At 33.8% G+C, this 274,470-nt stretch overlaps 2 protein-coding genes and 1 pseudogene across 19 annotated transcripts; 1 reads left to right on the forward strand and 2 right to left on the reverse strand.

The window, feature by feature from the left end:
* Nucleotides 1-9,173: 9,173 nt before the first annotated feature.
* LOC127538754 (ankyrin repeat domain-containing protein 7-like) lies at nucleotides 9,174-48,875 on the reverse strand. The gene is made up of 10 exons (XM_051962496.1): nucleotides 48,643-48,875; nucleotides 41,018-41,132; nucleotides 40,653-40,826; nucleotides 39,025-39,131; nucleotides 33,220-33,357; nucleotides 32,090-32,202; nucleotides 27,042-27,075; nucleotides 23,710-23,779; nucleotides 14,196-14,292; nucleotides 9,174-11,391 (listed from the first exon to the last, which is right to left on the reverse strand). The coding sequence occupies exons 1-10, from the start codon at nucleotides 48,873-48,875 to the stop codon at nucleotides 11,201-11,203; spliced, it is 1,272 nt and encodes a 423-aa protein (XP_051818456.1). The 3' UTR covers nucleotides 9,174-11,200.
* A 25,355-nt stretch (nucleotides 48,876-74,230) lies between these two features.
* Nucleotides 74,231-189,204, reverse strand: LOC127564017 (ankyrin repeat domain-containing protein 26-like). 18 transcript variants are annotated; one of them, XM_052000232.1, is made up of 23 exons: nucleotides 188,369-189,204; nucleotides 174,355-174,469; nucleotides 174,032-174,205; nucleotides 172,317-172,423; nucleotides 162,674-162,811; nucleotides 161,578-161,705; nucleotides 156,430-156,466; nucleotides 153,064-153,133; nucleotides 149,477-149,700; nucleotides 144,542-144,572; nucleotides 143,922-144,015; nucleotides 140,377-140,557; nucleotides 98,760-99,372; nucleotides 96,127-96,270; nucleotides 93,977-94,120; nucleotides 91,801-91,944; nucleotides 89,629-89,772; nucleotides 87,451-87,594; nucleotides 85,261-85,404; nucleotides 82,478-82,548; nucleotides 80,794-80,890; nucleotides 75,357-75,652; nucleotides 74,231-74,443 (listed from the first exon to the last, which is right to left on the reverse strand). In XM_052000232.1, the coding sequence occupies exons 1-22, from the start codon at nucleotides 188,596-188,598 to the stop codon at nucleotides 75,368-75,370; spliced, it is 3,459 nt and encodes a 1,152-aa protein (XP_051856192.1). In that variant the 5' UTR covers nucleotides 188,599-189,204; the 3' UTR covers nucleotides 74,231-74,443; nucleotides 75,357-75,367. The 18 variants fall into 18 exon arrangements, with proteins under 18 accessions (XP_051856192.1, XP_051856193.1, XP_051856194.1 ...); XM_052000233.1 differs by lacking the exons at nucleotides 74,231-74,443; nucleotides 98,760-99,372 and adding an exon at nucleotides 137,362-137,971 and having other exon boundaries at nucleotides 74,959-75,652; nucleotides 188,369-189,203; XM_052000234.1 differs by lacking the exons at nucleotides 74,231-74,443; nucleotides 93,977-94,120 and having other exon boundaries at nucleotides 74,959-75,652.
* A 738-nt stretch (nucleotides 189,205-189,942) lies between these two features.
* Nucleotides 189,943-194,500, forward strand: LOC127538755 (MTRF1L release factor glutamine methyltransferase-like; annotated as a pseudogene).
* The last annotated feature ends 79,970 nt before the right edge of the window (nucleotides 194,501-274,470 follow it).

The following is a 274,470-nucleotide window of genomic DNA, read 5'->3' on the forward strand; positions in this document are numbered from 1 at the left end:
CCAAAATAGTTTGCCTGAAAAAGAGAGAGAAGACAAGCAATATGAAGTAAAGCTGCAAAGGTGAGTTAAGAGTCCTCCTGTCCAGGACCTTAGGAACCAGCATTTTTGCATCTGCTAAATGATTATTGGCAAGCGATTTCCCTTCCCCCTTCCCCAGTTATTGGAGAAAACTTTCAGTTTTATTTCAACCTATGTTCACCTCATTTTAACGTGCTTAAACTAGATCACCGGATTCTAAGGCTCAGCAAAATGGGCCAACAAAGTACTCCCAGTATATCCAGAGCTCCTCATATTCCATGTGAAAGGAAGGGAGTCTTTAGTTGCTTTCTCTCCCTGGTTCCAAGGCAGCGTTTTCTACCATCTATGTTTCTCACTTCCTGCTGTCTACTCTTTTTTCACCTTTTGTCATTTTTGTCACCATTTACTGTCACCATCCTATAGTATAAAGGTCTGAACAGAAACAGAAGAATCTAGCCTTTAATCAGCAGATCCTTAAGGTTTTTAGAAATGAAGTTTTTAAACACATTTTCTTCACTTTACATTTTACCTAATGAGACACAGGGCATAAATAACCCAAAGGTTTCAGAGTCTGAGGCTAAGAGAAATCATTGATGTTTGAATAGTAGGTCTGGAATGAGTAAGGTCCCAGCCTGAGTTCCATCTCTCAACCACATGTCTATGTGACTATGAAACTTTAAAGCACTTGACCTTTTGGTGCTCTAGACAATTCTCTGAGACTGTTTCAATGAAATTAGAGGTCTGGTCTCTATTACCAAAAAGAACTGTGTGACATAGTCTGCCTAACCAAGTAAATTGAAAAGTAGCTCATTCGGTTTGCTAAAATCAAACACAATGCAAAAGCTGGATGGGTATTAACGGAGACAATTCCTAGACACAATCAGTCACCCCCCCCCCATTTTATATATATATATATATATATATGTATGTTTTTCCTGCTCAGGCAAGCCATCAAGAATACTGCTTATAAGCCCTGTGAGTAGCATTAGGACTTCATGCTCTTTCTTCTCTTGATGATACTCTATTCCAGCCCCCATATTGCAGCCCCTTTTTCTCCACCTCCCAGATACCATTTTTCTTTTTCCTTTTTCAATAGAAACTCCACTATCTACATAATATAATATTACCTTCATGTTGTTCCAGTGAAATACTGTCTTTTATATTTTGATTTGTAGATACGAGTACATGTCTTGTAGATATTTCCAGGTGATTTTCATGGGAATGCTGATCAAATGAAAAGATCAACACAACAGTTAGCAAGTTCACTGATGAAAGCGCTCCTGAATGTTTTATGCTGATAAATTGTGAAGAATTTGCAGAAAAATGAGGGTTCTACAGATAATAATATGTTTTTATAACATTTTCTTCAAAAGAACAACCTCATGTTTACACTTTTCAAATCTACTCTTCTATCATTTTTCCTTACAGGAGATAAGTGGTAAAAATAGTGCTACAGGCTGGGGTACACTTTTTCATATAAAAATAGCTAGCTCATAAGTAATGATAAAATTCTAACTCAGAATATTGTCATTGTCATGATTATATTACACTATATATATATATGCAGTCATATATATGTAATACATCTTTCACATGCTAGCAATATGAGTGAAGAAAATATTATTTGTACATATTCCCCTTCAGAAATAGAGGCCTATTTGATAGTGGCTTGGGCTAGGAATCTGGAAGATTCATCTTCCTGAATTAAATTCTGGCCTTAGACACTACTAGGTGAATGAACCTGGGCAATTTATTAAATTTTGTTTGTAGAGGGCTGCAGATAGTGGGGAACTCTGGGTAAGGTATAAGATCCTTCAGTTCAGAGGGAACCTGCTGACAATGTCTGGTTGGGCTCCCCATCTCCCCTAAGGACTCTCATCCTTCCTGAGAAATCAAGGAGGGTGTGACCATCTGTGTTCTACTTGAAGCAAGGCACTTACAGGAAAGAGAGACATTTACTTATCAATAGCAAGGTGCTCATATTTTGTACTTGCGCAGTGTGCTGTGGTGATGTAATGGTTCTATAGTTGGCACATGCTCAGTGTGCTGTAGTGACATAATCATACTAAGGTATTTAGGGGCTGAGAGGACTTGAAATAAGGACTCCATCTTTGACCATTCTCATGGGTTTCCTGCCTCTTCACTCCCCCACTAAGACCAAGGACTCAGGCTGGTCCCAAGATCCTCCAGAGAGCTAGTCCGGATGGTATATTCTGACGCCCCAGCGTGGGGGGCTCTAGAAAGCACACTACACTTTTTGCCTCAATTCCTTAATAAGAAGGAAATGCCAAACCACGTCTGTCCCTATGCCAAGAAAAAATATGCTCTTGAAGAGTCAGCCATGACTAAAATGACAGAACAACCACAAAGCATCTTTGCCTGTTATGGGCCAGAACTCTAAACTTGAAACAAGGATTCTTACAAGGTACTAAGTGGAATCGATGAGACAATGGCTATCTAGTTTACCATGATGTTTAATAGTTCTCTAAGTTCAGTATGATTGATTTAATCTAATAACAAATAATGGTTTCCTAGTGATATAATGATTGGTTTATACACAGTGGAGAGCATATAAGCCAAGCTCTCGGAGCCAAGGGGATTAGATTCATTTCCACCTTCAGTCAGGCTCCTGGTGGCAGGCTCTCCTCCTGCATTTCTCCACTGAGACCAAGGCCAGTCTGAAAGGCTCTCCAGAAAGCTGCCCAACTCCAGGAAGGAGATAATAAAGAATATGGATTTTAACACCTGGCTGTTCTTGTGATTACAGAACTGAAATGAAGGCTGTTCCCAGAGACCTCAAGAAAACCAAACCAGAGAACATTACACTTGCCCATTGCAATGTGATCTAGGTTTAAGCTATCATCTATCCATCCACTTGTCTATATTTATATATGTCTGAAATTTGCACATGTACCTAAAAACACACACACACCAAGATAAATATGTGCACAGAATACAATTTATACATATATGTATAATATGTTAAGTATATATACATTCATATGTAAAATTTCATATAAATAAAAACACAAACAAAAGGAAAATGTTTTTTTTTAAAAAAGCAAAAAAAAAAAGTTTTAAAAGAGAGGAGACTGGGTCTTACATAAACTCTCACCAGTGGCATTTCTCCAAATATCATAGAAAGAGACAATTTTAACTTAACCAATAGTAGATCCAGATCTATTTTAGTATATAAATAATTGTACTGAATACTCAACAAGTAACAATGATCACCTTGTCTCCACCTCTACAATGTTTAGATTAGAATTTTTTTCTTTTGGTTCAATTTCTTCTCCTCATGCTTGATGTCTTTAATGCACTTGATGGCCTCCAAACCCCTTTTGGATCATAATATTTTTATCTGTCAAGTGGTACCAGGTAAAAACTATCTCCTTTCTCGATTTTACAAACATTAAAAAGCATAAGCATAAACATACTCATTGTCATTTTCTTGTCTTTATGTTTTATGCCTCTGATTTTAGTTATTTCTAACATAAACTTGAGAGCTAATATCTTCAACTGGGTTTTTCACACTGACAAAAGAGATTGTGCTGTGACCCAGATTTCTGACCTTCTTTTGCCAGAAAACATGGAAACCACCAGACCTCAAATTCCTAAAATTTAAGCAATGCCTCAAATAACTTCACTGAAATGTTTCCTGACAACTAAGATGCAAAAAATTACCTTAGTTTGTAATCATGTAAGCCCCCTAAAACCTTTGCAATTTCTTCCTATCTATTCATAATACCTATGTTTTTCCAGGTCTTTAGCCTTAAAAAGTTCAGTTATCTCCTTTGCTTTTTGCAACACAGTCATCTCTAAATACTGATGAAGCTTTCTCTAAGTTATTGTTTAACATTTCCTACTTCTAAAATCACTCCAGTTTATTTTATCACTTTACACTCTATTGGAACTACTATTTATCTCTAATGTGCATCTGTTCCAGGTAATCTTCTAGACTGATTTCAAAATGCTTTCTTAAAATATGTTTCAAAATATTATTACACTACATAGGAAATGGCAGTGACTCCTCACACTATCTCTTTTATAGAAAATTATTTATATTCCCATTACAGGTCCTTTGTTACAGCTAAATGTCAAGTTTACATTACTCAAAAGTATCCTTACTTTCTTCTGCCTAACCTCTCTCCTGGAAGGTTTTCCTCTTTCTTTCTGCCAATCAAAATTTCACTTTATCATTAAGCCCTAATTATTACCTCTTTCATGAAGTCTTTCCTGATTAAACACAACAAATTTTGCCATTTCCCTTTGTATTGGCCTCAGCAATAATATATACAATTTGAAAAGAAAAAAAATAGCTGTATCCATTATGTATACATTGGGGCAAAACTGTTTTTCACAGAAGGTCTTGTGACAAAGACCTACAAGTATTTGTTATTGTGCTATAAGTTTAATAAGATGTGGCTCCCAACAGGGAAAAGTAGGACAGCATCCTTACTGAGACAAGCTTCTACCCTGTGTGGGTAAAATCACATTTGTATTATTATGCTTAGATAGGACAATAGAAATGTGCAGTTCAGAGGAACTAAGAGAGAGCTTAGAAGTCATCCACGATTCACATTACAGGATTCCTAAGCAAGTAGGAGTGTCTTGTATATAAGAAAAACCATTCAAAGGATTCCAGGATAATAGTCATCAACTAATTAGGAGCTTACAATGTAGGAGAAGAGCTTAATTTGTTCCACTTGGTCTTGTGAGTCAGCACCATTACCTCTGGTTGTACATTGTAGAAATGTCAATTACAGCTCAACATAAGAAAACATCCCCAACAATTGGAGTCATTCAAATATAAAGTTGGCCACTTTACTGGCTAGTAACTTTTCAGTTACAAAAAAAGTTTTCAACTAGTTTGGGGGGAATACTGCAGAGAAGATTCATTATTGGGATAAAGATAAATTAGATGAACATTGATCATCAATGCTAAGATTTTATTAGTATGTCATGTTTTAGTGCCATATATTCATATTTATATACATTCAGATTTTTTTCTAAAATGACATACATTTCTAGATATTGACATTTCCTGTTTTTAGCTTGCCATTGGCAAATAAATTTTAACCTGTCTGCAAGAAAGAAATCAGGACTAAGACTCTTTCACCTGAATCCAGATTCATGGTCATTCTGTTATCCTAATTATTTTGCCTACTAAGGGAAAGTAAAAATATAATCAAGGAGTTTAAAGTCTTTATCATTAGCTTCCAATCATGTTAAAAATGTGTAAGAAGGCCAGCATCAACACTATCAAGGAAGTCCTCCTTACCTGAATATTACCTGAAGTTTTACTGTTAGTATTGCTACCTCCAAAGAAAATTTCAACTCCATATATAAGACAAAAATGCATTTCAAAGTACACTACATTACAAAAAAAAAAAAAAAAAAACTTACACTAAAATTAGCATAAAAGGTACATTTACTGAAAGGAATTAGCAGAAATTTCAGTATCATTCTTCCATACCTGTTCCTGGTCTCTTTTATCAAAAGTCTCTTTGTTTCTGTCTGATGATCCTTTAAATTCCGATTTTTGTTTCAAATCTAAATTGATTTTTAAATGAAAATTTATTTTTTTTAGAATTACATTTCTTATATGAATAAGATCCCTCCCATTTTTGAGTGCAGATACATAATGTAAAAAAATTTCTACTGCTACATTTTATGTTTTTTTCTGAGATATTTATTTCACAGGAGCAAAGCAGAAGAAGCTATAAAGTCTCATTTGCATATTCAATCTAGCTAGGACTGTTGCATTTGAAAAATAAAGAGATACTGAGAGATACAAATCTATGCTTGATTTATTAGTTAGGCTAGCAAGTAAGCAATAAAATGGGTCAATGGATTTTCTCAATAACCAAAGACTGGCCAAAATATATTTTTGGGAAAATAAAAGAGAAGAAAGGAGTTGGGGAATGGGAAAAACATGGGATCACTTAATAAGTGGATAGCAGCATAAGGATGGTAATTTAAAATAAGGTGTTAGCAACAATCCCTTCCTTCTGTTTTGTGACTAAGAAATATTCATGGACTCATACAGTCCATCAAAATCAGAGATATTGAACTAGACTTCTTTGGATTATAAGACAAATATCCTTGAATAACAGCTTTGTGATATGAAGATGCTGGACCATATGCATCCTTCAAGGGTAATAGATTTTCTCAAACAAGAATAGAAACATAATTAACAAAAGAATTGGAACTCTAAAGTTACTTCATGACAGGACAGAGTAATTTTTGAACTAAGTTCAGATTAAAAATCATGACTTAGGCAGAGAGAGGATAAAATTAATTTTAAAAGATAGTATCCAACTGATATTATTTAAAAGCACAGAGAGAACAGAATATAAATTGTTAATTGTGAAACCACTGACCAGAATAGCCTCAGTTACTACTTCATTAAGAAAACCTCTTCAGATAGTTTTTGATAAAACTCATTCCATTCTCATGACTTCCTTGGGAAATAGTCAGAATAGGTCATATTTCAGTATCTTCACATTTTGAAAGGGTTACTAAACTGATTGACCAAAGGATTATTGTAATAATAAATTTCAGCAAAGTCCTTGAAAAATGTCCTCATGTCGTCTTTGTGAACAAAATGACAAATACAAGTAGAAATTTAAAATAGAAGTATGGAAACAAACATAAATGTTTGTTGGATTTTTTAATTATTTAAAAGATTAACAGAAATTTTACAGAATTGTACATTACCTGTCAAACAAATCTATTGAAACAAAACCAACTTAAATATTTAAACTTGAATATGATGCAATTATTTAATTTATGGGTTCTCTAATGATAGGATTAAAAAACAATATTCCTTGGCATCCTAATTGCAATCCATTCAAATATATGTCATGGAAACCATTAATGGGAAGCATCACCTAAACAGATAATATAATATATGGGAAAAGTTAAAATGATGCTGTTTAGCTTTAGTAAATTAGTTATAATTCAAAATGACAGAAAAATCATTCATATATGGATGTTATATGGGAATATTCAAACCTAAAAGTTTTAGTTGAAACACTAAAAAAAAAAGTAGGAAATTACAGCTAATTACACTGAAGAAAATTAGAGCACAATTAGGACACAAGCTTAAAGTAGTCCCTTTTACTATCTGTGGAAAATGTTACACTGATTAGAAAAGAAAATCAAAACACCTGTTCCTAGATTCTAGTCTGCTAAGAGCATAAACCATAGGAAGTGAATTTTGTTATCATATGAGTTTTCCATTTATTTAATTTACCTCTACTAATAAGGTTTGGAATGTAGTAAATCGATCAAATAATCTATTTTTAGAAAATTCAGAATTTTAACCTTACCTTTCTCAGGTTTTTTGGCTTTCTCTTTTTCTAGAGGTGGTTCACACTGTTTCTGGGGGATTGGTTTTGCTAAGACAACTCCAACCTTATAGCCAGTGTCAGATCCACTTCCAGCTGCAGCTTCAGCTACTTTATATTTTTTCTAATGGAATCTTTCTAATTTCTGTGAAGCCTAATTGACTTTTACTCTGTGGCAGAGATTGCAAGGATAATTGCTTTGAAACTTCATATCCCTGGAACTTCTGTGCTTCCCAATTTTCTGAGAATTACTTGTAGCATTCCATTTTGAAGTAAATATTTGAATTAAATAAATCAGTTTTATCCACCTGATGTTATTTTTTCATAGATTGTCCTCCAAATTACTACCTATATTTATTATTTGCCTTATTTGTGGTTATCTTTCAGATAACATTACAAAAAACTCACTAACAACTTTGCCTTCACTGTTCACCCTATCCTCACTTTCCTGAATCATCCCTTCTAATTCTCTTATGAAATTCCATCTCCATGTGTGGTTCCAAAGAATGTATTAGTAAGATAGGTAAAGTTTTCTTAAAGTGTGTGTATGTGTGTTTGACTTTTCACATTATTTAGGATTAGAAAATAGTGCAACCTATGAATTTCTCACCTGTTATTTATTTACAGAGAATTCTGTGAGGAAAACATGGGCTAATACCTTCTGTACAGTCTTAAGAGTTGCCTGGGTAGGATATTTCAACGTTTAGTGACTTGCCCAGAATATATGACTACTTATAAATCAGAAATGAGATGTGCCAGCCATTCTGGAGAGCAATTTGGAACTATGCTCAAAAAATTATCAAACTGTGCATACCCTTTGATCCAGCAGTGTTTCTACTGGGCTTATACCCCAAAGAGATACTAAAGAAGGGAAAGAGACTTGTATGTGCCAAAATGTTTGTGGCGGCCTTGTTGTAGTGGCTAGAAGCTGGAAATGAATGGATGCCCATCAATTGGAGAATGGTTGAGTAAATTGTGATATATGAACGTTATGGAATATTATTGTTCTGTAAGGAATGACCAGCGGGATGAATACAGAGAGGACTGGCGAGACTTACATGAACTGATGCTGAATGATATGAGCAGAACCAGGAGATTATATACCTCAACAACGATACTGTATGAGGATGTATTCTGATGGAAGTGGATCTCTTTGATAAAGAGAGCTAATTCAGTTTCAATTGATCAAGGATGGACAGAAGCAGCTACACCCACTGGGAAATGAATATAAACTGCTTGCATTTTTGTTTTTCTTCCCGGATTATTTCTACCTTCTGAATCCAATTCTCCCTGTGCAACAAGAAAACTGTTCGGTTCTGCACACATATATTGTATCTAGGATATACTGTAACCTATTCAACATGTAAAGGACTGCTTGCCATCTGGGGGAGGCAGAGGGAGGGAGGGAAAAATCGGAACAGAAGTGAATGCAAGGGATAATGCTGTAAAAAAAATTACCCTGGCATGGGTTCTATCAATAAAAAGTTATTTAAAAAAAAAAAAGAAATGAGATGTGTAATTCTGTCTTTTTAGTTCTCTATCCACTATGCTGAAACATTGTCTACAGAAAATGACTACAAAGGATGCTATCCTTTTCATGAATTTTTTTTAAGACTGCCATCTCTTCTAAGCATAGGGACATCTTTTTTTCAAACTAAATCAATTAGAGTATAAGTTTTTTTATATAATAAATGTTTCTTGAAGATTGTTTGTTTTTTTAAAATTTCAGTTTGCCATGCAAATTTAGGGGGGAAATGGCTTCCTTAGTATATTTCTTTTTAAAATATACAAACTATATATATATACACTAGTTTTAAAAAGTGCAAGGAAAGGGTAATGATGTATGAATGAGATAAAAATACCAGAATATGAAATAAATATTTAATTTTAAGTTTTCTTCCACATTTTGTTTAATTGCGGCATCTCCAAGTTATTGTCCCAGTATCTCCCCCCCATTTTATCTGTCTAATTCCTAAAGTTATTTACAGTCATTCCTCAAGTTATTTTTTCTGGCTTTGGGCCAGAAATTTCAATCTCGAAGTCAATTGCCCAGGATCACATAACTACTTTGAATCATAGATGAAATTAGAAACCATGTGATTTAAGCCATTAGGCCAGCTCTTTATTCACTATTTTGAAATATTTTCCCACAATATACTTACAATTTGCATCCTTTCAGTGAATATTTTTTAAACTAACTATCCTTTCTTCTAAACATGGTTGCATCATTTTTTTCAAATATGAACTATTTTCATTTCAGTATAAGTTTCTTTTATCTTTCAGAATACTCTTACTTCTTGAAGATTAGGCCTTAACTTGAAATATACATTTCTAACAGCTTATGAGTTTAAATGTTCTCTTTTAAAATATGACAAGATTACAATAATATAAAAAGTGCAAATATAGAATAATGAGAGATGAAATGGATAATCTTACCAGAATATACAATAATTAATTAATTTTGGGGGTCTCTACATTTTCATCCATTTTTAATTTAATTATGGCATCTCCACATTATTGTCCAACATCTCCACTCTTTTTTAATTAACAAATTTGTTTATAGTCACTTTTGAAACTTTTTTTCTGGCTTTGTGCCTAACTCTCTATCAAAATGTCTTACTCCAAGGTTAGTAATAGTATTTTAATTGATAAATCAGATAAGATTTTTTCTCAGTCTTTATCTTTCTTGACCTTATAACCTCAAATACTGTCTCACTGTGAAAATCTCTTATTGTTTCTTGCTAATCTCATTCTATTATCAGAATTTCATTGGGAAATGGCCAAAATAGACAATACCACACTATTTTCACAATTTGATAAGGTTACTAGACTGAATGACCAAGGGATTATTGTATACTTAAATTTCAGCAAAGTACTTGACAAATTACCTGTCATCATTTTTAACAAAATGACCAATACAAGCTCAGACTCAAATTAGGAGGATATGGATAAAGGTTTTTTTCAGAATTTGTATTTTTTGAATTGTTTATTTTAAATATCACTTTAGATAGTTGCCAAAAAAAAAAAAAAGCTAGCACAATATGATTTATAATTTCATTAGAAGCGATGCAATGTCCAGAGGAAGGAAGATGTTAGTCTGATTGACTTCTGCTCTTCATTAGACCCATGAATTTTAAAAGGTATGGCTCCTGGACTTCTCAGCCTATTTGTCTTGCTGGAGCTTCAAATTTAAAATAGTCAAGCCTGAGTACCTCATTTCTTGTTTTACCCTCTTCTACCTTCTTAGTTATCAGTGCTGTCAGGTTTCTAGTCTAATGGGCACTCCACAATAAATGTCATCACCTCCCTTTTCTTCATTCCCAAATCTACCTTTCTGCTTTCATTATCTCATCAATGCTTACCTGGATTTTTGCAGTTAATTTCTATCTGGTTTTCTTATCTCAGATTCCTACCTTATCTGGTTTACTCTATACAATGCTCTTAAGTAATCTTCTTATGGCACTTAAGTAGGTCATTCTCTTGTCTGGCATCCTACTTCTTTATTATAGGAAGAATCACATCTATGAAATCTTTCTTCCACAACCATTTATTAACCTTTTATACTCTTCTTTCAGTTTTCTCAGATCTTGTAACATACTTACCTGTTTTTATATTGTACCTCTTTAGGGAAAGTAAATCCCTTGTGACTAATAACTTAATAATAATAACTTAGTCTTTGCATCCTAGAGTCAAACAGGAGATACTTAATATAATATTGGTTCATGTATGACAACTTGAATTGGGGAATACATGCAGCATTGAATTCATGTGATTCCATGCAATAAAGAAAAGAGCCAAGAAGTATAAAAATGAAACTTGAAATAAAGTGTTCAAAATGCAAAATTAAAAAAAAGAGAGAGAGAGAGAACCTGAAGACTATAGGATGCATTTTCTATCATGTGTGATTTTGTAAAAAAAAAATTACACTTATTCTCATAGTTGTAAATAAAGGGGAAAAAAAAAAAAAGAAAAATACCATCAATGTCATCTGTGTCAGTTAAATCAAATTCTTCTATGAAATCTGTAATACAAATAGGGAAGAGAAAAAAAGAAATATGATTACTAAAATACCATATATATATATATATGAAATATTAGTTTGCTAGCCTGCTGATATGTATTAAGTTTATTTTTTAAAATAAAACTTAAAAAACAAATAATTTTACTAACAACTAGGCTACAGAAGATATTATGTTCCTTCTTGATAGAGAATTGTCCAATTTCGGGATATATTTCTAACTGGAAGCCTTTTTCTCTTCACTCATGCTGGTAGTCTTTTCTCATTGGCACACAAAACACTCCAATGGCTATGGATAGTTGGAACATGTGTGTTTGTTTAATTTCCAGTAGAGAGAGATAGTCTGTGCGACTGGATATGAGCAGTATTTGTCCTATTGTGTATATCTTGTGGGGGAAATCTTTGAATGTATAGCAATAAGATAATGATTTTTTGCACCCTAGAAATGAATGAAGTAGACTGTACATAACTCAGAGCAATGATCAACAGAAACTGTTAATGCAATTCAATTATGTCATACCTTGCTATTTTCAAACTGGTTATATGTCATATCTTGCTATTTCCAAACTGATTATCTGTAATCATTATATCCTAAATATTGGGCAAGTAAGTATTTAGCCTGGTCATCTATCTGTTCCTGGATATTGTGTGTATGATATTCAAGTGTTTTTTTTAAGTTTCTAAATAATGAGAGGACAATTAACACAGTGAGACCTAACTGCTATTTATGAGGACTATAACTGACAGCCTTTTGCCTGTGAGACAAGTATCTCTTCACATAGGAAGCTGTTGGCCAATCTATTTTGGCCTTTCCACATCTTGTAGCAGTCATTGTGGATCACTCTTTCTACCTCAGATTGTTCTAACCTTTATTTGTTAGATTTGTGGGGTTTTTTGGTTGTTCTAGATTTTGGTCATATTATAGATTATTAAACTACTTCTGGGACATTGATCAGCTCATCTGAAGCTTTGGTAGCAGGCAGTACACCACACATATCCCCTGCATGGAGTCTCCACCAGTGCTCAGCCTCAAGCAGTTTTGAATGAGGCTTTGTTCCTTACCTCTGATGAACTGACATGAGGAATTTGAGAATCTTGATTGGATTATCTATTACTGTGTGTTTAAGATTTGGGATGGAAATTGTTAAAACTGCGTAACTATTGCTGTTATATTTGAGGAATTTTTAGAAAACTTACTACTTACTATACTAGTCTGTTATGTATAGGAATTTTGATTCACTGTTGGGATTTATATGTGGAATAGTTATTTGATAATTCCTTTCCATGAGGGAAAAAAAGGGAGAAAGAAGAAATTGGGGAACCTGGTGTATTCTAGAAATCCTTTAAACAGTCCTTTTGTTTTTACTCCTTGCTTAAATATACTATGAGTTGCTGGTTATTCTTTAACTTTGAAACCCCTTATTCTGTTGGAATTGCCCTGGCAGACTCAGTTTTGGGGATTATTTTTTAGAAACAACCAGAAAATAGACACCTGTCTTGGAACTGGCAGTCGCTCTGATCTGTTTCTCCACTCTTGTAACCCCAGTTCCTTAGTTAGTATTTCAGCATTCTCAAAGGACCTTGCAGTTTGGTATTAGGAGTTTGGGGTTGCCTGCCTTGGTCTAACTGTACATAATCCACTTAGAAATCTGGATCCTAGTAGCAGCTCCTGTTCCATTGAGAGGGGACAGGTAGAGATACTCCAGGCCCCACTTTTCCCCCCTTTGGAGTCCCTGACAGACTTGGGATGTGCCTCTTAGAATGAGCAGCAGGACTGTCTTGAGCACTGCTACTCCCTATATAAGCAGAGGCTGAGTTAAATGCACAAAAAAACCACAGACCTAACTCACAGTGAACTGTCCATCTCAAACTGGATTCTCTGGCTGAGATGCCCCAACTGCAGAGGACCTGACATGCTAGTAACAGGGAGCCTTTGTATTGCTAATTAACTCTGGGGTTATCGGGGAGATACTTGTCCTTGCCGTAAGTCCTTGCATTTTTCTAGTTTTATTTTGGTTTATTTGCTTCACATAGGGTTGGTCAAAATTATGGTGCTAAGACCCATCTAGAAAAAGGTAATTCAATGATTTGAATATTCAGAAGATAAAGTGTGTGGAATATTCTCTTTTATTATCCTGACTCTGTTTCCCTAATTGTCATGCCTTGGTTTCTCTGAATTGTTCTGCCTCAGTTTCTAATTGTTCTATTCAATCATCCTCCTAATCATGATGATGCAGATAAGGAGACCGACCTTCTATCTTAGGCATCATCAGAAGGGAGGCATGCCTCCCTTCATTCTGTAATTTACCAGATCTCCCCCATGCTTCCCCCAACCCTGTCAGAACTGGATTGCTAGTTCCCGCTCTCAGTCTGACTCTGCTCCAACCTCTGTCTACCTCCTGTAGCGGAGCCGTGTGTGTGTGTGTGTGTGTGTGTGTGTGTGTGTGTGTGTATTATACATGTCATTGAGAACTCATTTTTTTCGCCAGATTCTTGGAGACAATAGTCTCATTCAGCCCTGGGACCAAACTATGGATCCATTTAGTCCCAGTAAATCTCTCCTTTTCAATTCAATTCAATGCAATCAATTAAATACTCTCTAATTTCTACCTTGCCTCAGTTTCTCCAGCATTGCAATATAGCTTATAGATCCAGTGAGTAGCATTAGATTTTTTTCTTCTATGTATTTGATAATAAGACTCTATTGCAGTCCCCATGTTCTAGTTCCTATTTCTCCAACTCCCAGATATCATTTTTCTTTTTCTTTCTTTAATAGAAAACCCACTATCTACATAATATAATCTTACCTTCACTTTTTCTTAAGGAAATTTTCTCTTTTATGTTTTGATTTCTGAATACAAATAGACGTCTGGCAGATGTTTCCAGGAGACTTTCATGGGAACACTGATCAAATGAAAACATCACCAAAATAGTTAGCAAGTCCACTGATGAAAGCACTCCTGAATGTTTTCTGCTGATAAATTGTGAAGAAATTCCACTTAGAGAGAAATGAGGGTTCTACAGAAAATAAAATGTTTTTTATAACATTTTCTTTAAAAGAACAACTTCATGTTTACACTTTTCAAATTTACTCCTCTATCTTTTTCTTTAGAGGAGTTAAGTGGTAAAAATAGTGCTGCAGCCTGGGGTACATATTTTGGGTTAGAGAAATGGCTAGCTTATAAGTAATGATAAAATTCTAATTGAGGATATTATCATTGTCATGATTGTATTACATACTATACACACACACACATACATATAAAATATCATTTTTATATGCTAACAATATGGGGAAAGAAAATATTAATTGTACATAATCTCCCTTAGTGGCCTATTTGATAATGGCCTGGGCTTGGAATCAATTAGACTCATTTTCACCTCAGACACTAGCTGTATGGCCCTGGGCAATTCCTTAAATCCTGTTTGCCTCAATTCCTTACTAAGAAGAAAATGCCAAATCACTTCTTTCCCTTTGACAAGGGAAAAAAATATTCTCTTGAATCATCAGGCAAGACTAAAATGACTGAAGAACTACAAAGCCTCCTTGTCCATTGCAATTTGATCTAGGTTTAACCTATTTATCCATTTATCCATTCAACTATCTATATTTATATATGATCTTAAATTTGCATGTGTCCACAAAACACACACAGATATATATATATATATATATATATATATATACAAAAAATACAATATATACACATATGTATAATATTTATGTAACAGCACATATCATCAATGCATAAAAATACATACAAATAAAAAAAAAACAAAAGAAAAACTGTTGTAAAAAACAGTAAAATAAAAAAAAAAACTTGTGAAAAGACAGGAGACTAGGTCTTATGCAAACTAATCAGAGGCATTTCTCCATCATAGAAAGAGAAACTTTTAACTTAACCACATCATCCACATCAATGGTACTATATAAATAATTGTATTGAATGCTCAACTAGAAACAATGGTCACCTTGTCTTTACTTTCTCCATGTTTAGATCAGGATTTTTTCCCCTCTGTTTAATTTCTTGTCCTCATACTTGATGTCTTTAATGCACTTGATGGCCTCCAAAACCCTTTTTAATTTGTCAAGTGGTACCAGGTAAAAACTGTCTTCTTTTTTTTATATACAATAATAAGCATAAGCATACTCATTGCCCTTTTCTTGGCTTCATATTTCATGCATCTACTTTTGCTTATTTCCAACATAAACCTGAAAGCTAACCTCTTCAACTGTGTTTTTCACACTGACAAAAGAGATTTTTCTGTAACCCACATTTCTGATCTCTTTTGCCAGAAGACACGAAAACCATCAGACTTTACTCTCAAGTTCCTAAAATTTAAGCAATCTCTGAAATAACATCATTGAAATGTTTGACAACACATTAAAACATCACCACAGTCTGTAATCATATAAGCCCCCTAAAACCTTTGCAATTTCTTCTTTTCTATTCATGATATGTTTTTTCCAGGTCTTTAGCCTTAAACACTCAGTTATCACCTTTACTCTCTGCAACCCAATAATGAAATGGGTGGGAGCCAGCTTAACTGCTGACAAAAAACAGCAGTGCAGACAATGCAGAGCCCTGGGGTGTTGCAGACTCTATGTTGTAGAGAATCTATGGGGAAAAATCCCCATAGGAATCTATAGAAGTGTTGGCCATTCTGCCCTGGTTGCAAGCCAATAGATCAGCAGATAAGTTATAAGACATCCAACATAAACACAAAAAAATGAATAGTTAACTCTGAAACGCCAGAATCTCAGGGGACAAGGCCATGCCCACCCAGCACTGACCCAGCATAGTTGTGATGGCTTGAAAAACCTCTCCTGCCCTAAAGGTAGACATTAACTTAAAAAAAGGAGAAAAAAGTAAAAAGGACTCTAACAATTGACAGCTTTTATGGCAATAGGGAGAACAGATTTTAAATCCTGAGGAGACAAAGGGCAGATTGTCTCCAGAAGAAGCCCCTAAAGATGATATAATCTGGTCCCCATCACATAAGGCTCTCCTAGAAGAAATTAACAAGGATCTTAAAAGAGAAATAGAAGAAAAATGGGGAAAGGAAATGAAAGCTTCGCAAAGAGGGTTTAGAAAGGGCAATACAAAATAGTGAAATGGAAAAAGCATATAATTCATTGAAAGATAAATTTAATAAAATGGAAAAAGAAAGCAACTCCCAGAAAAATAGAATTTGTGAAACAGAAAAAGAAAATAATTTCTTAAAAAACTGAATTTGTGAAATGGAAAAAGAAATTAACTCCTTAAAAAAAGAATTTGTGAAATGGAAAAAAAAATTCCATAGAGCAAAACAATTCATTTAAAAATTAAATTGGACAAATACAACAGAAGTAAAAAAAAGTAAATAAAGAAAATAACACACTAAAATTCAGAACTGAACAAATGGAAATTAATGACTCAATAAGAAAAAAGGGATCAGTCAAGCAAAACCAAAAGAAAAAAGAAAAAAAAATAGAAAAAAGTAAAATACTTAATTGGCAAAACAACCAACCTGGAAAACAGATCTAGAAGAGACAATCTAAGGATTATTGGAATCCCTGAAATACATGATGAAAAAAAGAACCTAGACACTATCTTTCAGGAAATCATCAAAGAGAACTGCCCAGATATCATAGAAACAGAAGGTAAAGTGAAAGAATTCACCAAACACTTCCTGAAAGAGACCCCCAAATGAAAACTGCAAAGAATATTGTGGCTAAATTTGAGGACTATTGGATAAAGGGAAAAAAAATACTACAAACAATCAGAAAGAAACAATTCAAATACTGTGGAGCCACAATAAGGATTATTCAGGATCTAGGAGCTTCTACTTTAAAGGATGGAAGCACCTAGAAACTGATATTCCAAAAGGTGAAGGAAGTTGGAATGCAGCCAAGAATAAATTACACTGCTAAACTGAGCATTTTCTTTCAGAGAAGAAGATAGACATTAAATGAAACTGGCAAATTCCATCATGTATTTTTGATGACAAGACCAGAGCTAAACAAAAAAATTTGACCTCCAAATGTAGAACTCAAGAGAAGCATAAAAAGGTAAAAAAAAAATCTTAATAACCATATTTCTATTATGGGAACACATTGAGAATTCATATATAATCTGATCTTATTGTTGCAATATAAAAAGAAACTAGAGATGGAAAGGGGTTTTAACAGGAAAAAAAAAGAGAAAGTGGAGGCAAGATGAGGGAAATTACACCTCAGGAAGATACAAAGAAAGCATATTATAATTGAGGGAGAGAAGGGAAGGTGATGAATATTGTGTGAATCTTACTCTAATCAATTTTGGCCCCCCAAAAGAATATTATATATATTTGGTTTCACTGAGAAACGTCTCTTAACTTATAGAAAAGTGGGAGAGGAAAGGGGAAAAGGGAAGAGGTAAGCTAAATAGAAGAGAAAAGAGAAATAGTAGGGGAAGGGTATAAGAAAGGCGGAGGGTCTCTAAAGGAGGAAGACTTCTTGAGGCAAATAGTGTTCATAAGTAAAATACTGGGGAGGAGGAAAAGGGGAAACAGGAAAGAGAAAAGTATAATTTGGGGTTAATAAGATGGTAGAAAATATAGAATTAGCAGTTTTAAATGTAAATGGGAATGGGATAAACTCTCCGAAGCAAATAGCAGACTAGATTAAAAGCCAGAAACCTGTAATATGTTTTTCACAAGAAACACATTTAAAGCAGAGTTTTTTCTGTTTGTATATTTATTTTATATTTATTGTATATGTAAGTTTATTCTGTATGTATAAAGGTAAAAGGCTGGAATAGAATGTATTGTGCTTCAGGTGAAGTAAAAAAAAAAAAACAAAAAAACAGGGGTATCCATCCTTATCTCAGATCAAGGAAAAGCAAAAATTGATCTGATTAAAAGAGATAAAATAGGAAATTATATCTTGCTAAACGGTACCATACATCATGAAGCAATATGAACATTAAACACATATGCACCAACTTGTGTATCTAAATTCCTAAAGAAGTTAAGAGTTGCAAAAAAAAAAAAAAAGACAGCAAAACTATAATAGTGGGAGATCTCAACCTTGCTCTCTCAGAACTAGATACATCAAACCACAAAATAAATAATAAAGAAGTTAAAGAAGTAAATAGAATACTAGAAAAACTAGATATGATAAATCTTTGGAAAAAATTGAATGGAGACAGAAAGGAGTAGACTTTCTTCTTGGCACTTCATGGAACCTATACAAAAAATGACTATATATTAGGCCATAAAAGACCTCAAAATCAAATGCAGAAAGGCAAAAATAATAAATGCATTTTTAGATTACAGTGCAATTAAAAATTATATTTAATAAATGGCCAGTGAAAAATAGACCAAAAAGAAATTGGAAATCCTAAAGAATGATGGGTGAAACAGAAAATCATAGATATAATCAATAATTTCATCCAAAAGAATGACAATAATGAGATATCATACCAAACTGTATAGGATGTAGCCAAAGCGGTAATAAGGGGAAATTATATATCTCTAGAAGCTTACTTGCATAAAATGGGGAAAGACCAATAAATCGGGGTTACAACTAAATAAGCTTTAAAAAGAACAAATTAAAAACCCCTAATAAAATACCAAAGTTGAAAATCTAAAAATAAAAGGAGAGATCAATAAAATTGAAACAACAACAACAACAAAAAAAAACTATCAAACTAATAAACAAAGCTAAGGGTTGATTTTATGGAAAAAAAACAACAACAACAACAACAACAAAATGGATAAACCTTTAGTTAATCTGATTAGAAAAAGGAGAGAGGAAAATCAAACTAGTAGTCTTAAAAATGAAAAGGGAGAACTTTCTACCAGTGAAGAGGAAATTAGAGAAATAATAAGAAGTTACTTTGCCCAACTTCATGCCAATAAATTTGATAACCTAAGTGAAATGGAGAAATACCTACAAAAATATAGATTACTCAAATTAATAGAAGAGGAAATAAATTACTTAAATAATCCCATTTTAGAAAAAGCAATAGAACAAGCTATTAATCAACTCCCTAAGAAAAAATCCCCAGGGTCAGATGGATTTACATGTGAATTCTACAAACACTTAAAGAAAAATTAACTCCAATACTATATAAACTATTTGAAAAAACAGAGAATGAAGGACTTCTACCAAATTCCTTTTATGACACAGACATGTTATTGATACCTAAACCAGGTAGGACAAAAGCAGATTAAGAAAATTATAGACCAATCTCTCTAATGAATACTGTTGCAAAAATCTTAAACAAAATATCAGTCAAGAAATTACATATAAACATCCCCAGAATAATACACCAAGACCAAGTAGGATTTATACCAGGAATGCAGGGCTGGTTCAATATTAGAAAAAATATTAGCATAATCAATTATATCAATAACCAAATTAACAAAAAAACCATAAGATTATTTCAATAGATGCAGAAAAAGCATTTGATAAAATCCAACACACATTCTTATTAAAAACACTAGAGATTATAGGAATAAATGGACTTTTCCTTAAAATAGTCAGTAGCACCTATTTAAAACCATCAGCAAGCATCCTTTATAATGGGGATAAACTAGAACCATTTCCAATAAGATCAGGAATGAAACAAGATTGCCCACTAACACCATTGCTATTCAGTATTATATTAGAAATGCTATCTGTGGCAATAAGCGAAGAAAAAGAGATTAAAGGAATTAGCGTAGGTAATAAGGAAACCAAACTATCACTCTTTGTAGATGATATGATGGTATACTTAGAGAACCCCAGAGAATCAACTAAAATGCTATTATAAATAATCCACAAGTTTAGCAAAGTTGCAGGATACAAAATAAATCCACTTAAATCATCATCATTCTTATACATTACAAAATCCAACAGCAAGAGATAATTTAAATTCCATTTAAAATAACTGTTGTTAATACAAAATATTTGGGAATTTATCTACCAAGAGAAAGTCAGGAACTATATGAGCAAAACAACAAAACACTTTCCATACAAATAAAGTCAGATCTAAGAAACCGGAAAAATATCACGTGCTCATGAATTGGTTGAACAAATATAATAAAGATGACAATACTCCCTAAACTAATCTATTTGTTTTGTTCTATACCAATCATATTCCCAAGAAACTTTTATTGAACTAGAAAAAAATAACAAAATTCATCTGGAAGAACAATATGTCAAGAATTTGAAAAGAATTAATGAAGAGAAAAACAAATGAAGGTGGCCTATTGTAGCAGATCTAAATAAAACTATTATAAAGCAGTAGTCATCAAAACCATCTGGTACTGGCTAAGAAATAGACTAGTTTGTCAGTAGAATAGGTTAGGTTCAAAAGACAAGTCAATAAATATAGCAATCTAGTGTTTGACAAACCCAAAGACCCAAACTTTTAGGATAAAAATTCACTATTTGATAAAAACTGCTGGGAAAACTGGAAATTAGTATTGCAGAAACTAGGCATGTACCCACACCTAACATAGTATACCAAGAAAAAGTCAAAATGGGTTCATGATCTAAATATAAAGAATCATACTATAAACACATTATCAGAATATAGGATAGTTTACTTCTCAGATTTGTGGAGGAGGAAGGTATTTGTGACCAAAGAAGAACTAGAGATCATTATTGATCATAAGATAGATAATTTTGATTATATTAAGTTTTTTGTACAAACAAAACTACTGCAAACAAGATTAGAAGGGAAGCATTTTTATATACAAAGGATCTGATAAAGGCCTCATTTCTAAAATATATAGAGAAATGACTCAAATTTATAATAGTTCAAGCCATTCTCCAATTGATAAATGGTCAAAGGATATGAACAGATAATTTTCAGATGAAGAAATTGAAACTGCTTGTAGCCACATGAAAAGGTACTCCAAATCGCTATTAATCAGAAAAATACAAATCGAGACAACTCTGAGATGTCACTACACATCTGTCAGATTGGCTTAGATAATAGGAAAAGATAATGAATGTTGGAGGAGATGTGGGAAAACTAGGACACATACATTTTTGGTATAACTATAAACAGATCCAACCATTCTGGAAAGCAATTTGGAACTATGCTCCAAAAGTTATCAAACTGCATATCCTTTGATCCAACAGTATTTCTACTGGGATTATATACCAAAGAGATATTAAAGAAGGGAAAGGGACCCACATGTGCAAAAATGTTTGAGACAGCCATCTTTGTAGTTGCAAGGAACTGGAAACTGAGTGGATGCCCATCAATTGGAGAACAGGTGAATAAATTATGGTATATGAATGCTATGGAAAACTATTGTTTTCTAAGAAACGACCAACAGGATGATTTCAGAGAGGCTTGGAGAGACCCATATAAACTGATACAAAGTGAAATGAGCAGAACCAGGAGATCATTATACATGGCAACAACAAGACTATATGATAATCATTTCTGACAGACATGGTTCTCTTTAACATTGAGATGATTCAAACCAGTTCCACTTGTGCAGTGATGAAGAGAACCATCTACACCCAGAAAGAGAACTATGGGAACAGAGGGTGGAACACAACATAGCATTCTCACTCTCTCTGTTGTTATTTGTTTGTATTTTGTTTTTTTCCTCAGTTTTTCTTTTTCTTTCTTTTTGATCTGATTTTTCCTGCACAACCAAATAGCTGTATAAATATGTATACACATATTGGATCTAACATGTATTTCAACATATTTAACATATATTAGACTACCTGCCAGATAGGAGAGGGGGTGGAATTAGGGGAAAGTTTGCAACAAAATTTTATGCAAGAGTAAATGTTGGAAAAATTACCCATGCATGTGCTTTGTAAAAATAAACTTTAATTAAAAATATTTGGTATTCCTAATGTTCTTTGTAAGTTCTTAATAAATGCTAGTTAACTCATAATCTAATCTTTTCTGTGCTTTGAGTACCTATGGAAAGATCCTTTATTAATTACTCATTTCAGCCTCCATAGAAGATTCACCCAATATAATAAAAGTCTTGTATATAGTCTTTTTTTATATGTTTTGAACTTACTTTATCAAAGTTACGATGCATATTTTAAAAATTATAAATGATGGGCAGGTCAGCTAGGTGGCACAGTGGATTGAGCATCAGCCTTGAAATCAGGAGGACCTGGGGTCAAATCTGGCCTCAGAAACTTAAATCTTCCTCCCTCCCTCCCTCTCTCTCTCTTTCTCTATTTTATATATATATGTATACATATATATATACATATATATATATATATATATATGTATTTGAATGATGAAACTACATTTTCATCTGAACTCTAAAAAATTCTTGTTAATCTGTTTGAATAACCTTTTTGATTGTCACTATTCATAATAAACATTAAAAATGTTGGATTGAATATTTTTAAGTGCATAAAGAAAGAAAATATAAGTTTAAATAGGAAAATGACTTAAAATTAGAAAATCATTCATCCATTCTAAATGGCACCACCACACATTTATAATACTTAACCTCAACTGGACCCTCACTGCTTCTAGACAATCCTACTCTGCCTCTCTTATTACTCCTCTCTCCACAGCAGCTATTCCATACCTTTTCATGCTCTCTCAAATCTTCCATTGTTTCCTTCTCCCTCTAACTTCCAACTGAGAAACTTGCTTCATATTTTACTAAAATAAATTTAGGCCTTTTGGAATAAGCTCCCTCATATCTCTTCCTTCACATCTCCTATCATTTAGATGCCTTCTGTCAATATCCACTTCACTCCAACCTTCCATGATAAACTGGGTTTATTCCTTACAAAGTAAGCTGAGCTTTCTATTTGTTCAAGTGATCCTGTACCATCCCATCTCCAATAGATTTGTTCCCTCTCATATCAACTCTATCATTTCTTTTTAATTTTTACAGTCCACTAGATCATTCCATATCTCTTCCAAATATATCTATATTGTCTACATGCTGAAAATCCTTCCTAGATCTATAATGTCATTTATTTTATGGGATATGAAGCCTGGTCCTCCACTCCAAATCTAACAGCATTTTCAGTGCATAAATACAAAAGTACAAGAAAATATGGAGAGTGCTATAGAAATATTACAGAAAATAAATTGCATAAAAGTTGATTTCACTTAGTTTTTCAGAAAAATAACAACAAAACACATAGCAAATGCCAAAGAATGGGGAAACTTGAAAGAAAGCTTGACACCCAACAAAAGCATATGTGCTTTAAAATCGTTTGGGTCCATTTAACTCCATTTGAATCTTTGGTGTTAAATACTAAAAAGATTGTAGACTATGTTTACAACATTTAAGAAAGCAAAACTCCCCTGAACTGAAATATAAGAGTATAAAAATACAATAAAGAAACTTTACCTCTGTATCAAAATCCAATTCATCATCTGTCATTGGCAAGGTCTCATCAGGTCCTGTTTTGTAAGAGAGTCTTTCAACAAGAAACCAAAAATCAGTACTTTAATTTCCAGAAGTCAATCAACAAGAAGGCTTTTTAGTTGTTACAAGGTGCTTTACTACCAAATGATACAAAGGATGACTTAAGAGAGCAGGATATATCAACTATTCTTATTCCAAGATTTTGGCAAAGAAGAAAATATTACTGTAGAAGCTATCAGTGGGTCTATCCTCCAGAATTATCACATTTTTTAATTTTTATACTCCTCTAAAGTTGACAAATGAATACAATGTTACATTATAAATCACAGAATTATCAGAACATTGAAGTCTATTTGTAGCATGTCACTCTTCTCTGTGCCTTCCCTAATAGATTCTGACAAATACTTTCACTGTAAGTTTCTTATTTTTTTCTTAAAGTTACCCTCCCCCCACAGGTTTCAGCTCTGGATATGAGTTATATTTGTTTTTCTTCAATCATTTCAGTAGTGTTTGACTCTTTGTGATCTCATTTGGCGTATTCTTGGCAAAGGTACCAACGTGGTTTGCCATTTCTTTTCCCAGTTCATTTCACAAATGAGGAAACCAAGGCAAATTGTTGTTATCTGTTTTCAAGTTTTAACTTCCACATTTACCAGTTCACTTGGGGTAGAGGGGCAAGGTAGTTGAGTCCAGACTTCAAAGAAAGTTATGATTGACTGGTGCAGGGAACTTCCAGAGAGGAAATAATGCAAATGGGCAACTGTTGCATGTCAGAGAGTTGCTGAGAACACTTGCTGAGTGTGACAAAGGGGGAACTTGAACCCAGTTTATCTTTATTCTCACTCCTAGTCCCTGTCTACTAACCTCAAGGCCGTTCTCTTCTCATTTCCTTAGGATGTGTTAGCATCAAGACAGCTTTTCTTTCTTTTTTTTTTTTTAGCTCAAAATCATTGATAGACATGCCCAATTTCCTTTTCTTTCTCTTTAAACTTGCCAACTGATTTGACTTTTTTGATTTTGTTTTTTTAGCATTCTTCCTTCTCCTCTTTCAGTTGGATTCCATCTCTTTCTCCCCCTCTTCTTCCTCATTTTCCTTGTAGCCTTCACCTTATTTTTTTTGTTATGTCCTCCATCTCTTCAAATCCTCCTTGGATTCACTTTCTTTTCTTCCTTTAGATGGAGTCTTTCTCCTTCAACTCAAGGCATTTCAATGCCTCCTGAATTTATTGTTAACTTACACAATGTACATGAGTTTGTTCTTACCTAGGCCTTTTCCTATCCATTCACTAACTCCTTCTTAATGGTCTCTTTACTTCCTAGATCAAATCCTTACTTCCCTCCCTTCTTCCCTCTGACTTTAAAAAGTCATGTCACTTGAAGCATCTTAATTAATCATATATGATTTAACCCATAAACAGTTTCACATTAATAAATGCCATCTTTTGTGGCAGTGATAAATATCTCAAGTGAAATTTGTCACATTAGGAACTGCTTTTCCACCTGGTACCTGTACTTTATATATGTGATATTTCTTCATTCTTTGGATAAAAGTAGGAAGAAAGGTTCCAAATGTACAGCTTCTTGGTATCACAGGATTTTTCCCAGCAACCTCCTGACACAATCACTTCCCACTTTGCTTCTTGTAGGTTCTTTTTTATTATTATTTTTTTCAATTTTTTTTTATCATTTCTAGGAATATTACATTCTACTTCATCATCTAGAAAGTGGAAAGGCTTTTTCCCCAGACTTTTTTCCTTCTTCTGTATTAGACTAACTTTTATCATCATTAGCAACAAAGAGTAGAGAACATGTAGGTCACTGCAAAATAGCATTCTGTACTGTGAGAAAATGAGTTCACTAGAAGTCTTTAGTCATTGTTGTTAATGGCCTTAACAGCTAATGCTTTGCCATGTCTGTTGCCTTTCTAGGAACTCTAGAGAAATTTGTTTTTTAAAAAGTTTTACCACTTCTTCTCAAAAATCAATACCATTTTGCATACATGTCTCTTAATTGGGAATAAAAATATTCTTGCCAAAAGTTTCAAAGTGAAAAGTAGCTTTCTACTACAGTTGCCCCCACAAGAATTCCAAGCAGATTGCATTTTTATTTTCCTTCTCAGGTTATTTTTACTTTCTTTCTAAATCTGATTTTTCTTGGGCAGTAAGATAACTATAAATATGTATACATATATTGTATTTAACATATTTAACATGTATTGGACTGCCATCTAGGGGAGGGGGTGGGAGGCAGGAGGGGAAAAGTTGGAACAAAAGGTTTTGAAAGGGTCAATGATGAAAAATTACCCCATGCATATGTTTTGTAAATAAAAAGCAATTTTAAAATTATGGTAGTTAGCAATGTAAATTTCTTGAGAACATGGGATGTTCTAGCTTTTGTGTCTGTAGCCCCAGTTTAGTGAGTTACGTATAGAAATTTTCCAACAAATGTTGTTAAATGAACAACCAAAAAAAAAAAAAAAACAAACCCTGAAATGTAGTTTATAAGATCTTTGAAATAATTACTTTTCATATCTGCAATATCTAATTAAGTATCTGCCACATAATAAATGATAAATAAATGTGTTGAGTTGAATTGAAAAAAAAAAAAGAGTTCCAAGCATAAACTACTCATCTGACACTTCCCCTCTTTTCTCTAGTACCTTTCTCCTTGCTGAGAAATTTCCAGTACCATCTCTTATTTTAACTTATTTTAACTAATCCGACTTTATCTTGATCACTCCTTTATCTATGCATTTAGGTAAATTTCCACAAATATAAGATGATTCATATTTGCCAGAACTTAAAAGGCTTGTTAGCAATTCATCTCAAGTGGCTACTATGTGGTATAGCCATAACTAGTTCAGTCTTCATTCATCCAATAACTATTTATTTATAGTTATACTAGGGCAACCTGGATAGGAAGTAGGAAGGGGTAAAAATACAATGGGCTCAAGTTCTTCACAATACAGATTTTGTGAGTCCAAACAAGTCACTTTAATCCATAGAGGTGTGTGTGTGTGAGAGTGTGTGTGTGTGTGTGTGTGTGTGTGTGTGTGTGTGTGTGTGTATGTGAGAGAAAGAGAGAGAGAGAGAGAATGAATGAGTGTTTTTGGATGTATATATAGATATATTTATATTTTGGTAAATTATTTGCATATTGCATATTATTATCTATACACGCAAATATATTTACACACAATAAGATAAAGATACGACTTTTGGAGGCATGAGAGTCTGCTTTGGATTGAAAATCTCATTGAAGACTGGACCAAGAGGATTAATTTTTTAAAAATGCAATCCTGCTACAAAGCCTACCTGCTTATAGAATCTTCTGAAGAACTTTCTTCTGCTATTGTAGAAAAAAGTAAAATACAATTAAAATTTAATATATAAATCACATTAATAGGAAAAGCATAATTTTAAAGTACTTCTATAATGTGTTTTTTGAGCAATGGAAATGTGATTTAAATGGAATTGTGCTGTCGATAAATGTCTCTAAGCAGTAAAAAGAAGTAGTCTTCTTAAAAGTATTAGATATCTATCAGTGATTTGGTTACATTAACTGCTTCACACTGACAGAGCACAGTATCTCTAGCAGGTACCACAGATAGACGGAACAAGTGCCATAACATGATTGATCTGAGCTTTTTTATGGAAGTAGATTGCAAAAAGACAACATTGAGAAAGATGATCTTTTTTACCACAGTCCACACAAATGGAATGTTTGGAGATGTAGTATTGCCAAATTCAGTATATCATGGCATGGCTTACTTGTTCCCTTCTGTAAACCAGGGAAATTCAGAGACTTTCTGTTTAGTATGACATAACATACATCTATCTCTTCTCCATGACAAGAGATTTAAAACAATGGAAGTTGTCTAGAACTCTAGAGTCCCTATAAGAAAGGGGTATGAGTACAAAATCAATGTATTTTCTATTTTCAAGCCTTCCTGGAAAGGGAAGCAAAAAATAAAAATAAAACTTTTATTTCTCCTGACTTTTGATTGCAAAATATAATTTAAAACTATTCAGATGGGCAGTGAAATAAACATTTTTTTCTGTCAACCACTACACAAATCTAAGGCAATTAGAATTAAGAAGTGACCATTTGCTCATTTCACTTGGTATATTATTTTATTATTTGATTCATAACCATCATCCAAAATTTACTTTTGCCAAACACAATGCTGCCTGATTGTTTTTGAACTAGTTATATTCAACTAATGCTAACTGATTGTTTTTGAATTAGTTATATTCAACTAGATATGAAATTTCATTTGTATAGAAATTACGTCCATTGATAGGCAATTTCTCTGCAAACTATATGCTAAATGAATTAACAAATTGAGGCATTGAGAGGTTAAACAACTTGGGTAGAGTCAACTAGTTAGTATGTATCACATGTTTTAAACCTTTGACTTCTTACTGTAAAGGACAGCTCTTTATTCAGTTTTGCCACTGGGTTAGGACATGCAAGAGTATTCCCTGTGTGTACTCAGATTAAGAATTTAGAGTTCCCTCTACTCCCTGATGTATTTTGAAATTAAGACTTCTGCATAAAGCTTAATACATATTGGGTTATCAAGTAATGATTATGTGAGTAAATAATATTGACTCTTACATTTTTCTCCCCTTTTAAACATAAATAAGCTAAAAATGTCATGCCATATTGTGCAGCATAAAATAATATTCCTAGATACTATTGTAAAAGGTGGAGGATCTGAACAAGTCAGCTAAATTCATACAGAACAAAGTAGCTAATGCTTCTCCCTGTTTAGATATGATCAGGAGATATAATACTATAATAGTTTTTAAAAAGATAAAAAAAGGCAGAGCCAATATGTCAGACAAGTGTTTGTCTGAGGTCTTCCTGGCTTCCCTGCAGTCAATACCAGATCAAGCCTCTGAACTCTAAAGAGATGGAATCCACAAATATTTGGAGTGTAACAGATATCCAGTAGATATATTTAGGAAAAACTGTCAAAATGGTAGGGTGGAATGGAGGCGACCCAGTACAGGCACAGTATAGGGACCTAGGTAGGAGTGGCTTCTGCCCACTCGGTAAATCTGTTGGGAGTTTCGTAGCCAAAATACTGCACTATTGGCTACTCTAACCTGATTCCAGAAACCAATGGGGATCAGCAAACTAGCTGTGACACCTTCAATGCAACTACAGAAGGCAAATAGTGAGACCCTGAAACTCAACATAACATGGGGTTTGGCCACACTTACACAGGACTGGCCCCAGGGAAGTCTGAAGCTGCTGATGCCTGTAGAAGAAATTTGGGACAATCTCCATTTTGCTGTAAGAGCAGACTTCAAACTTTAAAAATGAAATTTTTGGTTTTTTTTTTAGAGAAAGGAAAGAGCATATATCCCAAGTCCTGAACACACTAGAGGCAAAATGCCTCAAAACATTCTCTTGGAAGAATTCAAAAAGGATCTCAAAAGGGAGTTAGAAGGAAAATGGCGATAGGAAATGAGAGCTTTGGAAAAAGAAATACAGAAATTGTCTGAAGAAAACCACTCCTTAAAAATAGTTTTACTGAAATGAAAAATGAAAACAACTCTTTGAAAAAGAGAATTTGTGAAATGGGGAAAAAAATAAAGAAAACAACTCATTTAAAAGTTAAATTGAACAAATGCAAAGGAAGGTAAAAAAGCTCACTAAAAAATAATTCACTAAAAATTAGAGTTGAATAAATGGAAATTAATGACTCAAAGAGACATCAAGAATCAGTCAAACCTAAGAATAAACTGAAAAAATATAGAAGAAAATGTAACATACCTCATTGGAAAAACAGCTGATCTGGAAAACAAATCCAGGAGAAAAAATTTAAAAATTATTAGACTATCTAAAAATCATGATGTCAAAAAGAGCTTAGACAACATTTTTCAAGAAATCATCAAGGGGAAGCCAAGAACATAGAAAGCTACTGTGATGACAGGGAAGATCAAAACACCAACTCAGACAAGGACCATATATCCCCAGAGGAAATCTCAAAGAGTGATATGAATTGGTCTCAAACCCAAAGAGACATTTTGGAAGTGCTCATAAAAGACTTTAAAAGGCAAATAAGAGAGGTAGAAGAAAAAATGAGAAAAAAAAAGAGAGGTATGCCAGAGAGAATCAACAACAGCTTGAAAAAGGAAGGAAAAAATTGACTGAAGAAAACAACTCCTTAAAAAAATACAATTGGCCAAATGCAAAAAAAAAAAAAAAATCTACTGAAGAAAACATCTTCAAAAGTAAAATTACTCAAATAGAAAAAAACCTAATAGAAGAAAATCACATATTAAAAACTAGAATAGGGCAAATGTAAGATAATGACTTTATGAGACAATAAGAATCAGTGCACAAACTACAAAGAATGAAAAAATGGAAGAAAATGTGCAATATCTCATTGAAAAAAATGGCCAATCTAGAAATAGATCCAGAAGAGACAATTTAAAATTATTGGCCAAGCTGAAGGCCATGAACAAAAAAGAGCATGGATAGCAACCTTCAGAAAATGGTTTAATTTACTAATTAAAAGAATCCATCCATCACCTTCAGAAAGAGATACTACAAAGAAAATCTCAAGGAACATTGTTGTGCAATTCCAAATTATAATCAAATAAATATCTTATGGTGGAAGATGAATATTTGAGAGAAAACAAACATTTTATAATAGCAAATTATTATAATTAACTTATTTATACCCCTAATTCTTTTAACTATTTAAAATTCTAACATTAATACTAATTAATTAAAAGGAAAATTTTGCCTTGTATAAGAAGTATTATTAGTTATTATATATTCACAAAATCGGTATCTATGTTCTGATACTTTCCTTGAACATATCTATGGACAGGTTCTCCTCAGTTCTGGGATTTAAATTCAATACCCTTTAATTGCACTTATATGTAATTCTGTTACAAACCATAACTTTTTCTTTATTGATTTCTTCAAAGACACTCCATTGTCAATGAGGTTTTTAATATAATCATTTTTATTAAAATTGGATTAGGAATTTAAAAAACTGTTTAAATTTTTTATATATAATTAACATGATAAAATGTAATACTAGATTTTTGATAACTAGAACTTCACTTTCTCCCTTAAATACTTGTCATAATAATTTTACATATGTAACTAGAGATCTACTATTTTACAAACTAATAAAATAAGAAAAAGTGAGGATCAATTTTCACCTCACTAGCAGTAGGATTTAAAATATTTTATTGGAAAAAGGATATTTTTAGGCAATAGTAAGATGTACTTACTACATCTGTAAATTTACAAAAATATGTAAAATGTAAAAATAAAAAAAATACTGCTTTTTTGACTTTGTGATTTCTCACTTCTTCCATAAGGAAAGATTTATATAACTCATCTCCTTCTGATAGTGTAATGTCCAGTAGTTAAAGTGCTTCATCATTCTATGCTTTCCTGTAAAGTAGTCACCTAAGCTTCCTGCTTATTCAAGTAGGAATCACCAGAATATCCATATTATCTTTCTTGTGTGATAATGGATAAATTGATTTGAAAGATAAATCATCTTAAAAATGTAAGATAAATTTAATATTGCAAGCCTAAGTCAGTAAATTTTCAAATGAAGCAGCTAGCAGGCTAAAGTGTTAGAAGCTCCACCAGAAAATGCTCTCTCTTCTAAAGTTTAACTACCTGAATCAGAAGGTTGCAAAGTTTTCTGAGGATCAAGTTGAAGGAAGACATGTATGAAAATATCTGTAGAAAATGTAGGATCATATGCATTATCTTTCAAACCTGCTCCTCTCTTCCCTGGTCCCCCTAATTCTGATTAATTTTTTTCATTTTCATTAATTTGTATTAAGGGAAAGCTTTATGAATGTTGTAAAATTTTGAAATTTTCCAAAGCTTCGATAAGTGATTTACAGATTTCCAAAAAAGAATGAAGACTCTGCTCTTTGGCTGTATGATTGTTCTATCAATAAATGAATCTATCTATATTCATTCATAAGTAATATGCATTATTTATTTATCCCACATTTAAGAATAAAAACATCATATTGTCAAATATAATATTTAATATTTCTAAGTTTTAAAGAATTTTCACATAATTTGGTTAAATATACTTAGAATAATTTAGAAATCAGAAAATTGATAGTGTAGCCTAGCTGATTTTTTTTTCATAGAAAGCAGACAATAATAACACAACCACTGTTTTTGCAGTTTTGAGTAGTAGACCTAAAAGGATAATTAAATAATTAACCAAAGATAAACCAATTGCTATTGCTTTAATAGACGAAATGAAAACAGAAAAAACAGAGAATGTATGAAATTTAAGATCACTTTTCACTAATTTTTAAATTAACTATTTATGTGGGTTTGTTAATTCTACCTTTTTTATCCAGGGATGTTACAGTGCCAGAAGTCTCCTCTGAACAGCTGATTTGGGGTGGACAGGAATTATTACGTTCCAGTTGTTTTTCAATTTGTTTGTGATAAATATGTCTAAAATAAAAAGTAAAACATAATAAGTTTACATCAATCAATATAAAAATTATATGTAACAAGTATTTTTTGTGTATCTCAAGTCTTAATTAGTTTTTTTTTTATTTTTATTGCTTTAATAAAGTCTGTAAAGCAAAACTAATCATTCAAGCTAGATGTAATACACTTGTCTTCAAAGTCACAGTATTATAGAATTATAGGCTTAGAACTCAAAAGACATTAGTTAGGACATTAACATTAATCTATTTTATCAATTAAGTAATTTAAAACCCAGAAAGGTTACAATTGTCCACACATTAGCATGTGGGGCATGATCTTTCCCCAGGATTCCAAGTTGAGCATCCTCACCCCTAACAAGGGGTAATAGTTAACAAACTATCTCTCTGTGAATTCTAGTGTTGATTATTAACATTTTTGATTCTTTTTGTTAGCACTCATGTGAAGGTATGCAAGATATAAAGTGATTTTCCTTAAAACTAAAACTTTAGATCTCTTACAATTGAGAGATGTCATCAAGACATTAAAATAGAAACAAACAGCAACAATAAAAATCACTGCCTATATAAATGTCCATTATTGTTATTATTAAATTATGTAACTTCTGTGAAGATGAAATACAAAACTGTATATGTAAAATGTTGGAAAACCTTAAAAACTATTAAAATAGCAGCTATTATCATTATTCTACAATTTCTGATCTCGGACTATGTGATTCTATCTTATATCTTTTTTGCTTATGTTGTACTGAACTTCAATATCCTAAGTTGTCATTTCCTCAATTTCTTCTTAGGATCCTTAAGTATGAAACAGGTAGAGTTCTATCCTGAAGAGGTTGCCTGTTTGCCTGGGACTATTCTGAAGCATGTGGCAGTTCTCAGAGCTGGAGTTTGCTAGGGTGTTTGCCAGACAGTTATTGTATTATGCAACTATGAAAGCCCCATTCATTCTCAATTTTATGGAAGAAAATTCTTTTTGATGCAAAGATACAAAAACAATTAGAATTATATCACCACTCACACAGGATAACCATACCGCTCAGCATACGTCTGAGCTGTCCATCCAGCTATATCTTGGAGAGTATAATCAGCGTTATTTTGAAGAAGAAGAGTGACCAAGCCTATTGATTCCACACTGACAGCAATCATAAGGGCCGTTCTAGAATAACAAAGAAGCAACTTGTTTTTTAAAATTTTAACTAATCACATTTAATCATATGTTTCTGGACATGCTTCAATAAAATGATATCTCATATTCTTTTGTCATATGTGCAACATGAACACACAGTGATGGAGAGGAGTACTTTGATTGTTCAAGTGAAGCATTACAAATATCAAGGAAGACCAGACAGAAAGATGAAAAAGACACCTTTTTTTTACCCTTTCAGTCGTAGTAGGGATTGTCAAATTTAACACAATAGAAAAAAGAGAGTATGTCAGTGTTCCTTGTGTGAAACAGTTAATGAATTCAGCTTGTTTACTGGACTTAAAAGTTAAGTGGAAGTTCTTTGGAAATAATTAGAAACAATCTTAGCAACTCCATTAAATTCTTACTCCAATGCCTCATCATAATGTACAGGTGATCACTGGTTGTCTAAAGAAAAATCAGAACAAGCTATTTTATGTCTTAATAAACTTTCTGAAAGTCTTTGAACATGAATACAGCATTGAACTTTCTTGTTTAAGGACCAACTTATGTAAATTCAAAAGAATTAACCACCAAAAAGATAGCACTAATTGATCTGAAGAAATACCATTAACTCACAAAGGCATTTTGTTAAGATTTAGATTGATTAGAAACTGAACAAATAGAATATCCATATTGATGAAAACACAAAACTTCTGAAGGGCTGAGTTTATTGTATGCTGGATGATGCATGGGCTTTTTGCCTAAGCTAGTATTGAAGCAATATGAGTGATATAATAGGAAGGTTTGCTATCTCTTGACTACTTCGTGATAAGTGATAAACAGTTTGATTCTATTAAAGGTTCAATTAGTGTTGAAATCATAGATTTTTAACTATTTTTTCAAGTAAGCTCTTTCAAGCAGAAAGAAATATTAACTCACTTTAAACCTTTTTTTTCTCTGATCCTAACTCTCTAATATCAGACCTAAGAAAGGGCCAAAGAAACAATGAGGTATAATCATCTTAACCAATCTGAGAAATGTGTAGTTGTGCCATAAAGTTGTCTTACTTTGCATTTCTCTGATCAATTGTGGTTTAGAGCATTTTTTATATGACTATAAATGGTTTTAATTTCTTCATCTGAAAATTGTCTGTTTATATGCTTTGACAATCAATTGGTGAATGGCTTGTATTTTTATAAGTTTAAAACTCAAAACTTTTAAAAAGAAATGTAAATTTTTTAAATGTAACTGGAAAATAATAAATAAAAATTTTACAAAAGAGATTATTGGAACTTATAACCAGGGTAATACAAAATGGCCAAATGGCATTTGTATGGAATACAGGGCTGGATCATTATCAGAAAAATATCAGCATAATTGAGTATAATAACAATAGCCAAACTAATAGAAACTATATATCTCAATAGATGCAGAAAAAAAGCATTTGACAAAATACAATACTCATATGTATTTTTAAAAAAACCCAACAACAAGAGAGCATAGGAATAAATGGAGTTTTTCTTAAAATGACAAATATCTATTTAAAACCAATATTAAGAATTATACACATTTGGAATAAGATAGAACCTCTGCCAATAAGATCAGGAGTGAACCAATGTTGCCCTTTATCCCCACTACTATTTAATATTGTATTAGAAATGTTAGCTTTAACAATAAGTGGGAAAAAAAAGAATTGAAGGAATTAAGTGTAGGTAATGAGAAAACTATCACTCTTTGCAGATGGTATGGCATGCTTAGAGAATCAACTAAAAAAAAAAAAACTAGAATTAACTTTAGCAGAGTTGCAGGCTATAAAAGAAATGCACATAAAAAAGAATGATAACACTGAAATAACATACCAAAATTTGTGAGATACAGGCCAAACAGTATTTAAGGTAAAATCTGATTCTCTAAATTCTTTTATCAGTGAAATAGAAAAAAGAACAGATCAATGAATTGGACCTGAAACTAAAACTAAAAACAAAACAACAACCACAACCACAACAACAACAAAAGCACCTAGTAAGAGAACAAATTTTAAAAATCACTCACTAAGTACCAAATTGGAAATTCTCATAAAGAAATATGAGATTTAAAAGATTTAAAGCATAACAAAAAATATAAGAGAAGTATTAGTAATAGCTGCTTTAATGAAAAATCAATGAAATAAGCCATTGATTAGTTAGATTAAACAAACAAACAAACAAAAAGAACGGTGAAAACCAAATGTCCTCTATCAAAAAAGAAAAGAGTGAAATTATCACGAATGAAGAAATTAAGTATTAGGAAATATTTTGCCCAATTATATGCTAATAAATCTTACCATATGAGAAAATCAGTAAATATTTAGGAAAATATAAATTACCCAGATTAACAGATCAGGAAATGACATGCCTAATTAAATTAACTGTAACTTAGAAAAATAAACTGAGCAAGCCATTATTGAACTCCTTAAGAAAAAAAAATATTCCCAGTGCCACATGGGTTCATTTGGGAATTCTAATATACATTCAAAGAAAACTTCATTCTAATACTATGTTAATTGCTTGGAAAAATAGGTGAAGAAGTCCTACTAAATTCCTTTTTTGACACAAATATACCTAATAATACTATATCTATACCTAAATCAGGAAGAGCTAGAAAGAAAATTATAGACTATAAAAGGAAAATGATAAAAGCTGAAGTATATGTGGAAAAAGTGGGACATTAATGCACTGTTGGTGGAGCTGTGAACTGATCTAACTATTCTAGAGAGCAATTTGGAACTATGCCCAAAGGACAAGAAAACTGTGAATATCAGCAAGTCTGTATCCCCATGAGATTATTAAAAAAATGGAAAAGGATCTCCATGTACAAAATATTTATAGCAGCCATTCTTGTGGCACCAAATATTAAAAAGTGAACAAATACCCTGCAATAGGAGATTGGCTGGACAAACTGGTATATAAATGGGATACTATTGTGCAATAAGAAATGGTGAATGGACAGATTTCATACAAGCTTGGAAAGACTTATATGAACTTATGCAAAGTGAAATGAGGAAAAAAGGAAAAACTATAAATCACTCAGTTCTTCTCAGCAATGCAATCAATGATCCAACACAAATAGAACAAACTCAGAGAGGAAAATGCTGTTTACAGCCAGATAAAGAACTGATGGACTCTGGAGATTGGACCATACTTATTCACCTCATTTTTGTCATGGTTTTTTCCTCTTTTGATCCATTTCTTTGAAACTAATGTGATTAAAGTAAAAATAAGTTTCCCATGATAATATCACATACACAACCTATATCAACTTGCAAGGAAGGAGAAAAATTTAAAACTCAAAATCTTGTAAAAGTAAATATTAAAATTGGTAATTGTAAGTGGTAAAACATAAAATACTATTAAAATAAAGTTAATATATTCAATGAAAAGATTCAAAAATACATTATGACCATCCTTTGAAATTTAAGCTCAATGAAAATGCAATCTATTACTTTTCAATATTTTTACATTTTTATTTTATTAGTGATCTTTCCCACTCTTTTAGAATCTTCCCTTCTTTCAAATACTTTACAAAGTATTCTGAAGTACCTTTTATAATTTGTCTTTGTGTTTTCTCTGTCATGGAATTATTCTATAAGCTATCTGGTTCAGATCTAGCCACTCTTACTGAATCAGACGTTTGAACTTTGGCCTGACAGAGAACATGAGATACTGAGCTGCATGGTTTTAAATGTCCCACTATTGGTCATAATTAAAATAAAAAGTTTATAGTTCTGTTCAATTTAATATTTATTCATTGTCATTCTCTCAATTTCATAAAAAAAATGTTCACAGGATAATCTGGCTAATTTTCACATAAAACAAACTGCAAGATTATTCTCTCCTTAATGGCTTTTCCTTCCTTTTGTGAAACAATACTAGCCTTTATCTTTATCTTCAATTTTTTTTATAAATTATGTATTTTAACCTTACGTTAATCTTAGCCATAATATTTCCCCTTTTGGTAGAGATGATGTTTCCCTACTGCTGCAATTTCTGGGCTTTCCCATTTTCTTTCGGAAAATGGCTTAGTATTTAATTGAATTTCTTATTTTGGAGAGTTGATAGCTTATTTAATCACAGCAGATTATACCTGTATAAGCACTGTCTCTGTTCCATCTTCAGGCTTTCTCTTCATTTGCATTAATTTTTATGTTCACTCTGGCTAGCCATGATCTGAATGACCTTAAACAACTAATTTTGAAATTATTCCAACAATGGTAATCAGTAATTTTTGTCTGTTAGGATAATGTCAGTTTTGTATTTGGGGTTGGGTGGTGGTTGTTGAGTTTTCTTTTGGTTTTAGTGACATTAAATTGTCTTTCATGCAAATGTTAAAATCATACAAGATCCAATACAAGATACCCAAAACAGATGCTTTTTTTTCTATCAGCATTAAGCATGATGTAAATAATGAGGTACATGCTCATCTAAGGTATTTGTCAGTACTCTGTAGGATGCTCTGCACAGTGTTCAACTAGAATAGACTATATATGATGGAAATGATTTCTCAATGCTCTTGCATCAAGCCTTGGAACATGAAAAAGGACCACATTCAGTAAAAAAGAGATTGATCAAAGATTCTATACTGAAAAAATAGAAGAAAAGTTAAGTATTTTCCAGATTCTGTGTAGTTTAATGGGCAGCCCCATCTAGTTGGTTTGTCTTTGTAGATGTATATGTATGTATAGACAAACATGAATACACCAAAGCCTGCATGGGGATTGAGTGATGACAATGCACTGGTCTCAAAAGTGTTGGGAAAAGGAGATCCAGTTGGATCTCCTTTAAGAAACCACACAGCACTTCTAATAATCACACTGCCAAAAAAACTCATTTTGTGAACACCATTATTCTTTCAGGATTCATATTTTACCACAGTAAATTTTTTAAAATTCCAAACCCAAACATATGATCTCAGAAGAATCAAAATTGTAGATAATCCCAAAGATCCATAGATATATATGTGGTGAAGATAAGTAGGTGCAAACAATAATGAGTTTTTGTGTCATTATTGTCAAAGACATGCATGAACACAAAAAGAGGTGGGCTAATCTTGTATGGAAAATAAAAGCTTGCAGTGGTCCTCAAGGACCAAGGGAATGAGTCAGTGTTTCCTGGATATTTCTGAAGGATGACAAAAGTCCTGTAGCATGAGACTTAATGGAAGGATTAAAATAAGAATCAGTGTCATGAGCATTCATAATTAGATCAAGGGTCCATCAAAGTATTCTATCAGATCATGCTTTAATTTATCTACATTTGTCAATGTGCATATTCTTAATGGAAACTGAAACAAGAAGGAGCAGAAAATACATGCTAAAATCCTCATGTGTGACATCAAGATTATTTCATAAAGAGAATCAACTGAATCATGAGAGTTCAAAACTTCTATGGAATAATCTTAAATAATTTAAAATCAATAAAAACTGCAAAGAATAATCAATAAAGAATGAGTAGTACGTCCACATGAAGTGTTTTCTCTCTTGCAGAATCATAAAATTTTCTTTTCATAGCTGATGTTTATTGATATTTTTCACCCCTTTGCAATGATATTCATTTTCAATGACTGTTGTTCACTAAGTGTTCTGTGATTTAAGTTCCATGATTTAATTTTATTCCTCTAAAAACATTGCTTTTTTAAAAAATTAAGTTTTAATTATTGTACCTTTTACAGCTATCCAAGGCATTTACATTTGCTCCATTTTTTAAGAGAAAACCTGCCATTTCAAAGTTCATTGTTGAAATCGCAAGCAAAAGTGGTGTAAGGCCTTCCTGCAAAGTCATAAGATATCATTATATAAAACAAGCATTCTACATTTGTTTCAGTTCAGGCTTATGACATTTTGTCAACATCTTGTGAATTTGCTAATGACATGTTATGGTAGTATGGCACAATGGAACACTGGAGTTAGGGGACCAGATCATAAATCCTGCTTCTGTTAGTTACTTCTTATATGATCAATAAGCAAATTATTTCACCTCTTTTGGCCCTAAGTTTCCTTACATGTAAAATAATATAATGAAACTAGATACCTCTGGGATTCCTCCTAGCTATTAATATGTAATCAGAAGATAGTAAATTCAGAATTTGTAAGAGACCATTTCATATTATTCCATGGCTGTCTTCCTTTCTTGCCAATCTCATTTTATAATCAATTGTGCAAATGCCGCCAAACTTACTTCCTCAAAACTCTACCAAAATAAAGCCTGTCTGGATTTAAAGTTGACTTGTTATCTTTGCCCCATCTTCTGGGGTGTACAAACTCAAAACAACCACAACTACATCCATAGTAAACAAAAAAATCCAGGTTAAAAAACCTGGAAGAAAGTCATTCACCTAGCATTTTCCCCCTTTTATCAACCTTCCTAATATGTTCTTTGTTTTTCTCTTTCAAATATCAATGACGAAAAATAAAGCCTTTACTCAAAAAAAAAATCAGTTTTAGAAAGAAAATGATATTAAATGTGTAGTCATTAGGATAAAGAAAGATGTACTTAAGAATTTGTTCCTGTGAAAATTCTTTCTCTATGTAGTTATACTCAGTAAGAACAAATTTCAAAAAAAAATTCCTAAAAATTATGATATTTTTTCCTGTCGAATTCATATTATAAAATTTTAAATGTAAAAAAGCCTTAAGTGCAATACATGCTGGAACTATTGCATTCTGGAGAACAAACATAATATATTATGCAAAGAAGAATCTGGAGAGACAGATGTGATGAAATAGCTAACTAGCTAGCTTCAAAGTCAGTAAGACCTAGATTCAGGGCCTTCAGCTGACACATATGCTGACTGAGTGACACTTCAGTGCGCTAGGACTCTCCCTAACATCGGGTTTCTTAAATTTTTTGTGTCATGGACCCTTTCCAGAATAATGCTTTTAAATGCCTAAAATATGCAGAAAACAAACCAATTACATTGAAATAACTATAAACTTATTATACTCTTTTAAAAATTAATGGACCCTAGCTGAAGAATCCATGCCCTAAGATTAAAATACAGAGCAAGCACTGATCTAAATCAGTAGAGGGAATTTCGTAGGAATGAATGTGAATGTGAATAAATGTGACTTCATGTGAAAAATCTCTTCCAGGGTCATCAACACTCTTCCCTTCCTCACCCTTCCATTCTGCATTAGAAAATTCTGAAGGCTAATGAACTTTGATTACAGAATGAATTTAAGTTATTTCCATTAAAGAAATCTTCCATGAATAAATGAATTTAAAAATATGTGAACTGGACATTATTTGATTTTTTTAGCTGATAATCTACTTTATTATTCGACAGGCTACCTTATTTTTTGCTTCAATATCAATTTTATATTTAACCAGTTTTTCTGCCATGAATTTGGTCCGACCAGAGGCAATATAGTGAAGTGCATTGTTGTTCCTGGCATCCCCAAGATTAGGGTCTGCACCATGTTCCAGCAGGATTGTTGCACACTCCTCCTGCCGACACTCTATTGCCTGTCAATATAATAAATACAAAGAAATAATAATGTAATAAAAAATTAGTATATTCCAGCATCATTAGTGATATTTAAATAAATTAGTTAAAGCCTAACTTTTTTTAACTTATTTAGTATCTTTTAATTTTCTTAATTAAAGAAAGAAACCAAAATGCATTTCATTGAATAGCATGGTTAACTGACGCATACCTTCATTAAAGGTGTTCGATTGTCCTTATCCAGCAAATTTAGTTGACATTTTCTCTCTACTAAGAGACACACAACATCTGATTGTCCATTAGCACAAGCCAGGTGAAGAGGTGTTCTACAAAAACGAGAGAGTAGTGTGATTGTTCAATAATGTACTAAAGCAATCAAAATTGTACCATTCTCAGGATAATTTTTAATATAACATGCATTATTATTCTTATATCTAAATTGTAAACAATTTCAAAAAATAAATGACTGCTATTGTCACCTACATAAATACAAAACATGCATTGCTGGTAGGATAAAGAAAATCGTGGGGAGGAGGGTGTTGGTGTTGGGGGAGAATATATCCAGTAGGTAGATTTAGATTTTACTATAGATTGGCATGCGGAACTTTGCTCAGTTTCTGACCTTGACTGATTCACCTCTCCTGAGGTAACTTGCTGGCCCCCTTGTACTTTGGGATTAACCATATTATTGTTAAAAGAGCAGAGACCCTACTGGCATGCCCCACTACAGCTCAGAACTCATGAGTTCAAGAGATCTGCTAGCCTCAGCCTCCCTGTAACTGGGATTGCAGGTGGGCTTCACCCTGCCTAATTGTTAAGTCTAATAACTTTACCCAATAAAAATATCCATAAAAAATATTTTATCTTTGTCCAAGCACATTGACACATATATGTGCATTCTGCATTAAAGCTTGTTGAAATGCAGCAAAGTACAATTGAATTGGCTTTGTGTTGCTACAGGCTATTCCAGTACTGGAAACATTTTGGTAGTTCTACCATGCTGGAAAGGTTTGCAGTAAGGGCCTGGTATGTCTGCTATCCATGGACCAACCTAATTAATGATATAAAATATCCCTAACAACAAAATCATGTATTGCTGAAGTAATGGATGTGTATATAAATATTCATATATGTATATTTTAAATTTTTCTTGTTTTTCAGGATTCCCCTTTTGTCTTTTTTTTAATTCCTTCTTCCAGAGTGTGTAAGGTAGGTAGAGGGGAAGAGATTTCTTTCTCCCCCATCCTCCTAATTGCAATGGTTAACGTGCTTAGAGGTAGCTTGATAAGGAGAAAAAGTAGAACCTATTATGTGTCTACTAGGTCCCAGACACTGTGCTCAGCACTTCACAAATATTACCTCATTTGATTTTTGTAATAACCCTGGGAAGTGGATGTTACTATCCTCATTTCATACTCGAGGAAACTGAGAAACAAATTTGTTCAGGGTCACACAACTAGAAAGCATATGAGGTTGAATATGAATTCAGGTCTTTCTGAGTAATTGGTAGAAATCGGATAGAATTTTTAAACTGTGTTTATATTTTTGAAATTGTTTAAGCAGGAAATTGAGTTATATCTAGTGAAAGGAAGAAAACAAAACAGCATCAAATGCTTATATTAGAGGAAAATATGATGCATGGTAAGCCACCATGCTGGCTGATTGGCCCCAGGTTACTAGGGCAACTTAGTTGCTATGCATTTTAGGAGAGAAAAACAAAAAAAGTAAAGGGAAGAGAAAAGGAACCAGAGAGTTTTCAATGAGTTCACCAAGTAACTGATGTTTACAGATTCAATATTCATCATTTTGAGTATGACTATATATTAAATATAGGTAAACTTAAAACTGGTGGATAACAAAAGAATGATACTCTGTTTAGATTCAGTTGACAATGGTTCTCTGATTACATTTAAAAGCCTAGAAAAATGACTAACTTTTTTTTAACTGTCATATTGAATGGCTATAGGATTTTCATTTTTCTTTAGATTTAGAAAATATTTGTATTTTAAACCAATAGTTACCTACTCCTATTTTCATTGTCATTACTATATTTAAATAAACTATCAAAAACCTTACATGCACACACACACACACACTCTCTCTCTCTCTCTCTCTCTCTCTCTCTCATACACACACACACACACACATTTGTTTATTTATATGCTCTGAAACTGTAAATCGACCTGTCTACCAGAGGAAGGTCAGTAAAGATAAGCCAACTAAGAAATCTTTCAGTGAGCCAATTCCTCAGTTGCTTTAACCTATAAATGTTAAGCCAGATGAATAGCTCTATATACACAAGTACCATGCTAATACCTTTTTTCCCCCTGGCTTTTAGGATAAGGAAAAATATTTCATTTTTAATTTTGAAAGCTAATGAATGACTGATTTTGAAATGACATGAAAAGATAAGTTTACATCAGGTCAGAATTTCCCCCATAAATACAACAGATTTGTACCTCAGGGTAAACACAGTCTAGTGAAAAACCAATTAGACTTGGAATAGAACAGGGATCCTCCTGAGACTAGTTAACAAAATTTGAAGAAAGTCCCCAGGCTGGGATTAACCTGTCTGAAGTGCCACACTTCTCAGCTAGCTCCCCAGAAACTCAACTGGGGACCCCTTGAGCTAGCTGGTTGTGGCTGGAGCCTCATTATTATGGGCCAGAACTCTTGTATTTGAAACAATATTGATAAGACAATGGTTATCTAGTTTAGCATGGTGATCAATAGTTCTCTAAATTTAGTATGATTGATTTAATCTTACAACAAATAATGGTTCCCTAGTGATATAATGACTGGTGTATACTCAGTGTGGAGCATATAAACTGAAACAAACTCAGCCAGGGTTAGAGCCAGATTCATTCAACTTCATCTCACACCACCATGGTGGCTGACCTCCTGCACTTCCCCCACTGAGAGCGAGGCCAATCTGGAAGACTCTCCAGAAAGCTGGTTCAGCTACAGGCAAGAAAACTAGATTGTGAAGGAGATAATAAAGGATTAGGACTTTAACACCTGCCTATTCTTATGGTGATTACGCTACTGAAAAGAGGGCTGCCCTAGAGACCTCCAGAAAACCAGGAAAACACACCTCATCAGAGAGCCTTTCCCCTGTAGGATTGTTTCTTGAGCAGGGGTTTCAGTCCAGAAAGACAGTATTTTTGAGAGGAGCCCTGGGTGAGAAGGAACCAACCTCTGATGACTGCAGAAGCAGCTAGACAGAGTACTGCCGGCTGTGGACACTTGCAAGAGGGCAGAGCTCCTGGTTTTGGGTTCCTGGTTAGAGTAGAGAGTTGAAGGGAAGCTTGAGGGATCATCTGCCCACCCAAAGATTAGAGATGCTTATACTACTACTTCTTATTTTAAAAAAAATGAACCAGCAAAGAAGAAAGAACCTCATCATTGAAACATATAGAACAGGGAAGCTCAGGATTCATCTTCAGAGCATGACACTTTAGTAAAAAACAAAACAAAACAATTCTACCAAAAGAGTAATATGAAATGGCTCCCTACGCAGAGAATATTTATAGAAGAACTCAAAAAAAATTTCCAAAATCAAAAGACATTGAGGAAAAACTGAAGAAAAAATTAAAACCATCCAAGAAAAACAAGATGATTATGGGCAAAAAACTCAACCAATTAAGAAAGGAAGTACAGAGTCTCAAAGATGAAAATGACTCTTTGAAAATTAGTATCAAGAGGGGCAGAGCCCCTATGGTGGAGAGTAGATGTGGCTTTATGTGACTCCTTTCGACATTCCCTCAAATCAACATCAGATTAAGCCTCTGAACTGGTTTTGGAGTGACAGAACCCACAAATATTTGGAGTACAATGATTTTCTTAAAGAAGATAGTTTGGAAGAACTTCAGGAAAGATCAGTTTCAACTAAGCAGGGAAAGAGACTGCTGAGCTGAAACTTCAGTGCAGGTACCCCAGGGATGGGGAGCCAGAGCATTGTTGAGTCCGTGAGTTTGGGAATCTACTGTGAGGTTCAAAGGCTACTTTGTCCTAGTTACAAGCTAGTGGTTTAGCAGATTTGCTGCAAGATACCCAAAAGCAAAAGAAGAGTGTGGGAACTGAGTGTAGATCACAACATAATACTCTCACTCTTTTTGTTGTTGTTTGCTTGCATTGTGTTTTCTTACTTATTTATTTTCTTTTTTATTTGATTTCTTCTTCTTGTACTATAAGAGAATTGTATAAATATGCTTATACATATTGGATTTAACATATTGTAGCATGTTTAAGATATATTTGAATTGCTTACCGTCTAGGGAGGGGATGGGGGAAACAGAAGAAAATCTGAAACACAAGGCTATGCAGGGGTCAATGTTGTCAAATTATCCATGCATGTCTTAAAAATACAAAGCTTTATAAAAATAATCAATAAAAAAGAAATGTGAAAAAAAGAAAATACAACAAAAACTTTTTAAAACATTAGGATTATTGGATTATAGGAGATTATTGTAAATAAAGAAAAATAAATTGAAGAGATAATAAGCCTTTGAATATGTCAGATATAAAATATTTTTAGCAAATTCTAGGTTGAGGTGCATTTTCTATGATTACTAGAATCTCCTGCTCTATACAGTATTCAACATTATTTGGCCTGTTTTCTCTAGTAGTTTGGTTGAATAAGCATAGAGTAGACACTTTTTGCCCCTCCTAGCACAAAAAACTCCTACCCTCCTGACTCCAGGCATTTTAATTGAATGTGAAATTCCACTCATGGAATTCTCTTCTTTCTCCTCTCCATCCCTTACCCTACACAGCATGTTCAAGTCCCAGCTAAAATCCTACATTCTACAAAAAGTTTTTCCCAATCCCTCTTAATACAAAAATCTTCCTCTGTTGATTATTACTAGTTTACCCTCTATGGAGTATCATGTTTATACTTAGCTGGTTTCATATTGTCTCCCCCATTGAAATGTGAGTGCACTGACAGCACTCTTTTTACCATTCTCTGTATTCTCAGCTGTTAGCACTGTCAGTTACATAATAGACATTTAATAAATATTTGTTGTCTGACAATTCCCCACACATAGCACTATATCTTCACAAACTTTAATGGCTACCTCCATACCTGGAATGCTCATTTTAACCTCCTATCTTTTTCAATTCTCAGCAAAAGTCTTGCATTTTACAAAAAGCCTTTTTCATCTCCCTTAAAACTAGTGTTGTCCCTCTTAGATTGCTTGTATGTATATTGTTTATATGAATATGTTTGCACCCACTTGTCATCTTGACTACTTGGTGAATCATTCAATATGTTTTTTCCACTCAACATTGCCTTCCCTTGAGTCCATTTCCCACTTAATCATATTGCCAACAGTGGACTTTTAAGCCCCAGGCTTTCTATGCACATGTTGCTCAATAAGGCTGGAGAAAATCATGCAACCGTACTTACTAGGGCCACTATAAATTTGTGTTTCATGGCCTCAATTGGGCCCTCACTGATACTAAACAACTTTTATTTTTTTTTAATTAAAGCTTTTTATTTTTCAGCACAATGGCCCTTCAACATTAGCCCTTGCAAAATCCTCTGTTCCAATTTCCCCCCTTCTCCCATGCCCTTCCCTAGATGTCAATAGTCCAATATATGTTAAATATGGTAGAAATATATCTTAAATCCAATATATGTATACATATTTATACAATTATCCTGTCGCATAAGAAAAAAAAGAGAAGAAAAGTAAAATGCAAGCAAACAACAAAAAGAGTGAAAATGCAATGTTGGAAACCACATTCGGTTCCTACAACTCTCTCTCTGAGTGTAGATGGCTCTCATCATCACTGAACAATTGGAAGTGGTTTGAATCATCTCATTGTTGAAGAGAGCCATGTCCATCAAACTTGATCATCATATAAGCTTGTTGTTGCTGTGTATAATGATCTCCTGGTTCTGCTCATTTCACTTAGCATCAATTCATATGAGTCTCTCCAAGACTCTCTGAAATCATCCTCCTGGTCATTTCTTACAGAACAATAATATTCCATTACATTCATACACTATAATTTATTCAGCCATTCCCTATTTGATGGGCATCCACTCAGTTTCCAGTTTCTTGCCACTACAAAAAGGGCTGCCATAAACATTGTTTGCCCATGTGGGTCCCCTTTCCCTCTAAGATCTCTTTGGGATATAAGCCCAGGAGAAATACTGCTGGACCAAAGGGTATGCACAATTTGATAACTTTTTTGACACAGTTCCAAATTGTTCTCCAGAATGGTTCGATCAGTTCGAAGTTCCAGCAAAAATGTATTAAGTGTCCCACTTTTCCAATAGCCCCTCCAACATTCATCATCATCTTTTCCTGTCAGCTTAGCCAATCTGAGAGGTGTGGAATGCAATTCTTTTATATTTTACCTCCCTAAATAATGCACTATGCCACTTACCATAGCAGCTCTTCAAATCCTTTTTCATGTCTTCTCAAACCTCCCATGGTACACACTGCACCTAAAAATTAGCTAAAAATCTCAGCTCCTTTTACTAGGAAAAAATTGAAGCCATTTCCCTCTTTCTCACCTAATTCATCTAAATGACTTCTGCCACTATTTTTCCTTATCAATGAAAATGCTTCTACATATACAAGTAATACCACTCTATCTTACTCATTGTTCTTCTCACTCATCTTCAGTCTTTCATTACAACCTGGCTATTTCCCTGTGTGCCTACATCCCCATGTCTTCTCCCCCATTCCTCAAAGAAACTTTATTTGATCAATCCATTCCCACTCTCATCCTATGTCTCTCATGCCTTTTGTAGTTAAATCCCATGAGAGAGTTGCTGACAAAAGGTGACTCCACTTCTTCTCCTGTCTTTTTTAGCACTATGTCCTTTCTTCTAAAGTTTTCACAGATAATGATGGATCTCTTAATTACCAAATCTAATAATCTTTTCTCAATTGGTCATCTTTTTTTTTAAAAAACCTCTCTGAAGCCTTTGAAACTGCAATCATTTTCTCCTTGATATTCCTTCTCTCTAAGACTTGTAACACTGCTCTCTCCTGGTTCTCTTCACAAGTATCAGGTCCTCTCTGGGCTCCCTTGTTTATTAAGTTCTTACTAGATTGACCTCCTAGAAAAGAGACAATTCCTGCTCCCAGATTCTTTTGTATCTGTTTTTGTTAACCCAGTGCTTGACATATTTATATTAGGTCTTAATAAAAGCAGCAATTTATTTTCTGTCTTGATACTTTAATTCTTCACTTATCTGTTCATATTTAACCAGCTGGGCCATCTAATAAGCATAATGAATAAGAGTTCTGGACTTGTAGTCAGGAAGACATCTTCCTGCATTCAAATCTGATAGCAGATACTTACCGACCTGTGATCCTGGAAAGGTTACTTACCCGTATTTGCCTCAATTTCCTCATCTGTCAAAATGAGCTGAAGAAGGAAATGGCAAACTATTCCACTAACTTTCCCAAGAAAATTTCCCAAATATCCTCATGGATAGTCTGACACGGTCCTTTTTGACATGTCAGCAATTCAGCAGGAAGGAATGATATTTACTCTCAGGTTATTGATAAAGAATAAGTTAGTTGGATTTTGGCTAGAAGTAAAATGAAGGGGTTTCCAAATCATTAAAAATGGACAGGAAGGAGGGGAAAGTGAAGCCAGCTTGTGGGACTTAGTAATCAACCTTCAGAAGGCAAAGCCTGCCCTTGAACCTGTCCCAGGTGCTGAGGAGTTTGATTTTCCGAGGGTTAATGGGGGTGGGGGTGGGGGGAGACACGGACTCACGTGGAGGGATGGGGTGAATGTCTTAGGCTTTCCCTTCTCACCGTTCCCCCACCCCCACCCCCACTCCCAGCCAACCTTTGCTCTTACCGCTTCACCTTATCCAGATCATTTACGGAGTTTTTTCCGAGCAGCAGCAGCTGCTGCACCTTCGCTACATCCCCGCGCAAGGCAGCTCTATGGATCTTTCCGAGGTCCTTGCTCCGGATCAGGTATCCTTCGGATGGGTTGGGTATTTGGACCCCAAAGAAATTTGGCGGCTTGTTGGAGGGGCGAGATGGAGACTGCTCCTTCCTCTTGCCGAAGCTGAAAATCTTATTCATCCTGGAGGCAAACTTCAGGGCCAAGAGGAAGAACCAGCGGGGGAGTCCTTTCTCGGGCCCCTCAGCTTGCTCGGAGGGGGAATTAAAGGGAAAATTAAAGGGGGAAATAAGGGAGAATTAAAGGGGAAATCAAAAGGGGGAAATGTCAATAGACTGAGGCCGGAGGTTTAGAAACCTGTGAGCCCGCAGCAGTTATAACTGATTCAGCTCTAGAGCCGACTGCAACCTTGGCAATGGCAGGAGGGAAACTGAACCGCGCGTGCGTTTGTCAGGTCCGTGGCTCACGCGGATGCGTAAAGGGTCAAATAACACTGGTGAGAGCGCGAGCACCCGGGCCATTAGCTCTTAGTGCGAGGAGTTCAAAGCTGGAGCGCGCGAGCGTGGGTGAGCGCCAGGTCTCAAGTTGGAATTTCGGGACCCGTTCTGTGGCTTACTTTTGTAATGATGGGCAAAGCATTTCCTCCCCGAGATTCGGTTTCTTCTGTAAAATGAAGACATTCTACTCGATAATCTCTTGCAGCCTTTTAACAATTCTGTAAAGCTGAAGGCGGTGCCCAGCCTGAAGAGGAGCACTCTAGGGGCCCCATGGACAAATGCAGTTCAGTTGCCTCTTGTGATTCTTCCTTCTCTATTACTGCCTTCAAATGTGTCGGGAAAGGATTTGTACAGGACAGGCAGCCGGACAGCTGGTCTCAATCTGGTAGTCCTGGGTTCGAATCCATCCTCTACAGAAGTTAAATTGCCTTATTGATGCTGTTATTAATGCAGAGGGCAGGAGGGAGGAGGGATTCCAGCAATTTAATGGAAAAAGAGGTAAAACTTTTTAGTTGAAAGTGCTGCTTGCACTCCTAAGCTTTCTTTTGTCTTGCCCCTTCATCCCTTCTCATCTCCATTTCCTTACCTCTTTCTCCTTTCCACCTCCCCTTTCTTTTTCGGTTTTCCCCTTTCCCTTTTCCTCTTCTCCTTTCTTTCCCTCCTTCTTTCTCCTCTTACTACTTTTCCTTTTCCTAGTCTCCCTTTCCCTTCTCTCCCCTGCCTTTTCCCTCTCTTCCTTTTCAAAAAACCAAATTATTATCTCATCCTGTGGGTCTTTTGATCTCAGCAGGGATTATTTGTGATCCAGTTTTTAAATCCGTGGTCAACATGTTGGCTATATTTATGACATGGATCGGCAATATCCAAGGGATAGATTCTATAATGTTTGTGTCTTACCTGATATCCTGTAGAGAACTTCAATATTGTCTCTAAATTGCATAAGGTGTTTTATAACATTTTCTAATATTTAGCACCATGATATACGTTGAATAGATTTGGACAAAAGCTGGACTAGTGGGAATACCCATTGAATAAGTAATAGATTCCATATCATATAGATAGATAGATAGATACACACACACATATATATGTATATATATATGTATGTATTATACTACATATAGGTTGTGGACAGAAAGTTAGTCATAAATAATATAATTATTTGAAAATATATATGGTTCTTATTGGGGACGATGTATATTTAGAATAAACCAGTAAATCTAGTTTGTTAATACTCAAATATAGAGGCAAATCATTAATTAAAATTTAATGTCACAGATATTTGGCTCACACCAAGTATGAATTTTGTAGAACTTTTAATGAATACAGATGAAAACAAACCAGATGAAAATGGACAAATAATTCCTCTTACAGTTATTGGTGATACTAATAGTTCCCACATAACTAGTATTTTATGATTCATATAGTGCTTTATATATTTTATTTCTATTTTAACTACAAATTTACAACAAATAGGCACTTCAAGTATAGTTATCATTCTTTCATAACTAGGGACACAGCTGATAAATGAAAAGGGATAGATTTGAACCTAGTAGTTTGGGTAGCAAATTTAATAAAGCCATTATTTTGAAGTTTCTCTTTGTTTATCCTACTTATAAGACACATGTATATTGTGTGCCCTTTTCTCCAGCAGTTCTTGAGAAAATATAAATTATGTCTATATCTGATTGAGTCTGTATATGTTGTCTTCACATTGCTTCTTGAAGCAGAACTTAGTTTGGTTCCAATTAATGCAAATATTGAATCTTGTGAATTGGTCATATACATAAATTTGATTTGCACTACATGGTTGAATTGGGCTAGTCATATTTTACATAAGTATAACTTCAAATATTGTGAATATGTGGGCTAACTTCAGAGAAGTCATTTTTTGTACTTACCAAGAATTATCTGTATACTCACACTACTGGCTGAAGAACCATTGTGGAGGTCTAAACCCCTGTACCCCTCTCCAAATGTTCTTTTTCCTTTATGCTTTCCAATTATAAGGACTCTTCAAAAAGATTTACTACAAAATAGAGTAAGGGAATTGTGGAAGATTTATCTTTTCCAAAGCCATTAGGTGACTGAGTCAGAACTTCACTGTGGATGAGGCCAGGTGACCTTAAAATTTCAAAAGGTCATAAGGCCCTGGCAGGCTACTAAAACTATAGCTGTAGGTGTTTACTGAAGTGGTCGGTTGTGGTGTAACAGCAGGCTCTAATAAAAGGCAGAGCTGACATTTGAAAAAGAGGAGCCACTGGAAAAGATCTGCCTTGGCAACACACACACACACATACACACATACACATACACACACACGCACACAGAGTGTTTGACTGAACCTTGCTCACGAAAAATGGGAAATCATTAATTTGAACAAAAGTCAAACTGAATTATGTGTGAAAACTTGCTTTAAACCTCCGGGAAAATAACTGCAACTTAAAACTTGGATATAAGTTGAATTTGCAAGTTCTATTTAAATTATTCTTTTAATCCATACTTTAATTCCCTTATGAATTTGTGAAGTTGATGGGAGGCTTCCCATATAGAGTCCAACACTGGCTCTACTAGCTAGATTTCTGGTAGGTCCTCTAGATTTCCTTTGATTTTCTTGTATATTTCTTTCCTCTAGCACGGACCTTGAGAATATTGTAAGGTGCTAGAGGTAATGGTTGTTATCTTTCATTTTAGAAGAAACCAAAATGATATTATTACCTTAGTGTCAAGTTAGCATGTCCAATTGTGGCTGATCTGACCAATATGATCTTGAAATCTTGTGGCACAGATCAGACTCAAATAGTGCTTATGATCATTTGAGGTGGCTTCTCTAACTTTATGCATCTCCCACTTCTTTTGAGCTACTTCAATCATGTTTTGCTCATAGAGCACTGATAAGAGCACACCATGCTGGGCAGATGTCTCCCATGTCGTGCGATCAATTCTAAAGTTCTTATGAGAAGCCTTAAGAGTGTCTCTGTGTCTTGTCTTGTGAGTGCTAGATTCCTGAGGGTTTTGAAATCCTGCATCAGTCTCATTAACACTTTTTGATGTCCATGAGTCAATTGCCATAAGTGTCATGCTCTTTCAGTGGTGAGCACAATCAGCAATGGAACCACCTGATGTTTCTTGGGTCTTCTCCTTCATTTCAAGGGTCTGCTCTGTTTTCTGATGGACAAGGTGATTACCGCTCGTTGGCACCCATATGATTCCTTCTCCATCTGTAGAGATAAAAGCAAACCCTCTGCCCCAAGCAGTTAACCTATCTGGTCCCTTCCATTCACCACTTTCTGGGTCTCTCCACATCACCTGGTGATTATCTAAAGATAGTGGAGCTGCTCGCACTGGACACTGCCCTTCCAGTGGGTTATAAAACCTGTCTGCCAGAGCCAGTGCATCTTTGTCAAAAGTCAAGAAGTTAATTGTATAAAGAGCTAGATTTAGAAGTTCTCTAGGGTTATCTGTGGCTCCCCCTTCCTTTTGTTTTTGGAGGAGTGTCTTAATGTCTCTGTTTCTCCTCTCTACTATTGCCTGTCCTTGAAGATTAAAGGGTATGGCAGTGGGGTGTAAAATCTTATACTGTGCACAAAAGTGTGCAAAATGTTTGGAGGTGTATGCAGGACCATTGTCTGTTTTATTGCTTGTGGTTCACCCATAATTGCAAATGCTTGTATAAGGAATTCAGTGACCACTCTGGCTGTCTCTTTTGCTGCTGGTATGGCAAAAGTGAATCCTGAAAAGGTGTCTACCACAACATAGATAAAAGATAGATGACCGAAAGATTTATAATGGGTCACATCCATTTGCCAAATTTCATTGGGTCTCAAATCACAAGGGTTCTTCCCTGGAGGGGGTGTAGGAGCGTGGAAAGGAAGGCAAGCTGTACAGGCTTTTACTATGCTCTTAGCTTCCTCTCTTGTTATTCCAAATATTTTTATTCTCCTATCAGCTGTATTCTGTCCTTCCTCTTTGGCAAAAGGTAGTGCCTTTTGCAATCCAGTCATGAGGCGGGGTGATTGCTGAGGGGGAGATGCTGGTGATATTACTGCCCTTCCCACTTCTCCCCTTCCCTCCACCCAGGAAGGTGAACTTGATGGGGGGAGGGTCAAGATCCTGCACAGGTGTAGGTGGAGTTGAAGCTGGACTGTGAGAGTGAGAATCACTAGGCCCTTCAAGTTCACTTAACTCCTCATGGCCTCCAGTGATATTTCCATTAACCTCTCCCTTCTCTTCCTCTTTCTCCTCATACTTCCTCATTTGGCTGTTTTTTTTTTTAATTTAAATTTTATTTTATTTAATAATAATTGGCATAGCACTAAATAAATAGATTAGTTTAAGGAGTATTGGCATCTTTATTATATTCGCTCGGCCTATCCAAGAGCACTTAATATTTTTCCAATTATTTAAGTCTGACTTTATTTGTGTAGAAACTTTTTTGTAATTTTGCTCAAATAATTCCTGACTTTCCTTTGGTAGGTAGATTCCCAAATATTTTATGCTATCAACAGTTATTTTGAATGGAATTTCTCTTTGTATCTCTTGCTCTTGGATTTTGTTGGTGGTGTATAAAAATGCTGAGGATTTATGGGGATTTATTTTGTATCCTGCTACTTTGCTAAAATTATGAATTATTTCTAATAGCTTTTTAGTAGAATCTCTGGGGTTTTCTAGGTATACCATCATATCATCTGCAAAGAGTGATAGTTTGGTTTCCTCATTGCCTACTCTAATTCCTTTAATCTCTTTCTCGACTCTTATTGCAGAGGCTAGTGTTTCTAATACAATATTGAATAATAATGGTGATAGTGGGCAACCTTGCTTCACTCCAGATCTTACTGGGAAAGGTTCCAGTTTTTCCCCATTGCATTTGATGCTTACTGAAGGTTTTAAATATATGCTCCTAACTATTTTAAGGAAAAGTCCTTTTATTCCTTTGCTCTCAAGTGTTTTTATTAGGAATGGCTGTTGGATTTTATCAAATGCTTTTTCTGCATCTATTGAGATGAACATATGGTTTTTGTTTGGTTGCTTGTTGATATAGTCAATTATGTTAATAGTTTTCCTAATATTGAACCAGCCCTGCATTCCTGGTATAAATCCTACTTGGTCATAGTGTATTATCCTGGGGATGATTTTCTGTAATCTTTTTGCTAATATTTTATTTAAGATTTTAGCATCAATATTCATTAGGGAGATTGGTCTATAATTTTCTTTCTCTGTTTTCAACCTACCTGGTTTAGGTATCAGTACCATATCTGTGTCATAAAAGGAGTTTGGTAGGACTCCTTCAATCCCTACTTTTTCAAATAGTTTATTTAGCATTGGAGTTAATTGATCTTTAAATGTTTGATAGAATTCACATGTAAATCCATCTGGTCCTGGGGATTTTTTCTTAGGGAGTTGATTGATAGTTTGTTCTATTTCTTTTTCTGAGATGGGACTGTTTAGGATATTTACTTCTTCCTCTGTTAGTTTAGGCAAGCTATATTTTTGGAGGTATTCTTCTATTTCATTTAAGTTGTCGAATTTATTGGTGTAAAGTTGGGCAAAGTAACTCCTAATTATTGCTGTAATTTCCTCTTCGTTAGTGGTGAGTTCTCCCTTTTCATTTTTAAAACTAACAATTTGATTTTCCTCTTTCCTTTTTTTTAATCAGATTTACTAAGGATTTGTCTATTTTGTTGGTTTTTTCATAGAACCAACTCTTAGTTTTATTAATTAATTCAATAGTTTTTTTACTTTCAATTTTATTGATCTCTCCTTTTATTTTTTGAATTTCAAGTTTAGTGTTTGATTGGGGGGTTTTAATTTGTTCCTTTTCTAGCATTTTTAGTTGCAAGCCCAATTCATTGACCTTCTCTTTCTCTATTTTATACAAATAGGCCTCTAGAGATATGAGATTTCCCCTTATTACCGCTTTGGCTGCATCCCATACATTTTGGTATGATGTCTCATTATTATCGTTTTCTTGGATGAAGTTATTAATTATGTCTATAATTTGCGGTTTCACCCAATCATTCTTTAGTATGAGATTATTTAGTTTCCAATTATTTTTTGGTCTACTTTCCCATGGCTTTTTATTGAATGTAATTTTCAATGCATCGTGGTCTGAAAAGGATGCATTCACTATTTCTGCCTTACTGCATTTGAGTTTGAGGTTTTTATGTCCTAATATATGGTCAATTTTTATATAAGTTCCATGAACTGCTGAAAAGAAGGTGTACTCCTTTCTGTCCCCATTACATTTTCTCCAGAGATCTATCATATCTAATTTTTCTAGTATTCTATTTATCTCTTTGACTTCTTTCTTATTTATTTTGTGGTTTGATTTATCTAATTCTGAGAGTGCAAGGTTGAGATCTCCCACTATTATAGTTTTACTGTCTATTTCTTCTTGCAGCTCTCTTAATTTCTCTTTTAAGAATTTAGATGCTACACTACTTGGTGCATAATATATTGTTTAATATAGATACTGCTTCATTATTCATTCTACCCTTTAGCAAGATATAGTGCCCTTCCTTATCTCTTTTAATTAGATCAATTTTTGCTTTAGCTTGATCTGAGATCAGGATGGCTACCCCCGCTTTTTTGACTTCACCTGAAGCATAGTAGATTTTGCTCCAACCTTTTACCTTTAACCTGCATGTATCACCCCGCTTCAGTTGTTTTTCTTGTAAACAACATATTGTAGGATTCTGGCTTTTAATCCATTCTGCTAACCGCTTCCTCTTTATAGAGGAGTTCACATTTATGGTTAAAATGACCAATTCTGTATTACTTGCCATCTTGTTAACCCCGGTTTATGCTTTTCTCCCTTCTTACTCCCTTACCCCCCTTCCCAGTATTAAGCTTGAGAGCACCACTTGCTTCTCACAGCCCTCCCTTCTTTAGTATCCCTCCCCCACCTTAGAGTTCCTCCCCCTATATTACCCCTTTCCCTCCCAGTTACCGTATTCCCTTCCACTTAGCTTATTCCTTCCCTTTTCACTTTTCCCTTCTCACTTTTCAATGAGGTGGGAGAAGTTTCACCATAAATTGAATATGTCTAAAATTTTTCTCTTAATGCCAATTCTGAAAGCAGTAAAATACTCACTATATTCATCCCTCTCCATTCTTTCTCTCAGATATAATAGGTTTCCTATGCCTCTTCATGAGATGTACTACCCCCACTTTACCCTTTTTCTGGTACAATGTCCTTTCCACATCAATTTCTAGAACAAGGTATATCTGTATTCTTTATACATCTTTATAGCCGGAATATAGTTCCCAAGATTAATCTTTACCTTTTTAGATTTCTCTTGAGTTCTGTACTTGTAGATCAATTTTTTTGTTAAGTTCTGGCTTTTTCATCAAAAATAGGTGAAATTCGCTTACTTCGTTGAATGTCCATCTTTTTCCCTGGAAAAAGATGCTCATTCTCGCTGGGTAAGTTATTTTTGATTCCATCCCAAGTTCCTTAGCCTTTCGGAATATCATATTCCAGGCCCTTTGATCCTTTAATGTGGATGCTGTCAGATCCTGGGTGATCCTTATTGTGGCTCCTTGATACTTGAATTGGGTTTTTCTAGCTGCTTGCAGTATTTTTTTCCTTCGTCTGAGGGTTCTGGCATTTGGCCACTATATTTCTTAGTGTTTTGATTTTAAGATCCCTTTCAGTAGGTGATCGATGAATTCTTTCAATGTCTATTTTACCCTCTGTTTCTATGACTTCTGGGGCAGTTCTCTTTGATAATTTCCTGGAAAATAGTGTCCAGGCTCTTTTTTTCATCATACTTTTCTGGGAGTCCGATGATTCTCAGGTTGTCTCTCCTGGATCTGTTTTCCAGGTCTGTTGTCTTCCCCAGAAGGTATTTCACATTCTTTTCCATTGTTTGATTTTTTTGGATTTGCTTGACTGATTCTTCTTGTCTCCTCCAGTCATTCAATTCCATTTGTTCGACCCTGATTTTCAGTGAAGTATTTTCTTCACTCACTTTTTTAAGATCTTTTTCTAATTGTCCAATTGAATTCTTTTGTTCTGTGGAATTTTTTTCCATTTCGCCAATTTTGTTTTCCAGTTCACCAATCCTATTTTTCAAGGATTTGATTTCTTTATCCACTCTCTCTTTAACTGAGTGGGATGACTTCTCCAGACTCTTTTGCCAAGCCTCCCTCTCCTTTTGCCAAGTCTCCCTCTCCTTTTGCAAAGCCTCACTCTGCTTTTGCCAAGTCTCCCTCTCCTTTTCCCATTTTTCTTCTAGCTCTCTTGTGAGAGCCTTTTTAATTTCCTCCATGAGATTCATCTGTGCTGAGGAACAGATGATCTCCTCCTTTGGGGATTCACCTGGAGACTGTTTGTTTTTAGTCTCCTCAGGATTTGGAGTCTGCTCTCTATCTGTATAGAAGCTGTCAAGGGTTAAAGTCTTTTTCAGTTTCTTGCTCATTCTGTCTAATAATCAAAGACAAACTATCAAAGAAACAGAAGAAAAAAAACCTTGAATGGAGGCTGCTTTCTTTGGGGGAGGGGCAGGGTAGCTGTGAGGCACGGGTCCTACTGTGCTGCGCCTGCGCTCTGAGATCCGAGAGCGTGCTGAGACACTGTGGGGGGGGAAGGAGGGGGTGGCCAGGTCCTGAGAGACTCCAGCTGTTTGGGGTTGTATTCTTCACCCTCGGTGTTTTTAGCTTCTCTGCTGGGCTGCTGACTTGCTGCCGGAGCAAAGTATCTAATCCTGTAGCAAAGCTCTCCCCGCAGAGACGGCTGCGATCACGCCCCACCCCCTCTCCGCTCTGCTCGGCTCTGAGCCGCCTTCCGTGCTCTCGCTGCTGCTACTGCCCGCAGCCTGCTTCTGATCTAATAACCATCCCCGCCCTCGCGCAAAAACAGACCTTTCTTGACGAGTCTCAAGGATGGTTTCACTTGGTAAGTAATTGTATGTTTTTTTTCAGTCGAGCATTAATTCAGAGGCATGAAATGAAATGGATAGTGAGAGAAAAACGTGGACGTTACACAGCAGTGTGCCTCCTCTCCGCCGTCTTGGCCAGAAGTCCTCATTTGGCTGTTCTTAAAACTTTTCTTTTTTCTAGAACTTGCAGGGTTTTTAAGGCCACTTGTATTATGTTGTATACATAGAATGTTTCCTTAGAAATTGAATCAGAACCTTTATCATTTGTAATATTCATATAATTGATCTTCTACTAGTTTCCATTTGTCTGCTCTATTTATTCTTCCTTGAAGAACCAAGGGGATATTCATTCCAATGTATCCAAGAGTTCACCAATCTGCTCCCAAGTTACAAGCAAACCTTGCCTCTCTATCAACCTAAGTATGCTTTCTATAGAGCTCCCTTAGGGAGGGGGGATGGGTGGGGGTAAGAGAGAATCTTTTCTTAATATCTGCCCCATTTCAGCTAGAAAAAGTTGCTAGTTTAGCTCTAAACAAAGTAAATTCCCTATTATAAATATGCATCCTCTTTCCTGGTCACTGGGACTTCTTCAGTGAAATCAAGGTCCTTGCCCTACATTGGGCGCCAATTGTGAAGTACAGGCTAGTTCCTTGGAGGGCCTCAGGGTCAGCCAGTGTCAGGACAAATTAAAGTCCTTGGTCTTTAAGGGGAGAAACGAAAGAAACAGAAAAACTGCCATGAAGCTTGCCAATGATGTATCCTGTATTCTAGTGTCCAAAGTCATCAACTTCTCTTCTCCTAGTCCTGCCACAAAGTGACTCTCTAGCCCCTCTGTCACCCCGCCCTCAAATCCTTGTCTACGATTATGTCTTGAGCCATTTATGCAAACATATACTAATAGAATCATTGTCTCATATAGATTAGGTAATTAGTCTTAAGTGCTTGGGTCTCTGATTCAAGTACACCTATTCAGAGTTTCATCCCTCTACATTCAACTACAATAGTATATGAAGATAAATTCTGATGGAAGTGGCAAGGAGAGGATCCAATTCAGTTTCAATTGATCAACGATGAACAGAATCAGCTATATCCAGAGAAAGAACACTGGGAAATGAGTGTGGACTGCTTGTATTTTTGTTTTTCTTGCCAGGTTATTTTTACCTTTCTGAATCCGATTTTTCTTGTGCAACAAGAAAACTGTATAAATGTGTACACATATACTGTATTTAAGATATACTTTAACATGTTTAGTATGTATGAGACTGCCTGCCATCTAGGTGAGGGGATGGAGCGAAGGAAAGGAAAAGTTGAAACAGAAGTGATTTCAAGGGTCAATGTTGAAAAATTACCCATTCATATGTTCTGTCAATAAAAGATACTAAAAAAAAAAGAGGGCAACCCAAAAGATCACATGTATTAGATATTATTACTTTGTATTATGATTCCTTATGCAGATCCAAGTGATAATGGTTCCCATTTTAAGGGGGAAAAAATGATCAATATTGTCTGGCCCATAATATAGAATGGATATATCATATACCATACCACCCACAAGGTGCTGATCTGATTGAGAGGGTATATGGCTTATTAAAAGAAAAAGTGGGAAAAGTTAGGTAATAACACATTGTCTAAGTGAAAAGATAACTTATTTGAAGCTTTACAACAATTAAATAATCGCTTTGTGGATGATGGTGCCCTACTTTCTAGAATGATGATTTCCAACTTGCAAATAAGAACTGCATGTACATAGTCCAAGACTTTGAAGTGATGGTCATATAATGATTTCTTTACTTTAGCTCCCTATCAAGGGGCGCTAAGATCAACTAGATATGACCTGTAGAAGATATTGAACTTGGACCAGGGAAGATTGGTCCATATCGTACTGGTGTGGGAATAGAGATTCCCTCAGGATACTATGGTCAGCTCCTTACCTGTTCCAACATGGCTATTAACCAAATTCAGATAGTGGGTAAAGTTATTGACAGTGATTCCATAGGGGAAATTAAACTGTCTCCATAATTTCAGCACCACTGAAATATGTATGTGCTTTTAAGGCACCAGAATTTGTCAGTTAATTATCCAAACCTAGAGAAAGATCTATTTGTGTCTGGAAGCATAATTTTGAAAAATATTCTTTCTCTTGAGTTTTTGTTGTTGTTGTTGGCCCTGGGGAGACCTATGTTTTCTGTTGCAAGGTGACTTTTATAGAAATGTTTTGCAGAACTTTACTTGTGCTTTCTCAATAGAAGGTGGATAGAGAGGAAGGGAGAGAATCAACTGTAAACAAATGTTAAAGGTTTTATATGTTAACTGAGAAAAATTTTTTAAAAATTGAATAAATTTTTAAAATAAAAATAAATTATTATATCAATAAGACATTATCTATATCAATTTATGGCCTAAATGTACAACATATCCATCAGAAGATCAGTAAGGATAATCAGCCAACCATTTGAAGACCTTTGACTTCAGATATCGCTCTCACTCATCCACATTTACTTTGGCTTTGTAATTATTAAGGAAGCTACACTCATATATAGACTTAAGTACATAAGTAACATGGCAATGAGTAATTCTTGGATTCTAGGAGAAGTGAAAATATTAAGAAAAACTCAAAATATAGCCTATCACTTTGAATTTTAAAAAACTAATGAATGATGGGGACAGAGCTAAGATTGCCGAGAGGACATACACATCTTCCTAAACTCTCCTTTTCCCTCAATCTATTTTAAACAATATTCATCCTCGGAGTTAGTGCTTGACTGTCAAAAATCATGAATATTGGGAGTACAACACATTACCAATAGAAGATATTCTTGAAATTCTCCAGAAAAGGTCTGTTTTGCTCATGCGCGGGGATGAAATGTGGTTAGGCCAGTCACAGACCTCAGGAAGGCAGTGAAAGCTTGGGGAACAGCTCATGCTGAGTAGACTTAAGGGGGGTGGGATGTAGTCTCTGCTGTCGGAAAATCTATGGGGAGAACTTTACCACAGTGTGAGCTACTTTGCCCTGGCATCAAACTAGTAGATTAGCAGAGAAGATATAAGCACAGGGAGTAAAGACTATAACCTCAAAAGCTAGAGTTTCTATGGACTTGGCCACACCACCCAGCACCTGGAGTGACTCAGGGTAATCCAGGCACAGTCAGAGTAGTTGGTTCCAGGGTAATCCTAGTAGCTGCCTTTCCACTGCTGCTGATTTTAGAACCTGACTTCAGGTCCTAGCACAGCCAGTGAGTACTGGTCCCACTGCCCCTTCACTGCCACTTCCTGTTGTCAGTAGAGGCAGCTTGGAAATACCCCACTGCCCCCGATAAGCAGACCGTAGTTTTTTTTTTTTTGTTTTTTGTTTTTTTTTTTTAATTTCAAAATGAGCAAAAAAGCAAAGCATGCAAGATGGTGAAGAAGGCACCCACGACTTTCTAAGCTCCTCTCATCCCCTCATAATCAACTATTAAATTCATCCTCAAAAATAGCACTTGACTGCTAAAATTCATGAAGATTAGAAGCACACAACTTACCAGCCGAAGATAATTTGGAAGATCACTAGGAAAGGTTTGTTCTGAGGGGCCAGGAACAGACCAGCACAAGCAGGGAGAGACAAGTGTCTTAAGCAGACCAGGGATGGGAGTGATTTCTATGGCTAGAGAAGTTATAGAGACGATTTTGCTATAGGCTAACTGCTCTGCCTTGATTACAAAGCAGTAAACTGGCAGAGAAATTAAAGCCTAAAACAGAGGGTACTATAAAAAACGCCCCAGACCTAACAAGATCTAGCTGTAACCCCTCAAACCTGGAAGTGACTCAGGCAGATTGTAAGGCAGCTCTGCAGCCACATCCTGCAGTATGGGCTTTTGCGGGGGCAGTTACAAATCTGAAGGCAGAGGAAGCTGGTAACCTCCTGGCCCTGAAGGCAGACCCTACAGGCTTTTAAAAAATGAGTAAAAACTCAAAAAGATGATCTATAGCTTGTATACAGAAAGAGAACAGCTTTTCAACCCCGAGGAGACTAATAGCAGACAGTCTCCAGATAATTGTTGGTCCCTAACACAAAAGGCTCTCCTAGAAGAGACTATTAAAAACCTTAAAACAGAACTAGAAGAAAAATGGGGAAAGAAAAGAGAAGCTAGGCAAGAGAGCAACAACTTCCTGAAATGTGAACTGGAAAAGGTATAAAACTCCCAAGAAGTGCAGGGAAATAGAATTTGTGAATTGGAAAAAGAAAATAACTCACTAAAAAAAATAGTGCAATGGAAAGAAATTCCATAAAGCAAAACAACTCATTTAAAAACTCAATTGGACATATACAAAAAGAAGTAAAAAAAAAAAACTAATGAAGAAAACAACTCACTAAAAATCAGAATTGAACAAATAAAAATGACTGACTCATTGAGATATCATGAATCAATCAAGCAAAACCAAAAAAAATAAAAGCTTGGAAAAAAATGTCAAATATTTGCTTGGAAAAACAACAGACCTGGAAAATAGATCTAGGAGAGATAACCTGAGGATCATTGGACTACCTGAAAATTATGATGAAAAAAAGAGGTTAGATACTATTTTACAGGAAATCATCAAAGAGAACTGCCCAGAAGTAATAGAACCAAAAGGTAAAATAGGCGTTGAAAGAATTCATCAAACACCTTTTGAAAAAGATTCTAAAATAAAAACTCCGAGGAATATTGTGGCCATATTTCAGAATTTTCAGAATAAAGAAAAAATATTACAAGCAGCCAGGAAAAAACAATTCAAATACCGAGGTGCCACAATAAGGATCACTCAAGATCTGGCTGTTTCAATATTAAAGGATCAAAGGGCTTGGAATCTCATATTCCCAAAGTCAAAAGAACTTAGAATGCAGCCAAGAATAAACTACCCAGCTAAGCTGAGCATTTATTTCCATGGGAGATGGACATTTAATGAAACAGAAGAATTCTATTTGTTTCTAAGGAAAAAAACAGATTTAAACAAAAAATTTGCTCTCCAACCATAGGACTCAAGAGAAGTAGAAAAAGGTAAAAGGAACTCTTGAGAACTGTATTTCTGTTATGGATATACATAAAAACCACATGTATAATTTGATTTTACTGATATAACATAAAAAAGGGAAGTAGAAATGGAAAAGGGATAGTGTCAGAAAAAGGGAAAAGAGGAGATAAAAAGAGGGAAACTCATTCTACGAAGAGGCAAAGGAAACCTATCATATCCGAGGGAACTTTGAGAGGGGCAGGAACATTGTGTGAATCTTACTCTCATCAGAGTTGGCTCAAAGAGGAAATAATTGACATATTTGTTTTACAGAGAATCTTCTCTCACCTCATTAAAAAGTGGGAGAGGAAAAGGGAAAAGGAAAAAGAGTAATAAGGAAAGGATACAAAAAAGGGAAAAGGATTCAAAGGGAGGAGAGAGGAATCCTAAAGAGGGAGAGCTGCATAACGCAAGTGAGACCCATAAGTTTAATACTAGGGAAGGGGGTAAAGAGGGCAAGAAAAAGAACAGCATAGTCTGGGGATATTAGAATGGCAAGAAATACAGAATTAGTCATTTTAACCGTAAATGTGAATGGGATGAACTCTCCCATAAAGCGGAGGCGGATAGCAGACTGGATCAAAAGTCAGACCCCTACAATATGTTGTTTATAGGAAACACATTTTAAAAAGGGAGATACATACAGAGTAAAGGTAAAAGGGTGGAACAGAATCTATAATGCTTCAGGTGAAGTCAAAAAAGCAGGGGTAGCCATCCTTATCTCAGATCAAACAAAAGTAAAAAATTGATCTAATTAAAACAGATAAGGAAGGAAACTATATCTTGCTAAAGGTACTATAGACCAGGGGTCCTCAAATTTTTTCAATAGGGGGCCAGTTCATTGTCCCTCAGAGTGTTGGAGGGCCAGACTATAGTAAAAACAAAAACTTTGTTTTGTGAGCCTTTAAATAAAGAAACTTCATAGCCCTGGGTGAGGGAGATAATTGTCCTCAGCTGCCACATCTGGCCCACAGGTCATAGTTTGAGGACCCCTGAATAGACAATGAAGCAATATCAATGTTAAACATATATGCACCAAGTGGTATAGCATCTAACTTCCTAAAGGAGAAGTTAAGAGAGTTGCAAGAAGAAATAGACAGCAAAACTATAATGGGGGAGATCTCAATATTGCACTCTCAGAATTAGATAAATCAAACCACAAAACAAATAAGATAGAAATTAAAGAGGTAAATAGAATATTAGAAAAATTAGGTATGATAGATCTTTGGAGAAAACTGAAAGGAGTATATTTTCCTCTCAGCAGTTCATGGAACCTCTACAAAAATTGACCATATATTAGGACACAAAGACCTCAAAATTAAATGCAGGAAGGCAGAAATAGTAAATACTTTCTTTTCAGATCATGAGGAAATAAAAATACATTCAACAAAAAGTTAGGGGTAAATAGACCAAAAAGTAATTGGAAACTAAATAATCTCATCTTAAGGAATGATTGGGTAAAACAGCAAATTATAGACACAATTAATAATTTCACTCAAGATAATGACAATGATAAGACATCATACCAAAATTTGTGGGATGCAGCTGCAAAGCGGTAATAAGGGGAAATTTTATATCCTTAGAGGCTTACTTGAATAAAATAGAGAAAGAGAAGGTCAATGAATTGGGCTTGCAACTTAAAAAGCTAGAAAAAGACCAAATTAACCCCCCTCCAATCAAATACTAAACTTGAAATTCTAAAATTAAAAGGAGAAATTAATAATATTGAAAGTAAAAAAACTATTGAACAAATAAATAAAACTAAGAGTTGGTTTTATGAAAAAAAACAATAAAATTGATAAACCTTTGGTAAATCTGATTAGAAAAAGGAGAGAGGAAAATCAAATTAGTAGTCTTAAAAATGAAAATGGAGAACTTTCCACCAATGAAGAGAAAATTTAAAAAAATAAGGGGTTACTTTGCCCAACTTTATGCCAATAAATTTGATAACCTAAGTGAAATAGATGACTACCTCCAAAAATATAAGCTTCGCAGATTAACAGAGGAGGAAGTAAATTGTTTAAATAATCCCATTTCAGAAAAAGAAATAGAACAAGCTATTAATCAACTCCTTTTAAAAAATCCCCAGGACCAGATGGATTTAATTGTGAATTCTACCAAACATTTAAAGAACAATTAGCTCCAATGCTGTATAAACTATTTGAAAAAGTAGGGATTGAAGGAGTCCTACCAAACTCCTTTTATGACACAGACATGGTACTGATACCTAAACCAGGTAGGTTGAAAACACAGAAAGAAAATTATAGACCAATTTCCCTAATGAATATTAATGCTAAAATCTTAAATAAGATATGTTGGAATCCTTACTAACTGCTAACTAATTAGAGTTGATCTAATCTTACAAGAAGATGTTTTGGGCAGAACCTGAAACAAGGTACTAAGTAGAACTAAGTTCAATGAGTTCACACCTCCCTTGAAGCTCTTTGGGCCAGAGAGCACTATGGGAGAAAACCCATAATCCCTCTCTCTCGTATCCCACAATTCCTCCCCTTAGAAAAGTTCAAAATAGACAATGCTTGAAATGGCAACTCAGCATCCTTTTTGTACTCCTCTAACTAGGCACTCATCTCACTCTTACTGTGGCTCTAAGGCTTTCACTGTAACACAAACTCAAGTCTGTCCCATGCCCCCAAAGCACTTGATGCTCCAAATCATCCACCTTTTTAAAAAATATCCATTTTGTTAGTATTATGTGTTAGAAAGCAAGCATGCTGGCTGATTCACATTATATGAGTGACTTAAACATCAAAGAAACCCCTATTTTGAAAAGAGGATGCCTGTTAACCAAAAGGAATTTCAAACAGTAAAAACTACTTTCACCTAACAGGCAGATAAGCCCTCTTCAGACCTATACCTATGTTCAGTTTCCTGTGTTCCTGCTTTTCACAACTTCACTATCTGAACAAGTTTTTGTTGTTTTTCAAAATGAAGAGAGGGTAGCCATCTGGACTTGAGACTTTTGCCTTGTAAGTTGGACAGTGACTATATAGTTTCTACTGCTGTTCCATAGCTTTATTTCAACTCAGTCCAATACAGAAAAATAAAAAGTGATTCTTTACCCTTTTCCTCAATATATTTTACCATATTTTACACAAAAATAGATGATCAAAAGGTAGACGCTTACTCTGAAAGCCAGTTTTCCACAGTATAACAAAGTATATAGAAAAGAGTAGTGAACTGTTTTTTAAGTTATCAAGTAAACTCCAAATATGTTCAGATGTCAATTGTGCCCAGCTCTTCATAACTCCATTTAGTGTTTTTCTTGGCAGAGAGATAGAGTGGTTAGTCAGTTTCATCTCCAGCTCATTTTACAAATGAGGAAACTGAGGTATACTGTTAAATGTCTTATTCAGAGCCACAGAAGCTATTAAGTGTTGGAGCAGGAACTTGTGCGCACTTAACTCTGGATCCAAGGTGGTAGTGGTGGTAATTGTTACACCATCATGCTGCCTCTCATTAAGTAGGCCCAATAGATACCATTATATCTATTTTACAAATAGAGATATGTTCAGAAATCATTGGGTTCCCTGAGATGAAAAATTGTTGATGAGACTTTTTGCAGTACTTCAGAGCTTACAGGAATTATTAGATTCCTGGCACATGAACTAATGGACAATGGATTCCTTATGGACTATTTCTAGGACTTATGGACATTTGTAAATTTTCAGGTCGATTTATGTTGTTACATTACTACTAGCCTGTGTTATATTACTATGTGCTTATGTATTTTAAGCAATTGCAAGAATCATTGGATTTCTTGAGATGAAAGATTGTTGATGAGACTTTTGCAGTAGTTAAATTTTCATGTTGATTCATGTTATTTGTTACATTACCACTAGCCTGTGTTATATTGCTGTGTGCTTTTGTAAATTATGTATAATGCCTCCCATATTGATGGATTTATGTATACCATGTATATCTGTTACAAAGTTCTGGCCCATATTGATGGATTTATGTGTACCCCTTCAGAAACCCCCTATGTTTTAAAACAAAAGAAAGGGGGAGATGTTGGAATCCTTACTAACTGCTAACTAATTAGAGTTGATCTAATCTTACAAGAAGATGTTTTGGGCAGAACCTGAAACAAGGTACTAAGTAGAACTAAGTTCAATGAGTTCACACCTCCCTTGAAGCTCTTTGGGCCAGAGAGCACTATGGGAGAAAACCCATAATCCCTCTCTCTCGTATCCCACAAAGATATTAGCAAAAAGACTCCAGAAAATCAAGCCCAGGATAATAACCATGATCAAGTAGGATTTATACCAGGAATGCAGGGCTGGTTCAATATTAGGAAAACTATCAGTATAGTTGGCCATATTAATAACCAAATTAACAAAAACCATATGATCATCTCAATAGATGCAGAAAAAAGCATTTAATAAAATCCAACATCCATTCCTATTAAAAAACACTTCAGAGTATAGGAATAAATGGACTTTTCCTTAAATAATCAGTAACATCTATTTAAAACCATCAGTAAGCATCATATGTAATGGGGACAAACTGCAACCATTCCCAATAAGATCAGGAGTGCAAAAGATTGCCCACTATCACCGTTATTATTCAATATTGTATTAGAAATGCTAGCTTTGATAAAGCAGCAGTTACCAAAACTATTTGGTATTGGCTAAGAAATAGATTAGTTGATCAGTGGGATAGGTTAGGTTCAAAAGACAAAACAGACAACTTTAATACTCTAGTGTTTGACAAACCCAAAGACCCCAGCTTTTGGGATAAGAACTCACTGTTTGACAAAAATTGCTGGGAAAAATTGGAAACTAGTATGGCAGAAATTAGGCATTGACCCACACTTAACACCGTACACCAAGATAAGGTCCAAATGGGTTCATGAACTTGGCATAAAGAATGAGATTATAAATTAATTAGAAGAACACAGGATAGTTTACCTCTCAGAACTATGGAAGAGAAATGAATTTATGACCAAAGAAGAACTAGAGATCATTACTGATCACAAAATAGAAAATTTTGATTATATCAAATTGAAAAGTTTTTATATATACAAAACCAATGCAGACAAGATTAGAAGGGAAGCAATAAACTGGAAAAACATTTTTACAGTCAAAGGTTCTGCTAAAAGCCTCATTTCCAAAATATGTAGAGAATTGACTCTAATTTATAAGAAATCAAGCCATTCTTCAATTGATAAATGGTCAAAGGATATGAACAGACACTTCTCAGATGAAGAAATTGAAACTATTTCTAGCCATATGAAAAGATGCTCCAAATCACTGTTGATCAGAGAAATGCAAATTAAGATAATTCTGAGATACGACTATACACTTGTCAGATTGGCTAAGATGACAGGGAAAGATGACCAGTGTTGGAGGGGATGTGGGGAAACTGGGACACTGATGCATTATTGGTGGAGTTGTGAACGAATCCAGCCATTCTGGAGAACAATTTGGAACTATACTCAAAAAGTTATCAAACTTTTGCTTCATACCTTTTGATCCAGCAGTGTTTCTACTGGGCTTATATCCCAAAGAGATATTAAAGAAGGGAAAGCATTAAAATATGGACAAATAAAGTGTTTCCAAGCACTTAGGATTCGTATGGGGCAGGGAAGTCCTTACTAAATTCCACTAAAGAAAAAATAGTATATATGTAGATATGGCTATAGATATAAAACTTTGAGCAAATTGGATGCTGAGTTTCATTTTCTATGGTTACCAGAGTCTTCTCCTGCTCTATACTGTGTACAACAAATTGGCCTTTTTACCAGTCGTTTGCTTTGATTTCAGACATATTCTTTTTCCTGTTCCTCTCTCTCCAGGCAGATCAGCGGTCATAATTCTGGGGATGTTTAGACAAGGTTCTTGCCTTGATATTGCAAATATCTGTGTTATCTGTTAAAAGCAAAAATTGCAAATACTGAATGGACCTCAAGATAAATATTCTGGTTTTTATTTGCCTATAGCTTTTAAATGGATAGAGTTGTCGCTACAAAATTAAAACGAGAATTGGGCAACTCTGCCAAAATAGCTAACAGTTGTAACCTTCTCACAAAATTAAGTACAAGATTATTTTTTTTAAAGCAACAGCAACTCACAATAGGCCATCTTCTAGGCATAGAAGCCTATATTATTCCAATGTAGAAGGGATCTCTTCATGTGAAAGGATGATAAAGCCAAAAAAACTGGGGAATTGTTAAGGACCATGCCTACATAAAGGGGCAGGTCAGTTCTCCAAGATCCTCCACAGCTGTGAATCCTTAATACTTGAAGTTGCAAAGCAGCTTTTCTTTACTAAGGCAGATGTTCCTTGTGAATTGGGAATGAAATAAATTGGAGGCAAGAGGGAAGGGTAGGTCAGACAATGCAACTGCCTCTCAGTGGGGAGGTCAGAGAACAGTAACTGCTTCTGTCTCCTTGTATCTCAAGGAGGTTCACATTGCTAAACCTCCAGAAGTTTGGGTTTCAACAATCTGATTCTCCAACACTATGGACCTTACACCACCTCAATAATTATCAAGTATTCCTGAAAATGTTGCTACTTACATAATATTAATCATAATAATGAAAGCACAACAAACTTTTGCTGACATAATTGCAGACTGTGTTAATTGTAGATTAACTGCCTAGGCAGCAGTAAGAGATATGTAAAAGTAGAACCAAGTGTTCAATGTTTTTTTTTTTTTTTTTTTTAATATCAATTCTGATTTGGAGATTTTCAATTTTGGTTTTAAGTGTGTCCCTAAAATTTTTTTTGCTGACTTAATTGGCTTTTAATGGGACAAGAAACCCATGAATATTTGGTTCATTACACACAAAAAATTTTAAGGATGGCAGCAAACAATAGTCTACATGAGTTGAGTTGTGAAGTCAGTTTTTTAGTTATCCTTCTGGACTCTTTACGCTTTGCCCCAACTCTTGTGTTTGTGTTTCCTGCATCTAGCACAGTGGCCTCAAACATCATAGGTGACTAAGAAAAGCTTGTCAACTGACTGAATTATTTGAATACTGTGATTTTCAGTGAACACCTTTATTCTGTTTGAGAATTCAACTCTAGAAGGGAACAAAAAATCTTAAAGACTATCAACTGATGCCAACAGTAAAATGAACAGAACCAGTTTATTTCTGGAGCAGTTTATACAATAGCAAAACATTTTTTATTTCATTTTCATTTTATTGTTTTTGTTAATAAGCTTTCGTTTTCTCTTCCTTCCAGCATTTCCCCCTATTTGAAAGAAAAACAAAATCAATGAATCAAATCTATGTAAACCAACTAAACAAATCCTCATATTATCTATGGCCAAAAATATATTTTGTTGTAAAAATGATTTGCAGTAAAGAAAAGTTGAGGTTCATGAGCTTTATAGATTTTTTAAAGCAAAGGATATACAATTAGCAAAACCGATAAGGAGGTCAATCTGTCATTGTAAAGATGCATTTGTCATTCAAAGCAGCTTTTTATGCAACTGATTACATAAGATGCAATGAAGCAAACTAAACTAAGATGCCATTTCTTTCAAGCAAAATTGCATGGTGAGTTTACAGTTTGCTAAATCATGATAACTTAGATGCTGGGGTCCTCAAACATCTGTAGCAATGGGGAAAACTTGAGTTCAATATTATCCTTAGGAAAGTCCCATGGCAAACAACAGAGATAGCCAATGCTATTTCATCTTCCACTTGTTGTACTTATCTCCCTCATGAGAATGAACCAGATTGTCACCCTTAAAATCAAGGAACTAAAATTCTTATCAACTCTGTTATAGAGTGAAGCCCCCATGCTGTTTCCATAGACATCAATCCACTTATTAAAATTCTTCCATCTGTAATCATATTTTTCTAATCTTTAATTACCTACCTATCTTTAATTATCTTGTCAAGATTGTTACTTGCACATAGGAATCATGGCTGGTTGTTGAATTCTTCATATTAAGTGCATTAAAGTTATTTTGTCCTTATATTGTTTTCCGTCTTTCACGCTACATAAGTTCATACCAATCTTCCCACGTTCCTCTTAGAGCATCTTCCATTACTTCTTATGGCAGAGAAGTCTTCTGCTATGTTTACATACCATTGTTTGTCAGCTATTATCCAAATTTCAAGATTCATTTCATTGCCCCAGCCTTCCAAAAAATGTCTTAAATGTTTTATATGTATGGATCCTTTTTCTTTGATCTCTTCACATATAGGATTCTAAGAATTATTAAGTCAAAGTTGTACATGATTCAAGAAAATGGAATATATTTCCCAAAGTGCCATCCAGAATGGCGACGGCAACTCACAACAACATGAGCAGTGTATTACTGTGTACTTATTAAACAGGGTATGCCTGCTTTTTCAAGCATTTTCCTTCAAGCATTTTTCTTTTTGACAATCAACCTCAGAGTTATTTTAATTTGCATTTCTCAAATAACTAAGAATTTGGAACGTGTTTCATATGACTAACAAGTATTTCTCAGAGAAAAGAATCCAATCAGTTATTCTTAAAAATTTTAATTAGTTTTTTTTAAAATATTCAACATTTTCCCCCAGTTTCATTTAAAACACTTTTTTACCTTTGTTTTTAAATTTTTTGAGTACCAGGCTGTCTCCCTTATCTACTCCCCCAACCCCTATTAAGAAGCCGGACATGAAGTTATGGAAAACATTTCTACAAATTCATGTTGTGAAAGAAAATATAGCTCTCCCACCCAAATGATAAAGTACAAAGAGAGAGATAAAGATGAAGTTTGTTTCCACATATATTCAGAAAAATCACTTCCTTCTCTGGGTAGGGGGAGGATTCTTCAGAGTAGTTCCTTTATTTCTGATAATAGCAAAGTGATTTATAGCTGGTAATCACAGAACATTGCTATTATTTTGCAAACAGTACATTTCTCTTTTCATTTCATGTAGGACTTTCCAGATTTTTTTTTCACAGCATCTTGCTTATCATTTCCCATAAAATAATGACATCATAATCATAGACCGCAATTTGTTCAGTCATTGCCCAATTGATGGCCATTCCCTCAATTTCTAATTTTTTGCTCTGAGAAGCTTCCATCAATTTTTGCATATATATATATATATATATATATATATATATATATATATATATATATATATATATATATATATAGGTCATTTTTCTTTTGTTTTTTGATATCTCTTTTGGTATTCATGTCTAGTAGTGGTATTCTTAGGTCAATGGATATGCATGGATTTATAACCCTTTAAGTATGCTTTTGATCATTTATCAATTGGGGCAAGGCTTTTTATAAATATGACTCTCTATATAAATACAATTTTTATAAATATGACTCAGTTCCCTCTTTGAGACATGAGGCCTTATCACATAAATTGCTTGAAAAAATTTTTTTACAATTACAATTGCTAATTGTATTTCCCCTCAGTTTCTCTTTTCCCTCTGTCCATCCTGAAAAGTGCTTTCCCATTGATCACTCCAGTTCCCAATATGCCCTTTCTTTTCTTTTTATCATCTTCCCCTTTTTCCATATCCATTCTTTTCCTATTTTCCTGCAGGGTAAGATAGAATTTCCAAATCCATATTGAGTGTTTTTCCTCTTTGAGCCAATTTTGATAAAAGTAAGCTTCACTCATTCCCCTTATCTTCTATGTCTTCCCCTCCACTGTAAAAGCTTTTTCTTGCCTCTTTTTTATGGCAGATAATTTATACCATTCCACTTCTCCTAATATATTCCTCTCTAACCTCTTAATTTCATCATTTTAAAATATTATCAAATACATTATCTCATAATGTCATAATAAATGAAAATTTTCTTATACCTTAGAGGTATCATCCTCCCAAGTAGACATACAGATATAAATTAAGTTCCTTATAATATCATTTTCCTGGATACTTCTATGTGCTTTGCACACATCTATAGTTGAACTCCAATAATCATGCTACACACATATATATGTGTGTGTGTGTACATATGTATATATGTATATATATATACATATGTACACACACACACACACACACATATATATAATGTAACACTATTTACATTGAAAAGAGGAAGAAATTTGCTTTAAGTTTTTTTTAGCTTTATTGCATCTAAAACATCACCAAACAGCAAATCATAGAAAATCATTTATTTCATTACCCTCTGGAATTTTCATGCTAATCACAGTAGTTTATAGATCTTGAAAGTAAGTCTGTTTTTAGAAATAATTTAAAATGTTTCATATTATGTGTGTGTGTATGTATTTATGTATATTTCAATTTTGTTAACATTCCATGCCATTTAGAAAAAAATACCTATAAAGGCAGTAGCATTTTTCCTCAGTTGAATTCCCACAAAGTCTCAATAGTAAAGTGCTCATTCTTTATACAAGGCAAGCACTGTGTCCAATACTTCACATTTCCTCAATCTTTTCTATTTCACTGGGATTAAGATGCTCTTAGAAATTTACTTTTTGAAATTCCAAAATCATTTACTCTTAATTTATGCTTAAAGTACAGATTTTATTTCCCCAACCTTAACTTATTAAATTATTAATAAATTATTATAAAACAATAAATTAAGGATAGGGAAATAAAGTTCCCCAAAGGAGGGTATTGGAGATTACCTTTTTTGAATATCAAAGTTAAGGAGGTATTTTCCTAGTTGCCTGAGACCTGCCACGTAAATATATTTCTTACAGCTTAGATCCAGTATTTAGGGATTTATTTTGACAAAATCTCCAGTACTTCCTATTCTTAATTTCTGTACTTAATTTCTAGTTTCCAAAACTGGTCAACAAGGAGAGAAAGATGTTTTAAATAAGAAAACATGAAGCAAATTTTAAACTTCCTGAGAATTTAGCTCTGATTTTCAATAACTGACAATCATAGTAAATATTAAGTCTTTTCCTTTCCTCATCTATGTAAAACGAAAATGAGTTTTCTTCAATCAGAATAAGATATGATTGCTCCCACAATGATCATATGCCTGGAATGCTTACTATTGTGGTAGGAAATCGCTCTCCCTAAGGCTGGTGGTTCTACTCTTATTATTTTATTAGTTTTATTAGTTTCTTAGTTATTGCTCTTTGAAGGTGTTGGGGCAGAACAATGAAGTGGGGAATCTCTTCCATAAAATCAAGGGATTGACCTTAATCCTGAGTTCCTTGAGACAGTGTGAACCACTGAAAGTTCCCATTCAATCCAATTTTAAGAGATTTCTCTGCTGAGGAATTTATTAATAAATTAATAAATGATCATTTAATTGCTCCTTGTTAAACAACTTTAAAACAAAAAAAAAATCTATTTTAACCTCATCAATGGGAAGTTTACAATTAACTACGTTGGCTAGCTCATTGAAAATGAGGAACTGGCAATTCTACTGCTGAATCTCTGGACCTGACAAAACAAAAAGAAAGTGGAGAAACATAATCAATAGTCTTTTAAAAATGTTAAATTAAGTTCATATGATATTTATGAAAATTGATTTTGAGTGACCCAAAGCTTATAAAATAAGATTCACAAATTCAAATAATTCTCAGTTGGGGGACCATTTGGAAAGAAAATGAATGTAAGGTTAATCAAAGAAAGTTAACTCAGGCTCAGAGAATTGAGGTGCAGATAATGAGAAGAATACAACATCCCAGGGCTGGTGTTGGGGCATTCATCTGTGAAAATACAACCTGGTATTTTCTTCAGATAATTTTCCAAACTGTCTTGCAAAGTTCTCCTTTCCTCTCCCCATTTTGCTCCAAACTCTCTTTTAAGATACCTTTTTTTAGTTCTTCCAAGACAGTGTTGTGAGATGGGAACCAACCCTTTGAGGATTCATCTGGAGATGATTTGTTTTTTAGGATACTCAGGTTTTGAGGTCTATTCTCTTTTTTTTCCATAAAAGCTATCTTATGGGCAGAGTTCCTTTTGCTTTTTTTTGCTCACTTTTTGTAAAGTTTGAGGTCTTCTCTTAGGGCAATGGGGACATTATCCCAAGTTTTCTCTACAGATGACAGCAGCTTTAGGCTGCCCTGGGCCAGTGCTGCTGACTTCATTTCAGTACTGGGTGGGCATGGCCTGGTCCCCTGTTATTCTGGGATTCAGAGGCTCAATATCTACCTTTTGTATTTGCATTGAATGTCTCACAACTAATCTGCTGATCCACTAGCTTGGCAGGACAGAGTAACCAATACTACTGTATTTTGCCTAAGAGTTTCCTGATAGATTCCTTGCCCATTGATGCCACATATCCCTGGTCCCTGTGTTGTGCCTGTGTCAGCCACCACATCCCTCCTCCCCACACTTGATTAAAACAGACCTTTTCATAAGTTATTCCCAAATTTCTTCTGTTCCACATTTGTTATCAGCCAAATACTTGTGGATTATGTCCCACCAAGCCAGTGCAGTGGTTTGATCTGTTGCTGATCTGAGGGGCTCCAGGAGGAGCTCAGATAAAGACCTGTCTCCTCTCCTCCATCTTGACCCCATGTCCTGTATCTCTAGGGATGCTATATACTTTTCATTTGAGATTTTCATTTTGTAGAGTTCAGCATTCAGTCTTTGAAGTTGATACTCCATTTGTTCATTAAAATTATCTTTTTCTGTTCCCTGTGTCTAAACCAAATGGAAAACAAATTAGAGAGTTAACAAAAAAGTCTGACTCTAACCTGTTAGTTTTCTTTTTAATTTCAGTCAGTGATTCAAAGAACTATTCTAAATTCCTAAAAAAATAAACCCATTATCATGATCATGTGAATTTACATATATATATATATGTGTGTATGTGTGTGTGTGTGTGTGTGTGTGTGTGTGTGTATGGATATATATATATATATACAAAAAAAGTTAAATTTTTTTAGTGTTTTATTTTCCTCCAGCTACATGTAAAATGATTTTTAGCATTCATTTTCAAAACTTTGAATTTCAAATGCCTTTCCTTCCTTCTCTTAGCCCCCATTGAGAAGGTAAACAATTTAATATAGGTAATTTGTGTGTAGTCGTGCCAAAAAAATGTTAATAATAACCATGTTGTAGAAGAAAACATAGACCCCCAAAAAATCCTTAAGAAAAATAAAGCCAAAAAAGTATGTTTCAATGTGTGACATCATCAGTTCTTTCTCTAAAGATATATAGAATTTTTTCATCATAAGTCCTTCAGAGTTGTCTTGCATCATTGTATTGCTGAGAGAATACCCAAGTCATTCACAACTGATCTTTGTGCCATATTGCTAGTATTTTGTACACAATCCATTTCATTTTACATTGGTTCATGTCTTTCCATGTTTTTCTGAGGGCATCTTGCTCATCATTTTAAATAGAATAATAGTATTCCATTATTATCAGATACAGTAATTTCTTTAGCCATTCCTACACTGATGGGCATCTCCTCAATTTTCATTTCTTTATCCCCCAAAGAGAGCTGAATACAGATTTATATATATATATATACATATACATATATATAATATATGTATGTGTGTCTGTGTGTCTCTGTGTGTGTGTGTGTGTATGTACATATATGCATTTCCTTTTTTTTTATTTTTGGGGGAGATGCAGACCTAATAGTGGTATTACTAGGTCAAAGAGTATACATGATTTTTTCAATCAGTTCATAACTCCACCAACAGCCATTAATGTCTCAGTTTTCCCAAATCTCTTTCACCATTGGTCATTGTCCTTTTCCATCTCATTGATTAATCTTTTTTAAAGTTTTTTTTTTTAAACATACGCATGGATAACAATGATCCTTGCATACCTTTTGGTTCAGATTTTCCCCTCCTTCTTCCCACCCTCTCCTTAGATGGCAAGCAATCTAATATATGTTATACATATTAAAATTTATGTTAAATCCAATATATGTAAACATTTATATAATTCTATTGCTGTACAAGTAAAATCAGATCAAAAGGGAAAGAAAATGAGTAAGAAAACAAAACACAAGCGAACACCACCAAAAGAGTGATAATGTAATTTTGTGATCCATATTCAGTTCCCACAATCCTCTCTCTGGGGGTAGATCATTGGCACTGGCATCAATCAACTCATTCTTGGAAAGAGTCACATTCATCCAAATTGATCATATAATCTTCCTGTTGCCATGTACCATGATCTCCTGGTTCTGCTCATTTTATTTCATATATCAGTTCATGTCAGTCTCTCCAGGCCTCTCTAAAATCATCCTGATCATTTCTTATAAAACAATAATATTCCATAACATTCATATACCAAAACTTATTCAGCTATTCTCCACATGGGCGGTCATCCACTCAGTTCCAGGTTCTTGCCACTATGATAAGGGCTGCCACAAACATTTTTGCACTTGTGGGTTTCTTTCCTTCTTTTAAGATCTCTTTGGGATACAGGCCCAGTAGTAGCACTGCTAGATCAAAAGGGATGCATTGTTTGATAACTTTTTGAGCATAGATCCAAATTGCTCTCCAGAATGGTTGTATCTGTTCATAGTTTGACTAACAATGTTATCCGTATCCCAGTTTTCCAAGATTCCTTCCAATATTCATTACTATTTTTTTTTCCTGTCATCTTAGCCAATCTGAGAGGTGTGTAGTGGTGTCTCAGAGTGGCCTTAATTTGCATTTCTGTGATCAGAATAGTGATTTAGAGCACCTTTTCTTATGGTTAGAAATGGTTCTAATTTCTTTGTCTGAAAATCCTTTGACCATTTATCAATTGGAAAGTAGATTATAAAGCTATAAATTATAAAGTTCTTATAAATTTGAGTCAATTCTCTAAATATTTTAGAAATATGGTCTCTATCAAACACTCAAATATAAAAATGTTTTCCCAATTTAATGCTTCCTTTCTAATCTTATCTGCTATTTATAATGCATTTAATGTATTTTACAAATTAATATGAATATATTTATAAATTTACAATATATAAGGATATATACATAGCTATTTATTATGAGGATTAATAAGGGGAAAGTTGAGTTCCCTTTTGGAACTCACAAATAACAAGGAGAATGGAATCATTAGAGGGAAGATGCTCTGAGGTGGAGAGTAAATCAAAATCCTTAAAAGAATTTTGAAAAATCATCTTCTTAAGCATATTTTTAATAGAAACAACACCTCCCACTTAAAGGGGTTCACACCATGTCAGGGAGGAGGACAAATAAGGAGGCATGAGCATTTCAATATTTCCTTATAAGGGAAGAGCCTAAGTTGGTTTCAGAATTCACAACAAAGGCCTATTCTTTTGTTTTCTGTTTTAATGATATCAAGCTTATTGAGATCTATAATAAAGAACACATAGGAAAAAATGGATTTAGAATAGAGGAAAAAAACCTTCATTTACTTGGAAATAGCACCTATTCAGAGGTCAGGTCTGAGCCAGGCTGGGGATGGAACTAGGGCTCAATGTCCTATCCTGGTATTTCCTGCCCCAGGACTCCGTGTCACAGATTTTTCCTGCCGAGCTTTCAAGTTGTCTTCGGCTGGAAAATGTTCTGCTCCATATTTTGGGGTGTTTTGATCCTCTAAAATTTGTTTCAAGTAATTATTTAAAAGAATTTAGAACAAAAGAATTTGGAGAAATTGGGCAAGTTCCTGCCCTTAGTCAGCCATTTTGGATGTACTCTTTGCATGCATTATATAAATAAGTCATTATTAAAAAACAAAAGAAAAATGTTTTTGAATAAATAAAGCCAATATAGCCATGTTAGGAGGCAAGGAGAAAGGTGGGAAATGATTTTTCCATTCAGTGTTTCAGATAAAGGCTTTGTTTCTAAAATATATAGAAACTCAAATTTATAAGAAAACAAACCATTGCCCAGCTGATAAATGAAGGATATGTACAGCTCACTTTCAAAAGCCATTTCTAATCATATTAAAATGCTGTACATTCATATTTTTAGAGAAATGCAAATTAAAACAACACTGATGTATCGCTTTATACCTCTTAGATTGGTTAAGATGACAGAAAAGAGCTGCTAAATGATGAAGAGGATGTGGGAAAACTGGGAGACTAATGCATTGCTTATAGGAATGTGAAATGATCTGATCATTCATCTGATCATCACAATTCAGAATTAGGCCCAAAGAATTGTCAAACTACGAATTCCATTTTGTCCAGTAGTGTGTCTATTAGGTCTGTACCCCCGAGAGATCACAAAAAACCAAAAAGCATATACTTGTGCAAAATAGTTTGTAACAGCCTTTTTGTAGTGGAAAGAAACTAGAAATTGAATAGATGCCCATCAGTTGGGGAATGGATGAATAAGTTGTGGTATAGTAATGTAATGGAATAGATTCTATACATAAATAATGAACAGATTGATTTTAGAAAAAGCTAAAAAGATTTATATGAACAGATGCCGAATGAAACAAGCAGAACCAAGAGGAAATTGTACACAGTAACAAGATGATCATATGATAATCACTTAGGATGTACTTTGGTCTTTTCAACAATAAGGTGATTGAAGACAATTCCAATAGACATTTGATGGAAAGTGACATACATGTCCAGAAAGAGAACTGGACACTGAATGTGGATCAAATCAAGAGTCTTTTCAATATATTTTAGTTACTTTTTTTAAAACTTTCTCATATGTTTCCCCTTTCAAAATGATTTTTCTTGCTTAAAATGAAGAATTTAGAAATATGTTAAAAGAATTGCATATTTTTAACCATAAATTAAAAATTGCTTGATTGTATTGCTTGATGTATTGGGGTAAAGGAGGGAGAAAAATTTGGAATGACAGGTTTTGCAAAGGTGAAAAATGGTGAAATCTCTTTGCATGTATTTGGAAAAATAAAATTCTATTGAATTTCCTTCAACTTGGAATTATAAACTGTTGGAACAAAAAGGGAACTTACTGATGGATTAGTACATCATTTTATATGTGAGGCCTGAAGACAAAAAACATTTATCAAAAGTCAGATTGACAGCAAGTGAGTTAGTCTAGAGTCAAATTTCTAATATTGGGTAATAGTATCATAGGATTTGAGAATCCTAAAGGGTTTTAGATCAAAAAATTACTAAGTATAATTTATTTCATGAATATAGAAAATAATTTGCCACTCCATAATTAGAAAGGGCTTTTATGTAAGCAAAAGAAGCCTGAAAATTGTATCTCGTGGGTCATCAACAAATAATTAAACTTTCTAGGTTTCCCATGAAAAATTACTAAGTATAATTTATTTCATGAATATAGAAAATAATTTTCTCCCATTAAAAATGGGAGAAGATAAACAAATGCCAAAAAGTAAAACCCATCTTCTGCAAGTAAACGTTAGATAACAGGCAAATACAATTTTTGAGCACCTAAAATGTTTTAATTTGATACGTTGTTCTAATTAGTTCAAATAAATACTTAATTTTTTAAAAAAGCAACCTTATTTATTAATAATTTAGACTTCATTTGGTAAGAATTCGAATTATGACAACTAATTTGATGTCAAAACTTCACCAAAGGACTTTAGGAGAGGAAGACTTGAATTTTAACCATTATCAATAATAGAATTTTTTTTAATTTTTTATAAAATATGAACATTTTTTGCAACTTTACTATAATTTTTAATGTGATATAATGTTAATATTAATAATTTTATGCAGAAAAAATTCATCTCTCCCATAACACAATGATTAATACTTCCAGCATCCCAAATCAATATGAATTGTATTGGAATATCAAATTATATTAACAACTATTTTTTTTACAATTAAAATTCTTACTATGTTCTACCACTTAAAGTGTTTTTAAAATGAGGAAAACTAAATCCCAGAGCTGACTTACTAAATTAGTATAATCGAAAATATTTTTCCAATTTTTCTCTTTTTTGTCCATTTGCTGTTTGACTGAATCTTCAAATGTAACACATTTCATTTTATGCCTACAAAAAGTAAATATATTGTCAGCAATTCAAAGCTTTAAAAACTTTTTTTATACTTAATTTACTTTAATAATTTCTTATTCAGGGTCTCACTTGCAAGGCCTGAAAGATAGCTCTAAAGAGAAAAGTAAAAAATGGCTCCAAAGAGATTTCATTTAATTAGAATGAAAACATTATTCACAGATAAATAAATGAATGCAGTATATTTGGCATAAATACAAAGTAGCTGAAGAAAGAAATTAAAAAAAAAAAGAACTAACACAAAGTCTTATGTAAGAGGCGGTTCTTTTTTGGGTGAGTTTTTATGGGACCTAGGGATTGCATAGATATCAAAGGCAAATAGTATTTGGAATATGGGATACGAATATCAAGAAAAATATTACTTCCTTCTAAGAAACTTATATTTGCACATAGCCACTTATCTTCATATACAATCACATATTTAGACAACAGTATCTATTTTAAAGATATCTCATACATATATGATCATGAACTAACATCACACTGATTTGGAGTTGTGATTTCCTTGGTGTAGGAAAATACTGTCTACCTATTCAAAATTTAAATCTCAAGTTTTCTAAAGTCTCCTGCCAGCACAGAGATTCAGACTGTGACTCAGGGTCACAGTCAGTACATGTTAGAATCAAGATTTGAACTCTTCCCCATAAACTCAATTACCTTAATGATTCCTTCTAGAGATGAAAAAGCCAGTCCATTTTCTTCTTCTTTTTTGTAAGAAACCTGTTTTTATATTCTTCAGAAACACTTTCTTAATTTATAATTAATTATATGCTACTCTAGCAATTGGATATGAAAAAATGTAATTCTTGGGGGGAAATCCTGATAAGGCTCAATTAATCAACATGTTTTATGAAGGGACATTTTCTTGGGAGGGGAGGTGTAGTAAGACAATTTTTTAATTGAAATTGGGAACTTTTCATGAGTAAACTCCTTCTAGCAGTGTGTATCTGTGCTTGCTTTTCAATGTGTACTTTTAAAGAACATTGTAGGAAACAAAGTGACTGTCCCAGAATACTCAACGAGTTAACAAATCAGATATACAAACTGAACACAAATTTCCATGATTTGGAGACAGGTTATATATAAGTTGGATTACATTGCTTCTAACCTCGTTCTTCGGGGGGGGGGGGAGCGAGGGGGGTAAATAATTTTGTAGCAGTAATTTATATGGCTTATCCTTCGAAATTCTGCTGATGATTTTCATTATGGTCAAAGTGCAGCACTTGAATAAACTAGCAAGGTGAAAATGAGCTACATTTCTCATGCCTGTAACTTTCAGGACCAAAGTGTATCTCTCTTTATGGGAGGTAATTTTTGCTTGAAGTCCAATACACTTTTGACACTGACATTCCTAAGGTTGACTACAATTATTTATTCATCTCAAAATAAGTTTTACTTAAGCAGATTATTCCTCTTTCCCATTCAAAAAAGAAGTATTTAGAAATAAACAATTGCATGATGTTATATTATGAATATAATATAATAATAACATAATATAATCATATAATTTTGATTTGATCTACAACTATTTATAGCAGTAACATATAAAAAATCTTTAACTCTTACTTTTGCATATAATCTTCTAATTCATTAATATATTGCTGTGGCTGTTTGCTTTGTTCTTGGGATTCCTGCAGCTATAAAAATTCCAAACAAAATGTTCAAAATTTTCAATTTTAAAAATTAAATCACAATCTTATATTTAACTCTGAATTAGTGATGCCTATATATAAATATTAATATTTAACAAAAAATTGTTATCAGTCCATCAAGTAGTAGCCCATTGCATAGACAAAACTATGCATTTTTATATTCCAAATGTCACTATATGCAATGCACTTAGATTTTACATATATAGCCAACATTACATATGTAAAAAAATATATAATTTTAGTACTACAGGATACTTCAGCAGTGTAGATCACAGCCATCTATAACTAGAAACTCTAAGAGTTGTCAAAGACTTAAACAAAGTTTCTTGGTGTGTTCTGCCCAGTAAATTACAGAGAACGAATTGAACTTAATTTTCCTAATTCCAAATCAATATAATACACCAAAGATGTCTTATGTACAATGATCAAGATTATGCTTGATTATAAAGCTTCATCATGAAACTTTTGGGCTTAAAGAAAAGCAGGCTTTGGAAAAGTACCCTTCCAATGTAGCTTTTTGACAAATTATATTTGTGCAATTATCAAAAATATTTATCATTAAATTTATGTATTTGGCAATTGCTCTTTCAATAAAGGTGCTAACCCAGAAATTTTGCAATGAGTATTTTTACATGTTGGGAAGAAGACTAGATTAAATACTTGTAAAGGCTGAAACTTTGAATAGGTGCACTTAAATCAGACAACCGAGCACTTAAGGCTAATCGCCTATTCGACAATGACTATTAGCATATGTCTGGAATTGCTCTTCTCACAATTAATGCTGGCTCAATGTTTGGGGTTAAGAGAATTGTAGGTAAGAATTAGAGGGTGGGATGAGAGAGGTGAGAGAACCTCACTTGGCCTCAGGACAAGGAGCGGAGGTTGGTGACTTTGGACTGGAGAATCCAGGAGCCTCCTGGCCATTTGTCTGTCTCCTTCACTTCTCCCTCTAAAGACCAAAGACTTTTACTTATCCTGATTCTGACTGTTCCTGAGGTCTCCAGGGAGCTAGGTCGGCCTTTGCAAAATACTCTCTAATCTCCAACCGTGGTGATCTTTCTCCCTCTCTCTTTTATCTCTCTTTTCTTCCCGATGTCCCTTCTCCCCCTTCACTCTCACTCTTGCTCTCTTAAATAAATGCTTACATTACTTAATAACAATTCATTTGTTGCTATGTTTTTATGGTAACTTGTATTATAAGTGAACTTTCCCTATTTTGAATCAGCTTCCAGTGAGACTGAAAATTCTTCAAGGACAAGAGAACATCGATTTCCCATGTTCTTGGTACACTACTCGGAACCAGTCATACTATAACTCACAGAATTGACATTCAGTAATTGATAGAGTCCAGGGGTCCTCAAACTTTTTAAATAGGGGGCCACTTCACTGTCCCTCAGACTGTTGGAGGGCCAGACTAGAGTTAAAACAAAAACTTTGTTTTATGGGCTTTTAAATAAAGAAACTTCATAGCCTGGGTGAGGGGGATAAGCATCCTCAGCTGCTGCATCTGGCCCACAGGCCATAGTTTGAGGACCCCTGTAATAGACTAATTGTTGAACAAAGAAGAAACAGAATTTTCACCCAATTCTTACATAGCTTAGTTACTTGCCTAATTAGGGAATGAAGAAAGGAAAGAAATGGTGCCACTTTGCCCTGAATGCCATTTAACTGAGCTAATTCCTGTGAACAAAGATTTGTTGCTTCCTTGCTATTCCTTATAAAGTGCAGTCCACACCTAGTTCCTAGATTACAGCCTGAAGACAAAGGCTTTATTTGAAAGTTAATATTTTGATCAATATGATCCAAAAGGAATGGGAGGAAAATAAAGAAAATGAGTGATAGGGAAAATTAAATGATTTGGGACATAAAACTTATTCCCATTCCAATGCTGTTTTCTGAAAATTAGAAATATTTCTCTTTCATACCAATATAAAATGATATGTTTTGCAAAGACTGAAACTGGTAATAAACCATTTCTTAGTAAGTGCCATTATACTGAAATTAAGCAGGTAAAAGAATTATTTTTCAACATTAAGAAGTGTTTGTCAAAATATAAGAGACAATGATTATTTTTATAGATAACTGAAAAATATTGACTGGTGTTTCTGGAGCAGAGAAATAAGCATTTATTAGGTGCCTACTATGTACTATATATTGTGTTAATTTTAGTTTTACTAATTTTAGTTTAGTGTTACAATTATTGCTCACTTGATTCTCATAACAAATCTAGGAAGTAGATACTATTATTATTCTTACTTTACAGTTGAAGAAACTGAGAAAGATTAAGTGACTTTCCCCACATAGCACAGATACTGTCTAAGGCCTCATTTAAACCAGATCTTTCTAACTCCAGATGAAAAGTTCTATTGCTATTTCCACTAAGCTGCCTCTGTGTGTGTGTGTGTGTGTATTTAAATATATAAACTATGATATACACTATTTATTATTATTATTTTGAAAAAAAAATTTCCTTCCTTCTGTGATGATAGGTAAACAAAATTATGAGTGAAAATAATTATCCCAATATATAAATGGTATAAATGGGTACAAATGGTACATGTAATACGTCTTGTCTGTCAGTTTAGATGGCAGGTACAGTTGTCACAAAATATATTATAATATTAGTAAAAAAAAGTGTTAGAGTGAAAACACTCTTCATTAATCAATGAGAAATTATTGAATTTTTTTCATACTTACTTTTCTTTTCTTTTGATCTAATTCCTTCTGTAGTTGTTTTTCCCATTCCAAAACTCTTTGATAAAGTGATATAAGCTCTTGTAAATTCATGCATGGTTCATTTTTGCAATCTGCAAGTTCTTGTTGAAGCTTTCTTATGGTATCCTGATAGAAAAATGTAAACAGAATTTCTACTACTGATTTCATGTGTCAGTATTAGTTTATATGAAATTAATTTACCTTCAAAGTTAACTGCTATAAATATTTTCATAAAGCATTGTTTTCTGTCTGATTAAAACATTAAAACATCTCCAAAGGCATATAGGAGATAAAGCTTTTTATGTGCAATTCATATGCAAGATGAGAGAAGGATGAAGGGTATAATACATAGGTTCTTATAGCTGACAGATACATTAGAGGATTTTACCTTCTATTTTTCAGAAAAAAATTCCTTTGCATGTGCCTTTAGATGAATAAGGACACCTATTAGAAAAAAGATACATTTTCTTTCCTCTCAGTTTCCTTTTTTTTGGCTTTCATCAAATCAAATCAAACTTTAATTTTATCAGGCTTCACAAGCCTAACTGTACATATATATGATCCATTCCCCTTCACTCTCACTCTTGCTCTCTTAAAAAGATGCTTACATTACTTAATAACAATTCATTTGTTGCTATGTTTTTATGGTAACTTGTATTATAAGTGAACTTTCCCTATTTTGCATCAGCTTCCAGTGAGACTGAAAATTCTTCAAGGACAAGAGAGCATCGATTTCCCATGTTCTTGGTACACTACTTGGAACCTGTCATACTATAACTCACAGAATTGACATTCAGTAATTGATAAGAGTCCAGGGGTCCTCAAACTTTAGGGGGCCACTTCACTGTCCCTCAGACTGTTGGAGGGCCAGACTAGAGTTAAAACAAAAACTTTGTTTTATGGGCTTTTAAATAAAGAAACTTCATAGCCTGGGTGAGGGGGATAAGCATCCTCAGCTGCTGCATCTGGCCCACAGGCCATAGTTTGAGGACCCCTGTAATAGACTAATTGTTGAACAAAGAAGAAACAGAATTTTCACCCAATTCTTACATAGCTTAGTTACTTGCCTAATTAGGGAATGAAGAAAGGAAAGAAATGGTGCCACTTTGCCCTGAATGCCATTTAACTGAGCTAATTCCTGTGAACAAAGATTTGTTGCTTCCTTGCTATTCCTTATAAAGTGCAGTCCACACCTAGTTCCTAGATTACAGCCTGAAGACAAAGGCTTTATTTGAAAGTTAATATTTTGATCAATATGATCCAAAAGGAATGGGAGGAAAATAAAGAAAATGAGTGATAGGGAAAATTAAATGATTTGGGACATAAAACTTATTCCCATTCCAATGCTGTTTTCTGAAAATTAGAAATATTTCTCTTTCATACCAATATAAAATGATATGTTTTGCAAAGACTGAAACTGGTAATAAACCATTTCTTAGTAAGTGCCATTATACTGAAATTAAGCAGGTAAAAGAATTATTTTTCAACATTAAGAAGTGTTTGTCAAAATATAAGAGACAATGATTATTTTTATAGATAACTGAAAAATATTGACTGGTGTTTCTGGAGCAGAGAAATAAGCATTTATTAGGTGCCTACTATGTACTATATATTGTGTTAATTTTAGTTTTACTAATTTTAGTTTAGTGTTACAATTATTGCTCACTTGATTCTCATAACAAATCTAGGAAGTAGATACTATTATTATTCTTACTTTACAGTTGAAGAAACTGAGAAAGATTAAGTGACTTTCCCCACATAGCACAGATACTGTCTAAGGCCTCATTTAAACCAGATTTTTCTAACTCCAGATGAAAAGTTCTATTGCTATTTCCACTAAGCTGCCTCTGTGTGTGTGTGTGTGTGTGTGTGTGTGTGTGTGTGTATTTAAATATATAAACTATGATATACACTATTTATTATTATTATTTTGAAAAAAAATTTCCTTCCTTCTGTGATGATAGGTAAACAAAATTATGAGTGAAAATAATTATCCCAATATATAAATGGTATAAATGGGTACAAATGGTACATGTTATACGTCTTGTCTGTCAGTTTAGATGGCAGGTACAGTTGTCACAAAATATATTATAATATTAGTAAAAAAAAGTGTTAGAGTGAAAACACTCTTCATTAATCAATGAGAAATTATTGAATTTTTTTCATACTTACTTTTCTTTTCTTTTGATCTAATTCCTTCTGTAGTTGTTTTTCCCATTCCAAAACGCTTTGATAAAGTGATGTAAGCTCTTGTGAATTCATGCATGGTTCATTTTTGCCATCTGCAAGTTCTTGTTGAAGCTTTCTTATGGTATCCTGATAGAAAAATGTAAACAGAATTTCTACTACTGATTTCATGTGTCAGTATTAGTTTATATGAAATTAATTTACCTTCAAAGTTACCTGCTATAAATATTTTCATAAAGCATTGTTTTCTGTCTGATTAAAACATTAAAACACCTCCAAAGGCATATAGCAGATAAAGCTTTTTATGTGCAATTCATATGCAAGATGAGAGAAGGATGGAGGGTATAATACATAGGTTCTTATAGCTGACAGATACATTAGAGGATTTTACCTTCTATTTTTCAGAAAAAAATTCCTTTGCATGTGCCTTTAGATGAATAAGGACACCTCTTAGAAAAAGATACATTTTCTTTCCTCTCAGTTTCCTTTTTTTTGGCTTTCATCAAATCAAATCAAACTTTAATTTTATCAGGCTTCACAAGCCTAACTGTACATATATATGATCCATTCCCCTTCACTCTCACTCTTGCTCTCTTAAAAAGATGCTTACATTACTTAATAACAATTCATTTGTTGCTATGTTTTTATGGTAACTTGTATTATAAGTGAACTTTCCCTATTTTGCATCAGCTTCCAGTGAGACTGAAAATTCTTCAAGGACAAGAGAGCATCGATTTCCCATGTTCTTGGTACACTACTCAGAACCAGTCATACTATAACTCACAGAATTGACATTCAGTAATTGATAGAGTCCAGGGGTCCTCAAACTTTTTAAATAGGGGGCCACTTCACTGTCCCTCAGACTGTTGGAGGGCCAGACTAGAGTTAAAACAAAAACTTTGTTTTATGGGCCTTTAAATAAAGAAACTTCATAGCCTGGGTGAGGGGGATAAGCATCCTCAGCTGACGAATCTGGCCCACAGGCCATAGTTTGAGGACCCCTGTAATAGACTAATTGTTGAACAAAGAAGAAACAGAATTTTCACCCAATTCTTACATAGCTTAGTTACTTGCCTAATTAGGGAATGAAGAAAGGAAAGAAATGGTGCCACTTTGCCCTGAATGCCATTTAACTGAGCTAATTCCTGTGGACAAAGATTTGTTGCTTCCTTGCTATTCCTTATAAAGTGCAGTCCACACCTAGTTCCTAGATTACAGCCTGAAGACAAAGGCTTTACTTGAAAGTTAATATTTTAATCAATATGGTCCAAAAGGAATGGGAGGAAAATAAAGAAAATGAGTAATAGGGAAAATTAAATGATTTGGGACATAAAACTTATTCCCATTCCAATGCTGTTTTCTGAAAATTAGAAATATTTCTCTTTCATACCAATATAAAATATGTTTTGCAAAGACTGAAACTGGTAATAAACCATTTCTTAGTAAATGTCATTATACTGAAATTAAGCAGGTAATAGAATTATTTTTCCAAATTAAGTGGTGTTTGTCAAAATATAAGAGACAATGATTATTTTTATAGATAACTGAAAAATATTGACTGATGTTTCTGGAGCAGAGAAATAAGCATTTATTAGGTGCCTACTATGTACTATATATTGTGTTAATTTTAGTTTTACTAATTTTAGTTTAGTTTTACAATTATTGCTCACTTGATTCTCATAACAAATCTAGGAAGCAGATACTATTATTATTCTTACTTTACAGTTGAAGAAACTGAGAAAGATTAAGTGACTTTCCCCACATAGCCCAGATACTATCTAAGGCCTCATTTAAACCAGATCTTTCTAACTCCATATGAAAAGTTCTATTGCTATTTCCACTAAGCTGCCTCTGTGTGTGTGTGTGTGTGTGTATTTAAATATATAAACTATGATATACACTATTTATTATTATTATTTTGAAAAAAAAATTTCCTTCCTTCTGTGATGATAGGTAAACAAAATTATGAGTGAAAATAATTATCCCAATATATAAATGGTATAAATGGGTACAAATGGTACATGTTATACGTCTTGTCTGTCAGTTTAGATGGCAGGTACAGTTATCACAAAATATATTATAATATTAGTAAAAAAAAAAGTGTTAGAGTGAAAACACTCTTCATTAATCAATGAGAAATTATTGAATTTTTTTCATACTTACTTTTCTTTTGTTTTGATCTAATTCCTTCTGTAGTTGTTTTTCCCATTCCAAAACTCTTTGATAAAGTGATGTAAGCTCTTGTGAATTCATGCATGGTTCATTTTTGCAATCTGCAAGTTCTTGTTGAAGCTTTCTTATGGTATCCTGATAGAAAAATGTAAACAGAATTTCTACTACTGATTTCATGTGTCAGTATTAGTTTATATGAAATTAATTTACCTTCAAAGTTAACGGCTATAAATATTTTCATAAAGCATTTTTTTCTGTCTGATTAAAACATTAAAACACCTCCAAAGGCATATCGGAGATAAAGCTTTTTATGTGCAATTCATATGCAAGATGAGAGAAGGATGGAGGGTATAATACATAGGTTCTTATAGCTGACAGATACATTAGAGGATTTTACCTTCTATTTTTCAGAAAAAAATTCCTTTGCATGTGCCTTTAGATGAATAAAGACACCTCTTAGAAAAAGATACATTTTCTTTCCTCTCAGTTTCCTTTTTTTTGGCTTTCATCAAATCAAATCAAACTTTAATTTTATCAGGCTTCACAAGCCTAACTGTACATATATATGATCCATTCCCCTTCACTCTCACTCTTGCTCTCTTAAAAAGATGCTTACATTACTTAATAACAATTCATTTGTTGCTATGTTTTTATGGTAACTTGTATTATAAGTGAACTTTCCCTATTTTGCATCAGCTTCCAGTGAGACTGAAAATTCTTCAAGGACAAGAGAGCATCGATTTCCCATGTTCTTGGTACACTACTTGGAACCTGTCATACTATAACTCACAGAATTGACATTCAGTAATTGATAGAGTCCAGGGGTCCTCAAACTTTTTAAATAGGGGGCCACTTCACTGTCCCTCAGACTGTTGGAGGGCCAGACTAGAGTTAAAACAAAAACTTTGCTTTATGGGCCTTTAAATAAAGAAACTTCATAGCCTGGGTGAGGGGGATAAGCATCCTCAGCGAATCTGGCCCACAGGCCATAGTTTGAGGACCCCTGTAATAGACTAATTGTTGAACAAAGAAGAAACAGAATTTTCACCCAATTCTTACATAGCTTAGTTACTTGCCTAATTAGGGAATGAAGAAAAGAAAGAAATGGTGCCACTTTGCCCTGAATGCCATTTAACTGAGCTAATTCCTGTGGACAAAGATTTGTTGTTTCCTTGCTATTCCTTATAAAGTGCAGTCCACACCTAGTTCCTAGATTACAGCCTGAAGACAAAGGCTTTACTTGAAAGTTAATATTTTAATCAATATGGTCCAAAAGGAATGGGAGGAAAATAAAGAAAATGAGTAATAGGGAAAATTAAATGATTTGGGACATAAAACTTATTCCCATTCCAATGCTGTTTTCTGAAAATTAGAAATATTTCTCTTTCATATCAATATAAAATATGTTTTGCAAAGACTGAAACTGGTAATAAACCATTTCTTAGTAAATGTCATTATACTGAAATTAAGCAGGTAAAAGAATTATTTTTCCACATTAAGTGGTGTTTGTCAAAATATAAGGGACAATGATTATTTTTATAGATAACTGAAAAATATTGACTGATGTTTCTGGAGCAGAGAAATAAGCATTTATTAGGTGCCTACTATGTACTATATATTGTGTTAATTTTAGTTTTACTAATTTTAGCTTAGTTTTACAATTATTGCTCACTTGATTCTCATAACAAATCTAGGAAGCAGATACTATTATTATTCTTACTTTACAGTTGAAGAAACTGAGAAAGATTAAGTGACTTTCCCCACATAGCACAGATACTGTCTAAGGCCTCATTTAAACCAGATCTTTCTAACTCCAGATGAAAAGTTCTATTGCTATTTCCACTAAGCTGCCTCTGTGTGTGTGTGTGTGTTTATTTAATTATATAAACTATGATATACACTATTTATTATTATTATTTTGAAAAAAAAACATTTCCTTCCTTCTGTGATGATAGGTAAACAAAATTATGAGTGAAAATAATTATCCCAATATATAAATGGTATAAATAGGTACAAATGGTACATGTTATACGTCTTGTCTGTCAGTTTAGATGGCAGGTACAGTTGTCACAAAATATATTATAATAATAGTAAAAAAAAGTGTTAGAGTGAAAACACTCTTCATTAATCAATGAGAAATTATTGAATTTTTTGCATACTTACTTTTCTTTTGTTTTGCTCTAATTCCTTCTGTAGTTGTTTTTCCCATTCCAAAACTCTTTGATAAAGTGATGTAAGCTCTTGTGAATTCATGCATGGTTCATTTTTGCAATCTGCAAGTTCTTGTTGAGGCTTTCTTATGGTATCCTGATAGAAAAATGTAAACAGAATTTCTACTACTGATTTCATGTGTCAGTATTAGTTTATATGAAATTAATTTACCTTCAAAGTTAACTGCTATAAATATTTTCATAAAGCATTGTTTTCTGTCTGATTAAAACATTAAAACACCTCCAAAGGCATATAGGAGATAAAGCTTTTTATGTGCAATTCATATGCAAGATGAGAGAAGGATGGAGGGTATAATATATAGGTTCTTATAGCTGACAGATACATTAGAGGATTTTACCTTCTATTTTTCAGAAAAAAATTCCTTTGCATGTGCCTTTAGATGAATAAGGACACCTCTTAGAAAAAGATACATTTTCTTTCCTCTCAGTTTCCTTTTTTTTGGCTTTCATCAAATCAAATCAAACTTTAATTTTATCAGGCTTCACAAGCCTAACTGTACATATATATGATCCATTCCCCTTCATTCTCACTCTTGCTCTCTTAAATAAATGTTTACATTACTTAATAACAATTCATTTGTTGCTATGTTTTTATGGTAACTTGTATTATAAGTGAACTTTCCCTATTTTGCATCAGCTTCCAGTGAGACTGAAAATTCTTCAAGGACAAGAGAGCATCGATTTCCCATGTTCTTGGTACACTACTTGGAACCTGTCATACTATAACTCACAGAATTGACATTCAGTAATTGATAGAGTCCAGGGGTCCTCAAACTTTTTAAATAGGGGGCCACTTCACTGTCCCTCAGACTGTTGGAGGGCCAGACTAGAGTTAAAACAAAAACTTTGTTTTATGGGCCTTTAAATAAAGAAACTTCATAGCCTGGGTGAGGGGGATAAGCATCCTCAGCTGACGAATCTGGCCCACAGGCCATAGTTTGAGGACCCCTGTAATAGACTAATTGTTGAACAAAGAAGAAACAGAATTTTCACCCAATTCTTACATAGCTTAGTTACTTGCCTAATTAGGGAATGAAGAAAGGAAAGAAATGGTGCCACTTTGCCCTGAATGCCATTTAACTGAGCTAATTCCTGTGAACAAAGATTTGTTGCTTCCTTGCTATTCCTTATAAAGTGCAGTCCACACCTAGTTCCTAGATTACAGCCTGAAGACAAAGGCTTTACTTGAAAGTTAATATTTTAATCAATATGGTCCAAAAGGAATGGGAGGAAAATAAAGAAAATGAGTAATAGGGAAAATTAAATGATTTGGGACATAAAACTTATTCCCATTCCAATGCTGTTTTCTGAAAATTAGAAATATTTCTCTTTCATATCAATATAAAATATGTTTTGCAAAGACTGAAACTGGTAATAAACCATTTCTTAGTAAATGTCATTATACTGAAATTAAGCAGGTAAAAGAATTATTTTTCCACATTAAGTGGTGTTTGTCAAAATATAAGGGACAATGATTATTTTTATAGATAACTGAAAAATATTGACTGATGTTTCTGGAGCAGAGAAATAAGCATTTATTAGGTGCCTACTATGTACTATATATTGTGTTAATTTTAGTTTTACTAATTTTAGCTTAGTTTTACAATTATTGCTCACTTGATTCTCATAACAAATCTAGGAAGCAGATACTATTATTATTCTTACTTTACAGTTGAAGAAACTGAGAAAGATTAAGTGACTTTCCCCACATAGCACAGATACTGTCTAAGGCCTCATTTAAACCAGATCTTTCTAACTCCAGATGAAAAGTTCTATTGCTATTTCCACTAAGCTGCCTCTGTGTGTGTGTGTGTGTTTATTTAATTATATAAACTATGATATACACTATTTATTATTATTATTTTGAAAAAAAAACATTTCCTTCCTTCTGTGATGATAGGTAAACAAAATTATGAGTGAAAATAATTATCCCAATATATAAATGGTATAAATAGGTACAAATGGTACATGTTATACGTCTTGTCTGTCAGTTTAGATGGCAGGTACAGTTGTCACAAAATATATTATAATAATAGTAAAAAAAAGTGTTAGAGTGAAAACACTCTTCATTAATCAATGAGAAATTATTGAATTTTTTGCATACTTACTTTTCTTTTGTTTTGCTCTAATTCCTTCTGTAGTTGTTTTTCCCATTCCAAAACTCTTTGATAAAGTGATGTAAGCTCTTGTGAATTCATGCATGGTTCATTTTTGCAATCTGCAAGTTCTTGTTGAGGCTTTCTTATGGTATCCTGATAGAAAAATGTAAACAGAATTTCTACTACTGATTTCATGTGTCAGTATTAGTTTATATGAAATTAATTTACCTTCAAAGTTAACTGCTATAAATATTTTCATAAAGCATTGTTTTCTGTCTGATTAAAACATTAAAACACCTCCAAAGGCATATAGGAGATAAAGCTTTTTATGTGCAATTCATATGCAAGATGAGAGAAGGATGGAGGGTATAATATATAGGTTCTTATAGCTGACAGATACATTAGAGGATTTTACCTTCTATTTTTCAGAAAAAAATTCCTTTGCATGTGCCTTTAGATGAATAAGGACACCTCTTAGAAAAAGATACATTTTCTTTCCTCTCAGTTTCCTTTTTTTTGGCTTTCATCAAATCAAATCAAACTTTAATTTTATCAGGCTTCACAAGCCTAACTGTACATATATATGATCCATTCCCCTTCATTCTCACTCTTGCTCTCTTAAATAAATGTTTACATTACTTAATAACAATTCATTTGTTGCTATGTTTTTATGGTAACTTGTATTATAAGTGAACTTTCCCTATTTTGCATCAGCTTCCAGTGAGACTGAAAATTCTTCAAGGACAAGAGAGCATCGATTTCCCATGTTCTTGGTACACTACTTGGAACCTGTCATACTATAACTCACAGAATTGACATTCAGTAATTGATAGAGTCCAGGGGTCCTCAAACTTTTTAAATAGGGGGCCACTTCACTGTCCCTCAGACTGTTGGAGGGCCAGACTAGAGTTAAAACAAAAACTTTGTTTTATGGGCTTTTAAATAAAGAAACTTCATAGCCTGGGTGAGGGGGATAAGCATCCTCAGCTGCTGCATCTGGCCCACAGGCCATAGTTTGAGGACCCCTGTAATAGACTAATTGTTGAACAAAGAAGAAACAGAATTTTCACCCAATTCTTACATAGCTTAGTTACTTGCCTAATTAGGGAATGAAGAAAGGAAAGAAATGGTGCCACTTTGCCCTGAATGCCATTTAACTGAGCTAATTCCTGTGAACAAAGATTTGTTGTTTCCTTGCTATTCCTTATAAAGTGCAGTCCACACCTAGTTCCTAGATTACAGCCTGAAGACAAAGGCTTTATTTGAAAGTTAATATTTTGATCAATATGATCCAAAAGGAATGGGAGGAAAATAAAGAAAATGAGTGATAGGGAAAATTAAATGATTTGGGACATAAAACTTATTCCCATTCCAATGCTGTTTTCTGAAAATTAGAAATATTTCTCTTTCATACCAATATAAACTGGTAATAAACCATTTCTTAGTGCCATTATACTGAAATTAAGCAGGTAAAAGAATTATTTTTCAACATTAAGAGGTGTTTGTCAAAATATAAGAGACAATGATTATTTTTATAGATAACTGAAAAATATTGACTGATGTTTCTGGAGCAGAGAAATAAGCATTTATTAGGTACCTACTATGTACTATATATTGTGTTAATTTTTGTTTTACTAATTTTAGTTTAGTGTTACAATTATTGCTCACTTGATTCTCATAACAAATCTAGGAAGTAGATACTATTATTATTCTTACTTTACAGTTGAAGAAACTGAGAAAGATTAAGTGACTTTCCCTAGATAGCACAGATACTTTCTAAGGCCTCATTTAAACCAGATCTTTCTAACTCCATATGAAAAGTTCTATTGCTATTTCCACTAAGCTGCCTCTGTGTGTGTGTGTGTGTTTATTTAATTATATAAACTATGATATACACTATTTATTATTATTATTTTGAAAAAAAAACATTTCCTTCCTTCTGTGATGATAGGTAAACAAAATTATGAGTGAAAATAATTATCCCAATATATAAATGGTATAAATGGGTACAAATGGTACATGTTATACGTCTTGTCTGTCAGTTTAGATGGCAGGTACAGTTGTCACAAAATATATTATAATATTGGTAAAAAAAAATGTTAGAGTGAAAACACTCTTCATTAATCAATGAGAAATTATTGAATTTTTTTCATACTTACTTTTCTTTTGTTTTGCTCTAATTCCTTCTGTAGTTGTTTTTCCCATTCCAAAACTCTTTGATAAAGTGATGTAAGCTCTTGTGAATTCATGCATGGTTCATTTTTGCAATCTGCAAGTTCTTGTTGAAGCTTTCTTATGGTATCCTGATAGAAAAATGTAAACAGAATTTCTACTACTGATTTCATGTGTCAATATTAGTTTATATGAAATTAATTTACCTTCAAAGTTAACTGCTATAAATATTTTCATAAAGCATTGTTTTCTGTCTGATTAAAACATTAAAACACCTCCAAAGGCATATAGGAGATAAAGCTTTTTATGTGCAATTCATATGCAAGATGGGAGAAGGATGGAGGGTATAATACATAGGTTCTTATAGCTGACAGATACATTAGAGGATTTTACCTTCTATTTTTCAGAAAAAAATTCCTTTGCATGTGCCTTTAGATAAATAAGGACACCTCTTAGAAAAAGATACATTTTCTTTCCTCTCAGTTTCCTTTTTTTTGGCTTTCATCAAATCAAATCAAACTTTAATTTTAGGCTTCACAAGCCTAACTGTACATATATATGATCCATTCCCCTTCATTCTCACTCTTGCTCTCTTAAATAAATGTTTACATTACTTAATAACAATTCATTTGTTGCTATGTTTTTATGGTAACTTGTATTATAAGTGAACTTTCCCTATTTTGCATCAGCTTCCAGTGAGACTGAAAATTCTTCAAGGACAAGAGAGCATCGATTTCCCATGTTCTTGGTACACTACTTGGAACCTGTCATACTATAACTCACAGAATTGACATTCAGTAATTGATAGAGTCCAGGGGTCCTCAAACTTTTTAAATAGGGGGCCACTTCACTGTCCCTCAGACTGTTGGAGGGCCAGACTAGAGTTAAAACAAAAACTTTGTTTTATGGGCCTTTAAATAAAGAAACTTCATAGCCTGGGTGAGGGGGATAAGCATCCTCAGCTGCCGAATCTGGCCCACAGGCCATAGTTTGAGGACCCCTGTAATAGACTAATTGTTGAACAAAGAAGAAACAGAATTTTCACCCAATTCTTACATAGCTTAGTTACTTGCCTAATTAGGGAATGAAGAAAGGAAAGAAATGGTGCCACTTTGCCCTGAATGCCATTTAACTGAGCTAATTCCTTTAGACAAATAGGGAGTGGAGTGGAGGCACTGCTATCTACAATTCATATCTTCAACTTTCCTTGCCAAGTCTTCAAAGCAGGTTTGTTTTATGAAAGGAGATAAATTCTACTCCTGGTTATAGTCAATGGACAGAAAATGGGGAAAATATTGAAAATATGGTAGCTCTTCCACTTATGGATGTACAGTGTGGTACAAGCTTGCTGCTAAAGGAAAAGAATTTCATTTCATTCTCTAACCTAGCAGGAAGACCACCATACCAACATATATATACATAGATATGTACACATACACACAAAATACAAATCTTCATATATGTGTGTATTGATATTCAGGTTATAAAAAACTGCATTTCACTATAAATTAAAGAAAATTATTGCTTATGTGATATAGTAAAATGAAGTATAAGAGACATTTAAAATTTTCTATCCCATTAGATAAATGATCTTTTAAAAATAAAATTCACCTAAACTCTAGTAAAATTTCAAAAGGAAACGAGCTAAAAGAATCCATGTAAAATTGTTTAAAGAAAATTGGTAAAATTAATTGAATTACTCATTCTACTATGAAATGAACTACATGATTTCTAAAATTTTTTTTAAATCTCAAATTGTTATATAGTACAATATTGTTAGTCCTACTAATTGAATATGTTTAAAGCATCATAGATAATAAGAATTGCTATTAGACAGTAAAAAGCTATCTGTTTTCAATAAATGAACGTTACTGATCCTGGAAACTGCAATTCTGGATATTATGCAAAAAGTATTAGTAAAAATGGTGAAAAACATTGACATAAATAATAAATACGCAGTATGGAATCAAAAGCACATTTTAAAATGGCTTTATTACCACACAACAAAATTATTTTTTCTTTATTGTCCTAAATTTTAAACAAAAGTCATTACTAATAATATGATCAACTGTTTAATATTTCTAAAATCAGTTCACAATAGTTGAATTAAAACTAGTGAGAATGATAAACATGTTTCAATAGTTATGAAAAGGGTAATGACTATAATGCCCTACAGTACCTCAATTTGGATAACTAATTTGAATTGTTACAGTATTTCTAGCATATTTTCTAAGGATGTGCCTTGTTTCAGCATTTCTAATAATTCTTCCATTGCAGGAATAGTAGGCAAATTATTAGAACTACAAATTTATCAGTATTGACTTACAAGTGCTTCACTCCATCTACATTCATTAACCAATACTATGCATTTAAAATTCATGAGCTACCTACACAATAGTTTTTTAATCATAATGAGTCGTATCTAAAAATGGATATTGGGTTGAGCTTTTATCATGGATGTTTCCTCATTCTTTCTCACATATCAGAATTTTTACCTTGAAAGTTACTAATATCAGAAACTTGCTAAAAATTCAACTTCCTAATTTATCGTGATCAAAATACCTTAGAAACTGATTTCAAAATGTTAAATGTTGGTGATGATATCATTTATTAGACCTACCTCGTCTTCTGCCTGTTTCTTTTTATATATTTGTTCTATTACATGCAAATATTCATCAATTGACTCTTTTTCCTCTTCCTTTTTTTTCTCTTTTTCCACACAATCTTGTTTTTTAAAGTTAGCAGTAAGAATCCTGGAACGAGCACTAAACTTCACCTGGATATCATCAGATACCAGTATTTTGAAGGCCCCTTTGTTTTGGGCATCTTTAAATGGTTGTTGAAGCACATGAATTTCCCTTGGCATTTGGGTTAATTCTTCTTGCATGACCTCTTTTGTGAAAAATGGTCTGTTTGATTTTTCCTTTTGTATGTAATTTTTGAATTCAAGTTCTTTTATTTTATCGTTGCTCTTCTTTAATTTTCTCCGTGTTTCTTCTAATATTAATGTTGTCATTTTAAGGGATTCACATAGTTGGTGTTTATCATCTTTAGCTTTAGAAAGCTGAATTGACAGGTTGTCAATCTTCTCTATTAGTTGGTCCTTTAAAGGAAGCCACTCATCTTGTGCTTGCTGAAAGTTTAGTTTTAATGCCTGAGATTCCTGAACAAATGTGGCAGAACTTGCACAGGAAGGGAAATGAATTTCTGCCTGTAGTTTTTCTCTGTTTTTTCTATTGCATTTAGAAAAAAAAATTATTGTAAATAATTGTGTTATATAGCCTCGAAAGATTATTAAAAATGAATAAAATTTTAAAATAGACAATAGTAAATTTTGCAGTGAACTTTGTGAGGGAAAATGAAATCTTAATTTTTCAGGATGTTTTTATTTAATATTTTTCATATTGTACTGTATTTTAAAATAAGTTGTTATTTTCAAAATATACACAGAGATAGTGGAACATGTAACCCTTACAAAATCTTATTTCTGAAATTTTTCTCCCTTCCATTCCCTACCCCTTTCCCTAGACAGCAAGTAATCCAACATAAGCTAAATATGTGCAGTTATTCTGTACATATTTATTATGCTGCACAAGAAAAGTCAGAACAAAAAGGAAAACGGTGAGAAAGTAAAAAAAAATCAAATAATAATAAAAAAGGTAATATTATGGTTCTCTCTATCACAAATCTACTAGAATTTATCTGAATCACTTCATATTATTGAAAAAAACAAATCCAACAATTTCTTTTTTATCTTTTAAGATATCCACCAGTATTATCCCACATGAGTCTAAAGGTCTGCTTACAGTCTGCTTTTACCATTATTCTTAGAATTTGAAGATACAGACAGCATGCTAAATAGAGGTGCCTGAACCACTGAGTACTCAACAATCCTGCCTATATTATTCATACTGAAGAAGAAAATTCTCTGAAGTGGTAATCACAATTTGAAATGATTTTCAGGAAAAATTAAGGAGACCAACTTTCATTAGAGAAGTATTAAGTTCTAATTTTTAACTTATTTTCAGCTTGATGCATTGAGAAAAAGCTTTCATAAATTTCAATAATGTATAAGAAAATAAAATATGTACAACTTTTAACAATGTTGGATTAGAATTACATGGAATGATTCACCTATTGAAAATATAAAGGATAGATTATATTATGATGGAGAAATCCCTTCTGCAATACTTCCATAGGAAAGTCCAAGAGAGATTCTGCATGCTGTTTCTAAGCTATTATTACATATAAGATAACTAAAGTCAGCCATTATTAGTAAACAAGGATTCATTAAGTGCTTCCTAGGTACCAAGTACTGTGCTAAGCATTGGGGATATAAACAAAGTCAATAACATCTATCGTTGTCCTCAAGGTGCTTATGTTCTAAATGGGTAAAGCAACATGTAAATAAAATTCAAGAAAAGCAAGTTACAGAAAAAAAGACATTTAGTTAAGGGGAATGGAAACTGACAATCAAATTTCAGGAAAACCAGTATGGATTTTCTGAAATGATACAAAGTGAGCAGAATGAGCACATTGTACACTAGTATTGTGTAATAACTTAGCTCTTTTCAGCAATGCAATGATTTAATTAAAATATCAAAAGACTCATGATGGAAAATGCTATCCACATCAAGAGAAAAAACAGATTGAGCCTGAATGCACATCCAAGTATATTATTTTCTCTTTAGAATTTTCAAGGTTTTTTTCTGCTTAGATTATTTCGCCTTTCACATCATGAGTAATATGAAAATATGTTTTATATAATTTCACCTATATAATCTATATCAAATTGCTTACTGTTTTGGGATGAAGGAAGAGGAGGAAGAAGAGAACTCGAAATGTTTAAAAAATCAGGGTTTGAACAAGTCTTTACATACAATAAGGGAAAAAAGAATAGCTTGTGAGCCAGTATAGCTGAATATCAGAGTTAGGGAGCAGAGTAAAGTATGAGAAAACTGGAAAAGCAGGAAAGGGCCATATTATAAGGGCTTTTGAGGGCCAAGAAAAGGAGTTAATAATATTTGATCTTGGACGTGACAGGGAGCCAACATTACTAAAAGAGGAGGAGAAATGACATAGTAAGATTTATGCTTGAGGAAAATCACTTTGGCAGCTTTGAAGAATGGCTAGTGTGTGGAAGGTTTTCATTCATGGAAAGAAAGAAGGTGAGTGCAATAAAATAAGAGACAAAGAATGCCTCCATTATACTGACGATTGTTATTAGACAGAAATGGACGGCTATGAAAGATGCTACAAAGGCTCCAAATTTGTCATTAGATTGAATGTGTGGAGTAAAAAGGAAGACTTAAGGATGTTATTAAGGTTACAGGCCTGGGTGAATCGGAGGAAGGTGCTGTCACTGATTAATTGGGACATCCAGAAGAGGGGAGGGAATAGGAAGAAAAAATAATTCTGTTAAGGTGAAGACACATGTGGCACATCCCATCTGAGATATCCAAAACAACATTAGTGATGTATGGAAGGGGCTCAAGAGCTAGACTAGAGCTGAGTATATCTATAACCCTAGAAATCATTCCTCCACAAGGATGTTAAGGGAACTCATGGGGAGCCAATAAGATCACCAAGAGAAACAGTACCATTTCCAAAGTGTGAGCTCTATAACAACTCAGGCCAGGGGAAACTTAGAGGAAATAAGGGAATGATATGACATAAGTTTCAAAAAATAATTTGCATATAGCTGGGAACTAGGACATAGTAATGAGGAAGTTGAATAAACAAGAGAATTTACAGCATATCACAAGTAGAAATTACCTTTCTAACTCCATCATACATTACATCCCTTTTTGCAGTCCACAATCCAGTTAAAGTGTCCTCCTTTTGCTTCCACACAGGACAACACAAAAGTCCATTTCCCAAATCCACACCCTTGTGTTGGGTGTCTTCTCAGCCAGGATTGTAAGGCTTATTTCCTAAACTCCCCTTCCATTAGAATTTCTTACTTTCTTTTTTTAAATTATTATTAAACTCTGCTTATGTACCTTCTACATGAAGTTGCTAATTGTATTGTCCCATGAAAACCATGCCCTGCTCCCTGCCCCAAATTTCTGTGATATGATTGTATTGATGTTTGTATGTGTATCTTGTATTTGTGTATTCAATGTGAACTTCCCAATGGCACTTCACTGTTGTTTTTGTTAGTGTCTAGAACAGATCTTGAAACATGGAAGGCACTGGATAAATATATGCTGATTAAGACAACTATCTGTTTTTCAAAAATAACATGATGAAGTGACAGTGGGTACTCACTGCAAATTATTCCAAACAGGAAGAGGGATCTCAGCAGCGAAGGGATTAAGGCAGGCTCATTGTAGTATTCTTTTAAAGATTTTTCATTTTTTACTTCCTAATCTCAAATTCTGATGCAAAGCTTCAATGTAAGAGAAAAACTTTCAAGTCTTTATTTAAACTAATGAGTTCCATACCTGCCTCCACAGAGTTTTCTATCAAATTCCACTTTTTGATTCCTTAGTGGGAATTGAGTTTTTCTTGTTTTGGATAATATTTCCTGTAGTCTCCTAATTGAATTTTCTAAACTCTTAACTCTTCTCTGAGTTGTTTCCATTGCGATTTTTTATATTTTTCTGATAAGTCACTTTCAAGAAGAGTACCTTCCCAAAGGCCAGGAGAACACGTAAAGAGAAAAATACAAGTAAATAAAAAATTAGGATTTAAAATCTGCACAACAGTAGCATTATAATTAGAATTCAGAGTCTCTGAAACTGATGAAATAGTCCACATATGAATTCTAAGACATGCAAAAATATTATTTTGCAAGAGATTTACATTGAATTTAAAATAAACTACTTCCCTTTGAGTATTTTAGACAGATAAAGAGAATCTCTTAGGTTACACATTAATTTTTTAAAAAGTTATTTGAAACCTCAGAATTCCTCACAATGTAAGAGTAATATATCTGAAAAGTAAACATGCTGATGTGTACTGTGAGTGGAACAAGTAAGATTAATAAAATAAATTTGCTAAATTACTTTAAAAGTAACTTACCCCCAAATAGTTCCACGTAAACACTTTTTGTTATTTAGAGACTTATAATGCAAATTGTAACATACCAGTCATACAAAAGTTTTCTTCTTCATTTATTGGTCAGAATTCTGGTACCTATAACCAGCTGAGACACCAGAAGAAAGTGCTTCAAGGAAAATAAGTGCCAAAAAACCCAGGCTTTTTATTCTTCAGAGAGATACACAACTAAGTGAGTTATATCAACTTACAGATTTAAAAGACTTGGTTATCTGGTTTTCTTTGACAACTTCCAATTCTTCCTATATTTCAGTGTTTAAGAGAATTGAAGCAACACAGATGTGGAGGAAAATAGGGTTGTTTATGGGTACTGATTGTATGGAGTGGTGAAGTTGACAGTAAGGGAAATCTGAGATCCAAGATTCAAAGCAAAAGAAGATCTAGGCACAGAGAAATTAAGTTAACTAATTTACAGTTAGTAGGTAGATAAGGCAGAGTTTTAACTAGTTATCCATGACATCATGTCCAGTACACTATCATGTAGTGAGCCATGCTCACCAAAGAATTATAAAAACTAGGAAAAAAATTTGCAAGGTTCTTCCTATTTTTACTCATTTAGAGAAATAGTTTACTTATACTTTTCATGAAAGAGATCATTTTATTCATTTAGTTAATGGTAATTTCTTTAATGCTTTTCTGTTATCAACCATGTAAAATTCATCCACCTTATCCTCGTATTTCAATACATGTAACTTACATTTAGTAATATAGCACATAGAGACTTAAAAATAACCTTCCCAAAATTATGCTCTGAAGGTATTTTAGAGATTAATAAAATGGAGCTCCAAGATTAAATGATTTGCCTATAGACACAAAGCTACTTCCTTTGCAATTTTAATATATTTCCTTTTGGTATTTACTTCTTTTGGCTATGTACTATCAGGTAAAAGTGGATTCTCACTCATTTTACTGCCTCCTTGCTCACAATTTCCATGATTCAGACATTTGTTCCAGTCCCCTAGGCACCCATGACCTACTGAATTCATATCCATCCTTTAAAAGCAACACAAATACTACCTTCAAAAAAGAGTTTTTTTTATTCTTTGTAGAGGATATTATTTCATTCTTTAGACCTCATATCGCAATATGACTGTACTCTTTATTTACTTATCATATAATTTATTAAGTATTTATGTGTTTTTTTCTAACACAGTTATCTTCATAAGCCCTAACCTCCTAGTTAGATAGCAGACTCAATGAGGACAAGAACTGTATCTCATCTAAAATATGTGCATTGAAACAAGTATGATGTCATCCTTGAGAACTTCTGTGGCTGAAAAAAATCACCATTCTGAAGTCCACATAACTCTTTTTAGCTGTCTGTCAGAGATTAGACTTTGTCAGATCCTCTAAGAATCCAAAGTCACTTCTGTTCTACTATAGATCAATGCAATAGGACTTCAGTGGTATTGTCTTGGCTATAAACACATATTTGGTTCTTGCTTAACAATGGTATTCCATTAGAAAATTTCAAAAATATTTTTATCCTATATTTAATTTGAGGTGGAAAAATCAGAATCCTCTATACCTGTGTCATGTGATTGAGTGAGGTCATCAAAAGTATCTGTATCCATCTCTACTTCATCCTATAAGATACATAACAGTACTGTCAAATAATAACCTTAATATAAAATTATTGTAAAGATTAAAGTAATAACAATGAAGAACTTTTAGATAGCACTTTTTCACAAAGTTATCTCTTATACATTATCTCGTAGCATTCTCACAGCAATTCTATGAGAAAAGCTCTACTCATAATTATTTTACAAATGGGAAATTAAGGGCATAGGAGAAATTAGGTGATTTGTCCCAAATCATAGCTATCTAAGAGCCTAAGAAGAGATTCAAACTTAGGTTTTCCTCACGATTCACTAGGCCGCATACCAACCCACTTAGAAGCTGATTTAATAACTTTTTAAAAATTATCACAAATACTCACAACATCTCTTACAGAGAGTAAATACTCTTCATTTTAAAAAGTGGGGGGGAAATGAAAGCAACCTAATTTGTTTTCTGGCATTCACAGTGAATTCATTTCACAAGAAGACTATTTCTAAAACTATCCATTTTCTGATGAAATAGTCTTATACTTCATAATGTAGAAAAGCAGGTCATATCTGTCCATGAAAAATTACTTGCTACATTAATTTACATTTTAGCAGTTTTTACATTTCCTTATTGTTTCCAATTACTGTAATCTTTGCAAACCTGAAAGACAAAATTTATTTCATTTCATAAAATATACTGTCATTGTAATTATTTGATTAATACACACTTAGTTAAAAATCATATGGTTTTTAAGATTTCTAGTAATATAGGATCCATAATATTGCAATATCTAATCTCATAGCCATAAATGTTTATCTTTGCCTCTTGAAAAGTTTTTAAGAGAAATAAAAAAAAATTTTGATTAACATTAGAATTTTTTCCCATCAAAGAAAGACTAAAGAGATCATGGTATAAATAAATTTCAGCCAAAACATCCTAACTTGTTATACCAATTACTCATTTTTTCAGCTCTTCATGACCCAAACTGTTAGTAAAAGTATAAAAGAATAAGAATTTGAGAATATATATCATCATGATTGTTAAAAGAAATTGAGTCATCAACAAATATTAAATGATGCTCATCATGTTTCATGGTATTCTAAGCTTTAGATAATATTAGCCATAGTAATCAGCATAATCATATTTTTCTTTGGTAATTCATGTTGTAGTTCTTATATTGTAAGCATCAAGAGGTCAAGTTCTATCTTTCTCACTTTTTAAAACATTTTTCATAGAGCTCGAGTCAATGTGACTCTCCACATTGCATGTTTTTCAAACAAGTTGAACAGAACATTAGATGGATCACTTGTGGAAGAAACAATGAGGAAACAATTGATAAAATGACAAAATCATGATACTTTCCTCTAGAGAAAGTACTGCTGGTGAGACTATGCACTAATCCTCTGAAGTAGTGAAATCTAAAACTTAAATGTGATTAAACACAATAAAACATTTCAGAGACAGAAAGCATAGGAAACAATGATTGGCTCTTTCTACGTATTTAAAAAAAGAACAAGCTTTGTCCTTCACATGGAGAGAGAAAAATGAGTTTGAAAGAAGTTAAAAGATGGTGAAGTATAGGGGAAGAAAATGGATTCTCTCTCACTTCTCAGGAGTTTAATCAACTCTTATATTAATAGCAATGGTAAGTTAAATGGAGTATATGTTGTTACCCCTCCATGTTCCCCCTGATTTTTTCTATCTACTGTTAAATGGTTCCAGAAATCTAGAAGTATAATCTCTTTCAGTAAAGAGTATTGATATAAAAGAATATTCTGCTGCATGCTGCATAATATATTTATTGAGTTTATAATAATAGTTCATGTTTCCATAGAAATTTACAAAGAACTTTATTTACAACAAGCCCAAGTATTATCACCCTTATTTTGCAAATGTGTAAAATATGTCCAAGATTCATTCCACTACCTATATATTGGCCTTGTGGTAGAGTGCAAAGTGGACTGAATCTGGATTTCATAACTTGGTTCTTCCTCTTTTCACTCTTTTTACTGTGGGTAAACTCATTTTTAGGCTTTTTTACATTTTTCCTGTGCATGGCAAAGTCATTGCAGGAAAAAAAAAAATCCATGGAAGCTTATTTTTTAATTGAAAACGTTTTTTAAAAGAGTGAGGAAATCTCTTTCAAGAGATGTACAACATTATAGTATTTCTCTATATTTTATTTCTCATTATAGTATTCACTTGGAGATTTTTCATTTTTGACTTGTTAACCTCAAATTCTCTGTCATAATACTTCAATATAAGAAAAAATCTTTCAAATCTTTATTTGAACTAATGAGTTCCATACCTGCTCTCACCTTGTACTTTGTGATGCTGTTGTTGAGATTCAGTTATGCTGCTTTCTGGGAATGTTTTCTGTAGTCCACAGTTTCCTGTGTTTTCTAAAATCATAACATTCCGTGTGAGTTTTATCTGTTGTGACTTTTTAAATTTTACTGTTAACTGAACTGCAAGAATTCTGTTCTGATCTTCCCAAAGGCAAGAATGTATAGAGAGATACACAGATAAATAAATATATTAGGATTTTAAAATCTGCATGGCAGTAGCAGTACAACTAGAATTCAGTTTCTATAGCACTGATAAAATAGTGTCCACATGTGAATTCTAAGATATGTAAAAATATTATTTTTCAAGAAATTAAATTTAAAATAACCTACTTCTCTTTGGATATTGTAGACAGTTAAAAAGAATCTCTTAAGTTACACAATTTTTTAAAAAAGTTTTTTGAAACCTCAGAATTCCTCATAATCTAAGAAAAAATGTATGTGAAAAGTAAACATGCTGATGTACTGTGGAACAAACCAGATTAATAAAATATATTATCTATATATCACAAATATGCTAAATTACTTTAAACGTAACATAAATGTGTTTTATCCCAAATAGTTTTTCATGTAAACACTTTTTATTCTTTAGAAACTTATAATGTAAATCGGTACATAGCATTCAGACAATAGATTTCTTTCTGACTTATTGGTCAGACTTCTGGTACCTTGAAGCAAAATATAGCAGAGATACCAGAAGAAAATGAAAAAAAAATCACAACTAAATATAGAACCAAGCCAGAATTAGAAAAGTGATTTATATAAAGCTATAGATTTGGTTATCTGATTTTCTTTGACAATGTTCAATTCTTCATATTTTACAATGTTTTTGTTCAACAAAATTGAAGCACCAAGGATGTGGAGGAGAACAGGGCTGTTTTGATTATAATAGATGGTGAAGTTGGTAGTAAGGGAAATCTGACATCTAAGATTCAAAGCAAAAAAAGATAGAGGCACAAAGAAGTTAGAGGACTTGTTGAAATTCACAGTTAGAAGGTAGATTAAGCAGAATTTGTAACTAATTATTCATGACATTATATCCATTACACTATCATATAGGCCATGCTCACTGAAGAATTATAAAAACTAAGCAGAAAATTTGCAAGGTTCCTCCTATTTTTAGTCATTTAGAAAAATATTTTGGCTATACTTTTCATGAAAGAGATCGCTTTATTCATTTAGTTATTGGTTATTTCTTTAATGCTTTTCTATTAACGACCATGTAAAATTCATACACTTCATCCTAGTATTCAATACATACAATTCACATTTAGTAACATTGCACATATAGTCTTAGAAATAACCTCTCCAAAATTATGCTCTAAAGTATAAGGTATTTTAGAGATTAATAAAATGGAGCTCCAAGATTACATGATTTGCCTAGACATAAAGCTACTTCCTCTGCAATGTGACTACCTTACTTTTGGTATTTACTTTATTGGTTATATACTGTCCAGTAAATCTGGATTTTCACTCTCACTTTACTGCCTCCTTGTCACAATTTCATGTTTCAAATATTTATTCCAGTCCCCTAGGCATCCATGATCTACTGAATTCATATCCATCCTTTAAAAGCAACACAAATGCTATCTTCAAAAAAAGTGGTTTTTATTTGTGGTAGATGATATTCTTTCATACTTTATCCCTCAAATAGCAATATACTCTTTATTTACTTATCATGTAATTTATTCAATATTTATATATTTTTTCTAATACAGTTATCTCCATATTGCCCTAGTAGATTGCAAACTCAATGATGACAAGAACTGTGTCTTAAAATTTTCTAGTTGGCACCCACTAGATTGTTAATTCTTTTTGCACTGAAACAAGTGGTAAGTTATACTTGAGAATTTCTGTGGCTGAAAAATCACCATTTGAAGTCCACATAACTCTTTTGAGTTTGGCAAGGTCTTGCAGAGATTAGACTCTGTCAGATCCCTCAAGAACTCAAAGTCATTTCTATTCTACTATTCATCAAAGGAATAGGACTTCAGTGGTATTTCCTTGGCTATAAATACATATTTGATTCCTATTTACCTTTGGTTTTCCATTAGAAAATTTAAAAATATTCTTACTCTGAACAAAATTTGAGGTAGAAAAATCAGAATCCTCTGTGCTTATGTCCAGAGTGAGGTCATCAAAAGTATCTGTACCCCTTTCCACTTCATCCTATAAGGTACATAAAAGTACTGTCAAATAATAAACTTAACATAAAATTATTGTAAAATAAACATTAAAGCAGTAACAACGAATAACATTTAGGTAGCACTTTTTTTCACGACAGTTATCTCAAACATTATCTCATAGCATGCTCACAGCAATTCTATGAGAAAAATTCTATTCATAATTATTTTACAGATGGGAAGATAGGATAGAGGAGAAATTAAATAACTATGATTCTGCATAAATCACCTAAGAAGAGATTCCAACTTAGGTTTTCCTCACTATTCACTAGGCCACATACCAACCCACCTAGCAGCTGATTTAGTAACCTTATAAAAATTATCACAAATACTTAAAACATCTCTTACACAGAGTAAACACTTGAAAGTCGGGGGGAAATGAAAGCAACCTAATTTGTTTTCGGGCATCCACAGTGGATTCATTTCACAAGAAGACTATTTGTAAAACTATCCATTTTCTGATGAAATAGTCTTATGCTTTATAATGTAGAAAATCGGTCATATCTGTCCATGAAAAATTGTATTACTTCCTACATCAATCTACATTTTTAGCAGTTTTTACATTACCTTATTGTTTCCAATTATTGTAATCTTTGCAAACCTAAAAGAGACAAAATTTATTTCATTGTGTATTTCATTATTTCATTCAAGGAGGCAAAAAATATGGTAACATATTGTCGTAATTATTTGAATACACATTTATTTAAAAATCACATTTTTTAACATTTCTAGTCAATAATATAGGACACAGAATATTGAAATATTTATTCTCATAGCCATAACATATCATAAATGTTTATATTTGCCTATTGAAAAGTTTTTAAGAGAAATAAAACAATTTCTGAATTAACATTGGAATTTTTTCCCTCAAAGAAATACTTTGAGATCACAGGATAAATAAATGTCAGCCAAAATATCTCAATTTATTATATGAGTTACTCATTTTTTCAGCTCTTCGTGACTCAAACTGTTTGTCATTAAGAGTCTAAAGGTACAAGAATTTGAGAATAATACTATCACGATTGTTAAAATAAATTGAATCATCAACAAATGTTAAACTATGTTCATCATGTTTCACTGTATTTTAAGCTTTAGAAAAGATTAACCAATGAAGCCAGCATAATCATATTTTTTTGAGTAATTCATGTTGTATTTCCTATATTGTAAGCACCAAGAGGTCAGGTACGATCTTTCTCATCTCTTTTCTTTTTCCTAGAGTTTACAATAAGACTCTCCACATTGTATGTGACTAATGGTTTTCAAACAAGTTATCAGAACATTAGATGGACAACTTGTGGAAGAAAACATGAGGAAACAACTGATAAAATGACAAAGTCATGATACTTTCCTGTATCATGTTAATTCTTTTTGCACTGAAAAATTTAAAAATATTCTTACTCTGAACAAAATTTGAGGTAGAAAAATCAGAATCCTCTGTGCTTATGTCCAGAGTGAGGTCATCAAAAGTATCTGTACCCCTTTCCACTTCATCCTATAAGGTACATAAAAGTACTGTCAAATAATAAACTTAACATAAAATTATTGTAAAATAAACATTAAAGCAGTAACAACGAATAACATTTAGGTAGCACTTTTTTTCACGACAGTTATCTCAAACATTATCTCATAGCATGCTCACAGCAATTCTATGAGAAAAATTCTATTCATAATTATTTTACAGATGGGAAGATAGGATAGAGGAGAAATTAAATAACTATGATTCTGCATAAATCACCTAAGAAGAGATTCCAACTTAGGTTTTCCTCACTATTCACTAGGCCACATACCAACCCACCTAGCAGCTGATTTAGTAACCTTATAAAAATTATCACAAATACTTAAAACATCTCTTACACAGAGTAAACACTTGAAAGTCGGGGGGAAATGAAAGCAACCTAATTTGTTTTCGGGCATCCACAGTGGATTCATTTCACAAGAAGACTATTTGTAAAACTATCCATTTTCTGATGAAATAGTCTTATGCTTTATAATGTAGAAAATCGGTCATATCTGTCCATGAAAAATTGTATTACTTCCTACATCAATCTACATTTTTAGCAGTTTTTACATTACCTTATTGTTTCCAATTATTGTAATCTTTGCAAACCTAAAAGAGACAAAATTTATTTCATTGTGTATTTCATTATTTCATTCAAGGAGGCAAAAAATATGGTAACATATTGTCGTAATTATTTGAATACACATTTATTTAAAAATCACATTTTTTAACATTTCTAGTCAATAATATAGGACACAGAATATTGAAATATTTATTCTCATAGCCATAACATATCATAAATGTTTATATTTGCCTATTGAAAAGTTTTTAAGAGAAATAAAACAATTTCTGAATTAACATTGGAATTTTTTCCCTCAAAGAAATACTTTGAGATCACAGGATAAATAAATGTCAGCCAAAATATCTCAATTTATTATATGAGTTACTCATTTTTTCAGCTCTTCGTGACTCAAACTGTTTGTCATTAAGAGTCTAAAGGTACAAGAATTTGAGAATAATACTATCACGATTGTTAAAATAAATTGAATCATCAACAAATGTTAAACTATGTTCATCATGTTTCACTGTATTTTAAGCTTTAGAAAAGATTAACCAATGAAGCCAGCATAATCATATTTTTTTGAGTAATTCATGTTGTATTTCCTATATTGTAAGCACCAAGAGGTCAGGTACGATCTTTCTCATCTCTTTTCTTTTTCCTAGAGTTTACAATAAGACTCTCCACATTGTATGTGACTAATGGTTTTCAAACAAGTTATCAGAACATTAGATGGACAACTTGTGGAAGAAAACATGAGGAAACAACTGATAAAATGACAAAGTCATGATACTTTCCTGTATCATGTTAATTCTTTTTGCACTGAAAAATTTAAAAATATTCTTACTCTGAACAAAATTTGAGGTAGAAAAATCAGAATCCTCTGTGCTTATGTCCAGAGTGAGGTCATCAAAAGTATCTGTACCCCTTTCCACTTCATCCTATAAGGTACATAAAAGTACTGTCAAATAATAAACTTAACATAAAATTATTGTAAAATAAACATTAAAGCAGTAACAACGAATAACATTTAGGTAGCACTTTTTTTCACGACAGTTATCTCAAACATTATCTCATAGCATGCTCACAGCAATTCTATGAGAAAAATTCTATTCATAATTATTTTACAGATGGGAAGATAGGATAGAGGAGAAATTAAATAACTATGATTCTGCATAAATCACCTAAGAAGAGATTCCAACTTAGGTTTTCCTCACTATTCACTAGGCCACATACCAACCCACCTAGCAGCTGATTTAGTACAGAAGTATTCCTGCTGATGAGACTATGCACAAATCTTCTGAAGTAATGAAATCTAAAAACTTAAATGTGATTAAACACAAAATAAATTTCCTGTACAGAAAGCATTCCTGCTGATGAGACTATGCACAAATCTTCTGAAGTAATGAAATCTAAAAACTTAAATGTGATTAAACACAAAATAAATTTCAGAGACAGAAATCCTATGAAACAATGATTGGCTCTTACTGGGTATTTAAAAAAGAACAAGCTATGTCCTTCCAATGAAGAGGGAGAAAAAGGAGTTTGAAATATGTAAAATATGGTGAATATAAAATATAAAATACAGGTGAAGAAACTGGGTTCTCTCTCACTTCTCAGGGGTTTTGTCAGCTTTTGTCAACCCATCCATGTTCCTCATGCTTTTCCTTAGGTCAACTGTCAAGTGGTTCCAGAAATCTAGAAGTACAATCTCTTTTAGTAAAGACTACTGAAATGAAAGAAAGCATTAGCAGCATGCTGTATAATATATTTATTGGGGTTTATATAGCAATTTACAAAGAACTCTCCTTACAAAAATCCTGCTAATGTCCAAGTATTATCACCCTCATTTTACAAATGTGTAAAATATGTCCAAGATTCCACTGCTAATATTGACCTTGTGGACTCAATGTGCAAAGTGCAAAGTGGACTGAATCTGGATTTCCTAACCTGGTTCTTCCTCTTTTCACCCATTTTTACTGTGGGTAAATTGCTTATCTTCTCAGCTTAAAAATAACTGCCTACAGTGCCTTTCAGTTCTCAATCCATGCTACAGCAGTAGGAGACTGGAAACTTGAGCCTTAATCTTCTAACTCCAAGAATGGGATTATTACTAATGCTTAGGTGTGTGTGGTGAAAACTAATTTTCATAGACCAGTATCAATTCTGCTGGGTCCTGTCACTACAATGAAAGTAGCAAATAGTATGGTATGCATAGAAAAGGGGAGTCTCAGCCCTCCAACTTTACCAATAATAGCTAGTTTTCCTGGCATTCCTGCAGTGCAAATGTTTCATGCAACCAGAATACTCAGAAAGAACACTCATCTGGCAGAACAAAGAAAATCAGGAGAATAGTCTTCTACAGTGAGAAAAAGCACACCTTGCTAATACTTTTCTAGGAGTTAGGCCAGAAGCAGTTTAACTTAATTCATCAGGATCTGTCTCACTTAAAGTGCTGTCATCACAACTATGGAGTAGGATAACATATCGTTCTAGAATCCTTGCAAATCCATTTCTCATTCTCAGGCTTTTGACATTTCTCCTATGCATGGCAAAGTCATTGCAGAAAAAAAAATCTACAGAGGGATGCTTAAATTACTTTTTTATTGATAACTTTTTAGAAAAGAGTGTGGGGAATGTATTTTTTTTCTTGTTTAAGAGAAAGTTGCATAATGTACAACATTATAGTATTTCTCTTTATATTTTATTTCTGATTATAGCATTCTCTTAAAGATTTTTCATTTTTGACTTACTAACCTCAAAATCTCTGTCATAATATTTCAATGTAAGAGAAAAGCTTTCAAGTCTTTATTTAAACTGATGAGTTCCATACCTGCTCTCACATTGTACTTTTTGATGCTTTTGATGAGATTCAGTTTCCAGTAGTGTACAGTTCTCTGTGTTTTCAAAAGCCATAACTTTCTTTGTGAATTTTATCATTCGTGACTTTTTAAATTTCACTGATAACTCACTTGCAAGAACTCTGTTCTGATCTTCCCAAAGGCAAGAAGCACCTGTAGAGAGAAACACAGTTAAACAACTAGAACTCAGATTTTCTGGCACTGATAAAATAGTGTCCACATATGAATTCTAAGATATACAAGAATACTATTTTTCAAGACATTTAAATTAAATTTAAAATAATATATTTCTCTTTGGGTATTGTAGACAGTTAAAGAGAATCTCTTAAGTTACACATTAATATTTTTGTAAAGTTTTTTGATACCTCAAAATCACTCACAATCTAAGAAAAATATATGTGAAAAGTAAATATGCTGATGAGTACTGTGGGACAAATAAGATTAATAAATTTTTTATCTATACATTATAAATATGCTAAATTACTTTAAAAGTAACATAAATGTGTTTTACCCTAAATAGTTTCATGTTAACACTTTTTTTATTCTTTAGATACTTATAATGTAAAACAGTACACAGCATTCATACAATAGCTTTCTTGCTCATTTATTTGTTGCTCAGACTTTTGATACCTTTAAGCAATGAAAAAAAAAAAAAACACTTGTGTTTCAAGGAAAATAAGTGCCAAAAAACACAGGCACTTTATTCTTCAGAGATACACACAATTAAATAGAAAACTAACCCAGAATAAGAAAAGTGATTTATATAAAGCTACAGATTTAACAGACTTGGTTATCTGGTTTTCTTTGACAACTTTCAATTCTTCATATATTACCAGTGTTTAACAGAATTGAAGAAGGAAGGATGTGGGTACTGATTATAATGGATGGTGAAGTTGACAGTAAGGGAAATCTGATATCCAAGATTCAAAGCAAAAAAAGATACAGGCACATAAAAAGATACAGGCACAAAGAAGATAGAGAACTTGTTGAAATTTACATTTATAAGGTAGATAAGACAGAATTTGTAACTAGTTATTTGTGACATCATGTCCAGTATACCATGTGTACTGTGATATCATGTACAGTATAGGCCATGCTGACTGAAGAATTATCAAAACTAGGCAGAAAATTTGCAAGGTTCTTATTTTTAGTCATTTAGAGAAATATTTTGGCTATACTTTTCATGAAAGAGATTACTTTATTCATTTAGTTAATGCTTATTTCTTTTTTTTAATTTAATTTTATTTAATAATAACTTTGTATTGACAGAATCCATGCCAGGGTAATTTTTTACAACATTATCCCTTGCACTCACTTATGTTTCGTTTTTTCCCCTCCCTCCCTCCACCCCCCCCCAAGATGGCAAGCAGTCCTATATATATTAAATATGTTGCAGTATATCCTAGATATAATACATATTTGCAGAACCAAACAGTTCTCCTGTTGCACAGGGAGAATTGGATTCAGAAGGTAAAAGTAACTCGGGAAGAAAATCAAAAATGCAAATAGTTCACATTCATTTCCCAGTGTTCCTTCTTTGGGTGTAGCTGTTTCTGTCCATCATTTATCCATTGAAACTCAGGTCTCTTTGTCATAGAAATCCACTTCCATCAGAATACATCCTCATACAATATCGTTGTCGAAGTGTATAATGGTCTCCTGGTTCTGCTCATCTCACTTAGCATCAGTCCATGTAGGTCTCTCCAAGCCTCTCTGTATTCATCCTGTTGGTCATTTCTTACAGAACAATAATATTCCATAACATTCATACACCACAATTTACCCAGCCATTCTCCAATTGATGGGCATCCATTCATTTTCCAGTTTCTAGCCACTACAAACAGGGCTGCTACCAACATTTTGGCACATACAGGTCCCTTTCCCTTTTTTAGTATCTCTTTGGGGTATAAGCCCAATACAAACACTGCTGGATCAAAGGGTATGCACAGTTTGATAACTTTTTGGGCATAATTCCAGATTGCTCTCCAGAATGGTTGGATTCGTTCACAACTCCACCAACAATGCATCAGTGTCCCCGTTTTCCCGCATCCCCTCCAACATTCATCATTATTTTTTCCTATCATCTTAGCCAATCTGACAGGTATCATCTGCAAAGAGTGATAGTTTGGTTTCCTCATTGTCTACTCTAATTCCTTTAATCTCTTTCTCGACTCTTATTGCAGAGGCTAGTGTTTCTAATACAATATTGAATAATAATGGTGATAGTGGGCAACTAACTTCACTCCAGATCTTACTGGGAAAGGTTCCAGTTTTTCCCCATTGCATATGATGCTTACTGAAGGTTTTAAATATATGCTCCTGACTATTTTAAGGAAAAGTCCTTTTATTCCTATGCTCTCAAATATCTCAGAGTTGTCTTAATTTGCATTTCTCTGATCAATAGTGATTTGGAACACTCTTTCATGTGAGTGGTAATAGTTTCAATTTCATCATCTGAAAATTGTCTGTTCATATCCTTTGACCATTTATCAATTGGAGAATGGCTTGATTTTTTATAAATTTGAGTCAGTTCTCTATATATTTTGGAAATGAGGATTTTATCAGAACCTTTCATTGTAAAGATGTTTTCCCAATTTGTTGCTTCCCTACTAATCTTGTTTGCATTCGTTCTGTTTGTACAAAGGCTCTTTAATTTGATATAATCAAAATTTTCTATTTTGTGATCAGTAATGGTCTCTAGTTCATCTTTGGTCACAAATTTCTTTCTCCTCCACAACTCTGAGAGATAAACTATCCTATGTTCCTCTAATTTATTTATAATCTCGTTCTTTATGCCTAGGTCATGGACCCATTTTGATCTTATCTTGGTATATGGTGTTAAGTGTGGGTCCTTGCCTAATTTCTGCCATACTAATTTCCAATTATCCCAGCAGTTTTTATCAAATAATGAAATCTTATCCCAAAAGTTAGAATCTTTGGGTTTGTCAAACACTAGATTGCTATAGTTGACTATTCTGTCTTGTGAACCTAACCTTTTCCACTGATCCACTAATCTATTTCTTAGCCAATACCAAATGGTTTTGGTGACTGCTGCTTTATAATATAATTTTAGATCAGGTACAGCTAGGCCACCTTCATTTGATTTTTTTTTTCATTAATTCCCTTGAGATTCTCGACTTTTTATTGTTCCATATGAATTTTGTTGTTATTTTTTCTAAATCATTAAAATATTTTCTTGGAAGTCTGATTGGTATAGCACTAAATAAATAGATTAGTTTAGGGAGTATTGTCATCTTTATTATATTCGCTCGGCCTATCCAAGAGCACTTAATATTTTTCCAATTATTTAAGTCTGACTTTATTTGTGTGGAAACTTTTTTGTAATTTTGCTCAAATAATTCCTGACTTTCCTTTGGTAGGTAGATTGCCAAATATTTTATGCTATCAACAGTTATTTTGAATGGAATTTCTCTTTGTATCTCTTGCTCTTGGATTTTGTTGATGGTGTATAAAAATGCTGAGGATTTATGGGGATTTATTTTGTAGCCAGCTACTTTGCTAAAATTATGAATTATTTCTAATAGCTTTTTAGTAGAATCTCTGGGGTTCTCTAGGTATGCCATCATATCATCTGCAAAGAGTGATAGTTTGGTTTCCTCATTGCCTACTCTAATTCCTTTAATCTCTTTCTCGACTCTTATTGCAGAGGCTAGTGTTTCTAATACAATATTGAATAATAATGGTGATAGTGGGCAACCTTGCTTCACTCCAGATCTTACTGGGAAAGGTTCCAGTTTTTCCCCATTGCATATGATGCTTACTGAAGGTTTTAAATATATGCTCCTGACTATTTTAAGGAAAAGTCCTTTTATTCCTATGCTCTCAAATGTTTTTATTAGGAATGGCTGTTGGATTTTTATCAAATGCTTTTTCTGCATCTATTGAGATGATCAAAAGATTTTTGTTTGGTTGGTTATTGATATAGTCAATTATGTTAATAGTTTTCCTAATATTGAACCAGCCCTGCATTCCTGGTATAAATCCTACTTGGTAATAGTGTATTATCCTGGGGATGATTTTCTGTAATCTTTTTGCTAATATTTTATATAAGATTTTAGCATCAATATTCATTAGGGAGATTGGTCTATAATTTTCTTTCTCTGTTTTCAGCCTACCTGGTTTAGGTATCAGTACCATGTCTGTGTCATAAAAGGAGTTTGGTAGTACTCCTTCAATCCCTACTTTTTCAAATAGTTTATTTAGCATTGGAGTTAATTGATCTTTAAATGTTTGATAGAATTCAGATGTAAATCCATCTGGTCCTGGGGATTTTTTCTTAGGGAGTTGATTGATAGTTTGTTCTAATTCTTCTTCTGAGATGGGAGTGTTTAGGATATTTACTTCTTCCTCTGTTAGTTTAGGCAAGCTATATTTTTGGAGGTATTCTTCTATTTCATTTAAGTTGTCAAATTTATTGGCGTAAAGTTGGGCAAAGTAACTCCTAATTGTTGCTTTAATTTCCTCTTCGTTAGTGGTGAGTTCTCCCTTTTCATTTTTAAGACTAACAATTTGATTTTCCTCTTTCCTTTTTTTAATCAGATTTACTAAGGGTTTGTCTATTTTGTTGGTTTTTTCATAGAACCAACTCTTAGTTTTATTAATTAATTCAATAGTTTTTTTACTTTCAATTTTATTGATCTTTCCTTTTATTTTTAGAATTTCAAGTTTAGCGTTTGACTGGGGGTTTTTAATTTGTTCCTTTTCTAGCATTTTTAGTTGCAAGCCCAAATGCTTATTTCTTTAATGCTTTTCTATTAACCACCATATAAAATTCATATAATTCAATACATGTAATTCACATTTCATAATATAGCACATATAGTCTTTTTTTAATATTTTATTTCATTTTATTTAATAAGAACTTTATATTGACAGAATCCTTGCCAGAGTAATTTTTTTACAACATTATCCCTTGCACTAGTTTCTGTTCCAATTTTTCCCCTCCCTCCCTCCACCCCCTTCCCTAGATGGCAAGCAGTCTTATATATGTTAGATATGTTGCAGTATATCATAGATACAATATATGTTCGCAGAACTAAACAGTTCTCTTGTTGCACAGGGAGAATTGGATTCAGAAGGTATAAATAACCCGGGAAGAAAAACAAAAATGCAGATAGTTCGCATTCGTTTCCCAGTGTTCTTTCTTTGGGTGTAGCTGCTTCTGTCCATCATTTATCAATTGAAACTCAGTTAGGTCTCTTTGTCAAAGAAATCCACTTCCTTCAGAATACATCCTCATACAATATCATTGTCGAAGTGTATAATGATCTCCTGGTTCTGCTCATTTCACTTAGCATCAGTTCATGTAAGTCTCGCCAGTCCTCTCTGTATTCATCCTGCTGGTCGTTTCTTAAAGAACAATAATATTCCATAACATTCATATACCACAATTTACCCAGCCATTCTCCAATTGATGGGCATCCATTAAATTTCCAGTTTCTAGCCACTACAAACAGGGCTGCCACAAACATTTTGGTACATACAGGTCCCTTTCCCTTCTTTAGTATCACTTTGGGGTATAAGCCCAATAGAAACACTGCTGGATCAAAGGATATGCACAGTTTGATAACTTTTTGGGCATAATTCCAGATTGCTCTCCATAATGGTTGGATTCGTTCACAACTCCACCAACAATGCATCAGTGTCCCAGTTTTCCCACATCCCCTCCAACATTCATCATTATTTTTTCCTGTCATCTTAGCCAATCTGACAGGTGTGTAGTGGTATCTCAGAGTTGTCTTAATTTGCATTTCTCTGATCAATAATGATTTGGAAAACTCTTTCATATGAGTGGTAATAGTTTCAATTTCATCATCTGAAAATTGTCTGTTCATATCCTTTGACCATTTATCAATTGAAGAATGGCTTGATTTCTTATAAATTTGAGTCAGTTCTCTATATATTTTGGAAATGAGGCCTTTATCAGAACCTTTAACTGTGAAGATGTTTTCCCAGTTTGTTGCTTCCCTTCTAATCTTGTTTGCATTAGTTTTGTTTGTACAAAGGCTTTTTAATTTGATATAATCAAAATTTTCTATTTTGTGATCAGTAATGGTCTCTAGTTCATCTTTGGTCACAAATTTCTTTCTCCTCCACAAGTCTGAGAGATAAACTATCCTATGTTCCTCTAATTTATTTATAATCTCATTCTTTATGCCTAGGTCATGGACCCATTTTGATCTTATCTTGGTATATGGTGTTAAGTGTGGGTCCATGCCAAATTTCTGCCATACTAATTTCCAATTATCCCAGCAGTTTTTATCAAATAATGAATTCTTATCCCAGAAGTTAGGATCTTTGGGTTTGTCAAACATTAGATTGTTATAGTTGACTATTCTGTCTTGTGAACCTAACCTTTTCCACTGATCCACTAATCTATTTCTTAGCCAATACCAAATGGTTTTGGTGACTGCTGCTTTATAATATAATTTTAGATCAGGTACAGCTAGGCCACCTTCATTTGATTTTTTTTTCATTAATTCCCTTGAGATTCTCGACTTTTTATTGTTCCATATGAATTTTGTTGTTATTTTTTCTAGATCATTAAAATATTTTCTTGGAAGTCTGATTGGTATAGCACTAAATACATAGATTAGTTTAGGGAGTATTGTCATCTTTATTATATTCGCTCGGCCTATCCAAGAGCACTTAATATTTTTCCAATTTTTTAAGTCTGACTTTATTTGTGTGGAGACTTTTTTGTAATTTTGCTCATATAATTCCTGACTTTCCTTTGGTAGATAGATTCCCAAATATTTTATGCTATCAACAGTTATTCTGAATGGAATTTCTCTTTGTATCTCTTGCTGTTGGGTTTTGTTGGTGATGTATAAACATGCTGAGGATTTGTGGGGATTTATTTTGTATCCAGCTACTTTGCTAAAATTATGAATTATTTCTAATAGCTTTTTAGTAGAATCTCTGGGATTCTCTAGGTATACCATCATAAGCACATATAGTCTTAAAAATAACCTCTCCAATTAGTATGGCAGAAACTAGACATTGACCCACACTTAACACCGTATACGAAGATAAGGTCAAAATGGGTTCATGACCTAGGCATAAAGAACGAGATTATAAATTAGAGGAACACAGGATAGTTTATTTCTCAGACCTGTGGAAGAGGAAGGAATTTATGGCCAAAGAACTAGAGATCATTATTGGTCACAAAATAGAAAAATTTGATTATATCAAATTAAAAAGTTTTTGTACAAACAAAACTAATGCAGACAAGATTAGAAAGGAATCAATAAACTGGGAAAACATTTTTACACTCAAAGGTTCTGATAAAGGCCTCATTTCCAAAATATATAGAGAATTGACTTTAATTTATAAGAAATCAAGCCATTCTTCAGTTGATAAATGGTCAAAGGATATGAACAGACAATTCTCAGATAAAGAAACTGAAACTATTTCTAACCATATGAAAAGATGTTCCAAATCATTGTTGATCAGAGAAATGCAAATTAAGATAATTCTGAGATACGACTACACACTTGTCAGATTGGCTAAGATGACAGGGAAAGATAATGACCAATGTTGGAGGCGATGTGAGGAAACTGGGACACTGATGCCTTGTTGGTAGAGTTGTGAACGAATCCAGCCATTCTGGAAAGCAATTTGAAGCTATGCTCAAAAAGTTATCAAACTTTTGCTTCATACCTTTTGATCCAGCAGTGTTTCTACTGGGCTTATATCCCAAAGAGATATTAAATAAGGGAAAGCATTAAAATATGGACAAATAAAGTGTTTCCAAGCACTTAGGATTCGTTTGGGGCAGGGAAGTTCTTACTAAATTCCTCTAAAGAAAAAACAGAATATATGTAGATATGGCTATAGATATAAAACTTTGAGCAAATTGGATGCTGAGTTTCATTTTTTATGGTTACCAGAGGCTTCTCCTGCTCTATACTGTGTACAACAAATTGGCCTTTTTACCAGTCGTTTGGCTTGGTTTCTCATAGACATATTCTTAGTCCTGTTCCCCTCTCTCCAGGCAGATCAGCGGTCATAATTCTGGGGATGTTTAGACAAGGTTCTTGCCTTGATATTGCAAATATCTGTGTTATCTGTTAAAAGCAAAAATTGCAAATACTGAATGGACCTCAAGATAAATATTCTGGTTTTTATTTGCCTATAGCTTTTAAATGGATAGAGTTGTCGCTACAAAATTAAAACGAGAATTGGGCAACTCTGCCAAAATAGCTAACAGTTGTAACCTTCTCACAAAATTAAGTACAAGATTATTTTTTTTAAAGCAACAGCAACTCACAATAGGCCATCTTCTAGGCATAGAAGCCTATATTATTCCAATGTAGAAGGGATCTCTTCATGTGAAAGGATGATAAAGCCAAAAAAACTGGGGAATTGTTAAGGACCATGCCTACATAAAGGGGCAGGTCAGTTCTCCAAGGTCCTCCACAGCTGTGAATCCTTAATACTTGAAGTTGCAAAGCAGCTTTTCTTTACTAAGGCAGATGTTCCTTGTGAATTGGGAATGAAATAAATTGGAGGCAAGAGGGAAGGGTAGGTCAGACAATGCAACTGCCTCTCAGTGGGGAGGTCAGAGAACAGTAACTGCTTCTGTCTCCTTGTATCTCAAGGAGGTTCACATTGCTAAACCTCCAGAAGTTTGGGTTTCAACAATCTGATTCTCCAACACTATGGACCTTACACCACCTCAATAATTATCAAGTATTCCTGAAAATGTTGCTACTTACATAATATTAATCATAATAATGAAAGCACAACAAACTTTTGCTGACATAATTGCAGACTGTGTTAATTGTAGATTAACTGCCTAGGCAGCAGTAAGAGATATGTAAAAGTAGAACCAGGTGTTCAATGGTTTTTTGTTTGTTTTTTAATATCAATTCTGATTTGGAGATTTTCAATTTTGGTTTTAAGTGTGTCCCTAAAATTTTTTTTGCTGACTTAATTGGCTTTTAATGGGACAAGAAACCCATGAATATTTGGTTCATTACACACAAAAAATTTTAAGGATGGCAGCAAACCATAGTCTACATGAGTTGAGTTGTGAAGTCAGTTTTTTAGTTATCCTTCTGGACTCTTTACGCTTTGCCCCAACTCTTGTGTTTGTGTTTCCTGCATCTAGCACAGTGGCCTCAAACATCATAGGTGACTAAGAAAAGCTTGTCAACTGACTTGTTTGAATACTGTGATTTTCAGTGAATACCTTTATTCTGTTTGAGAATTCAACTCTAGAAGGGAACAAAAAAATCTTAAAGACTATCAACTGATGCCAACAGTAAAATGAACAGAACCAGTTTATTTCTGGAGCAGTTTATACAATAGCAAAACATTTTTTATTTCATTTTCATTTTATTGTTTTTGTTAACAAGCTTTCATTTTCTCTTCCTTCCAGCATTTCCCCCTATTTGAAGGAAAAACAAAATCAATGAATCAAATCTATGTAAACCAACTAAACAAATCCTCATATTATCTATGGCCAAAAATATATTTTGTTGTAAAAATGATTTGCAATAAAGTCGAGGTTCATGAGCTTTATATAGATTTTTTAAAGCAAAGGATATACAATTAGCAAAACCGATAAGGAGGTCAATCTGTCATTGTAAAGATGCATTTGTCATTCAAAGCAGCTTTTTATGCAACTGATTACATAAGATGCAATGAAGCAAACTAAACTAAGATGCCATTTCTTTCAAGCAAAATTGCATGGTGAGTAGAGTTTGCTAAGTCATGATAACTTAGATGCTGGGGTCCTCAAACATCTGTAGCAATGGGGAAAACGAGTTCAATATTATCCTTAGTAAAGTCCCATGGCAAACAGAGATAGCCAATGCTATTTCATCTTCCACTTGTTTTACTTATCTCCCTCATGAGAATGAACCAGATTGTTGTAATGGGCTGACACCCTAAAAATCAAGGAACTAAAACTCTTTTATCAACTCTGCTATAGAGTGAAGCCCCTATGCTGTTTCCATAGATATCAATCCACTTATTAAAACTCTTCCATCTGTAATCTAAAGTTCATATTTTTCTAATCTTTACCTATCTTTAATTATCTTGTCAAGATTGTTACTTGTACATAGGAATCATGGCTGGTTGTTGAATTCTTCACATTAAGTGCATTAAAGTTATTTTGTCCTTATATTTTCTGTCTTTCATTCTACATAAGTTCATACCAATCTTCCCACGTTCCTCTGAGAGCATCTTCCATTACTTGTGGCAGAGAAATATTCTGCTATATTTACATACCATTGTCAGCTATTATCCAAATTTCAAGATTCATTTCATTGCCCCAGCCTTCCAAAAATTGTTTCTAAATGTTTTATATGTATGGATCCCTTTTCTTTGATCTCTTCACATATAGGCTTCTAAGAATTATTACGTCAAAGGTTTACATGATTCAAGAAAATGGAATATATTTCCCAAAGTGCCATCCAGAATGGCGACGGCAGCTCACAACAACATGAGCAGTGTATTACTGTGTACTTATTAAACAGGGTATGCCTGTTTTTTCAAGCATTTTTCTTTTTGACAATCAACCTCAGAGTTATTTTAATTTGCATTTCTCAAATAACTAAGGATTTGGAACGTGTTTCATATGACTGACAAGTATTTCTCAGAGAAAAGAATCGTTCTTAGAAATTTTAGTTTTTTTAAATACTCAACATTTTCCCCCAGTTTCATTTAAAACACTTTACCTTTGTTTTTAAAATTTACCAGGTAAATCAGTACCAGGTTGTCTCCCTTATCTACTCCAACCCCTATTAAGAATCCATACATGAAGTTATGGAAAACATTTCTACAAAATTCATGTTGTGAAAGAAAATATAGCTCTCCCACACAAGTGATAAAGTACAAAGAGATAAGATGAAGTTTGTTTCCACATATATTCAGAAAAATCACTTCCTTCTCTGGGTAGGGGGAGGATTCTTCAGAGTAGTTCCTTTATTTCTGATAATCGCAAAGTGATTTATAGCTGGTAATCACAGAACATTGCTATTATTTTGTAAACAGTACATTTCTCTTTTCATTTCATGTAGCACTTTCCAGATTTTTTCTCAGAGCATCTTGCTCATCATTTCCCGTAAATTAATGACATCATAATCATAGACCACAATTTGTTCAGTCATTGCCCAATTGATGGCCATTCCCTCAATTTCTAATTTTTTGCTCTGAGAAGCTTCCATCAATTTTTGCATATATAGTTCACTTTTTTTTGATCTCTCTTTTGGTATTCATGTCTAGTAGTGCTATTCTCAGGTCAATGGATATGCATGGATTTATAACCCTTTAAGTATGCTTTTGATCATTTATCAGTTGGGGCAAGGCTTTTTATAAATATGACTATATAAATACAATATGACTCAGTTCCCTCTTTGAGACATGAGGCCTTATCACAAATTGCTTGAAAATTTTTTTTACATTTACAATTGCTAATTGTATTTCCCTTCAGTTTCTCTTTTCCCTCTGTCCATCCTGAAAAGTGCTTTCCATTGATCACTCCAGTTCCCAATATGCTCTCTTATCTTTTTATCATCTTCCCCATTTTCCATATCCATTCTTTTCCTATTTTCCTGAGGGTAAGATAGCATTTCCAAATCCATATTGAGTGTTTTTCCTCTTTGAGCCAATTTTGGTAAACTTCACACATTCCCCTTATCTTCCATGTCTTCCCCTCCACTGTAAAAGCTTTTTCTTGCCTCTTTTTTAGAGCAGATAATTTATACCATTCCACTTCTAGTACATTCCTCTCTTAACCTCTTAATTTCATCATTTTAATATATTATCAAATACATTCTCATAATGTCATAATGAAAATTTTCTTATGACTTATAGGTATCCTCCTTCCAAGTAGAAATACAGATATAAATTAAAGTTTCTTATAAGTTCCTTATAATATCACTTTCCTGGATACTTCTATGTGCTTTGCACACATCTATAGTTGAACTCCGATAATCATGCTACACACACATGTGTGTGTATATATTATATATATATATATATATATATGTAAGGTAACACTACATTGAAAAGAAGAAATTTGCTTTAAATTTTTTAGCTTTATTGCATTTAAAACATCACCAAACATCAAATCATAGAAAATCATTTCATTACCCTCTGGAATTTTCATGCTAATCACAGTAGTTTATAGATCTTGAAAGTTGCTTAAGTCTGTTTTTAGAAATAATTAAAATGCTTCACATATGTGTGTGTATGTATTTATGTATATTTCAATTTTGTTAACATTCCATGCCATTTAGAAAAAAAAATACCTATAAATGCAGTAGCATTTTTCCTCAGTTGGATTCCCATAAAGTCTCAATAGTAAAGTGCTCATTCTTTACACAAGGCAAGCACTGTGTTCAATACTTCACATTTGTGTGTTCTCAGGGAGATAGATTCCTAAATCTTTTCTATTTCAGTGGGATTAAGATGCTCTTAGAAATTTACTTTTTGAAATTCCAAAATCCTTTACTCTTAATTTATGCTTAAAGTACAGACTTTATTTCCCCATCCTTAACTTATTAAATTATTATTATTAACCAATAAGTTAAGGATGGGGAAATAAAATTCCCCAAAGGAGGGTACTGGAGATTACCTATTTTGAATATCAAAGTTAAGGAAGTATTTTGCTAGTTGCCTGAGACCTGCCGCATATATTTCTTACAGCTTAGATTCAATATTTAGGGATTTATTTTGACAAAATCTCCAGTACTTCCTATTCTTAATTTCTGTGCTTAATTTCTAGTTTCCAAAACTGGTCAACAAGGACAGAAAGATTTTTTAAATAAGAAAACTTCCTGAAAATTTAGCTCTGATTTTCAATAACTGACAATCATAATATTGAGTCTTTTCCTTTCCTCATCTATGTAAAACTAAAATGAGTCTTCTTCAATCAGAATAAGGTATGATTGCTCCCACAATGATCATATGCCTGGACTGCTTACTATTGTGATAGGAAATCTCTCTCCCTAAGGCTGGTGGTTCTACTCTTATTATTTTATTAGTTTTATTAGTTTCTTAGTTATTGCTCTTTGAAGGTGTTGGGGCAGAACAATGAAGTGGGGAATCTCTTCCATAAAATCAAGGGATTGATCTTAATCCTGAGTTCCTTGAGACAGTGTGAACCACTGAAAGTTCCCATTCAATCCAATTTTAAGAGATTTCTCTGCTGAGGAATTTATTAATAAATTAATAAATGATCATTTAATTGCTCCTTGTTAAACAACTTTAAAACAAAAAAAATCTATTTTAACCTCATTAATGGGAAGTTTACAATTAACTATGTTGGCTAGCTCATTGATAATGAAGAACTGGTGATTCTACTGCTGAATCTCTCTCTGGACCTGACAAAACAAAAAGAAAGTGGAGAAACACAATCAATAGTTTTTTAAAAATGTTAAATTAAGTTCACATAATATTTATGAAAATTGATTTTGAGTGACCCAAAGCTTATAAAATAAGATTCACAAATTCAAATAATTCTCAGTTGGGGACCATTTGGAAAGAAAATGGATGTAAGGTTAATCAAAGAAAGTTAACTCGGGCTCAGAGAATTGAAGTGCAGATAATGAGAAGAATACAACATCCCAGGGCTGGTGTTGGGGCATTCATCTGTGAAAATACAATCTGGTATTTTCTTCAGATAATTTTCCAAACTGTCTTGCAAAGTTCTCCTTTCCTCTCCCCATTTTGCTCCAAACTCTCTTTTAAGATACCTTTTTTTAGTTCTTCCAAGACAGTGTTGTGAGATGGGAACCAACCCTTTTGAGGATTCATCTGGAGATGATTTGTTTTTTAGGATACTCGGGTTTTGAGATCTATTCTCTTTTTTTTCCATAAAAGCTATCTTATGGGCAGAGTTCCTTTTGCTTTTTTTTGCTCACTTTTTGTAAAGTTTGAGGTCTTCTCTTAGGGCAATGGGGACATTATCCCAAGTTTTCTCTACAAATGACAGCAGCTTTAGGCTGCCCTGGGCCAGTGCTGCTGACTTCATTTCAGTACTGGGTGGGCATGGCCTGGTCCCCTGTTATTCTGGGATTCAGAGGCTCACTATCTACCTTTTGTATTTGCATTGAATGTCTCACAACTAATCTGCTGATCCACTAGCTTGGCAGGACAGAGTAACCAATACTACTGTATTTTGCCTAAGAGTTTCCTGATAGATTCCTTGCCCATTGATGCCACATATCCCTGGTCCCTGTGTTGTGCCTGTGTCAGCCACCACATCCCTCCTCCCCACACTTGATTAAAACAGACCTTTTCATAAGTTATTCCCAAATTTCTTCTGTTCCACATTTGTTATCAGCCAAATACTTGTGGATTATGTCCCACCAAGCCAGTGCAGTGGTTTGATCTGTTGCTGATCTGAGGGGCTCCAGGAAGAGCTCAGATAAAGACCTGTCTCCTCTCCTCCATCTTGACCCCATATCCTGTAGCTCTTGGGATGCTATATACTTTTCATTTGAGATTTTCATTTTGGAGAGTTCAGCATTCAGTCCTTGAAGTTGATACTCCATTTGTTCATTAAAATTATCTTTTTCTGTTTCCTGTGTCTAAACCAAATGAAAAACAAATTAGAGAGTTAACAAAAAATGTCTGACTCTAACCTGAAAATTACATGAAATTTGTTATCATATTCTGTTAGTTTTCTTTTTAATTTCAGTCAGTGATTCAAAGAACTATTCTAAATTCCTAAAAAAAATAAACCCATTATCATGATCATGTGAATTTACATATACATAAAAAGTTAAATTTATTTAGTGTTTTATTTTCCTCCAGCTACATGTAAAATGATTTTTAGCATTCATTTTCACAACTTTGAATTTCAAAAGCCTTTCCTTCCTTCTCTTAGCCCCCATTGAGAAGGTAAACAATTTAATATAGGTAATTTGTGTGTAGTCATGCCAAAAAAATGTTAATAACCATGTTGTAGAAGAAAACATAGACCCCCAAAAAAATCCTTAAGAAAATAAAGTCAAAAAGTATGTTTCAATGTGTGACATCATCAGTTCTTTCTCTAAAGATATATAGAATTTTTTCATCATAAGTCCTTCAGAGTTGTCTTGCATCATTGTATTGCTGAGAGAATACCCAAGTCATTCACAACTGATCTTTGTGCCATATTGCTAGTATTTTGTACACAATCCATTTCATTTTACATTGGTTCATGTCTTTCCATGTTTTTCTGAGGGCATCTTGCTCATCATTTTAAATAGAATAATAGTATTCCATTATTATCAGATACAGTAATTTGTTTAGCCATTCCTCCACTGATGGGCATCTCAATTTTCATTTCTTTGTCCCCCAAAGAGAGCTGAATACAGATATATATATATATGTGTGTCTGTGTGTCTGTGTGTGTGTGTGTGTACATATATGCATTTCCTTTTTTTTTTTATTTTTGGGGGAGATGCAGACCTAATAGTGGTATTACTAGTTCAAAGAGTATACATCATTTTTTCAATCAGTTCATAACTCCACCAACAGCCATTAATGTCTCATTTTTCCCAAATCTCTTTCACCACTGGTCATTGTCCTTTTCCATCTCATTGAATAATCTTTTTTAAAGTTTTGTTTTTTTTTTTTTTTAAACATACGCATGGATAACAATGATCCTTGCATACCTTTTGGTTCAGATTTTCCCCTGAATTTTATTTTCAAATAAATACTTAATTTTTTAAAAAAGCAACCTTATTTATTAATAATTTACACTTCATTTGGTAAGAAATCAAATTATGATAACTAATTTGATGTCAAAACTTCACCAAAGGACTTTAGGAGAGGAAGACTTGAATTTTAACCATTATCAATAATAGAATTTTTTAAATTTACAAAATATGAACATTTTTTGCAATTTTACTATAATTTTTAATGTGATATAATGCCAATATTATTAATTTTATGCAGAAAAATTCATCTCTTCCATAACACAATGATTAATACTTCCAGCATCCCAAATCAATATGAATTGTATTGGAATATCAAATTATACTATGTTTTACCACTTAAAGTGTTTTTAAAATGAGGAAAACTAAATCCCAGAGCTGACTTACTAAATTAGTATAATCGAAAATATTTTTCCAATTTTTCTCTTTTTTGTCCATTTGCTGTTTGACTGAATCTTCAAATGTAACACATTTCATTTTATGCCTACAAAAAGTAAATATATTGTCAGCAATTCAAAGCTTTGAAAACTTTTTTTATACTTAATTTACTTTAATAATTTCTTATTCAGGGTCTCACTTGCAAGGCCTGAAAGATAGCTCTAAAGAGAAAAGTAAAAAATGGCTCCAAAGAGATTTCATTTAATTAGAATGAAAACATTATCCACAGATAAATAAATGAATGCAGTATATTTGGCATAAATACAAAGTAGCTGAAGAAAGAAATTTAAAAAAAAAAGAACACAAAGTTATGTAAGAGGCGGTTCTTTTTTGGGTGAGCTTTTTTATGGGACCTAGGGATTACATAGATATCAAAGGCAAATAGTATTTGGAATATGGGATACGAATATCAAGAAAAATATTACTTCCTTCTAAGAAACTTATATTTGCACATAGCCACTTATCTTCATATACAATCACATATTTAGACAACAGTATCTATTTTAAAGATATCTCATACATACATGATCATGAACTAACATCACACTGATTTGGAGTTGTGATTTCCTTTGTGTAGGAAAATACTGTCTACCTATTCAAAATTTAAATCTCAAGTTTTCTAAAGTCTCCTGCTAGCACAGAGATTCAGACTGTGACTCAGGGTCACAGTCAGTACATGTTAGAATCAAGATTTGAACTCTTCCCCATAAACTCAATTACCTTAATGATTCCTTCTAGAGATGAAAAAGCCAGTCCATTTTCTTCTTTTTTGTAAGAAACCTGTTTTTATATTCTTCAGAAACACTTTCTTAATTTATAATTAATTATATGCTACTCTAGCAATTGGATATGAAAAAATGTAATTCTTGGGGGGAAATCCTGATAAGGCTCAATTAATCAACATGTTTTATGAAGGGACATTTTCTTGGGAGGGGAGGTGGAGTAAGACAATTTTTTAATTGAAATTGGGAACTTTTCATGAGTAAACTCCTTCTAGCAGTGTGTATCTGTGCTTGCTTTTCAATGTATACTTTTAAAGAACTTTGTAGGAAACAAAGTGACTGTCCCAGAATATTCAACGAGTTAACAAATCAGATATACAAACTGAACACAAATTTCCATGATTTGGAGACAGGTTATATATAAGTTGGATTACATTGCTTCTAACCTCGTTCTTGGGGGGGAGGAGGGAGGAGGGAGTGTGGGGGGTAAATAATTTTGTAGCAGTAATTTATATGGCTTATCCTTCGAAATTCTGCTGATGATTTTCATTATGGTCAAAGTGCAGCACTTGAATAAACTTGAAAATCAATATTTTTTGGAACCATCCAATCTACTTCCCTAGAGCTACATTTCTCATGCCTGTAACTTTCAGGACCAAAGTGTATCTATCTCTCTTTATGGGAGGTAATTTTTGCTTGAAGTCCAATACACTTTTGACGCTGACATTCCTAAGGTTGACTACAATTATTTATTCATCTCAAAATAAGTTTTACTTAAGCAGATTATTCCTCTTTCCCATTCAAAAAACAAGTATTTAGAAATAAACAATTGTATGATGTTGTATTATGAATATAATATAATAACATAATATAATCATATAATTTTGATTTGATCTACAACTATTCATAGCACTAACTTATAAAAAAAGCTTTAACTCTTACTTTTGCATATAATCTTCTAATTCATTAATATATTGCTGTGACTGTTTGCTCTGTTCTTGGGATTCCTGCAGCTATAAAAATTCCAAACAAAATGTTCAAAATTTTCAATTTTAAAAATTAAATCACAATCTTATATTTAACTCTGAATTAGTGATGCCTATATATAAATATTAACATTTAAAAAAAATTGTTATCAGTCCATCAAGTAGTAACCCATTGCATAGACAAAACTATGCATTTTTATATTCCAAATGTCACTATATGCAATGCACTTAGATTTTACATATATAGCCAACATTACATATGTAAAAAAATATATGATTTTAGTACTACAGGATACTTCAGCAGTGTAGATCACAGCCATCTATAACTAGAAACTCAGAGTTGTCAAAGACTTAAACAAAGTTTCTTGGTGTGTTCTGCCTAGTAAATTACAGAGAACGAATTGAACTTAATTTTCCTAATTCCAAATCAATATAATACACAAAAGATGTCTTATGTACAATGATCAAGATTATGCTTGTAAAGCTTCATCATGAAACTTTTGGGCTTAAAGAAAAGAAGCCTTTGGAAAAGTACCCTTCCAATGTAGCTTTTTGACAAATTGTATTTGTGCAATTATCAAAAATATTTATCATTAAATTTATGTATTTGGCAATTGCTCTTTCAATAAAGGTGCTAACCCAGAAATTTTGCAATGGGTATTTTTACATGTTGGGAAGAAGACTAGATTAAATACTTGTAAAGGCTGAAACTTTGAATAGGTGCACTTAAATCAGACAACCGAGCACTTAAGGCTAATCGCCTATTCGACAATGACTATTAGCATATGTCTGGAATTGCTCTTCTCACAATTAATGCTGGCTCAATGTTTGGGGTTAAGAGAATTGTAGGTAAGAATTAGAGGGTGGGATGAGAGAGGTGAGAGAACCTCACTTGGCCTCAGGACAAGGAGCGGAGGTTGGTGACTTTGGACTGGAGAATCCAGGAGCCTCCTGGCCATTTGTCTGCCTCCTTCACTTCTCCCTCTAAAGACCAAAGACTTTTACTTATCCTGATTCCGACTGTTCCTGAGGCCTCCAGGGAGCTAGGTCGGCCTTTGCAAAATACTCTCTAATCTCCAACCGTGGTGATCTTTCTCCCTCCCTCTTTTATCTCTCTTTTCTTCCCGATGTCCCTTCTCCCCCTTCACTCTCACTCTTGCTCTCTTAAATAAATGCTTACATTATTTAATAACAATTCATTTGTTGCTATGTTTTTATGGTAACTTGTATTATAAGTGAACTTTCCCTATTTTGCATCAGCTTCCAGTGAGACTGAAAATTCTTCAAGGACAAGAGAGCATCGATTTCCCATGTTCTTGGTACACTACTCAGAACCTGTCATACTATAACTCACAGAATTGACATTCAGTAATTGATAGAGTCCAGGGGTCCTCAAACTTTTTAAATAGGGGGCCACTTCACTGTCCCTCAGACTGTTGGGAGGGCCAGACTAGAGTTAAAACAAAAACTTTGTTTTATGGGATTTTAAATAAAGAAACTTCATAGCCTGGGTGAGGGGGATAAGCATCCTCAGCTGCTGCATCTGGCCCACAGGCCATAGTTTGAGGACCCCTGTAATAGACTAATTGTTGAACAAAGAAGAAACAGAATTTTCACCCAATTCTTACATAGCTTAGTTACTTGCCTAATTAGGGAATGAAGAAAGGAAAGAAATGGTGCCACTTTGCCCTGAATGCCATTTAACTGAGCTAATTCCTGTGAACAAAGATTTGTTGCTTCCTTGCTATTCCTTATAAAGTGCAGTCCACACCTAGTTCCTAGATTACAGCCTGAAGACAAAGGCTTTATTTGAAAGTTAATATTTTGATCAATATGGTCCAAAAGGAATGGGAGGAAAATAAAGAAAATGAGTGATAGGGACAATTAAATGATTTGGGACATAAAACTTATTCCCATTCCAATGCTGTTTTCTGAAAATTAGAAATATTTCTCTTTCATACCAATATAAACTGGTAATAAACCATTTCTTAGTGCCATTATACTGAAATTAAGCAGGTAAAAGAATTATTTTTCAACATTAAGAGGTGTTTGTCAAAATATAAGAGACAATGATTATTTTTATAGATACCTGAAAAATATTGACTGATGTTTCTGGAGCAGAGAAATAAGCATTTATTAGGTACCTACTATGTACTATATATTGTGTTAATTTTAGTTTTACTAATTTTAGTTTAGTTTTACAATTATTGCTCACTTGATTCTCATAACAAATCTAGGAAGTAGATACTATTATTATTCTTACTTTACAGTTGAAGAAACTGAGAAAGATTAAGTGACTTTCCCCACATAGCACAGATACTGTCTAAGGCCTCATTTAAACCAGATCTTTCTAACTCCAGATGAAAAGTTCTATTGCTATTTCCACTAAGCTGCCTCTGTGTGTGTGTGTTTATTTAATGATATAAATAGTGTATAGCATATATAAACTATGCTATACACTATTTATTATTATTATTTTGAAAAAAACATTTCCTTCCTTCTGTGATGATAGGTAAACAAAATTATGAGTGAAAATAATTATCCCAATATATAAATGGTATAAATGGGTACAAATGGTACATGTTATACGTCTTGTCTGTCAGTTTAGATGGCAGGTACAGTTGTCACAAAATATATTATAATATTGGTAAAAAAAAAATGTTAGAGTGAAAACACTTCATTAATCAATGACAAATTATTGAATTTTTTTCATACTTACTTTTCTTTTCTTTTGATCTAATTCCTTCTGTAGTTGTTTTTCCCATTCCAAAACTCTTTGATAAAGTGATATAAGCTCTTGTGAATTCATGCATGGTTCATTTTTGCAATCTGCAAGTTCTTGTTGAAGCTTTCTTATGGTATCCTGATAGAAAAATGTAAACAGAATTTCTACTACTGATTTCATGTGTCAGTATTAGTTTATATGAAATTAATTTACCTTCAAAGTTAACTGCTATAAATATTTTCGTAAAGCATTGTTTTCTGTCTTATTAAAACATTAAAATACCTCCAAAGGCATATAGGAGATAAAGCTTTTTATGTGCAATTCATATGCAAGATGGGAGAAGGATGGAGGGTATAATACATAGCTTCTTATAGCTGACAGATACATTAGAGGATACATTACCTTCTATTTTTCAGAAAAAAATTCCTTTGCATGTGCCTTTAGATGAATAAGGACAACTATTAGAAAAAGATACATTTTCTTTCCGCTCAGTTTCCTTTTTTTTGGCTTAATTGTATCAGGCTTCACAAGCCTAACTGTACATATATATGATCCATTCCCCTTCACTCTCACTCTTGCTCTCTTAAATAAATGCTTACATTACTTAATAATAATTCATTTGTTGCTATGTTTTTATGGTAACTTGTATTATAAGTGAACTTTCCCTATTTTGCATCAGCTTCCAGTGAGACTGAAAATTCTTCAAGGACAAGAGAGCATCGATTTCCCATATTCTTGGTACACTACTCGGAACCTGTCATACTATAACTCACAGAATTGACATTCAGTAATTGATAGAGTCCAGGGGTCCTCAAACTTTTTAAACAGGGGGCCACTTCACTGTCCCTCAGACTGTTGGAGGGCCAGACTAGAGTTAAAACAAAAACTTTGTTTTATGGGCCTTTAAATAAAGAAACTTCATAGCCTGGGTGAGGGAGAGGGTGATAAGCATCCTCAGTTGCTGCATCTGGCCCACAGGCCATAGTTTGAGGACCCCTGTAATAGACTAATTGTTGAACAAAGAAGAAACAGAATTTTCACCCAATTCTTACATAGCTTAGTTACTTGCCTAATTAGGGAATGAAGAAAGGAAAGAAATGGTGCCACTTTGCCCTGAATGCCATTTAACTGAGCTAATTCCTTTAGACAAATAGGGAGTGGAGTGGAGGCACTGCTATCTACAATTCATATCTTCAACTTTCCTTGCCAAGTCTTCAAAGCAGGTTCGTTTTATGAAAGGAGATAAATTCTACTCCTGGTTATAGTCAATGGACAGAAAATGGGGAAAATATTGAAAATATGGTAGCTCTTCCACTTATGGATGTACAGTGTGGTACAAGGTTGCTGCTAAAGGAAAAGAATTTCATTTCATTCTCTAACCTAGCAGGAAGACCACCATATCGACATATATATACATAGATATGTACACATACACACAAAATACAAATCTTCATATATGTGTGTATTGATATTCAGGTTATAAAAAACTGCATTTCACTATAAATTAAAGAAAATTATTGCTTATGTGATATAGTAAAATGAAGTATAAGAGACATTTAAAATTTTCTATCCCATTACATAAATGATCTTTTAAAAATAAAATTCACCTAAACTAGTAAAATTTCAAAAGGAAACGAGCTAAAAGAATCAATATAAAATTGTTTAAAGAAAATTGGTAAAATTAATTGAATTACTCATTCTACTATGAAATGAATTACATGATTTCTAATTTTTTTTTAAATCTCAAATTGTTATATAGTACAATACTTGGTAGTCCTACTAATTGAATATGTTTAAAGCATCATAGATAATGATAATTGCTATTATACAGTAAAAAGCTATCTGTTTTCAATAAATTAAAGTTACTAATCCTGGAAACTGCAATTCTGGATATTATGCAAAAAGTATTAGTAAAAATGGTGAAAAACATTGACATAAATAATAAATATGTAGTATGGAATCAAAAGCATATTTTAAAATGGCTTTATTACCACACAACAAAATTATTTTTTCTTTATTGTCCTAAATTTTAAACAAGTCATTACTAATAATATGATCAACTGTTTAATATTTCTAAAATCAGTTCACAATAGTTTGAATTAAAAACTAGTGAGATTGATAAATATGTTTCAATGGTTATGAAAAGGGTAATGACTATAATGCCCTACAGTACCTCAATTTGGATAACTAATTTGAATTGTTACAGTATTTCTAGCATATTTTCTAAGGATGTGCCTTGTTTCAGCATTTCTAATAATTCTTCTATTGCAGGAATACTAGGCAAATTATTAGAACTACAAATTTATCAGTATTGACTTACAAGTGCTTCATTCCATCTACATTCATTAACCAATACTATGCATTTAAAATTCATGAGCTACCTACACAATAGTTTTTTAATCATAATGAGTCGTATCTAAAAATGGATATTGGGTTGAGCTTTTATCATGGATGTTTCCTCATTCTTTCTCACATATCAGAATTTTTTACCTTGAAAGTTACTAATATCAGAAACTTGCTAAAAATTCAACTTCCTAATTTATCTTGCTCAAAATACCTTAGAAACTGATTTCAAAATGTTAAATGTTGGTGATGATATCATTTATTAGACCTACCTCATCTTCTGCCTGTTCCTTTTTATATATTTGTTCTATTATATGCAAATATTCATCAATTGACTCTTTTTCCTCTTTCTTTTTTTTCTCTTTTTCCACACGATCTTGTTTTTTAACGTTAGCAGTAAGAATCCTGGAACGAGCGCTAAACTTCACCTGGATATCATCAGATACCAGTATTTTGAAGGCCCCTTCGTTTTGGGCATCTTCAAATGGTTGTTGAAGCACATGAATTTCCCTTGGCATTTGGGTTAATTCTTCTTGCATGACCTCTTTTGTGAAAAATGATCTGTTTGATTTTTCCTTTTGTATGTAATTTTTGAATTCAAGTTCTTTTATTTTATCATTGCTCTTTAATTTTCTCTGTGTTTCTTCTAATACTAATGTTGTCATTTTAAGGGATTCACATAGTTGGTATTTCTCATCTTTAGCTTTAGAAAGCTGAATTGACAGGTTGTCAATCTTCTCTATTAGTTGGTCCTTTAAAGGAAGCCACTCATCTTGTGCTTGCTGAAAGTTTAGTTTTAATGCCTGAGATTCCTGAACAAATGTGGCAGAACTTGCACAGGAAGGGAAATGAATTTCTGTCTGTAGTTTTTCTCTGTTTTTTCTATTGCATTTAGAAAAAAAAATATTGTAAATAATTGTGTTATATAGTCTCAAAAGATTATTAAAAATGAATAAAATTTTAAAATAGACAATAGTAAATTTTGCAGTGAACTTTGTGAGGGAAACTGAAATCTTAATTTTTCAGGATGTTTTTATTTAATATTTTTCATATTGTACTGTATTTTAAAATAAGTTGTTATTTTCAAAATATACACAGAGTGTAACATGTAACCCTTACAAAATCTTGTTTCTGAAATTTTTCTCCCTTCCATCCCCTACCCCTTTCCCTAGACAGCAAGTAATCCAACATAAGCTAAATATGTGCAGTTATTCCGTACAAGAAAATATCACAAGATATTTGTGCACAAGAAAAAGTCAGAACAAAAAGGAAAACAGTGAGAAAGTAAAAAAAAAATCAAATAATAAAAAAGGTAATACTATGGTTCTCTCTATCACAAATCTACTAGAATTTATCTGAATCACTTCATATTATTGAAAAAACCAAATCCAACAATTTCTTTTTTATCTTTTAAGATATCCACTAGTTTTATTATCCCACATGAGTCTAAGGGTCTGCTTACAGTCTGCTTTTACCATTATTCTTAGAATTTGAAGATACAGACAGCATGCTAAATGGAGGTGCCTGAACCACTGAGTACTCAACAATCCTGCCTATATTATTCATACTGAAGAAGAAAATTCTCTGAAGTGGTAATCACAATTTGAAATGATTTTCAGGAAAAATTAAGGAGACCAACTTTCATTAGAGAAGTATTAAGTTCTAATTTTTAACTTATTTTCAGCTTGATGCATTGAGAAAAAGCTTTCATAAATTTCAATAATGTGTAACAAAATAAAATATGTACAACTTTTAACAATGTTGGATTAGAATTACATGGAATGATTCACCTATTGAAAATATAAAGGATAGATTATATTATGATGGAGAAATCCCTTCTGCAATACTTCCATAGGAAAGTCCAAGAGAGATTCTGCATGCTGTTTCTAAGCTATTATTACATATAAGATAACTAAAGTCAGCCATTATTAGTAAACAAGGATTCATTAAGTGCTTCCTAGGTACCAAGTACTGTGCTAAGCATTGGGGATATAAACAAAGTCAAAAACATCCATCCTTGTCCTCAAGGTGCTTATGTTCTAAATGGGTAAAACAACATGTAAATAAAATTCAAGAAAAGCAAATTACAGAAAAAAAGACATTTAGTTAAGGGGAATGGAAACTGACAATCAAATTTTAGGAAAACCAGTATGGATTTTCTGAAATGATACAAAGTGAGCAGAATAACTTAGCTCAATTAAAATATCAAAAGACTCATGATGGAAAATGCTATCCACATGTGCCTGAATGCACATCAAAGTATATTATTTTCTCTTTAGAATTTTCAGGGTTTTTTACGTTTTGACTGTGCATAGCAAAGTCATTGCAGAAAAAAAAAAATCCATGGAGGCTTATTTTTTAATTGAAAACTTTTTAGAAAAGAGTGGGGCAATCTCTTTCAAGAGAAGTACAACATTAGAGTAGTATTTCTCTATATTGTATTTCTCTTTATAGTATTCACTGAGAGATTTTTTATTTTTGACTTGTTAACCTCAAATTCTCTGTCATAATACTTCAATATAAGAGAAAAGTCTTTATTTGAACCGATGAGTTCCATACCTGGTTATTACTAATACTTAGGTATGTGTGGTGAAAACTAATTTTCATAGACCAGTATCAATTCTGCTGGGTCCTGTCACCACAATGAAAGTAGCAAATACTATGATATGCATAGAAAAGGGGAGTCTCGGCCCTCCAACTTTACCAATAATAACCAGCTTTCCTGGCATTCCTGCAGTGCAAATGTCTTGTGCAACCAGAATACTCAGAAAGAACACTCATCTGGCAGAACAAAGAAAATCAGGAGAATAGTCTTCTACAGTGAGAAAAAGCACACCTTGCTAATACTTTTCTAGGAGTTAGGCCAGAAGCAGTTTAACTTAATTCATCAGGATCTGTCTCACTTAAAGTGCTGTCATCACAACTACGAAGTAGGATAACATATCGTTCTAGAATCCTTGCAAATCCATTTCTCATTCTCAGGCTTTTGACATTTCTCCTATGCATGGCAAAGTCATTGCAGAAAAAAAAAAAATCCACAGAGGGATGCTTAATTTTTTTATTGATAACTTTTTAGAAAAGAGTGTGGGGAATGTATTTTTCTTTCTTGTTTAAGAGAAAGTTGCATAATGTACAATATTATAGTATTTCTCTTTATATTTTATTTCTGATTATAGCATTCTCTTAAAGATTTTTCATTTTTGACTTACTAATCTCAAAATCTGTCATAATATTTCAATGTAAGAGAAAAGCTTTCAAGTCTTTATTTAAACTGATGAGTTCCATACCTGCTCTCACATTGTACTTTTTGATGCTTTTGTTGAGATTCAGTTTCCAGTAGTGTACAGTTCTCTGTGTTTTCAAAAGCCGTAACTTTCTTTGTGAATTTTATCATTCGTGACTTTTTAAATTTCACTGATAACTCACTTGCAAGAACTCTGTTCTGATCTTCCCAAAGGCAAGAAGCACCTGTAGAGAGAAACACAGTTAAACAACTAGAACTCAGATTCTCTGGCACTGATAAAATAGTGTCTACATATGAATTCTAAAATATACAAGAATACTATTTTTCAAGACATTTAAATTAAATTTAAAATAATATATTTCTCTTTGGGTATTGTAGACAGTTAAAGAGAATCTCTTAAGTTACACATTAATTTTTTAAAAAGTTTTTTGAAACCTCAAAATTACTCATATATGTGAAAAGTAAACATGCTGATGTGTACTGTGGGACAAATAAGATTAATAAAATTTTTTATCTATACATTATAAATATGCTAAATTACTTTAAAAGTAACATAAATGTGTTTTACCCTAAATAGTTTCATGTTAACGCTTTTTTATTCTTTAGATACTTATAATGTAAATCAGTACACAGCATTTATACAATAGCTTTCTTGCTCATTTATTTGTTGCTCAGACTTCTGGTACCTTTAAGCAATGGAAAAAAAAAAAAAACTTGTGCTTCAAGGAAAATAAGTGCCAAAAAACACAGGCACTTTATTCTTCAGAGATACACACAATTAAATAGAGAACTAACCCAGAATTAGAAAAGTGATTTATATAAAGCTACAGATTTAACAGACTTGGTTATCTGGTTTTCTTTGACAACTTTCAATTCTTCATAAATTACCAGTGTTTAACAGAATTGAAGAAGGAAGGATGTGGGTACTGATTATAATGGATGGTGAAGTTGACAGTAAGGGAAATCTGATATCCAAGATTCAAAGCAAAAAAAGATGCAGGCACAAAGAAGATAGAGAACTTGTTGAAATTTACATTTAGAAGGTAGATAAGACAGAATTTGTAACTAGTTATTTGTGACATCATGTCCAGTACACCATGTGTACTGTGATATCATGTCCAGTATAGGCCATGCTGACTGAAGAATTATCAAAACTAGGCAGAAAATTTGCAAGGTTCTTATTTTTAGTCATTTAGAGAAATATTTTGGCTATACTTCTCATGAAAGAGATCACTTTATTCATTTAGTTAATGGTTATTTCTTTAATGCTTTTCTATTAACCACCATATAAAATTCATATACCTTATCTTAGTATTCAATACATGTAATTCACATTTCATAATATAGCACAAATAGTCTTAAAAATAACCTCTCCAATTAGTATGACATTGACCCACACTTAACACCAATACCAAGATATGGTCAAAATGGATTCATGACCTAGGCATAAAGAATGAGATTATAAATTAGAGGAACACAGGATAGTTTACCTCTCAGACCTGTGGAAGAGGAAGGAATTTATGACCAAAGAACTAGAGATCATTATTGGTCACAAAATAGAAAAATTTGATTATATCAAATTGAAAAGTTTTTGTACAAACAAAACTAATGCAGACAAGATTAGAAAGGAATCAATAAACTGGGAAAACATTTTTACACTCAAAGGTTCTGATAAAGGCCTCATTTCCAAAATATGTAACAATTGATTCTAATTTATAAGAAATCAAGCCATTCTCCAATTGATAAATGGTCAAAGGATATGAACAGATGAAGAAATTGAAACTATTTTTAGCCATATGAAAAGATTCTCCAAGTCATTATTAATCAGAGAAATGCAAATTAAGACAATTCTAAGATACCACTACACACCTGTCAGACTGGCTAGAGTGACAGGGAAAGATAATGTGGAATGTTGGAGGGGATGTGGGAAAACAGGGACATTGATCTATTGTTGGTGGAATTGTGAACACATCCAGCCATTCTGGAGAGCAATTTGGAACTATGCTCAAAAAGTTATCAAACTGTGTATACCCTTTGATCCAGCAGTGTTTCTATTGGGCTTATACCCCAAAGAGATACTAAAGAAGGGAAAGGGACCTGTATGTGCCAAAATGTTTGTGGCCGCCCTGTTTGTAGTGGCTAGAAACTGGAAAATGAATGGATGTCCATCAATTGGAGAATGGCTGGGTAAATTGTGGTATATGAATATTATGGAATATTATTGTTCTATAAGAAATGACCAACAGGATGATTTCAGAAAAGCCTGGAGAGACTAACACGAATTGATGCTAAGTGAAATGAGCAGGGCCATGAGATCATTACACACTTCAACAACAATACTATATGATGATCAAGTCTGATGGACGTGACCCTCTTCAACAATGAAAATGAACCAAACCAGTTCCAATAGAGCAGTAATGAACTGAACCAGCTACACCCAGTGAAAGAACTCTGGGAGATGCCTATGAACCACTTCATAAAATTTCCAATCCCTCTATTTTTGTCTGCCTGCATTTTTTATTTCCTTCACAGACTAATTGTACCCTATTTCAAAGTCCAGCTCTCTTTATGCAGCAAATTAACTGGACATATATATAGTATTTAACTTATACTTTAACTTATTTAACATGGGGGTAGGGATGGAACAAGTTAGAATAAAAGGATTTGCAACTGTAAATGCTGAAAAATTACCTATGCATATATCTTTTAAATAAAAAGCGATAATAATAAAAAATAAAAATAAAAAGTAAAAGAGTAGAAAAAATAAAATATATTTGCTAAATTTCAAAAAAAAAATAAACTCCCCAAAATTATGCTCTGAAGTGAGATATTTTAGAGATTAATAAAATGGAGTTCCAAGATTAAGTGATTTGCCTATAGACACAAAGCTACTTCCTCTGCAATGTGAATACCTTTCCTTTTGGTATTTATTATTTGGTATTTACTTCTATTTACTGTCCAGTAAACCTAGATTTTCACTCTCATTTTACTGCCTCCTTGCTCACCATTTCCATGTTTCAAACATTCATTCCGATCCCCTAGGTGCCCATGATCTACTGAATTCTTATTCGTCCTTTAAATGCAACACAAATGCTATCTTCAAAAAAGTGTTTATTAATTCATGATAGTCGATGTTTTTTCATACTTTATACTTTAAATAGCAGTATTACTGTACACTTTATTTACTTTATTTATTTAGGTATTAATTTCTAATAGAGTTTATTTTTGTAGGCTCTATCCCCCTAGTAGATTGCACACTCAATGAGGGCAAGAATGATGCCTTACCTAAAATTTGTGTTATTTGACACACACAAGGTTCTTAATTCTTTCTGCAGTGAAAAAAAATGGTAGGTCATCAATGAGAACTTCTATGGCTGAAAAATCACTATTCTGAAATCCACATAATTATTTTTAGCTTGGCAAGGTCTGTCAGAGATTAGACTGTCAGACCCTCAAAAAACCCAAAGTCACTTCTATTCTACTATTAATCAATGGAATAGATCTTCAGTGGTACTGTCTTGCTACAAATACATATTTGGTTCCTGTTTGACTTTGGTATTCTATTAGAAAATTTAAAAATATTCTTACCTTGAACATAATTTGAGGTAGAAAAATCAGAATCCTCTGTGCCTGTGTCCAGAGGGAAGCCATCAAGAGTATCTGTATCCATCTCCACTTTATCCTATGAGGTACATAAAAGTACTGTCAAATAATAAACTTAATATCAAATTATTATAAAATAAACATTGAAGCAATAACAATAACATTTAGGTAGCAATTTTTTTCACAATAGTGAAAACATTATTTCATAGCATTCTCACAGCAATTCTTTTACAAATGAGAAAATAGGATATAGGAGAAATTAGGTGGTTTTTAATCACCTAATCATACAGTTATCTAAGAGCCTAAGAAGAAATTCAAACTTAGATTTTCTTTACTATTTGCTAGGCCGCATATCAAAACACCTAGACGCTGATTTAATACTGTTATAAAAATTATCAGTAATACAACATCTCTTACAAAGGGGGGAGGGAATGTGTGTGAAAGAAAGGCCAGCAAACTAATTAGTTTTCTGGCATTCACAGTGGATTTATTTCACAAGAAAACTATTTCTAAAAGTATCCATTTTCTGGTGAAATAGGCAGTCATATCTGTCTAGAAAAATTACTTTCTACATTAATCTACATTTTTAGCAGTTTTTACATTACCTTGTTTTCATTTAATGTAATCTTTGCAAACCTAAAAGACAAAATTTATTTCATTGTAATGATTATCATTGTAATCATTTGATTAATACATACATTTAAAAATCATATGTTTTTTCAGGTTTCTAGTCAATAATATAGGATAGTGAATATTGCAATATTTAATCTCATAGTCATAACTTATCATAAATATTTATCTTTACCTCTTGAAAACTTTTTAAGGGAAATAAAAAAAATTCTGAAGTAACATTGGAATTTTTTCCCATCAAAGAAATACTTAAGCAATCACAGTATTATGTCAGCCAAAACATCTTAATTTATTTTACAAATTATTCATTTGTAACTCATCATGACCCAGTGCTTGTTATTAAAAGTCTAAAGGAACAAGAATTTGAGAATAATACTATCATGATTGTTAGAATAAATTGAGTCATCAATAAATGTTAAATGATGTTCATCATGTTTCATTGTATTCTAAGCTTTAGAAAATATTAACCATGGTAACCAGCATAATCATATTTTTGTTTGGTAATTCAAGTTTATTTCCTATATTGTAAGCACCGAGAAGTCAGTTACTATTTTTCTCATTTTTTAAAATTCTTCCTAGAGATTATAACAAGACTTACCCCATTGCATGTGACTGACATTTTTCAAACAAGTTTACCAGAACATTAAATGGACCCCTTGTGGAAGAATGCATGAGGAAACAATTGATAAAATGACAAAGTCATGGTACTTTCCCCTAGAGAAAGTACTCCTCGTGATGAGACTATACACAAATCCTCTTTAAGTAGTGAAATCTAAAACAAATGTGATTAAACACAGTAACAAATTTCAGAAACAGAAACCCTATGAAACAATGATTGGCTGTGTCCTTCAAATGAACAGGGAGAAAAAAATTGAAATTAAGAAAAATATGAAGTATAGGTGAAGAAAATGGGTTCTCTCTCACTTCTCAGGAGCTTAGTCAAGAGTTTTATTAATAGCAATGGCAAATTAAATGGAGTATATGTTGTAACCCAGACATATCTCCCATGTTTTTCTCCATATCTACTGTCAAGTATGGTCTCTTTCAGTAAAGACTATTGTAAGGAAGGCAATCATTAGCAGAATACTCTGCTGCATGCTGAATAACATAACATAGTTATTGGGTTTAAAGTGATATTTCATGTTTCTATAGCAATTTACAAAGAACTTTCCTTACAAAAATCCTGCTAATACCCAAGTATTATCTTCCCCGCATTTTACAAATGTGTAAAATATTTCCTAGGTTCCACTGCTAATATATTGGCTTTGTGGACAGTGGAAAGTGGATTGAATCTGGATTTCATAACCTTGTTCTTCCTCTTTTCACCCATTTTTACTGTGGGTAAATTGCTTATCTCCTCAGCTTAAAAGTAAGGAGGGCGGAGTACATGACCTCCTATGGTGCCTTTTCAGTTCTCAATCCATGCTAGAACAGTAGAAGACTGGAAATTAAATACTAAATGCTTAGGTATTGTATAGTGAAAACTACTTTTCATAGACTACTGACAATCCTGCTGTGTCCTGTCACCACAATGACAGTGGCAAGTTATGTAGTATGCATAGAAAAGGGAAGTCTGGGACTCCTAACTTTACCAACATTAGCTAGCTTTCCTGGCATTCCTGCAGTGCATATGTTTTACAACACCAGAATACTCCGAAAGAACATTCAACTGGGAGCACAAAGGACAACAAGTCTTCTACAATGAGAAAAAAGCACACCTTGCTAATATTTTTCTATGATCTAGACCAGTAGCAGTTTTCCTTAATTCATCAGGATCTGTCTTCCTTGTGCTGTCATCATGAATATGGAGTAGGATACCAGATGGAGAAGCCACCTTTTCACGAGTCGTCCTAGAATCCTTAGAAATCCACTTCTCATTTTTAGGATTTTTTACATTTTTTCTATACATAGTGTCATTGCAGGAAAAAAAAAATCCATAGAGGGATGTTTAAATTATTTTTTTATTGAAAACTTTTTTAGAAAACAATGGAGGATAATGTATTTTTCTTTCTCTTAAAAGATGTACATTTTACTTCCAGACTAAACTTCCTTAACTAAGATGCTGATCATATCAAACTTTTAATTGTTACCCTCTATTGCAATGCATTAACTTGCATTGTCTGCCTGTGAAGCTACTTCATATTCAGATGTCTTAATCCAACAAAGGTTCTCATACTCCTTCCCAGAATACAAGGTCCATTCTAGTCAGATCTGTGTTTTCTCTAGTCTAGGAATAATAGGTTCTGCTTATTTCTTGCCCAACCTTTTGCTCCCCTGTACCATTTCCTGCATATATTTTGGCTAAAAAACATCAGCTGTATAAAACCAGGTTGTTGTGACTAAACAATTTGTGCGCAAAATGTCAGGGAGATTTCAAGGCAGGTTTGATATATGCCAACAATGCCAGGAGAAAGTCTTAATATAATTGTAGGTTGAATTCTAAGAAGGAAGAGGGAGGTGATAGTTTTCTCATACTATGCCCTGATCAGAACATGTTTGAAGAATGCGTTTGTTCCTGGGAGATATATTTTAGGAAAAACTTTTAGCACTCAGAATAATTCAAGAGGAGAGAAATCAGGATGGGGAAGGATAAAGTCAAGTAAGGAGCAACTGATGACATTTACTGCAGATGTTTCCCATAGAGAGAAAATGAAGAATTGGAATGATAGGAAGATATATTCAAATATATAATAGACTACTATGTTTAACTAATTCTCTAAAGGGTTGGACTAGGCACAGAAACACATTTGGAATCAATGCATGAAAAATAAAAAAGGCAAAACCACCAACTTCCAAAAAATTGACTTATTAAAAAAAAATGGACTTCCTTAGTAATTAACACATTATGGTGTGTGTGTGTATGTGTGTGTGTGTATGTGTGTGTGTGTGTGTGTGTGTGTGTGTGTTTGTATGGGAGGGAGAAAGATTTTGCATGCTCACAAAAACAGTGATTAATTAACAATCACAAATGTAAGAAGACTGTTCTTTGCTTTAGCTCAAATGGACCTCACATGCCTACCTGTTGCTTGCTCTGTTCATGTAGCTTTTAGTTAATTTTATCTTCCTACTCTGGTAAGATATCAAGGTAGGAAAGTAGTGGGGAAAAACACATTTTGTAATTATTCTTGATATCAATTTATCCCAGCATCTAATTTTATTCACAGATTTCACAGCATTAAATCAGAATGCTCTCTTGCAACTTACTCTCTTTTGATTCCCCTTTTCATCAAACTTTCCCAAAGAATAGTCATTTCTCTGGTGCTTTAGCATTATTTCTCTCTCCAGTTTTTACCCAATGGCAAGAAAAATTTTAAAACCAAAATATTCAGTGTGAGCATTTTTTGTAGTAGCAAATAACTGGGAATAGAGTAGCTACTCATTAATGGCTAAACAAATTGTGGTTTGTTGATGTAATGGAACACCATTGTGTATGTTTAGATATAATAATTATCTAAGAAAATGAGAATATTTATATGAATTAATGCAAAATGAAATAAGGACAACCAGGACAATATAAATTGTAACCACAGTTGTGTAAATCATTAAGGACAATAAAATAAATGCAACTTAATAGTGTGAAATTTTAATGTCCAAGCTTGGTCCAGATGAGAGGGTACCACTCCTATTTATGCAGCATGGAGGAGTATCATGCATGTGATACTGATGTGTAATTAGGGATATTTTACTAGAAGAATGAAAAGACAGATCTTGGGAAGTGAGGCTGATATAAAAGTTAAAGATGACAGTTTTTTTTATCAATTGTCCATGGCTTTACTGTGTCTCACAAATAAGTCTAATATGCTTACTTCCCATTAATCAAAAGAATAGTAGATAACTTTCTGTCTGCATGCTATTGAGATCAATGTATAAGTATTGGTATTGAGGCAGGGAAAGAGGACCTTTTAGTCATCTTCCTGAATTTTTGGTCTTGAAATTAATTATTCTAGGGCAAGTACTTTAAGGCTGTTAAATTATTTTAAGTTAATAAAAGTAAATCCAGGCTTGTTTTTTATTTAACATTCTCTACTTTTTAAATGTTAATCCAGAATACTTCCACATTACAACTCTCATGAGTTGGAATTTTCAAGGTGATCTAGTTAAGTACAGTCACAACACAAATTGTGAACCTTCTTTACCATATTCTTGTGTCTCATCTATCACCTTTTGGTCCTAAGACTTTTTTTGGTGGGGCAGCAGGTAGTAGTTATCTGCTTTCTGCTCTTCCTTACTCTGTCCAGAAGCCATATGAGCACTAGGCCTTATAAAACAAGAGCTGCACAAACACTTCTCTCTACAATTCAATCAATTCCCCCCCTTTTTTTTTCTACTACCCTGAAAGGACATTAACCTTTCTCTCCTCAGGCCCACTTACATAATAATAGGTTGGTAATGATCTTTTTAATGATTTGCATGTCTGCAATTAAAAGTGTAATTCTTCAGAATCTAGGTTGTCTGACTTTCCTCAGTGCTTATCTATTATTAGGACGACTTAAATTGATTCCTTGAAATTGACTCTTCGAACAGTTCTACTGATGGGAAACTTTCTAATGACTAAGAGAACCCATCTAATTTTTGGAGCAGATGTAAACATTTTCTTATCTCATTCACACTTACTTATTCATTTGCCAACTTTTGCAAACTACTTTGCTTCTTGCTACCCACATATTATATGCTATTCTTTTGGGTCTCATCAAAGGCTACCTACCTTATTTCATGTAACAGTTCTGAAATAAAAGAACACATTTACAGCAATAGAACAGTCTACATTCATGCATTCTTAATTTCTTTCTCAGCAAAAACAAGTGAATGCAGAGTGAATCTGAATCTAGATTTTTAGAGCAAACTGAACATACCATGAAAGTTAATATTTGACAATAATAGTCAAAATATTAATATTTTGATAAACTTACCTCTTTAAAGCATGGTGCACTGGTACTAAATTTCCCTTAGAGGAAATGCTTGTTATTGGAATTTCTTCCCCGGGAATTTTATTTTCCTCATCTTTACCATGCTGATAATGAATCTCCATAGAAAATAATTCTTTGCCAGTTTTTCTGTTTTCATTGAAATTATTATCTTTTCTCTCCAATGTTTCCATTTTATTATATTGGTGCTTTTGGTTTTCCTCTTTCACCTAAAAGGAAAGCTTAGTATCATTGTCACTTTATTCCTGTGTTTTTCTCTGTGTAAGTGTGTGTGTGTGTGTGTGTGTGTGTATACACTTTCATACATTATTTATATGCTTATTTATGTGATTTAACTAGTACAAGGAGCCACCTGAAGAAAAAATTCCCTCCACAAATGCTACCAATGTCTAGAACACTGAGATGTTAAATGACTTGCCTATATATATCAGAGGTGTGACTACTTTCAAGTATGCCATGCTGCCTTTAATTTTTCTTAAGTCATGCATGATTTATATAACAGGAAGGTCTGTTAAGCAAGTGAGGTGTCTAGTCAATAGAAAAGATGATTTAAAGGATACCAGGATAATAGTCATTCAAAAATTAAGGAATTAGAATGCAGAAAAAAAGTATTGATTTCTTCAACTTGACTCAAGTCAGAACCATTAATCCTGGCTGCACAATATAGAAAGGTAGGAAACATTTCTATTAGAGCTGTTCAAATATAATATAGGCCGATTTACTTGGGCAGTAACTTTTCAGTCACAGAAAGGGGGCATACTAAAGATACAATTGGTTATACTTGATAAGTCTCTAAATCTAGCAAAATACCTTAAAATGAAGAAATGACTGAATAAAAAATATTATCAAGAAAAATGTTCCAATTTCCCAACACTCAGAGAAACTTAAAAATAAACACAAGTTTATCATCACCCAGAACGTAAAAAATTACAAAGCGGGAAGAATTCTAGAAAGATAGAGAAGTCAGCTCGCTATACTTTTCCCACAAAAAGAACAAATTTGTGTTTCAGGGTGAGCACAGACTGGTGAAAGATCAAAATGACCTGGGGAAGAACAGTTCTGATATAACCCAAGAAGATCTGTAAAGATCCAAGGCTGAGGGATAACCTGTCTGAAGTGCAAGCACCTCCAGGCTAACCCCACAGAAATATTAAGTGGGAATCCCTCAGCTAGCTCAGCTTGGCTGGAGCCTCAGCAGGAAACACAAAGACTTTCACCATACTTTTTTGTCAAGTTGAGGTTTGAGTCCAGAAAGACAAAAGTGAATCTCAGCTGATTGGGAATCCCCACTGTGCTGCTGAGACAAGGCCCTAATCAGCACCTGGTGAGTACAGAAGCAGTAGAGCAGAAATGCTATTGGCTGTGGGCACTTGAAGGCAGGTGGAGCTCTTGGTTTGGGGTTCCTAATCATATTAGAGAATGAGGTGCTTGCACTAATATCTCATTCAAAAAAAAAAATTAAACCAGCAAAGAATTAAGAACCCCACTACTGAAAGACATTATTAGAATAGGGAAGACCAGGGTTTAATCTTCAGAGGATGACACTTTAGTAACAGAAAGCTTCTTCCACAATGAATAATATGACTTCCTACCCAGAGAGAATATATAGAAGAAATTAAAAAAATTCAAAAATCAAATGAGACACATTGAGGGAAAATTAAATAAAATAAAAATAAAAGCAATCCAAGAAAATCAAGAAGATATGAAAAAAAGTTAATGAACTAGGAGGTACAGAGTCTCAAATATAAAAATAATTGAAAATTAGAATTGGGCAAAGCCTGTTAAAATATTCAAATACTCTGGAGCTACAATTAGAACTGTACAAGACTTATCAGCATCTTCAATAACAGACAGCAGCCTCTGGAATCTACCTACAATCAAAAAAACTAGGCCTGTGGCCAAAAATGTATACAGCAAAATTACCTATAATTCTGAATGAGAAAAAATGAATACTAAATGAACTTGAAAATTTTCAGGACATCAACCAAACCTGAACCTAACAGAAAATTTAACATATAAAAATCAGTATCAAAAATCACTTTTAAGGAACTCATGATGTTTAAACATCAATAAATTGTTTATTCTTTTTACATGGGAAATGTATGCTATATATTTAAGATTCATATCAACAAAAAGAATGTTAAGAATTAAAGTAAAATAATAATAATGTTATACAAATGAAGTGTAGAATTAGATGGCCTAACTAACTGGCCTTAGAGAGAGGGGAAGAAAACTGAATTCTGAAAATCTACTCACATCCGGAATGGGTTCAATAGTCAACACTACATATATACCATGAAGAGTATAGGAGCCTCCAAAATCTATAAAGAAATAAGGACAGAGGGATGGGCAGACAGGGAATCAAAGTATGAGGGAAAAAGGTAAGGGAAGGATCCTTGGATGGGGAGAGTTTAAGTAATATCAAGGACAGTTATGGAGCAAAATTTAATTAAAGAGTAAGCACGGATAAGAAAGGCATGCTTTTGTGGGGGGTATGTGTATATAATATATACATACATATTTCTACATAAATATTTCTTTTTTTACCTTTAACTTATTTGAGGGTGGGAGGGGGAATGAAAGGGAGAAAAAGATCAAATAAATAATTTATACAGCAGACAAGCAAAGAACAAATTTATAAAGAAGAAAAAATGGACATTCATGAATATAATTCTCTCTCTAATATAAAGTATATATTATTTATTGATCTTGCAATTTGTTATATATTTTGAATCCTTTCTGAAATTTTGCAGGGCACATGACAATGTTCTCTTTTATTTTGCTTTATTTTGCTTTTTATGACTTTTCCGTTTTTCTTTTTCTTACTTTTTTAAAATTAATTTTTAAAAGTAAATAAAATGCCATAGAAAAACAAAATAAATGCAAATAGTGGGAAATTCTAATATGCCTCTAGGAGGACTTCACATTGGTCCATGTTTAGAAAACATACAACAGTCATAAAACTGATTCTGTGTTTTGATTCTATTGTTGAGAATTTCCTAAAAAGAGCAAAGGAAGGAAAATTAGGATCTATGTGTACAAAAATATTGTTAGCTGCTCTATTTGTAAAAATATATTGGAAGCAATATGTACACCCAGCATTTAGAGAAAAATATTATGGTATGTATCACAAATTTGGATCTAGAAGGGATCTTAAATATCATCTAAGAAACAAAGATTTTAAAATTCCATTTGTTTTAAAGTGGCTGTCATGGCATATGAAGCCTGGTCCTCTATTCCAAATACTCAGAAAAGCACAGAAAAATAGAAAAGTACAAGGAAATATGGAGTGATATAGAAATATTAGCAGAAAGCAAATTGTATAAAAGTTGATTTCACCTAGTTTTTTAGAAAAAAAATAAAAACATAAAAACACACAACAAAACTAAGCCAGAGGTGGAGAAACTTGAAAGAAAGCTTGATACACTACAAAGGCATATTTGTTTTAAAATCATTTGTGTCCATTTAACTCCATTCGGATCTTTGATGTTAAATACTAAATGTACCTAATATTTTAACAAAGCAAAGCACCCTCCAAACTGAAATAGAGTAGAAAAAAATTCAATCTTTACCTCCGTATAAAAATCCAATTCACTTTTTGTGCTTGGCAAGTGATTGGCAGGTCCTGGGTTGTCAGAGAGGCTTTCAAAAAGAAACCAAAATTAATACTTTAATTTCCAGAAGTTAATCATGAACAAGAAGGGTTTTAGTTGTTGCAAGGTGCTTTAACACTAAATGATACACTTACAAAAGATGACTTAATAGAGGAGGATATATCAATAATTCGTATTCCAATATTTATTTTGGCAGAGAAGAAAATATTTATGTAAAAACTATCAATAGGTCTATCCTCCAGGATAATCTCATTTTAAATTTTTACTTGCTTCTAAATTTTACAAATGAACACAATGGGGCATTATAAATCGCAGAGTCATCAAAACCCGGAATCTATTTGTAGCATGTCACTGTTCTCTGTGCCTTCCCTACTAGGTTCTGACAAAACACTCACTGTGAGTTTCTTGTTTCTTATTTTTTTTTTAAGTTACCTTCCACAGGTTTCAGCTAGATATGTTGTATTTATTGTTCAATTATTTCAGTAGTGTTTGAGTTTTGTGATCCCGTTTGACATATTCTTGGTTTAACATTTCTTTTCAAGTTCATTTCACAAATTAGTAAACTGAGGCAAACAGGATTAAGGCAAACAGGAGTCACAAAATAACAAGTATCTGATCCAGATTAGAACTCATAAAGAGGAATCTTTTTGATTCCAAACCGAAGATATCACCCACTGATTTGCCTACATGCCCTTTAGATAGGAGAATAGGCCATACATTCCTGTCTCAGAAAAGTCTTTATTAAAAGGAGAAGCATTTATCTGCCTTCCTGCAATCAGTTTTTACAATTGCTATTGTAATCTGCTTTCAGGGAATTTCATTGCCACATTTCTCAAATTCACCTGGGGTGGAGGGGCAGTGTAGTGGTGTCCAGGATTCAAGTAGTGTGGGGTACATGCCTTGTGATTGTTCAGGGAACTTTCCAGAGAGGCAATAATGTAGATCGGCAAATGTTGTCTATCAATCAAAGTTGCTGGGTGACGCTTGCTGAGTGTGACAGAGGGAAAACTTGAATCCAGTTTATCTTTATTCCTACTCCCACTCCCAGTCCACTGACCCCAAGGCAGTTCTCTTTTCAGTTTCCTAGAATGTGTTAGTTCAAAGATAGCTTTTCGTTCTTTTTTTTAGTTCTAGTTTTGATAGAACATGGCCAATTTCTGTTACCTTCTCCTTAAACTTGCCAATTGACTTTCTATTTTTGGTCTTGTTTTTTAACATACTTTTTCTTTTTGTCTTTTTAGTTCAATTCCCACTCTTCTTCTCTTCCTTATAACCTTCACCTTGTTTTCTTTGTTCTGTCCTCCATCTCTTTAAATCCTCCTTGGGCTCATTTTCTTTTCCTACTTTAGCTGGAGTCTGCTTCAATTCAAGTCACTTCATTTTCTCAAGGCCTCCTGAATTTGTTAACTTTTAATCTCTTATTTTTTCCAAATTCTTAAGGATTCAAAATGATATTCACATTTGTTTTCCCTTAAATTCAAAACTAAAGAGCTCATTCTGTCCCATTAGTAAGAATAATGCAAATGCTGCAACATCTCCATCAACCATAATCCCCTACAAAGGGAGATCAATTTCCCAGGACTGTCTTGTTAGTTTATCTGAGACTGACTCAATCATCTCATTAGGCATCCTGCAACTTCTCACATAAACACAAGGTATTTGAGTTTACTTTTACTTAGATCATTTCCTGTGCTCTCCTTAAGTCCCTCTTAATTGTCACTTTACTCCCTAGATCAAGTCCTTAATCCCCCTCCCCCTCTTCCCTCTGACTTTAAAAAGCCATGTCACTTGAAACATCTTGCTTAATCATATATGATTTGACCCAAGAGCTGTCTCAAATCAGGGTTGTGATAAGATCTCAGGTGAATTTGTCATATTAGGAACGGCTCTCCCTCTTGATACCTGGGTGATTTATTTATCTGATACTTCTTCATTCTTGGACAAAAGTAGGAAGAACTGTTCTAAATGTTGAGCTTGTATCATGGGATTCTTCCCACTAACCTTCTGACACAATCATTCCCCACTTTGCCTCTCTTTTTTCTTTTCTTTTTTAAATTAATCATTTCCAGGAACACTGCATTCTATTTGATCATCTAAAAAGTAGAAATCCTTTGTTCTCCAGACTTTTCACCTTAGCCACAAAGAGCACAGAATCTGTAGATCACTTCAAAACAACATCCTGTGCTGTGACAAAAGGAGTTCACTAGAAGTGAGATATTTTAGTATCTTTAGTCATTGTTGTTAATGGCCTTTACAACTAATGCTTTGCCATATCTGTTTGCCTTTCTAGGAGCTCCAGAGAAATGTATTTCATAAAAAAAAAAAAAAAAAGGTTTACTACTACTTCTCAAGATACAATGCTAGCTTGTGTATATGTCTCTAATTGGTAACAAGAATATTCTTGTCAATGTCTCAAAGTGAGAAAAGTAGCTTTCCACCACAGTTGTCCACACGAGTTCCAAGCAGAAACCACTCACCAGACACTTCCCTCTTCTTTTCTATTGCTTCTCTCCTTGCTGAGTAATTTTCAATACCGTTTCTTGCCTTAATTTAGGATCCTGGTCCCAGTGACCCATCTTGATAACTTTTTTCTGAGCACTTAGATGAATCTCCACAAGGATAAGATGATACATATTTGCACTGTAGATGTACTTTAAAACGCTTGTTAGGAATTCATCTCAAGTGACTGTTATGTGGTATGGCCATAACTAATAGTTATTATTGAAGAATGAACCAGTTCTATAACTATTAGTAATAACAATAATTACAGTAGGGCATTGTAGATAGGATGTAGAAAGGAGGTAAAAATATAATGGATTCAAGTTTGTCCTTTGTCAAATACAAATTTTATGAATCCAAACAAGTCACTTAATCCTTTAGCATTCTCAGTAAACACTCAATACAAAATAGTTGCCAATCTTATGGATAAATTAAGTGTACACACACGCACGCATGCGCACACACACACACACACCACAGAGTGTGCATAAATGTGTGTATGTGTCTTTGGATGTGTATACATGTATTGTTTATATTTGTGTATATTTGTATATCACATTTTATATGCATAGAAACATATATACACACATAATGATGCATATATATACATATATATATATGTGTGTGTGTACATACACACATACCAATTAGTTGTTTAGTAAAGCTAATTTTTTGAAAGACAAATATGGATTAATGTACTAGTGGAAACTGGTGAAATTAAGATATGACTTTTGGAGGCATGAGAGTCTGCTTTGCCCTAGATTGAAAAACTCATTGGACCAAGAGGATAAATTAAAAGAAATATAAACCTGCTACAAAGCCTACCTGTTGTTTATAGAATCTTCTGCATAACTTTCTTTCGCTATTGTAGAAAAAAATTAAAATACAATTAAAACTTACTACATAAATAGAATTAATGTAAAAAGCATAATTTTAAAGCATTTCCATAACGTGTAATATGAAAAGCATAATTTTAAAGCACTTATACAATTTGTTGACAGTGTGAAGCATATGATTTAAATAGAATTGTGCTGTAGATAAATGTCTCTAAGTAGAATGAAGTCGGTATAAAGAGGTGGTCTTAAAGTATTAAGATATCTGTCAGTGATTTGGTTATATTCACTGCTTCACACTGACAGAGCATAATATCTCTAGCATATACCAAAAATAGAAGGAAAAATAGATTGCAAAAAGACCACATTGAAAAAGATGACCTTTTCCACCACAGTTCGGAATATTTGGAGATGTAGTACTGCCAAATGCAACATGACATGGCATGGCTTAATTTGTTCCATTCTATAAATAGGAGAAATCCATAGATATCCTGTTTAATATGACATAATATATTTCTACCTCTCCTCCATGGGCAAGAGGTCTAAAACAATGTAGACCTCTATAATCCCTAAAAGAAATGTGTTAATCAACAGCAAATCAATGTATTTTCTCTTTTCAACCCTTCCTGGAAAGGGAAGCAAAAAATAAAAACAAAACTTATGATATACAATGCACAACTATTATTTCTTCTGACCTTTAACTGCAAAATTTAATATAAATATTCAGTTAGGAAATGAAATAAGCACTTCCTTTTTGTTTTCTCTCATCCATCATATGGGTCTAAGGGAAAGAACTAAGAAGTGACCATTGCCCATTTCACTGGGCATATTTTATTACTTGATTTATAACTATTCTCCAAAATTTACTTTCTCCAAGCCATCCAACACAATGCTGCCAGGTTGCTTTTGAACTCGTTATGTTCAACTAGATATGAGATTTCATTTGTATGGAAATCACAGTGATAAGAATTTCCTTCATTGATAGGTATATTAAGTGAATTAGTAAATTGAGGCTAAGCAAACTGGGTAGAATCAACCAGGTATGTATCACAAGTAAGTTTTAAACCCATGACTTCTAGCTGTAAATGATAATTTTTTATCTAGGTTTGACAGCTGGTTAGGACCTGTAAGAGTATTCTCTGTGTCTGCTCAGACTGAGAATTTAGAGTTCCCTCTGCATTCTGATGTATTTTATATATAAAACATGTAAAATGTGCTTGTATATACAGCCTAATAGATACTGGGTTATCTAGTAAAGATTATGTGAGTAACCAACATTACTCTTATATTCTTTCTCCCCATTTAAACATAAATAAGCTAAAAATGTCATGCCATATTTTGCAGCATAATATGGTATTCTATCACACAGAGTGGAAGGTCTGAAACAAGTCAGCTAAATTCATACAGAATAAAGTAACTAATGCTTTTCCCTATTTAGATATATTACTATAGCAGTTTCTAAAAAAGGTAAAAGGAGGCAGAGCCAATATGTCAGACAAGTCTTTGTCTGAGCTCTTACTGACTTCCCTCAGGTTAGTACCAGATCAAGCCTCTGAACTGATTTGAAGGGATGGACCCCACAAAAATTTGGTATATAACAGATATCCTGTAGAAGATATTTAGGAAGAACTATCAAAATGTTAGGGTGGCATGGAGGTGACCCAGCACAGGCACAGTACAGGGACCCAGGTCCGAGTGGCCTCTGAATACTAGGTAGATCTATTGACACTCTGACCTGACCTGATTCAGAAATCAGTGAATCAGGAGGCTACCAGTGAGACCTTCAATGCAATTAAAGAAGGCAAATAGTAAGACCCTGACACCCAACATAACAAGTGGGGTTTGGCCACATGTACACAGTCCTGGAAGGAATCCAGGAGTGCTGGCCCCAAGGAAGTGTGACATTACTGTTGCCTATAGAAGAGCAGACCTCATCCTTTAAAAATTAAAAGCAAAAAGAATTCTGACCATAGATAGGATTCATGGAGACAGGGAAGAACAGATCTCAAACCCTAAAGACACTAGAGGCAAAATGCCTCCAGGTGAAACATCAAAAGATGATAAAATTTAGTCTCCAACTCAAAAGATTCTATTGGAAGAATCAAAAAGGATCTTAAAAGAGAGTTATTAGGGGAAATGGAGATAGGAAATGAGAGCTTTAGAAAAGGAAAAACAGAATTTGTCTGAAGAAAGCCACTCCTTAAAAAGGTTTTATTGAAATGGTAAATGAAAACAACTCTTAGAAAAAGAATTTGTGTAATGGGGGAAAAACAAACAAAACAACTCATTTGTAATTTCAATTGGCCAAATGCAAAAGGAGGCAAGAAAGCAAACTTAAGAAAATAATCTCTATCTGTCATTGGGGCAGAGGAGGGGCATCATATGAAGGAAGGATATGGTTTTGAATGGCCGCTGATTTGATGATATCAAAGGAAAACAGTAATGGCTGGGAAAAAATGTACTGGAAAAAAAAAAGGAACAAGGAAGAATAATGGGAAAATTCAAAATTCAATCACATTAAGAAGTGCAAAAGACCTATTAAAATCCAGGAAAAAAGAGGGGAATGAGCATTATGTGAATATCAGTCTCATCAGTTTGGGCTCAGAAGGGGGAATAACTTAAATCATTCAATTGGATAAAAAAAATTAATAACCTTATGAAGAAGTAGGAGGAGAAAAAGGACAAAAAAAGGGAGAGGGAAATTAGAAGGGCGAAAAAAAAAAACAGGAAAAAACAAAGAAAAGGTGAAGGAGTGATGGAAATTTAATAAATATAGTAGGTAGGGTGCGTTCTAAAAACACAAGAAAAGGAGGTGGTGTGATAGTGATGTGGTTTTTAATGCTCTCAATTCCTTGTGGTCAAGAGGTTAGTGGAAATAAAAGAGTTATTAAATATCCCCTTTAAATTAGCCAAAGGTTCAGAGTGAAAGAATTCACTCGTTCCCAAATTATTAGTTGCAAAATGAAAGTTTATTATTGGATAGAATCAGTTTACAAGGGACTGACTTCTATAGTGGCAGCAGATTTTTATTTGGAAATGGATAGTTTTTTCTCAGTCAACAGGGTCCTAGCAAAGTGCATGGGCCATCTGCAAAGACGTTAGTTGAGGTATTATGTTGGGTATCTTGGTATGGGGCTGAGACAGCCTAAGCTGATCAGACCAGGATTCTTGATGGGGGCTGGGACAGCCTGAGCTGATCAGATAAGGATTCCTCAAATTGAATGAGAATTTAGAATTGGAGTTGATTTGTCAAGAAGATCACAGAAATTAATGGAAAAAAATACAAGAAATGGTGGGTGGCTTAGCAATACCAAAACTAAAACTTTAATATAAAGCAGCAGTCATCAAAAACATTTTATTATTGACTAGAGTAGTGGATCAGTGGAATAGATTAGAAACACATGATCACAATCAATGTCTATAGTAATCTAGTATTTGATAAACCCCCAAAGTCTAGCTTTTGGAATAAAAACTCAGTATTTGACAAAAATTATTAGGGAATCTGGAAAATGTCACAAACTCAGCATATACCAGGATCCTACACTGCATAACAAAATAAGGCCAAAATGGGTACATAATTTGGGTATAAATATGATAGTATAAACAAATTAGTAGAGCAGTGGGATAATTTTCCTATCAGATCTTTGGAAAAGGAAGGAATTTATGACCAAAGAAGAATTAGAAAACATTTTGAAAGGCAAAATAGACACAATTACATAATATTAAAAAGCTTTGGCAAAAAACAAAACCAATAAGACCAAGGTTAAAAGGAAAGTACAACGCTGGGGGAAAAAATCTTTACAGCCAGTGTTTCTGACAAAGTTCTCTTTTCTGAAATACATAAAGAATTTGTAAGAATAGACATTATTTCCCATTTGAAAATGGGTCAAAGGATAAGAACAGAATTTTCAGATGACAAAAATTAAAACCATCTATAGTCATGTGAAAAACCTCTCTTAATCACTTTTGATTAGAGATATCCAAATTAAAAACTCTGAGGTACCACCTCACACCTCTCAGATTGGCTAAGATGACAGGACAAGATAATAATTAATGTTGGAGGGGATGTGGAAAAACTGGACACTAATGCATTTTTGGTATAGAGTTTTGAAATGATGCATCCATTCTGCAGAGCAATCAGGAATTGTGCCCAAAGGGCAATCACAGGTATATACTTCATGACCCAGCAGTACTATTACTGAGTTTGTATCCCAAGGAAATCATAAAAGAGGGAAAAGGACCTACATGTGGAAATATTTTTGTAGCAGCATTTTTTATGGTTTCAAAGAATTAAAAAATAAGTAGATGCCCATCAATTTAGGAATGGTTGAACAAGCTGTGGTATATAAAGGTATTGTTGTATAAAAAATGATTATTAAGCTAATTTTAGAAAGGCTGGAAAGATTTATATGAACTGATACTGAGCAAAACAAGCAGAACCAGAGTAAGAGTAAGAATGTCAAGTATGAAAGACTTGGTTCTTCTTAGTGGTTAATTGATCTAAAACAATCGTGTGGTGTTCTTTTTTCTTCTTTAAAATAATAATAATAATGGTTCTTTCTGGGGGCGTGAGGGTAGGTTTCTCGGGGGAGGTTTTCTATTCCTTGGTCTTATTATTAATTCTTTTAAATTTTCATTTTTATTAGTTTGTATTAAGGGAAAGCTTTATGAATGTTTTTCCAAAGCTTGGAAAAGTGACTGACAAAGTTCCAAAAAAATAATGACTCTGCTCTTTTGCTGTTTGTTTGTTTTCTCAATCAATATATCTATATTCATTCATAAGTAATATGAATTGTTTACCCCACATTTAATAATAAAAAAATCATATTGCCAAATATAAAATTTAATATGAGAGTTTTCATATGATTTGGTTAAACATTCAGAATAATTTAAAAAATCAGGATATCAATACTATAGCCTAACCGAATTTTTTTTTTTTTCAGTAAAGCAGACAATAACAAAAACACTTTTTCCAGTTTCAGGATGGTAGACCTACAAGGGTAACTAAATCATTAACCAAAGATTAAATAGTTCCTATTGCTTTTAAATATGAAATGAAAATAGAAAAACCAGAGAATTTATGAATTTTAAGATTGTTCATTATATTTTGAAAATAACTATTTGGATTTGTCAGTTCTACCTTTTTTGTCCAGGAATGATACACCCAAAGCAAATCCACTCCAAGAAGGCTTCTCTTCATAGCCAATTTGGGGTGGACAGGAATTATGACATTCCTGTTGTTCTTCAATTTGTTTGTTATAAATATGTCTAAAATAAAAAGTAAAACATAATAAGTCTACATCAACCAAGATAAAAAGTATATGTAACAAGTAACTTTTGTGTATCTCAAATCTTAAATTAAGATTATTTTTTGTTTTTACTGTAGTCTGTAAAGCAAAACTAATCATTCAATCTAGATGTAATAATACACTTGTCTTCAGGGTCACAGTATTATAGAATTATAGCCTTAGAACTCAAAAGGCTTATTTAGGACATTAACATTAATCTAAAACTCAGAAAAATTACAGTTGTCCAAGGTCACACATAACATGAGGGGCATGATCTTTCCCCAACACTCCCAAGTTGAGCATCATTACCCCTGCAAGCTGCCTCTCTGTGAATTCTAATGTTGACTATTAACATTTATGATTCATTTTCATTAGCACTCATTTGAAGGCATCTAAGACATAAGGTGATTTTCCTTAAAACCAGAACTTTAGGTCTCTTACAATGGAGATATCAGCAAGACATTAAAATAGAAACAAACAACATAAACCATTGCCGGTATAAATGTGCATTATTATTAAATTACATAACTTCTGTGAAGGTCAAATAAAAGGTTGGAAAACCTTTAAAAACTATTAAAATATCAGCCATTATCATTATTACTTCTGAAAATTCTGACCTCAGAGTATGTGATTCCATCTCATATCTCTTTTGTTTATGTCATGGTAAATAACCTAAGTTTGCCATTTGCTCAATTTCTTCTTAGGATCATTAAGCATGAAACAGGTAAAGAGGTCTATCCATCTATCCTCTACAAATTGCCTGTTTGTCTGGGGCTATTCTGACGCATGTGCCAGTTCTCAGAGCTTAAGTTTGCCAGGGTGTTTGCCAGACAGTTATTATATTATGCAAATGGCCTATGAAAGGCCCATTCATTCTCAATTTTATGGAAGAAAATTCTCTTTTAGATGCAAAAATACAAAAACAATTACAATTATATCAGCACTTACAGAGGATAACCATGCTGCTCAGCATATGTCTCAGCTGTCCATCCATCTACATCTTGGAGAGTATAATCAGCATTATTTTGAAGAAGAACAGTGACCAAGTCTATTGATTCCACACTGACAGCAATCATAAGGGCCGTTCTAGAATAACAAAGAATTAATTCATTTGCAAAAAATTAAACTAGTCCCATTTAATCATATTTTTGACATGCTACAATAAAATGCTCATATTCTGTAATCTTAATACTTATATGCAACATGAACACAGTGATGGAGAAGAGTACTTTGTTCAAGTGAAGCATTACAAATATCAAGGAAGATCAAACAGAAAGATGGAAAAGGCAACTTTTTTGATAGCACCAGTTGATTTGGAGAAAGATCATAAAGGCAGTTAATTAAGGTTCACTGGAAGCTTCCTTGTTTCCTTAGGCACCTGAAACTTTCAGGTCTCCTTGTTTGCCAGGGGCTACACTGAAGCATGTGACAATTCTCAGAGCTACAGACTCCCTGTTTCCCTGATTATACTGAGATATTTGGGGGTTCCTAGTGTCGGTATTTGCCTACTCCAGCATATTGGTGCTCAGTTTCTTCCTGTGGCTGCTGAGTTAGGACTTGCTGCTGGCTTGCTTCCTGACTTTGGGATTGGAATCCCCTTTTACCTGAAACATTTCTTCCTAATGTTCCAAATTTCTTGGGCTCAAAGATTATTTCTCCTGTCTTAATAATTGTAATAATGATAATTGTACAGTGCCCAGATTTGTTTTGGAAACTATTCTATGTTTCTATGGAAGTGAGTATAGAGGAGTCACACTGGTTTTCTGCTTATGGAAGAAAAACAAGAGTTAGTAACCTTAATTGTGAATGTGAATGAATTCTCCCATAAAATGTCTTAATAGGCAGGAGGATGAGTGAGTGTGTGTGTGTGTGTGTGTGTGTGTGTGTAGCCTAGCACAGATGCCTGCAGGGACCCCCAGGTCAGAGAGGTGCCATGCACAGGGAATCCAGTGAGAAGTTTTTAAGACAAAATATAGCAATTTGGGCCTCTCTGTTCTGGTTTTAAAGTCAGTGGATTAGCAGATGTGATAACTTAAACACAACCACACAAGACAAGTAGTGAAACTTGGGGCAGTGCACCCTTTACCCTAGAAAAAATTCTAAAGAGTTAAAAGCCAAGTAATAAGCTAGGAAAACAAGCAGATAGTAAAAAATTTTCTGACCATAAAAGATAAAATGGTAACAAGGAGGATCAAAACACATACTCAGAAGAAAATAACAATCAAAACCTCTACATCCAAAGCCTCCAAGAAAAATTTAAATTGGGAGATTTTTAAGGGATTTTTAAAATTGAATAAGAGAAAGAGAAGAAAATTAGGGAAAAGAAAAGAGTGGTGCAAAAGGAAATGCAAAAGAAAATATAAAATACAAAAAGCTTATGAGCATAATACAAAAAGCTAACAAGGAGAAGAATGCTTAAAAAAGAATGATGACCAATTGAAAAAAAGACAAAATCTCATCCAAAAAAATAATTCATTAAAAATTGGAAGTGAGAATATGGAAGCAAATGACTTCATGAGAAATCCAGATACGATAAAGCAAAACAAAAGGAAAAAAAGGACAACTGTGAATTATCTCTTTGGAAGAACACTGACCTGGACAATTAGGTCCAGGAGAGATAATTTAAATATTATTACAGTACATGAAAGTCATGATCAAAAAAATAGAACCCATGGTGTCATCTTTAAAGAGGTTATCAAAGAAAACTGTTCTGTTTGAATCAGAGTATAAAACCAAAATAATAAGAATTGGCTAATAACTTTCCTGAAAGAGATCCCCAAATGAAAACTCAAAGAAATATTGTGATGATCACGAATTTTAAAATCAGCCAGAGTCAGGAATTCAGGTTAAGGGAAAATCCTCGATCTTTATTCTTTATGGAGGTGAAAGGGGATGGCAATAGGAAGGTGAACAGCTGTGACATGAACTTGGCCAGCACCCTCTCTGCCTCTCTCTCTCCACTCACCCAAATCATCCCTATGTCATTTCCTATACAACATATCAAAACTCGCACAAAGAGCGGGTGGGGCCATTCTCCAAGCATATATTAATAGAGTATTGTCCAATTGCTATTTAGCCTCACGTGCTTGGGACCTCAGCGCATCAACTCGAGCTTCAGCATTACAAAATATTGTAGTCAGATTCTGCAACTCCATTTTTTTGTCAAGGAGAAAATATTGTCAGCATACAGGAAGAAAAAACTTAATTATAGTGATGTCACAGTTAGGATAATACAAGACTTAGCAGCTTCTTTATTAAAGGCCAGAGGACTTGGAATATATTATGGAAAACAATAGAGAAAGGATTATAACTAACTATTACTTAGCAAAGCTTGAGTATAATCCTTCACAGGAAAAAGGTAGTCTTTAAATAAAGGATTTTAAAATATTTGTGATGAAACAACCAGAGATGAATGAAAAATCTGATTTTCAAATATAGGACTCTGGAGAAGCATAAGGAGGTGATCAGGAAAGTGATATCATAAGGGACTTAATAAATAAGGTTTATCTATTTACATTACTACATGGGAGGATGATACTTGTAACTAACTCATTAGAACTTTGTCATTATTATGGCAGTTAAAGGAGCATATATACAGAGGGCACAAGTATAAGTTAAGTGTAACATATCCCTTTATGTTGCATTGCCCACATTCAGAGGAAAAAGTAAGTTGGTTAAATAGGCCCATTTTTGAAAAAGAAATAGAACAAGCTATTAATCAACTCCCTAAGAAAAAATCCTCAGGACCAGATGGATTTACATGTGAATTCTATCAAACATTTAAAGAAGAATTAACTTCAATGCTATGTAAATATTTGAAAAAACAGGGAATGAAGGAGTCCTACCAAATTTCTTTTATGACACAGACATGGTAGTGATGCCTAAACCAGGTAGGATGAAAACAGAAAAGGAAAATTATAGACCAATCTCCCTAATGAACATTGATGCAAAAATCTTTAAATATTAGGGAAAAAACATTACAGAAATTACAGAAAATCATCTCCAGAATAATACACCATGACCAAGTAGCATTTATACCAGGAATCAGGGCTGGTTCAATATTTGGAAAATTATTAATATAACCAAATTAACAAAAAAATTATGTCATCCCAATAGATGCAGAAAAAGCATTTAATATAATCCAACACTCATTCCTATTAAAAACACTAGAGAATATAGGAATAAATTGACTTTTCCTTAAAATAGTCAGTAGCATCTGTTTAAAACCATCAATAAGCATCATATGTAATGGTGATAAACTGCAACCATTCCCAATAAAATCAGGAGTGAAGCAAAGTTGCCCACTATCATTATTATTATTCAATATTGTGTTAGAAATGCTAGCTTCAGCAATAAGAGATGAAAAAGAGATTAAAGGAATTAAGAGTAGGTAACGAGGAAACCAAATTATCACTCTTTGCATACAATATGAGGATATATACTTAGAGAACCACAACTTTAGAAAAGTTGCAGGATACAAAATAAATCCGCATAAATCATCAGCATTCTTATACATCACCAGCAAAATCCAACAGCAAGAGATACAAAGAGAAATTCCATTTAAAATAATTGCCAATAGTATAAAATATTTGGGAATCTATCTGCCAAAGGAAAGTCAGGAACTATATGAGCAAAACAACAAAACACTTTCCACACAAATAAAGTCAGATCTAAACAATTGGAAAAATATTAAGTGCTCTTGGATTTGAGCATAATAAAGATGACTTACTACTTAAACTAATCTATACAACCAGACTCCCAAGAAACTATTTCAATGACCTAGAAAAAATAACAAAATCCATCTGGAAGAGCAAAAGATCAAGACTTTCAAGGGAATTAATGAAAAAAAAAAATCAAATGAAGGTGGCCTAGCTGTGCCTGATCTAAAACTATATTATAAAACAGCAGTCACCAAAATCATTTGGGTATTGGCTAAGACAGACTAGTTGATCAATGAAATAGGTTAGGTTCACAGGACAAAATATTCATTACTTATAGCAATCTAGTGTTTGACAAACCCAGATACCACAACTTTTGGGATAAGAATGCACTATTTGACAAACAAAAACTGATGAGAAAATTAGAAATTAGTATGGCAGAAAAGAGGCATTGACACACACTTAACACTGTACATCAAGACTAAGGTTCAAAATGGGTTGATATTCTAGGCATAAAGAATGAGCTTATAAATAAATTAGAAGAACATAGCATAATTTACCTCTCAAACCTGTGAAGGAGACAGGAATTTGTGACCAAAGAAGAACTAGAGATCATATTGATCACAAAATAGAAAATTTTGATTATATCAAGTTAAAAAGCTTTTGTACAAAGAAAACTAATGCAGATAAGATTAGAGGGGAAGCAATAAACTGGAAAAACATCTTTACACTTAAAGGCTATGATAAAGGCCTCATTTCTAAAATAAATTAGTCAATTCATAAGAAATCAAGCCATTCTCCCTCCTATTGATAAATGGTCAAAGGATATGAATAGACAATTTTCAGATGATGAAATTGAAACTATTTCTACCCATATGAAAAGGTGTTCCAAATCATTATTAATCAGAGAAATGCAAATTAAGACAATTCTGAGATACCACAACACACCTCCCAGATTGGTTAAGATGACAGGAAAAGATAATGACAAATGTTGGAGGGAATATGGGGAAACTGGGACACTGATGTATTGTTGGTGGAATTGTGAATGCATCTAATCATTCTGGAGAGCAATTTGGAACTGTGCTCAAAAAGTTATCAAAATGTGCATACCCTTTGATCCAGCAGTGTTACTACTGGACTTTTATCTCAAAGAGATATTAAAAGAAATATATATATGTATATATATATATGTAGTGCAAAAAATGTTTGTGGCAGTCCTTTTTGTACTGGAAATTGAATGAATGCCCATCAATTGGAGAACGGTTGAGTAAATTGTGGTATATGAATGTTATGGAATATTATTGTTCTGTAAGAAATGACCAACAGGATGAATATAGGGCTTGGAGAAATTTACATGAACTGATGCTAAGTGAAATGAGCAGAACCAGATTATTATACACTTCCAACAATTAAACTATATGAGGATAAATTCTGATGGATGTGGCTCTCTTCAACAATGAGAATATCCAAATCAGTTCCAATTGATCATTAATGAATAGAACCAATTATACCCAGTGAAAACACTGGGAAATGAGGGTGGACCACAACATTTGCATTCTTTCTGGTATTGTTTGCTTGCATTTTTGTTTTTCTTCCCAAGTTATTTTTATAATCTTTCTAAATCTGAATTTTCTTGTATAACAAGACAACTGTATAAATATGTACACATCTATTGTATTTAATATATACTTCAACATATTTAACATGTATGGGACTACCTGCCATCTAGGGGAAAGGGTGGAGGGAAGGAGGGGAAAAGTTGCAACAGAAGTTTTTGCAAGGGTCAGTGTTAAAAATTTAGCCATTCATATGTTTGTAATGGGCTGAGGCTTGAGTTGATGCACTGAGGTCTCAAGCACATGAGGCTAAATAGTAATTGGACCATACTCTTAATATATACACTTGGAGAAAGAATGGCCCCTGCCCACTCTTTGTGCAAGTCCTGATGCGTTGTATAGGAAATGACGATTCTGGTGGGTGGAGGCAGGGGAGTGAAAATGCTCTGTCTCTCTGTTTCTCTTCTTTTTGCTTTTTTTTTTTTTTCCACTGATGTTTCTCTTCTTCTTTTTGCTTTGGGGAGGAGATGGCTCAGTGGGTAGAGCACCAGCCCTGAAGTCAGGAGGACCTGAGTTCAAATCCAGCCTCAGACAAAAATTCCTGGTTGTGTGACCATGGGCAAGTCACTTAACCCCAACTGCCTCAGCAAAAAGCAAAAAGGAAGAAGAAGAGAAACAAACAGAAAAAAGTTGTCGCAATGGCAAAAAGCAAACAGTCTCTCCTTCCCCTTCCTTTTTCACTCCCCTGCCTCCACCCACCAGAATCATCATTTCCTATACAACACATCAGGACTTGCACAAAGAGTGGGCGGGGGCCATTCTTTCTCCAAGCTTATATATTAATAGAGTATGGTCCAATTACTATTTAGCCTCATGTGCTTGGGACCTCAGTGCATCAACTCAAACCTCAGCCCATTACATATGTTCTGTCAATAAACTATAATAAAAACACCACTGTGTGATGACAAAGTATAAATGACTCAGCTCTTTTCAGCAACACAATGATCCAAAACAAACAGAACAAACTCAGGAAGGAAACCGCTATTCACATCCAGATAAAGAACAGATGGACTCTGGAGACTGGAGCATACTTTTCCCACTTACTTCATTCTTTGTAATGTTTTTTTTTTTTTCCCTTTTGATCTATTTCTTTGAAAACTAATGTGACTAATGTGAAAATAAGTTTTCCATAATAATAGAACATTAATAACATAAATCATCTTGCAAGGAAGGAGAAAAATTTGAAACTCAATCTTGTAAAAGTGAATGCTAAGATTTTCTTGACATGCAATTGGTAAAACATAAAATGCTATTAAAAATAAAAATATATTCAGAATAAGTCTCAAAAATAAACATCTTTTGAAATTTCAGCTCAATAAAAATTGGATCTATTAAAACTTCAATATCTGTACATTTTATTTCACTATCTTTCTCATTCTTTTGTAATCTTCCTTTCTTTCAAATACTTTTAAAATTATTCTGAAGTACCATTTGTACTTTTTTGGTGCTTTCTTTGACATGGATTTTTTTTCTGTAAGCTATCTAGTTCTGATCTAGCCACTTTTCCTGAATCACACTTTTGAACCTCCCTTGCTTCACAGAGAACATGAGATACTGAGCTGCATAAATTCACATGTCTTGCTACTGGTTGTAATGAAAATAAAAATAGTGATTGTTCCATTCAATTTCATATTTATTCATTGTCACTAGTTTCATAGACAAATGCTTGTAAGATGATCTATTTTTTATGTAGATCAATGTACAGGATTATTTTCTCCTTAATAGCTTTTCATTTTTGTTGTGATGCATTGCTAATCTTTTATCTTCAGATTTTTTTCACAAATTATGTTGTATTCTAACCTTCAGTTAATCTTAGCCATAATATTTCTCTTTTTGACAGAGATGTTTGCCTGTCATTGCAGTTTTGGGACTGATTTGGCTTTCTCTTTGGGACAAAGTATTTAGTATTAAATTAATACGAAGTTTAGTATTTGAATTTCCCATTTTGGAGATATGATGGCTTATTCAATCACAGAAAAGTATAACTGTTATAATCACTGTCTCTGTTTCATTTTTAGGCTCTCTCCTCATTTGCATTAATTTTTTACTTTAACTCTGGCCAGCCATGATCTGAATGACAATAATCAACTAATTCTGAAATTATGCCAACAATGGTAACAGTCATTTTTGTCTGTTAGAATAATGTCAGTTTTGTGTTTGGGTGTGGGTGGTGGTTATTGGATTTTCTTTTGTTTTTGGTAATATCAAAATGTTTTATATAAATGTTAAAATCATACAAAATCCAACAACACATTCCATCCAAAGGTATACTTTTTTCAATAATATTAGTATTAAGCTCGATGTAAATGAGGTATATGCTCATATAAGATGTTTGCCAGTATCTGTAGGATGCTCTACACAGTGTCCAACTAGAATAGATTGTATATGGTAGAAATGATTTCCAAATGTTTCTGCATCAAGCCTTGGAGGAACATGAAAAAGTCCCACATTCAGTAAAAAGAGATTGGTCAAAGATTCCACACTGAAAAAGTTGATCAAAAATAACTTTTTCAGATTTTGTGTAGTTTAATGGGAAGTTCCATCTAATTGGTTTATCTATATCTCTGTAAAAGTGTATGTATGTGTTGGAATCTTTACAAACTGTTAAGTCATTAGAGTTGATAGAGACAATAATTATCTAATTTAGCATGGTTCAGTATCCTTGATGTAATTTTACAAGGAGATGTTTTGGGCCAGAACCTGAAACAAGGTACTAAGAAGAACTAATTGATACAATGCTTGTGTTCACACCTCTTTACTCATTGGAGTTCACACGTTTGGGAGATTTCAGAGTTTAGTATGAGATATCCGAATTCACACCTCCCTTGAAGCTCTTAGGGCCAGAGAGCACTATGGGAAAAACCCATAATCCCATTCTCTGATATATAAGAAGAAAGCAGAGGCCCAGTTAGGGGAGTTCAGCTGAATTTAGATAGAGAGGGAAGTGTCAAGTGAGTTCAGCCAGAAGCCCTCTCTGAGTGAGGAGTTTTTATTTCAGAACATTGACTGGGGTCAGAGACGAGCACGCTGGGAGACTGAGAGCCAGAAGCCCTCTCTCAGAGGCAAGACAGATTCAACTTGGTGCTGGCTCTGGAGGCTGAAGAAAGCAGAGGCAGAAGCAAAGCTCTTAGAACCAAGCAGAGAGATGCCTCAACTAACTGGGCTATTTTGGAAGGAGAAAATAAATGTTTGCATTTTTACCAGCTGGCTGCATTTTGGGTGATTATTACTTTTAACTGAAACTAAGGCTGCCTTCAGAAAACCTCCCCAAAAAACCTGCTTTCACCCAGAGAGAACTATTATTTTAAAGAACAAGAACTCCAACATGTATGTATAGACATACATGCATACACCAAACCCTGCATGGACATTGAACAACAACAATGCACTAGTCTCAAAAGTGTTGGGGAAAAAAGATCCAATTGGAACTCATTTAAGAAGCTACACAACAATTCTAATGAACACACCACCACAAAAACTCATTTTATAAACACCAATATGCATTCAGGAATGATATTTGGCCACAGTAAAAATCTCAAACCCAAACATATGATCTCAGAAGAAACAAAATTGTACATAATCCTAAAGATCCATGGACATATGTGTGGTGAATATAAGTAGGTGCCGGCAATAATGATTTTTGATGTAGTAAGTGATGTCAAAAACATGCCTGGATAAAAAAAGTGGGCTGATCTTGTATTGAAAATAAAAGTACTAAGTATTGAAGTATTAAAAGAACCTCAAGTATTAAAATACCTAAGGGAACAATTCAGCATGTTTCCTGGATTCTTTATGAAGAATGACAAAGTTCTGTAAAAGGAGATTGGATAGGAGGATTAAATTAAGAATCAGTGTCATGAGTATTCATAATAAGAGCCAAGGGTCCATCAAAGTATTTCATTATATCATGCTTTTATTTATTTGCATTTGTCAATGTGCCTATTCTTAAAAGAAACTGAAAAAAAAAAGGAGCAGAAAATACATGCTGCAATCCTCATAGATGACAGTAAGATTATTTCATAAAGAGAATCAACTGACTCATGAGATTTCAAAACTTCTATGGGATAATCTTAATTTAAAATCAATAAAGAAACCAAAAATAATCATAACCAATACAGAACTATTAGTATCTCCAAGTGGAGTGTTTTCTCTTGCCGAATCATGAATTTTTCTTTTCATAGCTAATATTTGTTGACATTTTTTCATCCCTTTTAAATGACATTCATTTTCAATTACTGTTGTTCACTAAGTGTTCCATGATTTAATCTTTTTCCTTTAGAAATGTTGCTTTAAAAAAATAAACTTTAATGACTGTACCTTTTACAATTATCCAAGGCATTCACATTTGCTCCATTCTTTAAGAGAAAATCTGCCATTTCAGTGTTCATTGTTGTAATTGCAAGCAAAAGTGGTGTAAGGCCTTCCTGCAAAGTCATAATAAAGATAGTATTATATTAATCAAGCATTCTATATATATGTGAATTCAGCTTATGACATTTTATCAACATCTTGTGAATTTGTTAATGACATGTTAAGGAAGTATGGCACAATGGACCATTGGAGTTAAGAGGACCAGAGCATAAATCCTGCTCCTATTAGTTGATTCCTGTGTTATCATTAAGCAAATTATTTCACCTCTCTTGGGCCTAAATTTTCTTATATGTAAAATGATACAATGAAAGTAGATACCTCTGGGATTCCTTCTAGCCATTAATATGGAATCAGAAGATAAAAATACAGAATTTGTAAGAGACCATTTCATATTATTCCATAGGTGTCTTCCTTTCTTGCCATTTTCATTTTATAATTAATTGCTGTGCAAATGCAGCCAAACTTATTTTCTCAGAACTCTCCAAAAATAAAGTTATATCCTTGCTGGGTTTAAGGTTGACTAGTTATCTTTGCCCATTCCTTTGGAGTGTATAAATTCACTCAAAGCAACCACAACCAAAACTACAATAATTTAAAAAAAAATCTGTCCTTGAGAAGTTTAAACCTGGAAGAAATTCATTTACCTAGCATTTTTTCCTCTCTTACCAATCTTCCTAATATTCCTATTAAATAATCATAATATGTTCTGTTTTTTTTTTTCTCTTTCAAGTGGCAATGATTAGGAAATAAACAAACCATCACTCAAAAAAACCAGGAATCATTCAGTAGTTCTAGAGACAAAATAATTTTAAATGTGTAGTCATTAGAATAAAGAAACATGTAAGAACATGTAAATTCGTAAGAATTTGTTCCTGTGAAAATTGTCTCAATGTAGTTATACCTAATAGGAACAAATTGCAAAAATTTTTCCTAAAAAATTATGACATTTCTTCATGTCAAATTCATACTGTAAATGTTTAATTGTAGGAAAGCATTGTGCACAATATCTGGTGGAACTATTGCATTCTGGAGAACAAACCTAATATATCCTGCAAAGAAGATTCTAGAGACACAGATGTGATGAATTAGCTAGCTAGCTAGCTTCAAAGTCAGTAAGACAAATTCAGGGCTTGTTGCTGACACACATATACTGACTGGGCAACCCTGCAGTGCTCTAGGACTTTCCCTAACACAGGGTTTCTTGACTTTTTTTGTGTCATGGACCATTCCAGAATAATGTTTTTAAATACCTGAAATACGTAAAAAAAAAAACCAATTACATTGAAATAACTATAAAATTATTAGAGTCCTTTTAAAATTAATGGATACCAGCTAAAGAGTCTGTGATCTAAGAATAAAAAAAAACAGAGCAAGCACTGGTCTAAATCGGTAGAGGGAATTTTTTAGGAATGAATGTGAATGTAAATAAATGTGAATTCATGTGAAGATTTCTCTTCCAGTGTCATGTTCATTCATCATCTTCCTCACCATACCATTCTGCATTAGAAAATTCAGAAAGCTAATGAATATTGAGAACAGAATGGTTTTCAGTTATTTCTATTAAAGAAATGTTTCCATGAATAAATGAATAACAAAATATGTGAATTGGACACTATTTGATTTTAACCGATAATCTAATTATATAAGAAGCTGGCTTCTACCTGGTTTTTTGCTTCAATATCAATGTTGTGCTTGATCAGTTTTTCTGCCATAAATTTGGTCTGACCAGAGGCAATATAGTGAAGTGCATTGTTCTTCTTATTATCCCCAAGATTAGGATCTGCACCATGTTCCAGCAGGATTGTTACACACTCCTCCTGTCGACACTCTATTGCCTGTCAGTATAATAAATACAAAGAAATAATAATGTAATATAAAATTTAGTATATTCCCCCATCATTAGTGATATTTAAATCCCATTAACTTATTTACTAACTTTAAATTTTCTTAAAGAAATCAAAATGCATTTCATTGAACAGCATACCTTCATTAAAGGTGTTCGACTGTCATTATCTAACAAGTTTAGTTCACATTTTCTCTCTATTAAGAGAGATACAACATCTGGATATCCGTTAGCACAAGCCAGGTGAAGAGGTGTTCTACAGAAATGAGAGAGTAATATTATTGTTTGATAATGTACTACAACAATCAAAATTGTACCATTCTTAGGATAATTTTAATTAACATGCATTATTATTTGTATGCCTAAACGGTAAATCACTTCCAAAATAAATGACTACTATTGTCACCTAAAGAAATACAAAACTGATATGATAGACAAAATCACCAGGAGCGGGAAGAATATATGCAGTAGGTAGATTTAGATTTTACTACAGATTGGCATGTGAACCTTGCTCAGTTTCTGACCTCAGCTTATTGACTTCTACTGAGGCAATGGTGCCATGAGTTCAAGAGATCTGTCAGTCTCAGCCTCTCTGTTAACTGAGATTACAGATGGGCTTCACCCTGCCTGGTTGTCAAGCCTAATAACAGCTTTTCCCAATAAGAATATCTATCCACAATTACAAAATATTTAGCAAAGCATCTACCTCAGGAAAAAAAAAAACAACAAATAAACCTTACACATTTGTATATTTGTACAAGGTACAATGCATGGCCACATGTTTGTGCATTCTGCATTAAGTCTTACTGAAATGCATCATGTATAGTTGAAGTGGCTCTGTGTTGCTACAGGCTATACCAGTATTGTAAACATTTTGGTAGTTCTATCATGCTGGAAAGGTTTGCAATAAGGGCCTGGTATATCATCAGTTTAGTCAAAGGAGGACAGTCCTGTTCGACTGTTACCTCAAGTTGGTTTTCTTGGTTAAAATATTGTGGTGGTTTGCCTTTTCCTTCTCTACATTTTACAGATGAGGAAAGAAAAGAAAAAAGATTGAGTGACTTGCCCAGAGACATACTGCTAGTATCTGAAACCAAACTTGAATTCACAAAGATGAGTCTTCCCGATTCCAAAGCCCAGCATTCTATCTACCAAGTTGTAAAAAGGTAATGTGTATTGATGGAGGAAATATCCATTACATCAAAATCATGTACTATTTAAGGAATGTGTATATAAATATTCATATATGTATATTTTAATATTTTTTTTTGTTTTTCAGGACTCTCCTTTTTCCTTTTTCCTTATGCCTTCTTCCAAAGTGTTTTAAGGTATAGGTAGAGGGGAAGAGATTTCTTCTTCCCTCATTCTCCCAACTGCAATGATTGAGATGATTAGATGTAGCTTGATAAGAAGGAAAACTAGCATCTATTAAGTGTCTACTAGGTTCCAGACAATACGCTTAGCACTTTAAAAATGTTACCTCATTCAGTCTTTGTAATAACCCTGGGAGGTGGTTGTTATTATCCTCATTTCATACTTGAGAAATAGAAAGTTTATGAGGTCTTTCTGAGTAATTGGTTCTGATGACCAGTTAAATTAGAAACTAAGTCAAACAAAAAAAAAAATACAGACATAAATATCTCTCAAAAACTAACTGTTAATTTTAAAAGTTTAATAGAAAAAGAGGAGATGAGACGAAGCCTTTTATTATTGAGATTATGAAGGAAACCTTAAAAATTCAGTTTACACTACTAATTTTATCTTTCTTAAAACCAGGTGTCCCCCTTACTTATCTATGATATATAGGCAGGCTTTTTTGCTCAGAAAAGGAATAAGCGAAATTAAAGGAAGACAGGGTAAAAGGATAATATTCTCTGGAAAGATGTTGCAGAAATCGGGGAGAATTTTTAAAGGAATTTATTCATATTTATTTATGAAATTGTTTAAATTGGAAAATGACTTATGACTAGTGAAAGAAAGAAAACAAAGCAGCATCAAATGCTTGTATTAGAGGAAAATATGGTGTAAAAACAAGATTCATGGTAAGCCACCATGCTGACTAAGTAGCACCAGGTTACTAGGGCAACTTGGTTGCTATGCATTTTAGGAGAGAAAATAAACAAAAAAGTAGAGGGAAGAGAAAATCAGAGTTTTCAGTGAATTCACCAAGTAGCTGATGCTTACAGATTCAATGTTAATCATTTTGAGTATGACTATATATTAAATATAGGTAAACTTAAAACTGGTGGATAACAAGAGTGATACTCTATTTAGATTCAATTTGGCAAGGGTTCTCTGATTACATTTAAAATTATCTTAGCCTTGAAATGGGACTAACATTTTCTTTAAACTGTCATACTGAATGGCTATAGGATTTTCATTTTTCTTTAGTTTTAGAAAATATTTGTATTTTAAACTAATGTTTACCTATACTCGTTTTTATTATCATCACTATAATTTAAATGAATAAACATATCAAAAAATTACACACATACATTTATTTATTTTTGTACTCTGAACCCAATTAAACTGCAAATTGACCAGTCCACAAGAGGAAAGTCAGTAAAGATGTTAGCCAACTACGAAAGCCTTTGGCTTCAGTCATTTCAGTGAGCCCCTGTCTTAGTTTCTAATGAATTAAGTTTCTAATCTAATGAATGACTGATGTTGGAAATAAGAGAAAATAAGTCTATTTTAGGTCAGAATTTTATTGTTTCTAAGAACATGTTGGGGGGAGGATTCTGGGAAGATAGTAGAGGAGTTTGGTAAATTTCAAGCTCTCCAGATTTACTTTACAAATAGAATAATTTTTTGCATCTGGGAGAACACAGCCTGGTGAAAAACCAAAATGACTTGGGACAGAACAAAGGTCTCCTGATACTAGGAAACAAAATCTGAAAAAAGACCCCAGGCTGGGATTAACCTGTCTGAAGTGCAAACACTTCATATAAAAGTTCAATTAGCCAAATGCAAAAGGAGATAAAATGGCTAAAAATTACTAAATCAAAAATTAGAATTGAACAAATAGAAATGAATGAATCAATGTGACTTCAAGAATCAATCAAACAAAACAAAAAAAATTTTAAAAATAAAAAGAACATAAGAAATACATTCTTGGAAAAAACAACTTACCTGGAAAATAGATCTAGGAAAGACAAGTTAAGGATTATTGGACTTCATGAAAAAGAGCCTATACAGCATCTTTCAGGAATCATCAAGAACAGAGTCCTGATGCCCTAGAACCAGAAGGTAAAATAGCCATTGAAAGAATTCACTGATCACTTCTTGAAAGAAACCCCAAAATTAAAACTCCAAGGAATATTGTAGCTAAATTTCAGAATTATTGGATCAATGAAAAAATATTGCCAGCAGCCAGAAATAAACAATTCAAATATCTAGGAGACACAATTGGGATTACCTAGGACCTAGCAGCTTCCATTTTAAAGGATCAAAAAAGATCTGGAATCTGGTATCCTGAAAGGTAAATGAATTTGGATTCCACCCCAAGAATCAACTATTCAGCTACATTGAGCATTATCTTTCAGGAAAAAAGATGGACATTCAATGATAAAGGTTAATTTCATCTATTTCTGATGAAAAGACCATAGCTGAACAAAAATTTTGATCTTCAAATACAGAACTCAAGAGAAGCATGAAAAAGAGCCAAAAGAAAGAATTCTTGAGAACTACATTTCTGTGATGGATATACTTAAGAGAATGCACATATAGTTTGATTTTATTTTGATAAAAAAAAAAGAAAGAAAGAAAGAAAGAAACTGGAGGTGAGAAGGGGATTTTATTGGAAAAAAAATAAAATGGAGATAACATGGGGAAAATTATATCTCAAGAAGAGGCAAAAAAGACCTATTATAATTGAGGGAAAGAAAGGAGGGAGATGTGTGAATCTCTGTGTGAATCTTACTCTCATCATATTTGGCTGAGAAAATAGATATATTTGGTTTCACAGAGAAACTTATATGGAAGAGAGGGGGAAAGGGGAAAGGACAGAGAAAAAGCCTAATTTGAGGTAAATAAGATGTGGGGAAGCACAGAATTAGTCATTTTAATTGTGAATGTGAATGGGATGAACTCTCCCATTAAATAGAAGTGGAGAGCAGACTGGATTAAAAGCCAGAACCCCATAAAATGTTACAAAACACATATCCAAAGCAGAATGATACAGAGTAAAGGTAAAAGATTGGAGCAGAATCTATTATGCTCCAGATGAAATTAAAAAAAAAAAAAAAAAGCAGGGGTGGCAATAGTGATTTCAGATCAAGCAAAAAGAAAAAAAAATAGATCTGATTAAAAGATATAAGGAAGGAAACTATCTTGCTAAAAGGGTACCATAGATAATGAAGCTATATCAATACTAAACATACATGCTCCAAATGGTATAGCATCCAAATTTCTAGAGAAATAGTTAAGAGAGCTGCAAGAAGAAATAGACAGCAAAACTATTCTAGCAGGGGATCTCAACTTTGCTCTCTCAGAAAAAATTGAGCCACAAAAATAAGGAGTTAAGGAGGTGAACAGAATTTTAGAAAAGTTGGGTATTATAGATTTTTGGAGAAAACTTTATGAAGACAAAGTTAGTATACTTTTTTTTCATCAGTTCATGGAACTTTTGCAAAAATTAACAATGTATTGGGCCACAAAAATATCAAAAATCAAATGCAGAAAGTCAGAAATAGTACATGTATTTTTTTTCAGATAATAATGCATTAAAATTATATCCAATAAAAAAAGAACAGGTGAAATATGCCAAAAATTAATTGGAAACTATATAATCACAGGCATAATACATAATTTCCTCCTAGAGAAAGACAATAATGATACAGCATACCAAAATTTGTGGGATGCAGCCAAAACAATTATTAGGGGAAATTTTATATCTCTAGATGCTTATTAAAATAGAGAAAGAGAAAATCAATGATTTGGGCTTGAACCTAAAAAAGCTAGGAAAAGAACAAATTAATCCCTCCCCTCCCCCCAATTAAATACTAAGTTTGAAATGTTTGAAATGAAAAGGGGAGATTAATAAAATTTAAAGAAAACTGTAGAATATAGGCTAGCTCTCTGGAGGGCCTCAGGGTTAGCCAGAGTCAGGATAAATCAATGTTCTTGGTCTTCAGGGGGAGAAATGGAAGAAGCAGCCAAGCAGAATCCTGGATTTGGTAGTCCAGAGTCAACTTCTCTCCTCCTAGTCCTACCATTAAGGGACTCTGGCCTCTGGCCCTCCACCCTCCAATCCTTGCCTATCATTATCTTAATGATATCTTAACACCAAACATTCAGCAAGCATCAACAGTGAAAAGAGCCATGTATGCAAACATATGCTAATAGTGTCATTGTCTCACATTGAATAGGTAATTAGCCTTAAGTGCTCGGTTGTCTGCTTCAAGTATAACTTTTTTGAGTTTTAGCTCTCTACAAAAAAACAATAAATAAAACTGAGAATTAGTTTTTATGAAAAAAGCCAACAAAATAGACATGCCTTTAGTTAATTTAATTAGAAAAAGGAAAGAAGAAAATAAAATTGTTAGTCTCAAAAATGAAAAGGGAGAGCTTTCCACCAATGAAGAGGAAATTAGAGCAATAATTAGGAGTTATTTTTCCCAGGTATATGCCAATAAATTTGAAATCTCAATGAAATGGAGGAATAGCTACAAAAATATAAATTGCCCACGTTAACAGAAGAAGAAATTAATTTTTTAAATATTCCCAAGCTATTATTAAATTCCCTAAGAAAAAAATCTCCAAGGCCAGATTGATTATTATGTGAATTCTACTAAACATTTAAACAACAATTAATTCCCATACTCTGCAAACTATTTGAAAAATTAAGTTAAGAAGGAGTCCTACCAAATTCCTTTTAGGACACAGATATGGTACTGTTACCTAAACCAGGTAGGATGAAAATAAAGAAAATTATAGACCAATTTCCCTAATGAATATTGCTGCATGACGAATCTTACAAGATTAGCAAAGAGATTATAGAAAGTAATCCCCAAGATAATACGCTGTGATCAAGTAGGATTTATACCAGGAATGCAGGGACTGGTTCAATATTAGGAAAACTATTAGCATAATTGACTACATATATTGACCTAACAAAAATCTTAAGATTATCTTAACAGATGCAGAAAAAGCATTTGATAAAATCCCATACCTGTTCCTATTAAAAACACAAGAGTGTATAGGAATAAATGCCCTTTTCTTTAAAATGAACAGTAGCAAATTTTTAAAACTATCAGCAAGCATCATATGTAAGATCAGGGGTGGAATAAGATTGTCCCCTATCAATTATTAAATATTGTATTAGAAATGTCAGCTTTGGCAATAAGAGAAGAAAAAGAGATTAAAGAAATTAAGAGTAGATAATGAGGAACCCAAATAATCACTCTTTGCAGATGATATAGTGGTATACTTAGGGAACTCAAGAGAAACTAAAAAACTACTAGAAACAATTTACAACTTGAGCAGTGTTTCAAGATCCAAAATAAATCTGCATAAATCAACAGCACTTTTATATATTATCTACAAAGTCCAGCCACAAGAGACACAAAGAGAAATTCCATTTAAAATAAAATATTTGGGAGTCTTATCTGCAAAAGTCAGGAATTATATGAATACATCAACAAACACTTCCCATACAAATAAAGTAAAATCTAATCCATTGGAAAAACATCAAGTACTTGTGGGTAGGCCAAGAGAATATAACAAAAATGACAATATTATTTAAATTAATCTACTTATTCAGTGCCAAGAATATTTTTACAGATCTAGAAAAAATAATAAAGTTCATCTGGAAGAACAAAAAGTTTCAAGTGAATTAATAACAAATAGTTTCCACTCCAAGGAGAAGCATGAATTGGCACTTTGCCCAGAGAGAATTAATGAAAGAACTCAAGATGCAAATTAAGACAACTATTAGGTCCACTACATACCTCCCAGATTGGGTAAGATGACAGAAAAAAAATAATGATGAATGTTGGAAGGGATGTGGGAAAAATGGGATATAATACATCATTGGTGGAATTGTTAATGGATTCAATCATTCTGGACAGCAATTGGATCTATGCCCAAAGGGTTATCAAACTATGCATACCCTTTGATTCAGCAGTATTTCTACTGGGCTTATATCCCAAAGAGATCTTAAAGGACGGAAAGGGACCTACATGTGCAAAAATATTTGTGTCAGCCCTTTTGTAGGGGCAAGAAACTGGAAACTTAGTGAATGCCCTTTCAAGTGGAGAATGGCTGAATTTTATGGAATATTATTGTACTGTAAAAAATGACCCACAGGATGATTTCAAGAACACCTGGAGAGACTTACATGAACTGATGGTAAGTGAAATGAGCAAACCCAGGAGATCACTGTGCATGGAAATAAGATTATATGATGATCACTTCTGATGGACATGGCTCTTTTCAACACACATGATTCAGACCTATTCCAATGATGTTGTGATGATGAGAGCCATCTACTTACAGAGAAAAGACTGTGGGAACTGAGGGTGTATTAAATTTAATTTAAAAAAAATAATTAAATTTTTAAAAAGAAAGCATTTTCATTCTTTTTCTCATTTATTTTACTTTATCATCTGATTTTCTTGTGCAGCAAAATAACTGTATAAATATGTATGCCTATATTAGATTTAATATATTTTTACCATGTTTAACATATATTGCTTTACATGCCATTTAGGGCAGAGGATGGGAAAAGAGGGAAAATTGTAACACAAGATTTTTCAATGGTCAATGTTGAAATTATTATCCTTTCATATGTTTTGAAAATAAACAAAAAGAAAGAAAATTAGAATTGGGTAAGCAGAAGTCAGTGACGCAATGAGAGACCAAGAAATAACAAAACAGATTTTAAAGAACGAGAAAACAGAACAGAATGTGAAATAGCTCATAAGATAACAAATCTGGAGAGTAGATGAAGAGAAAATGTAAGAATAATTGGACTGTCAGAAAGTTATGACCAAAAAGACAACCTTGGCAAATTAATGAAGGAAATAATCCTACAAAATAGTTTTGGAGTGACATGAGAAGAATGTAGAAATAGAAAAAGTACACTGATCACCACCTCAAAGATATCCTTTGTGGAAAACACATAGGAATATTATTGCCAAACTTTGAAAGTCCCAGATCAAAGAGAAAAATTGGCAAGAAAACAAGAAAAAAAGAATTCAGATGCACAGCAACTACAATTAGAATCATATAAGACTTATCAGCAGCTACTTTAAAAGACCACAGGTCTTGGAATCTTATCTACACACACACACACACACACACACACACACACACACACACACAAAAAAAAAAAAAAAAAAAAAAAAAAAAACTAGGTCTGTGGGAAGAAATATTATATCCAGGGAAATTATCTATAATTACAAATGAGAAAAAATGGACATTCAAAGAACATGTAGATTTTCAGGACTTTCTATCAATGAAATCCAACCTTAAAAGAAAATTTAATATGTAAAAACCAATAGCAAAGAGCAATTTTAAACTAGATATAGGAAAAAAAACATTTAAACATGGATACATTGTTTATGTTTCTTCTGTATAGGAATGTATACTTTCAAAATATAGATGAGTATAGTAAAGTTAAATTATAATTATGTTGTACAAATGAGGTATAGAATAAGCACAGAAACAGGCTTTATCAGAGAGGAGAGAAGAGCTCATAGTTCTGAAAACCTATTCTCATCAGGAACGGGTTCAACAGGCAATATTACATTTATACTATGAAGAGTCTAGCACCCTCCAAAATCTATAAAGAAATAAGGGGAGTGAGAAGAGCAAATGGGAAAGCAAAAGGTGAAAGAAGATAAAAGAGAAATTCCTGGCTGAGGGGAATTGAAGTAATAATAGTAAGCCAAGTTATGGTACAGAATTTAATCAAAGAGTCAGCAAGGATAGGAAAGATGTGAGGATCTAGGGTACATGTATGTGCGAGTCTTAGTGTGTATATGTATAGGTAAATATCTTTTCATAACTGTAGCTTGTAGAGGAGGGGATGAAAGGGATGTGTCTATGTGTATGTGTATATATATATGCATGTATATTTTCAAAAATAACATTTAATTACTTGCATATTTTCACAAACTTAGAAACAGTACAAAATTCAATTTGGACAAGTGAGTAATGTACTTGGAACAATCAAATTTCTAGCCAGGATTCCATAGATTTTCAATATTTAACAAACAAAAAAAGTCCTTTGAAAAATACATATAGAATTTAACTTCCCTATGTATATTTTTTGTGATTCATCATTAAAGATACTCATATATATTGTTTATTAAAATCAAACCAGGCAGCATAGTATGGTGGACTAGCTAGCCTAGAAGTCTGCAATATCTACAAAGTTCAAGTGCTACCTCTTACACACACTGGCTATGTATGACTCTGGGCAAATCAGTTAAAACTTTCACTGACTAAAGCAATTTTCTAAAATTTGAAATTGCAGAGAAGATACTGACCTGAAGTGGTCAAAGAAATGTCCTTTTATTAATATAACTACATATACAATCTAAATCCCATGAGAAAGTATAACATACACTTTTCATTAGATAGCTATATGAGATATGATGAGAGTGTAATGAAACTGATTCTATAAACTACACATGAAAAAAAGTCTTCTTACATTATGCTCATAACTTTATATGTTTGTTCACCTACCTTTATATGGAATTCATTTTCTAAATCTTTAACTTGAAAATATAAAGCAAAACTACAAAACACTTTCCATACAAATAAAGTTAGATCTAAGCAACTGGAAAAATATCAAGTGCTCATGGATAGGTCTAGCAAATATAATAAAGATGACATTATCTAAACTAATCTATTTAGTGCTATGCAAATCAAACTCCCAAGGAACTATTTTACTGAACTAGAAAAAATAACAAAATTCATCTGGAAGAACAAAAAATCAAGAATTTCAAAGGAATTAATGAAGAGAAAAGCAAATGAAGCTGGATCTACCAGATCTAAAGCTAAAGCAGTGGTCTTCAAAACCATTTGGTACTGGCTAAGAAATAGACTCCATCAGTGGAATAGATTAGGCTCACAGAACAAAATAGCCAATGAATATAACAATCTTGTATTTCACAAACCTAAAAAAGGCCCACCTTTTGGGACAAGAGTTCACAATTTGACAAAAACTGCTGGGAAAATTGAAAACTAGTATGGCAGAAAATAGGTATAGACCCACACTTAACATCATATACCAAGATAAAGTTGAAATGGGTTCATCATCTAGACATAAAGAATGATACTATAACAAATTAGAAGAACATAGGATAGTTTACCTCTCAGATTTGTGGAGGAGGAAGGAATTTGTGACCAAAGAACTAAAGATTATTGATCATAAAATAGATAATTTTGATTATATTAAGTTAAAAAGTTTTTATACAAACAAAAGGATCTGATAAAAGTCTCATTTCTAAAATATATAGGGAATTGACTCAAATGTATAAGAAATCAAGCCATTCTCCAATTGATAAGTGGTCAAAGACTATGAACAGACAATTTTCAGATGAAGAAATTGAAACTATTTGTAACCACGTGAAAAGGTGCTCCAAAATCACTATTGATCAGAGAAATGCAAATTAAGACAACTCAGATATCACTATACACCTATTGGATTGGCTTAGTTGACAGGAAAAGATAATGATGAATGTTGGAGGGGATGGGGGAAAACTGACATTCTTGATGGAACTGTGAACTGTTCCTATCTTGCTGGAGAGCAGTTTGGAATTATGCTCAAAAAGTTATCAAACTGTGCATACCCTTTGATCCAGCAGTGTTTTTACTGTCTTATATCCCAAAGAGATCTTAAAAGAGGGGAAGGGACCCATATGTGCAAACATGTTTATGGAAGTTTTCTTTGTAGTGGCAGGAAGCTGGAAACTGAGTGGATGCCCATCAATTAGAGAATGGCTGAATAAATCATGGTATATGAATGCTATAGAATAGTATTATTCTGTAAAATAAAAAAAAATGACGGGCAGGATGATTTCAAAGAGGCTTGGAGAAACCTACATGAACTGTTGCAAAGTGAAATGATCAGAACCAGGAGATTATTATACATGGCAATAACAAGACTGTATGAGGATCGATTCTGATGAACTTGGCTCTCTTCAACATTGAGATGATTCAAACCAGTTTCACTTGTGCAGTGATGAAGAGAACCATCTATACCAGAGAGAGAACCATGGGAACAGAGGTTGGAACACAACATAGCATTCTCAGTCTCTGTTATTTGCTTTCATTTTGTTTTTTTCCTCAGTTTTTCTTTTTCCTTCTTCTTGATCTGATTATTCTTGCACAGATAATTGTGTGTGTCTATGTGTGTGTGTGTATATATATATATATATATATATATATATATACATACACATATTGGATCTAAAATGTATTTCAACATATTTAACATATATTGGACTACCTGCCAGATGGGGAGGAGAGAAAGAAGAGGAAAATTTGCAACAAAAGATTATACACAAGGGTCAATGTTGGAAAAATTACCCATGCATATGCTTTATAAATAAAAAGCTTTAATAAAAATAAATAAATGAAAATATAAAAACATTTTCAAAACATTAGGATTGTTGAATTATAGGAGAATTATTATTGTAGTTATTCAAAGAAAAACAAATTGAAGAGATAAGCCTTTGAATATGTCACAGATATAAAAGATTTTGAGCATTTAAATTTTATGTTGATTTCCAATTTCTATGATTACTAGAGTCTCCTTCTGCTCTATACTGTGTACAACAGATTTAGCCTGCTGTCTCCAGTAGATTGGTTGAGAAATTAAGTATAAAATAGACACTGTTTGCCCCTCCTAGCAAAATACAACTCCTACTTCTATCTCCTGACTCCATTTTCACTAGATGTCCTCTCCACTCATGAAATAATCTCTATCCCCTCCTCTTCTAGCCCTAAATATTAAACAGCATGCTCAAGTCTCAGCTAAAATCCTACCTTCTGCAAAAAGTTTTCCCCAATCCCCCTTAATACTGAAGTCTTCTGTTGATTATTCCTAGTTTATCTTGTATGGAGTATCATGTTTTTTACGTGCCTTTTTTCATATTGTCTCCTCCATTGAAATGTGAGTGCACTGACAGCAGTGCCTCTCTTTTATCATTCTCTGTATTCTCAGCTCTCAGTAGAGTCAGTTACATAGTAGAAAATATTGACTGACAGTTCCTCATACATAACACTTTTGACACTAAGTAACTTTACTGTTATCTCCACACCTGTAATGCTCCTCACTTCCACCTCCTGGCTTCCTTCAAGTCTCAGCATAAGTCTTGCATTTTATAAGAAGCATTTTCCATCTTCCTTAAAACTAGTGCTATCCCTCTGAGACTACTCCAATTCAGCTTGTATGTATCTTCTCTATATGTAGATGCTTGCACCCATGTGTCATCTTGACTCCTTGGTGAATTATTCAATATGGTTTTTCAACTCAACATTGCCTTCCCTTGAATCCATTGACCACTTAATTGTATTGCCAACAGTATCTTTCTAAGGCTCAGGTCTTATGCACATGCTGCCCAATAAAGCTAGAGAAAAATCATGCAACTGTGCTACAAATTCATGTCACATGACCTTAATTAGGTTCTCACTGATCCTAGGCAACCCTTTTATATTTTACTTCCCTAAATAATTCACTATGCCATTTACCCCAGCAGCTCTTCTAAACCTTTTCATCCCTTCTCAAACCTCCCATGGTATACTCTTTGAAGTTTTTTCAGTTAAAAATATCAGCTCCTATTTTACTAGGAAAAAACAGACCATTCCCTGAGATTTCCCACTTTTACCCTCCTCACCTATTCATCTAAATGTTTTCTGCCACTTTTTCCTTCAGCTATCTCAAAAGAATTGGTAGCCTTTTTCCTTGAAAATGAAAATGCCTCTACATATATAAGTGATACCATTCTATCTTACCCAACATTCCTCTTCTCACTCATCTTTTATTGCATCCTGGTTATTTTTCTGCTTGCCTACAAACATCCCATGTCTTCTTCCCCATTCCCCAAAGAAACTTCATTTGATCAATCCATGGTCACTATCATCCCATATCTCTCCTGCCTTTTGTAGTTAAATGCCTTGAGGGGGCTGGTAACAAGAAGTGACCCCACTTCCTTTCCTATCATTTTTTTTTAAAACACTATGTTCTTTTTTCTAAAATCTTCCCAGATACTAATGGATCTCTTAATTACCAATTCTAATCTTTTCTCAATTCTCATCCTTTATTTTTTTACCTCTCTGAAGTCTTTGAAACTGCCACATTTTCTCCTTGATATTACCTTCTCTCAAGTTTTGTAACCCTGCTCTCTCCTGGTTCCCTTCTCCAGTATCAAATCTTCTGCTTCCTGGGCTCCCTTTATTATTAAGTGTTTTACTAGATTGACTTTCTAGAATAGGGACAATCCCATTCCTTTGTATCGTTGCTGTTAGCCTTGTGCCTGACCCATAGAGTAGATCTTATTAAAAACAGAATTTTATTTTCCGTCTCAAAACTTTTACCCTTCATATATTATGTCCATATTTCACTAGCTGGAGCATCTAAGTGACACAATGAATAAGAGTTTTGGGCTTATAGTCAGGAAGATTTATCTTTGTGTGTTCAAATTTGATATCAGACACTTACCATTTTGTGATCCTGGTCAGGTTACTTAACCTTGTTTGCCTCAATTTCCTCATCTGTCAAAATGAGCTTAAGAAGAAAAAGGCAAATCATTCCACTAACCTGTCTGACACAGTCGTTTTAGACTTGTCAACAATTCAGCAGAAGAAAGTAGTGTTTGCTCCCATGTTACTATTGATAAAGAGAAGTGAATCGGATCCTGGCTATTAGTAAAATGAAGGCGTTTCCAATTCATCAAAAATGGACAGCCAGGACAGGGAAGTGAAACCAGCTTTTGGGACTTGCTTTCCAATCTCTACAAGCCAAAACCTGACCTTGACCCTGGACCCAGGTGCTGAGGGGATTTGATTTCCCAAGGGTTAATGGGGGGGGGGGAGGGGGAATAGGAGACTCGGACTTAGTGGAGGTATGGGTTAAATGTTTTTTAGACTCCTCTGGTGGGGGCTTTTTCTTCTCTTCCCCGCCCACAACCTTTGCTCTTACCGCTTCACTTTATCCAGCTCATTTACGGTGTTTTTTCCGAGCAGCAGGAGCTTCTGCACCTTCGCTACATCTCCGAGCATGACAGCTTTATGGATCTTCCCGAGATCCTTGCTCCGGATCTGATATCCTTCGGTGGGGCAGAGTGTTTGGACCCCACAGGAATTCGGCAGTTTGAAGCGGCCAGATGAAGATTGCCGCATCTTCTTGCCGAAATTGAAAAATTTCTTCATTTCGGAGGCAGCCTTCACGGCTGGGAGAGAGAACTCGCACGGGAGTCTTCCCTAGGACCCCTCATCCTGCTGGGAGCGGGGAATTAAAGGAGGAACTAAAAGGGGAAATATCAATAACCCGAGCCGGAGGTTTAGAAACCTGTGAGCCCACAGCAGTTATAACCGATTCCGCTCTAGAGCCAAATGCGACTAAGGAGGGGAACTGAACTGCGCGTGCATTTATTGGGTCCGCGGCTCACGCGGAAGCGTTACTCAAATAACGTACTGGTGCGTGCACGGGAGTCTGATCCGTTAGCTGTCAGTTCGAGAGCCCGAGGAGTACAAAGCTCGAGGTTGGCAGGCTGGGTGAACCCCTCGTCTCGCGTTCGAACCTCGGGACCTGTTGTTTACTTTTTTTAATGGTGGAAAAAGCACTTCCTCTCCGAGATCCGGTTTCTTCTATAAAATGAAGACATTCTGCTCGATAATCTTTCAAGTTTCTTGCAGCCCTTTAACAATTCTGTGAATCCAAAGGCGATGGCCAGACTGAGGAGGACTCTAGGGACTTGGCTGGACAAATTTTATTTTCTTTATCCCTTTTTTTTTTTACTTTTTGATATGATTTTTTTCTTGTGCAGCAACATAATTTTATATATATATATATGTGTATATGTATATGTATATACATATATATGTATATATGTATGTGTATACGTATATATACATTATATATATGCATATATTGGATTTAACACATTTTTTTTTACCATGTTTAATATATATTGTATTACTTGCCATCTAGGGGAGAGGGTGGGGGAGAAGTGGGGGGAAAATTGGAACACAAGGTTTTGCAAGCGTCAATGCTGAAAAATGATTCTTGCATATGTTTTAAAAAATCAAAAAACTTTAATAAAAAAGATCTAATGATTAAAAAAAAGAAGAAAAAATCATTGAACAAGAACAAATAAAAAAACATTTTGAACTACTTGCCATCTAGGGAAGGGAGTAGGGGGAAGGAGAGTAAAAATTGGAACATGAGGTTTTGCAAGTGTCAGTGTTGAAAAATTATCCTTGTATATGTTTAAAAAATAAAAAGCCTCAATATAAAAATAAATATACAAAAAAAGATGGTCAAGGTGTGAGATGTATGTGTGTGCTGAGTTTTTAGCATATATTCCACTGTTCTCAGCAATCTTGGGCAAAGAGTAAGTTCTTATCCCAGAAGCTAGAGACTTTGGGTTTACTATAGTATAGCACCTTACTATAGTCATTAACTATTGTGTCTTTCCTACCCAATCTATTCTGCTTTTCTCCCACTCTATTTCTCGGGCAGTACCAGATAGTTTTGATGATTGCTCCTTTATAATGAGTTTTAGGTCTGGTAATGGTAACCCACCATGTTTTCCATTTTTTCCCCATTAATTCCCTTAATATTCTTGAATTTTCTGTTTCCAGATCAATTTTGTTATTTTTCATGCCTTATATGATAATTTTGGGACAATTTGATTGGTATGGCCATGAATAAGTAGATTAATTTAGCTAGAATTGTCATTTTTATTATATTAACTTGGCCTACAAAGAACAACTGATATTTTTCCTATGGATTAGATCTTTATCTGCATGAAAACTGATTGGAAATTGTGTTCATATTGTTCCTGGGTTTGTTTTGGCAGGTAAACACTCAAAAATTTAATTGTGTATAAAGTTATATTAAATGGAATTTTTCTTTGTATCTCTTGTTGTTGACCATTTTTGCCAATATATAGAAATACTGATGATTTATTTGGGTTGATTTTATGCTTTCAACTTTGTTAAAGTTAATTGTTTCAGGTACTTTTTTGGTTGATTATCCAAGTATATCATCATTTCATCTTCAAAAACTGATCGTTTTCTTTCCTCATTTCCCACTTAAATTCGTTCTATTTGTTTTCTTATTGGTAGAGCCTAATGCTACTACAAAATTGAATAATGATGATAATACCTGGCATCTTTATTTCACTCTTGATCTAATTGGGAATGCATCAACTTCTCTCCATTACAAATAATACTTGCTGATGATTTTAGGAAAATATTGTTTAGGAAAAGTATTGTTTACAATATTACAAAATATTGTAATAAAAAATTATTTTAAGATAAATTCCATTTATTCATATAGTCTAGAGTATTTTTTAATTGTAATGGGTTCTGTATTTTGTCAAAAGCTTTTTTTGCATCTGTTGAGATTATTATATAATTTCTGTAAGCTTTCTTCTTGATATGATTATGACAATAATTTTCTTTATGTTGAACCACCTCTGCAGTCCTGGCATAATTCATACTTGGTCATAATGTATTGTCCTGTTGATAAATTGTTGTAATCTTTTTGGTAATCTTTTAGTTAAATTTTTGCATAAATATTCATTAAGGAAATTGGTCTATAATTTTCTTTGTTTTGGCTTCTCCTTATTTAGATATCAGCAACATATTTGTGTCATAAATGTTGGATGGACTCTTTATCTTTCTAATAGTCTATATAATACTAAAATTGTTTTTTAAATGTTTGATAGAATTGATTTGTAAATTCATCTGGGCTTGGGGAATTTTTCTTTCCTTAACAAGTTCACTGATGACTTGTTCTATATCTTTTTAAAAATGGGAATATCTAATATTTTATTTTGTCTTCTGTTAATCTGGGCACTTAATATTTTTGTAAATGTTCAACCATTTTACATTGTCAGATTTGTTGACATACAGTTTGACAGAATAAATCCTAATTATTGCTTTAATTTCTTCTTTGGAGGTAAGTTAAAACTTTATATTTTTCATGATGCTATGTGGTTTTCTTTTCTTTTTATAATTAAATTAACATTGTTTTTCAATTTTGTTAGGTTTTTCATAAAACTATCTCTTAATTTTATTTAGTTCAACAGTTTTCTTCCTTCCAATTGTATTTTCATCTCTCCCTTGATTTTCAGAATTTCCAGTTTGGTATTTGAGCTTTTTTTTGTTCTTTTGTTCTTTGTCCAGCCTTTATATTTACATGATCCTTTTTTTCCATTTTTTTCATGTAAGCATTTAGAAATATAAATTTTCCCCTACGAATTGCCTTGACTGTATCTCCTAAGTTTTGGTATGTTGTCTCATTTGTTGTCATTCTCTTGAATGAAATTGTTTCTATGATTTCTTATTTGATTCACTCATTTTTAGGAGTGGATTATTTAATTTGCAATTATTTTAGTCTATCTTTCCCTGGACCTTTGTTGAATGTAATTTTTATTGCATTTTATCTGAAGAGCATGCATTAATTATTTCTGTCTTTCTGCATGTTAGATTTTTATGCTCTAGAACATTTTACCAAGATATAGCTTCCTTCTTTATTTATTTTATTAAGTCTATTTTGACTTTTTACTTTGTCGGGGATTTTAATTGCTACCCCACTTTTTTTGGCTTCATAATGTATTCTGCTCCAGCCTTTTACCCTTGCTCTGTATTGCTCTCTTTCAAATGTGCTTTTTTGTAAACAATGTATGGTTTTTAATCCACTCTGTTATCTGCTTATGTTTTACTGGAGAGTTCATCCCAATTACATTAGTTTTTTTGTGGTAATTTGAATTATCTTCAATACACATTGCCTTATGAATCATGATGGGAGAGAAAAATCAGAGCAAAGGGGAAAAAACATGGGAAATATATATATATATATATATATATATATATATTTTTAAAAATAGAAAAAAAAAGGGAACATGGCATGTGTGTATTTATATTCAGTCTTCCCTGGTGTTTTTCTGGAAGCAGATGACATTTTCTGTCCAGATTCTATTGGGATTTCTTTGAATCACTGAACCTCTGAAAAGAACCAAGTCGGTCAGAGTTGATCATTGCACATTCTTGCTGTTACTGTGTACAATGTATCCCTGGTTCTCCTGCTTTTGGTCAGCATAAGGTCATGTAATTCTTTCTAGCCCTTTTTAAAATCACCTTGTTCCTCAGTTTTTGGAAAGAATAATAGCCAACCACCTTCATATAGCACAACTTGTTCAATCATTCCCCCATTGATGGTTACCTACTTATTTTCCAATTCTTTGCTACTACAAAAAAAGTGCTGCTACAAACATTTTTTGTAAATGTGACCCCCCTTCCCCTCCTTTATGATTTCCTTAGGTTACAGATTCAGTAATGGCACTACTGGGTTAAAGGGTATGAAGGTTTAATAGCTCTCTAGTCCCAGAATGCTCTCCATAGTGGTTGGATCATTTCATATCTCCACCAACAATGCATTAGTGTCCCAGTTTTTCCACATCCCCTCCAACATTTATCATTATGTTTTCCTATCCACTTTAGTCAATCTGAAAGATGTGAGGTAGTGCCTTAGAGTTGTTTTAATTTGCATTTCTCTAATCAGTGATTTTAGAGCATTTTTCATATAGCTATAAAAGGTTTTAATTTCATCTTCTGAAAATTGTGTGTTCATATTCTTTGGCTATTTTGAATTGGAAAAATGACTTGTATTCTTATAAATTTGATATGGTTCTTTATATATTTTAGAAATAAGAACTTTATCAGAAACACTAACTATGACATTTTCCTAGCTTTGTACTTCCATTTTAATCTTGTTTCTGTTGGTTTTGTTTGTGCAAAAATAATATAATGTAATGTAATCAAAGTTGCCCATTTTCTCAAAGAGGAACAATAATATCAGGAAAGTAACATGTTGGCTTGCAAGTGAATTGGATTTGAGTGAGGCAAAATTGTGCAAAGTCATCTTTCTTACTGTCTCCTCCAAAGTCAAACAAAGTTCATGATCACTGGTCATGAACCTCCTAGAGTTAAATAAATCTCACAAGAAAACAAAACAAAACAAAACAAACCAAGAAGTATGGTAGAATTAAACAAATTGTTGAAGAAAGAAGATTTATAAAACTTATGGTGAAATTATACATGCACATATATATATATATATATATATATATATATATATATATATATATATATAATGTCTCAGCATTACAAAATTGTGTGCTTTTAAAACACTTAAATTTGTAAAACTATTTTATTTAGTAATGCTATTGACATAATACAAATTGTTCTACAACTTGTCAGTAACATATAAACCATCCTAGGTTTCTTTCAAATCATTTTCCCAGTGTTTTTATATCACAGTCTTGTTACATTCATAAACCAAACTTGTTCAGACATTCCCTAATTTATGGGCATCCCTTAACTTTTAAAATCTTTGACATTACCAAAAAAGTTTCTATAGACAAAAATGATTATTTTTGTCCATATAAGATCTTTTCATCTTCCTTCACCCTCAAGATGGGACCGCAAGAGTCTTCATCACATGGCCTGAAACTGAGGAACTGATCAACTTAGTACTTTATGAGGAATCCCAAAGGTGCCAAGAACCCAGAGTAATGAGCATTGATGGCCATCAGCCCATATTTGGCCCACTCATCCTGGACATCTGCTTGTGGTACAGGGGCTATTGTCCTCAGCTTCCACCAATGCTGTATGCTTGCAATGGACAAAGGGAACAGGTTATATGACTCACCAGAGAGATGAGGCTATACTGGGAAAATAGGATCAAGATTGTCCACCATGATATCATCTCTGGAGTGAATAGAGAGCAACTGCTTCTATGGGGGCCAATGGACTTTGTGGTCATGAAATGGAGCAACAGCCCCAGAGATCCTCAGCCATAAACATACTGTCAGTTTGGACGGAAGAGAAGATGACATGAAAATGATAAAAAGAGATCCTGTCCCAGGAACCCATTCTGCTGACAAACTCAGAAATCATCTTTGTAGAAGTTATGCCTAAGCATCCAGAACTAGTTGAAAATGGATCACAAAGCCTGCCTGACCATCTCAGTGACACATGTTGGCCAGTTCAAGGGAGCATCCAGCAAATCTATCTTTCTAGAACACTGATAACACAGTAAGAGACAAGATGGTCCTCCCAGTATTAGAGACCAGACTCCAGGACTGTGGTGCACTCTAGGGTGGAGGACTGGGAGTGAGAGAGGTGATATTTTTCCCATCCTATCTTTTGCTAAAAAAGATGCTCAGGTTTGAGATAATCACTAGAGTATCTAGGATAAGTATTTGGATACAGATTTTTGGCTATTCTGTCCTTTGTCCATTCACTAGTAGTGTTGGTAGTGTTTATTCTCCTGGCCAGAAATATTTCTTAGAGCTCCCAAATAGGTCTTACCATCTCTTTTCCTCCCTTCAAGCCCTGCATCTAATCCTCCTTTATTTTTATAATGGTGGCTTTTTTTTTTTTTAAGGAATGTGCAGAGATGGTTTTTGACATTTACCCTTGTGGAATCTTGATTCCATATTTTTCTCCCTCCTTCCCTTCCTCCCCACTTACCTGGAAACCAAGGGGTCCAATGTAAGTTGAACATGTACAGCTCTTCTGGACAGGTTTCTGCATTTGTCATGTAGGAGAGGTCAAATCAAGGGGAGAAAAAAATCAGAGGGCAGAAAATAGGCAAACAGGCAACAACAGTGAAAGGTGAAAATGCTGTGTTGTGGTCCACATTTGGTGCCTATAGTCCTCTCTTTTGAGCTGGATAGCTTTCTCCATTACAGGTCTTTTGGGGTTGTCCTGAATCATCTCATTGATTAATGACTCAGCCATTGACTTCTCACCAGTCAATATGAAGAAAAACTATTGTCCTGACCAGAAACATGGATAAACAAAAATAACCTCCACTGGTCCTTTTTGTTCTATGAAAAGAGCACCAGATTTGGAATTGCGAAAGAGAAACCTAGATTCAAGTATATGACCAACTTTGTTACTACTAGTGGTAAGACACAAGTTTTGGTTTCCTCACCTGTTGAAATGGAAATGATGATATTTGCATTGCCTTCACAAGGTTATTAGAATCAAATGAGATTCTACACACACACACACACACACACACACACACACACACACACATATATATATATATATATATATATATATATATATAGCATATTTTGTAAACTCAAGATTTTAATTACAACTCACAGGTATGATTTGAAAAAATTAAGTTGCCTTGACAACAGCTTGAAGATGCCCCAAACAAAGTTGTCTTGGTATCTTGGTATGTTTCCATGTAAGTTCTGCTATTCTTGATCTTGAACAAAGTCAGACATCAAAACTATACCTTGGGCATACCTTTCAGCAAGAATGAGATGAGTGGGGGTGGTGGAGCCAAGATGTCAGAGAAGGTACACACAACTTTCTAAGCTCTCTCATACCCTCACGACCAATTATTAAACTCAGTCTCAAAAATAGCGCTTGACTGGTAAACCCCACAAAGATTAGAAGTATGACAACTCACCAACCAAAGATAATCTGGAATTTCATCAGAAAAGATTTGTCCTGAGGAGCTAGAGCAGATCAATACAAGCAGGGATAGAACTAGAGGCTAATATATTGGGCAGATCAGGTGGGGATGATCTCCGTGGTTAGAAAAATTACAGAGACGACTGGCATAGACTGATTGCTCTGCCTTGCTTGCAAAACAGCAGATCAGCAGAGAAATTAAAGCCAAGCCAGAGGGCACTCTAAAAACACCAGAACTTAACAGGATCTGGCTATACCCACCTAAAACCGGAAGTGACTCAGCATAGATCACAGCAGAACTGTGCAGGCCCAATAAGCAGTACGGGGCTTTTCCTTGGGGCAGTGACGAACCTGCATGGCAAGGCGGCACAGCCTGGGGCAGCCTCTAATCTGCACAGTGGGGGGCTCAGCCTGGGCAATAGAACTTCTGCAGTGTGACTGTGCTTCTTGGGGCAGAGATACTTCCAGTCTGTGCGGGAGTATTTGCTGGTCAGCTGCTAATTCCCACAGCCTCACTGTGGGGTTTGGCCTGGGGTAGTGACACTTTCACTGCTCAGTTTCTAGCCTCAGGGCAATAGCTAAGCCACACAGCAGGGTTCTCTACTGGGCACCTCCTCAGCTCGGCCCATGCTAGCCATGTCTGAATCACTTCTGGTGGGGAACTATTTCTCAGAGCACTCCCATACCTTTGCAGCCAGTTGATACATTTCCCTGCTTTGCAGAAGAAGCTGGTAACGTCCTTGCCCTGAAGGCAGACCTTAAAGGCTTTAAAAAATGAGTAAAAAAATCAAAAGGACGATCATGGCTTCTATACAAAAAAAGAGCAGCTTTGCTGCTGGAGAATAATGGCAAACAGTCTCCAGATAATAACCCAAAGGGGAATGTTACCTGACCCCCATCATATAATGTGCTCCTAGAAGAGACTATTAAAAGTCTCAAAAGAGAGCTAGAAGAAAAATGGAGAAAGTAAAGAAAAACTATGCAAGAAAGTAACAACTTCCTGAAATATGAATTGGAAAAGGTAAAGAATTCCCAGGAAGTGCAGAGAAACAGAATTTGTGAATTGGAAAAGGTAAAAAAAGTCCCAGGAAAGTAGGATTTGTGAATTGGAAAAGATAAAGAATTCCCAAGAAAGTAGGATTTGTGAATTGGAAAAAGAAAATAACTCACTAAAAAAAAATAGTGAAGTGGAAAAAAATTCCATAGAGCAAAACAACTCATTTAAAAACTCAATTGGACATATACAAAAAGAAGTAAAAGAAAGCTAATGAAGAAAATAACACATTAAAAATCAGAACTGAACAAATAGAAATCAATGATTCATAGAGACAATAAGAATCAGTCAAGCAAGACCAAAAACAAAATGAAAAATTAGAAAAAAGCATCAAATATCTACTTGGAAAAATGACAGACCTGAAAAATAGATCTAGGAGAGATAATCTGAGGATTAGTGGACTTTCCAAAAATTATGATGAAAAAAAGACCCTAAATACTATTTTACAGGAAATCATCAAAGAGAACTGTCCAGATGTAATAGAATCAGAAGGTAAAATAGGAATTGAAAGAATTCATTGAACACCTTCTGAAAAAGACCCTAAAATAAAAACTCCAAGGAATATTGTGGCCAAATTTCAGAACTATCAGATTAAGGAAAAAAATAATACAAGCAGCCAGGAAAAAAAAAAAAAACAATTAAAATACCAAGGTGCCACAATAAGGATCACCCAAGATCTGGCTGCCTCCACATTAAAGGATCAAAGGGCCTGGAATCTGAAATTCCAAAAGGCAAAAAAACTTGGGATGCAGCCAAGAACAAACTACCCAGGCAAGCTGAGCATTTTCTTCCACGGAAGAAGATGGGCATTTAATAAAACAGATGAATTCCATTTGTTTCTAAGGAAAAAAACAGAACTAAACAAAAAAAATTGATCTCCACCCATAGGACTCAAGAGAAGCAGAAAAAGGTAAAAGGAACTTTTAAGAATTGTGTTTCTATTGTGGATAAACATTAAAACCACATGTGTAATTTGATTTTACTGATATAACATAAAAAGGGAAATAGAAATGGAAAAGGGATAGTGTCAGAAAAGGGAGAAAAGGGGGATAAAAAGAGGGAAACTATATCCCATGAAGAGGCAAAGGAAATCTATCATATCTGAGGGAATTTAGAGAGGGGGAAGAATATTGTGTGAATCTTACTCTCATCAGAGTTAGTTCAAAGAGAAAATAATTGACGTATTTGTTTTACAGAGAATTTTCTCTCACCTCATTAAAAAGGGGGAGAGGAAAAGGGAAAAGGAAAAGAGTAATAAGGGAAGGGTACAAGAAAGGGAAGAGATTCAAAGGGAGAAGGGAGGGATCCTAAAGAGGGTGAGCAGCGTGATATAAGTGGGGCATATAAGTCTAAAATTGGGAAAGAGGGTTGGGGGGGCAAGTAAAAGAAAAGCATAATTTGGGGATAATAAGATGGCAGGAAATACAGAATTAGTCATTTTAACCATAAATGTGAATGGGATGAATTCTCCCATTAAGCAGAAACAGATAGCAGACTGGTTTAAAAGTCAGAACCCTACAACATGTTGTTTACAGGAAATACATTTAAAGCAGGGAGATACATACAGAGTAAAGGTAAAAGACTAGAGAAGAATCTATTATGCTTTAGGTGAAGTAAAAAAAAGCAGGTGTGGCCATTCTTTTCTCAGATCAAGCAAAAAGCAAAAATTGATCCAATTAAAAGAGATAAGAAAGGAAACTATATCTTGTTAAAGGGTAGCATAGACAATATATGCATCAAGTGGTATAGCATCTAACTTCCTAAAGGAAAAGTTAAGAGAATTGCAAGAAGAAATAGACAGCAAAACTATAATAGTGGGAGATCTCAACCTTGCACTCTCAGAATTAGAAAAATCAAACCACAAACAAGAAAGAAAGAAATTTAAGAGGTAAAAAGAATATTAGAAAAATTAAGTATGATAGATCTTTGGAGAAAACTGAATGGTGACAGAAAGGAGCATACTTTCTTCTCAGCAGTTCATGGAACCTATACAAAAATTGACCATATATTAGGATATAAAGCGCTCAAAATTAAATGCAGGAAGGCAGAAACAGTAAATGCTTTCTTTTCAGATCATGATGCAATAAAAACTACATTCAACAAAAAGTTAGGGATAAATAGAACAAAAAGTAATTGGAAACTAAATAATCTCACCTTAAAGAATGATTGGGTGAAACAGCAAATTATAGACACAATTAATAAATTCACTCAAGATAATGACAATGATGACACATCATACCAAAATTTGTGGGACGCAGCTAAAGCGGTAATAAGGGGAAATTGTATATCATTAGAGGCTTACTTGAATAAAATAGAAAAAGAAAAGATCAATGAATTGGGCTTTCAACTTAAAAAAGATAGAAAAAGGCCAAATTAAAACCCCCCAATCAAATACTAAACTTGAAATTCTAATATTAAAAGGAGAAATTAACAATATTGAAAGAAAAAAAAACCTATTGAACTAATAAATAAAAGTAGGTTTTATGAAAAAACCAGTAAAATAGATAAGCCTTTGGTAAATCTGATTAGAAAAAGGAGAGAGGAAAATCAAACTAGTAGTCTTAAAAATAAAAAGAGAGAACTTTCTACCAGTGAAGAGGAAATTAGAGAAATAATAAGAAGTTACTTTGCCCAACTTTATGCCAATAAATTTGATAACCTAAGTGAAATGGATGACTACCTCCAAAAATATAGGCTTCCCACATTAACAGAGGAGGAAGTAAATTGCTTAAATAGTCCCATTTCAGAAAAAGAAATAGAACAGGCTATTAATCAACTCCCTAAGAAAAAATCCCCCAGGACCAGATGGTTTTATATGTGAATTCTACCAAACATTTAAAGAACAATTGGCCCCAATGCTATATAAACTATTTGAAAAAAAAATAGGAATGAAGGAGTCCTACCAAATTCCTTTTATGACACAGACATGGTACTGATACCTAAACCAGGTAGGTTGAAAACAGAGAAAGAAAATTATAGACCAATTTCACTAATGAATATTGATTGTATTTATCTTCAAATTAGCTATGGGGGAAAAACATAACATTACACACTCAACAGATGTTTAATAATACTTTTTCAATGAATGGTGAAGTATGAATAAATGAATAATAAAGTAAATAAATGAGGATGGACAACATATAAATCTTAAAGAAACAATTCATGTGCAGAAATAGTATATTATAACAAGAGACTCTCAAATGCTATATAGTACACTTCTGAATAAAACATGAAGCTTAGGTGCTATTATAGCATTTTACTATAACTTCAAAGATATATTTAAGAAGCTTTGATTTTCAACAATTTAGTGAAATAAAAATTTTACTTAGAATTCTATGTACTGTAATTACTCAAGTATTAATGTGAAAAAATGCATTTGTACTTAGGATGTAACTAAATAGTTCAAAGATCTGGGATACAAGAAAGTCAAGAAAAACAGCATTTTCTTCTAAGAAATTTATATTTCTTCATCTACATGACATATTTAGAAAAGTAAATCTATTTTAAGACATTCTCATGCATGCACGATCACCATTTAAAATCAGTGATTTTAATCCATGACTCATTTGGTGTAGGAAAATACTGTCTACCTATTCAAATCTACAATTTCAAGTTTTCCAGTGTTTCCTGCCAATACTGAGGTGTTCCATTACTTGGCCAGGGCTACACAGTCAGTACATGTCAGAAGTAGGATTTCACTGCAGGTTTTCCTGACTCCAAGTTCTCTCTCACTACAAAACTCAATTCTCTCATGATTGGTTCTGGAGATCAAAAAGCCAGTCAATTTTCTAATTTACAGAAAAGCTGTGTTTTGATAATTCTTCAGAAATGCTTTCTCGTTTTGTAATTATATGATATGCTAACAAATGGATATTCAAAAACATATAATTCTTTTAAAAAAATTAGGTACAGTTAGTCAAGATTTTTTTTTAAAGGTACACTTTCTTGGGGGTGGAAACTGTATAGTAAAACATGAACATTTTATTGGAATAGTGAAGTCTTCATGAAGAAACTCCTATCTGTGTCTATCTGTGCTAGCTCTTCAATGTATAGTTTTAGAGAACTGTGTGAGATGCGCAATTAACATGTCAAACATACAATCTGAACTCAGATTTTCATGATTTGGAGGCAAGTTGTTTATATATTGGATGACATTGCTTCTAAAATAATTTGGCACAGATTTTCTAGCTATAATTTATATGATATCCTTTTAAACTCTACTGATTTCCATATATATGAAAATCAGTACTTCTGGGGGCATGTCATCCAATCTGCTTCCCTACCATTCCATTTATCATCCCTATAATGTTCAGGACTTAAGTGTCCCTCCCAGGATACCTTTAGCAGGAAAATTTACCTTGAGGCTTCAGACATTTTGCTTTTGATATTTATATTCCCAGTGTTAAGTACAATTTATTTGCTCATCCCCAAATAAGCTAAACTTAAGCAGATTATCTCTCTTATTCACTGGGAAAAATAATTAAATTATAAAATAATACATAATTAAAAATACACTGTTGCATTCTTGTATTCTAAATATATTTTAATAGTTTATCATTTTGATTTGCTCTACAACTAGTCATAGTTGAAAATGCTTTAATTTCTCCTTTTGTAACTACTTTTCTAACTCATTAATAGAGCACTGTGCTGTGCTGCTTTTGAGAATCTTGCAGCTATAAAATTCCAAACAAAATGCTTCAAGTTTTTCAACTTTAAAAATTAAATCATGTAATATCTGGACTAGCCTTGGTCTTAGGTGGAGAAGTGATAAAGGCAAAAGAGCCACCACGAGGATGGTCAAGGATGGAGTCTGGAGTCTTTCTCTGTGTCTGTGTCTGAGTCTGTGAGCATGAGATTGAATTTGAGCACACACTCTCTCCTTTCCAGTCCTTTCAGCCCTTAAATACCTTAGCATAATTACATCACTACAGCACACTGAGCATGTGCCAACTGTAGAACCATTATATCACCATATCACACTAAGTATATGCCAACTAGAGTGATTACATCATTACATCATACTAAATATATGTGAACTAGAGAACCATTATCTCATCAATCACACTGAGTAAACACCCTATTGTAAGTATTTTTGTTTCAAGTATACCTTTACCAGAGTTCCCCACTATCTGCAGTCCTCTACAAAATCACAAACTTATCCTTAACTCTGAATTAGTGATGCCTATGTATAAGTAAAATTTACCCAAATTTTTCACTAGTCCAACAGGTAGTAGCCAATTGCATAGAGAAAGCTATGCCTTTTTATATTCCAAATGTCATTATATTCAATCCACTTTCATTTTATATGGGTATATATACACACCATACATTAGGTATGTAAAAATGTATGATTTGTATCACAGATATCTATAATTCTAAACTCTAAAGAATTGTTTGAGGCAAATAGCCTTACAATTTCTTGGGGTCTTCTAGCTAATAAATCACAGAAGATAAGTTTAATTTAATTTTCCTAATTCTAAACCCATTCATCACACCATATCATGTAAAATAAACAAAATAATCAATCAATTATAAAGCTACATAATAAAACTCCTACTTTAAGGGACAAACACATGTTTTAAAGAAATTTAGCCTTAGGAAAATTAATCTACCAATGTAGGTTCTTGACAATTTATATTTATGCAATTGTCAAAAATGTGTTATTTGGTAATTGGTCTTTCAAGAGAAATGATAACTCAGAAAATTTGCATTGATTTTTTTTAACTTTGGGAAGAAGAAGAATGGTTCTGAATCATTTGAATTAATTATAGTGATTTCTCTCCCTCCCTCCTTCCATCCATCCATCCATCCATCTTTCCGTCTCTCCCTCCCTCTCTCCCTCTCTCCTTTTCTCTCCCTCTCCCTTTCTCTCTTTCTCTCTCTCTTTATCTCCCTTTCTCTCTCTTTCTCCCTCTTTCTTTTTTCTTAATTTCTTTCTTTTTTTCTTCTCTTTTTCTCTCATAAATAAATGATTATATTACTTATTTACAATTTATATTGTACTTGTTGATATGCTTATTTGTGTTATAAATTAATTTCCCCTATTTAGCTTTGGCTTCCCAGTAAGCCTGCAAATTCTTCAAGGGGAGAGAGCATTGCTTACACATATTCTTTATAACCTAGTCAGAATCTATCATAATATAATTCACAGAACTTACATTCACTAATTGATGTATTAAAGGAAGAAACAGTACTTTCACACAATTCATATATAATAAAAGCTTAATTACTTGCCTAATCAGGGAAAGAAGGGACAAAATGATGCCAGTTTGCCTGAATGCCAATTAACTGAGCTAATTCATATGGAGCAAGATGGACTATAATTTAATACTTCTTTTCTATTCCTTCTAAGCTTCAGCTCACACCTAGTTATTAGATTTTTGCGGCCTAAAGCCAAAGGTTATTTTTAAGTTAACATTTTAATCAATGTGGTCCAAAAAGAATGGGAGGGAAATAAAGGATGACTGATAGTGAAATTATGTGGGAAACAAAAAATATTAATTCCAATATTGATTTCTGAAAATTAAATATATGTCCCAAGAACACCAATGTGAAGAAAAAATGAGACTGGAACTAGTAATAAACCATTTCTTAGTTCAAGCCATCTTACTGAATTTAAGCAGGTAAGGGAATTAGTTGTTTTTGAACATTAGGAGGTACTTATCAAAATATAACACAATCATTACTTTTATAGATAATTGACAATTTGACAAGGCACAGTTGTCAGGAAATATAATATTGATATTAAGATATTTGTAGTGAAAATATTTTCCATTAATCAGTGACCAATTGCTGTGTTTTTGCATACATATTTTTGGTTTGATCTAGTTCCTTCCATTGTTGATTTGACTTTTGATAATGTGACATAGTTGTGAAACTTTGGCCAAGGATTTTTCCTTTGGGGAATCAGCAAGTTCTTATTGAAAATTTCTTATTGTACTTGACAGAAATATGTACATGGAATTTCTACTACTGTTTCATAAATCAATATTATCTTATGAAATATGCCTTCAAAGTTAATTGATATAAATATTATCATATGCAATTTAATTTCCAGAACATATGGTTATCGTATCTAACTAGGAAAGGTCTTATGAATTATTTAACTTCCTCATTTTGCAATTCAGGAAAGTAAGAACCAAAGAGATCAAATAAGTTCAGTTATAAAAGTTAGTCATTAAAAAAAGTATTGGAACTTAGTTCTTCAGACCACAAAGCTCTCTTGACTATACCACCCACCCTCCATTCATGGACCAAATGCTATCTTCCTCCTTTATCATCATAAAGCGTTACTTTTAGGCTGATTTCCCCATTCCATCTTCTTGAGAATTATAACACCTCCAAAGCCACATAGGAAAGAAAGCTTTTTAGGTGCAATTCACATGATATGGGGGAATAGAGGGCAGAATATATAGCTTCTTACACCTGTTAGAAATTTTAGGGTTTTTGCCATTATTGGAAAAAGTTGACTCTTATTTCTTTGCACCTGTCCTTATATGAATAAAGATATGTATAAGACAAAGATGCATTTTCTTTCTTCTCAGAGTTTCCCTTGGAGAATGATCATAAACACTGATATACTTGTCTGACTTTGTCGTGATCTTCTTCCCAAATGCAGCCAGGTGATGAAAGTTCAGATCTTTTATTATATCCAATATAGCCTGGTTAGCTTAGAGAGGCCTATCTCTCTGCTTGGTTCCAAGAGCTCTCTCCAAATGTCTTTAAATCCAAAGGTCTGGTCCTTCAGCCTCTGCCTCCGCTTTCTTCAGCCTCCAGCCAGCTCCAACTCTTCATGTCATTCCGGTGAAATCTCGACTTGTAGCGTCTTCCTCTCTCGAACTCTCCGACTGGCCCATTGGCCTATTTATGCTCCTTCCAGAGAGAGGGATTATGGGTAGTTCTACTTAGTACCTTGTTTCAGGTTCTGCCCAAAACATCTTCTTGTAAGATTAGATCAACTCTAATTAGTTAGCAGTTAGTAAGGATTCCAACATCTCCCCCTTTCTTTTGTTTTAAAACATAGGGGGTTTCTGAGGGGGTACACATAAATCCATCAATATGGGCCAGAACTTTGTAACAGATATACATGGTATACATAAATCCATCAATATGGGAGGCATTATACATAATTTACATAAATACATAGCAATATAACACAGGCTAGTAGTAATGTAACAACATGAATCAACCTAAAAATTTACACATGTCCATAAGTCCTAGAAACAGTCCATAAGCAATCCATTGTCCATTAGTTCATGTGCCAGGAATCTAATAATTCCTGTAAGCTCTGAAGTACTGCAAAAAGTCTCATCAACAATTTTTCATCTCAGGGAACCCAATGATTCTTGCTGGTTTTTCAGGAACTGAAAGCTGAAGATTTTAAAGTTCTTTTGACAGTCTCATTGTTAGCCTTTTCCACCTGTGGAAATATAAGCAGATCCTCTTCCCCAAGCAATTAACCTAATTCCCTTCTATTTACCAAATTTGGGATTTCTCCTCATCATCTGGTGATTACATTGGAGCTGTTTGCATTGGATATTGTCTTGTTGTCTTAAAAGGCCTGTATTCTTCCCAACTGTAATCCTGATTGTTTTTCTGTTGGTTGATGACATCAGAATTCTGAATTTCTAAAGTCTCTCTGGGTGTAACCTCAGCTGCTATCATGCCCCACCTGTCGTTTGATTGATACTTTAGAGCTGGGCCCTGCCTCTCATTCCTCTGGGTCAATATACATTTAGAGGCCCAGTGAAAGCCTCCGTTACATTTTGGACATGGGGTTTTGGGTTTTCTCTCACCCTGTTTTCTCACGCTATCTCCATATCTACAATGAGCTCTCAAATGTCCAATTTTTCCGCACTGAAAACATCGACGAGTTTCTCTAGAATTCCTCTGCCAAGAAGGACCTTGTCTTTCCATGTTCATCATAGTCTGGGCATAATAAGCATTTGTGCCCACTGTGGCACAGCGTCTTATGATTTCTTCTAAAGGAGCATCTTTGTCTAGCCCCCATATAATTCTTTTGCAAACCTCATTGGCATTTTCCTTAGCCAAATGTTTAGTCATTATTTCTGTTGCTGCATTGTCTCCAATGGTTCTTATTACAGCTGTTTGTAAACGTCCCACAAAATCTGCAAAAGGTTCATTGGGACCTTGCTCTATTTTTGTGAAAACATTATTTCCATCTTTCTGTCCAGGGAGAGAATTCCAAGCTTTTATTGCAGCCTTAGAAATTTGCTCATACACTGTTATGGGATAATAAATCTGTTCTGAACTCTCTGCATACTGACCTTCTCCAGTTAGTTGGTCAAAAGCAACTTGTACAATAGCTCCTGTTTGCCTATTGTGTTGGGCTTGAATCCTACATAATTCATGAAACTCTGAAAGCCACAATAAATTTTGTCCTGGTTCAAGACATGTTTTAGTGATGGATTTCCAGTCATTCGGGGTTAAGATTTCATAAGACAAATTATCCAGTAACATCTTCACATAAGATGATGTAGCCCCATAAAGAGTGCAACCCTTTTTCAAATCTTTAATTTTTCCCAAATTAAAAGCAGTTTATTTTCTCTCTTTTTGACCTGAGGAGTTGAGCTCTTCAATCACAGGATATGCATTTATAAAATCAGATATATCTTCTCCTTCAATTTTTGCTTTAATTAATGCTTTTTCTAATCTTGTCAAATTCTGCTTTACAGGAGAAGCTGACTGTGTTTCTGTCTCTCTCCCTCCCCCTTGTTCCACCCATGAAGGGTTAATTGCGGGGGGAGGGTCATGAGATGTGGAATCACCTAATTCCTCCTGCTGTGAAGTATCATATTCCGAATTGTAATTAACTCCATTCTCATCTGATTCATCCTCCTTTTCACCTAGTAAAGTTGGCACTTTTTCCTCCTGTACTTTCCTTTTCATCATTCTATCACTTAAATAACTTCTTATAGCCAATTGTATTACATTATATGTATTAATTATTGAGTTAGGCCCATTTTTATCATAGAATTGACAAAGATCCTCTCCAACCAATTTCCATTCATTTAGATCTAATTCCTTATCAAGAGAGAAACAAGGACATATGTCCTTTACAGTTTGTAAAAGTTCAGTGATTTGCTGTAAACTTATAATTAAACCTTGGCTTTCCATAACTTTGACAATGCTCTCTAAACATTTCCCTTGAACAGAAACAGGCTGTTTTCTAAATATCTGTCCCATCTTAGCTGAAATTCTACTTTAACTCTTCTAACAAAATTTCTTTGTTGCACTCACCCTAATTTCTGGGTTGAAGTTTTTTCCACTGGATCAGGATCAGAGGCTTTTCCACTTGAATCAGGATCGGAGCTTTTCCACTGAAATCCACTGAGGGGTCTGTTTGCCCCACGTTGGGCACCAAAGTGTCGTGATCTTCTTCCCAAATGCAGCCAGGTGATGAAAGTTCAGATCTTTTATTATATCCAATATAGCCCGGTTAGCTTAGAGAGGCCTATCTCTCTGCTTGGTTCCAAGAGCTCTCTCCAAATGTCTTTAAATCCAAAGGTCTGGTCCTTCAGCCTCTACCTCCGCTTTCTTCAGCCTCCAGCCAGCTCCAACTCTTCATGTCATTCCGGTGAAATCTCGACTTGTAGCGTCTTCCTCTCTCGAACTCTCCGACTGGCCCATTGGCCTATTTATGCTCCTTCCAGAGAGAGGGATTATGGGTAGTTCTACTTAGTACCTTGTTTCAGGTTCTGCCCAAAACATCTTCTTGTAAGATTAGATCAACTCTAATTAGTTAGCAGTTAGTAAGGATTCCAACATGACTTGATAAAATTATTTGAAGAAATTAATTCGATTTATTGAAAGATATATATATCTTCAACTGTCCTAGCCAAGTGTTCAAAACAGTTCCTTTTTATATGAGATAAATTATACTCCTGGTTGCAGTCAATGAGCAGATATGGGGGAAACTATAGAAAATATGGTAGCTCTTCCATTTACAGTATGGGGCAAGGTCACTGCTGGTGGGAAATAATTTTGTTTTATTCTCTAATCTAGCAACAATACCAACATACATACATACATAATACATAAATGCATATATATATATATATATATATATATATATATATATACATACATATATATATACAAAATACATGTATTTTGTCTATTAGTACTGATGTTATAAAAATTCCTGTACATTTTTACTTTAAATTATTGCATATATTTCTATAGTAAATGAAGCTAGAAAGTTAAGGAAATTTAAATTTTTTCTCTCTCATTATATAATATATAATAAAAATTCAATTAAAGTCTAATAAATTTTTGAAAAGAAACAAGGTAAAATAAGCCAATGTAAAACTGTATAAAGAAAACTGGCAAAATTAATTGGATTATTACAAAAACCTAAATTCTACTGTAAAATTAGTAGATTCAAACATGATCATAAAGACTAAAACTAAAATATAAATTTTTAGATGACATTATTACATAGTACAATAGTTGGTAGTCCTTACACTCACTGCATACATAAAAAACATCATAGATAATGAGACCTACTAATTAGGCTTTAAAAACTATCTTCCTTTGGAACTATGCACAAAAAGTTATGAAACTGTGCATACCCTTTGATTCACAATGTTACTACTGGGCTTATATCCCAAAGTGATATTAAAGAAGGGAAACTGTCCCACATGTGCAACAAATGTTTGTGGCAGCCCTTTTTGTAGTGGCTAGGAACTGGAAATTGAATGGATGCCCATCAATTGGAAAATGGCTGAATAAATTAGGGTATATGAATATTATGGAATATTATTATTCTGTAAGAAATGACCAGAAGATTGATTTCAGAGAGGCCTGGAGAAACTTACATGAACTGAGGCTAAGTGAAATAAGCAGAACCAGGAGATCATTATTCACGGCAACAACAAGATTATACAATGGTCAATTCTGATGAACGTGGCTCTCTTCAGCAATGAGATGATTCAAACCAGTTCCAATCGTTCAGTAAAAAAGAGAATCAGCTACATCCAGAGAAAGAACTATAGAAAATTGGTGTGGACCACAACTGAGCATTTCCTCTCTTTCTGTTATTGTTTGCTTGCATTTTTGTTTTCCTTCTCAGGTTTTTTTTCTTTCTTTTTAGATCCAATTTTCCTTGTGCAGCAATATAACTATATAAATATGTATACATATATTGGATTTTTACATATATTTTGACATATTTGACATGTATTACACTACCTGCCATCTAGGGGAAGATGTGGGGGGTGGGGGGGGGAAGCAGGGGGAAAAGTTGGAACAAAAGGTTTTGCAAGGGTCAATGTTGAAAAATTACCCATGCATATGTTTTGTGAATAAAAAGCTATAATAATAAAAATAATAATTTAAAAAGCTATCTTCTTTCAACAAATGAAAGGCAGTGATCCCAGAAACTGCTGTTCTGGACATTATGTCAGTTTTCAGAGAAAAAAAATACTGAGAAATATGTAGTGGGGATCAAAGGCACATTTTAAAAAATGGTTCTATTACCACACAAAGCAATGTTTAATGTGTAATCACAGTCTCTTTGTGCTATAATTTAAAGGAAAGTAGTGGTTAATCTTTGCCATTTCATTAAAATGTTTAATATTTATAAAATTAATTCACAGTAGTTGGAATTAAAGCTAGTCATATTGATAAAACTGTTTCAAAGCTTATGAAAATGTAACTATAATGTTCCACAACATCTCAATTCAGATGTCTAATTTGAATTGTCACATTATGTCTAGCATATTTTTTCAGGGTTTCTTTTCTTTTAGCATTTCTCATAATGTATTATATATAATACCAGGAAAATTATGAGATATAAATTTATCAGTATTTATTTACAAGTGATTAACCAATAGCTTTTAAAATTTCATGGGTTAGCTGCACAATATTTTTTGTGGCCAACTTTTAAGAACTCATGGCATATGAGCCCTTTGATCTCAGAGGCAAGATGAATGAGGCAGGAGACTCAGAGTGTGAAAAGAGCTCCAGTTTATTATGCCATACAGCCTTGTTGATATACATTTTTGCAAGTATGACAAGTGCATGGACAGTAGGCAATCCCCAATCACCATTTAGAGAAGCAGCTCATGGGCATTGCATGTGCATGGTATCCACCAATAGGAGGAGAGCCAATTCAGCAGCTCACTCACAGGCGAGAGGACCTGTTCAGGAATCCCTGTTCATGTAGCCACTGAGTGTGGCCCTCAGCTTACACTCATTCCCATGATCACAAATCAATGTTCTTTGCTAAACATGGGCAGTGTGATAGAAAACTTATTGTGCATCAAAGGTCGAGGTGGCCTCAATATTCCCTCTTAGGAGAATCCCATACCTTTGCAATTCCCCCTTTTTATCTTTTAGATAAAAAAGTCCTTTCTTGAGCTGCAACCTCTGAAAGGATGGTGGAGAAAGATCTATAACAGCATCCTAATACTACAGGGTGACAACAAAGCAATAACAACACACAGGACAATCCATGATTCTAATTTTAACCATCACAAAAGCAGTATTATCAAACTGATGTTTGATTTTATCTGGATTCACATTGTAATTGAGCCTGGAGTTTCAATAACTCTACTTCTGCTCCTATTTGCAATGATACTTCTCTTTTTTCTAATGGGATTTCTGTGGATGTGGGATTGTGTTATACACAATCAGGACTGGAAATAGAGACCAAAAGGTGGGCTGGACCCCTCATTATCTCATGGAGAGTATGGTATCATGTGACACATGCCAAATAGGCAGGGGATACCCTGTCATAGTGACACCCTCATCCACGTGGGAGGGTTGCAGCAGTGTATCTACATAATGCATCATCAAATTGACCCCTCACAAGCCTTCATGGGACACATTCTTTTCATTCAAGAATTGGACCGGCAGTTTGGCACATGGAAAAACATCTCGGACCTGGTTCTTGGACAAATGGCATGAGAATTGAATACTAGTTCTATATAAAGCTTGTCTGGGGCAAAAATATGCATTTATGTGGGGACAGTGTAACTATTACCAAAGAAACATTAGGCTTTTACAATGTTACCTATTGGAATTGTATGCCGAAATTGAAAATCAGACTGTATTTATGATCACTAGAGCTCATGGATCAATGCTTCCTGTCAAAAATGAGAAACAGACCTTAATCCCAGCGATTAGTTCCCAGCCCTATAAGTCTTTGAGAATATGGTACACAAGCTACATATTACTATGTAATCTATACTATGCTTCTGCTTAATGCCAGGATACCCTATGCAATCTCCAAAGAGATCTGGCAGGCAGAAGCAAATGTTCATGAGCTTTTATTGCTTGTTCTAGAGGGCAGAGAAGAACATACTGTGTAAGTAGACCATCTACTATTTAATTTCCTTCAAATACAGGTGCCAGCCCATCCGTATGAGTGCGGATATGCATTATATAAAAAGGTTGGACTTTTATTAAAATCACCTCTTGTACCTCCTGAAACAATGAGAAGATAGGTCATATCTGAGCCTTTATATATACTGTCTCTAGTCTTTGGATCCCCCAACTGCATATTGATTATCTGAAATTATATTGATGGGTTTGTCTATTTTCAATGTTTGTATAATGGCATACAACTCATTTTGCTATGTTGAGATGTAAGGTGTAGTAAATACATTAGAGATGCCCAATATGGCTGCTTTATTTTGTTTGGTGGCATCAGTAACCACATTAGGATCTTTAAGTGGATGTATTTTTGTTTTTATGGGAAACATCCATTGCCTCTGTTCATATAATGGTAACTGGGTCAGGATTTTTCCTGCTCCTACTTTTCCTAACCATAACAAAATGGTCCAGGCTTCCTAAGTAGCTATTAAACAATCTAACCTATCCTTGTCTATGTTAATCCATGTAATTCCTAGTTCTCTTGTTAATTGGATAATTCTGAGCAATGTTTTCCTTGTTATTTCAGCTGTCATATCTAAGTATGGTTCTAGTGACCTTTTTGTCTTTGAGATATATAACCATTCACAAATATCATCTGGGTCAGGATTTTTCCTGCTCTTACTTTTCCTGGGTCCCTTTCTCTTCTTTAATATGCCTTTGGGATATAAGCCCAGTATTAACACTTCTGGATCAAAGGGTATGCATAGTTTGATAACTTTTTGAGTACAGTTCCAAATCGCTCTCCAGAATGGTTGGATCCATTCACAACTCCACCAACAATGCATCAGTGCTCCAATTTTCCCATATCCTCTCCAATATTCATCATTATCTTTTCCTATCATCTTAGCCAATCTGAGAGGTGTTTAATACGATCTCAGAGTTGTCTTAATTTGCATTTCTCTGATCAATAATGATTTGGAACACCTTTTCATATGAGTAGAAATAGTTTCAATTTCATCATCCAAAAGTTGTCTGTTCATATCCTTTGACCATTTATCAATTTGGAGAATGGCTTGAATCATTGTAAATTTGAGGTAATTCTCTATGTTTTGGAAATGGGCCTTTTATCAGAATCTTTAATTGTAAAATTGTTTTCCCAGTTTGTTGCTTCCCTTCTAATCTTTTCTGCATTAGTTTTCTTTATACAAAAGCTTTTTAAGTTGATATAATCAAAATTTTCTATCAATAATAATCTCTAGTTTTTCATTGGTCACAAAAACCCATGTCTTTCAAAACTGAGTTTACTTGTCTCAAATCTGTTAACATTCCTCATTTACCAGATTTTTTTTTCTTTATAATAAATATAGGGAAGTTCCATGGGCTATTTGTTTCCTCAATATGTCCTAAATTTAATTGTTCTTGCACTAATTGATATAGAGTGGCTGTTTTCTCTTTGGACTGGGGCCAATGCTCCACCCATACTGCTGTGTCAGTAGTCCAAGTCATTTTTGGAGCAGTGAAAGCTGCAGTAGCAATAACCCCTCCTAAAAATCTGTAGTAATTTTTATCCCTAATTGATGTAATATTTCCCTACCCCATAAGCTAATATGTAAGCCATCTATTATTAAAGGAAAAATGGTTCCTGTCTTTCCATCTTTTTGCCAATTTACTGGTTCGGTGGACATCAAAGCCTCCTTACTGCCTCCCACCCCTGCCATGCTATTGTTAGCTGAAGTCATAGGCCACCAAGGGGGCCATTGAAAAGCAGCCACCACAGTCCTGTCAGGTCCAGTGTCTATTAATCCTTCAAACTGTTGATTATTTAAAGTAAGGGCTAGTATCAGCCGAATGAGTATGATAGCCTTTGTAAAATATGTTTGTAAAATGGCCTCTGAACTTGGATCCATCTGTGGGGCTAATTCACAATTATTATCTTCTTTTTTAACTGTTAAGTTCAGATGGAATGACTATTCTTTGAGCTATAAATTATCCCTTGTTAAGCTATGTTTCAATATTCTCAGTGTTGATCATAGTTTCAGACATAAGCACTTCCTCATATATTTGTATGACTGGGATAGCTAATGAATACCAAGGTAGTGGAGGATTTATAACAAAAATTTTTAATGTTTTCCTCTTTGATATTGCCTGATTTGATGTTGTGATATTGATATCACAAACAGCGTGAGAGGATACATGCTAATAATCATTGCTCCTGAGTTTTATTACTATGATTGTCCCTTGGTATCTAAAGCTGCATACCTCTCCTCCATTCCTGATTTATATCTGTCCCTACTTGAGCTGTCATTCCCCAGGTTGGTTTCAGATCCCTCCTAGGGGCCCCTGACCCCGTTTCCCTGATTCCTGCATTCTGAAGCCCAATGTCCCATTGTTTTGCATTTTGAACATGGTGTATTAGGTCGATCCTTATCACCTGCTTTCTTTCTTAAGGAAGGACAGTCTTTCTTAAAGTGTTCTGATTTACCACAATTATAACAATTCCCTTTTGGCCCTTATTTTTTTATTTTTTTTAGCAGCAATCACATATTCTGATATCAACTCAGCTTAATATACTTGTGAACTTACTCTGTCACACTTCTGAATCATTTCTTCTATGGTACAATCTCTTCTCAGTCCAATCATTGCTCCGTGACAATTTGCATTACAGTTCTCCCATAACAAAGTCTTTAATATTCTTATCTACACCTCTTACATTTCCCATGGCCTTAGCTACAGCATCCTGTAATCAAGCAACAAAATTAGTGAAGGGCTTTCCAGTTTTTTGTCTTATTGAGTAAAACTTTCCTTTTCACCCTACAGGAATCCTACTCCATGCCGTTCTAGCACATTGGGATATTCAGAGAAATGTCTCTTCAGTAAAATGAATTTGATCTCTGATGTCTGCATGAGCCCCAGTGCCACTAAGTTGCTCAAAATATAACTTCATGTTTGCTCCTGGAGCAACCTGAGTCACCATCAACCAAGTCTGTTCTAAAAATTCTGTCATCCAGAACACTGCCTGGCCTGGAGACAACACTGCCCATGCTAATGCTTTCCAATCATCGGAGCACAAATTTGTCTGTGACATTGTTTCAAGTTGTAGTATAACAAAAGGTTCTATAGGCCCATATTTATGAACTGAGTCCTTAAGTTCATGTTCTTGTCATGTCTTCTCTACCCTGGGTTAAAAGAGTCATCCTCCTCTATAACAAGATATAATTCTTTCCACCCCTCAGTGTCTTTACCTTGATCTCTAGCCAGTTGCAAAGCTGTTTTGAAGTGAAGATAAAGAATATAACTGATTATCTTTTGCTTTTTGTCTGCTGTGTCGCTGTGGTCTTTATTTTATATTTCCGATCCTGCTTTTCCTCAATTCTTATTTCAGTTTTTTTCTGAACTTTGAAGGGCTGTAGGTCTGGATAAACACAAAAATAAGGAGGGGCTGAAGGCAGTGGAGGTCGGGGCGGCCCTTCATTATCATCCTGCTTAGGCTCAGAAGAGGGACATCTATTTTCTTTGCTTGATAATAGGTCTGGTTTAATTCTAGGTACTTTTTAAAATTAGTATCTTATCTCTCAGGGAATCATAATCGGTACAATTAATTTTCAGCTTTAGAAAGCTTTTCAGACAGGATGCTAATCATATATTGGTTTGTCCTTTAAAATAAGTCACTCATAGCGTTTTTTTTTTTTTTTTTACTATTATAGCTTTTCATTTACAAGTTATATGCATGAGTAATTTTACAGCATTGACAATTGCCAAACATTTTGTTCCAATTTTTTTCCCTTCTTCCCCCCACTCCCTCCCTCAGATGGCAGGTTGACCAATACATGTTAAATATGTTAAAGTATAAATTAAATACAAAATAAGTATACATGTCCAAACAGTTATTTTGCTGTACAAAAAGAATCAGACTCTGAAACAGTGTACAATTATCCTGTGAAGGAAATAAAAAATGCAGGTGGACATAAATAGAGGGATTGGGAATTCTATGTAGTGGTTCATAGTCATCTCCTAGAGTTCTTTTGCTGGGTGTAGCTGATTCATTATTGCTCTATTGGAACTGATTTGGTTTATCTCACTTTTGAAGAGGGCCACGTCCATCAGAATTAATCATCATATAGTATTGCTGTTGAAGTATATAAGGATCTCCTGGCCCTGCTTGTTTCACTCAGCATCAGTTCATGTGTCTCTACAGGCCTTTCTGAAATCATCCTGTTGGTCATTTCTTACAGAACAATAATATTCCATAATATCATATACCATAATTTATTCAGCCATTCTCCAATTGATGGGCATCCATTCAATTTCCAGTTTCTGGCCACTACAAAGAGGGCTGCCACAAACATTCTTGCACATATGGGTTCCTTCCCCTCCTTTAAGATCTCTTTGGGGTATAAGCCCAGTAGAAACACTGCTGGATCAAAGGGTATGCACAGTTTGATAACTTTTTGAGCATAGTTCCAAATTGCTCTCCAGAATGGCTGGATGTGTTCACAATTCCACCAACAATGCATCAGTGTCCCTGTTTTCCCACATCCCCTCCAACATTCCGCCGTATCTTTCCCTGTCACTCTAGCCAATCTGACAGGTATGTAGTGGTATATTAAAATTGTTTTAATTTGCATTTCTCTGATTAATAATGACTTGGAGAATCTTTTCATATGGCAAGAAATAATTTCAATTCCTTCATCTGAGAATTGTCTGTTCATATCCTTTGACTATCAATTGGAGAATGGCTTGATTTCTTATAGAGTCAATTCTCTATATATTTTGGAAATGAGGCCTTTATCAGAACCTTTGATTGTAAAAATGTTTTCCCAGTTTATTGCTTCCCTTCTAATCTTGTCTGCATTAGTTTTGTTTGTAAAAACTTTTCCATTTGATATAATCAAAATTTTCTATTTTGTGATCAGTAATGATCTCTAGTTCTTCTTTGGTCATAAATTCCTTCCTCTTTCATAAGTCTGAGAGGTAAACTATCCTATATTCCTCTAATTTATTTATAATCTCATTCTTTATGCCTAGGTCATTGGTTATTGGTCCAAGTCTTAAGACTTAAGATTTTCCTGAGAATTTTGCAGTTATTGATTTACCCATGTGGTTTCGTGGACAATATGTTTCATAGGGAAGACTTGAATTCAAATTTTCCTGGAAGTCACTTACCATACAATAATATGTGCAAAATATTTTGCAAAATTTAAATGTCACTCAGTATTAATACATTTCAGATCAATGTTGATTTTGAAGCAATTCATTGTTATATTAAATTATAATATCATATTAAGAAAAATTAAGTGTTCATATAACATGCTTATTTGACCCTCTGTAGTAAAAGTTGGTTTATAAGCTGTGATTATACAAATGTACATGGTAGTAGTCTGTTTGATTATGGTCCTATGCTCCTAATTATGTACATTATTGCTTTGGGTCTTACAACAAAATTAACCATGCCAATTATTTTATTTGCCCATTTGAGGAAATGTGAGCCAAAATTGCATTTAATTCTAACTTCTTTTTTATTGGTTAAATCTACAATAAGATCCTTATTCACCTGATTGAGTTGAGTTGAATCTTTCTTTTGACTTTGAAGCTAGGTCCCTAGAAAGTGTGTGAATATGCTCACTGGGGCATCACTCTGGATATCTGGAAAGCAAAGAATCCCTATATAGAAGAATCCATGGTCATTTCAAGGTGATGAACAGGAGGGAAATGGCACTGGAACAGCACTGAATGGAGGTCTTTACATATTTGCAAATTAAGTATACAATAACACTATGACATTTCACTTATGAACCATTTGAACATACCATCAATTTTAGCAATAGGGATTTCCAACTCTTCCTGCATCTGAAAATAACATTAAAACACTAAGAAGAATGAAATAAATGAGGAATAAGAAACTACAAATAATATACAAGATTCAAGAAATTTTTATAAACATTGCAGACATCCAAAGAAATTATTAAGAAACTTAGACATTAGTTTAGTTTGACTCTTTGTTGTTTACAGAAAATATATTGATCTAATATTTTTTCCAATGCAATCCCCCTTTTCACCAGAGTAATTTTTGTTACCCCAAATATATGTGTACAAAATATATAAAAATCAAATATATATTGCTAATAAATCAAATTTTGTGACCTCCACAAAATAATGCTATTAACAGAATCAAGCACTTGTCATTATTAGTTATATGCAAAGAAACATGAATTTTATTAGCAATATGCCTCATGTCTCATGTTTGCAATAAATATGGCTTCTACTCTAAGTAAATCTTACCATTTTTATTACCATTTTTGACAATATAGCATTTTTCTTTCAAAAGAAAATCAATTTTGTAATCTACACTTTAAGACAATCAATTGCAAATATTAATAATTAAGCAACAGATAGTCTAAATACAAAATGACCAACAACTTATAGTGAGCAATAGAGAAAAAAAAGTCTAGAAACAAATATAATACAAAAATTGAAGGATGGACAGAAAGTATTATATGGAAACAGCTCTTACATTTTCTGTTGCAATTGAAACTTGTGAGGAATAAAAAATCTTATCCAAAAATGACTACTCAGAGACCTCTCGAAGTAAAAAGCAGAAAAGTTATTTAATTAATTCTCATGAGAAGGAGCAATTGCACTGTGAGGAGGGAAAGAGAGAGAGCTCACGGTAGAAGGGCTAAAGAACTAGGAGAAGATATACAGTTTTTATAGGTTTTAGTTACAAAGGATTACATCATGGGTTGGGGGAACATCAAGAGATAGGTTCCCCCCTCCCCAATTGGATGTTATTCATGCCAAAAACAGCAGATTCCCTGGTTCCGGGAGGAACCATACATCACGCAACTAGTTGTCTAAACATTGATAATTTGAACAGCAATAAATGTCATCATTTTAGGTTAAATACATACATTTAAAATCTAAGTACATATTGGCTAATACTCAACATACTTGTGCAGGTCACAGAGAACTAGAAAAACTAAAATACAGAAAAAGAATGTAAACATTCTTGAAAGTTCTTCACTTTATCTCTACTCCAAACAACTCCCCCCTTATAATATGTAAATGCTTTTTATCATATTTTCTATGAAGTACTTACACATTGCTCAAAGTCAGTTAATAGGCTTACACATTGTTTATCAAGTTCACTGTCAGAATTATCTACTTCCAGCACTCTCCAACCTCTTTTTAATTTTAATAGCATCCTCTGGATGCAATTTCAATAAGGATTGTTGGACTATTCTGGTTATTAATGCAATTATACAGGGTAAACAATATAATACCACTGATTGCAATTAGTCCATACCATAAAAGTTGTTTCCACCAGCTACCATCAACCCAGGACCACCCACTATTAGAAAAAGGGGATTTCCACACCTGTACAGGCACACGAACTATTCTGCGAATGCCTTTTGTAATTTCTTTTACCACCTGCCCATTATCATCAATTTGCATGCAACAAGTGGACAAGTTTAATTTTCCATAGACCCCTCCTTCCTCTGCTAGCAAATAATCTAAAACTAGTTAATGCTGTAAAATAGCTTCTCTTTTTGAGTGGCTTGGTCAGCTAGCAAATCAAGAGCCTGAGCAGTCTGGTTAGTTGTTATCTCCAGAACTGCTTGTAATCTAATTAATCTATTTTATATATATATATGTGTGTGTGTGTGTGTGTGTGTGTGTGTCCTATATCCCCAGCTTCCATCCCATTACAGTACTAGCAGTACCTGGCTTTGTACTATTTAACCTTAAACATCTCCATAAATCTCGGGGTGTTTGACAAGTTGGTTTCTTTTTAAATTCCTTCAAGCATTCTTCACAATCCTCTATTGCATGTTGATGAGTATATTTAATCACTGACCCATCATCACAAACAATATTTGTTTTATTCCATCTATTTTCTTATTTACTACAATCTATAATATCTACCTTCTCTGGCTGGCAGATAAAGGTCCATTCACATTTACTTTTTCCCATCCAAGGCCCTGTGCCTGTTTGATTTGAACAATGCCTTCCTGGGACAGCATTAGTTAGTTTCCACTGATATTCCTCCTGATCTGACCAAAATCCTGTACCATCATGTACAATTGATCTATTACTCAACATCCAAGCTAGAAATAAATGGACAGGTACTCAGGGCCATCGTGTCAGTTGTTCGGGTCCCCCAGATATCCAGCAGTTTTGAGATAAAATGTATCAGCAATAACCTGAACCAAGTTCTGGAAGCTATTGCCTTCCTTCAGTAAAGGATTAGGGATTGTTCCAGCAAAGGGTAGTGTTATACTAGGGATAGAAAGCATAAACCCCTTCTGTGTGTGTTTTGTTTGGCCCCCATTCTACCACATAATAAGTCAAATTTCTGAGTCGAAGTAACACTGTCTAACAAAAAATAATATATCTAACACTGTTAGAAAAAAGCCCCAGTATAGTACCCCAGATCAATAGTATTAGTAAGATTTTACATGCACAATTCATCAGGTCCTTTTTAACGTTTGTCTCAGCTTGTTCTCTGGATTCAGTTTGGAAGTTCACACCCTTGAAGTGTCCACTGGTCCTTTAATTCTGGTATGGTGAGTCCACCCTCTTTCCTGTGTAGTCCTACTGTGCCTGATGTCAAGAGGATCTGGAACGGTCTTTCCCAGGTCAGGGTCAGCTTGTCCTTCCACGTCCGAATCAGGACCCAAGTATCTAGGCTGGAACTTGTGCACTGCAAAACCTAAGTAAAGGAGGAGTCTGAGCAATAATCCCTTTCAATTGTAAAGTCTTTAAATGTTGTAATAAAGACATATTTTCTCAAAAACAAATCCTTAGTCTCAAATATTGGGTCTAAGGAGTAGTTTTGCATTTCCCCTAGGATAAGGATGACCATATAATAACTCATAGGGTGATAATCCCACATCCCTTTGAGGTTTCGTTCTAATCCTTAGCAAGGCAGGGGGAAGGCACTTAGTCCAGGGCAATTGTGTCTCTAAGGCCAATTTAGTTAGCTGCTGTTTAATTTTTAGCTGCCGTTTAATTTCCTGATTCATCCTTTCCTCTTTGCCTGATGAGGAGGGATGCCATGGGGTATGCAAATCCCAGGGTATTTCTAGAGCTTGGGCTATAGATTAGAGGACTCTAGCTGTGAAATGGGTGCCTTGGTCCTAATCTATTTGCTCCACCAACGCATACCTCAGAATGATATGTTCAAGAAGTATTTTTACAACCACTGAGGCTGTTGCCTGGGCAAGGGGAAAGACCTCCAACCATGAGGTCAGATGGTCCACTATGACCGACAGATATTTGAGACACTCCACAGATGGCAGCTCTGTGAAGTCCACCTGTATACATTGAAAAGGCCTGATACCAGGGGGCCTCCCTCCTTTTCAGACTTGTCATTGGGCCTCCCTATTTGTCCTTTGACAGACAAGACAATCACTAACAAGCTGCAGTGCTATTGTGTACAGGCCAGGTGCTACAAACTTAGTCAGCACCACATCACACAGGTTCTGAACACCCCAATGACTAACCTTTGCAAAGCAGTCCTCCTTGCCATCTTCCAAAGATACTATTTTTCCAAGAAAATGTATTGAATTTTTTTCTAGGAATGATCATAGAAGTATCAAGAATCTCATCAAGAGGTGGCTCCAGAAAGGGACTTGTAGTAAATCTGTTAAATAAAGTTTTATTCTTTCTAGTTTTTTATTCAGTAATCTGGAATAGCTAGTTTATCCTGAGTTCTGTTAACATTTTAAAGCCGATTAGTAGTTAGCATTTTTTTCAATGGTTGGTGTTTTTTGTTAATGTCATCATAACTGTGACTAGTCCTTGAATAGTTTCTTCACTCTGAAAACAAAGTACTCAGGTTATAAAACTTTTTACATAATTGAACTATACAAATGATATAAAGAAACTGAGTGAAGAACACGTTTCTTTTTTCAGAATGGTCTGGAGAAACTCAAAGAAAAACAAACCACAAAAGATACTTTCAAATCTCAGATTCCTTTCTAATCTAATTTTATAGAAGCTATTAAAAGCATGTTGTTCTATAAATTCATATGAAATTTACTAGAGTTGCTTCAAAGTTATCAGGTGGCATCCAAATCACTCAGGCCTAAAACAAAGGCGATGTCTCAGTTGAAGGCAAACAAACAAAAAAAAGTCCTGAGGCTTTCAAAGGAATACAGCCCATAAAAAACCATCATTATCACAAAGATTTACCCATCCTCCCATTTTTTTTTTAATTGAGAGTATCTTTTGGCTATACAATACTGTAATCTAAATCCCCATGTGATATATACATGTAATAACTCTTTTCTTTTTCACTCACTTCATCAATGAGCTTTTATCTGCATAGAAAATTAAAAGGGTGGAACAGCAGGAATTGAAAGTCATGGTTTAATTTTCTTTATCTCACTAAGGCCCAGAGTTCTACGGTCTTGGTTGGCACTATTAGGAGCAGAGTAGTTACAATGTGGTGTTTATTGTTATGGTCTTCTTATATATTTCCCCAAACATTTTAAGCCTTTTAGTCTTGTCATTTGGTGAAATGAAAATAATGTTATTTTAATGTTCAAGATATCTAATTTCATCCTGTAAGGATTAAACTGTAGCAAATTATAAAAAGAAATAATATGGCATTTAAATAAGAATTAAAAATAAATAATTTTCATTGGATTAATTTCATTGGATTGTAGACTAAAAGGGATCTTAGAAGCCACCTAATCAAATATCTTGATTTTAAAGATGAGGAAACTAAAGAACCAAGAGATTAAATGACTTGTCCAAGGTCATATAGTTGTAAGCATGAAAGGCAAAATTTAAAGCCAGATTTTCTAACTCTGTAGCCAGGGTACCATCTTTCCAGTGCATTTCTTTGTATCTAGTTAACATTTAAAAAAATAATAATCAATGTTTATAAAAGTATAATCTCTAGAATTAATCCCCATTTCTCAATGAAGTAATAGATATGTTCATTAAGGTTATGTTATGTTCCAAATGGAAAACTTTAAAAGTAATCCAAGTTTAATTATTGTTTTCTTCCTGTCTGCATTTAGTATACCCATATTCTTGAGGAAAAAAAAAAGCTGTCTGCATTTTAGTTCTGCTTTATACTTTTTATGTGAGATTTTCATTTTGGAGACTTCAGCTTCCAGTTCTTGAATTCAATGACCCTTTTTTTGTTGTTGTTATTTTCTTTTATTTGTTGGAAGCTGGGTTAGGTGCTTCCTTCTAAACAAATGGAAAACAAAGAACAAAGTTAACCAAAAAAATCCCTGAATCTTTCCTGAAAATTAAAAGGTTTGGTATCATATTCTGTTAGCTTTTATTTTAATTTCAGTCAGTGATTAAGAAAACAATTCTGAATTCCTAAAAAAAAATTATATTCTAACTTTGAAAGGACTTATGATCAAGGCTGAATAAATTTAATTTAAAAACTTTCTATTGGATCTTAATTTACTAGTTTATATCCTAATTCTAATATATTAGATCATTATAAAAAACAATAGTTCTTTTAAAAAAGTAACTGCGAAATCCTCTGGGAATGTCTTCTTACAAATAACATATTTGTTGAATAAAAAAAACAAAAACAACTCACCCTTCAATTTTTTTAATATTGTACCAATTATTTTAAAAAAACTTGATAGTATATATTGTTATTTTCACCCTGATTTCAAAAGTGACAAGGTAAAATAGGCACCAGGAGTGGCAAATAGAAATTTGGGAGAACAACAAGTTGTAAAATGAAAATGAATATGAAAATGTCAAAATAAAGATTCAGTTCATGACATGGAACAAATATGACAAGACATCCATCACAGTTTACAAAGATGCTTTTTATTATGTGCATTAACAATGGAAAAAAATGAGTTCCCTTTTGGAACTCACAATTAAGCAGGAGGAAAGAGCAACTAGTGGGAAGATGCTATGAAGTACAGATTACCTCTAAGGGAGCTTAGTCCTGGAAAAGATTCAGCAAAAATCTTCATCATAAGCACATTTTTTATGGGGGAAATGTAACAGTGGTGAATTCCTCCTCAGGGGAGGAAGGCAAAGAAAGACAGGAACAAGGATCTATACTGAGATATTGAAAGTGCCTTTAACATACTAAGAATCTGGAAGAGGTTGGATTCCCATTACAAGTATCTTAAAAATGTTAATCTAGGCATATTATGGTTGCCTTACCTATGATAATAAGACAGTCTGGGAACTAAGTTCCAGCATGAGTGTTTGAGCATTTCCTGACAAGGGGGAAGAATAAGCTGGTTTCAGAATTCACATCAATAAGCTATTACTTTTTTTTTTTTTTTTAATGGTGAGACTAAACTTATAGAAACTGATAAGAAGGCAGAGGGGGAATTTTTTTTTTTAAAGAATTGTGGATTTAGAATAGGGAAACAAATCCTAATTTTCATTTACATGTAAATATTTTAAAAGCATAAAAGTTAAAAAGTAACATGCAAGAACAGATACTTTTTCTATTTGTTCTTCAAACTCCTGCCTTGCTTCTTGCGATTTAATCTCCAGTCTACATTGTTCTACATGCCTGTGTTCTAGTTTAGGAATTTATAAATGATGCTGAAGATTCTTCTTCCAATTGTCTTTTATTCCTTTCCAGCATGACATTTTTCTTTTGCAAGCTTTTCATAGAAGATAACTCTTCATGAAAATTTTTAATCATTGATGCAATCCATATTTTTTGAAGATATTTCTTCCATCTGTGGAATATCGTCTTCAATCTATTTCTATAAAATATCAGTTTAGCAAATTATACAAGTAAAAGAAAGGTCTTTCAACTTAAATACTAATTTTAAATTATTAATAGTAAATTATTTGTAAATCAGTTGTAATAAAATGTATCATTATCCTTATCTTACAACTACAAAATATTTTTCCTAAAATGATTATACCTAATTCACAAATCCAAAACAAAGGTAAAATTGAATAAAGAAACCATGAAATTACATTACGAGCTTTTATATAAAGTCAGCATAATTCACATTTAGTTTTTCTGGATTTTCTCATTTTTTCATATTTTTTTTTCCTGCTCAACCCCTAGCATAGTAAGCAGATACCAAGAAAATTCATAATAGATGAATATCTACAAATACTTCATAAGTTATGCTAGGTCTAAACCAAAAATAGATTTTAAAAGGAATTTGGGGGGGAAAGAGATTCCTTTTTTTTTTTTTTAATCATTTTAACACTTCTGGGAGTGGAGGCAAGAGGGCAGAGTAAAGAAAAGGAATTTCTCCCAGTTTCCCTTGAAAATCACATGAAACCATGCCTCTGAACAGAGTCTGATGGAATGAAACCCCTCTCCAATTCAAAATATATTGGAAAAACCTCAATAAAGATCAGCCTCACTGGGGTGAAAAGGGTATTCAGTCCATCTTAGACAATGAGTAGGTCTTAACCAGCAAATCAGCAACTCAAGAGGATCAGTCCTGGTTTAATAGAGAAACAGCATCCAGTTCCAGCTCAGAAGGGAAACTCTGGGGAAAGAGGGTGTTTCCTGAAAAGAATAAGCAAAGCTACCCCCCTACAAACACAAGGGGCCCCCCTTTACTCAAAGGTACACAGGAAGCTTGAGAAATTGCCCCTTTTACCCCAGAAGAAGTGCTTACACATAAGGGTTAGAAAAAGAGAAAATACCAAAAAAAAAAAAAAAAAGGAAAAAACAAGTGGAAATTTGCAAGAAACAGAAAAGAACATTGACCATAGAAAGCTACTACGGTGACAGGGAGGACCAACTTAGAGGTTAGAGGAAAAATGTCCATAAAGGAAATCTCAAAGAGTGATATGAATTAGTCTCAAGCCAAAAGAGGCTTTGTGGAAATGCTCATAAAAGATTTTAAAAGGCAAATAAGAAAGGTAAAATAAAAATGAGAAAAGAAATGAGGAGCATGCAATATAGAATCAACAACTTGGAAAATGAAGGAAAAAAATTGACCAAGAGAACAACTCCCTAAAAAATACAATTGTCCAAATGCAAAAAAAAAAAAAAAAAAAAAATCCATTGAAGAAAACAGTACCTTCAAAATTGGAATTAATGGGAAAAGAAATAGAAAAGTCAACTAAAGAAAATCACACATTAAAAACCAGAATGGAGCAAATGGAAGTTTATGATTCTATGACACAGCAAGAATCAGTCAAACAAACTAAAAGGAATAAAAAACATGAAAGATATGAAATACTTCATTGAAAAAACAGCTAACCTGGAAAAGAGATTCAGAAGAGACAATTTAAAAATTATTGACCTACCCTAAAGGCCATGACCAAAAAAAAGAGCCTGGATAGCATTCTTCAAGACATCATCAAGGAAAACTGCTCTGATATTCTAAAAAAAAGAGAGAGAGAGGAAAATACTTATTGAAAGAATCCATCAATCATCTTCATAAAGAGATCCCACAAGAAAAACCCCAAGAAACATTGTTGCAAAATTCCAGACCTACAATCTCAAGGAAAAAATACTGCAAGCTGCCAGAGAAAAACAATTCAAATATCAAAGAGCAACAGTCAGGATTACCATGATCTACAATACAACTGTAGAAGCAAGATTACCCCTGCATCTACAATAAAGGAGAGTAGGGCCTGGAATATTCTGGAATGCAAAGGACCTAGGGTTGCAACCAAGAATTAACTACTCAGCAAGACTCAGCTTCATTTTTCATGGGAGGTGATATATCTTTAATAAAGTAAGAGACTTCTAATCATTTCTATTGAAAAAAAAAGAATTGAACAGAAAATTTAATCTACAAACACAGTACTGAAGAGAAGCCTAGAAAGGTAAACAGAGAAAATATATATTTGAAAGTTAAACTGTTTATATCTCTAAATGAGAAAATGATATCTGTAACTCTTGTAAATCTATAATATTGGAACAATTAGAAAGGGGCATCATATTGAGAAAGGGTTGGTTGTGAATGGATGCTGATGTGATGGTATCAGAAAAAAAGACATTAATGAGTGGAAAAGTGAGCACTATCTGAAGCTTGATCTCATCAGTTTTGGCTCTAGAGAGAAAAATTAATCATTCATTTGAGTGTAGAAAACTATCTAACCTTATAAAGAAATAGGAAGAGAAAGAGTAAAGGAAAAGGAGGGGCAGGATAGAAAGGAGTACAGAAATACTAGGGGGAGAAAGATAAGATAAGAGAGAAGGGATATATATAAGGAGGTAAGGCAGTGGGTGGAGTAAAAAAAAAAAAAAAGAACACTGATTCTATGGTGATACTTTACCAAGAAAGAAAGAAAATTAGGCTAATTTGAATGTCACCATGATGACACGTGCAATTACAGTGCCCCCAAAACCCCAATGTGCTTCTCATCTACAAAACTCCGGGGTAATAGCACCCATGGAATATATACTACATTTACCAGAGATTTTGTTATGTAGTTACCCTCTTCCTCCTCCCCGAGTGCTCAACAATATAAACCAACAATCTTAGGAGAATTTCTACCTGTTCTCTTGTAGTTCCTTGAGTTAAGATGACTGACTGAACTAAGTGATAAATAAAAAAGCATGATATGACTGAGTTCTACACAGCACTACCTCAATAAATGTTGTTATATTGATAAGAACTGCAGGACAGCAAATTAATGATAATAAAATAAAATGTTTTTAATTAGTCAATTGGCATTATTAAAAAATAATAATGATCGGGAAAAAACAGCAATTCCTAGTTTGCACGTGTGAAAAATTCACAAGGACATTCACTTTGCCAAAGAGTACAATTATGAGAAGAGTTTACAGAAAAAATGAAGAGGCACCAAGAAGGATAAATGGAAATAAGATTCAGAAAAGTAATATAGTTAGCAAAGAAATGTGTTTGGAAGATGTCATTAAAGGAATATGCCAAAAGCTTTGAGTATACCATAGAGGAGTTTAGCGGTCTAACCAAAGTTAGCTATAATAAGGAGGAAGACATCATTAAAACATGATATGGGAAGGGAAAGAATACTTATAGCACTCTTAGTCCTAAAAAATACTTGGCAAAAATCTGTATCATAAGCACATCTTTTATAGGGTAACTATAAACTTGGGATTTCTCAGGGGAAAGGGGGAAGTTGGGGGAAGTAAAAAGTGTGCATTGAGCAATTGAAACTGTCCTAAAGAGATTCTAGGAAAACTTTGTTCCCATCAGGACTCAACCAAACAGTCTGGGGAATTATCATATTTCAAAGATGCTAATCAAGGCAGTCTGGGCCCATCAAGGTTGCCTTAACTATGGTAATAAGACAGTCTAAAAAATTAAGCTTCCAAAATGAGCACTTTAGCATTTTTTAACAAGGGGAGAGTTTCAAAATTCTTATCTATATCACTACTAACTAGTTAACACCTACATAGCACAAATGGAGTTTACAGGTTATCTCATTTGAGCACTTATGCTTTTCAAAAGCTCTTTAGGACTTTCCCCTAACTTGTGGTGGTGTAAGGGATCAGAGTTGGAGGAAATGTCTCAATATCATAAAATACTACAATCTTTAAAAAGAAAATAAGCAGTAGATTTATATGTACTCACTAATTTATTATTCTCTGAGCAGGAAGAAAAAAATTTTCCTTCCCCTAAAATAGAAAAATATTGTATAGGAAATATTGCACTAGAATGGTTTTAAGCCACTTACTGGTAGAATGAAATGAAAATCTTAAGTATGAGAGTTCTTCCCTCTCTTAAATCAACTTAAATCCTATCTTTATAGAGTAAGTCCTTAACTTTTAAATCTGTAGTACATTATGAAGGTTTTTTTTAATTGTTTCTGCCTATTAAGCATCCTTTGGAGGTTATTTTTCATTTTTAAGTTTATAGAAGCAGAGTGTTAGAAGGAGCTCTATGGTTCTAAAATGGGTTTTTGATCTCATCTATTTCCGTTAGGGATCCCTCTGTCAGAAAGTTTTTCTTCTCATCAAAATCAAATTTGTGTCTTTACAACTTTCATTCATGAGCAAATCAGATCTAATATTTCTCCTACCTGACAATGCTTTTAAATATTTAAGCTTATCAACACACTGTAACACACACACATGTGCATATGTATGTATGTATATGCCTAAGTATGTGTGTGTGTATATGTATACACATACACATATATATATATATACATACACCTATATATTTTATTTGATATCAATTCTATAATGTGAAAAGAGAGAAAATGTCTATATTGAAAGTCACTGGAGCCCAAAATTTTCTCGGAGATGTACTGTCCCTAAGTGATGAGAGGAAAAATAGAGAAAGACTGATTATAATATTCCTTGATGCAAATTGGAAAGATCACACTGATGGGATGCACTTCCTGATGGAGGTCTTTGCAAATCCAACTTTACTGTATCTAAACAGAAAGTCAAGTTATGATGTCAACCCCTTAAGGTTAAATTTCCCCTATAAAAGGATGCCCTCATGGTACAGATCTTTCCTAAAATCTCTTTTTAACCCACAATGCTCCATATCATAGTGACTTTCTTCTCGCCCCTCCCCCATGTTTCATGGTGTATTCCTCATTATTATAGCTAACTCTTTTAATGTGCTAAATCCTTTGCCAAAGAATTGCTTCAATTTGAAATGTCTTGAAAATTATGAAGATCACAGAGAATAAGTAACAGGCACCGAGGTCCTTTCTCAAACTTTCGCCAATTCTTTTAGAATGGACATATTATTCAAATGCCAAATGTACACTTACCAAAGAATGGAGAATTCATACATAAGCTCACAAAATGGTCATAAAAAGCAACACAAGGACACTTTTAAGGACTTTAGAATCAATTGTATGGCATGGGAGACACTGGCACAGGACCACCCATCATGGCATGCCCTCAATAGGAAAGGTGCTATACTCGAGGAACAAAGCAGAATTGAATTAGCCCAGAAGAAATGTGTGAGGTGTACAAAGTTGGAGAAGCCATCCCAAATGTTCATATGAACTATTTGTATCTGAGCTGTGGCAGACTACTAATCTGTTCAATTACAGTCAGACACATTGTAATTTGACTCTTAACATTGTGATGTAATTTTGGACCTCTTTGAGAATAAAGGACAATACCTACATACATAGCTCCCCAATCAATGGTCTCCTCCCCTACCTCCTTTTGATCTGTTCCAAGAGTCCACTGTGGAACTTGTCTTTTCCTTTTACCTCTTTCCTTGCTAACTATAACATTCTATATATTGCTATCCCAAATCTATTTCATATTTATCACACTCGTGGTGACTATTTTATTTCATTTTGTCTGTCACCTATTCTCATAAATAAAGACACCTTTTGGCAAAGAGAATTTCATTATGATTTCTTCACATGTGCCTTATGCTTTCAAACTAGGGATTGCTACCCCAATTCCATCACAAACTTGTCTACTGAGTCCCTTAGAGCAGTAAGATTTGTGTGACTAGGTCTTAGAAAGAAAGAATTGCTTTCTGAGCATGGAGTATTTCTATCTTCCCATGGTTTCTGGTGTCCAAGGACCTGCTATGTTTATAATTATTTCAAAGGAAATATTTAAAGATAAGATAATTTACATTTTCCAGTATTAAGGATTACCTCTTTTTTTAACTTATCCATTTGTCTATCTCTATCAGAATGTGTTTGCTTCCATTCTTTCTGGGAAGTAACATCTCCTTCTACATGTTCTCTGAATTTCTTCATTTTTGTTTTCCATAAATTTTTAACTCTAGAGGAAGGAACAGAATAATCATGTCAAACTCTTTATCATTTAAATATGATGCATTTGAAACTAGGCATTGACCCACACTTAACACCGTACACCAAGATAAGGTCAAAATGGGTTCATGACCTAGGCATAAAGAATGAGATTATAAATAAATTGGAAGAGCATAGGATAGTTTACCTCGCAGACCTATGGAAGAGGGAGGAATTTATGACCAAAGAAGAACTAGAGATCACTATTGACCACAAAATAGAAAATTTTGATTATATCAAATTGAAAAGTTTTTGTGCAAACAAAACAAATGCAGACAAGATTAGAAGGGAAACAATAAACTGGGAAAACATTTTTACAATCAAAGGTTCTGATAAAGGCCTCATTTCCAAAATATATAGAGAATTGACTCTAATCTATAAGAAATCAAACCATTCTCCAGTTGATAAATGGTCAAAGGATATGAATAGACAATTCTCAGATGAAAAAATTGAAACTATTTATAGACATATGAAAATATACTCCAAATCATTATTAATCAGAGAAGAGTAAATTAAGACAACTCTGAGATACCACTACACACCTATCAGATTGGCTAAAATGACAGGAAAGGTAATGCAGAATGTTGGAGGGGATGTGGGAAAACAGGGACACTGATACATTGTTGGTGGAATTGTGAACACATCCAGCCATTCTGGAGAGCAATTTGGAACTATGCTCAAAAAGTTATCAAAATGTGCATACCCTTTGATCCAGCAGTGTTTCTACTGGGCTTATACCCTAAAGAGATACTAAAAAAAAGGAAAGGGACCTGTATGTGCCAAAATGGTTGTGGCAGCCCTGTTTGTAGTGACTAAAAGCTGGAAAATGAAAGGATGCCCATCAATTGGAGAATGGTTGAGTAAATTGTGGTATATGACTGTTATGGAATATTATTGTTCTGTAAGGAATGACCAGCAGGATGAATACAGAGAAGACTGGCGAGACTTACATGAACTGATGCTAAGTGAAATGAGCAGAACCAGGAGATCATTATATACCTCAATAATGATACTGTTTGAGGATGTATTCTGATGGAAGTGGATCTCTTCGATAAAGAGAGCTTTAATTGATCAAAGATGGACAGAAGCAGCTACACCCAAAGAAAGAACACTGGGAAATGAATATAAACTGCTTGCATTTTTGTTTTTCTTCCGGGGTTATTTTTACCTTCTGAATTCAGTTCTCCCTGTGCAACAAGAAAACTGTTCGGTTCTGCACACATATATTGTATCTAGGATATACTGTAACCTATTCAACATGTAAAGGACTGCTTGCCATCTGGGGGAGGGGGTGGAGGGAGGGAGGGGAAAAATCGGAACAGAAGTGAATGCAAGGGATAATGCTATAAAAAATTACCCTGGCATGTGTTCAATCAATAAAAAGTTATTTAAAAAAATAAATAAATATGATGCATTTAAAAATATTATGCTTGTGGAAATTAAATGGATGCCCATCAATTGGAGAATGGTTGAGTAAATTGTGGTATATGGACGTTATGGAATATTATTGTTCTGTAAGGAATGACCAGCAGGATGAATACAGAGAGGATTGGCGAGACTTACATGAACTGATGCTAAGTGAAATGAGCAGAACCAGGAGATCATTATATACCTCAACAAAGATACTGTTTGAGGATGTATTCTAATGGAAGTGGATCTCTTCAATAAAGAGAGCTAATTCAGTTTCAATTGATCAAGGATGGATAGAAGCAACTACACCCAAAGAAAGAACATTGGGAAATGAATATAAACTGCTTGCATTTTTGTTTTTCTTCCCGGGTTATTTATACCTTCTGAATCCAATTCTCCCTGTGCAACAAGAGAATTGTTTGGTTCTGCACACATATATTGTATCTAGGATATACTTAACATGTAAAGGACTGCTTGCCATCTAGGGGAGGGAGTGGGGGGAGGGAGGGGAAAAATCGGAACAGAAGTGAGTGCAAGGGATAATGCTGTAAAAAATTACCCTGGCATGGGTTCTGTCAATAAAAAGTTATTTAAAAATTTTTTAAAAAAATATTATGGTTGGCTCACTGTCTTAAATTATGTTCAGTCACAGAAATGAAAAAAATCTAAAAAGAGTTTTTGAGGTTACAACTCAAATCTGACAATATTTTGTTTTAAAAAATTGATTTCATCATTATTTTAAAAGATGTATATTCATTGTCAACTCTTCATTAATATCACATCATTATAGAATATTCCCCAAATGATTTCTGATTTAAGCTGTAATATTTTTGGAAAATTACCTTCCCGTGATATAAGCAGAAATTTAAATGACAAGCAAATTTATTTAAAAACAAAACATATCATGATGATGTTTTGTGCCTTTCTTACTTTAACCCTAGATCTGTGTAATTAAGTTGGTGAAATATCTAAATGCCCTAGCCTACAAAACATAAATGATCTCAATTAAAGTTATTAGAACACAAAGTTGCATTTAAAATGTTGATTAAATGGATGTAAATATAGGCAGTCCCTAACTTGCAAAGTAAATTGGATCTCAAAAGTTACTTTGTAAATTGACTGGTTGGAATAAGAAATGCTTTCTCTCCTCTTAAAACTAGTGCTCTAAAAAGCAGTTCATTATTAATATATAAAACCTTATTTAAACCATAACAAAGATAAATTACAGTCCTAGAAAATGCTCAATGATTTGGGTACTTTCCTCTGCCACTGAAATGTTGGGTCTCTAGTCTGGCATTTGATAACTCAACAGTGATGACTTCTTACCATGTTCAATGCAAGTTCAATCAAAAGGCATTAAATGCTTTCCATTAAAGCTTGCAATAGAATACATAATTTAGGTAGGACATAGTTTGTTCTCTCATACAATTAGAATATAGGATACATATATAATTATGATATACAATAAACTGTGAGAACAATAGGGAAGCAACAGAAAGTTGGACTTAAAGTTTCATGGATAAGGTCATTCTTCATCTATCACAGAGAACAGAGAAGGCCCTATAAAGGAATTGCATTTCATTGAGGCTGAATACAGAGGGATCGGGTGAACATTACAGGCATAGGGCAAAGTAGAAAAGTACAGAGAATGTTTTGAAGGACAGAGAACAATCCAGTTTCACTGGAGAGCTTAGTTTGTGTAAGAGGGAATAATATAATTTAAGTGTGTAAAGGCAGGACACTGTCACATTGTAAAGAGCCTTAAATACCAGGCCAAAAAGTTTTGCAGATTCTAGCTCAAATATATCCTAAATAGAATCATGCTGATCCTACAAAGTCAGGAAAGAACTTTTCCTCCTCCAGTCTTCATTTTCTTTGGTACTTCCCCTAGTCAATTATCACATTGTTATTAAAACAATTATTTGAGTCCCTGCATTACCTTTTTTTTTTTTTTTTTACTAGATTACAATCACTTTCAAACTAGAGACTGTATAGTACGGATGTCTGAAGCTCTGGGGACAAGCACAATATTTTAAACACAATAGATGTTTAATACTACTTTCTGAATGAATGGTAAAGAATTAATAAGTGAATAATAAAGGAAATCAATGAGAACATAGAAACAATTTGTGTGCAGAAATAATATACTTAACAAGAGACTATCAAATGATGTATAGTATAATACTGAACATAACATGGTTTTAAGGTACACTTGTTATATATATAGCATTTTACTATAATTTCAAAGACGTAGATAAGCAGCATTTATTTTCAGCAATAATTTTGTGAAATAAAATGAACATGAAAAACCTCTTTGCTTACAATTACATGTACTATAATTATCCAAGTGTTAATGTATAAAATGAACTTGTATTTAGCATTTAATAATCTTGGCTTCTGAATGTTTGGTTGAGACATTCTGGACCTATGTAATAAACTCTTTATTTTCTTATGCTCTGTGAGTGCTATTTGTTGTTCAAGATTATATGCCAGCTAAATGACTTGCCCTTTTTTCAACTTCCTTTCAAGGTTTACAACTTTTCCTTTTTCAGTGTGTTTCTGTTTTATAAAAAGGAATAAATAGCCCATCTCATTTGGTTAATAGGTCCTGCACCTTGTTTGCTTCTTAGAATTTGCAACAATAAGAGTTTTAAGGAATGGCACAAGGCGCCAAGAGGTTACAAGGCTTGTCCAGGATCACAAAGTCACATATGGTATTTAAATTCATGTTCTCTGGACTCTGAGGTAAGCTTTTCTTTATTTCCATGAAATCTGGATTATCTCCCTGCTAGTTTACTGAAAATATCTTCTCAAATAGCCCAAAAGTCCTATCCACACCCTAAAACTTTTCTTTCTAGTCCTTGACTTATGTCTGATTTGTCTTTATCTGGTTTGTTATTTATCATCCCTGTAAATTTTCCCTTCATACTATATTTCTTTCCACTCTCATGGCTATCACCTCAGTTCAGCTTTATAACATCTAGGATCATAAATTGAGAAATGAACACCTTAGTCTAATCTTTTCATTTTACACATTAGGAAACAGGCATAGCCACCTTAAGTAACTTGCCTATAGCTTAATAAAAGCAAAGTAAAATAAAACAAAAACTCCTAAAGGGTCTTTCTGTTTTAGTTTTACCCCCACATATTATTTGGACTCAGACATAACTGAAATTACTGAACAATAATAAAGCTTGGCACAATGTAAATTGATCTGGGTTTATGGTATTTATCTATCATTATATTTATACATATACATACACACATATGTGTACATATATGCACATATTTATATACATATAAATGTATAAAATATACATGTAGATATATGTGTGTAATATTTAATTCATAAACACACCCAAACATAAAAATGTGTAAACTCTATATAAAAAAGATTTTATGTAAGCTTTCCAGTGGCATTTCTCAAAACATCAATATCAATGAAAATTTTAGCTTTATCACCTCACTCATACCTATTGTACTGAAAAATTCATTGTTACCAGTCCAGTATTCAGTACAATTATCACCCTCTCTAGAAGAGAAGAGAATCTTAAAATTATGCTTTTTCTTTTCATATCATTTCTTGTCCAAATGCTTGATGTCTTTAAAACATATGATAGCCTACAAACCTCTTGTGGATCATGAATTTTTATGTATCTGATAGTACTTAGGAAAAACAGTCTCCATTCTCCATAAGCATACTTATTGCCCTTTTCTTGCATTCACACTTCATGCCTCTGCCTTTGATTCCAACATAAAGCTGAGAGTTAATCCCTTCAACTCTGGCTACAGTTACAAAAGATTCTAGTGTGACCCATATTTCTAATCCTTTTTTGCCAGAAGATATGGAAATGATTTGACATTACTCTCAAGTTCCTAATATTCAAACAATCTCTGAGGTAGCTCTATTAAAATGTTTCTTGATAACACATTAAAAAGTTATCTTAGTCTGTAAATCATATAAGCCTCCTAACCCTTTCCAACTTTCCCATTTCTATTTATGATATCTACATTTTCCATTATCTTTAACCTTAAAATCTGTCATCTTCTTTGCTATCTGCAACCAAATAAATTACTATATACTGCTGAATCTTTTTTTTCTAAAATAAACAAATTATTATTGAACCTTTCCTACTTCCACAATCGCTCTATTTTATTACCTTACACCCTACTGAAACTACCTCTTTTTGCCTATAATGTACCTCAATTCCAATTAATTTCCCATAATGACCACAAAAAGCTTTTCTAACATACACTTTAATATATTACTATAGTGCCTAAAAACCAATAATGGCTGCTTGATGCAAATCATATCCCACATCCTAAAATTATCATTCAACTCATGCGCTTTTATAGAAAGTATTTTTTTTTTTATTCTAGGCCCTGTGGGACAGTTAAACCTCATGATCAACATTCGTTGCAAGCATCATTGGCTTCTGCCTATTCTCTTTCTTGGGGTGTTCCTCTCTGCCAATTAAAATTTGACTATCATTGAGCCCTAATTATTGCCTCTTTCATGAGGTCTTTCCTGATTAAACACATGTAAGGGGGCAGCTAGGTGGTACAGTGGATAGAGCATCAGCCCTGAAGTCAGGACAACCTGAGTTCAAGTCTGGTCTCAGACACTTAACACTTCCTGGCTATGTGACCCTAGGCAAGTCACTTAAACCCAATTGCCTCTGCAAAAAAAACAAACAAAAAAACCCCAAAAAAACCCACAACTCTGCCATTTTCCTTCCTATGTGGTATATACAAATTACACAGAAATTCACTAAGAGCCATAAAATCAATGTATATATGTGCTTATGTCTTATCCCTTAACTAATAGTCAAGCTATTCATGTAATAGGGAAGTAGGGTTATATAATAAATCATTTTCTAAAGTCTCTTTAGACCTAACTGAGTTTCAATTGATAAATGACGGACAGAAGCAGCTACACCCAAAGAAAGAACACTGGGAAATGAATGTGAACTATCCTCATTTTTGTTTTTCTTCCCGGGTTATTTTTTACCTTCTGAATCCAATTCTCCCTGTGCAACAAGAGAACTGTTCGGTTCTGCAAACATATATTGTATCTAGGATATACTGCAACGTATCTAACAAATATAAAACTGCTTGCCATCTAGGGGAGGGGGTGGAGGGAGGGAGGGGAAAAATCGGAACAGAAACGAGTGCAAGGGATAATGTTGTAAAAAAAATTACCCTGGCATGGATTCTGTCAATATAAAGTAATTATTAAATAAAAATTTTTTTAAAAAATGGTTAATGTTGAAAATTTAAAAAAATAATAATAAAATAAAGTCTCTTTACTATAATATATCTGAATACCTAGAACAGCATCAGATACTCTGGTATTTGTTCAATGAATGGAATTTTGAAATTGGTTAAGACATTAAAGAGTAGAGTGGAAAGCAATGAAATCCTGAAAGTTAACACCATCAGATTCTGTTCTTGGCTCTTCACTAAACTAGTTCTGAGATAACAGGCAAATTACCTGACTTCTCTGGGGTATGCCTTACCCACATCCACTTTTTGCATATGTTAAATGGTATTTTGACCTGGTTATTTCTCAAATCCCTTCTAGCTCAAATTCCCATTCTAATTCCACTCAGGTAATTAGTAAATCAGTAAATCTAAAATGCAATTTAAAAAGGAACAATCTATATTGAAGTTTCAAAATAACTTAATAGAAAATCCTCCTGAATCCCAAAATGACTCTGTATCTTCTTCCTCTTCCAATCCTAATGTTGACATCATACCTATAAAATATAGGTAAATAATCACATTGATTATTGGAATATTTGCTAGTGAGAGTAAGAAAATCGTTCAAATGTGTAAGAATTGCCCTAGAAAAAATGAAAATAACAGAAAAAAATTCCAGGAGACAAAATCAGATTAAGAGCAACATTTGGATTTAGGGATTATAGATATAATAGGGTCTTTCAAAGAAAGAAGTTAGGGGCTATTTTATAATTTTATGTGAGAATATAGAACATTTCTTCCAAAAAAGTATATTTAATATTTAATAGTTTATAATGGAATTTTACAAAAAGAACATTTTGTAAGCATATTCTACAACTTGAAGTATAGCACAGCAAAGTGGATATAGACCAATTTGGAATTAGGAAAAACTCGGTTTAGTTTTTTTGTGAGGACTGTGTTAGTACCCTGGACACTTTAGAATCAGCTGGAGTCAAGATAAGCAAAAGTCCTTGGTCTTTTTTCTTGGTCTTTAGAGGTAGGATTGAATTAGATGGACGCAGAATCTCCACGACCTTCCTTCTTCATCTCCTGCCCAAAAGTGACTCTGGCTAGTCTTACTCCACCCCCTTGTCCCTCCTACAATTCTCTGTATACACCAATTATTGAGCCAGCACAGAATAGTGGGAAAGGCCATTTTCCAAGCATATGCTAATAGAGTATTGTCCAATTGGTAGTTAGCCTTAATTGCTCAGTTGTCCGACCTCAGTGCATGAACTCAAGAGTTTTAGCCCTTTACAGTTTTAATTGCTGAAATTTTGGTAGTGTGATCATGGGCAAGACACTGAACTTCCTAGTCCCCAGACCTCTTAGGAAGACTATATGCTATAGAACAGTAGCCAATCTGCATTGCTAGAAATTTCTTCTTTGGGGATATCCTAAAAAGATGAAATCATGAATCCAGTTAAAACAGTAACTTACCTTTTCTAACAGCACATTTCTCTGATGTATTGTGACCCTGTAGTTCCTTGGGAATATTTGGAGTTTCCTGAGCTGTTTATATATTTGTCTTTCCTTCCTACTCTTGAGTCTGTAGGATATTCCTATAATTAATGAGAATGAAATGTATAATGTCTTCCAAATTTTTTCTTCATAATCTATTGCTAGTACAAATGTTGATGGACCTTACAGTTGAATTATGTAAAAAATTAGATGTTTTCAATCATCTAATATAGAAAAAAAAACTTTTCTCCATAAGTAGAAGTATGAATTTACCACAGCACATATGCTGATGAATGTTTTAATTTTTACTTTGACAAATTCAAATGGTAGGAATAAAGAAAAATAGGATACAGTTCTGACTTTCAAGTTATAATAATCTAAGAGGGAAGATAAAGATATCCTTTGACTGGTGAGAAGAGCTATGAATGTCAAAGGAGGGGATTCAGCACAGACATGTCACTTCTCATTATGCTACATACACTCTTTGGGACTTCTTTGACTTCCATGTCCTAGAACCAGATAGATTCCTCCAACCCCCAGTTTCTTGATTTCCTTTTATGCTATATGTTGTCTTACTCTAGTAGATTGTAGCTCCTTGAAGGCAGGAATTATTTTATGCTTTTTATTTTTATGTCCCTGGAACTTAGTTCACTGCCTGGCACATAATAGGTATTTTATCACTGTTTACTAAGCTATAAATATGTGACAAAGAAGAACCTGTGAAATGTATTGGAGAATTATGAAAAGCTATAAAAGTTTGGAAGGACCAATGAAAGCTTTATATAGGTTGCCTTGTTTGATTTGGGCCTTGAAATATAGCTAGAATTTCAGAAGGCAAAACAAAAAGGCCCAGGAAGATATTCACACACAGGGAACAATGTAAGGAAATGAATTGAGAGAGGAAAAGATGAAGATGTAATTCAAGAAATGTTTGAGTGAATTTAACTTTAGTTTGATTTAAAGTATTAAAATTCTAAATATTTCAAATAGATTAATGACACTCAATTTTTAATTGACTTTTTCAATAGTTATGAGAAAATTATTTTGTGGATGCTTATATCTCCAATTATAAGTATGTGATAGATGGAACTGAGTCATCTTTGTTTCTGAGTTCCATATAATGAAAAAATTGCATATGTTATATGTTTTATAAATGTGTGATAAAATGTTTAAGTGAAATATTAAAATATGACAACTATATAATGAAGAATTAGGAAATGATACTTTGAACTTTGAGATGCCTACTTTTTTCCCACTTCTACATGAGATCACAAAGCAATGTGCATTAATAATATTTACTGCATGTAACAGAAATTTTTCAAAAAAGTTTTTCAAACCAGATCTCTATTTAAAAAGGCTAAAAAATTCAGAATTACAATAAGATTATTATTCAAGTTGTGATTTAAATTCCTCTGTTATATGTAAGTAATACCTTAAAGAAATGATCTCCATATCAATAACAAAGAGAGGTGAGCTCAAAATTGGTCACAAATTAAAATTTTACTTTTCAGGGTCAAATTGGCAAAATTACTCTGGGATCTTTTTTTTTTCTGATTGTTCTAAAAATAGAACATTAGAGATGATAACATACATTTTAAATAAACACATATATACATCCTATTTGAACCTTTAAAAGTTCTTTGTCTTCTTATAATTCTATAATAACTGGAAAAATATTTTAGCTTATGATCAATAATTCCATTTTCATTAATTTTATATGACAAAAAATGTGACAAATACTTGGTTTTGAAATAAATGAAAATTATCATGGCCTAAAATATTTCCCCCATATTCTTGTTTTAATTTATCTATAAGAACAGAAATGAGTTTTAGAACTTTGTTACTTGCTCTTCTTTACTTATTTTATTCCTATCATATTTCATAGTGTTAACATAAGATATTCTGATGATTATTCAAATCCTATTTTTCCTTATTTTCAAAATCTTCTTCTTCTTGACTTTCTACTTTATCTTCTGTATCTACATTCCTTCTTCCTCCTCTTCTTCCTCCTCTTTCTCATTTCTTCCTCTGCCATTTCATCTTCAGAATTTTCTAATCGTCCTTCCTCCCTACTTTCTAATTCTTCTTTCTGAGACTTCACACATGAATTGTCTGTACACATCAACATTTTATCTTCAATGTGTAAATTTCCCTGAATTTTCTTGTGATGTGACTTTTCAGGATTTCCATTTCTAGATCCTTAGAATCATTTAGCTAATATAATTACCTTAAGAATGTCCAGAAGAGTAGACTTCATAAGGGAAGACTTTGAAAAGTAGGCAGGTGAGGAATGGATAGGATGAAGAGAGAACTGGCTTGAGATGTAGATTTAGGAATCTGTCATATCTTCTTTTTCACTATCTGATTGATTGTCTCCAAGAAAAGCTATATCTTCTGTATTGACAGTGTTACTCTTTTCATATCCTAGATTAAAAACAAATAAAAGAGCACATGAATAGATTTATCATTTCAAGGCACAAAATGATATGAGTGGAAAATCTTCAAATAGCTTACTGATTTTTTTTTTTTTTTGCTGAGCAGCACTTGTTATTTTGATTAAGTCGATTTTGGGGAGTTTCTGCCAAAAAAATGAAAAGAATAATGTGTATCAATAACATTTAATAGTTCATATTTCTTTGAGGTTTGCTATGGTGATGTCTTTAATCTGATCATTATATAGAAAATAAATTCTTCTGGGCTATTTTGTTTACCAAAAACTGATACACCAACACTTCATTATATTGTTGAAAAATACTAGGTTTTAGAAATTTTTAGTGTAAATTACTCATAAAATCAAGTCAACGGTTTGGATTAGTAATGGACTATATGTATGTAATTAATAGTAAATAATATTTACATAGAGCACTTATCCCATGGTAGACACAGTATTAATCACAATACAATTGTTACTTCATTTGATTCATATAATAACCTGAAGCAGTTAAGTACTGTTATCATTATCATTTTACAGAAGAGGAAACTGAAGTAAATAGTTATTAAGTGACTTGGCTTGCAGGGTGGTCACACAACTAATAAGTGTCTGAGGCAGAAATTGAACCTGGATCTTTGTGACTGCAGCTTTGATGCACTAACCATTATTTTTGTTGACATATCTATCTCCTTTCTTTTTTTTTTTTGGTAGATAGTTTGAGGTTTGTGATTCATCTTTACTTTGTAAATATTGGGTTCCAATTTCATTGCTTTAATTCTAATTCTAATAATAACAGACTTGGTTACATTTCTGACTGCTTGCAGTAAGGAGGCATTAGGATGGCATATGATAGGGAGTGACTTAGGGCACTACAAAGGACAGAAGAGGTATGATAGCAGTGATCAAAGTATCTAGAGAGGACTTTGCATGTGGGCAAGATGGACATTTTGCAGGAAATAGGGAATGATCTAGTAGATTACAAAAATTAAAAATTAATGATACAGTTGATATGAGAAAGGGGCAAATCTGTTGAAGGAGATGGAATGGCACAGAATTATCTGAACAAGTAGAGAGCTCAGCCTTGGTAAGGAGCAAACCCATTTTATCAAACAAGGTAAGGGTGAAAAAGGTAAGAACAGAAGGCATATCTGATTGATAGGAGATGTGGAAGAGGAGAGATGAGAGAGCTCACACCAAATAGCTTCATTTTTTTCAATAAAATATGAAGCAAGTTTGGGGGAGGAGGAAATAATGGAAGGTTTGAGAGAGGATGAAAAGGTATTGGAAAAGCTGTGATGGAGAGTGGGATAGTGAATTGATAAGGGAGGTGGAGTAGGATTATATGGAAGCAGTTGAGGATACAGTTAACCCATTTGGAAAGGTTGCATGATTTTTAAATTTCTAATTAATTTTCATGTACTTAAAATATTTCTTTGAATAGTGCACTAATAGTTTTTCAAAACTGCCAAACAGGTCAATGACATATTGACTTTAAAAGCAAACAATACAAATAAAATATCCATCATTAGATTGGACCTTCACAATTTTTCCTAGAACCAGATAATTTTTAGAGGAAAAATCCCAAGTCCATATATACAACACAAAAAAGTTCAAACAATAAAACACAGTTTGCATTTTAAGCATTTTTTTTCAGTAGTATAATGAAAGTATTCAGGATCTTGTGTGAACTGAAGTTATTATAACATGTAATTTTCAGTTTAGTGGCATTTTGTTGTCAGGAGACTCTGATTTCTTCCCACTGAAGGTGTCAAGAAGAATGAGTGAACCCACAAACTAGACCTAGAAAAAGGGAGCCTGATACCAACACAAATTTCCCCTTTCTTGAGACATATATCAAGGTGTTTCCCTACCTTTTAGTTTTAACCAAAAAAGTAACGAGAATAATTTTTACTTGTTCTAAAACACATAAAGAATCTAAAACCAATGATTTTAACTTTCTTTATTATGAGTAATTTACACTAAAAATTTCTAAAACCTAGTATTTTTCAACAATATAATGAAGTGTTGGTGTATCAGTTTTTGGTAAACAAAATAGCCCAGAAGAATTTATTTTCTATATAATGATCAGATTAAAGATATCACCATAGCAAACCTCAAAGAAATATGAACTATTAAATGTTATTGATACACATTATTCTTTTCATTTTTTTGGCAGAAACTCCCCAAAATCGACTTAATCAAAATAACAAGTGCTGCTCAGCAAAAAAAAAAAAAAAAAATCAGTAAGCTATTTGAAGATTTTCCCATTTAAAATCCATTTAACTCCATTTTGGTCTTTGATGTTAAATACCAAAGGCATTTTATACTGTTAACTATATATTTTAACAAAACACCCTCCAAACTGAAATTTAAGAGTAAAGAAACTTTACCTCCATATTAAAATCGAATCCATTATCTGTGTTTGGCTAGGAATCATCAGGCCCTGGTTTGTCAGAAAGTATTTTAAAAAGAAATAAAAAATTAATTTTATTTCCAGAAGACAAAACATCAATAATCATCAAGGAAGCCTCATAATTGTTGCAAGGTACACCACCAATGATACATTACAAAGGATGATTTAATAGAGCAAGGTACATCAACTATTCCTATTCCAAGATTCATTTTGATAGAGAAGAAAATGTTGGTGTAGAAGCTCTATCTTCCACAATAATCTCACTTTCTATTTTTACACTCCTCTAAAGCTGACAAAAGACATATAACATTATAAATCACAGAATCATCAAAATTCTTCAATCTCTTTGTAGCATGTCATTGTCCTTTGCACCTTCCTTACTAACTTCTGACAAACATTTTCACCATTTTTCTTAAAGTTACCCTCCATAGGTTTCAACTCTAGACATGAGTTGCCATTATTGTTCAATCGTTTCAGTATTGTCTTGACTCTTTGTGTTGGCAAAGGTACTGAAGTGGTTTGCCATTTCTTTCCCCAGCTCGTTTCACAGAAGAGGAAACTGAGGCAAACAGGATTAAGGGACTTGCCTGGAGTCACAAACTAGTTAAGTATAATTCAAACATGAGTTCTTGATCCCAGGTTCACTACTCTATCCACTGCTTTGCCAAACTGCCCTTTATATATATGAAGAAAGGTATTAAGGGCATTAATTCCTAGATATCATTGATGAGCCTGATCAGGCAATACACAATAGACTAGAAACCATTTGAATAGTGACATAGTCATGATGTCTTTTTGGATTAGAATGTCATTTCCTATTACTAATCCAAGTGCACCATTTCCTAATTTAAGACTTATCTCCTTACAAAAGATTTCCATGAATCACAAAATCAGAAAAATATTAAATTTTACTTGGTTCCCTAATATGTTCATCAAATAAAATTGTCTTTTATCTTCCTTGCTAGAAACATTTTACATATTTACTGTGGTAATTTGCTTTCAGGTAGTGTTTTATCAATTTGTCTGGAGTGAAAGGGGAGGTGAGTTGAGTGGGGTATATGACTTATAATTGACTGGTGCAGGGAATTTTTTTAAAGCTTTTTATTTTCAAAACATATGCATGGGGGCAGCTAGATGATGCAGTGCATAGAGCACCAGCCCTGAAGTTAGGAGGACCCGAGTTCAAATCTGATCTCAGACTTCTAACACTTCCTAGCTGTGTGACTCTGGGCGAGTTATTTAATCCCAGTTGCCTCATGGAACAAACATATGCATGGATAATTTTTCAACATTGACCCCTGCAAAATCTTGCATTCCAAAATTTCCCCTTCTTCCTCCCTACCCCTTCCTCCAGACGGCAAGCAATCCATGTTAAACATGTTAAAAATATGTTACATTCAATACATGCATACATAATGCAGATGAGCAACTGTTGTGTGTCAGAGATTCCAGGGGACACTTGCTGAGGGTGGCAAAGGGGGAACTTTGAACTCAGTTTTTCTTTACTCCCTGACTCACTCCCTTGTCCAATAACCCCAAAGCCTTTCTCTTTTCAGTTCTTTAGGATCTGTTAGCACCAAGACAGCATTTCTTTTAGTTCCAATTCTTTGATAGACATGCCAATTTCCTTATCCTTAAACTTGCCAACTTACTTATTTGATCTTTTTTTTAACATCCTTCTTTTTCAGTTGAATTCCATCTCTTCTTCCTTCTCCTCCTTCTCATACCCTTCACCTTGTCTTATGTCCTCCTCCATCTCTTCAAATACTTCTCCTTGGACTCACTTTTTCTTCCTTTAGATGAAGTCTTTCTCCTGCAGCTTGAGTCATTACAATTTCTCAAGGTTTCCTGAATTTATTAACTTTTAATCTTTTATCTCCTTAAAAAATCTGAAATTTTTTCCTTAAATTCAGATCCTTCTCCAGCTACTTTTTTCAATCTTTTTGATGTGAACTCCAAAAAGAGCTCATTCTGTCCCCATTAATAGGAATAATGTAAATGCTTCAACAAGTCCATCAACCAAAATCCTGTATCAAAGGAGGTCAATTTCCTTGCACTCTCCTTAGCATATTTAAGACTGACTCAGTCATCTCATTATGCATCCTGCAGCTATTCACATAGACACTAAGCCCCTCCCTGTGCCTTCTCTAACTCCTCTCTAATTTGTCTCCTACCAAATTCTAGATTCAATCTTTATTTCCCTCCCCCTCTTCCCTCTGACTTTCAAAGCCATGTCACTGGAAGCATCTTGCTCAATCATATATGATTTAGCCCGTAAGTTGTTTCAAATTAATAAATGCCATCCTTTGTGGCTATAAAGTATCTCAGGTAAATTTATCATATTAAGAACTACTCTCCCACCTAGTACCTGGATGCTTCATATATTTGATACTTCATCCTTTAGATAAAAGTAGTTAGAAAAGTTTTAAATATTCACCTTCTCCGTATCACAGGATTCTTCCCACCAATCTCCTGACACAATAACTTCCCTCTTTGCCTCTTGTAGGGGTCAAAATTTTTTTTTCAAAAATTTTGTATCATTTCTAGTAATACTTCATTCCACTTGATCATCTAGAAAGTAGAAATGCTTTTTTCCAGACTTTTCACTTGCTTCTATAATAAGACTCTTATCACTGGTAGTAGCAAAGTACACAGAATCTGTAGGTCACTGCAAAATAATATTCTGCTATTCTGTGGGAAAATGAGCTGACTAAAAGTGATTCACTTAGTCATTAGCCATTCTTGTTAATATCCTTTACAGCTAATGCTTTGCCACATCTGTTTCTAGGAGCTCCAGAAAAAAAAAAAAAATTAAAGACTTGCTACTTCTTCTTGATGCGGTTTAAGTGGTCTCAGTTCCTGGTGATCAAGAGTTTAGTGACAATAAGAGAATTATTAAGAATCCCCTTTTAATTGGCTGCAGGTTTAGAGTGAAAGAATTCACTCATTTCCAAATTATTAGTTGCAAAATGAAAGTTTATTGTTGGATAGAAATCAGTTTCTAGGGGAAATGGAATTTTGTCACTGAGAATGCTTTCTCAGTGGGCAGAATGGTCCTGGCAGCTGAGTGAGCTATCTAGGTCTATCGGCAAAGACCTGTGTTGAAGGAAGCTGTTATATTGGGTTTTTTGGTGGAGGCTGGCTGGGACAGTCCAAGCAAATCAGACCAGGTGGGAGGCTGGGATAGATCAGATCAGGATTCCTCAATTGAATGAGAATTTAGAATTTCTATAGTAGTTAATTCTCTTACCCTGAAAGGTTTGGGCTCTGTCTGGACTCTTTTGGAGTCTGGGAGATCCTGATCAAAGGAGACACAATCTCAGAATGATAATCTTAAAGGGAACAGTTCCCATCTCCCTTCATCCTCAAAATACAATGCCAGCTTGCCCACATATCTCTAATTGGCAACAAAAATATCCATGCCAAAGGATCAAAGTGAAAAGCAGCTTTCCATCACGATTGTTGGTGTTTCAAGAAGCATTCCAAGCAGAAACCACTCACCAGACGTTCCCTCTTCTTTTCTACTTTCTACTTGCTGAGAAATTTCTAATACCATTTCCTATCTTGACTTAAGATCCTTATCCCAGTGACTAATCCCCACCCCATGTAGGTAATTCCTTTACCTGGATACTTAGATAAAGTTCCATAAGTATAGGATGACTCATCTTTGTATTGCAGATGTGCCTTAAAAGATTTATTAGAAATCCATCCCAGATGGCTACTATATAGTGTAGCCATATGGAAGAATAAAGCTAGTTGATTCTTCATTCATCTAATAACTATTAAGTAATATTGATATTAGGATGTTGTGCATAGGAAGTTGAGTACAAGGTAAAAATACAGTGCACCCATTGCTTTGAACATCCTAGTTTTGTGAGTCCAAATAAGTCACTTAAGCCTTCAGTGTTCTCAGGGAACTCTCTGAATATAGAACAGTTACCAATGTGATAGATAAACAAACATACACACACATGCACACATACAGAGACAGACATAGTGTGCATACATATGTATATATGGATGTATGCATACGTTTATATATTGTCATGTTTTTATATTGTATATATGCACAAACATGCACATACATGTACATATACACATACATGCATGCATATACACACAAACACATTAAGTGTTTAGTAAACCTAATTTTTTGAAAGATAAAGAAGTAAAAACATAGATGAAACAAAAACCAGAGGGAATTGGTTAAACTGAAGATGTGTTTTTAGGGGCATGAGAGTCTCTTTACCTTGGACTAAAAAACCTATTAAAGACTGAACCTGAAGATTAATTTTAAAAAATGTTAACCTCTTGTGAAGCCTACTTGCTTATAGAGTCTTCTGCAGAACTTTCTTCTGCTATTGTAGAAAAAGTAAAATACAATTAAAATTTAAATATTAATACATGACATTAATATGAAAAGCATAATTTTAAAGCATTGCTACAATGGGTTTTTTGAGCAATGACAATATGATTCAAATGGAGTTATGCTATAGATAAATATTTTGTAAGTAGCAAGAGGTGGGTCTTAAAGTTTTAGATATCTGTCAGTGATTTGGCTCTATTAACCCTTTCATGAGCAAGCTGCTTCACATCAGCAGAATATACTATCTCCAGCAGATAAATTGCTATAATGGTTTTTTATACAACTTTTTTATGTAAGTAGATTGAGAAAGACCACATTTGTTTCATTTTTCTACCACAGTCCTTGCAGATGCAATGTTTGGAGATATTATATTCCCACATTCAGCATGATGTGGCATGCCCTGTTTGGTCCATTCTGTAAATCTGATTAAATCAAGAGATTGTTCCGTTTAGTGTGGCATAACATATTTTTAGCCCTTCTCCATGGTAAAGAGATCCAAAATAATTTATCTTGTATAGACCTCTACAGTCCCCCATCAAAAGGGGTTGATAAGTTTCAAAATAATATATTTTCTCTTTTCAAGCCTTTCTGAGGGAAGCTAAAAATAAAAATAAAACTTATGGTGTACAATGCACATTTATTATTTCTTCTGACCTTCTACTCCATGATAGTTTAAAGATATACGGATGGGCAGTGAAATAAGCACATTTTTTTTTTTTATCAACCATCATACTAGTCTTACAAAGGAAGGAACTAAGAGGTGCCATTTGCCCATTGCAACAGGTATCTTTATTATTTGATTCATAACTATCCTCCAAAATTTACTTTTTCCAATCCATCCAACAAGATGCAGCCAGATTTCTCCTCAATTTCATTTGTATGGAAATCCTAGACTTCCAGTTAAGATGGCGGAGAGGAGGCTCACAGCTGCATAAGCCCCACGCTTTCTCTCACTATCCACTTCATTACAAGCCTCTGAATCAATGCTTGACTGAAAAAAACCCACATATAGTTACCAAGAGAAGCCATCCTTGAGATTCGCCAAGAAAGGTTTGTCTTTACTGGAGGGCTGGGACGGTTTTAGATCGGGCGCAGGCTGAGGGCAGCGGCAGTGAGAGCACGGGAGCAGACTGGAGAGGGGGTGGGGAGTGATCGCAGCCGTCTCTGCGGGGAGAGCTTCGCTACAGGTTTGGATACTTTGCTCCAGCAGCAAGTCAGCAGCCCAGCAGAGAAGCTAAAAACAACGGGGCTGAAGAATACAACCCCAAACAGCTGGAGTCTCTCGGGACCTGGCCGCCCCCCCCCTTTCCCCCCCCACAGTGACTCAGCACACTCTGGGCTCAGGCGCACACAGTCCTGCTAGTGCCTCACTGCTGCCCCCTGCAGTCTGTAGAGGAAGCTCGATAACATACTCAACCCCTCCCCCAAAGAAAGACTCCAGTTTTTTCTGTTTTTCTTTGGTAGTTTGTCTCTGATTAATAGACAGAATGAGCAAGAAGCTGAAGAGGACTTTAACCCTTGACAGCTTCTACACAGATAGAGAGCAGACTCTAAATCCTGAGGAGACTAAAAACAGACAGTCCCCAGGTGAATCCCCAAAGGAGGAGAGGGTCTGTTCCTCAGCACAGATGAACCTCATAGAAGTGATTAAAAAGGCTCTCACAAGGGAGCTAGAAGAAAAATGGGGAAAGCAGAGTGAGGCTTGGCAAAAGGAGAGGGAAACTTGGGAAAAGGAGAGGGAGGCTTGGCAAAAGAGCCTGGAGAAAGTTAAAGAGAGAATGGATAAAGAAGTAAAATCCTTGAAAAATAGGATTGGTGAACTGGAAACAGAAAACAGCTCTCTAAAAAACAAAATTGGCGAAATGGAAAAAAATTCTACAGAACAAAAGAACTCAATTGGACAATTAGAAAAAGAGCTTAAAAAAGTGAGTGAAGAGAATACTTCACTGAAAATCAGACTTGAACAAGTGGAATTGAATGACTCGAGGAGACAAGAAGAATCAATCAAGCAAATCCAAAAAAATCAAACAATGGAGAAAAATGTGAAATACCTTCTGGGGAAGACAACAGACCTGGAAAACAGATCCAAGAGAGACAATCTGAGAATCATTGAACTTCCAGAAAAACATGATGAAAAAAAGAGCCTGAACACTATTTTCCAGGAAATTATCAAAGAGAACTGCCCAGAAGTCATAGGAACAGAGGAAAAAATAAACATTGAAAGGATTCATCGATCACCCACTGAAAGGGATCCTAAAATCAAAACACCAAGGAATATAGTGGCCAAATGCCAGAACCCTCAGATGAAGGAAAAAATATTGCAAGCGGCTAGAAAAACCCAATTCAAGTATCAAGGAGCCACAATAAGGATCACCCAGGATCTGGCAGCATCCACATTAAAAGATCGAAGGGCCTGGAATATGATATTCCGAAAGGCTAAGGAACTTGGTATGCAACCAAAAATAACTTACCCAGCGAGAATGAGCATCTTTTTCCAGGGAAGAAGATGGACATTCAACGAAGTAAGCGAATTTCATCTATTTCTGATGAAAAAACCAGAACTTAACAAAAAGTTTGATCTACAAATATAGAACTCAAGAGAAATCTAAAAAGGTAAAGATTAATCTTGGGAACTATATTTTGACTATATAGATGTATAAAGAATACATGTATACCTTGTTCTAGAAATTGATGTGGAAAGGACATTGTATCAGAAAAAGGGTAAAGTGGGGGTAGTACATCTCATGAAGAGGCATAGGAAACCTATTATATCTGAGAGAAAGAATGGAGGGGGATGAATATAGTGGGTATCTTACTGCCTTCAGAATTGGCTTTAAGTGAAAAATCTTGACATATTCAATCTATGGTGAAACTTCTCCCACCTCATTGAAAAGTGAGAAGGGAAAAGTGAAAAGGGAAGGAATAAGCTAAGAGGAAGGGAATACGGGAACTGGGAGGGAAAGGGGTAAGATAGAGGGAGGAACTCTAAGGCGGGGGGAGGGATACTAAAAAGGGAGGGCTGTGAGAAGCAAATGGTGCTCACAAGCTTAATACTGGGAAGGGGGGGGAAAGGGGAAAGAAGGGAGAAAAGCATAAACCGGGGTTAACAAGATGGCAAGTAATACAGAATTGGTCATTCTAACCATAAACGTGAACGGGGTAAACTCCCCCATGAAGAGGAAGCGGTTAGCAGAATGGATTAAAAGCCAGAATCACAATATGTTGTTTACAGGAAACACACCTGAAGCGGGGAGATACATGCAGGTTAAAGGTAAAAGGTTGGAGCAAAATCTACTATACTTCAGGTGAAGTCAAAAAAGCAGGGGTAGCCATCCTGATCTCAGATCAAGCTAAAGCAAAAATTGACCTAATTAAAAGAGATAAGGAAGGACACTATATCTTGCTAAAGGGTAGCATGGATAATGAAGCACTATCTATATTAAACATATATGCACCAAGTGGGGTAGCATCTAAATTCTTAAAAGAGAAACTAAGAGAGCTGCAAGAAGAAATAGACAGTAAAACTATAATAGTGGGAGATCTTAACCTTGCACTCTCAGAATTAGATAAATCAAACCACAAAATAAATAAGAAAGAAGTCAAAGAGGTAAATAGAATACTAGAAAAGTTAGATATGATAGATCTCTGGAGAAAATGTAATGGAGACAGAAAGGAATACACTTTCTTTTCAGCAGTTCATGGAACCTATACAAAAATTGACCATATTATTAGGACATAAAAACCTCAAACTCAAATGCATTAAGGCAGAAATAGTAAATGCATCCTTTTCAGACCACGATGCAATGAAAATTACATTCAACAAAAAACAGGGGAAGTAGACCAAAAAATAATTGGAAACTAAATAATCTCATACTAAAGAATGATTGGGTGAAACAGCAAATCATAGACATAATTAATAACTTCACCCAAGAAAACGATAATAATGAGACATCATACCAAAATGTATGGGATGCAGCCAAAGCGGTAATAAGGGGAAATTTCATATCTCTAGAGGCCTATTTGTATAAAATAGAGAAAGAGAAGGTCAATGAATTGGGTTTGCAATTAAAAATGCTAGAAAAGGAACAAATTAAAAACCCCCAGTCAAACACTAAACTTGAAATTCTAAAAATAAAAGGTGAGATCAATAAAATTGAAAGTAAAAAAACTATTGAATTGATTAATAAAACTAAGAGTTGGTTCTATGAAAAAACCAACAAAAAAGACAAACCCTTAGTAAATCTGATTAAAAAAAGGAAAGAGGAAAATCAAATTGTTAGTCTTAAAAATGAAAAGGGAGAACTCGCCACTAACGAAGAGGAAATTAGAGCAATAATTAGGAGTTACTTTGCCCAACTTTATGCCAATAAATTCGACAACTTAAATGAAATAGAAAAATACCTCCAAAAATATAGCTTGCCCAAACTAACAGAGGAAGAAGTCAATATCCTAAACAGTCCCATCTCAGAAAAAGAAATAGAACAAACTATCAATCAACTCCCTAAGAAAAAATCCCCAGGACCAGATGGATTTACATGTGAATTCTACCAAACATTTAAAGAACAATTAACTCCAATGTTATATAAACTATTTGAAAAAATAGGGATTGAAGGAGTCCTACCAAACTCCTTTTATGACACAGACATGGTACTGATACCTAAACCAGGTAGGCTGAAAACAGAGAAAGAAAATTATAGACCAATCTCCCTAATGAATATTGATGCTAAAATCTTAAATAAAATATTAGCAAAAAGATTACAGAAAATCGTCACCAGGATAATACACTATGACCAAGTAGGATTTATACCAGGAATGCAGGGCTGGTTCAATATTAGGAAAACTATTAGCATAATTGACTATATCAATAACCAAACAAACAAAAACCACATGATCATCTCAATAGATGCAGAAAAAGCATTTGATAAAATCCAACATCCATTCCTAATAAAAACACTTGAGAGCATAGGAATAAATGGACTTTTCCTTAAAATAGTCAGGAGCATATATTTAAAACCATCAGTAAGCATCATATGCAATGGGGAAAAACTGGAACCTTTCCCAGTAAGATCTGGAGTGAAGCAAGGTTGCCCACTATCACCATTATTATTTAATATCGTATTAGAAACACTAGCCTTGGCAATAAGAGTCGAGAAAGATATTAAAGGAATTAGAGTAGGCAATGAGGAAACCAAAATATCACTCTTTGCAGATGATATGATGGTATACCTAGAGAACCCCAGAGATTCTACTAAAAAGCTATTGGAAATAATTCATAATTTTAGCAAAGTAGCTGGCTACAAAATAAATCCCCATAAATCCTCAGCATTTTTATACATCACCAACAAAACCCAACAGCAAGAGATACAAAGAGAAATTCCATTCAGAATAACTGTTGATACCATAAAATATTTGGGAATCTATCTACCAAAGGAAAGTCAGGAATTATATGAGCAAAATTATAAAAAAGTCTCCACACAAATAAAGTCAGACTTAATTGGAAAAATATTAAGTGCTCTTGGATCGGCCGAGCGAACATAATAAAGATGACAATACTCCCTAAACTAATCTATTTATTTAGTGCTATACCAATCAGACTTCCAAGAAAATATTTTATTGATCTAGAAAAAATAACAACAAAATTCATATGGAACAATAAAAAGTCGAGAATCTCAAGGGAATTAATGAAAAAAAAATCAAATGAAGGTGGCCTAGCTGTACCTGATCTAAAATTATATTATAAAGCAGCAGTCACCAAAACCATTTGGTATTGGCTAAGAAATAGATTAGTGGATCAGTGGAAAAGGCTAGGTTCACAAGACAGAATAGTCAATTATAGCAATCTAGTGTTTGACAAACCCAAAACCCCTAACTTCTGGGAAAAGAATTCATTATTTGATAAAAACTGCTGGGATAATTGGAAATTAGTATGGCAGAAATTAGGCATGGACCCACACTTAACACCATATATCAAGATAAGATCAAAATGGGTATATGACCTAGGCATAAAGAACGAGATTATAAGTAAATTAGAGGAACATAGAATAGTTTATCTCTCAGACTTGTGGAGGAGAAAGAAATTTGTGACCAAAGATGAACTAGAGACCATTACTGATCACAAAATAGAAAATTTCGATTACATCAAATTAAAAAGCCTTTGTACAAATAAAACTAATGCAAACAAGATTAGAAGGGAAGCAACAAACTGGGAAAACATTTTCACAGTTAAAGGTTCTGATAAAGGCCTCATTTCCAAAATATATAGAGAACTGACTCAAATTTATAAGAAATCAAGCCATTCTCCAATTGATAAATGGTCAAAGGATATGAACAGACAATTTTCAGAGGATGAAATTGAAACTATTACCACTCATATGAAAGAGTGTTCCAAATCATTATTGATCAGAGAAATGCAAATTAAGACAACTCTGAGATACCACTACACACCTGTCAGATTGGCTAAGATGACAGGAAAAAATAATGATGAATGTTGGAGGGGATGCGGGAAAACTGGGACACTATTGCATTGTTGGTGGAGTTGTGAACGAATCCAACCATTCTGGAGAGCAATCTGGAATTATGCCCAAAAAATTATCAAATTGTGCATACCTTTGATCCAGCAGTGTTTCTATTGGGCTTATATCCCAAAGAAATACTAAAGAAGGGAAAGGGACCTGTATGTGCCAAAATGTTTGTAGCAGCCCTGTTTGTAGTGGCTAGAAACTGGAAAATGAATGGATGCCCATCAATTGGAGAATGGCTGGGTAAATTGTGGTATATGAATGTTATGGAATATTATTGTTCTGTAAGAAATGACCAGCAGGATGAATACAGAGAGGACTGGCGAGACTTACATGAACTGATGCTAAGTGAAATGAGCAGAACCAGGAGATCATTATACACTTCGACAATGATATTGTATGAGGACATATTTTGATGGAAGTGGATTTCTTTGACAAAGAGACCTGAGTTTCAATTGATAAATGACGGACAAAAGCAGCTACACCCAAAGAAAGAACACTGGGAAACGAATGTGAACTATCTGCATTTTTGTTTTTCTTCCCGGGTTATTTATACCTTCTGAATCCAATTCTCCCTATGCAACAAGAGAACTGTTCGGTTCTGCAAACATATATTGTATCTAGGATATACTGCAACATATCCAACATATAAAGGACTGCTTGCCGTCTAGGGGAGGGGGTGGAGGGAGGGAGGGAAAAAAAATCGGAACAGAAACGAGTGTCAATATAAAGTAATTATTAAATAAAAATTTAAAAAAAAATTTAAAAAAAGAGAAAAAAAAAAAAAAAAGGAAATCCTAATGATAAAAAATGACCTCCAGTGATAAAACAGGCAATTTCTCTGCAAATTATATTCTAAGTGAATTAGTAGCCTGAGGCACTGAGAAGTTAAGCAACCTGTGTGGAGTCAATCAGCTGGTGTTGTATTGGAAGTAAATTTTAAACCCTTGACATCTTACTGTAAAGGCCAGCTCTTCATCCAATTTTTCCAACTGGTTAGGACCTACAAGAGTGTTTACTGTTGTCTACTCAAACTGAGAATTTAGCATTCCCTCTACACCTTGATGTATTTTGGAATTAGACTTCAGTACAGAGGATAATACTTATTGGGCACCTAGTAATGATTATATGAGTAACAAATATGACTGACTTTCTTCTTCCCCATTTAAACATAAATAAGCTAAAAATGTTATGCTATATCATGCAGGACAAAAATGGTGTTTCTAGATATTTTCCCACTGAGTGGAGAGTCAAAAGAAGTCAACCAAATTAATACAGAACAAAACATCTAGTGCTTCTCCCTAGTTAGATATAGTCAGGATATATTTTACAATATTAGTTTTTAAAAGGATAAAAGTTCTAAACCCCTCAAAATTGGTGGCAAGTTGTCTCCAGTCTCACTTCATACCATAAACATGATTTGAAGAGACAGTCAAGTTATGGGGCAAAGTAAAATTTACATATAAAGCAAAATAGAAAAAATCATGCTTTGTGGGCTTGTACCTTAGTACCTCTCCAGAACTTCTTGTGGGACAGTATTTCAAGCAACTAAAGTCCCATGGTTTAGAATCACATTTCATTTTTATTAATGAGGGTGTATTTAGGGTGTATTCAAGCAGCACTATGCAACAAAACTTCTGTATAGTTGGCATTTACATGGACACATTGAAAATTGAATCAAGATTAGTGTCAGGTTGATATTCCTTCCCTCTTTGTAGTATATAAGCAATAGTCCGCAAAACTGTCTTATTAATTTATCTTTTTATATATAACATGGAGAGTACTTATAATAAGAATGTAATAAATAAAATATCAATATAAACATGAATTGAATTAACTCAATCCAATAATGAATAATACAAAAAAAACTATTATTGCAAAGTAGTTTTAACAATAGGAATTTCAAACAAAAATCTTTATATTTTAGATAAAAAGTTCAAACTCTTAAAATGTTTTTTTTTTTAAATACTAGAAATGGAGGTACCTAGATGGTGTAGTGGATAGAGCACCAGCTCTGAAGTCAGGAGGATCTGAGTTTAAATCTGGCATCAGAGACTTAACATGTCCTAGCTATATGACTCTGGGCAAGTCACTTAACCCCAATTGCCTCAGCAATAATAATAATGATAATGCTAGAAATGCTAAATAGTTTCAACTATTAACCTTTCCCTCCTCAAAACTATTTTTTAATCATTTTAATAACATGTTCAAAGCTTCTCAAGTTCAAAAACTATACACAACTTTGTAATGATATGCCACAAAGAAAAAATATCAACATAATGGATACTATTTTATTGTATTCTATGTAACATTAGCTAAACAAAAATGGTCAGACAATTTTATTTTTTCAAAATAAAATGTGATCTAGGCAGCGCCTTTAGAGACTTAATTATTATTTTAACAAACATGTTTATTTGGTTATTCCACAGAATATATTTTCCTGAAATTCTTGTTCCTGATGTCTTCACTGGAGTCTCCCTGCATTTTTATATCCAAATAGAAATAGGCATAAAAGGGATACAACATGAAACAATTAAATCAGAAAAAAAAATATGAAGATAAGCAAACTATTCAAAAAAGAATGTAGGAATTGCTAATACAATGTATTTGATTTATTAATTATTAAAATATTAATTATTAAAGTATATTTGTATATTTACTATTGAAGTAATTATTTTAAAAGGATGTTATTAAAAGCTTAATGAGACAGTCAACTGATTTCCTCTCACTAACTGTAGTTCCTCATTTCCAAAGTGTCTGTTCCAATCTGCCAAATGGATTCCTCTTCAAAAACACATGATGACCACGCATTCAATTAATCTACTACTTATATGGTTTTCTTTATTTACTTCCAATCTTGTTCCTTATTTAATCACACAACACTAAAAATACAGTTTATTCAATAACTGCTGTTGTACAAAGAAAGTCATTATGTGTTTCTACAGAAAGAACGGGGCAAAAAGTAAAAAGCAATTTACCCAACCATACAAGTAAAATCACCTCTTTTTCCTATGAGAAGTATGTATCTGAAAGAAAACTATTTTAAATAGTAAATTTTTCCAAATAATACCTGTAATTTCAAATTCCAAGTTTGTGAGTCTGTATTCTACCCATTTTTTATAAAATATAACTTTTAAAAAACAAAGTTTCAAGACATTCCCCCAAAAGATAAATGTCAAAGATTATAAGAACAACAACAAAAGTAATGTGAGGAAAACAATTTGAAAACATTATAACATTATTTTAATGTGAGTTACTCTTATTATTAGTCAAAGGGCATAAAATCTAAAGGAATTAAACAACTAACTACAAATGGCCATATTTTGTTCATTTCAAAAAATTTTAAACTGGCTGAACCATGTCTTGAAACATGCCACTTTTCATTTTATGGCTGATTCTGTTTTTGTTTGTTTGTTTTTTGAGCAATAAAATATTAGAACAGTAAAGCTTGAGCCTAGAAAGAATCTCAGAGGCCACCTACTCCAACCTCATCATTTTAGAGAGGAGAAAACTGTAGGTGAGGAATGTCAAATGACTTGTCCACATTCAAAGAGGGAGTATGAAAGGTCGGATTTGACCCCAGAATCTCTGACTTCAATCTGTATTCTTTCCATTACTGTTCCAACTTCTCTTTATTGAAGATGATAAGTATAATAGAATATTTCCCAAATGCTGGGCTTATAGAATTCTATCTTCAGTCGTATCCAAAACAGACTATGAAAATCATGGTCATGTAGGTCTGAGTACCTATTTAGAAGTGAAAGTGGTATTTATGACCAAAAGAATTTACAAATTATGAATTAAAGATTTTCAGGCAATTGTGGAGACAAGTTAAGAAGTGCTTGAAATGATAAAATGCACAATGAAAGGGGAATTTTTTTGTCATGCTAGTATTTATGTGGCATAAAATATTTTCTGAAAAAGGTAGATAATGAGATTCTACTTGCCTAGCCATATCCTTTATATGATATGAATAAAAAAATTCAAATCAAAGATACTAAAAATTGAATTAATACAGAAATACAGTGTTTTAGAATAGATAGAATTTCAGAAACAAAAGAAAACAGGTTCGAAAAGCTAGTTCATGGTAGAACCAGGACTAGACCACAGGGTCCTCCTTCTCTTATCTACACTACAGCATTGTTTCAGTTGAGAAGGCTATTTTGTATTTGTTGGCATTTGTCGTGGTATTAACCATGACTTGTACAGGAAGATGAAATTACATAATTAAAATTATGGTTGTGCAAAAAACAAATTGAGTATCTATTTTCAGAAAGCAGAGGGGAAAAAAGGGACTTTTGGAATTAAATGTTATAGATAAATTGTGGCTTTTCCACCAATAACCCTCAATTAAAATATCAGTCACCAGGTCAAATAACTAGAGAGTACTCAATAATTTGTCAAAGTACCAGAGAAACTCAAATTTGGTGTTTTTCACAAAATTGGGGTTATTAACAATTAGGGTCTGCAAAAGAATGCAAATATTAATGGCAAGAAGGCAAGAAACTGGTTCCAAGAATGTTAAAAAGAGTTTCCAGGACCCAGGATAAGGACTCTAGTATACTCATCCTTCATAGTTCACTTTGAAAATATAATTTATAGGAAAACTTAATATGAAAAACATATAGTAAAACTCAAGGGGAAAAAAGGCCCTCACCTTATTATTGCTCTAAGCTTTGTCCCAAAACAATAAGATTTAAGGTTTATGGTGATAGATCAGTCACTGCTCAAGTTTAAAAGAACTGGCAGATCACCAGTTGTGAGTGTAATAATGCATTAAGCAATGCTATTCCCACTATATTTGCCTATAAAATCACGAATGTTACCAATTTTTTGGAACAGAAAATAAAATGGAACAAATAAATATTTTATGTTGGAAGATGAACATTTGAGGAAAAGAACATATATTTTATAAAAGCAAATCATTATAATTAACTCTTCTTATTTATATTCCTAGTAATTAGGTGTCTGAGGCTAGATTTGAACTCAAGTCCTCTTGACTTCAGGGTTGGTTCTATCTAATATGCCATCTAGCTGGCCCATCCCTAGCTTTTATCATTTAACATATTAATATTAATACACATAAACATAACTATCCATTCATCCATGCATTACTTATTTTCCCTACATGTAAGACAAACAGTATTGTCAAATATAACATTTTTAAAGTGTTAAAGAATTTTCTTATGATTTGCTAAAAATATATTTAAAATAATGTAGAAATCATAAAATTGATAAGAGTAGCCTACCTAATTTTTGGATAAAGCAGATAAAAACACTGTTTTTGCAGTTTCAGGGTAATAGACCAAATTAAATTAAATTAAAATTAAATTAAATAATTTACCCAAAATAAACCAGTTCCTATCCCTTTTAAAATATAAAATGGAACTAGAAAAATAAAAAACATAAGAAAGTTAAGATTGTTCTTCATTATTTTCAAAAATTATTTATCTGGGTTTGTCAGTTCTACCTTTTTTATCCAAGGAAGGTGCATCCAAAACAAATCCAAGTCCAAAAGCCTTCTCTGAACAGCTGATTTAGGATAGACAGGTCTTATTACATTCCTTTTGTTTTTCGATTTGCTTGTCATAAATATGTCTAAAATAAAAATTAAAATTTACTAAGTCTACAACAACCAAGATAAAAATTATATGCAACAAATCTTTGTGTATCTCAAATCTTAGATTATCACCAATTTTTTTTGTTGTTTTGATAAATTCTATGAAGCAAAACTAGTCATTCAATGTAGATATAATACACTTATCTTCAAAATCACAGTATTATAGAATTATAGGCTTAAAACTGAAAAGATTTATATAGGTCATTAACTGTAATCTCTTTATTTTGTTATTAAGTAACTGGAATCCCAGGAAGGTTACAATTGTCCCACGATCTCACTTATAGTGAGAGGCATAATCTCTCCCCAGGTCTTCTGACTCCAAATTGAGCACCCTTACCTCTGCAAACTGTCTCTGTGAATTCTAATGTTGACTATTCACACTTATGATTCTTTTTAGTTAGCACTCATATGAAGATATTCAAGACATGATGTGATTTTCCTTAAAATTAATTTTAGGTCTCTTACAAATAAGAGGGGTAAGCAAGAGACTAAAATAGTAAGAAACAAAAAAAACTACTGTCTATAAATTGGCATTATTTTTAAATTATATAACTTCTGAAGATGAAGTATTAAACATTAAAAAACCTTCAAAAACTACAAAAATGGCAGCTATTATCATTATTACTTCTGAAAAGTCAGATCTCATATTACATAATTATCTTGTATACTTTCTCTTGCCTTTATCCTGCTGAATTTCAATAACCTGAGTTTGCCATTTGATTAATTTCTTCTTAGCACCCACCCTTCAATATGAAACAGATGGAGAGGTCTGTCCACTAGAGGTTGCTGATTTTCCTAGAACTATGCTGAAGCATGTGGCAGTTCTCAGATCTGGAGTTTGCCAAATGTTTGCCACAGTGTGATTATATTATGCAACTATGAAAGCCACATTCACTCTCACTACCGTGGAGAAAAAATTCTTTCAGATTCAATTATATAAAGATAATTAGAATTATGTTAGCACTTACAGAGGATAATCCTAGGATTAGGAGAAATCCTAGCATATTTTTCAACTATCTATCCATCTGGATCTTGGAGAGTGTGATCAGCATTATGGTGAAGAAGAAGACTGACCAAGCCTAAGGATTCCACACTGACAGCAGTCATAAGGGCCATTCTAGAATAACAAACAATTCATTTTTTTAAAATGTAAACTATTCAAATTTAATAGTGTTTTTTTCTGGATATGCTTCAATATTCTTTAGTGTTAGTATGCATGTTGATCATGAATAGTGATTGTTCATGTGAAGCATTAGAAATGCTGACTGAGTGGTTGCTGTGCATTTTAGAGGGAGAATATAACTATAAAAGTAGAGGGAACAAGAGAAGAATCTGAGACAATTTTCATTTAGTTCACAAGTAGCTGATCTTACAAATTCAATGTTTATCTTTTTAAGTATGTCTTCATAGTAAGAATAGTCAAACTTAAAACTGGTGGATAATTAAATAGTGGCATTCTCTTTAGGCTCAATTGGCAGGAATGTTTTAATCCCAGTTGAACACATTTAAAAGTATCACAATCTTTAAAAGGGACTAACATTTTCTTTTAACTTTTCTTTAGTTTTAGAAAATATGTATATTTTAAATCAATAGTTATCTACACTCATTTAATTACTATATTTATATAATACCAAAAAGCTATATACACACATTTGTTAGTTTGCTTATTTATTTGTATGCTCTGAACCTAATTAAACTGCAAATCAGCCTGTCCATCAGAGGAAGATCAGCAATGATAGTCAGCCAACTATGAAGGCTTTTGACTTCAGTCTTTGCACTGAACCAACACCTTAGCTGCTTTTAATCTATGAGGCTGTTCTCTCTCACTTTGGCTTTGTAAATGTTAAGCCAGGTACACTAATGTAGGCTCTATGTGCACAAATACCATGCCAATATTTTTATTTCTTGGTTTTTAGGATAAGGAAAACTCAAAATATAGTTTATTATTTTTAATTTTGAAAGCTAATGAATGAGTGATATTGGAAATAATATGAAAAAGTTAGGACAGGTTTTTATTGTTTTTAAGAATACATGATTTGCATATTTTCACAAATTAAGAAACAATACAAAATTCAATTTGGACAAGTGAATAAAGTACTTTGAGCAAATTTCCAGCCTGGATTCCACAGATTTTCAATATTTAACAAATAAAAATGTTCTTTAAAAAATATATATGGAATTTAACTTTGCTATGTATAATTTCTGTGACTCATGGTTAAAGATTTTCTTGTATATATTGTTAAATGAAATCAAGAGAAGAAGCATAATATGGTGGAGAGAAAGCTAGCCTAGAAGTTTGCAATACCTACTAGGTCCAAGTCTTAACTCTTACACACTGATTATATATAACCCTGGAAACTGGGCAATTGGGGTTAAGTGCCTTGCCCAGGGTCATAGAGCTAGGCAATATTAAGTATCTGTGGCCACATTTAAACTCAGGTCCTTCTGACTTCAAGGGCAGTACTCTATCTACTTTGCCATCTAGGTGCCCCCAATGCAATTTTTAAAAATTTGAAGTTGCAGAGAAGATACTGACATGCAATAGTCACGGGAATTCCCTCTTATTGATAAAATCACCCATCCAGTCTATATTCCACAAGAAACTAACATACAGTATTCACTGGACAGCTATATGAGGTATGCTGAGTAATGAAGCTGGTTCTTTAAATTACACATGAAAAACCAGTCCCCTTAAATTATGGTCATAATTTCTTCCCTTTTTTTGGTCATCTGTCTTTATATGGAAATCATGTTCTAAATCTTTAACTTGAAAATATAAAACACTTTCAAGAAATTAGGATTATTGGATTGTAAGGGAATTCTTACTAGAATTATTTAAAGAAAAATAAATTGGAGAGATGTTAAGCCTTTAAATATGTCATAGATATGAGAGTTTGAGCAAATTATAAATTGAGTTGTCTTTTCTACGATTCCTAGAGTCTCCTTCTGCTGCTAGAGACTGTTGTCTCTAGTAGTTTGGTTGAGAGAATAAGCACAGAGTGAGTAGAACTATTTGTCTCTCCTATATAAGACTACTTCCTGACTCCAGGCATTTTCACTAGATTTTTCACTCCTCCCCCCAGCATGGAATTCTCCCTTCTCACCTTCATCTCTTGACCTACCTGGCTAAAATACTAATTTCTACAAGAAGTTTTTTCCCCAAACTTCCTTAATACTGAAGTCTTCCTCTGTTGATTATTTCTAGTTTATCCCATATGGAGTATCATGTTTCTATTTGGTTTTCATCAGTTCTCTGAAAGCAGAGCCTGTTTTTTATCATTCTTTGTATTCCAAGATCTTAGCAGAGTGTTACATAGTAGACATCCAATAAATATTTGTTGACTGTTCCTCACACATAGCACCCCGTCTTCTGACACTAAGTAACTTTACTGATTGTCTCTCTGCTGGTAATGCTCCACTTCCACCTCCTAACTTCAGCAAAGTCTAAGAAGCCTTTAGTCATCTCCTGTCCCTCTGAGACTACGCCCACTTCAGCTTGTATCTTATTTATATAACTGTATATAACTAAGACTGTTATCTTAACAGTCTCTTCTTTCCAAAGCATTATACTTCAACGTACATGTTTTCATTCCCTCAAACATACTCACTTCACAGTTCTACTTCTTCATCCTTTCAGCCAGATACAAAGACAGTTTGAACACCCACAGGTGCTGAGAGGTTTTGATTTACCGAGGGTTAAAAGGGTTAAAGGGGAGGACGACACCGACTCACGTGGAGGTATGGGGAGGATGTCTTAGGATCCTCGGTGAGGGCTTTCCCTTCTCTCCCCCTCCCCCGACCTTTGCTCTCGAAACAGCTTCACTTTATCCAGATAGTTCACGTTGTGTTCCCCGAATAGCAGTATTTGCCACATCTTTGCCACATCCCCGAACATGGCAACTTTGTGGATCTTCCCGAGAACCTTGCTCCGGATCAGGTATCCTTTGGTGGGTTGCATTCTGGGACTTCGTAGTAAATCCGCGGAGTGGCGAAGGAGCGAGACCGAGACTAACCTTGTTTTGAGTTGAAAATCTTTAGCCTGGAGGTAGGCTTATGGGCCTGATGAGAGAACTGCTCTCTTTGGCCCCTCAGCCTGCACTGAGGACTAGTTTTCACTCCAGAATTAAAAGGGGAAATGTCAGTAACCCGAGGCCGGGGATTTAGAGACCTGTGAGCTATAACCGATTCAGCCCTAGAGCGGCCTGCAACCCTGGCAACTGAGGGGAACTGAACTGCACGCGCGCTTGCCAGATCCGCGGCCCACGTGGATGCGATAACAGGTGACGCATCTGGTGAGTGCACAAATGCCGCATCCGTTTGCTCTCAGCGCGAGGACTAAGCTCCAGATCGCGTTCGAATCTCGGGACCTGCTCCGTTGCTTATTTTGGTGGCCCAGCACCTCCTCTCTGAGCCTTGGTTTCGTAAAATTAAGACATTCTACTAGATAATCCCAAACATCTTGCAGCTCCTAACAAGTTTTTGAAGTTGAAGGCAGAGTCCAAGACTGAAAAGGGGGACCCTAGAGGCCCGGATTATAGCCTCCTTGTGTGTAGGGGAAGGATTCCTTCCTTCATTATTGCCTTCTTGTGTGTAGGGGAAGGATTTATACGGGACAGACAGCGGGACAGCTGGTCTCCACCAGCCCTGGGTTCAAGCCCATCCTATACAGAATTTAAATTGCCTTATTGAAGCTGGTAATAGAGGGACAGAAGGGGGAAGGGATTACAGTAGTTCAGTAGGGAAAAAAAAGGTCAGTTTTAATGGAAAGATTTAAACATATCCTAAGACTATAGAGGATAAAGGATAATAATCTCATTCAACTCTGGCTGATGAGACCCTGTCCAGAATATTGTGTTTTTTAACAATGTTATATTCTAGGAGGGACATTGATAAATTGAGAGACAAAAAGACTAAGGGAAGGACGATTTTCAAATATCCCAGAGTATGATACTTTGATTATATCATACTGTTGCAGGCTTTCATGAGGAGAGATCATTAAAGTCTACTTTGTTTTTTAAGTCATATACAATGAGTAGAAGCTAGAAGTATTTTGTTTTACTGACTTGGGTTCAAAGCCCTAACGAAGATATTTCTGCAAAGGGAAACAGTAATTATATAACTAATCTTGGTCTTTCCTCCCTCCTACTTCCCCCTGCACACACGTTCTATTCATGATGTGAAATGTATCCTCTGCAGCATTAGCCCACATCTGTACTTTCAGCTCCAGGATCACAACCTGAGAAAACAAATAATGTATACCCTTCCCCCCTTCCCGCCCCCCACTACTACTGCTTGTTCTTGTACTATTTTTTACTTTTATAATTATAAAATTTTATAATTACTTTTGTAATACTTTTTCCCTTATTTCCTTGTCCCCTTCTCTCTTCCCCCTTCTTTTCACCTCTTTCCTTCTCCTAGTTCCCCTTTCCCTTCCCTCCTCTACCATTTCTCTCTCCTCCTTTCCAACAAACCAAAATATCAGCTCATCCTGTAAGTCTTTTGTTCTCTTTGGGGATTATTTGTGATCCAGTTTGTAAATCCGGTGGTCAATATGTTGTTTTACTTGTGACAAGGCTTCTTAAAGTAGTAGAATCCACTATTTGTACCATATATGATATCCTGTGGATCTTCAATACTGTCTCTAAGTTGCATATGATGTTCTATAATATTTTCTAATATTTAGCACCATGACCTAGTTCTTTGAATTGATTTGGACAATGCCTTGGCTAGTTAGAGGTCCCATTAAGCAAGTAACAAGATTCCATTATGTAATATACTGTATTTGTTATGAGCAGAAAAATAGTAATTATATATTTGAAAATACAGATGCTTTTTATTGGGGAAAAGATCAAGGTATATGAAGAATAAACAAGTAAATCTAGTTTGTTAATACTTAAGTATAGAGGCAAATCACTAAAATTTAATGACTTACAGGTAGTAGTTGGTTGAAACCTAGTATGAAATTTGTAGAAGTTGAAAACCATTTTCATGAATTTTTAATATAGGTAAAAAAGACTAGATGAAAATGGATAAATAATTACTCTTACTATTGGTGATAGTAATAACTTCCATATATCTAGTATCTTATGGTTCATAATAGCAATTTACATACTTTTTTACAACAAATTTACAAAAAATAGACACTTTAAATACAATTATCTCTTTCAAGGCTAGTAACAGCTAATAAATGACAGGGGCTTAGATTTGAACCCAGTTCTTTGAATGTAAAATTTAATATATTTTGCATTTTTCCTTGGTTTTTCTACTTATTGGATATATATTGTGACTTTTTCTCCAGCTGTTTTTAAGATATAGATTATGTCTATATTTGAGTCTATCTAGATAAGACTTCCCATTGCTTCTTGCACCAATTAATGCAAATATTGACTCTCTTGAATTGGTCACATACATAAGGTGGACTTATACTACATGATTGAACTGAGCCATATTTTATATAAGTATAACTTCAAATAGTGTAAACTTCAGCTGGAGACAATCTGTTTTTAGTGATCTCAGAGTCTGAAATCTCTTCTTTCTTTCACCATAGTTTTGCTCAGAGTTCTTTTTGCTTTTTTGCTTATTTAAAAAAAAATAGGGCAAGGGAGAGATTATCCAAGTTTTCTTTACAAGTGGCAGTGGCTGTCTTGACTGGGTGTGGCCAGATCCTGTGATTCTGGTGTTTTGCTTTTTGTATTTGTGTTGGATTTCTTATAACTAATCTGCTGTGCTACTAACTTGAAACCAGGGCAGAGTAGCCAGTAGTGCTGTAGATTCCTCTCCTTACATTCTCACTGCAGAGCTGACATCATCACAGGACTGTGCAACTGCTTGCACTTGAAGAGTTTGTGCTTGGTCCACCTCCCTTCATGCTCAGTTGCAACAGCCATTTTCTGGAGATCTTTGAAATTATTTTCTGTTGGTAATTTGTTACACTCCCAATATTCCATGGGTTCTGTTACTCCTAAAACAGTTCAGAGGCTGAATTTGCTGTTATTGTTATTGATATTGTTATCTTCACTTTTTTTTTTTTTTTGTCTTGGCAATTAGGGTTAAGTGATTTGCCCAAGATCATACAGCTAGGAAGTGTTAATTGTCTGAGGTCAAATTTGAGCTCAGGTCTTCCTGACTTCAGGGCTGGTGCTCTCTCCATTAAGTCACCTATCTGCCCCTACCATAGGTATCTTAAAGATACTAATAAGACAATCTGGGCCCATCAAGGTTGCCTTAACTAATGTAATAAGACAATCTGGGAGTCTAAGTTCCCAAGATGATCATTGTAGCATTTCCTGAGAAGGGGAGTGTTTCAGAATTCCCATCTATAGTACTACTAGCAGTTAATACTTAAATAGCACAGATTTGTAAATGTTATCTCATTTGTGCACTTATTTTTCAAAAGCTCTTTAGGACTTTCCTCTGACTTCTAGTGATGTAAGATATCAGAATTGAGGAAATGTCTCTATCATCAAATGATAGAATCTTAAAAAAAAAAAAAAGCAGTAGCTTTAGATGTATTCATTTATTTATTATTTTTCCAGCAAGAAAATTTCTTCTCCAAAATAGAAAAACAATGTATGGGGAATATTGCACTGGAAGGGTTTTAACGCACTTATTGGTGGAATGGAATGAAAATCTTCCTAGTGTGTCAGTCCTTCCCTTTTTTAAATCAATTCAAGTGTTGTTTTTACAGAATAAATCCTTCACTTTTATATGTTACATTATGAAGTATCTTAATGTTAGTAGTGATCACCTTGCAATCAAACTGTTGTTTTATTCTTTGTTATTTAAAAAATTTTAATGCAGTGCTCTAATCAAATTGTTTAGTCATCCTTTGGAGGGTATTTTTCATCTAGGATTACAGAAGCAGAGTGTTGGAAGAGCTGTGGGTTCTAAGAGACCCTGCAAATATTGCCCCTAAATGTTTCAGCATTTCAAAAAAGGTTTTTGGAAACCAACTATCTCCCTTTAGGATCCCTCTATTAGAAATGTTTTTCTTTACATCAGAACTAAATTTGTATCTTTACAATTTCCATTCATGAGCAAAACAAGTTTAAAATATTTCTCCTACTTGACAATACTTGAGAAATTCTTAATAATGGTATAATTACATATATATACACACACATATATACACAGATTCTTTTTTATATGAATTCTATAATGTAAAGAGAGGACTTTTTTCTAATACACAAATCTATATAGAAATTCTTTGAAGGCCAGAATTTTCTGGGAGATGTGTTCCTGGGGAGTTAGTGGGGTAACAGAGAAGTCTGAAAATACAATTATAATATGCCTTGAAGCAAGTAGGGAAGGTCATTGGTGGAGGTGTTTGCAAACCCAACCTCCCTGTATCTGATCAGAAAGCCAAGTTATGACATCAAAGACTCAAGATTAAATTTCCCCTATTTAAAAGATGCCCTCATAGTGTAGATTTTCCCTAAATCTTTCTTTTAGCGGGCCATACACCATCTCATGGTCTTTTTCCCTACCCCATGCTTCATGGTGTTTTTCTCCTTCTTAAAGCTAACTATTTTAGGGCTCTACATCCCTTGTCAGGACACTGAATTGCTTCCATTTGAATTGTCTTAAAAAGATTCTGAGAATTACCAGGAAGGATAAGAATATCATACTTCTAAATCCTGTTTGGTATCCCTGGGGTGAGACATCTGGAAGCCAACAGTTCAGAGGGCAGGCCTGGGCCTGGCTGAGGCTGGATCCAGGGCTGCATGCATGTCGTGCCCTAGTGTGTTCTGTCACAGACCTTTTTGGCTGAGCTTCCAAGTTGCCTTCAACTGTATAAAATGTTTTACTCCATCTTTTTGGTTGTTCTGATCCTCTAAAATATGCTTGAGAGTCATTATTTAAAGAAATTTGGAGCAATCTGGGGAACAGATTGGGCAAGTTCCTGCCTTTAGTCCATCATCTTGGCTCCATCCTTTGCATGTATTTTGCAAATAAAAAGCTTATATATCATTATATTATATTTATACAAAGCCAATGCACCCAAATATGAGAGGCAAGCAGAAGGCTGTGAAACAATTTTTTCTCTCCAGTGTTTCTGATAAAGTCTTCATTTCTTTTTTTTTTAAATTTAATTTTATTTAATAATAACTTTGTATTGACAGAATCCATGCCAGGATAATTTTTACACAACATTATCCCTTGCAATCACTTATGTTTCGTTTTTTTCCCCTCCCTTTCTCCTCCCCCCCCCCAAGATGGCAAGCAGTCCTATATATGTTAAATATGTTGCAGTATATCCTAGATACAATACATATTTGCAGAACTGAACAGTTCTCCCGCTGCACAGGGAGAATTGGATTCAGAAGGTAAAAATAACTTGGGAAGAAAATCAAAAATCAAATAGTTCACATTCATTTCCCAGTATTCCTTCTTTGGGTGTAGCTGTTTCTGTCCATCATTTATCCAATGAAACTCAGTTAAGTCTCTTTGTCAGAGAAATCCACTTCCATCAGAATACATCCTCATACAATATCGTTGTCGAAGTGTATAATGATCTCCTGGTTCTGCTCATCTCACTTAGCATCAGTCCATGTAGGTCTCTCCAAGCCTCTCTGTATTCATCCTGCTGGCCATTCTATATTCATCCCTCTCCATTCTTTCTCTCAGATATACTAGGTTTTCTTTGCCTCTTCATGAAATGTAGTACCCCCACTTTCCCTTTTTTCTGGTACAATGTCCTTTCCACATCTAGTTTCTAGAACAAGGTATACATATATTCTTTATACATCTTTACAGCCGAAATATAGTTCCCAAGATTAATCTTTACCTTTTTAGATTTCTCTTGAGTTCTGTGCTTGTAGATCAAATTTTTTGTTAAGTTCTGGCTTTTTCATCAGAAATAGATGAAATTCGCTTACTTCGTTGAATGTTCATCTTCTTCCCTGGAAAAAGATGCTCAATCTTGCTGGGTAAGTTATTTTTGGTTGCATACCAAGTTCCTTAGCCTTTCGGAATATCATATTCCAGGCCCTTCGATCCTTTAATGTGGATGCTGCCAGATCCTGGGTGATCCTTATTGTGGCTCCTTGATACTTGAATTGGGTTTTTCTAGCTGCTTGCAGTATTTTTTCCTTCGCCCGAGGATTCTGGCATTTGGCCACTATATTCCTTGGTGTTTTGATTTTAGGATCCCTTTCAGTAGGGGATCGATGAATTCTTTCAATGTCTATTTTACCTTCTGTTTCTATGACTTCTGGGGCAGTTCTCTTTGATAATTTCCTGGAAAATAATGTCCAGGCTCTTTTTTTATCATACTTTTCTGGAAGTCCGATGATTCTCAGGTTGTCTCTCCTGGATCTGTTTTCCAGGTCTGTTGTCTTCCCCAGAAGGTATTTCACATTCTTTTCCATTGTTTGATTTTTTTGGATTTGCTTGACTGATTCTTCTTGTCTCCTCCAGTCATTCAATTCCAATTGTTCGACCCTGATTTTCAGTGAGGTATTTTCTTCACTCACTTTTTTAAGATCTTTTTCTAATTGTCCAATTGAGTTCTTTTGTTCTGTGGAATTTTTTTCCATTTCGCCAATTTTGTTTTCCAGTTCACCAATCCTATTTTTCAAGGATTTGGTTTCTTTATCCACTCTCTCTTTAACTGACTTCTCCAGGCTCTTTTGCCAAGCCTCCCTCTCCTTTTGCAGAGCCTCACTCTGCTTTTGCCAAGTCTCCCTCTCCTTTTGCAAAGCCTCCTTCTCCTTTTGCCAAGCCTCCTTCTCCTTTTGCAAAGCCTCCCTCTCCTTTTCCCATTTTTCTTCTAGCTCCCTTGTGAGAGTCTTTTTAATTTCCTCCATGAGATTCATCTGTGCTGAGGAACATATGATCTCCTCCTTTGGGGATTCACCTGGGGACTGTTTGTTTTTAGTCTCCTCAGGATTTGGAGTCTGCTCTTTATCTGTATAGAAGCTGTCAAGGGTTAAATTCTTTTTCAGTTTCTTGCTCATTCTGTCTAATAATCAAAGACAAACTATCAAAGAAACAGAAGAAAAAAAACCCTTGAATGGAGGCTGCTTTCTTTGGGGGAGGGGCAGGGTAGTCGTGAGGCACGGGTCCTACTGTGCTATGGCGCCTGCACTCTGAGATCCGAGCGCGCTGAGACACTGTGGGGGAGGGGTGGCCAGGTCCCGAGAAACTCCAGCTGTTTGGGGTTGTATTCTTCACCCTCGGTGTTTTTAGCTTCTCTGCTGGGCTGCTCACTTGCTGCCGGAGTAAAGTATCTAATCCTGTAGCAAAGCTCTCCCCGCAGAGACGGCTGCGATCACGCCCCACCCCCTCTCCGCTCTACTCGGCTCTGAGCTGCTTTCTGTGCTCTCGCTGCAGCTGCTGCCCGCAGACTGCTTCCGATCTAAATACCGTCCCCGCCCTCGCGCAAAAACAGACCTTTTTTGACGAGTCTCAAGGATGGTTTCTCTTGGTAAGTAATTGTATGTTTTTTTTCAGTCGAGCATTAATTCAGAGGCATGAAATGAAATGGATAGTGAGAGAAAAACACGGAGGTTACACAGCAGTGTGTTTCCTCTCCGCCATCTTGGCCGGAAGTCTAAAGTCTTCATTTCTAAAACATATATAAATTAACTAAAATTTTAAGAATACAAACCATTTCCCAATTGGTAAAGGGTCAAAGGATATGAAAAATTTTCAGATGAATAAACCGCATTTGTAATCATATTAAAAAGGTTGTATATATCACTATTGATTAAAGAAATGCAAATTAATACAATGTAGATTTATCATTTCACACCTCTCAGATTAAGATGACAAGAAAAGATGATAAATGATGAAGAGGATGTGAGAAAATTGGGACACTAATGCATTGCTCATGGGATTGTGGTATGATCTGACTATTCTTGAGAGCAATTTGGAACTATGCCCAAAGAATTATCAAATTCCGCATCCCCTTTTATCCAACAGTGTCTCTAGCTGGGTCTACAATGTCTACCAAGGTGATCATGAAAAAAGGGAAAAGCATCTCTTTTTGCAAAAAAGTTTGTAGCAGCCCTTTTTGTAATGGCAACTGGAAACTGAGTAGATGCCATTGGGAAATGGGTGAATAGGTTATAGCATATGAATGTAATGGAATATTATTCTTTAAATAAATAATGAATGGGTTGAATTTAGGAAAGCCTGAAAAGATTTACATGAACAGATACTCAGTGAAGCAAGTAGAACCAATAGAAAATTGTACACATTAAGAAGATGATTATATGATTATCAACTGTGGCCCTTTTCAACAATGAGGTGATTCAAAATAATTCCATTGGAATTGTGATGGAAAGTGACATACACATTCAAGAAAGAAAACTGGACACCACATATGGATCAAAGTATAGTATTTTCAACTTTATTTCTCCTACTTTTCCCTTTTAATTTTATTTTTCTTGCTTACCATGAAGAATGTGTAATTATGTTTAAGAAGAATTGCACATGTTTAATTTATGTTAGATTGCTTGTTGTATTGAGGGACCAGAGGGAGAAAAAATGCTATTAAAAAAAGATAAGAAGCTGGATTTCTCTCAGCTAGAATTGTAGACTGTTGGTGCAAAAAGTGATGGGTTAGTACATCATTTTATACATGAGGAAACTGAGATCCAAAGACAAAAAGCCATTGTCAAAAGTCATATTGACACAGCAAGAGACTGAGCCAAAATTGATTCATAGTATCATAGGATTTTAAAATTAAGTTTCAGGCTTTTAGGAGAGTTTAATGTTTGAAAAAAATCAAAAATTATAATTTGTCTCACAAATAGGGAAAATATTCTGCCACTTCATAATTAGAAAGAGCTTTTATGTAAGCAAAAGAAGCCTAATAATAGTAGCTTGTGAATTATCAACAAATGATTATACTTTCTAGGTTTCCTATGAAAGCTTAAAAAGAAAAGATGGGAAAAGACAAAGCAATGACAAAAAGAAAAACCCATCTCCTGTAAATAAAGATTAGATCACACACACACACACACACACACACACACACGTATGTGTGTGTGTGTGTGTGTGTGTGTGTGTGTGTGTGTGACTAATAGGCTAATAAGACATTTTGAGTACCTAGAATATTTTAATTTGATATACTGTTCTAATTTGTTTAAACATATACTCAATTAAATAAAAGCAACCTCACGTGTTAATAATTTGGACTTCATTTGGTAAGAAATTCAAATTATGACAACTAATTTGATGTCAAAACTTCACCAAAAGGCTTTAGAGCAAGACGATTTGAACCATAACTATGACCAACAGTAGAATTTTCTTTTTTTAAATTCATTACATAATGTGAACACTTTTTTTGCAACTTCACTGTAACTTTTTAATCTAATGTGATATGTCAATATTAATAATTTAATTCAGAAAAATGTTCATCTCTATATAATAATGATTAACACCACCAGCATCATGAACCAATATGAATTGTATTTAAATATTAAATTATATTAACAACTGGATATTTTACAATTACAATTCTTATCATGTTCTACCACTTTTAAAAAGTATTTTTAAAAAAAGGAAAACTAAATCCCAGAGCTGACTTACAAAGTAGATCCAAAATATTTTTTCTGAAATTTTTCTGGCTCAGCCATTGGCTACTTTAAATCTTCAAGTGTGGCATTTTCCATTTTAAGCCTACAAAAAGTAAATATATTGTTAAAAATCCAAAGCTTTGAAGAACATTTAACAATTTCTTATAAAGTTCAGGACCTCACTAATAAGGCCTGGAAGATAGATTTACTCTTTAAATGACTCCAAAGATATTTCATTTGATTAGAACAAAAAACATGCACAGGCAAATAAATGAATGCAGTATCTTTGGAGTAAATACAAAGCAACTGAAGAAAGGAGTTTAAAAAAGAACACAGAAGGTCTTATATAAGAAGCAGTGCTTTTTTGGACGAGGTGAGCCTTAATTGGAGCTAGGGATGTCAAGAGGTGGAAGTAAATTCCATTTTGTGGAATATGCAAAGGCATAGAGATCAAAGACAGATAGCATTTGGAATCTGGGATACAAATATCAGGAAAAACAGCACTTCCTTCTAAGACACTTATATTTGCATATAACCATTCCTATCTTCATATACATTGACATATGTAGACAAGTATATCTATTTTAAGACACACAAAAACACACACACACACACATATATATGATCATGATCTAAAAATCACAGTAATTTGCAGTTGTGATTTTCTTGGTGTAGGAAGATACTATGTACCTATTCAAACCTGCAATCTCAAGTCTTCCAAAGTTTCCTACCAGCACTGAGAGTTCAGACTGTGAACTCAGGATCACAGTCATTAAAAGTCAGAATCAGGATTTGAACTCTGCTCACTGAACTCAGTTCTCTTGCGGTTATTTCTGGAGATCAAAAAGCCAGTCAATTTTCTTTTTTTTTTTTTAAACCTGTGCTTTGACAATTCTTCAGAAATACTTTCTGAACTTATAATTATATACACTATACTACCAACTGAGTATTAAAAATATATATAATTCTTAGATAAAAAATCCTGATACGGCGCAGTTAGTTAATAGGGTTTTTGAATGGACATTTTCTTGGGGGGGGGGGGAGTATAGTAAGACATGAAGTTTTATTAAAATAGGGGACTCTTCATGAGAAAAGTATTTCTAGCAGTGTTTATCTGAAGCAACTCTTCAATGTATACTTTTAGAGAACTTTGTGGGAAACAAAGTGACTGGCTCAGAATATACAGCAAGTTACAAATCAGATATACAAACTGAACATAAATGTTCATGATTTGGAGACAGGTTGTCTATACATTGGTTTATACTGTTTGTAGCCTAATTCTTGAGGGGAAAAATAAGAATTTTCTAGCAATAATTTACATGGCTTATCCTCTGAAATTTTGCTGATGCTTTCCATTATGGTCAAAGTGTAGCACTTGAATAAACTGAAAACCAATTTTTTTTGGAATATAACATCCAATCTACTTCCCTACAGGTACATTTCTCATCTCTGAAACTCTCAAGACCAGTGTTTCTTCCTTTACAGGAAGTGAATTTTGCTTTAAGCCCAAGACACATTTGA

The sequence above is a fragment of the Antechinus flavipes genome, chromosome 5, assembly GCF_016432865.1.
Source record: "Antechinus flavipes isolate AdamAnt ecotype Samford, QLD, Australia chromosome 5, AdamAnt_v2, whole genome shotgun sequence".
In the NCBI taxonomy this organism is placed as follows: Eukaryota; Metazoa; Chordata; class Mammalia; order Dasyuromorphia; family Dasyuridae; genus Antechinus; species Antechinus flavipes.

Coding starts and splice junctions, on each gene's coding strand:
- LOC127538754 (XM_051962496.1), bottom strand. CDS start 48,875: ATGAATAAGATTTTCAGCTTCGGCAAGAGGAAGGAGCAGTCTCCATCT. Junction 41,133..48,642: donor GATCTGGATAAGGTGAAGCG/GTAAGAGCAAAG, acceptor TCGTTTTTGTAG/AACACCTCTTCACCTGGCTT. Junction 27,076..32,089: donor AACATCCCTGGATAAAAAAG/GTAGAATTAACA, acceptor TTTCTACAATAG/CAGAAGAAAGTTCTTCAGAA.
- LOC127564017 (XM_052000232.1), bottom strand. CDS start 188,598: ATGAAGAAATTTTTCAATTTCGGCAAGAAGATGCGGCAATCTTCATCT. Junction 89,773..91,800: donor TAGAGCAAAACAAAAGAAAA/GTAAGTATGCAA, acceptor TTTTTCTATCAG/GATACCATAAGAAAGCTTCA. Junction 82,549..85,260: donor TAGATCAAAAGAAAAGAAAA/GTAAGTATGAAA, acceptor GAATTTTTATAG/CTGCAGGAATCCCAAGAACA.